The 288358-nt window shown below is 40.5% G+C and overlaps 8 protein-coding genes and 1 long non-coding RNA gene across 24 annotated transcripts; 6 read left to right on the plus strand and 3 right to left on the minus strand.

Annotated features, from left to right (window-relative positions):
• Positions 1-3528: 3528 nt before the first annotated feature.
• On the plus strand, positions 3529-71594 carry arhgap23a (Rho GTPase activating protein 23a). Of its 9 annotated transcripts, none has more exons than XM_085454816.1 (24): positions 3529-3919; positions 44344-44547; positions 47640-47664; positions 48861-48953; positions 49750-49828; positions 50564-50624; positions 52141-53737; positions 57412-57567; positions 58426-58534; positions 58623-58665; positions 59826-59963; positions 60046-60354; positions 60462-60523; positions 60736-60854; positions 61366-61484; positions 61583-61735; positions 62382-62460; positions 62560-62633; positions 62735-62824; positions 62916-63041; positions 63138-63179; positions 63909-64002; positions 67627-67658; positions 67743-71594. In XM_085454816.1, exons 1-24 carry the CDS (start codon positions 3911-3913, stop codon positions 69183-69185), a joined length of 5256 nt encoding a protein of 1751 aa, XP_085310942.1. In that variant the 5' UTR covers positions 3529-3910; the 3' UTR covers positions 69186-71594. The 9 variants fall into 9 exon arrangements, with proteins under 9 accessions (XP_085310942.1, XP_085310939.1, XP_085310933.1 ...); XM_085454813.1 differs by lacking the exon at positions 3529-3919 and adding an exon at positions 17028-17204; XM_085454807.1 differs by lacking the exon at positions 3529-3919 and adding an exon at positions 17120-17204 and having other exon boundaries at positions 58626-58665.
• Positions 57990-59862, minus strand: LOC146711805 (uncharacterized). Its single transcript, XR_014920206.1, has 2 exons — positions 59799-59862; positions 57990-58558 (listed from the first exon to the last, which is right to left on the minus strand). It is a non-coding gene; the product is annotated as an uncharacterized LOC146711805 (long non-coding RNA).
• Positions 71595-72569: 975 nt separating the features above from the next.
• hexim1 (HEXIM P-TEFb complex subunit 1) lies at positions 72570-74893 on the minus strand. Its single transcript, XM_085454817.1, has one exon. The coding sequence runs from the start codon at positions 74145-74147 to the stop codon at positions 73068-73070; it is 1080 nt and encodes a 359-aa protein (XP_085310943.1). The 5' UTR covers positions 74148-74893; the 3' UTR covers positions 72570-73067.
• A 3037-nt stretch (positions 74894-77930) lies between these two features.
• LOC146711807 (1-phosphatidylinositol 4,5-bisphosphate phosphodiesterase delta-3-A-like) lies at positions 77931-121528 on the plus strand. Its single transcript, XM_085454818.1, has 15 exons — positions 77931-78286; positions 92420-92584; positions 110408-110636; positions 111474-111603; positions 112137-112362; positions 115064-115265; positions 115359-115503; positions 115724-115876; positions 115961-116113; positions 116208-116358; positions 116519-116635; positions 116790-116968; positions 119475-119610; positions 119929-120078; positions 120177-121528. The coding sequence occupies exons 1-15, from the start codon at positions 78199-78201 to the stop codon at positions 120317-120319; spliced, it is 2367 nt and encodes a 788-aa protein (XP_085310944.1). The 5' UTR covers positions 77931-78198; the 3' UTR covers positions 120320-121528.
• A 1374-nt stretch (positions 121529-122902) lies between these two features.
• On the plus strand, positions 122903-131098 carry LOC146711808 (glycylpeptide N-tetradecanoyltransferase 1-like). Its single transcript, XM_085454819.1, has 12 exons — positions 122903-123038; positions 125239-125344; positions 125537-125681; positions 127050-127168; positions 127495-127586; positions 127674-127790; positions 127979-128149; positions 128244-128352; positions 128451-128621; positions 128711-128875; positions 128958-129095; positions 129690-131098. The coding sequence occupies exons 1-12, from the start codon at positions 122935-122937 to the stop codon at positions 129708-129710; spliced, it is 1458 nt and encodes a 485-aa protein (XP_085310945.1). The 5' UTR covers positions 122903-122934; the 3' UTR covers positions 129711-131098.
• A 2230-nt stretch (positions 131099-133328) lies between these two features.
• On the plus strand, positions 133329-140693 carry retsat.2 (retinol saturase, tandem duplicate 2). Its single transcript, XM_085454820.1, has 11 exons — positions 133329-133571; positions 134410-134592; positions 134772-135013; positions 136003-136204; positions 136292-136489; positions 136574-136693; positions 137807-137945; positions 138243-138352; positions 138437-138606; positions 139849-140008; positions 140105-140693. Exons 1-11 carry the CDS (start codon positions 133352-133354, stop codon positions 140251-140253), a joined length of 1893 nt encoding a protein of 630 aa, XP_085310946.1. The 5' UTR covers positions 133329-133351; the 3' UTR covers positions 140254-140693.
• A 241-nt stretch (positions 140694-140934) lies between these two features.
• cdk21 (cyclin-dependent kinase 21) lies at positions 140935-148113 on the plus strand. Its single transcript, XM_085454829.1, has 7 exons — positions 140935-141619; positions 144381-144513; positions 144597-144764; positions 144952-145061; positions 145206-145256; positions 146025-146157; positions 147352-148113. Exons 1-7 carry the CDS (start codon positions 141390-141392, stop codon positions 147427-147429), a joined length of 903 nt encoding a protein of 300 aa, XP_085310955.1. The 5' UTR covers positions 140935-141389; the 3' UTR covers positions 147430-148113.
• Positions 148114-149082: 969 nt separating this feature from the next.
• Positions 149083-175752, plus strand: svilc (supervillin c). Of its 7 annotated transcripts, none has more exons than XM_085454821.1 (33): positions 149084-149166; positions 152121-152608; positions 153248-153403; positions 153539-153718; positions 154285-154319; positions 155052-155113; positions 155966-156111; positions 157243-157471; positions 157645-158219; positions 158475-158601; positions 159884-159943; positions 160064-160126; positions 160600-160674; positions 160762-160855; positions 160950-161033; positions 161204-161402; positions 161621-161787; positions 161880-161999; positions 162079-162215; positions 163379-163526; positions 163663-163808; positions 163965-164140; positions 164682-164826; positions 165193-165511; positions 165621-165772; positions 170340-170442; positions 170520-170727; positions 170835-170968; positions 172525-172680; positions 172914-173054; positions 173136-173248; positions 174199-174354; positions 174587-175752. In XM_085454821.1, the coding sequence occupies exons 2-33, from the start codon at positions 152340-152342 to the stop codon at positions 174674-174676; spliced, it is 4965 nt and encodes a 1654-aa protein (XP_085310947.1). In that variant the 5' UTR covers positions 149084-149166; positions 152121-152339; the 3' UTR covers positions 174677-175752. The 7 variants fall into 7 exon arrangements, with proteins under 7 accessions (XP_085310952.1, XP_085310947.1, XP_085310951.1 ...); XM_085454825.1 differs by having other exon boundaries at positions 157243-157462; XM_085454824.1 differs by having other exon boundaries at positions 155055-155113.
• tmem98 (transmembrane protein 98) lies at positions 175502-182084 on the minus strand. Of its 2 annotated transcripts, none has more exons than XM_085454831.1 (8): positions 181939-182084; positions 180944-181034; positions 179872-180087; positions 178170-178301; positions 178025-178058; positions 177637-177752; positions 177499-177558; positions 175502-177265 (listed from the first exon to the last, which is right to left on the minus strand). In XM_085454831.1, the coding sequence occupies exons 3-8, from the start codon at positions 180000-180002 to the stop codon at positions 177064-177066; spliced, it is 675 nt and encodes a 224-aa protein (XP_085310957.1). In that variant the 5' UTR covers positions 180003-180087; positions 180944-181034; positions 181939-182084; the 3' UTR covers positions 175502-177063. The 2 variants fall into 2 exon arrangements, with proteins under 2 accessions (XP_085310957.1, XP_085310956.1); XM_085454830.1 differs by having other exon boundaries at positions 180944-181037.
• Positions 182085-288358: the final 106274 nt, after the last annotated feature.

Genomic DNA, 288358 nt, shown 5'->3' on the forward strand with positions numbered 1-288358 from the left:
CTCTTCAAGTACATGTTGATAGATTTAAAATCCACCGTGGGAGGTATCCAAGGGCAAAATTACAAAAAAAATAAAATAGACCTAATTATGCTTTTATTATGAAATTTCTTAGGCAATATACTTCACAATTTTGTAATTTTTTTAGTCTGGTATGTTTATTTCTCTAAATAAAAGGCATATTGCACACACAAAAATTCCACTCGAGTGTTCTGTGAAGTAATGTCATGCTGTAAACTCTGCACATCACATCCACATTTCAGCTACTGAGAAAACATTTGAGCAGGATATATATTTTTAACCCTTGAGCATGTTGGAAAAATATTCATTCTTCTCTAAAAAGAATGGGTATGACCTGAAGGATGACTAACAGTACCATATTCCATGCACCACATTTCCTGCCAAACCCGCCCCACGCTCTGTAGCTGTTGTGGATTTTTGTGCCAGATGCTCTCCTGCAGATGGTGCTGTTGACCTATAGCAGGCTGTGGGGCCTGACCTGAGAGCAGCTTATCTGTAAATAGATCAGAACAATCCAGATGCATATATGGAACAACAGGTTACAGGAGGTGGGTGGATAAAGAAAATACTCACGTGAAGTTTTTCAAGTTGATCACAAAAATGCTTGAATTCCAGCTAAAGGCATATTTTAGTCGCTACTCAAACCAAAGTGTACTGTTACACAAAACAGGATTTATTCATAATTTTCTATTTTATCAACAGATGAAGGCTCCTCTGTCTTATTTCTCAATGAGGACTCTTGAACATTTGCATCTCTCTGCACGGTCACAGGTCAGCTTCTGCATAACAGTGGATGTCTTACCCTAACAATTATTTTTAATGAATCCTGAAAACACGTAATGTCTCCTTTAAGTTATATGAACTTAAGCTAGTTAAGCTAGATTAGCACAAAGTGTAAAAACATGGTAACATGGCTAACCTGGTTCACCCCTTACTCAAAACGTTTAACCTGTATGAATTACACAAATATAACATAATATGTTAATTTGCGAGCTGTAGAGTTGCTGGTATGTAGATTTAGTTTAGCTTTTTTTCCTGCTTTGTTCTCACTTTTATGCTAAGATAAGCTAAATATCAGTAGCTATGCAGTGTAAACATAAACTGTAGCAATTTCAATCATATCCTTTCTGAAACTATATAAATCTATTTCCTAAATGTTAAACTGGGATGCATCAGAGTCGACCCTGATGAAAGCGTTGGTCAGTCAATAAAGTTGTTCCTCTTCCCTTAGGTGTTGCTGGAGTTCCTGCATTGTGAATTGTTTCATCCTCTCCATGCACCTTGGAAGTAGGTGAAGTTGTGCCAGAAATTTTTGCTCTAAATGTTAAACTACTCATTAATTCATTCCTTCCCACCTCCTCAAAGCACTTAGCTAAAGTTTCTCCCACATAGGCAGATAGAGCCCCTCTGGGGAATGATCAGAATTCCTCTGCTGATAGTATAAGCTACCGCTCTCACCATTACAATACACCCACTGTTTTATCAGAGAGCACACACACACATGTGCAGTCATTTTACTTCAAACAGCATCTTTGGCACGGCCAGATCAAATGACACTGCAGCAAGCTGACACTACACTTGTGAGTCTTCATCTGGGTTAGAAAGAGAATGAAGCATTGAAGCTGGACTAAAGGAAAGATTTCAATCACACTCCTGTTCGCCTCATATCAGATTGTGTCACAGCTATGTTTTGTGTCCCCTGAAGCTCGACAGGCCAGAAACAGGTGCTCTTTTGTTTTTCAGCTGCAGAGACCTTGACTTTCCCCCGGAGCCATAGTTTTGGTCTAATGCAGTAACACAGGACATTTATATGTGCTTATAATTATTTTAAAAGGAGAAAAAAACAATCTAAATAGTACCGTATCACTGCTACAGCTGCTGACAGCATTCCTGGCATTCCCGGGGATATTTCGTTGTCTTTTATATTTTTGCTTAATTCTCTGGATAGCTGGAAGAATGTGCACAACATTACATCATGTCCAGATGCTTCCGGTGCAGACTTTGATGGCTGAAATGTCATCGATTTAAAACCTAAATGTTTTTAGGATTTAAAGACAAATAACGTGGTGTGTTTTAAGTGGTTCGTTTTAGACTTCTTACTGTCAGAAAATTTCTTTGATGCTTTTTTTCACCTTGTTCTCCATTTGTCAACTCTGGAGCTTAAAAAAATGAACATAAGGAGCCTTTCTGGGAAATAAACTAAGTAATCACTCACTAGAAGAGAACTGGGAGCAAACTGAACACAATCATAAAACACATCAAGTTGTTCCATAATAACCCCTGGAAGTGGAGAGTGGAGTGGGAATAACAAATAATATAAGGAAAGACTTTCCCGATGTGAAGTTTCCTTTTAAATTAATCCTGCACAGTTATGGAAAGCCAGGAGGAACACATGCACATCGACAGCGTAATGCATAAACTACTGCCTGCTTAAATAAAGGATAATAAGTTTACATCTTTTTCAAAAATCTCTATATTTCCATTCATGAAGGCGTCTCCTGATTTTAGATGGTGATGATAATAGATGTTGTGATATGATGAATCTAATGTATATGTATGTGTTCAAAGTTCAAATATCAGAACCCGCGTGACTAGATTGTAATAACATCTCGTATCTGTGGCACCTTTAACCTCCGGCAACTTTTTGCCAGTGAGCCGGAGTTTGGGATTGAGAGGATAGAGAGTGATAATAATACAATAGGTGAAGATGGAGGGAGGTGGAGAGGATAGAGGCAGAGCAAATAAAGAAAAAAACAGGCAATGAAAGAAAAGAGCATGAGGGAAGGGAAATGGAGTGCCTCTGTGCTTATAGCCGTGGCCTTCAGTGTTAGAGTTCCTGTTGTTGTGGGGTGGGAGTTTCCCTCTGTGGCGGCAGTGAGGGAAATGGCAGAGGATGTCTTTTTCCTGGCTGACCAAGAATGCCCGGCTCTCGAGGTCTTTTCTCCTCTCGTGTGTGGTTTTTAGTCATTTTTTGCCAAAGTTTTTAGTGTTAATAATACAAACATCTCACCACAAACTCCTCGTTTTCTTTTCATTTCATTTGGAACACTGATGCATTGCGGGTGAACTATTTTCTCCCTGGGGGCACGGGGATATCTGCTCTTAAACGCCCAACAGATCCTGACAACAGATTGGACTACACGTCCCAACATGCTCCCCTCACAATAGGAGGCGGGGGCCATAAATCCTGCCAGCCAATGGTTTTACGTGAAGGGGTTCTGTGGTTGGTGAGCTGCACGGGCAGCTGTTGTCAATGGCAACAGAGGTTTGCAGGGAAGCATGAGCTGGACAGCTGGTAGAGGGTCCTCTGCTAGGAGTCACATGAGCTCCCGGCAGCCAATCTCAAGCCTTCCGCCTTCCTCTATCGGCTGCTTCTTCTCGCTCATTTGCTGTTCTGGTTCTCTTCAGCTGCAGCAGGAGGGGGAGGGGAGATGGAAGGAGAGGAGGGAAGTGGAGACAGGGAGAGGGAGGGAAAGGAGGCGAGGCCAGCGTACACAGGGAACGAGTGAAAGAGAACGAAAGCGGAGAGCGGGAGTCTCTTCCTTCTGTGTGGCCATCAAGCAGAGAGGCGAGAATTGGACGTGCACACTGTTTCCCCTCTAGCTGTCACCCAGAGCGGCAGGGGAAGAAGAGGAAACAGAGACAAGGACAAAAGATGAGTGTCTAGCTGGATGTTTCAGGCTGTCACACTCAGAGACAGAGTTATGCCTGTGTGGAGAGGCGAAGCAGCAGCAGCAGCGCTCGGCTGCCAGGCTGCCTCGCCTGTGTGACGAGAGCAGGACTGCATTTCTGCTGGGAATACTAAACCAGGAAAAGAAAAGAGAGAAGACAGGCAGCCGGTGATCTTGTGCCATGACTGGGAAGAGGAGGAGGGAGGAGACTCGTTGAAATCATGGACCAGGTGAGGATGGAGATGAGGAGGTGGGGAGGAAGTGAAGGGGAAGTGAAGGGGAACACCACCTTTAATGTGCTCCACATATCCACACCTCTCTGACACAAAGCACGCAGCGCAGACGCAGCAGCGGCTCCTGGTTTATTCATAACGTGCATCACAACTGTTTTCATTCCCTCGAGGCAAAAACCAACTGCACAGCATGCTGCCGAACCCACGGTGTGTGTTTTCTGATTCACCCCCGGCGAGCTGGTTTTCACTCTGAGTGGGTGGGGAGGGGGGGGGAGAGGCCGGGCCGGCAAAGGTGTCGCCACCGGCAAGTGGCAGGCCTCTGGAGAGATGACACAGTTCAAAACATCACCGGCTCATATCTTAGGTGAACACTTTGGAGATGAGCAACAGAACAGAATGAAAACAGGGGTGTGGCTGATTTTTACAGGATAACATGTCGTGAAGCGAGTGGCACCTTCACCTAGAGTCAGACAGGAAGGAGTAAGGGGATGGGATGTCGTGCAACAGTGTTCACATCCAGAGCGTTACTGATAGAGACCGAGGCAAGCCGAAATATTGTGTACTCATGTCACAGCCTTTGCAATAGGTCTCATCGCCTGCGCCACATGTGCAGCGCTGTAACTTGATGCATGTCGAATGTCCCTCTCTTGCGCCCTAAACAGACAGTGTTTGTGACTGCTTTGGTGTATTTTATGACCTGTTTCTCAGAGCTCTGTTTGCAGGCTGATTGCTGCAGCTGTCTTTTGGTGTTGTCTCCACGGTGGAGGCGAGCAGCTGCTGGTAGTTTAGCAAAATGATGGATGGTTTAGAGGAGCAGAGACAAGAAGCAACACCAATCAAGTCTCCCTCCCTCTCGCATCTCCCCTCCATTGCCCTCAAATGTGTCTCCTGCTCATTGATTACCTCATCCCCCGTGTCCACCCTCCCCCTGTCTCACTCTGTTGCTTTGCGTCCTCTATGCTCCTGAGAGGGGATCTGGTGTGAGCATCAGGTTTGCGATGAAGAAGAGGAGGGATTACGGAGTAAATAGGTGACACACCCAAAGCCCAGCCCTTGCCTCGGGGTTAATTATTCATGCTGTCCATGGGTGGGGGCGTGCCTGTCCTGTATGTGTCTGCCTGCTCAGGTTGGGGTGATGTTAGCCCCCTTGGTACAGCAGGGATGATGTCATGACTGCTGCTAGCCAGACAGTCAGAGTGTCTTTGTTATTGTGGGTGGAGATATACTTAGAGGCAGGGGTATAAGCTAGCAACCCAAGCAGCAAACTTCAAGTAGTAACAGAGAGCTCACGATGTGTTTGGAGGACCTAAAAATGTCACGTATGACTTATTAACCAAGTCTTACACACACATTCTCATGAAAAGTATCAGTTCACCTTTGCAACAACAATGACAAAAAAAGAGAATGGTGTCACTTACTGTGCAGTATAGATCACAGGAAACAAAAACTATTTATAAGACTCCGCAGTGCTGTGAAATGCTGACACGGCGTGGCCTTGGTGCAGTGCTAAAGCTGGGTCAGTGTCATTTTAATAGATGGACTATATTGTGATGTAATGTATGATTATACAGTAGCACTTTCCTGTTCACATGACTGTGAAGCATTATCTGTTGTTTTTTGTTTCCTGGGTGTGTTTACAGTAAAGCAGCCGCGAGATGGTTCTTGGTACACAGTCTAAGTCTGAGAAACGTTTAGAGATACAGTGAGAGTTGGAAGCCTCAGCATGCACTAATATCACCGTGTGGATGCAAAAGAGGCATGCGGGCTTTACTGCAGTCATCGAAAGGCTTGCAAAGTTTACACGGCATCGTCACACGCTTTTGTCCTTCTTTCTGTTTGTAGCTGTCTATTGAAGGACACGCATGTACATTCGCAGTGATAAGGAGGGCAGAGGCTCAGTGAGGGACAGGAAAAAGGCTTGTGAGATAAAGCGCCTGTGAGAGAGAATCCAGGGCAGCAGCGGGACACCTCTTACTCTCAGAGTCCGTCTGCGATGCATTCTTCTGTGTCCGAGTGTTGCCACGATCCTCATCCTCACTGCACTCTCTGGTTTTATAGGCTTATAAATGTTCTTAGTTCAGAGCGCCTCCTTCCATGAGGATGATTAAACTATTAGACTAACTGCAAATCAGCGTGGGTCATTAGTGCTTTGTGATCAATAGTCATTAAGGGAGACATGGGCAGGGCTTGTGGTGACTGCTGGCGTGCGAACTCGAAGGCCGGAGATGGAGTTGCATGACCGCATCCATCACGCAGAACCACATCACTCTTTCTACTGTAACATCCTTGGACTCCACTGGAGTAAATTTGCAGGATTCACAGTTTAAAGTAAACCTTATTTATTTTATATTAGGCCTTGGTGCACTCCCCCACACTTCTTCCACTCTAAAACAAGTTGTTTCAGCTCGTCTCCTTTTACGCCAACTCTCTTCTGATTGTCTGCATCTTGCAAACTAACTCTTGGTGCAGCAGGCGGTCTTAGTCGTGTGCCTGACAGGGCTATATTAAGGATACCCACTATCTTTTTATTATCATTCAAATCCAAGAGATGAACCCCCCCCCCCAAAAAAAAAAAAAAAATTATACTTTTGGCTCACCGGCACTACTTGCACATATGTTGAACTTATTATGTGAAACTTAATATGAGCAACCACAACTGCAGCTGTTTGTGTATGACAGAAAATAAGGCAGAGCATGATAGATACATTTAAAAGTGTGTCACTACATCAGAGGGAATCCCTGATACAACTGGATGAGGCACATTCATGTGGACAGGGGTGACGCTGTTGTGTTTGTGCTGCTGTCTGAGTACAGCTCCCTGGAGGCTCAGTAAAGGAGGCTGGGCGACATGTGTAACTTTAGTGTGTATATGTGTGCATATATATATCTATGTGTGTGTGTGTGTGTAAGTTCCTGTGGCTGTCAGCCAGAGTTATCTGGCAAATTGCTTTGTCTGTTTCCCATAGATGTGACTGAAATGGAATGCAGTCAGAATTAGCTCAGGGCAAAGCAGCCACGGAGGGAGATATTTTATGAGAGTGAAAGTGTGTGTGCCTGTGTGTGTGCGTGTTAGTGAAGAAAGGGTCTTATTAGGTTACAAATGAGATAGTGAGAGAGAATGTAAAAGACAAATGTGTGAGAGGAATGGATAAAGAAAAAGAAGGAGTGTGTGTGTGTGTGTGCTTCATGGTAGAACAGGTGGTCTAATCTGATGTCCCACCCATGGCACCCCGAGGCCTCCTGTCTACAGCCCTTCAGTCTTTGCACTCTGAAGAATTTCTCACCGCGGGGCAGCAAACAGTGAGAGACTGTTAAAGATAAACTTTGAATGTGCGCTTGCATCCAAGCTGAAATGGAACAGTCACCAGACGTGATATTAAAACCACGGCCACAAAAACAGCTCTGCCCTACCCTGACCTATCAGAGCAAGGAGTCGGGACCTCTGTCTGGCGGCAGATCCTCTTATGGATGCTTGTTATAGCTGGTTATGTTTTCTGTGTGTTGAAGTAGTGTGAAAGACCCAGAATTTGTCAGCAGCGTTTTTGCATTCTGCTAAGATAATTAACGCTATTCATTCATACAGTCATTCAGTGTTTATATTGATATTTTTACCCATGTTTAGAGCTTCTCTGGTCTCAGTATGAGTTCTGTAACACTGAGTGGAGGGGAGTTACAATGACATATATCCACACTGCTGTAGGAAAGCAGAGTTCACAGAGGTACATAGTTCCTTGCAGACATTTATGGTACAAATGGCTGTCACCATATTATGCACAGTCTCTGCAGCAGCAAGTAGGCTCTAGTACTACTACATGCTTATCAGTGTAATACTTTTCATGCAGGCTTCCATTTCATGTAAAATCAACCAAATCTATAAAAGGAAAAAATTAAACTAGAACCTCTCAGAACCTGTAGTCAGCTTCATTAGTTATATGTGGAGCAGCACAATGGTCTGCTCTCATTGTTAGCTCTGCAAAAGACTGGCAGCCAGCTGGATTAGGATCCACCCCCTGCCTACCCATGACCCTGAATTGGATAAGTGATTAAGAAAATCAATTGATGGGTGGGTGGCTGTAGTATATTTATCAAAGCTATGAAAAACATTGCTGTCATAGTAAAAGAAGCTCTATAGACTGAAGTCAGAAGAGACAAACAGAAGGTGTTTTATCATTTCCAGCATTTTCAATCTCTTGTAAATTTTTATGTTCAGAAGCCGGCCATCAAACCCATTTTAAATCAACATTAAGCGTCACCATCCGAAGCTTAAATTTGGATTTTTTTCCAGCATGATTTTTTCTATAACTTTCCTTTGAGCCTGAATATGATGAAATGTGTGCATAATAGCATACTGTTAGCCTTTTTCCTTTAGGCATCCAACATCTTGGAAGAAGTGTGAGCTTTTGACCCACCTCTGTGTCTATACTGAGAGATGTAGCTCAGTAATTTTATCATAACATGAAGGTAACATTTCGCACAATTTGATTAAATATACAAAAGAAATTAACTTGTTCTGAGGGAGTCTAGATTTTTCAAAGAGAAAATTTTAGATCTGTATCTATTCTCTAGGCTCTATTTTTCCACAGAAATCCTTTCAACTCATTTTTAAGACATTTAAAATGCAGAAATGCATTTAAACATATTGTAAATATCATGTTCATGTCAGGTATAAAGAGCTGTTTGTGCATGTGGAGTATCTTAGCACAGGGCTCATGTTCTTAATTCAGTTGAATTTTTAAGGCTGGAGATAACCAACTGTTCGAGGCCAGCAGGCAAACAACGCACAGATTGTCCCGTGAAAGAAAGTAGGACACCCATCTCCAGCAAGTAAACATCTCCCGCTCAGCTTAGGACCTCAACCTCAATGCACTTAAGTGGCAAGCAATGAATGCAGATGGCAGAAGCGGAGGGGGGGGCGTTCTCCCGCAGGGGTCAAAGGTTAGCCAGTGTGGCTAAAGCCCTTCCTGTCAGCAGCACTTTGCATCAGTCCAGCCAGGGAACGGCAGGATGATGACACGGGACGAGAGCAGCTGAGCAGGGATAAACCAGCCAAAACAGAGGAATGAGGTTTATCGGTTGCATTGGGAGACCGTCCAATTAGGAAGCCATTTGAGTCCAATTTAACCTAATGGGCCTGTTTGGCGTGCTCAGTTATCAGTTTGACATGTTTTCGACTCCCTATCTATTCCCACTCCTGCTCTGTCATCCTTGAGTCTCAGAGCAGCTGACTTCAGTGGTTGAGGTGCTGCACGAGTATGTCAGTCTGTAATGAACAGCTGCTGTTTCATTACTTTGATCATCTAACAAGCTAAATGGATGCTCTAAAGTTACTGGGCGCCACGGCAGCATATCAGTAATGACCTGAGCTTCATGACCCGCTGACCTCTTGGCCTATTCTCCTTTGTACTGTCCAACTTTTCCTTCATTCACCGCAATGACCCGACTCTATCACATCATGAGTTCAGACTCAGATTTTGTGGCTCTCATGTCCAGAATAAACTGTTCCCTTCCCCGTTTCTCACATGGCCACATATTTCTTTCCATTTTTAGGGCTCATTAAAATCCTTGTCATCACTTTAAATCACATGAAACCCCATAGATGGGAATAAAATGAAAAACTCATCTGAGATACATGCAAGGACCTAATTTTGTTTTTATTCTCCACCCTCATACTGTATCTCACCATCTCTTGTAGGTATGGAGCCCCCTTGTGGCATCCAGATGCCACTGTGGCTCAGTTTCTATCTTTCAGGGTTGGGAGCGAGGATTATCTATTTAGGGAAATCTCTGTGGTGAGCAGCAAAGGAACAGATGGTTATCCTTTTACAGAATCCAACCTAGAATAAGACGATGTTTGCTTATTTTGTTATTAACAATGATGATGGTGCACATTTACATTAATTCCACGAGCAAAGTATATAATCCTCTCTGTCTTGGCCATTAAACACTGCAGGAAAAAAGCGTCACATCTCAGTTTGTTATAAAAAGCACTGCCCTCATTCTCAGATTTATGGTTAATACTTGTAGATCAACATCTTTATTAGTGATCTGTGTTTTGGAAAACAGCGCTGACTTTCCTTTTGAATTCAAAGATTTTACAAGTGAGCAAATCCACTCCTTTTATCTCAGTCTATGACTTTAGTTCAGAAACGTGACAAAAGCATTTAACACATGTGATCCAACTGTTTTAAGCACTTATAGATGTTTATATTAAAAAAGTGGTGACCTCTCTGAAGGTTAGAAATCTGTCAAAACGTTTCTCTTGTGCGGTCTCACGTCTCCTCCGAAATGAGAACACCCTCCTTTAAGGCCATGTCTAGACAAACTTATCTCTGAGTTTTAAGGCCAGAGAAATGCTGGGATTAGGGTATGATCCCTTCAAGCGTACGGGATTATTCAGTTTACTGTATATACTGCAAGAGGTGTGGCTTTATGTGCACCACAAAGCAGATCTGTCATGGCCGTAAGGTCCTTGAGACGATTTTTCTTGCTGCTTCAGAAAGTCTGATGATGTTTATGTTGTAGATTATAAGTTATGAAGACCTTGGGGGTGCTTGATTATTCTGAACTGAGTTATTTATGGTAAAACTTGCTCCATCTTTTTGTAATAAGTGCTTCTGTGAAGGCAGAGGATTAACTTCAAAGACTCAGATCCAAAGACAAAACACACTTTAATCCCCTAAATGTTTTAGGAGAAGGAAATAGTCGTCCTAAGATGCCCAAAATACTAAAGTCTAAGGATGTGACCATGTGACGTTAAGTTACAGGACTTTTTTTAAAGGTATGAAAATAAGGAACAAACATTTGCCTCTGGATCTGGAGCTTATGTCATTCTATTAATATACGAGTTATTTCTGGATCCTACTGATTCATCGGTAACCAGCAGAGAAATCTGATGCAAACATGTTGAATGATATTGCACTCACTGATTCCCGAATGTGACTGGAAAACATATCTCATCGTCCGAGCTCATTGCCATTGTTTTCCCTCATGCCACAGGAAGTGATATGAGAGAGAGGAAAAAGATCTGTGAAAGGTAAAGAGGCAGCAGACACATTCAGCCAGCAGGAAGGAAACTCCGTGCTCTGCTACTGGAACCATGAGTGTCTGTTTATTTTATTTCTCTGTCTCTCAGAAGAGATTTAAGGGAAAAGAAAAGGTTGTCCTTTTGAAGAATGTGTGCCAAGCATTTATAGTAACAGTGGCCATTTATAGAAATAGTGGAAACCCCTGGAAGCTATTTCAGCCCTTGTTGTTTTTTGTATTTGTCTGGAACTTTGAGGAATAAATTGATGGGGAGACACACTGGCGATCTCAGGATGCTAATTCTCCACTCATGTGTACTGACACTAACACCTGAACATCGATTAGTCTTCTTGTTAGACTCTGGGCATTTCCTTCTCTTTGTTCCTTTATCTCAAACACTCCCGCATGGCTGTTCTTATCAGCTGTCTCCATGTTAAGGCCTGCTTCTGTATCAAAAAGAAAACTCCAAGAAGTTGAGGCCCAGCAGTTCATGAGTGGAGATGAGATAATGTATAAGCTTGTACAGGAAGATGGGACTTAAACTCTCTTTACAAAAGGCTTATATGCATAAAAACCCATAAACCTCTATCTTTGATACAAAGGGTTCTTTTTGCAGTGGAAACTGGATCGTGCACTATAGGATATGGCGTATCAGCATGTCCAGTGTAAACCCCAGGCTAGCAGTAGTGTGTGGCTTGCATGTGTGTGTGTGTCTGCAATGAGTCACTCTCTCCATCCTACACCCAGCTCAATGTCTGCTCCAGCAACAAAAGCTCTGAGCCTAACCTGTCTCTACCTTTGCAGATTGGGTGCCCACAGGCCTTTAGTTGTTTATAGAGGAATGAGCGAGGCAGCTGCAAGAGTGAGTGGGGATTACAGTGAAATGTAGAGATGGGTGAGGGAGGCCTACAGGTCAATAGAGAAACAAGGAAAAGAGTATATGCTATGTTATAATATCAAGGAGGTTCGTTACTGACCATAGCTACAAAAAACAAAACAATGAGCTTTCAGTGTGCCAAGCTGTTGTTCCCTCTGCTCTTGGTGTAAACCTAAAGCTTTCTGGGCATTACCTGACAGAGGGGCATCAAACGAACTGGTAATTCAACAGTCGTGACTACGCTCCATCCCTAGCACCTAGTTCCCAAAATACCTGTGATGTTACCTACTTGGTCCGTCTAATAGTGAATTCAAATTGAGCAGGTTAATAGTGAGAACAAGTGTGAAGCAGACTATCTTCTGATGTGAGGAAGGGCAACAATGTTTCTCCCAGAGTTGAAGTTCATTTGGGAAAACGGCTGTTTATTATTTTTCGACAAGCACAGTGCAGAATGACAGGAAATGAGCAGAGAAAAGGGAATAGCTTGCAACTTTTGGGAACTGAAATATGACCACTGCACAATCTTAGTCTATATATGCTTATCCATATTAATAAAAACATTACTAACACTTTCCCTGTTAACCTTCCTGTAAACCCCGTTACCACTTACAAATGACGTCACATTCATCCGTGTCAATCTCTTTAAGCATGCAGAAATAAATGGAAACCAATTGCTGCAAAATGGCTACAAAATCCAAAAGCACAAATGAAAGGTCTGCATCATTTTGTAAATGAAGCTCTTAGAAATCAGTGTAGCGTGAATAGAAAGCATCTTCTGAATGGGGTTCAGTCGCTTGGCACAGCATCAAGCGATTACAAAAGCTGTGGCAAAGGCTGCAATTCAGGCTCGGTGTTTAACTACTTTTATTTATGTAGCGGTATGCGGTACAGTTACAGTCCCTCTCTGTCCGTTTAAGCTGCCTGGTCAGCTGTTTCCTCCTCTCGTGCCAGTTGTCCGGCCAGACAAAGAGGACTCCTCTGTCATGCGGGGGTGGGGGCGGGGGGGTGGGGGTCATGGCTCTGGTTGGAATCCATGGGGTCATCGCTCTCCCTCTCAAACTTCCCATAACACCCTTCAAAGGAGTGCCACGGGAGCTTTTATGTCTCAGAGTGAGACATACAGCAGAATTGCTTTCATAACTACATCTTACTCACACATACATAAATATTTCAACCTGTCTCTTTCTCATCTTTGACACCCACGTTGCAATCACACGCTCACATATGTTCAGATGTGCTTAGCAATGAGCAGCTGAGAGAATTACTACAGCGCAAGCATATGGGAGGTCAATTTTTAGGTCATGTTTCACGCTATCAAACCGAGAACATGTTAATCAGCCTTTTATTACATTTGAAACAAGGATTTAAAGATGGTTACTCTTTATAATAGATTTGAAAGCGAGTGGGAGATAGTGTACCTTGGCAGGATTTCCACAATGTTTCCTTTTGGCTCTTAGCAGTAGGAAAACCCTCCAAGTACCATCATTAAATGCAACAGTATCAAGGAGACGGATATAGAGCGACTCTGTAGAAGCTTAAGGAGAACGATGTTGAGAAGTTCTGGCAACTAGACTCCTCAGACATGAAGTAAGCGTGTGCAGAGGGCGTTACGGACATTTACTGAGAGGCTGGGCACAGTAACTTAGGGGAAGTGAAGTGAAATAGAGGAGATATGAAAGAATTAGGAGATAGAAGCCTTGGGCGTGAGGACTGGGCGGGGTTAGCTTGGAATAAATGGAGTGATAACAATGAATAGTAGCATCCTAGTGCACAAGCTGTGCGAGGTGGCCTAGAATGGTATGAGGAATGCCCACCCACCATTCCATCCATCCGTCCTGCCGCCTTTACAGCCTCAGCCAGGCAGCGTTGGGCCAGCGGAGGGAGGCGGGAGTCGAGGGGTGGGGGAGCGGTCGAGCGAGCAAATAGGATGATGGTTGTTTATGGGTTGGTCCCACAAGGCGTCGGGCTGTGTGCGCGATTATGTAACGGCTGAGGAGAGGCTCTGGATGCTCTCTGCTCATCCCCAGCTGACCCTCGAGGGAAAGAGATTGGGGAGGGAGGGGTGTCGCCTCACATCACAGTCACAGATCGGGGCTTACTCAGTCAGTCGTGGGGGACATACCCAGCGCCTGAGGATGTGTGTCAGTGAGTAAGCCCGACTCAGGGATGTGTTAGCCGTCAAGTGCAGGAGAAAAAAACGCTTTCTTCTGCCTGCACTTACTACTCCTTCCTGTCCTTCAACAACAACCTTTTATAGCCACCTGCTCAGATATAACACACAGCCCCTCAAGTACACAAATCTTTCTCTCCCCCTCCCTCCCTTGCTGCACCTCTTTACTCTCAGCCTACCAGCAGCCATCAATAATAGAAAGCCCATTTTGCTTGCCTGACAGGGAAATTAATGTGTTGCGTGACTGTGGATCTGCATGCAATATGGGATAAGATGTGGACAAGCCCCAACTCAGGAGGGGTCTCCAACATAGGATCGCTCTTCCCACAGAAGAATGTCACGGCAAAGACTGATTTATGCCTCCGATTGCTTGAATTAAAAACATACTGACCGCAGAAAGAGGCTGCAGAGTTAGATCCTGATCCCAGGTCAGAGTTAAGATATAAAGTGTCCAGCTGCACATCCCTCACACTCCATGAAACCCCCCTTTTCCCACACCAGAAACCAAGCTTTGTGAACCAGACCGTCTGCACCATTACCCTTCTTACTCTCGGAGACCATCTGCCCTTCTCTCCCACCTTAAGACGGGGATACTCCAGCTAAGTCTCTTGCTCCGCCATGGTGGATTTACGGACAATCTGATATTCACTGAAACTACTCTGACCGCTGTAGATGTGTAACCTGGGGGTGGATTTAGGACACATATGGTAATTGTCTGTGTCAAATGAGGGATGAGTGAAGGTCATAGCTCTGGCTTTCGAAGAGTGTCCCCTGTAAGCTTTTGGCAGGGATTGTGTGTCTCCAGGCAGGCTTGAAGCAGAGGTTGGAGTCCATGAATGGAGACTGAGCAGACATGCAGAGATGAAAGCTGAATTGGCAGCTGTGGCTCTTGGCGTGGGAAGACTCCCGTAAGCAGCTTTTTCCCCACTATGATTCCAGTTGGTTTCTTCACAGGCAAGGAGGTTTTGAAGTGGCTCCCTGATACTCATACCCCTTCAGAGTAATAGCAGCCACATGGGTCCGCCCCCCCCCCCCCCACCCCTAGCTTTGAGTCATCACAGCAGCCAAAGACCCCAATCTCAACAATTTTATCTTCTTTTTAAAAAATTGTATTTATTTTTTATCCATAGCTCGTGCTGAAGTTTTTATTTGCACTTTATATGATGCCATGGAGCATATGTAGTTACACTGTATCCTCCTGGCGGCAGACTACACTTCCTTTTGTACTTATGAGTAAACTTCCTCTGACTACATCTATTGATTCACATGAACTGCATCCAAAAATACAAATCTCAACACTTTTCCGAGAATACACAGACTGCTCTGGGTGGGAAAAGAATTAGAACAGCTATCAATGAATTATCCTTTCAGGCTTTCTTTAGCCTTTTTTTCTGTCATATCCACATTCCCGAGATTCTTGCTACTCCTGAAATTATACCTAATGCATTGTTTTCCCAACCCTGTGGTTAATTTTACAGTAAATACTCATTGGGAGGTTGCTTTTCTGTGTGATCTATGATGATTAGGCAGCTAACTATTTGTTTAAGCAAAATGCCAGAAACTGACTCACTCATTTCTTTATCTAAATCTGAATATTTGCTGTTTAATTGAGCTCTGTTGAATAAAGTGAGTATTTTGTGGGTTTGAACACATCACCTTGGGTTACAGAGGTGATTTGGTTCCCTTATGACAACATTCACAGTACAATTTAATCAATAAGACGTAATTTTGAGTCAGACAAATACTTGTAGTGCCTACTGTAGTTTACGTTTTAGACATTTTAAGGGACACACTGTGTCAGACTGTGATATTGTTGACATTTCATAGGTTCAGCAAAGAAATAGGACGTTTATATTGTATGTTTTGTTTTTATACTTCATAGGTCAGCGATAAGTGGTTTAACAAACAACAACAAATTCCTCAGTTACAAGGAGTGGACTGAAAGTGACTGAAATGGCAGCTGGAAAGCCAAAAGGAAAACTTGAAAGCCTGGAGAACTGTTGTTCAAGGCCACTGTAAAAGTTACAAGAAGGTCTGGCTCCTCGAAAGCAAAATATAAAGCAATGTGTAATAACTATACATTTACAGTCACTTTCCAGATTATAGGAGTGCGTTTAAATTTAAGTCCATCTTTATACAGTGAATTGAATATTTAGTAGGACATAAAACTTTTTAAAATAGCACCACATCAAAATGATGGAGCATAAAAGTGTTGCATATAAGAATACAACACTGGTTAGATCTAGTTTGTCAGGTTTCACTTTTAATTTCACCGATAATTATTGTGACACAGTGACTTTTATACGCGCTGCTTTTGCATTTTCACAGTACTCGAATTCAGTTTCTAAGGTACTCCGATCAGAGCTGTGTTGGGTGTGCTTTTGGCTTGGAGCCCTCCTCTCGTTCAGCGCACAGCCAGAGGGAGCCCGCATGCTTCGCGTCTGCAGGGCGGAGCGCACAGATTTATCCAACGCACCCTCATTTAATTTGACTCTCTCCGTGTGAAGTTTAGAACTCTAAAACAGCTCACTTCCGGTGCAGATAGCAACCATAAAAGCTTAAAAACGGCTTTAAATCGACTAGATACCTTCTCTCAAACTCATCCACGTTTAGAGCATTTCTATTGATGGCAAGTCCAAAATTGCCCCCCCCCCCCCCCCAGCGAATAAAAATAGACTGTTAAATCTTACGATAAATGACTACAGCACTAATGTTTATCTACAGCTTCCAGAAATATTTTTCTTTTGGAAGTTGTTTCTTTGAATTTGGGAATTTGGACACATTCCTCTCTCCAGCTTTACTTTGAAGGCGGAGTCTCTTGGCTTCCTGTGCACCCCCTCTTTGTATTTTGATGCCGCTACAGTCAGTTTCCAGGCAGGGCGAGTTCGCAGGGACTTAGATATGTACAACTGATGCGGTCTGCCGGAAGAAGAAGGAGAAGAAAAGGAGGAGGAGGCGGAGGGGCAGCGCACCGGACTGCCCCAAACAACGGGAAAAGACTTGGGAGTTGTTTTTTTCCTTCTAGGAGGAAGGAAGCTGGAAAAGTGTCGAATATATAAGTTTGTGTTTGGAGCATTGTTACCCTCAGAGCTCCCCGTCTGCCTGTGCGGCAACAAATCTGCCTCTCCTCGTTGCAGCCAAACAGTTTCTGCTGTCCAATGAATGGAGTTGCTTTTTGCCTTGTTGGAATACCTCCCTACTCTGAGAACCACGTAAGTACGCCGAGCTGACAGTGTGGTCCTGCTCCTTACTTGTCGTTAGAGGTATTGATACTTGGACATATTGCGCTGTGGAGCGGTGCGCGCTCGGGCCGGTCAGAGAGCGTGATTTCCTAAGAGGATTAACTGTAGTTTACATAGCCACTGTGTACACACACACTCACAGTCATACTGTACAGAAATAAGTGTTTGATCAGAGTTTTTCTGCAGCTTTTGCGTCGCTGCTGTGGACGCAAGTGGTGCGCAAAGAAATGAATTTAATCAGCCGCTTTACGAAAGCGAACGTCCCATTTTACGCCCGGGTGGGTTCAGTCTTTTGTCCGCGTCTGGACTGCATCGGGACGCGGAGGAGCTGTCAGTCCAGACGGGACGTCCCAAATGGGGATGGTGCGTCACTCCTCCACTAGTATCGAGCTTCTCCTCATAAATCAAACATATTAATCACGCGGATTTGGCTGCATGGGGAGTCTTAATTGATTTAGCTCCATCAGGGGATGCTACCTTTAATCAAAACTGGTGGTCTGCTGCTTTTAATCTGTTACAAATAAGCTGTAAAGTGGTGGGAGATGACTGCTGACACACGAAGTGGTGGTGTAACAGTAAATGAGAAGATGGAAAGGTGTGACTTGGTCTCAATAAGCATCACAAGATACCGCGGCCACCATCACTCACTTACAGCAGCTGTTTTAAGCCTGCAGAGATATACATGCAATGGTAAGTTGTTGTTTTTTTCTCCTGAGCAATGCTCTGGATGTCTGTTGGTGTGGCTCTGGAGCTGTGCATTGAAGCACTCATAGTGAAGTCATGATGTGAGAGGAGAGGTCTGCTTGCATGTGTGTGTCTGCTCAGATTTAACCTCTGAGGGTCCTTATCTTCTTGTGTGATATGGCTCCACCGTGAAAATGCAGGACTAGCAGATATTTCCTGTTCTTTGGTAAATTGCATTCATCTTTGTGTTTGACAGGGTGACGAGGTTATGTTTGCCAGTATCTCTGCTGTGTGTTGCAATATTGCTCTGAAATCATCAACCTCCGCTGTCACTCAGCGGAGGTTGTCACACAGCTTGCTAAGTACACGAGGCTCCGAGCCCTCTCAGCAGTACCTCATCCCTGCTGTTCTGCCCCGGTGCTGGAGTTGTACAGATCCCCTCAGCTGTACTGGACACTGAAAGACAAGAGTTCACGTTTAAAGAGCTACAGGATCCACATTAGGTGGCACAAGTCAGAAGACTGCAGTTCATGTTCTGTTTGGTTGGTTTGTGTTTTGCACTTTGTGTTGCTATTTATGTTAACTTCCACTCAGCAGTTAGATTCAGACACCAAAAACTACTTGGTTTAGTTTAGAAAAAAAATGTTATTTGGGTTGAAAAGCTGACATTAACCTTGTATGTTGAAAAATGACAGTGTCTTTAAATATTATTTATTTATTTCTATGGATGAATTCGGAGCGAAAAACCTGTCTTACTATTTCCTAAACCCAGTGATCCCAGACCAAACTCCCATGGCACCAAGTGTGCATGCATTTTTAAAGCCGGCTCAATGCGGACTACAGATTAATATAAGAAAAACAACTTGTGCATTCCTGATCTACACAGCTGCGTTCGGTTTACTGGCCGGGTGTTGTGTGTGTCTGCTCAGAATTAACCTCTGAGGGTCCTTATCTCCCTGAAATAGCAGATATTTGCTTTTGTTCTTTGGTAAATTTCATTCATCTTTGTGTGTGTTTGACAGGGTGACGAGTAGAGCTGGGCGATATATCGAGTTTTTAAAAAATATCGATATATTTTTATACGAGATATAAGATGTGACCATATCCTTTATATCGATATAGTCTATGTTACGTTATAATTATACTTGCGGAGCCGCAAGTTTGCCTTTCTTTCGTCCACTTTCGTCTTTACGCAACGTTACTCGGCCTCGCCTCTCCTTCACTGAACACAACTCCCCCTCCTCCCCCATCGCTTCACCTGCAGGAAGCGACAAGATGGACACGGCAAATCTCCGTTAACGAGTTACTGCGCATCGCCCCGTGCGTGGGGCTGGACGGCGTCAACGTGTTAGCTAGCTAACCACGCTAACGAGCTAACCACGCTAACGCCATGCAGCCCAGAGGTGCTGCACGGACTAAAATCCTTTCATTTTCTCAAAAGTTGACAGCGCGCCTTATGTATGAATTCTGGTTGTGCTTGATGGCCGCGAACCGATTTTATGTGGAACACGGCGCTCAGCAATCTGTCAAAAAAAGTTTTAGTACGACTTTGGTAAGCTACGGAGCTGCACCGCTTGATGGATTGTCGGAGCATTACGGCTGAGCCTCGCGGAGTGATACGTACTGTGCTTCAACGTAATATTACCTTACTGTGTATAAGGACCATAAATGGCACCTGTTAAGAGACGTGGTTATGAAGCGGATTACAAACTCCAGGCTGTCAGTCACGCAGTACAAGTTGGGAACAGAGCAGCTGTGAAATCTGTCTTTGTTATTGTGCTCGTCTTTTAGTTTACATTTTGACTGCACATTTGTGAGCTTTTTGTTATGCACAAAAACAACATTGTTTTCTTTTATTTATGGAGCATTATTATTTAATAAATGCTCATAATTTATTTTTGAGTAAATTTTATGTACATCTGCTCTATGTTAATAAAAGTGCCTGTGTGACATCTGGGACACAGCTTTGACTAAGAACTCTCTTTTTGTTCTTACTTTATGGCTTTAAAAAAAGATATATCGAGATATATATCTTATATCGCCATCCAGCTAAAAAATATCGAGATATGAATTTTGGGTCATATCGCCCAGCCCTAGTGACGAGGTTACCTTTGCCAGTATCTCTGCCGTGTGTTGCAATATTGCTCTGAAGGAATCAACCTCCGCAGTCACTCCGCGGCGCGCTCAGTCTTGCTGTAATTAGGAATTTGTCTGTTTTTATAGCTCGGCTCTACATTTTTTCCCTCCTCTCTGTTCTTGCAGAGTTTATCACCTCCAGCAAAGAGCAACACTTCCTCTTGTGTGGTCGCACATTGATTGAGCCTCTGCTGTTTTATGTCACTGCAACAGAGCTGCGAAAGCCCCTTCAGACCCACTGAATTCACTTTTATCTGTTATGTAGTATCACAGTAAAACATGAAACACTTTGATGCCGTGCGTGTTCCCACATAAAACTGTAATTGAAATGAACAGGAACTCATAAAATTCAAAGGGTTTGATATCCCTCAGAAAGACTGCCTTAGCTGTCTCTTGTTGCAGAGGCTTCTGTGCTGAGTTCAGCTCATCTCATTTCAGTCCCTGATCTGTTCTAAACCCTGTGCTTCAGCCAACACCCTGCTCTTCTTTTTAGCAGTGTTTTTTTATTTATTTTTTTATGCGATGGTGCAGGAAATGAGTCGCATACATCCATCAGCACAGATGGAAATGATCGGGATTGTTCTCCTCTCTTGCCCGAGTATTGGCAAGCGCACAATTGAACATTATTCCTTAGCGAGATGCAGGATGACACTAGAATCTAATAAAATGTCTAATTTGTCAAAATGAGGCGCAAAGTGAATCAGGCTTTGTGTGTTCCTCCAACATTCGAGCACAGAGAAGAGGAAGGGTGGAAAGTGTCTGTGTGATGAGAGCAGTTATGATGTTGTCCAGTGGGACTGGTTTAATGTTGTTAGCAGTTCTGCTCTAATGTAGCAGTGCAGCGTTTGCGGGTGAGATCGATACCGGCAGCGGAGAGCAGGGAGGGGGAAGAGCGCAGGATGAGCGGCACTCCTGATGTCTAATGCTGCATTGTGCCACGTGATGCTGGAATATATTGATGATGGGAAACATGAGAGCACTTTTATGAAAATCTTGCCTTGAGCTGGTCGATGTTAAAGCTCACGTTTGTCCCTGCGGCACGCCTGTGTTTGTTCACTGATACACTGCAGACTAACGCAGCATCACCCTGTAGCTGTTATTATGTGCAAATCCTTCAGTTCTCTCTACTGATCTGGAGACAGTTATCACACTGAGGTCCAGTCTCAGAAGTTGCTCATTGCCTCAGAGAAAACCTCTTCTGGCAGAGGCAGTGGATCACAGGACAACCACCTCAGAGAGGCTGCAGACCTCAGACCACAGAACAGTCTGCAGGTCCAGGATCAGCTCCTGGTCAAGGCAACCTTAACTGAAAGCATCTGTAAGAGGCTGCAGAGGAAAGCATTTCAGTGATCATTAGCAGATGGCCTCACCACGTAGTAGGCACATCGCAGAGCAGATGCTGCAGTGCTGACTATTTTACAGATTTTCAAAACGGTTAGGCTTTCTTGGACTTCTTTTTTTATTTTACAAAATATGCATTTTCCAAAAAACGTTTTGCTTTCATTCACTGCTCTGTACTGTTAAAGTAAACGTTGGTTCACTTTACCGTCAAACAGGTGGTAAGTGTCACCGCCACCATGAAGCAGAGTCACATCTGTAGGTGAATCTGCTAACAGGACCTTCAAGTTTTAATATCCACATTTGGATCCGAAGTATTCGTACTGAGGGAGTGATAGGATGACATTATCGTATCGATATTTGTACTTTTAGTCATTTGGTTACATTGTTTCATTTTGAGGATGGTAAAACAAAAATGTTTAGGATCAGCTGCAATGTACTAATACTACAACTCATAGGCTAATACGACGTATAAGCTGTGAATATTTCTTTATTACACCATATATTGCAATTAAATTGTTTAATATAGCGATTCAATTGTTAACAGTGGAGTCAAAAGATAAGCCAAGTCAGGAAACTGTACAAAAAAAGCCCCAAAATGCATTAATCTCTCATTAAAGCTGTTCCACGATTGTTGTGCACCTTTTGTTTTTGTTATTCCAGCCACGAAAGTAATTCCTTTGCTTGTATTGTGCATTGCATTATGGGACAGGATTGTCCACAGAATCAAACAGAATCAAGCAGTACCCAAAATATCGGCGAAGCTACACAGAGCACACTGTAAAGTAAAGTTTGTGTTTTCTCTGTGTTATTGCAGGATGTGTTGTTGAGATTTGGTGCTGTATTAAAAAAAGAAAATCACTTAAATTGAATGGACCATCCTACATCAGTCAGTTCGTACCTCACACCTCCTCCCCTCCGCCGTCACCCCTGCTGCATTCCTCTAACCCAGAGACAACAGCTGCACCGCTGCTCTCACACCTCACATCCACAGTTATTAACCCTGTGAGTCTGTGTGTGTGTTGACACATGTTAATGACACTCAGACACAGTCAAGCACACAGGTGTTCGCAAAATTAGCCACTCCTGCTTGTTTACATCCTACTTAAAGGGTCAGAGTTACACCTAAAACTCATAATCTGTGCGCAGGTGCATGAAACGTACACACAACAGACACGCACAGATGCTTTTTGGCATTGAGGCCAGTCTGAAAACTAGCTCTGGGAGAGTTTTAATTTGGCCTTCTCCCCCATGTGTGCATGAGGAAGTCCTTGATGTTGTACAAACATGGGCCAGCCGGTATAAAGGTAGGCGAAGGACATCAGTCATCATTGACCTTGTTTGCTGTGGTACAAGGGGAGCAGCTGTTGCAGCTCTGCAAAGCAGGCGTGTTTCTGCTACTAATGGCTCCTTATTGATCTTCCTGTAGGTAGTCAGCCAGTCTGCATTTCTCTCTGCCACGGTTAAGCATCAGTAATTGGTTTAGTTTTGTTTTTAAAAATTTTACATTTGTATCTGTTTATTATGCAGTGGATGAAAGGTGAGGACTTTTATAGGGTGTGCATGATGCTCTGTGCACATGTGCAACATGTTCTCATCCCAGGATGCAGATACTGCTGTTCTGTCCCGGTGCTATGGGAGTTGTAGAGATCCACAAGATCTCTTGCTGCAGAGCCTCAGCAGCACTGGACAGTGAGGGATAAGAGTTCATTTTTAAAGAACTACAGGATAGCACAAGTCATAAGTCTGCAGATCACTTCCTGTTTGTGTTTTGTGCTTTGTTATTGGGCTTTCACTCGCTATTTATGTTCAGTTTCACTCAGCGGGTAGGTTTAGACGCCCAAAACTACTTGGTTAAGTTTAATGGAAGTGGAACTCAAGTTTGTATATAAACCATCATAATCAAATAACTTGATATTTGTGCTTCCTGGGAGGCATTGCTGTTCTCTGAAACTGGCCAAAGAATTAAGAGAATTTCTAATTATTTACACACTGGTGAGACGCTCTGCTGGGTGAAAAGTGACGGATCTCATACCTACCTAGCCCTTCTCTTGCAGGGCACGCTCGGCCTGTGTTGTGCCTCAACTGGGAGATTTTCCTGTGGCGTCTGACTGGCAGGCGGTGGGAGGTTTGGTGTAAAACAAAGCCTCTCTCTCAGAAACAGATGAGAGCTAATTAGATTCAGCCTGTCGATGGTCTGGCATGCGTGAGTACCTCTTTGTATTTGTGCCTACAAAGACGCTGTGTTGGTGTGTGTCTCGAAGTGTTGTTTCTGCAAAGGAAAATATGAGGCTGTTGTACAGCACATTACATTGCATGAGGGGTTTATTGTTGACATATTGAAGAATGAAGAGCACGCCAGGTCTTGTTTGGAAATGCAGACTTGACTCTGTCTGTATCTGCTTGCAGGATCAGTCTGAAGGCAGCAGCTCAGGGTGAGGTTTGACTCAGGGTCAAGGTTCAGAGGTTAGGGGCCCCACTCGTCACACACTTGGCCCCCAGTAAAGAGGCTAAAGAGGCAGGCGGGAACGCCTGTCACTGTGTGCAGCAGGGGGGCACAAGGGTTAACCAAGGGCTCCTGTGTGACTGATTTACATTCACATCATCTGATCCTGCATGTTGTTTCGTCTCGGTGTCGACTGTGCACAGTTCTACTTTTCTTGCACATGTTCTGTTTTTGCAAAGAGAGAGCTGTCTTAAGAGCGAGTGTGTGTTTGCAGAACACTATATGGAGCGATGCATCTTGCTCTCATCAGCTGTGCACTTCTTTTTTTTTTTTTTTTTTCTTTTTGCAAACAGCGGGGATTGCACTGGAATGTGAGAGAGACTAGGGTGGAGGAAGGGTAAAGAAAAAGGGAAGATAACAAAATCGGGAGAATCCTTATGAGTCATGTGAGGGGAAGCACTGAAAAGTAAAGAAATAGGAAAGAAAAAGAGGTTGTTCCTCCATAACTTCCATATAACCACCCAACTTCTCCCTCTCATCATATAATATGCACCATTTGCACTGATTGCATAAGTGGATGCATAACGAGCCCATTAAAATCCTTTTAGTTTCAACCAACCAGGCTGATTAGAAAACATCAGAAATTGTGTTTATTTTTGTTTCAGTGTGTCTTCATGATATGAATCTCCAATTACACGTGATGGCTGAAGAGCGCTAACGTAACTTTCTTTTTCGGTGTGATGCGAAATGTTAAAGCATCCAAAGAAGAAAAAGAAGAAGAGTTGTGTTTGCTTATTAATGAGATGATGTTTGCTCACTGTATTTAACTTCTCAGAAATGCTGCTCTGTTGTTTATACTGTAAATGACAGCCGGCCAGGTACCGTCCATCAAAGCTGCAGTTGTGAGTTGATGAACTGTGAATTGCAGGTCACACACACGGTAGATCGCTGTTTTTTTTCATTGGAGGTTGAGCGCTGACTCACTAACCTCTATCTCTGTTTCCCAAACATCCCAGGCCGCAGTGCTGCAGTGTGCATGCACGCGCAACAACAACAGCAACGGTGTGTTTCGTGCTATTTGTAAGCGGTCTCAGATGGGAAGGCTGTTTTGACAGTCTGGTGAAATCATGGGACAGAGATTATCAGGAGGCTAATGAGCTAAGGATGCTGGGAAAAGATAAAGCGCTGTGGTTTTCCTGATGCCTGGTGGTTGAGCACAACATCGTCTCTGTTTACATATTCACTTAGATTCTCTCATTGGATAATCCTAGTCATACGATTTATTTGGTTTGCTGGTTTTGTGTGTAACATTACTCTGAGATGTTGTCTCACTTTGTTATTGTGCAGCTTTAAATCAGTAGCTTGATGCTGCTTGTATTCGGGTTTCAACACTTAACAAGAAACTACAGTCAGAAGAGAAAAAAACATCCTTGCTAAAAAAAAATATCCAAGTTTTAGCTTCAAATTTTGACATCCATCCATCCTTTTTTCCACTTATCCACTTCAGGGTGATGGTTTTGGGTTGTGGGGAGCCTGGAGCCTATCCCAGCTGCTATAGGTAAGAGGTGGGGTACATCCTAGACAGGCTGCCAATCTGTCAAAGAAAGCTGGGACAACTAAGGCTAATCGAAAAGCAGCAAATTTCAACCTACACCTCCCAAAATATTCATATTCTCTTAAATATCATTAGATATGCTAAAAGTATTGTAAAGAAAGAATCAGCTGATTCTGATGGGTGACCAGCTGTTACAGACCCTTATTTACAAGGAGGTCACTACAGTTTGTACCTTCTTGTTTGATTTGGGAAAGTTTTTATCCCAGATGCCCGTCCTAATTTAACATTGAGGGGTTTGTGTATCCTTGTCTGGTGGAAGTGTAAACTACTACACTATGGAGTTTGCAAACTTAAAAAATTTGGGTCCCTTATTTTTCTTTCTTTTAAATTTAGAGCAAAGAAACCCATATTTAATCCAGATATATGGATTTGATTTGAAAGTGAAATCAAGCTAAGGAATGTGGCTCAGGAATGTGAGACACAAAAGCTTAAAAGCTTAAAATCAAAGGCGCCAAACTAAAGGTGAAATCAAAAATGATTACCAGATATGGACTAAAATTTTGAGAAAGCATGAGCATAAGAAGAGTAGAGCACAACATTTAGTTTGCTGGGATATGGTCACCTCTGCGACTCCCTGATAACTGCCGCCGCTAGGGAAAAATTTGTATTAACAACTGGTGAAAGAATGTTTGCAGATAAATTGGCATTTTCCATGCAAACGACAGGTAACTTTGGCAGTCTTTTTGCAACCAAAGCAATGGCAAGGAGGTTTTCCAGACTGTATATCTCTTTGTGACCTATTTCACATAGCATCAGCCAACAACCACTCACCAGCTGAGCAGGAAATAGACATTTTTCCCTAGCAACCTGGGGTTAAAAGGGGGTCGCTGATCAGTCTCTAGGCTGATGTGAAGCCTTACTTGCTCAGGCAAATACACAGCAGTTGTGTTCTGTTGGCTGAAGGTTTGCATGAATTCAGATGTACTCAAACTCAACTCTAACTCTGCACACATTGAGCTTCATTATTCTCACTCGTATCTCTTCCGGCTTCCTTCTCTTCTCTACTCTTTGTTGGTCTTTTTCCCTCTCTGTGTGTGACTGTGTGTGTCACAGTTCTTATTAATAGAGTAGTACTTTTTTCTTCTTCTCTGGCTTCTTCCGAATTTGAAGCTTTCTTGTTTTTTCATTTCCTTGTGAATCGCTCGTTGCTTTGATCCCCTCTCTGCTTCCTTCTTTGGGCATCTCCTTTCAGGATACTCTGCTGCCGCCACTGCTTTCAATTCTGTCTGTATGTGCCGTCTGTGAGCAGAATGTCATCCTTAAAGCAGCGGGTATTCACATGTAGGTTTTTGCCATGAAGGGTTTGTTTTTGTACAGTTCTTGTATATCCAACCCCCCCACCCACCCACCGCCCTGAGTTTACAGAGTGAAAACTAACAGTCCAGTGTGTTTCTGTTAACTTTCCTCTTCACTATAAGCAATGGCAACGTGTCTTTAATCTGAATAACAGAGTGAAAACATATGCGAGTGTATGATTCCTGTGTTAACAGTTGGAGGCCTCTCCAGGCGTCCCATTAGCTAAGCAAAATAAGAATACAAGCGCGAGCCTAATTTCCTTCAGGTGGCAAATTTGACCTTCTTTTCTGAGGTGATAGAAGTCATGAGGCTACAAAAGGACAGTTTATTTCTGCAGGGTGAACAGTCTCTGGGTTGCATTAAAAGGCTGCTAATACAGAGTGACAGAGGTTAAAGATGCAGACATAGCATCATCAGCTTGGCATATGGATCTCATCGTTGCTCGGCGCGCTCAAAAGGGCAGTGCCTTTGGGATCTGCTCGAATATTAGGACTAAACAGGGTTTTACATCACAGTCAACAGGAAGGAGCAGATGAAGTGATAGCGTGGGACGATCGCCCTGTATTCGAAACATGCCAGTCAGTATCTGCAGAGCATCTCTGCTCTGCTGGGGAATGCTGAAGAGAAGAGATGGTTTGCAAAAGCCCCTTTGGATTTAATCTGAGGATCGCCAGGTTTATCTCAAAGTGAGAACAGAAGCTGAAGTTACTGCCAGAAAAATCACGCCTAGCAAGTTTCGCTTGACCTCTGCATCACATGCGTTTGGCTGTGCTTCAGATTTGACTAGATTGAAAAAGGGAAGAATTGATGTGTCTGCCTCCAAACTCCTTTAAACTGTAGTAATTGATTACGTGCAGTTGCTATCTTTTGCCCGGTGGCATCATGCGTACACTGTTAAAGAGAGACTTTGCGAGCCCGTGGAGAGTCATGTGAATCACAACACTGATCTTAATTTGAGATGGTCTATGTGAAATATTGGAAAATCTTACTGAACTTTTAGACAGTGGGAATTTGTCCAGCTGGGTTAAGAGCTGCATCAGTGTACTCGTGCATCTGCAAAAGCAGTCTTTAAAACTATTTTCACATCCCCAAATACCCAGACGTAACCCACAGATTCCCAGGTGATCAGATTCCATCTGTGAGACCCAAACATAAGAAAAGCTTTCATTAACTTAAACTATTCTTCACTACTCTGAGAGCTCCCTAAATGGCTACTCTACACCCCAGACTCAGCTTTGAGAATTGCTGGATTGTACAGTCCTGTGTGAACTTAGTGATGGAGACTTCCTCGGCGTGGTGTGAGCGGTGGTGCATGGCAGGAATGTAAGAACCAGATGACCACAAATGGAAACTCCAGGGCTGATGGAGGCAGTCAAGCAGGCCATCTCGCTAGCTCTAATAAACACTCTGACTCCTTTCTGCAGTCGTCTTTCTCTTTCTTTTTTAACTGCCTCGCTCAGTTTCCCAACCTGGCTTAGCATCGCCTCCACCACGCCCCACATGTTGGACCGCCGCCTGGTTTTTGTCCCCCCTAGGGCTGAAGCTTAAGTTCAGCTTCAGCCAAGGAGAACAGCAACGTCATCTCCGAGTCCCAAAGTTATAATTTTCATCTGTTAATTATACAGAAGCAGAGATGAGCTAAATATATACATGTGGGTCTGAAGAGGGAAGCAACCGAGAAGAGGGGGCTCAAAGTACGGCCGCGCTTCTTCCAAACGCGGGCGAGGGGGGTGGAGAGAGTCAAAAGGCCTGCTGGAGCCCTGTGGTTTTCTGTTGCTGAGGCCTGCTTCTGAAAACAACCAGGAAAGAAAGAGAAGAAAAGGGAAAAAGGGGAAAAAGAAGGGAGGGGTAGCAAGGGAGGGCATCTTACTGCAGTGGAGCTCCGACGTGACGCTATGATTGCTCCCAGCGGTTGTGGTCAGTACAGTGGAGCGGTGAGGGGTGGGGAATACAGTGCAAGGAGCAAAGTTAGCTCTCTGCCAGATGTCGTCATAGATCCCGTCAGTATCAGAAGACTCGTTATACGGTACAGCTGGGAATTTACCTGATAAAACCCAGCCGTCGCCTCATAGTGGCTTTCAGAAGCAGCAGGATGTGGCTGTTGTTTCGGTCCTCTTTGTTTCATGTTCTTTGGCTAAGCGTGAGGGGATGGGACATGACTAAAAACACCGTGGAAAGAGAGCAGATCTTTAGCAGGAACCAGTGTGTTTTGATTTAAGCGTTCTTGGTGACTGCTCGGCCGTCACACATCTTTCATGCATCAAAAGGTGGAACGTTTTCAGACTTCCAGATTTCAGACATGTCTGAAAAGAGAGGAAGGATCTAGCATTCACACCTGGCTCTTTAAAATGAGCCAAGTGGTTTTACAGTCTGAGAGTCTTAAAGTTCAGACCTATAGTAACTATTAAGGTCAAACATAGGCAACTTGATAGTATTCATGGCAACTTTGAGCTGTAATTATCATCTATTTAACATGCCATTCCCTCTCACCCTTCACTAAAAATAAGCGGACACAAAAAGTTAAACTGTTAATGCATGCATGAAATATCCAGTAAGAGACGAAGCTTCTTCTTCATTTTAGTTCCTTTTTATTATCGAAGTGACCTGAACATAAAACATGCAGTCGACTAGAGGAGCCACTTCTCGTTAATTAGGTTAAAGTGGAGCACCGTCTCTCCACTTAGTGTATGTCATAGTGTGTGTGTGTGTGTGTTTTGCCTGTATGCGTCATCGCTCTTTATCACATGCACAAATAGAAACCATCTTTTCCTTCATACATCCAGGTTTGATCCCATGCAATATGGCCTGCGGGTCTCTCCTTGCTATGAAAAATTTATAGCCACGAGAGACCCACCCATTAAATTTGAGAAGTATAAATGCGACACTATCAGATGTTGAAACTTTTTGAATTTGCTTCCAGAAAGCCCGTCCAACAAAGTTCAGACGGGGAGAGCAAAAGCCTGCAAAGATTGTGTCATGTTAAAACAAAACACCGGCCAACAACATGAAGAAGATCATCCCAGTGGAGCTGAGGACGTTACATGTAATTGGAGGAGAAGTTCATCACTGTGGAAGACTTAAGAGGCATTCACACAACTATATATGGGGATTAAATAAAGATTCAGATAATCTGAATCTTGTAAACTGCCTGTGGATGGTTTTGATATTCAGGCTGTTTACAGGAAAATCATTTTATAGATCCAGGAGCATTTTTGAAAACCATGTCAATGAATAGTTGGTTCTTTTATCGTAAGCGATGCAATTCAAACACACTCAGAAACAGTGACACTTACTGTGTGCCTGAGATTATTTTTAGGGGTTTTCATGGCTTACTTGCACATCTGTGAAGGCAGCATTAATGCTGAATGATACATACATGCTGCAATTCCGCCAGCATGCTTTTCAAGACAATACCAAGATATTGTCCATGTGCTCAGTTTGCCTGCCTGCAACCCAAACCTGTTACTCATTAGCAGAATTTGACGACTTATTTAAAAAATCTATACCAGAGGAGTCCCCAAACTCTTGAGTATTTATTTGCTTTAAAGAGTACACCTCTCTTCCCAAGCAATCCCAGAATTCTGTTAAAAGAAGAGGTGATGTGCATGTTTTTGGAACGCGAGTTGGAAAACAGGGCAAAAATCCATAGGATAGATTATTCTCAACACTCACTTACACATCTCTTAGTGTGTTTAATCATTTGTCAGCAGACTGTCTGTTAATGGATTCATTTCTTAGCCTTTAATTAGCTTGATTGAGCAAAGAAGTGACATTTTTGTGGTTTAGCCTCCAGCCGTGCAGTCTGGACTGTCGTCGTTTATGTGCTGCGTTATTTAAATGAAACAATAGAGGAGGTATTTAGAGTGCGTCTCTGCGTAAATACGCGCCTGCGCCGCCGCTGTCTGAGCCCAGATGTTTAAATCGTCCTCTCCTGTCTCCTCTCCATCTGCTCTCTTCAACTTCCTGACTCTTGCTTCTGCTTTAGATCACTCTCTGTCCTCATTTTTTATTCCCTCCAAGTTTCCCCCCCTTTACCCCGGTGTTCGCTCTCCAACATCTGTCAAAGCCCCCACCCTTTCGTGTTCTGCTTCCTGCTCTGTATCGGGCATTTTTGTCCACGTAGATGCTTTGTAGGCCGGCGGGCTGACTCATGTATCCCAGCGTTCCCTTGTGGCAGAAGTAGCACAATAGGCACATTTTTTGTGTTATAATTTCCAAAAAATGGGTTATATGAATGAATCATATAAATTGAATTAATGAATCAATTCTTGTGAAAAGGAGCAGATTGTCACATTTGGGAAGCTGGAGTCCTAGTCCACCTAGTTAAATGATTTAAGAAGTTATTATCAGTGCTAAATGATTACCTGTGATTTAGGTCCCTAATTGAGATTGTGTTGTTACTATCAACTTATCTGATGTGTTAAGCCAGCCGAATGATTGTTGATTAACACTGCAGTAAAAGAGTGACATGCTATAACACTGAAAGCCAAAGATTCACTGGTTTGGCAGGTTTTGTAAGACTTCCGTTATGATACACCACAGCTTCAGATTTCACGCTGTTGGGCATCAATGTTTTTTTACTATTTTCGGGACTAAACAGACATTAATCTTAACCTGGTTAATTATAGAAATAATCTTTTTGTGGCCTGTTTTTAAAGCAGTGTAATGTCGGTTCAGATTAAAAGCTTGACTCATATCAGTAATTACAGACTTCTTGTACATTATTAGCTTCATGGAGCTAATAATATCTTAAGTGTGTGAGTGAGTGGGCGGGAAAAGGTGACTAAAGAGTTGATATTTCAGTTCTCAGCCAGCTCACTTGGGCTGATGTCATGTGGAGTGCATGCATAATGCAGTGGGTTTAACACAGAAGACGCTTCTTCTGGTTTGCAGATTTGAGTCATGCATTGTTGTTGTTGTTGTTGTTGTTGTTGTTGTAAAAGTCCTCTGGCCAGTCAGGGAGGGTTAGACCACCCCGGTACCACCTCAGCTGTGTGTTGATTAGATATCTGACCCTTGCACGTTTCGTCTCGCTCTGCACCTGCTATCGTCTCAGAGCTTCGCACAACAGAGACCACAACAGGTGTGACCTCCCTAATGTCCAGCCACAGTCTCCCACCCCGAGCTTATCCATTTGTAACTCATTTACAACCACGAATCGCAGATAACGGCTTATAGGTCGGCTTCTTGCACTTCCTCGCCCTGGGCACACACTCATGCCACCTATTGTTGTAAAACTTTACATTTACTTGTAGCTCATCACCCTTTGCTCTATCCCCTGCGGCCCAGTGCCCTCTGGGCTTTTCCCCCCACCCATCTGCTTTTAGACCCTGGGTTGCAGCTGCCCTCTAGTGTCTGCTGTCTGCTCACTACATCATGAATGCTGTTACAAAGGCCTATAGGTTCCATGGCATGGGGATTTACTGGAGATTAAAGTTAAAATTAACCATCTTAAAACAGCTACATCCCCTTTTTTCACACAAGCGCTTGCTTTTGTACAATCCACTTCAGCAGATTACACTTAATGTCTGTCTAGACGGAGAAATCGACTCCATGCTGATGCCATCTAGAGCCAATTATTGAACCGCTACATGTGAAATGTGCTCTAACAAAACTTTTATTCACTCATTCTTTTATTAAAATAGCCTCATGTTTCATAACTGTAGATTATATTTAGTTAAACCTAAGAAATACTGAGGCACAGAAAAGTTTTTCACAGCCGCTTTGTGAACACTCTTTTAAATGTTTTCTTAAAGCACAAAGGCAAAAACAAAAGTCCCCAATTCTTGGTGGGAAAATGGAAAAGACAAACAGCTTTGTTTAAGGAAAAAGTGTGGCTTTGATTTGTTTGTTACTCATCTTGGGGGACCCCCTCGGAGCTTGGTAACCGTGGCGGTGCATCGGGCATATATTTGTGGTAAAATCTGAATCATTCCTTAGTTTCCAGTGTGATGACACAGATAACTCATGTGGGCTCCTTTATCGCCTTTCCTGGCACATGTTGAGTGTGTCACCGGAGTTTGTCTCACCAGAGGCGACGGGATTTTCCTCAAGGGTTTCCAGACGTCAGATTATAATGATATTAAAGTTCTTTATCTATGTATTGTCTTTGTTGTGTCAGTCATTGTAAGCATCAAACCCCGTCTGTCCTTTCCTGACCCTTTTTGTGCCTTTTCTTGCAGCCTGTGTTTAGAGAAGACACCCTACGGTTGTGTCTGCAGCGCGGTTTGTTAGCGACAGGCCAACCAAGCGCTCAGTCAGCACTCTGAATGGCTTCACTCTGCTCTTTCTTGCCTTTTTTCTCCTCATCACAGCTCTGTTTTGTAGATGCAGCAGAGAAGAGACAGACTTTTGTTTTGCCTTGCGAGGAAGCTGCAGTGGGGAAAACAAAAAGGGTAGGGAGGCCACTGTGTGTTAATCGGTTGGCTCACTGTCATGATCCGACTATGAGAGGGATTAAAACATATCGCCAGACTAATCTGTCCCTTACACCAGCGGGCAGTTTTCACTTTCCACAGATGTGTTTGTTGTCGGAGAGCAGTGAGGGGCAGAGACGTCGCTCCTCTGAGAGCTGCGGTGCATGTCGGGCTTTGATTTCCTGACATTTCCAGGAGTTTTGCGCTCCCAGGTTAAGATCTAAAAGAAACGGGGGGAAGAAAAAACCTCGAGTGCTGTTTACTGAGCATTCAAATCGTTACAAGTTAGATAAAAAAAGGTATGCTGTTATGATTTAAATTAAGCCCATATGCAGGTGATGTCTGCCTGCTCGGGCATGTTTCGGCTAACCAGTAGACCATGTGCTTTTGTTCGAGCTCCTCACGTGTGGCTCACATCAGATAAACTGTAACTCAATGCCTTTATTTTCATTTTTCTTTTGCCAGCCATCTCTCTTTTTTTCTCACTTAACCTCCTGTTTTTGTAAGTGCCGTCATGGTTCATGAAAGGGTGACCGAGAGAAAGAGAGGGTGTGAGACAGCCAGAAACCTTTTGTTTCCAAATTAGGCACTCCTCCCGCCTCACTAAAACTAACTGTTATTGTAAAAAGTGCCATATGAAATCCCACCTCAGTGCTGCCGCTTTGAAATGGATGCAGATTTTAAATCCCCGTCTGGCTTTTTCTTTCTCTCGCATCTCCCCCTCCTGGTGATGAATCGGACCTCCCCATGGTGATCCAGCAGGGCGGTTCCGGGTGGTGCATTGAACCCGAAGCTCTGGTCTGAACCACAGAGAGAAGACAAACCCCCCTACAGCCACAGCCTTCTGACTTTAAGTGGAACCATAATTACATAGCCTAGTGTATTTATACTCAGCAGTGACTCAGTGGGACATGTGGCATGTGCTTGTGTGTATGCATGTGCACAAGAAAACCAGCCTTTTGTAATCACATGTAACTGGTTTCTGTGTGTGTGTGTGTGTGCCTGTGTGTGTAAGTGAAAGTCTACTGACTCAATAAACTAACTGGGGATAAAGTGAGGTGTGGATCCACCTCAATGTAGTTTGTTATTTTTGCAGGAAAGATCATTAAAAGAGCCACTATGTAACTCTTGGAAGTAGAAAAATAGAAAATGTGTGACGCCCATAAAAATGAGGTTCGTTATTATGATGACGTACGAATTAGAAGCAACTATTAAGGATGCATATCAGTCATGCAGTGCAAGCGCCTTGCTGCTTTAATAGGCCTGTTGCTAACATGCAAAAAGATCAGATGTTTGCATGCTGTGTATAAATACATGGAGCTTATTAATAAAAAAGCTTTTTAAAGCCTTTCCAATGTTTGCTGTAATGCAAAATTGAGAACATGAAGAGCATGGCCTGCGAGTGATATGTGGGTGACTGCAGGCCAATTATAACATTCTGGACTCTTGATCAAAGATCTCCCATAATGTAAATCAGTTTTATTGTAAATAAATTACTCTTTACATCATTCAATGACTGATCCCACAGACTGCGCATAAAACATGGTTGTATTGAACGCAGGACCACTGCAGGGATCTCGAAGTGATCACATCTGGATGAGAGCGTAGCTAGCTTGATTAGCAAAGCGATTAGCATCACACTGATACTTGTGAAAGAATGATGCACAGAAACTAAACTGCTTGAATTTCATTCACCAAAACTGGCGTGTAGACTTTGACTGACTGTTGTCCTGTCACTCAATGTTGCATAATTTTACACCATAATGAAATTTAAATTGGTAAGTAGAGATGTAGAGAAGGGAGACGTTAACTTCACAGTTAAGGAAGTATCTTTAGCCTTTCCAGATTTGCTTCATTTTTCAGCCTTGCATTTGCAGCCTCACATTGCACAATATCTTAACTTCCTGGAGTAAATGTAACATATTTTCCTAACGCACATGTATACATCCTTGTGTGTTTGCACAAGATTAACAAAAAAAAGAAAAAGTGACCCACACGGAAGAGAAACGCAGGATATCATATTAAAGTGCTAGATGACACCAAAACACTTTGAGTTCATATTTTATATTAACTGTGTTTTATATTTTTTGGTACTTTTATTGGACACGCCACTATTATTCACTCTTCTTGGGGTATGTTTCTGCCTGTGAAAGTAACAGACTCGTTAATTTATCACCTCCTCAGTGAGTATAAACTATCAAAGCCTGCAGTGTGTGTTCTTGTTGGCATAGTGCGACATATCCAGAGGGTACGGTGTTTTTTGCGGATGACGGCCTTCTCCAGTCGAGTTGGAACTTGCCCCGCTGTTCGGCAGGTGAAACCTGTCTAACCTCATCGGTAACGGATGCTCGGCAGGTTAACAGTGACGACAACCGGAGGGGAACGTTGGCTGTCTGTAACAACAACATGGTTACCTGTCTGCCGCTCTCGCACGTACCCTGGACGCCTGGCTGTTTGGTGAGAACTCACCCCTGACTGATTTAGTGGTTTTTAGGTGTCACTGTGTTGTATATGGGTGGATCCTCTGGGAAGGAGTGTGTCTGCACGTGAGAGTGGGAGTATAGGCTTGACAAAGAGGTCATATTGACATCCAGTAGCGACCGTGTTATTTTCAGAGCTTTTACAACCACAGCAGCGCCCGTTGCTCTCCTTCTCTGTCTTTGGCAGCTTTTTTCCATGTTCTCTCATTATCATTCTCCCTCCTCTGTGTTTTCCCCTCCTAACTATAAGAAAAAGGGAGTAGAAGACTAAGCATAGCAGCCGCAAATGTTTTTTTTCCTCTCTCTTTGTGCTGCAAATTGGCCTCTTTCTCTTTTCTCTCCCCTTTGAGTGGAGGGGAGGCGGTGGAGGCAGGGCTGGCTTTTGTGGAGTTTAGCAGCGGGACCAAAGCTCTGTCACTGTGTTTGTGTCGCTCACACACACATATGTGCAGCACACGTGCAGCACAGGAAGGATCCAACGTGGATTTAACCTACCAGCAGCAACCCTACAGGAGATCTCTTCACCTGGACTGTTAACAGCTGACCCGCTCTCGGTTTTTCCCAACGTATGGCTTCAAGAGTTCCGCTTTACAGTGCACAGGTGTTTGTTTACTGATGACAGTCAGACCGGTTCATGTGGAAGGAGTCAGTAACTGTCTGGATACAGTCCGAGTAACAAAAACAAGGACTAAAGAGAAAGCAAAAGAGGAGAAGCAACAGAAAAGCAACAGATCGAGTAGCTGATGGTCGCTGTGATAAAGTAAACATTCGGGATTAAGATGAGAGAGAGATGAAGTTTGTCTGGCACTAGAGGTAGAGAGGGAGGGTGAAAGGAGAGAGTGGGGGCAGTGGGAGGGAGGAGAGACAGAAGATCCAGCCCTCTGGGACAGCAGTTGTGTGTTTTGGGGGGTGGACAGAGTGGCTTTGAATGCAGAACATCACTGGACACCGACAGGAGGGCTGCTGTCAGTTGGTCTCTGTGTGTGTGTCTGTAGTGAAACCAGACCTACCTCTGATCCCTGCACCACACACACACTCCTCTATCTGCTGCCTTTTTCTTCCTCTGGTTTGAACCCCCCAATAGTGCGGATGAGGGTCTTGGAGAGCTGACCGATGGAGGTCAGGAGCGTCAGGCTGTGATGTGTAACTTGTTGGATTAAACTTTCCCGAGGCTCAGCAGCAGCAGCAATGGACTGGAGCCAGGAGGCGTGAAGTTAAATGACTGGAGAATCGGAAGACACTAAAAGCAGCCACCCTGTCTTGGCTCGATTGTAGGTCTGTGTCTGGACACCGTCCAGGACTTTGTGTTGGTGCTTGAGTGTGTGCAGCCCATGTTGGTGGCGAGCGATGCGGATCTGACCAAACTCAGCGCTCCGATGCCCGCTGCTATGCTCCCGTGTCCTGCGCCAGCCGGGTCTGACTGGAGCTTCCAGAACCCGGTGGGGGTGGACTGCAGCTCCCCTGAACCTCGTTGCATTTGGCTGGCGGTTCTACGTGGAGGCACGACCTCGGAGCCACCCACTTCGCCACCTGCCATGCCTATTGGGCACAGCCAGAGCTCTCATCAGCCCAGGGTAAGAAGGGGTCACTGGTCTTCACCCATCTAACGTTAAGATGTGGTGACTGTGGCTAAAAGCATCAGTCAGTGGCTGCTGTTAAATGACAAGTTGAGTCCAAATTAAATGCTTTAGCTAGATAACTTGATGAGGATTTCCAACAATGTATTGATCCCCATCACAGCTTCTAATAGCAAGATGTGAAATTTGTAGGAATTTCCTGTTTTATCTGTTTTTAAAAATAAGATTTATCAGTTAAAACTGTACATTGCTTGTTTGAATAGTTTCTCATAAATTTTTCTGTTGTCAAATGAATTGACCAGATTGCTTATTTAACATACTTCCTGCTAAATCCTCGGCCACTTTACACTCCAAGACATCGGAGATGTTTTTTGTCGTGCTCGTGGTGACTTTTGTGGTTCTCCAGAATTAACACAGCAAACAATGATATCAGCAATACTCTCCAGAAACCGCTGTGTGCAATTAGTCATGCATGTCAGCAATGCTTCTCTGTAACTGTACTCATTGTTTGGAGCCGGTTAACCCCTCAGCTGTTGGTAGATTCTTTAAAGTTTCTGGAGAAATGCCTGTGTTGCCTTCAGGCTCTTTTGTTTTGGCAGGCACACTTTGTTTAGACTTCTTTGAGTGGATCAATATAATTAAGAAAGTGTAGTTTTTACCTACAGTCAAGGTGGCTTTTAGCTGCAGTTGGCCTGCAAAGACCACGTACACACCGGATTATTGAATTTGTTGTGGACTTGTTAATTCTGAACAAAAATATACTTAGAATTATGAATTTAAGATCAGATAAGCTACATTTAGCAAATAAAAATATTTCCCAGCTTACTCACGTTTTCCATCCATTGGATTAGGAATGGCTTGCATATTGACCCTTTTCTTCCTCCTAGGAGCTAATTACTGGCTAAGCACAGTTTAAGGTGGCTTCTAAGTACCACTTTGATCGAGGTGTCATGCAGTTGTACAGCTGTGCATCCCCACCCCCAAGTCCCAAATGCCCTCAGAATTCAGGCCATTACTTCCTCATTTAACCGTGATCATTTATGTGGAATATCACATCTTTTTTCACTGCTTTTTTTTTTTTTTTAATGGTTCTCATCATCCGCTTCCCCCAGACTCATTGACACAGTTTAAAAAATGCCATAATGAGGAATGTAAGTGTGGGGGGAGGAAAAGGAGAGGCTGTATGGACACAGCTGGGACAAACAGACACTGTACACTGTTTACATTTTAGGAGAGGGGGATGAAGAGCAGTTGCACCTAGCTGTCTCTATCTGTTACTTTAAGTTGAAATATGCACTTCTATTATCTCTCTGGCACATCATATGTCTGGTATCTTGTTCTGCTTTATTATCGTTGAGATTTATTGCGTTTGAGGGATCACAGGATTGGCGCATTCAATTCTTTTTGCATTTTTTTTCTTTACGTTCAGCTGCCGGCACGACCGCAACACCCTCACGAATTGTAAAGGTGAAAATCTGTCATGTAAAAGTGTGATAAAGTGCAGTGTTTTGTTGCACTTTCACCTCTTTGCTAAAGCAAAAAGTCGAGGCAGCGAGGATAAAAAGTCCCTGGTCAGATTTAAACCCACGTCACAGACTAACTGCCATGTGCTGCTGCCCACTCAGCTATCAAGTCATGCTGTAAAAGTTATTCTAAAACCGCTCCTCCTGGAAATGATTCTAGGCCTTGGATTGAATTAAAATAGCTTAAATGAACTTCACTGCTACCAGTGATGCAGGTTTCACTTGGACAAATAGGCATGTTTTGCTATTCAACAGAAAAAAACCCTGTTTAACAGACATTGCATCATCACCTGTTGGCCTGGTTGAACTGGACTGGACTGTGGGGCTGGACTGGTTTTTCAGCAAACATTCTGCATTCACACACGTTCGCAAGTATGGCCCCTTAAACATATTGTTATATAAATTACAGAATCCGCCGGCTTCCTTAAGAGAGTAAAGGTGGATATTCACGTGCACGTCACACATTTGTGAGACATAGGATGCTCGTGGAGGTGCAGAGGTGGGGGAGCGCTCTCTGTGTGTGGCCGGTGAGTCCAGGAATTATCAGGATGAGATGGTTTGGCTTTTTTTTGCGCCGTCCCCTCTCCTGTTCCCTCTTGGCAGCTCGGCTCCGGGCTGCGGACGCAGACAGCTATGACCATCGGGATTAAAGGCTCGTCAGCATTTGTAACAGCCGCAAAGCTCCACTTTTCAAACAGGTTGCAGCTCTCAGCTGTTTAAAAGAGCATTATTGTTCTGTCCTGCTGGGGTTTTAGCAGGAGCCGGGCTCCCTGACAGTCACTGCATTCCTCTGAACTGCTTTACCTCTGGATGGAGCGAGGACAAGAGTGTGTGTCTGTGTGGACGTGTGCTACCCTACACGTACGCTGTTCCCGACGATTATGCCGTCAGCTTTACAATATTGTCATGTCCTAGAAAAGCCTCTTAAGACTCAAAAATCCTTTATTACGGGATTTCAGGGGAGATTACCACCCCCGCTGTTTATTTATAGCGTTTTTATTCTCTAATAAAGCTGATGGGGCTCTAAAATTTTGGCGCCGCAATTTAAACATCAAACATTTCCTCTGGATTTTATAGATGCAGCATGCTATGTTGTCTTTGAGCGGCTCCTTTCTTGTCTTATCAGTCCTTCATCTTAATTATATGGTTCTTAATTGAAATCAGGAGGAAAATGTCCTCGGGGAAGAGCCGGCTGCTGCTGCTGTGTGTTGGCAAAGCACACCACTTTACCCACTAAACATTCACTCAAAGGAGGAAGCTGTGGTGTGACATTACAAGCTTTTCTGCATATTCAGTTGTTTCCAATGAAGCATTTTTTTTACTCTTTTTTTTTTTTTTTATGACATCATCTACAGGTGATAACAGGATTCTTCAGTTCTCTGTACTCGCTGAAGTTTATTTGCTAATCAGCCTCAGCAGGTAATACTTCTTTTGGCGAAAACAATGTGAAACAGTTTAAGTTCCCACTTGCAGGGCAGGAAATACCAAATGTCTTCTTTTCTCAGCAAAACAGGAGCGAGGTTTCCCTCGTCTGTGCTTCCAGCCTGCGTAGGAAGTCAAGATTAGACTGCAAAACCGCAGATACAATTTTCCAAGTTCCTTGTTGGTTAAACCGAATGTCCTGTCCCGGAGAGGCCTGTCAGCAAGCTTAAACTGTTTTTTAATTTTATTTTGGTAGCGGTGGCAGAGGAAACTGGTCGAATCATGCTCAGAGGGCATGAGAGGGGGTTCGTCTTGTTTTAGGGGGAAAAGGTTGAGTCTAGATTCGGCAGAATGGCCGAGCAGAAACACAGCCCACACAGTCCAGAGCTGCAGAGTGGGAAACTGTCCTCCTGGCTCAGAGACCCAGGCAGACCCTATGTGTTTTGGGTAATCACAGGGTTCAGTATTCTCAGCGCCGGGAGGGGCCATGTGGTCGAAACCGGCGTGCTGGAGCCTGTCCCTCGCTGGGGCCCGATACTCCTCCTCCTTCTGCGTCTCCTTCTCTCCTCATCCTTCTCGTCTCATTCACTCTATCTGTGCTCCCGCCCCTCCTGTGCCAGTTGCTGTGTGTGTTTCAACTTGTCCAAAATCAACCCGCGCCCTCCAAGGAATTCACTCTGTCTCTTCCTCCTTTCACCCCGTTGCTCTTTCATTTCCTCTTTTTTTTCTTTCCTGGCCTTTTCTTTTTCTTTATCATTTTAATTTGACACTCCAAGCACTCCCCTGCCTTCCTCACGCACCTCTTTATGCGGCTCACATAATAGGCCTCGCTGCATGCCTCTCTAAGAAAATAGAAGGGTTATTTTACATTGTTTAGACTGCCAGACTAAAGATCCAGCTTTGAGAATCTATGGATATCACAGTCTGTGAAACGTGCACATCATATCTTCCAAAATAATCTTTTGTGATCGTTTGGAAAATAGCCAAGATTAATCAAAATTATATTCGTACTTTTAAGTTTAAGCGTTTTAACCAGCAAACATCTTGATGTTTCTGAAAGTAGCCTATAAGTGCAAACTTATTTTTTGGTTTCTTTTTTTTCCCTCGATGGAATGTGAAATTAGAGGAAAAGAACATGTGCGGTAAATGTCGGCAGAGCCAGGTTTCCATTGCAAGAATAGAAGTGGAGAGAGAGGAAGAAGAGGTGGAAGGGAGGAGAGGTTGGAAGGAAGGAGAAAGAGGGGTGAAGAATGGAAGTGCCTCCATAACTCTCCGTGGTTATATTTGTAGGGTTATCCCGCCCCACAGTACTGCCCCACTTCCTGCCTCAAGCCTGCCACTTCCTGTTGTTCTGTGGCCATGCGGAGATTTGCCAGGACAGGCCTGTGCGCGTTATTGTACTTGTGTGTAAGCATGTTTATCGGGAGGACAGGAAGCGGAATGTGGGGTGTGCATCTAGATGATGTGGTCTAGAAATACTAACCCACTGACACGAAAACATGTATGCAACATACACAATCACAGAATCTGAAGACGCGCAAAACAGTTTAGGATTTCGACTTTTAAGGGCACACTGACTCATATCTCAGTGTGGTTTGAGTAATCTGAATCTCAGAGCATTCACTCATTTTTCATATCAAGTGACATGCACATCAAATCACACCTAAAATGACATCTGTGGCCTCTGTTGATTCATGGCTTGTACACTCATAAAATAAGTCCCTTTATTAGGGCTGTGCGATATGACCAAAATATGACCAAAACTCTATTGTCCCGATAACGATATAAATCACAAAAATGTAACATTTTCTGTAAATTCTGTGAATCTCGGGCAGCTCGACTTGCGGGGAGTGTTTCCAGCTGCGCGGCATGTAGCTGGAGTGTTTTAACCGATGCATGAAACGATACATTTTTAGACATAAGTTGTAACGGCCGCCGTTTTCTTTGTGAGTATTTATTACACGGCGTGCTGCGGGGAAAAGCCTGTTCTAACGTTTGCGTCTAAGGTTTATTTTTTAGTACCTGGCGGCTCTTTTTTTACTTCTCATCCGTAAATAATCTGCTCTTTCACGTGATTCAGTTTATTTTGAAAAGTCTCAACAGGATCTTGAGCTTTATTGTGAAAGGTTTATGTGGAACATAAACAAGCGGACACGTGATGGTTTTACCTTCGTTGTTGCTAATGACAAAACAGGTGCTTGTCCGTCAGTAGTGTGGTTATATTAAATATAAGAGAAAGAGAGAACTTTAAGAAATTAATATAGCCACTATCGTGACCATCAAAACGATGAAAAAATATTGCCGTAAACAGTTTATTTTGCGACACCACGAAACAAAAGATAGCGTAAAATGAAACGATAGATCGTCATCCGATATATATCGTTATATCGAACAGCCCTACCCTTTATTGTACCTTTGGGGCTGTAATGGCATGTCACAAAGTGACCTTTGACAGGGGTGTTCATCCCATATTAAATCAATAAAACCTGTGGAAAAAACATCATAAGATAAGTAAAACATCCAGTATACAGATGTTTTTGTTAGTCATTAACTTAGTTCAAATGTGCTGAAGATTCTGTGTGGGGAGTAAAAATTCTGTTGTTGCAGGGTTTTAAAGGCTTATAGCACAAATTAAAAATGTATATTCTATTCAGTTTCATTTATATTGTGCCAAATCACAGCAGCAGTTGCCGCATGCCTTAGTAAATGTGCAAAATCCAGGTGAATGTGAAGGCGGTCAAGCAGGTGGTACTTGTTTGTATCCGTTGACAGTTTTGTGCATTAATGTAACAGTTAGTAGGTGAGAGGTGGATCACATTTACTTTTAATAGACTCCTGTAGCCTTTCTCAGAGTGTATGACGTTAGCATTTAACCAGTGTACGAACTTATTTGGGCAACCTTTACCTCTGTCATCATTTACTTCGTCTAATCTAATCTAATCTTCAAGTAGGATTAGATAAAATGTCATCAATTAATATGGTGTCCTCCTGAGCTCATCGTTGATTTAACCAAAACAGTGCGTAGGCGTAAAAATGTGCGCAATGTGATTTAAGATCCCCGTGCAGCTCCTGGTTTGCTCGTATCAGTGTCAGCCCTCATCTTTAGTTAATGAAAAACAAATCAATGTCTTTTTTTGTCTAAATGATCATTTACTAAGAAGAAAAATGATCCGACTGTTTATAATCTGTCTTTCTGAAACTGTTAAAAATGTTATTTTTGTCTGCAGTGCATTGCATTTTTATGCTGTAGCATCCATCAGTAAGAAGTTATTTTTACCATCAGTATGCAGAAGATTGCAGCTTTAAACAAAATAAAGCACGGCACGGTGACTGAAAGACCGGGCTGACTTGGTCGGACTAGTCATTACAGTGTTTTAATTTAAGTTTGGGAGAGTGTGAGAGTGCAGGGAGTTCAGTTTTACTAAGAAAAGTTTTGCAGTGACTTGATGTGTGCAGCAGACTTAAGCTGTGAGCTGGCACTCAGATTCCCTTCTTCCTTCTCTCCCTCGCTCCCACTCCTGCCTGTTTGGTCAGGTGATTGTGTTTGACTGACAGATGTGGGTCGATGGGGCAGCAGGCGGGTGATAGTTCTCACGTGTGTCTGTCAGCTGAGCTTGCCGGACTTATTTACTCGGCAGCAGGAATGAGAAATTTAGAGAGCTGTGCTGAAAATCTGCCTTTATTCTCCACGCTCAGAGTCCCTGGATCTTCTCTCCCTATAATAAGACCAAGGTCACTGTAGTCTGAACTGGGTGATACCCGCATTTCCCGCTTGGCCCCGTCTAGATATGGCCTCTTCCTGATAGTCCCCCCTGCCCTCCCCCAGGTGTGTTTATTGACTATTGTTCTGAGGCTGGGTGGCATGCAGAGGCTAGCAGACAGGACTTCACAAGGAAGCTGCTAATGAGCGGTCCGGCAGCGGCGGAGTTAATGTCACTGAGTACAGAGGCACCTTGTGCTTCTCCAGTGAGCCATAAATCTGGACAACTGCAGGTTTTTCTGGAGTGTTGGTACGAATAATGGGAAAGAACTGATATTGCTGACATTTCTGATGCCCGTAAATCTTATTAGAAGCAAATATTCCAGCTTACTAAATGACAAATTGCAGTCATTTCGTATAAAATTGCTTTTCCTGCTGGGGGTAATGTTTTTAACCAGATCTCTTTGTGTTTACAGGCTAAGGGGCGGAGGGATGGTTTCTCCTCAGCCGGTGACAACCCTCGGCCGCCCATGGCGACCCGGCCGGGAAGGGAGGGGGTCGGCATGGGCTGGAAGGGTCCCCGGACGCTGGTCCTCCATAAGAACTCCCAGGGTTTCGGTTTCACATTACGCCACTTCATCGTTTATCCTCCAGAATCCGCTTTGCACACTAACCTCAAGGTGAGAGTCACAGATGTCTGCAGGTCCCTGAAACACTAGAAAATGCCTTAAATGTTAAAGGTGTTTAAAAGTGTTGAATTATGTTATAAAAATACCAGTTGTGCTTCAGGGCTTAGTGTCACAAAGTACTTTGTGTTTGTTTTTATAGTACACATGGTCTCCATTTCATCCTAGCTGGCATTTAAAGGGGTTTCGAAGGCCTTAGCTTTAACTCGCTGAACTCAGGAGAGAGCCAATTTGAGCTCAGAGATAAAGCCAATCATACTGTGGCTGCGGGTCAGCGAGGTTGAGCGGAGCAAAAAATGTACACAAAGACAAAGGGAGAAAACAAGCCTGGGTGATTAGAGACAGCAGAAGACGAAGAAACCGAGCTGTTAGAGGTAGAGAGGCACAAGATCTGGAGACAGAACAAGGACCGGGGCTTAGATTTTACTACTTTGAGGAATTAAAAAAAACACCTTCATTTTACTCCTGTTTGTTTCACAGGCCTGTTTTTGTCCCTGGTGAATTCAGGCTTGTTCTGGTGTTGGGAAATGAGCCCGAGTGGTTATTTAGCTGTTTGAGGTGTGGGGGCAAACGTCTCCAGATGTGAAATTGAGGGATGTGGAGGCTGGGGTGGGGTGAGCCAGCTGAAACAAGGCCTCTATTATTTTTATACCACCCCACCATCTAGCAGCTGCTGATAGGAACACGAATTGAATGGGATCTGTTGTCTTATCCTGGTACCACTCACTGGCAGCCGGGCCGTACCATGCCAGCCCTAGACAATAGGCCCACTGCTGGCCTTTGCCTCATTTCTGCCCTTGTCTCCTCTGCCTCAGAAGGGATCACATGTTGTTTTTTGGACAATTAGACTCACAGATCTTTCTGTTCTTATCTGAAGAGGCTTCATGGAAACCTCCCAAATTAACCTCTTAGTGTCCAATTAGTACAGATTCACAGGGTCTGTGACTCATTCATGCTCTCGATTTATAGGTCCACAGGTCGTCTGGGTCGTGGTTCTAACAGGACCCTTCAGCGTCTTCACAACCTTCTCTTGACACTTCCTCTTATTAGGATGTAACTTGATTTTTATTCACTTTGGAAAAAAACAATATTTTATTTAATGTGAAATGAAGTGAACTAAAAAAAGAAGTAACTACAGTACCACAGATTTCTTTGTTACTTTGCTTATTTACGCTGTGTAGTGTCAAAGTACTTGTTACTGAGTTACAGCATACAGCAGTCATGCTATTGCCATACATATAAGCTGAAATAAACAAAAGTACTCATTCAGATAGGGAGGACATACACTGGATCTATTTTTAGATGCTAGCTCCTTTTATTATTTATTATATCCTGAAGCCTGTAGTAGAAGATGTGAAAAACAGCTCTGCTTTTGTTACCTGGTCAAAATTCACTCATTCTGAGGAGACATTTGGGTGGTCTGTGGTCTTTAGCTACCAGCCTTGTGTTTCTCGGCACATTTTGCACATTGCTGTCACATTTCTTTCCTTACGAGCAATAAATTCCAAGCAATGCACATATTTGCCACCGTTGAACTGGGAACTGAGGAGACTGTTTTTGGAAGGGTTTATGTACCTGCATAACCATTTGATCAAGGAGAAGTTTCTTGGATCGAGAGGTCAAAGTTCAGTCGCTTTCCTCGGACTTCCATGACCTGGATGACTGAGAACCTCCCCAGATAACTATCCGTCCAGTAACTTTGATCTTAATACTGAATTTTGGACCAAAAGTGTGTTACATTACATTAAAGTAACACGTTATTAGTGTGATGATACAGTGAAGAATTGCTGTTTTATTATCACTGAAAACTGGGATGTACCTTGTGAGCAACAGGATGGATACGGATGCATTTTTGTGTAGGTTTAGAGTCTTTTCAATCCAGTGCCAGACATCCGCATAAATTAAGGGATGAGTAATTTTCCAGATGTATAGAATCTCTAGCATAGACTTTTGTGTCCACCTCTTCCCATCTCCTTCCGGATGTGGTGAAATTAGGACTGGCCGGGTGGTGAGTGTCCCCAGCTATGAGTTCTATTCTGGGGTCGGCAGCTATCCTTTCTCTGCCTCTAAACCCTCCACCATTGTCTGCAGAGCCCGGAATGAGCCCACTCAGCGCAGGATAAAGCCCGGCAGCAGTCAGCCCACTGTGCCCCTGCCCACAAACTGTCCACTCAGCTTAGTGTGTGTGTGTGTCTGTGCGTGTGTGTGTGTGTGTGTGAAGGTGATCAGAGAACCTGCAGCTATCAGATCTCACCACCTCGTTTCTCACTGTCCCCGCCTTTATTTACTCGCTGTGTGTGTGATGTCATGAGCACCTGCAGATTGTCAAACCAGATAGTCAGTGTCTGTGCTGGATCTGCAACATTAAGAGCTCATGAAAACAAACAGGTCGGTGTCAGGAGGTTTGGCATAAATTGTCAGTGAAGTCACCGACACGTGAGGGAAAGCTGTAAACAGTTGATCTTATCCTTCCACATTTTGGTTTCTGTTCAGAAAAAGGTCACCTGGGGTTGAGAACTGTGGCCAAAGTTAGAAGCCGTATGCTGCTGAAGTGTCTGTGTTTAAATCAGGAGTATGAGGGCCCTGTATGAGGCCTTTCTACTACATGATGTAAACCCCAAATCATCACTTGGTAGCATTCCTGCCTGGAAAAGTAGTGATAGCTTTTGTTTTTCCCCTCAGTTTTGTCTAAAAGTTGAATGCTGAATGGGCATGAAAAAAAAAGCACTTTATTATTGGTTGCAAAATTTTCCATGTGGCACAGCCAGTTTCCGTCCTGCAAATCTTTGTATATGGTCAATTTTGTGACAGTGTCTGAAGTAGCAACTTTTCCCACATTTCCAAAAGTAAAACCTTTTTTTTTTAAAGCTCAGCGCTTGCGTTGCATCACATGTCGACCTTTCTGTGCATGTGGAAAAGTTTACCCCTCGCTATCAGATCTCTCTCATCTAGAACTTCTTAAACGCGGCCAAAGACCATCTCAGCAAATGTGTTTGTAATTACTAGGACAACAATAAATGTCTCTTACAGGAATTTTACGCTTTAAATTTGCTCTAATATGTGTAATTCTGTCTTTCTGTTTGCAGGATGAGGAGAACGGTAACGGAAAGGGTGAGCTGCCTCTATTTTTTGCCTTCTCAGTTTTTTATTAGTGCTCCAGTTAAAGCTTACTACAGGGATAGGGATAATGATGATGTAATTGAGGCAAGACCCTACTGTACTTCCCTCATGTCTCGCCTGCTCTGCAGCCTTTATGCGCCACCTACAGGACGCTATCCAGTACTACATCTAAAAATCCACCTGCAGTTAGACTTCTGGTTCTCCAGCTTTTTCTAGTTTTCTTGACTTGAGATGCTGAAAAAAGTGTGAATATTTATCAATAAATATCAATAAGAAATTTAATTTTACATAAATAAACATGCAGTAGTATAAGCAAACTCTTATTTATTTTCCCTGAAAAAAATTTACCTTACTTTTGCAACCCACAGTCTGACAACCTCTGAGTTAGATGCTCATGGACGTATTTACTCGTCTGAAAAAGTGCTACTTTCAGCTGCTACCTGGTTCACTCGGGGTTGGGACAGAAGGTAGCTCTGCATATGTGAATTGGAAGAATTCAACAGGAGATGCTCTTCCTAACACAACCCACGAGGCATTTGTGCCTTCTCCCGGGATTCACCTGACGAGGGAGTTTTCACTCGTGAGGTGAACGCGTAAACAACTACACTGTGGAGCCACGTCGCTCGTGTCAAAAACAAACCCTTAACAAATATCTGATGGGCGCTGGTAGAAAGTGTCAGCAGTAACTGTTCGTAGGTGTAGCGCAGCAGAAGGGGAACAGATTTGTTTGAGCCTGCAGCTTTACTCGGCGCTTCTGAAAGATTTGTGGGTGTAGCGCTTATCAAACAACCAGCCTGGCGTGGACTCCCAGGTGATATTCATGAAGTAATCGCAAAACAAATACATCAGAGAATACATCTGTATATCAATGTCATGTCTGCTTAGATATGCATGTGAATTTACCCAAACGAGTTCATGCAAAAAATGTAAACTAATGGATTGTTGTACTGTGCACCTCCAATACAGAATGGCATTTTATCTATGTTATTTTACTATTATTTACTATTTGACTATTGTTTACAATATTTGGATGATTAATAATATTATATAATATTATATAATGGTAAATGTTCATGTGTAACAACGTTCATACCCACATGTGGATTTCTTTTTCTTTCCTTGTGCATTAACTGAATCTGTCTATGTCCTGATCTTTGCGCATCCCCTCTTTTCATGTTGTCATTCAGGGTTTCAGAAAGGTCAGTTGGAGCCAATGGACACTATATTTGTGAAGAACGTGAGAGAAAAGGGTCCGGCCCATCAGGCAGGCCTGTGCACAGGTAAAAGGAACACGTTGTGCAGGAGTGAGGACGCCTCGATTTGCATTGGAAATCTGTTCTGCGTGCAGGTCACGTGACGCTGCACGAGCATGCAGAGAGAAGTTGACTAACAATAAAAACAAAGGAGACGAGAGTTATTACAGAACGAGAGCTCAGTGTGTGTGAGGTTTTCCTCTTGTGTATTTCTGTGACAGCAGAGCAAACCAGTACTCGGTGTTAAAGCACCAGCTTGATTTAACGCAAACTGACGCATCCACGGAGTTGCACGCTACCTCAAACGTATGCAAACACACGCCCTGCGAGCACCGCGTATGTGTTTCAGCTTGCATAAAGTAACCGCAAATGCATATAAAATTTGAGCAGGTAGTTATCGGACGCCTTTCCTCAAGGCCTTGGTTCACAAAAGCTGAGCTGTTCTAAACATACCTGTTCTTTATGCTTGAAAGCTATTTTAATTTTATTGATGTACTTTTTTGCCTTTAAGACATAGAACACCACATGAAGTGAAAAAGTGTGAGATTAAGTTCAAGCTGGCTTTTGATGCCACCCAATACAGGTGATTTGCTTAATGTGGTTTTGGTTTTGCTGACTTTAGACAGCCCAGAGTCAATTATTCAAAAAGTTCACTACTTATTTTTCACTCCGGGTCATTATTATTTTGATGTCTGCCTTCAGGGAATTTACCCCTTACCCATTTTCTTTATCATTTCCTCTTGCTTTAAAGGTCAGAGTTTACTGATTCATTGTTCTCAAATGTATTAGTGATATAATATGACAATCTGTCCATGCTGTGCAGGGGATCGTCTGGTGAAAGTGAATGGAGAAAGTATTCTAGGAAAGACGTACTCACAGGTGATCGCCCTCATTCAGAACAGGTAAGAATCCCTTCCTGTGAGCCCCTTCAGAGCCTTTTAAGTGTTGATTTATTGTCCTGTGAGAGAAGTCATAGGAGAGTGACACAAAAAGTGGAGATATGTGCACTGACTCGTGTATATCTTCATGCTTGCCAGCTTACCATCTGGCTATAAGCCGAGCTAGGCAGCAACAGGAATAGCTTGTTTCACCCTGAGATATGAGAACAACCTCATGACAGATCAATGCGACGCATCCAAATCATATCTAATGGCCCAAATGTAATGTAGGAGGGAGTGCGTGACTTCACCTTTACAAATATACTTGTTTAACTGGGCCACAGGTGTTTGTTTTTTTAAATAACATAATTTCATCAGTCTAAATGCTAAAAATTCACACAAGGGCAAAAAAAACATTAACTAAAAAATCCCAACAACCAACTATTCTGATTGGCTTTCTGCCTTTCACGTAGTTTGTTAGTCTTTTGCTGCATATTATGAGTTTTAATGGAAGGTATGAAACATCAAGTGACATACCTCAGTTCAGATTACCCGATGGAACTGATTCATTATCCTCCTGCTCAAATCAGTGCATTCCTAACTGGTATTCGTTTAAGAATAGCTGGAGTTTTTTTAAGGTTTCTTTTGTATTTGATTTTATTGTATTTTTATTTTAGCTATAACAATCCACAGGTACAAATGTTGCCTCTGAAGTCTTATTCTTGCTCTTGTCTCTTTTTTGTCGCACGTGTCCTGCAGTGAGAGCGTGTTGGAGCTCTCCATTATGCCAAAGGATGAAGATGTGCTTCAGTTGGTAAGTGTGAGTATGAGATTTTTCACACATATTTTACCCCACCCCCACCCCCACCTCAAATACACACACAAAATAAACCCACACATATTACATGCATTATTTTAGGACACTGCAGAAGTCTGCAGAGATGATTCACAGCGTCACTGTTGAAGAATTTCAAGATTTTGTTAGACTGGCTGCAGAGTGACTCACAGGCTCTCCGCTCTGTGTTTAAATTACAACACATGATCATTTAAAACCACTGGTATCTGTCACTGGTAAGTTTGTGCTTGGGGAAAAAAAAACCAACCCAAAAACTCGGTTGTCGCTCACACACCCATGTTCCGTAAAACACATTTTTATCGCTCCACAGGTTGCTCTTCCACAAGATCCAACATGCATCGTTAAATGCCCCTCCCATTAACCTGGAGCAACTCGTCAACACACACAAACACCAGATGAGCTGATTTAACTGGTCTTTCTCACAGATGCAGAAACATCACCGTTCCTCCCAGAAATGCCCCAAACTGCCCTCTCCTTCCAAGCGTCCTGCCGTGTCTTAATATTATAAACCCCCTCCTCTGTTGTCTCGCTCCTCCCCTCGCTGCTACGCCTGTCTTTGCTGCATTCCTAGCATGACCTCACCAATCCCGCGCACCTCCCTCCACACTCCCACAGGGTGGAGTAAGATGAGGAGGAGGAGAGAGGGAGTTTGGAAAGATCTGAGAGAGGCAGAAACAAGTCGATAGAGCAGATAGAAAAGTCACAAATACAAAGGAAAAGAAAAGAAGTTAAAGTCTGGATGTTTTAGGACGAGGACGCGGTACAAAATGAAGAGCAGAATGTTTTAGCTGCAGAGCTGTCGCATCCGCGGTGTTAGTGAGCTCTTCTTTTTCTGCTTGTGTGGCTTCGGTCTTAACGCACAAGCTGTGGAAAGGCTCTGGATTCTGTTGGACAGCCTAAACGTTTCATTAGGTAAACCTTTAAAAGTGTCAAACTGATTTAAAATGTCTTTGTCATGCGAGTTTAAAAATAACTGGAAGTAGGTGTGTTTTTGGTTTAAATATGGCAGTGTGGCCGATTCCTGAAATGATCGGGTAATTTAAAGCTAGTTATTTACATTTGGATTCTCCTAAAGCAGCAAAGTGTGTGTGTGTTTTGTATTTGTTTAGATAACATTAGAGGATACTTTTGTATTTATAGCTAGCTGCAGTGCGGTGAGTGTTGTGGCTTTTTCTCGGGGGAATTCTTCCAGTTTGGTAGCTAGTTTGTGTTTGTGTGGAGAGCCGAGGCCTCGGGGACAAACTGTGGCAATAACTCAGAAGCTTCCCCTTTCAGGCTGTTGTTGTGTGTAAAGCAGCACGACACTGTGCCGTTGTCAAACTTGTTTACAGGAAGAGACCATTTTTATTTAAACTTCTCATTCCACACATACACACACAGGCGCACACAGACACACACCTACCTACCTACCTTTGTAATTTCTCATTTCTTCCTGTCACGTCTGTTCTCACGGTTCCTCCATCTTCCCTCCTTTCTCTAGGCGTACTCCCAGGATGCCTACCTGACGGGTAATGAACCGTACGCTGGGGGAGCTGAAAACCTTCCGCCGCCACCCCCCCTATGTTACCCACGCTCCAAGACGACGTCGGTTTCTGGAGCTCCCCTCTCATCCCCCATGGGCCAGAACCAGCTGGATAACTGGAGTCGCTGGCCAGGTTCTTCCAGCCCCTCATCACCCTTGGACAACCGATCTGCTGTGTGCAGCCCCGCCAGCTGGCAGGAGGGGCGGCCAGGCGAGCCCGGTGGTGTGGGTCACAGCAGTCCAGCCCACCGCACAGAGGAGATCCAGTACGGTATGACCAGCCAGCAGCCTCAGGGCCAGATTAGGGGACGCTCCTACTCTTCGTCTTCCTCCTCCGGAGGCCCTTTGTCCAGCCCGCTACAAGTTCACTACCCCAACCACCATGGTGCCAGTTCTTCACAGGCTCAGCCACGCAAGTCCAGCTCAGCCTGGACCAGTCCCCCTCAGCCACAGGTCAGCCACAGCCGCAGTGACCGCTGCCAGCAGGCCCTCTCTGACTGGTACTACAACCAGCAGCCGGATCGCTCAGTACGCAAGATGCAGACCCGCCATCGGAGCTACTCACAAGACCGGCTCAGTGAATCAAGGAGGCAGCAGCAGCGTACAGGTGGCTGGCCACACAGCGCCTCCCAGGACACTCTGCTCTTACTTCAGCAGTCAGGACCCGGACCCCAAGGGGAGCCATACTGGTCCTACGGAGACCACACTGCCACTAACTATACTCGAACACGCTCTGAAAATTTGCTCGCCCTCTACGACCACCATGGTCGCTCGTTAGAGATGTTGGACCGAGGAGCAGCTGGACTGGTCTCGCCTCGGATTGACAGGCCCGCGTGGCTCCAGCAGGCCCCCAAGCCTCCCCCGAGGACTGACGCTTACCACAGGCAGGGCAACCATTTTAGCGCAGCGCAAGCTCCTCAAGTGTCCCGGCAGTCACAGCCAACCTCTAAACACCACCCACAGACCCACACCCAGCCACAGCCGGCGCCCACTCAGAGCAGGCGGCTTCCTCCTGGACAGAGCGTGGACGACCTGCCGGTGGGCTACCGTAGCTACAGCCCATCTTTTTACCGCAAAACAGGCCGCATCCTGCAGCAGGCTCATTCGTTCAGGGACCCTTCATACTCTGGCCCCCACTTAAACTGGAACCCAGTACCTAAAACCAGCCCTCCAGAGGGGACGCCAGCACCTCCCACTGCCTCCACCACAACTCCAGTTGCCTCCGCCACGCCCGAATCCCAGGACAGAGGGTACAGGCCAACAAACCACGAGAGGGAACGAGGGGCAGTGGAAGGGCAGGCTGAATTGGTGGCACAGACCCAGGAAGTGGTGATGAGGCAGAAACCCCCCACGGGGCGGAGGAATGTCCAGGGTATGCGTCACCCTCACTATGCCCTGCCTTTGGATGGGCTAGAACCCTCTTTGTTTTCTCCTGATCCCAAAGACTCAGCCCCAGCTCCCGGTTCCACAGGAGATGTAGCCTCAGGCAAACCAAATGGAAACCTTGCTCCCCTCCCACTAGAGGATGACTCTCTGGCCTCCATCCCCTTCATAGGTGAGTAGGGAGCCTCCAAGCTTCCTCCCATGTCCCTTCTCCTACTTCCCTAACACAAAAAAACCCCACACTGACCTTGAGATTTCATTAGTCGTCCTCTAAAATGTAATCTACACTGAGTGTTTATTGAACGTTAGCGAAAGCTTAACCGAGAGGAAATGCAAAGCAGATGAAAATTTGAATTTGTGTGTTGTTTAATTTCCTCCTCGTCTGTATATTCAGACGCCAGAGTCTGCCCAGACGCAGTTTCCGATCCGTCTGTGAATGTTTGCGTTGGGTAATTGCGGTATTCCCACAGTCTTACGCACCAAATTAGTCGTATGTGCGATGGAAGTTCACTAATCCTGCTGGCTGCCCTCCTGACTTTAAGGTCACCTCACTGTGCTGAGGAAATGAGGTGGAGGTCTGGACTTCCTGAATGTGGGTTGTTGTTTAGAGGGATAATTTTCAATTTCACATCGGTGGAGTTTGATTTTGTGTGTTGAGGCGTGACAGGAGCTCAACAGCTACTGACAGTGGTTTTAATCTAAACCAGTAATACTAATAACGAGCTGTCATAGCACCGTCCGAGTAGGACATGCAGTCTTTTCTGTTTGTTTTCTACAGTTATGGCCTGCATATGTTGCCGTCAGTGGGAGTTGACTGCAATCGTGTTCGAGCTTGTTTCTTGCTCTGAAAAGGCTCAAACAGAAGGGGCCCTGTAGGCTTCTGATTAGATTCTATCACTTGACACGGACATTAGTCAAAGTCAAACCACAAGCAAATGAAGTCAGCCGGTGAGGCTGGACTTGCCTATATCGCCCACTCGCAGGCTGGGGAAAACTTGCATTAATGTTGAATAGATTCAAATCAGCTGACTGGGAAGCTTTGACCCATCTTGGAATGACTGTGGATATTTGAGCCAAGCTGCGCTCTGCCCCAGAGAGTCATTTAAAGAGAGAAACTACAGGAAACCAGGAAGGCATCTCTCGTCCTCGCTGTCAATCCGTCAGAGCACATTCTTGCCTCGTACTTTCACCTGAATTAAACGAAACCAAGCAGCCAGAGCAGCAGGTCAGGACATGTTTAATATCCACAAACTGAAACTAGGATAGACAAGAAGTAGTTGTTCGTTCATTCGTTCTTTCTTTCTTTCTTTCTTTCTTTCTTTCTTTCTTTCTTTCTTTCTTTCTTTCTTTCTTTCTTTCTTTATCCAACTGACGCAGATGCTGATATAATCTGAGGCTGTTTAGGGACATGCAATTTCATGGGCTGTTGTTTTTCTTCTTCTTTTCAAAGCATGGGTGTCTGTGAGATAGCAGTTCAAAGGCAAACCGTGTCTGAATGCAGATACTGTATGTTTTTATCAAATCTCGTACACCATATTGAATTTTTCCTAAATTCAATGAAGTGTTTAATACTTTCTGTGTTTCTGGTAGCTCCTACAAAATGAAACGACAAATTATATCGAATGCTGCTGCAGGATTTTATTGTGCGCCCACTTGGAGTCTTTGTAAGCTGTAAATTGCCAGGAGGTTTTTGTCATGGTCCTTGTGGGGAACAGTGGGGGCTCCCGCCTTCAATGCAGCTATTGTACTGCTCTACTAGATGAAGGGTTTTATGTGGGGGTTCATTCTATGACTGTCTTTACTAGCTGGACCCTGGACATGATGGACTTCGTGTACTGGCCTGTGTACTGGCCCTCTGTGTTTTCTTACAGGCACCTGCTTTCAATTACTTTGTATTGAAAGCTCAAGCTCATTCTCTCTCATTTTCTTGGTCTAAACTTCTTTACATTGAATTACAGTTGCTACATACAGGTTAGTTTGATAGTCAGTTAATTCTTTGAGATATTTCGTAAGCAGGAGTACAGGTAGTACAGCTAGTAAAACATGCTGCAAAAACTCAGGCCTCAGACTATTTATATTCAACTCTTGGCTCTGTATGATGTCAGAGAGAAGGAATATCCCTAAGAAACTCCACATGGAGTTGAAACCTTCTAGTTGTGAGGGACAGCCAGTCAAAGGAAAGCTGGCATCTTTGCCCTAAAGGGAGAGGAGCTAAAAGGGTTGGTTTCAGATAGTTCAGAGTCCATGAAATGAGGTCCAGTTTAGATGTAATAAAGATAAATAAGAATTAATTGGAACTGTATATCATGCAGAAGATAAAAACTAGAAATCAAGCACAATAGGTCCCTCTTAATAAAGTAAATATTCCAAAGAGGAATGAGTCTTTAAGCATTTCTTCTATCTTCACCATTTGTCCAGGACAAATCTGAGTCAGGAATTCCTCCTTTACTATATGTACTGTAGAGCAGCAGCACAGTGTACTTCAGTATGCTGCTCCCCTCTGCTGGTCTGTCTCTGTGTCGTGTTTCTGAGCTCACTCTGGCTGCCTGTTAATGACGGCCTTTGTTAAACCCACAGCCCGGCTATTTCTGGGCCATGCTGTAAACAGGCAGATTCCTTATCCCAGACTGGGAATGTTTTCCGCCTTATGTCGGCCTCTAAAATGCACAGGAGCGAAGAATAGAAAAGCGAGGGCGGGAAGAAGAGCATGAAGAAAGGGAAGAGACGAAGGATGTTCGAGGACTGGACTGTAAGAAGAGAGATGGTTATTAAAATAGGGAAAATTAAATATGAAACCAGTGCAGGGTTTTTCTAAAATGACCATGTGGTGGTCAGTTGAAGTGTGGCGGAGTGAGGCTGTGCTGCCCTCTGCTGTTTCCTCCGAGAGCAAACCAGAGCCTCGACGCATTTCGGTCCTGAGAGTTTAAAACATCACGGCAAATCCAGCTTCTCCTCACTGCATGCAAATATCAGACCAGCCCCTAATCCTCGCTGTCAGTCAGGAAGTGTGAGCGTGTTTGTGTATGAATGTTTCTGTGCGTTAGAGTTTCATATCCCTTTACCTGAAACTGCTGATGACTAGTAGCCTGTGTGATCCTAACCATTTTATGCCTTTGTCTTCTTAAAAACTACGTTTCTTTATCAGCATAAAAAAATCCCCAGAATTCTTATGTTGGAAAGAAAATGAAAAGATCATTCATGCCCAATAATTTATTTTCTACCTTTTGGACAGTAACGGTTTCTCTTGCATATATCAGATCATGCCTGCGCTAGGGTAGATTTCACAAAGAACTGAAACCATGAGCCAGTAAACCTGTAACAAAACCCCCTCCTCTCTGTTAGCTACTGAACAGTTCTTCCTATGGCAGCAGAAGACGCAGGTATTGTATTTTCTGTAAACTTTTTGCCTGTTCAGCCATGTTCCTGTGGGACTTTTTCTTACTGTAGTTGGGTCGCAGCTATGCTTACTTTCCTGAGAGAGGACAGGAGCTTTTAGTGACTTCTGCTTCATCTGTGTGTTCTTAAGTGACCATATAAATGTATGTGTTTCTGACTTTCTTGTACTTCTCACGGGAATCTGGAAGTGCATCATGTTAAAGTATTGTGGTAAATGTTTTAAGGTGATAGTCAAATTTAAAGTGAAAGAAACTGTGAAAAGCGTTTTTTTTTAAGTCTCTCTGATGGTAATCCCCCAATTCCTCATCATTCCTCTACCTTAAAACCTCTCCTCTCCTTACCTTCTCCTAACCCAACCCATTTTTTTCTTACCTTCTCGCCCTTTTTGCTAACACCTAACCCTTCTCCTTCTCTTTCACCCTTTCCTTCCTTCCCTCCACCTGCCCACAGACGAGCCAACCAGCCCCGGCGCCGATTTGCGCGCCCGGCACGTGCCGGCGTCCTCCGTTGTCTCCAGCGGCATGAGTTCAACGCCCGCCGTGGTCAACAGCCCCGCATCCCCCACCTTCACCTTCCCCCTCACTAGGCTCTTCTCACACGACTGCAGTGAGTGCCCCCTCCTCCCTCCCTTCCTCGCCACTGCATGCAGCCAAAAATTAAGATTCTCCTTTTATTTCCAATGTGGATTTATAAAGCATGAGATTTGAAGAGAGTATACAATTTTATAACTGCTGTAATCTCCATCTTATGAAGCATTTTGTCTCCTTATTGTGTTTTAACTGCCTTATTTTCTTAACACAAATGGGGGGGGGGGGGAGCTGAAATCTTGAACTTAAGGATGCACTTAAGTTGTGGAAATTTACGTTTTATTTTATAGAGCTGAAAAAAAGTTTGTTTTTATGAGAAGTGAACTTTAAAATCTCACTCAAAAACCAAAATAGCTTGACAAGATGAAGTTTCAGCAGTTTGCATGTTGAATTTGTAGATTGGACTTGAACACATTGGTTTAGATCATTTTTTGGTCACAATTCTAAGCGTGCATGAAGCCCAATCTGTGTATTTTCAAATTAATTTAGCCCATATTGGTGGTGCACAAACCAAGACTTGCATGATTGTGAAAAAACTGCACAAAAAAATGAATATGGGTGTGTACACCTGTATGCCAGAGGTGAGCAAACGGTCCAAGGAAACCAGTCTAACCCCCACTCCTCTAGCTCATGTTCCTACTCACCATCTCCACCAAGTCGCTGATTCACTCGCCCTGTTAACCCCCCCCCCCCCCTTCCTCCACCACCTCCCGCTTCCTCCCTCACTGCCCCAATCTCCTAATCCAACACCATCCACTCTGGTGATTGGCATTACATCAACATTCTTTCTGTTTTTTTTCCCTCTTTCTCTTTCTTTCTGCTCTCTTCTCTCTCTCTCTTGTTCTCTCCATTCATTCATTCATCCCTCGCTGAGCAGGCAGTATTAAATCCAGTCGCCGTTCCTCCTATGTTCTAGCCATCTCCAGCGAGCGCTCCAAGTCATGTGACGAAGGACTCAACACGTTCAGAGAGGACGGACGATCCTTGTAAGTACTGCAGATCCCAGACACCTGATAGAAATTATATTTCACATTATTAATATTAACGACTCTTTGTTGTGATGTTATATTCAAGTAGGAGGCTTCCAAAAAGAGTGAAGAGCTTCTTCACAGATGGGGTGAGTTCCTCACTTTTTATTACTGCACATAAACTGACACGATCTGTAAATACTTTGCATGTTATCATAAAATTCAAAGACGAAGCTAAAATGCAAACAAATGCAACTAAATCATTATCAACCCACATTGAATTTAAACTAGTCATTTGTATTTATTTAACTAAGGCAATGAATTAATTATGGCAAACCAACATTAATATTTTTAAATGCGGTCATACAAAAAAATGGATGGATGGTTGCACAAACATCTAAAACAAGTTATTATAATCATTTTAATTCTCATTATCAAATTCAGGCTGAGGTTTTGAAGGAGTTTCAAATGACTTCTTCCTGCCACCGCCGAGCTACAGAGACACAAATCATATTAAACTTTTGTCATTAAAACCAGTGAGGTGTTTTTTCTGTGACACGCTGCCATAAAAGAGTCATAAAGTCTGAAATGAAGTGTTGGGACACGTGGCTTAAGTTTGCCAACGTTAAATATAATTTAACTACAGCTACAGTGAGCTGGTTACACTGGAACACTATGAGTGTGTCTTCTGTTATTACAGCTTTTTAAATCAGCTTTTTATTTGTGCAAGGAAAGGATTGTGTTATGTTTTAATAAAGCTTTTATCAGGTAATATTTGGCCATATACAAAGACACATAAAGGTGCATTAGCTGATAGTTGAACTGGTGGTTCGTCCGTTGCAAAATTCTGCAGTATGGAAACTACTGCAATCTTCTGCCAGGTCAGCATGAAGAGTACAGTTTTCTTTGAAACTGTTGCATGGTATTTTTAAAAGCAATTTTAAATTTAAACAATAATTAGCAACACAAAATAATATGCATTGATGTGTTTTTGCACATTATAAAAGAAGCTTGAGAATTAAAAAATAAACAGAAGGTGAAAACTAGCTGAAACCACTTTGTGAGCTTTGAAAACTAACTTTAAAAGAAAAAGTAAGATGCTTACTTTTGGTTTCTGTTAAAAAAAATGTTATACAACCAAAATAAAAAAAGACTAAAACTAACACTGAAACCAATAGAATCGAAACTAAAACGAAAGATTTTCAGATAATAAAAACTAACTTGAAATGAGAAAATCCGCTCTAAACACTAGCTAACTGAAAACAGAAAGTCAACAAATTACCTGAAAACTTTTCCGATTGTGTTTCAGTCTCTGGACAACATCGGGACAGCGGAGGAGGTTCGGTCGAAACGTCACTCCACCTCGGAGCTGGGAAACATCACTTACAGCGATGTATGGCGAGAAGGATGGCTGCACTACAAGCAGATCCACACCGAGAAGGGCAAGGTGGGCAAATCGAGCTTGATTACAAGAGAAATCTGGAAAGCATAGCAAAGGAGTCGCATCACATCTCCTCTTTCCTTCACAGAAGGTAGGCAGCGCCATGCGTCCGTGGAAGCGTGTCTTTTCGGTTCTTCGCTCCCAATCGCTGTTCCTCTACAAGGATAAGCGGGAGGCGGTGCTTCGCGGAGCCACAGTTGGAGGTTCGGCCGAGGATGAGCAGCCGATCAGCATCCAGGGCTGCCTGGTGGACATCGCGTACAGCGAGACCAAACGAAAGCACGCCCTCCGGCTGACCACCCAGGACTTCTGTGAGTACTTGCTGCAAGCGGAGGACCGGGAGGACATGCTGAATTGGATAAAGGTCATCGGGGAGAACAGCAAGATAGACAACGAGGTCAGAGAACACACTTTTACCGGGCAGATTTTCAATAACTGTATGCATTTAATATGTTCTCAGTGAAAACCTCAGACTCATAATGCAGGTGTGTTTATGTCTCGCAGGAGCTCGGCTTTTCCAGGCAGGCCCTCATTAATAAGAAGCTTAATGACTACAGAAAACAAAGGTGAGTCACCCGATCATGAATATTGCTGTCCTTTCTCCTCATCCTGCCTGGATATTCCCCTCCCACACACCAGAAAAATGCAGGTTAACTTAAATTGAAGTTAAATTTACTCTAACCTGTCCTGGATTTTTGCCACCGGACGAGCAGATACAGCTAAATTTAAATGAACCACAACAGTAATACCTACACTGTCTCTCTGTCTCCCCCTACAGTCCAGCTGTCAACAAGCCAGACTCCTCTCCCAAGTTGTCCCGTATGAAGCCTCCCTTCCTGCTCAATAAGACGGAGAACGCTGCTGGAGCGCCACGCTCGCCCAAACCAGAAGGCAAAGGTCAGTGTCGGGGAGACTCGAAGCCATCCACGCTGGCATTCGGCATTTGCTGAATCCTGGGCTCTAACTTTGTTACTGACTTTGTCTTCAAACTAATCTTGGAATCAAAACTATAAAGAATTAATTGGACCAATTATGAGTGTATTTGGAACTCCTCAAAGTTGTGAATAGCTCATCATTTAGTTGTCATATTCACTCTTGTTGTGGAGGCACCTTTAGTCAACTGCTTTGTTGTTTCTTCTCTTTTTTGTCCATATTATTTCAATATTTAATTATACCATGCTAACACAAAGCAACTATACATAAGACTGACCTAAAAAGTGCAACTCTTGCCCAAAGTAAGTACTAACCTTTTCAAATGTTTAGAGATTTTTTTAATCCCATTCTATTAAAGCAGTCTGCTGGTTTTCAAATCCTTTTTTATTTTTGTTTTAATGGGTGACAGCGTTTGGATAAGAAGGTGTTTAGTCAAACATGGAAGTTGCTAAGTTTCTGTTCAACCTGCCTACAGATGAGAGCAGCCCTCCCAAGTCTCCATGGGGAATTAACATCATGAAGAAAGCAAAGAAAGCTGGGCCCAAAGCTTTCGGTGTGAGGCTGGAGGAATGTCAACCTGGTACAAATAACAAGGTTAGCCACACTGACCTCTGTCACCACCTGAATGCGGTAAAACTGTTTTCCTTTTCCTTATTTTCTGTGATCACACGTTTCCGTGTCTCCTTCTGCAGTTCGTTCCAATGATTGTGGAGATCTGCTGTGGCCTCGTGGAGGAGATGGGTCTGGAATACACCGGCATTTACCGAGTCCCAGGGAATAACGCCATGGTGTCGCTGCTCCAGGAGCAGCTCAACAAGGGCGTGGACATCAACCCTGCAGAGGAGGTGCAGAAATATAAATATACATTCAGTCGTGTAAAAAAAAAAAAAAAAAAAAAAAAGTGCAGCCTCTTTCATTTCTGAGATTTTACATATCAGCACATAAAAAAATCATCTGGTGCTTCGTAGGTCTTAAAATAGCCTGTAAACGCAACCTCAGATGAACCTCAGTGCTGTAATTTATTTAGCAAAAAATAAGCCAAAATCCAGAAGCAGTAAGTACACACTTATTGCTTCACAGGTGCCAGGTGCTGCTAATTGAATGCACTTGATAAACTGATCATTAGCAAGTTTGAGCGCCTCGTTTCCAAACAATTTGAAGTCTGTTATTGTCCAAGAGGTAGAAATGGAAAACCTTCAAGAGTCTTTCCAAAGATTGTTTGAAAAGATTCCAGGAAATTCCTCGATAACAATGTGAGAGGCTTCTAAAGTCATGCAGAAAACCATAACTTAAAGTTATTGCTCCTGAATGTGTTTCTACAAGCCTGCTGAATCATTGGGATCTGCTTTTTTTTTTTACATGATCATAGAAGGCAAGAATACTGTCGATCCTCAAAGAGAGGAAAAAAAGAAACAATTAACTGGCACTTTTAGTACAAAAGGTGATTGGTAACGATATCTGAGTCGTCTCTGTGTGCTCTGTCGTCTGCAGAAGTGGCAGGACCTCAATGTCGTCAGTAGCTTACTCAAATCCTTCTTCAGGAAACTCCCAGAGCCACTCTTCACCAACGGTGAGACCAACAGGTTCCAACATGCCATCGCAAAACATCGCTATGCAGCCTAATCACACAGCTTCATCTGACTTTTTATATCTTCTCATATCTTAACAGACAAGTACAACGACTTCATCGATGCCAATCGGATGGAAAATGCATCCGACAGACTGAAGACCATGAAGAAGTTGGTACGTGTTTACCCGCTTGGGTTAAGTGCGCGCAGAAGTCGGGCAGGTTAAACAGGTTTACGGTTTTGATGTTTCACTCTGTTTTCCTTTCATTTGTACAGATCCGTGACCTCCCAGATCATTATTACCACACTCTCAAGTTCCTGGTTGGTCACCTGAAGACTGTAGCCGACAACTCGGATAAAAACAAGGTGGGATAAAGGGAATTTGTAAATGCGGACGAAATGTATCACTGTTAAGTATTTGGTATTAATGCCATCAATATGTTCCTGGCGTCTCTAGATGGAGCCTCGTAACTTGGCTCTCGTGTTTGGGCCGACGCTGGTTCGGACGTCTGAGGACAACATGAAAGACATGGTCACTCACATGCCCGACCGCTACAAGATCGTAGAAACGCTCATACAACACGTGAGAGATGCAAACGCGCACGAACAGTATAAATCACTTACATCCTTAATAGTATCCAAGTCATGCTCAGTATTTCTTTCTCCGGCTTTCTTGCAGTGCACCTGGTTTTTCACTGACGAGCTAGACAAGGATGAGAAGGTATGCTTTCAAAGGCAATGATAGATGCTGCAACTGACAAAAAAAAAGTGCAGAATGTTTGGCACAAAGTTGCAAACGTCACTGCAAATAACTGCAAAGCAGCTCTGCGAAAGAATCTCTATTGCTCTAGAAAATGACAGGAAAAAAAGAAAATCCATTATTGCGGGAATTTGAAACATTGTATCCAACATTTTAAGAAAAATGACTGGTTGAGTGAAGAGTCACATCATTCATTATTTCTTTTTATTTGGTCATTTAATATTTATGATTTTTCTTTTCATGATGTAATGGAGCTCTCTGACAAACCCAACAAGTCACTCTGCTGTTTGGTGGCGACATTTAATTTTTAATCTTTGTGAAATTGGAAATTGTTGAGACATGCATTCAAAAGCAAATCATTCAAGACTTATTGACCTTTCTAGGAATCTTCTTCCAGTTTCAATAACTAATATTTCCCTAATGATAATTGTCTCATAAGTATGCAGCAGCCGCTACACTTGATCTCCAGAAATGGAGCTGAATTAATGATAGCTGCATTTGAGCTCTTGGCCTAGGGATTGAGATGCTAGCCACGTCCCCAATTTGAGTCTGTCTCACTCTGTTCTTCATTTGCTGTCATGTACTGCCCATAATAAAGACATAAAAGGCCCCTAAAACTACGGCGGATACTTAACAGTTTATGGATGCAATGCTCCGAGTTTTTAAAGTAAATCTACCCCGTCCCTGCAGACACCAGTGGACACGGAGGACGTGCAGCCCGCCCCCAACATCGACCACCTGCTCTCCAACATCGGCAGGACCGCTCTGCTCGGCGAAGCCTCGGGTGAGCACGCTGTTTACAGCTCCGCCTTTCTGTGACGAGCCGCACCAGTAGCACTGAGTTAGAATTAGTAAACGCGAAACGAATGCTGCTGCTTTTCATTTAAAGCTGGAAGTAGGTAATTCCTCACTTGTGTGTTGAATGTTGTGCGGCCAGGTTTGTCTAAAACAAGACAACAGTAATACATTTATAAATATTAAAAGAAACCAATGATCACCGAAGTTCCACTGAGAGGTTTTTACAATTAATCTGAAGGAATATATTTCTAGGACTAACAGATTGTGTTTGCTTAAAGGCAGTTGATAGAATTCCTGGCCTGATTCAGAATTCTCCTTGGAAGTTTGTCCCAGTTTAAAGTATGATTTCCCTACTTTCCAACAGAACTGGAAAGCAGCTCAAGGAATGAACATCCGTTAGCAGTTTGAGTGTTTCGGTGTTTGATAGTGTGCCTTTACTTCTCTTCTTTCTGCTGACCTCTTTTTTCCCCTCCATGTTGCTCACCTTTCACTTTCTCTGTACATTTCTGCATTTCTTTCTCTCAGCTGAGCCTGTGGAGCAGCCACTGCGGTAGGATGGCACTGTTTGTGTGTGTGAGTGTGTGTGCAACCAAATCAGTGCACCATACTGTGAAAGTAATAATAATGGGTGTGAGAGAGTGTGTGTGTGTGTGTGTTAGCGGTGGTGATGGTTTGTGTCTCCATGGTCTCCATTACCCTCCTGAAAGTCAGCGTCTCCCTCTCAGCGTCAGACTGAAGTCTCTGTAAAAACATGTCACTTCAATGTCGGCCCCAGTCTGACTAATGAATTAATGGATGACTGGATGCTCTCTGAGTGTTAAAGCTGCTTTATCTGACACCGGAGTGTAAACTGTGCTCTGTCACTGAGAGACAACTCCTTCACTGGTGGCCTGTGCCTTGCCGAGCACTGCGCTGCACTCATCCTACAGGCAATTTCGGTCTGTGTGGCCCCATCGTAAAAATCCTAACATCACTTCTGCCTGTAAAGGGACTCTGCATGGTGCTGTTTCATTGTTTCATTATCCCTTCAAAAGAAAATATTTTGTGTAAAAGCTTCAAGATGGCAGCTGGAAGCTCCCTCCTTGTAGCCAAAGTGAGTGCAGACGTAACAGGAAGTCTGTTTAGCTTGGGGTGGACTCACAGGGACGTGTCCTCTCATGTATTATCGGCACAGTGTGAACTAGGAATGTCTAATGTGGCACTGGTATATATGGTAACAAGCGAAGCATCTCATATTATTATCTTTTAAAAAGAATATATGCAAAATAAGGTTATAAGGAAAATTACATTCACAGTTTGTTCCGTACTTGCTTGTCAAACTGTAAAGTTGCTATGTAGAGCAACATATAACTGTATTTGAGTCAGGACTACTATAGTCTGTTCTGAGGTTTCCTAACAGCCAGCCTGCATACAAGCAGGAAGAGCAGCAGACCTGGCTTCAGTTGCAAAGGATGTGATACTCATATAGTCAAACACATTGCAAAAAGAACAGCTGGGGTGGAGATGGGTTGCAAAGCGGCTTAAATTATGCGCCTTATATGAGATTTGCCTAGAAATGTATCCGCTGATGTAGGCTTGAGATCAGTTAATCTGCCAGGGCTGCACTTGAGCTTCACTTTGCCTTACCCCTGAGATCTAAGTTATCATCAGTGATGATCCTAGCTTTCACTTGAACCCTGTGCTACTAGAATGTCTTTTCAGTCAAGGCCAAAGAAAAATCCCAATTTTTTCCAAAAAGTACTTTTTGTTTGTCTCCAAACATAGGGTTAGGGTTCAAAGGTCGGACTGGGATCATCACCAGTGATGGTATGGAGAGAATACTCAAGTATCCTACCCATCAAATTCATATTTAACATGTGTAATATCCTAATAACGTATACCAAATCTATACTAATCAACAGAATTATACAGACGAAAACAAAAAAAATGTTCAAGAAGAAACAACAGAAATCCTGCGATCCTCACATTAGAAAAGTTCAGATGAAAACGATTCAAAAGGGTCATCTGTTAATATTTAATTGTTTCTGTCTATAAAGTCCGCTCATAGCTGTCGCCATAGTTAACTTAAGAGGCCAGATTTTCAATAATAGAACTCAGGTGTTGTTGGTTTTATGGGTGATTTACAAAAGTTGTTTTCAAAATCCAGGCGCAGTCGGTTCATTTCTTACTTTGCTCTCTAATTGTAAATAGTGACAGTAGTTTCTTTATATGCTAAAGCCAGTTTGGGCTGGCATAATGCGTTAGTAATGCGTTAGTAATGCATTAGTAATGCGTTAGTAATGCATTAGTAAAAACTGCGTTGGTCCTATGTGTATCAGAATTGTAGTGGGTAAGTGATGTTAGTGTAGCAGTAATAAAGGCTGTGTCACATTTTGAATGTCATCACTAGCTTTCTAGTAAACAAGAGAACTTCTCTAAGCTGAGCAGAAAATACACTGACGTGGTCATTACTGCTGAGTCCCTGAGAAACAGCTCCATCCAGAAAACCTTACCAACCCTCCCCGGTTTCTCAAGAGATTTGGGTGTTCCCTTTACTACGATACATGAAAGACAAATCCAGGGCTTCATTCCTGCATTCATTTGTGAGGATTGCGTTTCTTTTCGTACTGCTTCTTTCACTGACCGATGCCATCCGTGTTTTTCGTGATGTCATCAGTGTGTGCCGTGATTTTTCTAATGAGGTTTCTCCTCCAACACCAAACCCTGCTTCCCCCCCCCCAATCATTGTTTTCCCTGAACACAACTCCAGTGTGTGATTCAGTGTTTTTGTCCTTGTTATGGTCCGAGGCCACAGAGGAAAACAAGTTCCTTTAAAAATCCATCACAGGAATTGGAGATACAACTGCAGCTGCACTGCTCACTGCAGAATAAACCGTTGTATAGAGATGCAATTGTGATTTTTTTTTTTTTTTTTTTCATTTAAGGTTAAGGAGCAGAACATCACATGCATAAATTGAATCCAATCAAAACTGTTCAATCTGCATCTGCCAGGTCATTGTCGACCCCTTTATAGGCGCTTAGTTAACTTGCACTCTTTTAACAAAATGTTCCTCTACAAGAAAATAGAGTCTAATGCTGTCAAAATGTATTAGACCTTATAGGAAATCTAACATCTTCTTGTTTATGAAAATGGTTTCCTATTTGTTATGTGACCAAACAAAACTAACCCTAACCCCAGACAGGTTGCCATGACCTCGGCATTAGGAGGTTAATCTGAGTCCCTGAAGCATCCATCACCATAAAAACAGCACAGAATGAACCACTGCCTGCAACATGTGAAGTACTGATTAAACTTTTTGCGGTTTTCTGAGAATAAACACAATTTTATCCAAAAATTAGCCGCACGTTAAGACGCAATGTCCCAGGCGGTGTTGTCCACTTTGCACCTGATGGAAAACAACCTGCTTCATAGCAAAATCAGCATTAAAGTCTGTAGGAACATACAGGGAGCAGTGCAGGAGCAGTTATTTTATTTATTGTTGTTTTTTTCCTTTTAAAAAATAAGTGATGATCACAGCAACTCCCTCTGTGTCCTCCACCGTGACTGTTCTGGCCTTTTGTTTACTTCGTCCGTTCTGACCCACAAATGTCTCCATTTCCTTTTCCCCAGATTCAACCAACAGTGATTCAGCGAAATCAAAGGTAACCTCCCCTCACATGAAGCAAGCCTGATTGTCCAACCTCCTGCACGCACAGATTCAGCAGTAATATTTCCTGCTTTTTCAGGGGTCATGGGGGTCAAAGAAGGACCTCACAGCCAAGGAATTCCTGGCTCTGTCCATCATGTCAGCGGTTACTGGCCGCAAACGCAGGAAGCGCCATAACGCCCGCCGCGTGGGCAGCAGCACCGACGACGACTCTGAGCATGAGCCGATCAAAGCTGGACATTTAGGGGCAGGAGAGGAAGAGGAGGTGGAGTCGCCAGTAGGAGACACTGCTCCTCGAGCAGAGGGAGAGGAGGATGATGACGAAGAGGAAGAAGAGGACGAGGAGGAGGAGGATGAGGAAGTTGCAGAGAGCGGAGTGAAAGAGGAGCGACAAGAGGAGCCGGCCGTTAAACCCAATCGGTTGTCCTGTAAAGTGGAAGAGGAGGCGGGAGGAAGGCAGGCAGCCATGTTAAACGAGGAGGAGGAGGTGCAGGCGGAGGTGAAGGGGCCTCAGTGGCGAGCTCCAGAGGATGCTCGCTCTATAGTTTCAGGTTACTCCACCCTCTCTACTTTAGGGCGGAGCTTGGGATCTGAGGGGAGGGGGGACGATGCTGATGATGAACACAGCGAGCTGGTGAGCGAGACAGATAATGAGAGCGGCTTCGCCTCGCGCTCTCTTACACAGGAGAGACCCGATAAACACCCGGCGCCACCTGTAAACACGCAGCTGCTGGCGCCGCCGCGAAGCTTTCTCTACACACACTACAAAAGCCCCGCTCTGTCAACCAGTAACATTCTCACCCCACCCACTTCCCTCACACAGAGACCAGACTCCACAGAGAGGAGCGACGGAGGGGCCCGCTCCACCACACCTTCTTCCTCCTCCTTCTCGTCCTCCTCCACCACTCACAGACTGCACTCGCGGCCTTCCTTTAACTCCCACAAGCTGATCCAGTGCGACACTCTGGCCAGGAGGAAGCTGAAGTCTGAGAAAAACAAGACTCGCTCCCCGGACCTGATGGAGTCTCCCGAGGGCACGGCTCCATCCGAGGGCTCCGGCTCAGGAACGGAAGGTGCACCCACAGCAAAGAGGGATACCTCCAGAACCAACACTTCCTCAGGCAGCAGCCAGGAGAGTCTGCGCCCAGCCCGACCCAAGCCTGCCGTGCTGCCCAGCGAGGCCGCTTCCTTCACTCCGACCGGCCCGGGCGGGAAGTCGCTGGCCGATCAGGTCCGCGCCCGACTGCTAGGCTCAGCTGACAACCTGCACCGCGTCGGACTGCGGAAACCACCGTCACCCGAGACGCGCAGGAAGAAGCGGGCTTGGCGCAGACACACTGTGGTGGCTTCCCCGACTGAGATGTCCGATAAGAGACCCCAGCTGATTGTCAGCGATTTCCCCTTATCTCCTAACAATCAAAACCAGGTCAAAACACAAGGGCTGCCTCGGGATGCAGAAGGTCTTGACCAAGGACCGGCTACACGTCAAGCACCCACCTCCAATTTCCACCAGTACCTTTGAACCCTGACCCCAACCACCGCTCCAAGAAAAGAGGCCAAAGCTGCTGATTCTCAGTTTGTGCGTAAGGATGGGGGAGTGGATGTCCAGCTGAGCTGCTGACGGCCTGCAGGTCAGTAAACTGGCAGCAGTGCAAACGGGGATGTGGTTGGTGGACAGGTGAAAAACGGCCCACCTTATTTGTTGTTGTTGTTGTTTTTTTTTACTTTTCATTGAGCTCCATTTGCATGGCAGGGTGCGTTCCAGTGTTGCCAAAGCTTTCATTTTCTTTTTCCTTTAAGTGTGCTCTTATAGAAATGATAGGACAGAGACACAAACAGACGTCATCACGGTCGACGTAAGAGCCAAGAATTCTGATTCGTGTAACAACTGAGCATCCCTCGTCTTCTCTTCCTTCCTGTCTGGATCACAGATGACGTAAATTAAAAGTTTAATCGACCAGACGAGGATGCTGAAATGCAGCTTCTACAGTTATTTAAAAAAAATTAAAAAAAATCATATAAAACCATTTCAGGAGGGCAAACAACTGATTCTTCATATCAGTCTTCCTAACGTTTCCCCTCTGACCATTCACACTGTAAAACTCCACCAAACTTCAGCTCACATGAAATGCAGTTGTCTCCCTCTACTTGTTAATAATGTTTATGTGTGTTTGCCCAAAAATATTTGTGACCATGTCTAAACGTGCAGGTGTTTGTGTTAAACGATTTTTGTAACATTTGTACAAAGCCTTGTTAAGTTAACCCTGTAAATATAAATATTATGTTATAATATTTGTTTGTACTTTTTTTTTTTTTAGGTCTTTTTTTTAAGGTTTACAAAAGTGCAAATAAGTGCACAGTTGTTTTTTTGTTTGGTTTTGTTTTCAAGATGTTACTTGAAATGTTTCCCTTAATATATTATTTGTTTTTGTTTTATATTCAATATATATATATATATATTAAATATATATATTTTGTATTAAAGTAAAAATTTATTGCAATTTCACCTCTTGGGTGTACCTGTTTAAAGGAGACGAGATAAACACGACTAAACGTATTCCTTATTTCCTCATAGATGGCCTTTCTGATTCACAGCACTGTGCAGGAAACCTTTATCTCACGAGATAAGTCTTATAATAAAGATTATCTCGTGGCTAGTTACACAAAATGTACACAACACTCTGTAGTAACAACATGTAGCAAGTTCTGAATTTTAATCAGGTAATTATTATGTGATATCGGACAGTTTGCAGACAGCTGATCATGCCGCCAGGGCTTCAAGTCTGGCATTACTGAGCATTGCCTCAACAGATCAGCTCATATTCACTGAACACAGGAGCTCAAAAGAAGATGCCTGACAGTGTTTAACAGACTGGTGTAGGATTTTTTTTTTTTTTTTTTTGGTGTTTTCAGCACACAAGGTCAGGTTCTAATAAATCTTCCCTGAGTGGGGAAATGGTACGTTGGAGGAAATGAAAAAAGAAGAACAAGAGTCTGTTGTTTCTGTCTCGTCTTGACCGCAGAACCAATTTGCAGTAGCGAAAAAAACACGACCCGAGCGAGAGGTGCAAATTCAGAAGTCACAAAAGGCTTGCTTGTTTCCCTGCGACCAAATAATAACCCAGTGAAAGAGAAGAAGAATGATAATAATAAATAGGTTCTAGTCTCGTCTTACCTCAAGGTTTTTTCTACAAGTGCCTGATTTCTGGAATGTGTTTTTGTTCTGCAGTGCCATGCTCGGTTCTTATCCTTCCATTTCCTTTTGTTATTTCTGGGTCTCCTCCCCTCCTCTGCTGTGGTTGACGGTATAATTGAGGCACTGACCCAAAGATGTGTAGATTAAATACAAGCAGTCTAACAGAGAGGCTGTACAAAACAAAATAAAAGAAAGAAAAGTAAAGCACACTTCAAGCCAAGGACACTTCTATGCACTCCCTTTGCCTTTAACAGAGGAGGGGAAAAGCATAGTATTCTCTCAGCTGCTTCTTTTGTTTTTTTAACAAACTGAGGTCACCTCTCTATGCCTAATAATCCACAGTGTGTGAATAAGGTACACCTAACACACCCCCACCCTACAACTGCATTAGGTCATGCCAGACAGCATCCAGTTTCCTAAAGATGAACAAAAACCTCATCAAAGGGAAACGTCGACAGTCTGAAATGTGATTTTACCTTTTGTGTCGTTGTTGTATTTTAAAAGCGTTTCTTTTTTTTGTACATACTATCTTAATATGTAACATATTGTATTGTGTACATTTGGAATTGCTTTCGAGTATGACTAATATGAAAAATGACTGGACTAAAAGAAAAAAACAAAAAAACATGGTTGTCCGCCTGAACTCATTTCCCTCGTGGCTGTGTGCTTAAAAGCAGGTTATATGATGTAAATAAACAGAACTATGTTTAAAAAAAAAAGTGTTTGCGTTTGTGACTTGTGTGTGCGCAAAACACATTTTTTACAGTGGAGATGTGCCTCACATTTTGCAGCGCGGGCATCTTAAAATAGGAGCTGACTGGCTCCCCCTAGAGGCTTGAAGAGGAATAAGACATAAAGGGAAACGGAATCTGGAGGGTTGAGGGTCTTTATTTTAATTTATGGGAATGTTTAAATATTTATGGATTCTGTGAGTAGTAGCTATAATAATGGGATTCTATTAAAACGGATGACCCCACCAAAGTAAAGACACACTTTTCATCACATTCTTAGGCTTTGCAAATGAGCAGCACTTCTCACATGATCAGTAACCAACCTTGTCTGCATGGCTGTCCACAGGCTCTTCAGGAACAAGTCTCACCACTCGCCAGACATTTTGGAACCCCCTTTAGGCATTTATTTGCAAGATATTTCTAAATTAACTTAATAAAAATTTAAGTTACACCTCTATCACTATCTACCCTGCTACATAATTATCCCATCGACTGCAAAACAAATCTCTGGGTGCCATGTCTCTTTGTATCAGGCCTGCCTAAACTTGTGAAGTTACTAATTTTAACTGGGGGCGGGGTGTAAATATATATTATGTGATTGGTAGCTGTAATGATGAGAAAATTCATTATCAAGTCAGAATAAAGACACGATTTTCTGCAGATCCTTGACTTGCAAAAATAATAACCACAGTGTGTCTGTATTACAACCTAGAAAATGTAGTAAAATAAACAATAAAATCCCACTTGCATGTCTTCCTGTATACCTCCGAGTGGACTAAGCTTTCATAAAGAGCATCTCATCCATATCCCATCCCCCCTTCTCATGTAGTCTTCCATTCAGAGGCCACTGATGCCTTGTGTCTGGCCCATATCGGAATCCTTGCAAGAAATCTGACCAAAGCCACTGACAGCAGCTCCTAGCTGCAGCTTCCTGTGTTTGAGGACAGGCTGAACAACACATGGCAGTCTGATTCAGAACTTCAATTTTTATATTATTTTATTGGAACTAAAAGGTTAACACACAACTGTTAAAATGTTCACGCTGAAGTCTTTTTTTTTTTTTTTTTTTGCAAAAAAGTATCTGAAAGGATGGCCCAATTAGCTGCAAGTTCTTCTTGTTCAGTTTCTGGAGGGGGGAGAAAAATAATCCGACATACAATATTTGCTCTTAAAATTAAAAACAGAACAGTTTATGTCAATGGATACCTACAAAGTTGAGCAGAGGAACAAACGGAAATTTCTTTTCAAATACCTCTTTATAAAAAAAGGAAAAAAAGAAAAAAAAAAGAAATCAAATTTGAAATATTTACAATTCTCCTTGAAAACAATAACCGAATGGGACATTAACAGCTCAAATAGAAAGTGAAACGTCAAATATTTACTTATTTTGTCCAGGTGACAAACTGCTTACAGAAAAACTTATGATAAATTCTTTTAAAAATGCAGTAGTCCCATGTTTTACCTTATCCAAAGGATTTTAATTTGTAGCGACCTGGCCCCTGTCCTTGCTGGGCTGGCTCTTCAGGAGCAGCTCCATGTTTTGGGCTTTCAGTCTCTCCAGTTCCTTCTCCATCTCTTTGACCCGGACCGAGCAGTTCTGACCCCCGGGCTCCACGGCGCGTCTCAGCCGGTTGTTCTCCTCCTCCAACCGGGACATGCACTTCTCCAGCTCCAGGTACTCCTTGACCAGCTCCTGCTTGGTCATATTCTGCAGGCTCTCGACGTGATACATCTCGTAGGTCTCGGAAAAGTCTCTTTGGAGGAACTCTCCACCCGCGTTCCCGGGCCTCCCGATGCCATCGCTGCCCCCGCCGCTGCCGTCATCGTAGTCCTGGTCCTCGTTTTCCAAGACCTCATCCTCGCTGCCAGTGTCCTCCATGCAAACCCCGACCCCAGAAGGCCGCCTGACCCCCATCTGGGTGTTGAGGTCGGGTTCCTCTCGGTCGTGCTCGTCCATCAGGAACTGAGTTGTGTTGTAAGGGGCAACCGGGAGCCCTTTGGCGAACATTTCCTCTCTTATGCGCGAAGCTCTGGCAGTCTCCTTCTCTTCTAGGGCTTTCTTTTCCTCCCAGGAAAGTTTGTTATACGGCTTCCAGTGGCGCTTCTTCTTGGAGGTCCTGCGCCTGTGCCTTTTCTTGCCTAGACGCGCATCTAAGCCCGTATCAGAGTCGATGTGCAAACTATCCACTTGTACCTGCAGCCGTCTGTCTTGGGCGTTTTTTCCCTGTGTGGTGTGGTGGTCTCCTGTCGCTCCTTGGATGCTGCGTTTCTGATGAGGCTGAGTTGAAATCGGGCACTTCTGGACCTCGTTTCCGGCTGCTAACCCAGGGCACACCTCCCTCTGCCCGCCTTTCATTTGCCGTAACTTGTCTGTGTTGATATCCTCGCAGTTCTCCGCCCGCTGCTCCTGCTTATGCTCGCTCTGTCGCCCCCTGTCGCCGTTTTGTGGTCCATCATGGTTTCTAGCTGGGAGATGCTCCAACGCGTCTCCACTGCTCCCACCTGAAGGGCTGGCTGAAGTTTTCAGGTGATGGGTCGTCTCCTCTGGCTCAGTCATCCTGGTGTTCCGCTCCTATGGCTCCACTTTAGCACATTTTTAGATGATATTCATGCTCCCGTGACTGAGTTTTAAAGTTCGTTAAAAAGACGTTAATTTGAACAAAAATATTCTACAATCTCGCGTAATCAATAAAGAAACTTTTGAGATTGTTTGCGTTTGTAAACAAACGCGCGCAAAGTAAAAGTAAACTTCCGAACAGTAAACACTTGTTACTCCTCCAAGGGTTTGTCAGAGCAACTGTCGCTAACTACCATTAACTGTTTCGATGCTGTCAGAGTTATCGTTAACCCGGAGACAGCGTTCCGCCGTCACAACAGTGTCCAGTGTGCCGCTCAAGAAGAGGGAGCTCGTGTTTATATACCAGCTCCGCCTCTACCCGTGCGCATGCTACTGCTTTCAACTCCTGATGGATTGTGGGGTATGACGTTTTCGTTTCGGCGAAGCCTGGGTGGAGACCTTCGCACCAAACTACATAGCCCACAAGTCTACCATAACTGGCGAGCTTCTTGACCAATCAATTAAGAGGATCTCGAGTCCGCTAAAGCCTACCCTACTCTTTGTTGATTGGACCAGAGAATAATTTTGCTGTTGCTAAGCTCAAGGTATTTTCTGATTGGGCAGATCAATAGTCAATCACAGGACCGTAATCCACGCAAAGAAAGCAGTCCCGGGCATTTTACGGACGCTACTATTTACAAATGAAGGGGTTGTGTTTGCAATTGAAGAACTAAAAGTTAATCTGTTTACATTTGAAATAAGTGATTTGCAAACTGGAGCAAATATGCGTGGTTTAAACACACAATAATAGGCTTTGTTTTTATTTACTCATCCAGCCAACATAGGACAAAATTACCCATACAATTAACCCCCCCTGTATTTTAAGCTACAACAACAAACTGTCTTGCGGAATCTAGTCCGTCTTCGACGTTCATTTGAGAAACTAAGTAAATACAGCTTATTCAAAACATAAATTTTTGTACATGTCAGCTGCCATAAAAATGCGTTGCTCAGGCGCCATTTAAGAGATTGAATGTTTCCGTGTCAAAAGTCTCTTCTGTGCGGAGTGATATGTTGTGGGGCAGAGGGCCAGGGGAACTCTGGAATCAGCGTAAACAAACGACATTTATTGTGAAGCTGCCGTGGAGAGCGCTGTTCCGAACCCCTCGTTGTTAAAGGGTGGGTCAGGCGATCTCACACTTGCTCAATAATCCTATTAGCAGTTGACGAAGTGGTGTAGATCAGCGTTTGAGTTTTTCCGCGGAGCCAACGTTCTGATACGCAGTGTTAGTTTTACACTGTTGTCTCGTGTTAACGGCTAAGGAGACGCTAGCTAGCTAACGTTAGCCAAACGTTAGCCAACGGGCGCTACGTGTCGTGGCTCCCAAACTAAACACTACACTACTCCACATACATACGAAGCCATACGTACTACAACAAAAATAAACTTAACGTTTAACTCATTGGTCACAGAAAACGCTCCTAGTCGGTCTGAGTATGACGAAAAACGCCATACTGCACTAAAGCTAGGTAAGCTAACGTAAGTTAGCGTACGCTACCGTGTAGCGATAATATAAAAAGTATTAAACCATGAGTGATAGACCGTTTTTAAATAAAATTGTTTGGCTTGTGTCAGTTTGTCGATTCAACTACAGCAAAGCAACTACAATGCGCTGTGCTACTGGTAATGATAGCCATCTGCTAACTAGGCCAACGTGTTCATATGGGGCCCGCGTAATTCCTGGGCTGTTTTATTCCGATGTGATTTTCTCGTTTCACTAAAGCGATTAGTGTACACATTTCAAGTACTGCCACAGTTAGTCGAACTGTACAAGTCAGAGTACCGAAAATATACACAAACAGACTGAAAACATTCGTTTTTTGAAACAGTCCTTCACATGAGACGTTTGAGCAACTGTCTTGCTTTCAGGAAGTAGACCGCGCCTGATCTTTCCAGTTTCCCTTTAGTTAACTAGTGTTAGCAAGCTCTAGATGGGTGTAACTCGCCAAACCAATAATCTTCTACAGTATTCACAACTTTTCTGTATTGTCGGCTTGTGTGAAATAAACAAATGGAAATAAAATGCTGTGGGGAAAAAGGTTGAAACCTTTATGTGGAATATGTTAATGTGGTTAATTTGTTTTATTTGTTTTCTGATGCACATTATTTACATGTGCATACTACATGCATACATATTTGATGTCACAATGGTTAAAGAGTTAGTCATTATTCTGTGTTAATCCTTAACTGTGCATGCTTCACTGTGTCATCCACAAATTGTGTCCAGTTTTCACAAAGCAGTTTGCTTCCATTAATGGAAGAAGTGGGTTATTCAGTCTGTGGCCTTATGTTGGGTGACTGGTCTCTCCTAACACTGCCAGTGAAGACTGGTTACAAACAACACAGGCCCACTGTTTCTACTAATAGAAGCAGGCAGAGTTTCAGCTTTGGCAAATAAGCAAGGCAAACTGGGAAATCCTTTGAGAGGGGAGGTGATCTGTTCTAGTTAATATGAAACCTAATGACCATGGAGATTGAGAAACAGTACCAGGGCTTCCCATATTCTCAAATCAAGGAGCGGTGCGCAGCTACAGCACCAGAGCTGCTCCTGCATAGATCACAGCTTGTGAGGATTAGCAGGCATGACTTAATCTCTCACCCTGTCCAACATAGTAGTTGCTGCAATTGAGCGGAGATGAAAGATATGTGTAATATACTATTATACGCTGGTGCACGGGCCTGAAGAGGAGGTGCAGGAGGAGTTTGTGCAGACAGCAGGTCCAGATGGGTGTTTTAGTAAGGGAAACAGTCAATCCACCAGCTTCATTAAATGACCAGGTTAAAGAAACATCACCTTAGGCTCCATCCACCCAGCCTACCAAACCTGTACGTGTGTGTTTCCTTTGCACATGGCTGTGACTCAGCTCTGTCACTCTCTGCTCTCTGTTATAACTCCATTACTAAGACTTAATTAAGTTTGCAGGCAGTGCTCTGGTACTGTGAGCACCATCTAATAATCAAAAAATTAAAAAAGACTGCAGTGCAGGTTTTCACTTTCATAACCAACCCTTTAAATCCGTGCAGACAGCATGAACATACTGGCCACAGATGATGAATGTGGCATTACGGAACTGATTGTTGTTGTTGAGAGCTAAGCAGTTACTTTTAATAACCAACAGGGGACGCCAGCTCCTCAGTCACTGGCATTTGAATGGGGAACAGTTTTACTAAAGTGGAAGCACTTTTTTCTGCTCTTGATCTCCATTTAGAGGAAGGTGTTTACATATTTGAAAGTTTGCCTGAACAATCAGGGTTATATGTTTGCTTTACCTCCTCTGAAAGAAAAGATTTCAGCTGTTTAAATGTTTGCTGAGCCTAGACAAAGGGTAACCTGCTCTTTGCCTGTGGACGTTAATCACGCCACTATATTCATGTAAGTATGCAAGCTTTTTAAAATTTATATATGAAAAGGTAGGTGAAACAGCACAATTTTTCTTTTTGGAATACAGCATGGCATCCGCGCAAAATAAACTCGAAATAAACATTTCAAACAAGTCTATATTTGGGTTTATTTATTTTATTTACAAAAAACAAAAAGGTCCCATAAAAAGTTTTTTGGTTTTTTTTGAAGAACAGATTTAACCAAAAACGCTTTGATACGCAACTGTTGAGACTCTGTGCGCACATAGTGCGCTTTAAACCATTTAAACAAGTGTGTATACAAATTAATGTATGGAGGGGGACTTGACCATACCTGATCCACCACCAAGGTCCCTTTACGTTTTCGTTGGGGCAGGAAGAGGAAGAGGAGGAGGAGGAGTAAGGTGTTGGCTCCAGAAGCGTGCGACTCGTTTGGAGTCCTGCGCACAAACATGAGTAGCAAATCTGGGGAGGGGACTCCTGCGGTCGGTTCTCTCTCTCTCTCGCTCGCTCTCTTTCTGCGGGCTGGGGGTCTGTCTGGGGCAGTTTAAGGACACCTGCGCCCTCAGCTTCCTCAAACCCCTAAAGTTACAAGCTTAAGTTTATTTCGCTGGAGTTTATGTAGCGATCATGTTAAGCGTAGGCACCGGCAAGACCAGTCCCAGGGAGCACAGGAGGAAAGTGAATGAGAAGACGACGGACCTCATCAGGAGGCTCGGTAAGGACACCTCCAAATCTGACCTGCTCCTAGGAGTTCACCGTCAGCTCCAGGCTGAAGTGTTTTGTTTTGTTTTTCCGCTCATTGTTGGTACAAACTTAACTGAGGCTTCAGTGATTTTTAGTCACCTTGTTTGTTATGTTGCCTTTTTCTAAGACAGCAATTATAATCGGTAGCTATTTATGCCTTCATAATTCATAACATAGTTTCTCTTAGAAGGCGGTGTAATTCGAGAAATCTTTGCATCTTTCTGAAAAGATGATTCATTTCACCTACTTTCATTGATAATTGCTCACTTCTTAGTTACAGATTGTTTGGTTTAATTTGTAGTCTCGTTAATTCGTGTCATTCATTTACTTCCCCCAGTTTACAAAAAATACATTAACAAAACAGGCATAACAGGTTTGCTTTTTTAAAATGATGATGTTCTTAGAAAGTGAGTAATGACCGAGCTTACAGATAATGGCATCAAACAGAAGCGAAGTTCTGAGTATTTGTGGGTGTAGTTACAACAGTCATGTGTTTATGAAGAGCAGAGTTGCTCACTGGACTACTGCTCTGATTCAGGCTCCTCGCCATTCCCATCTCAGCCTACTCCCCTCACAGTTCAGTCCCGATATGTCACTGCCCCTTCCCAAACTCGCCCCAAAATAGACACTTGCTGAGCAGCCATAGCGCACCTGTCAGAATCTCTGAGAAGACGCTGGATTTCTGGAAGGCTGAACCAGTGTTAACGACGTATATATGCAGGCATACAAAATTAGCTCACAGACAGAAATGTTGGATGAAATCTTTGCTTTTTATTTTATTTCTTTTTTTTTCTTTTCAGTTTTATATGTATAAACGGGACGTATTGTGTTTTTTTACCCAACCCCATATTTTTAATTCCTGGACTTTAGTAGAGTAGTTTTGCATGACTCACTTGTAAATATTTATCTTGAGGTGTTGCACTGGCACAATATGATCCAGTAATAAGCTGTACTATATCAGGGATTTCCACTCTCATTGATGTACAGTGGCACATAGCCAAGAGTAGAAACCGGTCTGAAACTGAGCATTCAGAGCAGCATGAAGCCTGAAACTTTGGCAGTGTTTCACATGAGCATCCAACATTGTAACAGCATAAGCATGAGGAATGCACTCATGACTACCTAATTAGGCACATCTGTTCAACTGCCTATTAAGACAAATAGGTAATCAGCCAATCACCTGGCAGGAACACTGTGCATTTAGGCATGTAGACATGATTAGAACAACCTGCTGACGGTCAAACGGAGCACTGGAATGAGGAAGAAAGGTAATTGAAGTGACTTTGAACATGGCATGGTTGGTGGTGTAAAATGGGCTGGTCTGAGTATTTCTGGTCTGCAGTATCATAATTATTTTTGGTCAGTTTTAAATCATAATTTTAACACAATTACTGAGGAAGTAAATCCAACTCTTTTTCTTAATATCTTATAAACAAAATAGAGTATTAAGTGTTTTATTGGTCAACTGAAACAGGAAGTCCAGTTAGCTGACAAAGAACAGCACAAAGTAATCGAAACAGGAACATATGAGGGAGGCACTAACAAGCTGACACAGTACAGCACAACAATGAGCTAAGAAAACCATAAGGGATTAAATATGCACGTGGGGTAATCAGGGGTATGGAAAACACCCGTTAACACAGCTGAACCTAACTGAAGAAAATGAGACAAAAGATGCAAAATTAAATAAAACACACGAGAAACTAACTAAATAAAACGAGGAATAACTAAACAGAGGCTCTCTAATGCAGAGATGGGGACTAGACAAGATACAGGAAACGCACCAGGAGAGGAAAATGTGAAACTTGGGGGATTACTGATAAACAGACTCTGGATCATGACGTTAAACTCCAGGAAGATAATTATAACAACCCAGAATGGGGCATAATAATTGTTTTATCTGCAGTGGTGTAGTGGTTGCTGGTTTGATTCTTGCCAGAGATACAAGTTTTTTGGGGTTGGCATCCGTTTAAGAACTCTGTCAAATCAAACATGTGGAGTTATCTGCTGTGGCAGCCCCTAGTGGTAAGGGGGTGGCTGCAAATAACGACTTTATTTATCCTAAAGTCGCTATAGGCCAAAATTGTGATTGAAAGCAAAGACCTTAATAAGTAAAAACAGTATGCAGAAACAATCTCTTATAAATTCAGCTCTTCTTGCATGTTTAGTGAAAACAGAAATGCAGAATTTTAATGTTTTTGCAACAGTGTGTAAACATGGATCCATACTTCTGCAGTGGCACCATGTTTAAACTCTGACACTATGCACAGACTTGTTTAAGCATTACTGAAGTCTGAAACTGTATCTGCGCCTGAAAACGCAACACTGGCATTGCTATATTTGAGTGTCCCACTAATACTTAATAATAAAGCACGTGAGGTCACCCAAGTAGACTCACCACCACCACTTGTTGTCATAAATTTGTCAGGTGACTGTCCACCCACCATGTTTTAGCCGCTTTCACATCAAAGCGAAAACACCGAATAGTTTCGCAATCTGCAGGTGGGACTGACCTAAGTTCAAAGGTTTTGTGTCATGTGGTGTCACAGGACTGATCCGCCTTCCTCGTTCAAACATTTCTCACTCACAGTGAGCCAAAGTGACGAATGTGGCCTGAGAGGCAGAGATTTGTTAGTTTTGAGATAATCCATGTTTGAATCAGACTAGCGCAAACATGGATAAATATATTCATTGCCACAGACGTCCCCACAGGGGTTTTGGGGGATTTGATTTCAGGGAGAGAGTCTGCGGCTGTTGGCAGCGCTGTTAACGGTGGTACACAGCAATTAGTTTCTTGTGTGAGCCAACAGCCTGCATAAGCCAAGGATTTACAAAACAACATCCATGATGAGTTTCAGTCGGTTTAGACCGAAGAGATGGGACAATTTCACACGTTGCATCTACAAGATGAATGTAAACACGATCGTGAGCTGAGGTGATGTTTTCGGAGGCCGCTGCAGGGAATACGTGGTATCTGTTTGGTATCTGAGTAAACTCAGCTGTAAATCTGAGAGCTTTACATATGCTTTATGTCTGCGATTGTGGTCAACAACATTCCCGGCCAAACAGGTCACAATCAACAAGGTTATCATCTGTTATTCGGTTTGAATGGTCAGGTGTTTAGAAGGATTTAACCTCAGTGGGATCTAACTGAGCCCCAACATACAATAAATAGCATCAGTTGTGTAACAACAGACACTTATTCCGACTGTGTATGTGACTAATAAAATTTGAATTTGAATTTGATTGTGAATAACCTTTTTTTTTCTAAATAATCACAGCTCCGCTGTTTTTGTGTGTGCAGGCTCACACTGTAGCAAAGAAAAGTATTGCCAGTTTATTAGACAAAAGGTAAAATATATACTGACGTGTTCAAGCTAAAGTCAGCTCTATTCAACTCCATTCAAATTTCAATTTTTTTTCAAGTTGTGCACTGTCCAAAAGAAAATAGGAATCCCCTTTCCCTTCTACCAAACCATACTGCTCTCAAAGTCTGGTTTTCTCCTGCCTATGGTTAAGTCTGCCAACCTCAGGTTGGAAAACAGTAAATCAACAGTAGAGGTTTGACTTTAATGTGGCTTAAAAATCACGATCATAGCCTTGTTAATACGCATTGCAACCTTAAATTGTGCTTTGACGGCATATTTAACCACATATTGGCAAATAAAATGACAGTTTTTTACAAAAGCTCATTTATTTCGCAACATTTTTTTAATATTTTACTGGAATCCAGATATTGTTCAGAGCGAGTCTAGTCGCACACAGTGAGTCCTGCTTACTGTGTGGTCATAACTTGCTTATTAATGAGCAAATAAATGATGTTTCATTCATTATAAGAGACAAAGAGAACGTTTGACTAAAAGCTGTTTGTTTTCGACTGAATGCAAAGAGGCTGCTCTGCTTTCATGTTCAACTCCCTGCTGTCCAGAAACCATTGGCAACGATTCTGCATTTCCAAATAACACTCACTTTTTTCTACTCAGTCCTTTTTTGGGGGGTTGGGGGGGTTCACATCAGGAAATTCCACAGAGAGTCCCGATTCCAAAGAAGAAAAATACGGTTTCCAACTGATCATTTTTCTTCTTTTGAGCTGGAATCTCATCATTTTGCCTAAACACTTTTGATTTTGGAGATGCAGACTGGATGCCACTGTTTGCCTCCTAGAGGGGACAGCTATGCGACAGAGCTGAGAAACTTTAATTGGCCCGTATTAAATCTACAGCCCCTATACTTGTCTATCTTTATGCGAGAATCCATGCTAGCTGACTCTTGTGACTGCTGCTATGCTGACAGAAACGTGAACCGTGTCCCGGGAGGAGCTGGTATGTGGGCCTGAGTGAAGAGGACTCATGCAAGCACAGTGCACTGACCAGCTGATATAGTTATTTGGATTTTAATCCTCCTTTCAGCGTTAAAGCTACACTGCTGCTCACAGTGTCAAAGCACCCTCGGAGGAATCTCCATTGCTGAGTTAATTAAAATGTTAATTGTTTTCCGTTATTTGCTTTATCCACTTGCAAGTGGCACAGTTGTAGAGCTAGATAATGTCAGTCTGTTGGGTTGAGACGAAAAGATCTCTTCTAACTATTCATTGTATTGTCATGAAATTTCATTTACTTTCACGTTCCCCTGAGAAGGAATCTTATTGGCTGTGGTGTCCCTTTCTCTTTCCTGCATGAACATTTGGTTAATTGACATTAAATATGTGATGCACACCTCTGTTACCTCCATAGGAGATGAACTGTGTTTTTCAGTCCTAGCTTTTACTGCTTTGACTGAGGAACTCATTTACAGGAGGCAACACTTTTTAAAGCAATGCTCATTAGTAGCATCCCTCTTAAGTAGGCTTTTAAAAACTCAGTGTACAGTACAGCGTCTGGGTTAACTGTCCCAGACATTATTATTTCAGCAAATTATAAATACCTGTCTAGCCATAATTTTGGGATTATACTTTTTCAAAACTACACAACATCTTCTTAACTAACCTTGTATTTTGGATCGTGTCATCCCAGACATTCTCTTGGCTGCAGTTTTATGTCTTCTTCCTGCCGCATTATCACAGTTGCCTTTGCCAACTGGAGAAATTGCAGATGTTGCTCCTCACTGAATGATCCTTGAGTACTTTTATTGAAAACCCTTTATTTCTAAGAGAGTGCCACTGTGCGAGTATTATCCTAAGAATGCCTGATTTGAAGTGGTACAAATATTTGTTGAGCCAATCATGTGGCAGTGATTGCATTATAGTCTTGTATACACGGTTAAGATAACCCCCCCAAAGGTCAAACTGAGCATCAGAATGGGAAAGAAAGGTGATTGGAGAGATTTTGAATGTGGCACAGTTGTTGGTTCCAGACAAGATGATCTCTGAGTATTTTAGAAACTGATGATCTACTGTGATTTTCTGCACAGTAATTCCTAGTTTTTCCAGAGAAGAGTAAAAAATTTCCAGAGAGCAAGACCAATGCATGACATTATCACGTCAAAATAGACAAATCTCTGAGTAATGTTTCCAGAAACTTGTTGAATTGATGTTATAACTAGCATATAGGCCGTCACAGGCCCGGCCTGGTATTAACAAGGTGTACCTTGTTAAAAGTCGGCTCATTTGTATGTGTTAATTAGCCAAACTTTACTAATTACCAAAATATAACCGGTGTTTAGTTTTCATCTTTATGCACAAACTCTAGCAGTGCTTTAAAGTTTGGTGATTTGGAGCTACTTCAGCCAGAATAAGCTAAGCTTTAGCTTCTGTAGATGTCAGCTAGCTGACTTGTTTACATGTACCTGCTGACAAAACCCACTCTCAGTAAGCGCCTCTTTTTGATGGATATCTGGACTCTATCTTGATTTAAAGATAAGGTTTAACAGTTGTACTTTTTTAAAACCTTTTAAATTGTCAGTGTTGCCTCAGCGGGTTTTTTTTACTCCGAGTGTGCTATTACATTAGGCTTATCAAGCAAATTAGCATACTTTTTCTTACAACATCATCATTAAAATCACAGCTTTAATTAATGACTAAATATCTGTTGGTAATAGCTCATTAGCAAAAGGTAGCAAATCAAAATGGCAAACTAAGACAGTAAACATGGTAAATATCAGTAAACACTGACATTTGTGAGCATGTTTCGTACAATAACATTAGAACTGGGGCAAAAACACTTCTATGCTACAGACTTTTCAGCCTCTTTTAAAATAGTACACCAACATGCTAAACCGAAATGTTATGAAGAGGCTTTTCAGAAGTACACCAAACTGTACCAAATTTCTTAAATCTGTGGATATGGCCACACTTGGGGACTTGTAGCTACTCGCACTTTGCATTGTGGGCAGATAATAAAATTATACAGGCAGTAAAACAAGAATGTGGCTGTAGCGGGAGAGGGAATAATAAAAAGTGAAGCAGGAGGTTGAGAGAGAGCTAGTTAAGGCTGTTTGGGTAGCTTAGCGTGGTCACTGACCTGCAGTTAATCAGGTCCTTGTGCTGTGCTTGTGGGAATGCCTTGCATGTGGTAACAGCTTGGAAAAACAGGCTTGTTATGGACGGCCTGGCAGGGGGAGTTCTTTGTTTTCAACCCTGATGGGGAGAAATCCATGGTTTCACCCAGTGCGCTTTCAGGGATAGGGAGAGAGTGGAGGGAAGTTTCTGTTTGCTATAACTTTGGGGGTCCATTACTTACTCCAGAACTTGGCACTGACACGATGAGGACTGTGATTTAAGAGCTAAAGAAACAAATCAAGCCCTTTCTTTAGACATGAACAGAAAAGACTAAAGCCTGAAGAATAATTTGAGCAGTGAGTGAGAGCTGGTTTTGGCTGTTTCCTTCAGCAGTACTAAAAGGGAAGGTTCCATAAGAGAGCCCATTTGTTCTTGCAAAAAACTAAACATGCCATGGCTGAATGCTGTTTAACACCTGTGTTAGTTGCATTACTATTGCCTAGTAACGCAACTAACCTATGCCTATTCAATAGGCTATTTGCAGCAACCAAGTTCTTAACATAACTTTTTAAACCAGTTAAACCAGTTGTTTGAAGCATTTACATATTCAGATACATTTACTTGATTAAGAACTTTTAAAGTGAAAGTCAAAACATTTTCAAACCCTCCCAATGAGAAATGTAACAACTTAACCTTTTAACCTCACATTTACTGAAATGATTAACTAAATGAGAAAGCAGCAAAGTCACAAACATGCATAATTTAAAGGAAACACTCCTTACTACTATAAATACATAAAAAAAAAACCTGTTGAAATACACAGTGGAAAAGTATTTGACCTCGTCCTGATCATCAAGCAAAATGTAAAATTAGACAAAGATAACCTGAGTAAATACAAAATGTTGCTTTTAAATGATGATTTAATAATTAATTAATTAAAATAAATCTATCCAAACCTACTTGGCCCTAAGCATAGCTGGACTGGCCATCGGGCATACGGGGCATTTGCTGGAGTTATTCTGTCTTTACGCTGTCAGCTGCCTCTTCTTTGCTCATTCTTTGCTCATTCTTTCCCCTCCCTCTCCTGTTTCTACTTCAATGAACACGATCATGAAACTGATCAATGATCAGCTGATCAGCTTTTCTCTCTTGTTTGTTTATCGCCCACTTTGCGCCAGAAAGAGGAAACCAGCGGATGTCGCGCTAAACAACAGCTGCACGTTTAAGCTTGATCAGCTGTTGTTAGAATTTGTTTAATATTAATTTCAAGTATCAGCTGATGTTTGCTGGAACCACAGCTGTTAAGCTGCTGGTCATGATATCGGTTTGGATACGTGGTGAGAGGGAAACATGAAGATGAAACCAGGAGATGTCCTTACTGAATCATCAAGCTGAACAGGTGATGGACAAACAGGTTTACCTTTTAGGTGACATGAATGAGTTAAAGGGAAGTTATGAACTGTTTCTGAGAGACAAATAACACCAGGATCCTTTTTTACGCTGACAGCTGGTAACTATGCAGGGGCGGATCTAGCAAAGTTTTGCCAGGGGGCCAGGTAGGGCATTAACAGGGAAAAGGGGGCACAAAGAAATATGTTCTTATTCTCATTTAAAATGTCTTGCTTTTATTAAATAATTATCTGAAGATTACAACCAAAGTTTTTATCTGACGTAAAATGTATAGAAATCATACATATACCAACAAGACAGTGTCCATCACTTTCACAACAGCGTCTGTTTTCATTCAAAGGCTTTATGGCTTTTCCTGTAATACCTGGGGGGCCGGTCTGTAGTCAAAATGCCCGGGCCAATTTTTTGTTCCAGTCCAGCCCTGGCCCTAAGTGAAAAAGCAACTGCTCCCGGAATCTAATAACTGGTTGTGCTACTTTGACAGGAACAACTGCAATCGAGCATTTGCAATAACTGACTGAGTCTTTCACGTCACTGTGGAGGAACTTTGGTCACCAGATTCAGGTCATGAACTGATGGCTGGATTTCATCTTTCAGGATTTTCTGGTAGAGAGCAGAGTCCAGGGGTCCATCAGTTTTAACAAAGCAGCCTCAGCCCGTTATACTACCATGATGTTCGTTTTATGAAATGCTGTTAGTTTTATAGCAGATCCAATAGGACTCATACCTTCCCGAAATGTTGTCTTGTCTGTACACAGAATATTATTTCCAGTCTTGGGGACCATCAAGATGTTTTCTGTCAAATGTGAGACAAGCCTGTGTGGTTTTCACCTTGGAACTGTCCCATGGATACTATTTTTGCCCAGTCTTGTAGATCATGGTGTGATAGGTTGCTTTTTGAGATTTTCTTTCTTAGACTACTCTACTTTGTCAGACAGGTTCTATGTAAATGATTTTTTGATTCACTGGGTCTGGTTGTAGTTAGGCCTGTGTTATATGTTGCTGTGTGGCATCCAGAGGTGTGGACCCAATATGCGGGACTCAGATGGAGAACTGAAGCTGACAGCAGCTTTATTGCTGAATATGCAGGAAACAAGGATACAAGGAACTTAAACTGAACACACCGGGGAACACAGGTGAACTAAATCAGGCTAACAAGCAAAACTCAACACAACACACATAGGACGAGAGGCAGGAAACAAGCTCCAGACACACAAACTTGATCCAGGGAAGAAAATAAACAAATGGAGACAAGCCTGAGGGGATACGGCACTAAAACGACTGGACACGGAGAAACCAGACAGACAAGGGGACACGACTGGAGAAACAGACAGGGACCATGTGAAATAAAAAAACAGGTGATGAAGTAAACAGGAAACAGAAATGCAGAGTAGACACAGACAAAAGTAAACAAATACAGAGACGGAGACTGGACACAAACAGACAGAGAAACAACCAAGGAAACAAGACTAAGACAGAGTGGACAAAAAAGGGAACTGACTCAACCAAAAAAGGGACTAAAAACTAGAATTATAAGCACTGGGTGGAAAAATACTAAACACCAAAGCACTAGGCAAATAAAAAGTTATCATTATAAGTAATAATCACATATAAATCCAGAAGCGAATCAAAAACTCACAAAACTCAAAACACACAGATTCTAACAGTCTACGTGTAGCTCTTGAAATAATTGAATTCACCTTTTCAAAACATAAAGTTAATCACAGTTCATTCATGGTTTAATGAGAGGGGCAGACTACTTCATCACATAGGGTCAGGTTGGTTTGGATAGCTTTTCCCCCTTAATAAATCAAATCATCATTTAAAAACTGCATTTTGTATTTACAGGGGTTGTGTTTGTCTAATATGAACAATTTATTGATCTTAAATTTAAGTGTGACAAATGTGCATTTAAAAAAAATACAGAAAGAAGGAAAATAAAAGATGAAGTGGGCAGTTTTCACACTCTGAGCCCTCTGTGGGTCTCTCATATTTGAACCTTCTGAATGAGAGTGGAAAAACTGCTGTGTTTAAGTCTTAAAGTCTGTTATGCTACAATAAAGGGCCTTTAAAATTTGCAATGCGTTTTTTCTTCATTGATTATATGGCCTGACCAGTTCCACAGCCAAGTGGTGATATATGCTTACTATCTAAGGCACCACTGAAATTGTGAATCTTGCATCTCCAGTGACGTTAATAGCGAGGAAACACTAATACGAGCAATACAGCTGGACAAACATTTTCACAAGCCGTCCATACTCCAGCTGTTATAGCAGCTTTCATTCCTGCTGCCTTTTGGCCTGCTCCTGCCCCCGGAGAGAAGTAAATCTACAAACTATCATGACTGAATTACATCTCATTGATCAGCTTTCTTTTAAACTGACAGTGGTTTATTCACCCTAAAGAAAACAGATAAATACTACTAAATGATAAAGTCATGGTTTTTTTAGATGATCCATGAACGCTTGACTCACACGCCAAATGCACCGGTCATTTTTTCCAAGGTTTGTATATATAACACAGCCCAAGGTTTTGGATATAAGAAAAGATGCGTTGAGCATATTTGTCCAAGTATTTGTTCAAGGTCAGTTTTCAAGTAAATAAGATGGCTGAATGAAAGGCAGGCATTTTTAAAACCAGCAAACACTCTCAAGCTCTCAAAAAGCTCAAAGGATAAACAGAAAAGGACTGAATAAAGCAGATAAACACGAAAGCAACTATAAAGTCACATTTTTTAAAAAATTAGGTGATGACATCTAAGTACTGAGACACATAAAAAAACCACATTTTATTTTACAATATTTCTGAGATTATTTCAAGATGGAGTGATATTTTAGTCAGGCCCCAATCACAGAGGCCTACAGATCAGTCTGTGACCATCTAATAGGGAAAAATGCATGTATTGTGCAACCAGTTGGCAAGCAGCTGGTGGGAGTTGCTAGTGTTAATTTGATTACAATGCTATACCAAAAACCTCATTTTGATTGCTTTCACTAGCAGTTTGCTGTGGTTACGGCAGTTTGGGTGTAAGATGGCAGCTTGTCTGTAAACACAAACTGCTTGCCAAGTGGTTGTGAAACTGTAATTGTGTTGCAAATTGGAAACGGACACCATTCACCTTCAAAGTCAAAGCTACACCTGTTGCAATGTGTTGGCTTCAGCGCTGACGTGGAACTTTTACTCTGGAGGTGAACGTTCTACATTTCTGGTTTCCACCACACTTTTTCAAATTTCACTACCATTTAGAGAGTATTTGCAGACAAATCAGCATCTTTCATGCAAACCACAGGTAACCACAATTAACTGCTAGCAACCAAAGCAATCACAACAAGGTTTTTGATAGAGCACCCTCTATCAAAACAACCAGAGGTTTCCAAAAGGTTGCCAAACACTCTCTAGGCCTAAGTGACTGATGGGTAAGATAGCTAGGCATGCTAAAGCTGCAGAAATGGCACATACTACAGTTCTGAAAATGTAAACAGTGGTTTAGGTTGAGTTAAGTCTCCAATGACTTTGTTTGGGTTTTTTAAAAAAGCATATCCTGTGTTATCCTCTTAATTTTCATTTACTCCAATATGAGGCTCAGTGGATTGCATGGATGTAATGAACATTTAGTCTCCCTAGTTATAAATGGGGGAAGAAAAAAAAGTTCTTGAGGAAATGGTGTGCGGACAGATTTGTTTGCTTTCACTGCCAGCGCTGCTGGCTTTGTCATGGTCCTGGGTCGTTGACCCAGCGTTTTGTGTTTTGTGACTATTTCCCTCTGTTCTAGTTATTCTGTGTCCTCCCCCCTTGTGTCCGGTTCGGGTTCTAGATTTCCTGTTTTACTTTGTAGGTCTGTGTCTCGTTATGCCCATTAAGTTCCAGCTGTGTCCCCTCCTGTGTGCCATTTCCTCATTACCTGGTGTGTGTATTTATAGTTGGTGTCTGCCTGTGCTCCTCGTCGGCTCGTCTGCACTCATCCGTGTATTTCTGCGTATCTCTGCATTCATCTGCGTTCCATGGTGTCCTGTCTCTGCGTCCCTCTGCCCCGCACCCCCTTTGTACGGTCTCAGGTTTGCTATTTAGTTTCTCCCAGTTTAGGTTTCCGTTTGTAAAGTACTCATACCTCGTTGCCTGTTTTTGTCACCGCCACCTTTGTAAATAAAACATCACTCGTATCATCAGTTTGCTGCATCTTGGGTCCTCCTTTTCCTCCACACCACACGGCTCCCTCCGCCAGCCGTGACAGGCTTACTGATTTGCTCTGCAGGAAGAAATGAGCAAATAATAAAACAGGCGATTTAAAAAGAACAGGCTGTGTTTACAGGGCCAAAGGCTGATTGCTGTATGTAGCTGAAGTAAAAAGATGAGAACTGCCTTATTTTTTTAAAATGTTATTTTAGTATTATTTTAAAACTCTTTTATGCAATATCAAAATTAGCGACTTTTGATCAGTTTCCACCATCACAGTGTCTTAAAGCATGTTCAATCATCCAGGTAAGTAACTCCCAAAAGGTTGATTCTGTTCACCTGGTCGTTGCATTTTCAGTGTGAGAAATGTTTCATCACTCATCCAGGTGACTTCTTCAGTTTCAGCGGACTGAAGGTTTCCCCAACCTTATAAACAGTACACGGCACAATGACTGAAACTGATAATTTGCATATTAATGATCAAGGAGCTGACCTCACAGCCCATTGTTCAGTCAGAGGGCTAGTTTCAGTTATTGTGCAAATGTACTGTTTAAAAGGTTAAAAGTAATTAGAAATATCACAAAGCAGAGTAGCCACATGTGATTAAATTTTTTACACCTATTAGTAATGCTGATGAATCTATGCTTCATATGCAGTCAGTTTTAAAATGAGGTTCAAATATGTTTTGCAGCTCCACACAGAACTTGTTGGGCAAAAGTTATTCAATAATTGTTCTTTTGATAGTAACGGTTGTTGACCCCAGGATATGTCTCTACACTCCTTACATGGAATGACACAAAATTTTGTAGACCCTTTATGGCTTATTGTCACATTTGTAATGCCTCTGGCTGAATGTCATGAAGTATACTTTAGAGGTGATCCCTTTTGCTTCATCTAGGTCAGACTTTTGATCAAAACCGATGAGATTCACATCAAACACGGGCAATGATGTCTTGAGCTTTTCACTGAAGTTAATGCATGTTGCATGCTAACAGTACGTACTCAGAACCCATAGTTCACTTCATAAATCCACTACAGACTCACATGCATAATTTGTGACTCTCCATAGGGTAGTTTTGTCTTAATTCAAACTGCTAATTGTGTCCTTATTGGAAATGATGATAACAACACACTAGCTGCTGCATTTAGCAAACATTTAACACTTGTCAAGCTACTGACCAAACTCGTTAGATATTCAGTGTAGAAGGTTGTGTGCATAAACTTTAAACAGCAGCACTTCAAGCCCTTATAGAAAACTTCTTCTGTCAGTCTTGATGCATAAACATAGTAAACATTATATTGTTTGCGTGGGTTCTCTGCAGGTACTCTGGCTTCCTCCCACAGTCCAAAGACATGCAGTTAGTGGAGTTCGGTTAATTGGTAACTCTAAAGTTGTGAACGTGAGTGCGAATGGTTGTCTGTCTTTGTGTTAGCCCTGCGACAGACCAGCAACCTGTCTAGGTGGTACCCTGCCTCTTGCTCTAAGACAGCTGGGATAGGCTCCAGCCCCGCTGCGACCCTCAAAAGGATAAGAATGGAAGAGAATGGATGGATGAATCTGTAAGCACTGTCATTTTGTGCTAAGCACTTCAGTTAAAGCATTGCACTGTCATTTGTCTAAAATTTCATAAAAGTATGCCCTGTGAAGCTTGACTCACTAAATAACTGTCAGAAAAAAAAATCATACTGGAGTGTTTATTGAACCTTCTGACAAAAAAGAAAGAAATGAGATATCAGTTTGCATATGTGACTTTTAATTTCAGTATCAGTTTTACTGCATCTGGCGTTTGTGCAATCTATTGCCCAAAAATGTAATGTGCAATTAATTTTAAGTTTTGTTGATGATGATTTAGAGGTCTCAAAACACTGACATAAACTCCTGTATCAAATATAATATGTTTGGCATTAGAGTTAAGGAACTTGGGAAAACAGATGTGCACTTATGAACCTGATTAAACTGATCAAACAATAGGCATGTATGTGAAGACAAGCTGAACTTAAGTTGCTGATGATGCATTTGCACAGTGTCAACCAGAGTCATGCATGCATTAACAGCTCTGTTTTGTGAATGTGTGTATTCTCCAGGGCTTCATGAAAATGAGGACATACGCGTGATGATGGCAGGTTCCAGCATGCTGAAAGTTCGGTCTACAAGTTGGCAAAGGAACCGAAGCATGCGGCTGCTGGAGGACGGACTCACCGTGTGGTGCGAGTCCAAGAGCTCCCGCAAAGGCAAAGCCCAGCAGACATGTAAGTTTGTCTGAAATCCAGCTTTATGGTCAGAGTACTCTGTAAGGAGAGCTCAGTGTGTGGCGGGGTGGGGGGCTGGCTTGAGCAGACATCATGACCTAATGAAGAGGAGAAGTGGGGTAGTTATGAATAGGAGTTGAGGAGGAAAAGGAGCTTTGATTGTGAGCATGAGTGAACTAATACGATAAATAGAAAGGAAACTTAAGTAATGGAAGAGTGTACGTGAGAACAGCGCAAACTGAATTATATTTAAAGCAAGCAATGTAAGCGTCCCGCCATTAGTCCAATAGAAACTGAGATGTGATTCAGTGCGCTCATTCAGCCTGCACATTGTTTGGGGTTGTTGAGCTGCTTTATCTTGGCTCTGTCTTCTGCCCTCTCCCCTACTTTGCCCATTTAAAGACGGTTCTAGTTTCTCTGGTAACTGAGGAGGGTAATCATGTGATCTGTAGTGGTTATGACTTACCAATTCAAGCTTCCTAATATACATTTAATAGTCTTACTGACACTTAGACCTCCGACAGAAATGGGCATGAGCTCTTTGATGGGATCAGTTTATAATTTACCAGCGCATAAAACTGGATTTAGCTTCTGAGACTGAAAAGTAAAGCCAGTGCAGAAATTTCTTAAATGTGCATTTATTCCTTTAGTTTCAGAAAGCATTAAGATTATTTGAAAGTCCTCAATAGAACATTATGGTATCAGTAGCCTAATTTAAGTATTTTTTTTAACAGAAAAAGCATGGTATGCTTCAGGGTGTGACTAACTTGTGATAGGCCCTTTAAATATCACTCCAGTGATTGTTTGACATGTGGAAGGAGAGTGTAGCTGCTCTCTAGAAAGTCAACACAGAGGAAACATGCCTGTAGGTTACCCTGGTTGAGAGTGGTAGGTCGAGATTCCCCCATGTTTGAATGTTTCACCTTGAAAAACAAACGTCAAGCTAATGATCAATGTCCAAGTTTAATTGAATTGAGTGTTTTCTGTTATAGCGGGTAAACAAAACTGATATTACATAGAATCCTATAGACTCAACTCCCACTTATGCAAGTTTGGGCCTGTTATCACTCTTTGCACAAACTCCTTAAGGTTATGTACACAAGGTGAAAAACAAGATAAGTTATAGTTGGAGGTTTGCAAGTTGCTTAAGGGTAAAATTAAACTGCAAAAGCAGATGAGATTGTTTTGGGGGTTTTTTTTGCTGTTAATATTTATTTTCAATTCTTTTAGCGATCGGACCTCCTTGAGTACCTAAAGCATCTTTTGCAAAGCACCATTTTCAGTAATAAAATAGTGGGGAAGAAGTTAGTAGACTTTATACTTAATTTCACAGCTCATCCATTATATTATGTAATGTTATTATAATGCCTTGCTTTTCAGCCCACTGTTTTAAACAACTAGTCATGTAGTAGCTATATTAGGATGTTGTGCCAAAGCACACAGGGGAAAGATAGTAATGTCTTTTATCTAGTTATTCAGGGAATCAATTCATGGATGTCAGCGCAGTATGTAGGACACAAATCTTGTTCAGAGCGCAACTCTTCTGTCATGGCATCAGAGGGTTGGACTGATGGCCTAAATTACCGAAGCACAATTCCTGGAAGAGTTAATGAAAGTAAAAGAGCAAAAGAGACTTCGCAGCAGCATCTGTTCAGTCTCCCATTCCATTTAGGTCTTTGTAGCTAATTCTTTCTGTTGAAATGAAAATTTACTTCAAGGTGGAAAGCTTTGAGCACGTAATATGAGATCAGCTTTGTTTTCTCCCTTGTTGCCTGACCTTTGGCTCTCCCACCTCTGTGCTGTTTGTGATCTCCACCCTTATGTTAGAATGCAGTTTAATCCTAACCCTTGCCGCTTGTCTCACAGCGTGTGTGGTTGGGCAGGTTTGTGGGTCAATGGGTGTGAAGGCCGTTTTGATTGTGCCAGCCATGCCGCAAATAGACACAGAGCGGCCGAGCTGCAGCGTGTAACACTCCATAGAATGATGACATCAAGCAGCGTGAGAACAGAGTGACCACTTAAGACACTGGCAGGCTGCTGAGGACCAAATCTCTGTACGGGATAAAGGTCTGGCTCTCTTCCCTCTTTCTAGTCTCCCAGGTCTGATTTGATCTAATGTCTGAAGTTCAGGGTTGCGTGTGATCCTGGCGTAATATACACCACCTGACCACAAAGGAAGAATGCGGAGTAATTTCGAAGAGGTGGATTGCAGAGGCTTTTATGACCTCTAGCAAGAGAATGAGGTTATTGTCAGAGAATACTTATTGCCCAGCAGGCATCTCAGTGCAGAAGCAGAAGAGCTCCTGTGCTGAATAAAGTTCTAGTTAGTGTGAATGCTTGAAAAGCATTCACAGTATTGTTATTCGAATCTTTATTAGTGTGAATGCTTGAAAAGCATTCACAGTATTGTTATTCTAATCTTTATTATTAGTGTGAATGCTTGAAAAGCATTCACAGTATTGTTCTTCTAATTAGTGTGAATGCTTGAAAAGCATTCACAGTATTGTTATTCGAATCTTTATTATTATATTTTATTCTTCCGTACGTTTTTTGAAAGCCTACTCCTTCAAAACCGTTCAACTTAGAAAAACCATTCAAACACCGTTAGATTCCTATTCTTTTGGACAACACTGCTTCTATTTTTCTCATTTTTAACATTTATATTTTTAATTTTATTCAACTTTATTCAACAAAAATTTCCCATGTATTTCAATGGGGAGACCCTTCAAATTCTCATTCAATTTACTCATTTTTAAACTCTTACTACTTCCACATACATTGACATAGAGCCACCATTCAAACTTTAAAACGAAGACAAGACATTCAACTATTCAACTTGTATTTATCTTTTCAATATCTATTATACTTTTTCTTCAGTTCCAGTTTAAGTTTCATGATGTTTTTTCACCCGTTTCAGAGTTTATAATGGGTGTGTATGGGACGGAATGTTGGGGCTAGAGTGAGGCAGCTCAACTGCTAGAGTGAGAGGAGCAAAAAAATTAATCTTAAAATCTTTTTTAAAACTGCTGCTGTGTCTGCAGCGTGTGCTCTACAGGTATGATTTTACCCTCAAAACGTAGCCATGGCTGTCCTCTTTCATCCAATGTGTTTACTATTGTCCTAGGTGTTATGGTTCTTTCATAAATGTCACCAATGCACAGCCTCCTCCCTCCAACTCTTCCATAGACTCTAATGTTAAAATGGCTCAGAAGGTTCGTTTGAAAATCAGAAGAGCATGGTGTCTTTCCACTGTCACCACGTCCATATAATAAACTCCACAGGCATGAAAACTGAGAATTCAGTAGACTAGAAGCTGCTGTCGCTCACGGTGAAAGAATTTTGTCAATACGACTTGTACTTTTAATTTGGGAACGATTTGTTTCGGCCTGACTTTTCTGTTCATTTTAAGCAGCAAAAGTGAGGCGCATGTCTGTGTACGTGTGTATGGAGCCATTGGGTGCGGTCACTATAGCAACCAGGCTCACACCTGCCTGCTTAACGAGCTCTGCCTGCCACTGTACCAAGATTCATCTTAAGCACTTCTCTTTCAACTGCTGCTGTGTCCACAGTGTTAAAGCCATCATTTTACCCTCAAATTGTCGCCATCGTTGTTCTTTTTCCAACATCTTGTCTTTCAAAGCTCAGAGATGTAAACTTTTTAAACTGTGTGGGTCCAAGTGGAGGGATTACATTTTAGTCATTCAGTGATTCAAAGAATATGACCTTTTAATATTCTTTCAGATGTTTTCTGACTCTAAATGTTCTTTTCTCATTTCTTAGGTTTTTCTAATTTACAATTAAAACATTTTCAGCTTTTTTCCAACTTCTTCTTCTGTGTAACCTTCAGCTTTTAGCAGTTCAGCACTTTTGTTTTCAGGTTAAATTCGGGTTTTTTTTTTTATCTCATTCAAAATTTTTAACTTAAATTCAGTAATTATTTCATTTCAATGCATACATTCAGATTCAAGCATTCACACTGCAGTTTCTTCAGAAAATGCACTTTCTAGTCTTTATTATTATATTTTCTTTTTCCGTACGTTTTTTGAAAGCCTACTCCTTCAAAACCGTTCAACTTAGAAAAACCATTCAAACATCGTTAGATTCCTATTATTTTGGACATGACTGCTTCTATTTTTCTCATTTTTAACATTTATATTTTTAATTTTATTCAACTTTATTCAACAAAAATTTCCCATGTATTTCAATGGGGAGACCCTTCAAATTCTCATTCAATTTACTCATTTTTAAACTCTTACTACTTCCACATACATTGACATAGAGCCACCATTCAAACTTTAAAACGAAGACAAGACATTCAACTATTCAACTTGTATTTATCTTTTCAATATCTATTATACTTTTTCTTCAGTTCCAGTTTAAGTTTCATGATGTTTTTTCAGCCGTTTCAGAGTTTATAATGGGTGTGTATGGGACGGAATGTTGGGGCTAGAGTGAGGCAGCTCAACTGCTAGAGTGAGAGGAGCAAAAAAATTAATCTTAAAATATTTTTTAAAACTGCTGCTGTGTCCGCAGCGTTTGCTCTACAGGTATGATTTTACCCTCAAAACGTAGCCATGGCTGTCCTCTTTCATCCAATGTGTTTACTATTGTCCTAGGTGTTACGGTTCTTTCATAAATGTCACCAATGCACAGCCTCCTCCTTCCAACTCTTCCATAGACTCTAATGTTAAAATGGCTCAGAAGGTTCGTTTGAAAATCAGAAGAGCATGGTGTCTTTCCACTGTCACCACGTCCATATAATAAACTCCACAGACATGAAAACTGAGAATTCAGTAGACTAGACATTGCTGTCACTCACGGTGAAAGAATTTTGTCAATACGACTTTTACTTTTCATTTGGGAACGATTTGTTTCGGCCTGACTTTTCTGTTCATTTTAAGCAGCAAAAGTGAGGCGCATGTCTGTGTACGTGTGTATGGAGCCATTGGGTGCGGTCACTATAGCAACCAGGCTCACACCTGCCTGCTTAACGAGCTCTGCCTGCCACTGTACCAAGATTCATCTTAAGCACTTCTCTTTCAACTGCTGCTGTGTCCACAGTGTTACAGCCATCATTTTACCCTCAAATTGTCGCCATTATTGTTCTCTTTCCAACATCTTGTCTTTCAAAGCTCAGAGATGTAAACTTTTTAAACTGTGTGGGTCCAAGTGGAGGGATCACATTTTCTTCATTCAGTGATTCAAAGAATATGACCTTTTAATATTCTTTCAGATGTTTTCTGACTCTAAATGTTCTTTTCTCATTTCTTAGGTTTTTCTAATTTACAATTAAAACATTTTCAGCTTTTTTCCAACTTCTTCTTCTGTGTAACCTTCAGCTTTTAGCAGTTCAGCACTTTTGTTTTCAGGTTAAATTCGGGTTTTTTTTTTTTATCTCATTCAATATTTTTAACTCAAAATTCAGTAATTAATTCATTTCAGTGCATACATTCAGATTCAAGCATTCACACTGCAGTTTCTTCAGAAAATGCACTTTCTAGTTAGTGTGAATGCTTGAAAAGCATTCACAGTATTGTTGTTGTAATCTTTATTATTATATTTTATTATTATTATTATCTATTCCGTACGTTTTTTGAAAGCCTACTCCTTCAAAACCGTTCAACTTAGAAAAACCATTCAAACACCATTAGATTCCTATTCTTTTGGACAACATTGCTTCTATTTTTTCTCATTTTTAACATTTATATTTTTAATTTTATTCAACTTTTTTCAACAAAAATTTATAATGTATTTCAATGGGGAGACCCTTCAAATTCTCATTCAACTTCCTCCTCTTTAAACTGTATCTACTTCCACATACATTGACATAGAGCCACCATTCAAACTTTAAAACGAAGACAAGACATTCAACTATTCAACTTGTATTTATCTTTTCAATATCTATTATACTTTTTCTTCAGTTCCAGTTTAAGTTTCATGATGTTTTTTCACCCGTTTCAGAGTTTATAATGGGTGTGTATGGGATGGAATGTTGGGGCTAGAGTGAGGCAGCTCAACTGCTAGAGTGAGAGGAGCAAAAAAATTAATCTTAAAATCTTTTTTAAAACTGCTGCTGTGTCCACAGCGTTTGCTCTACAGGTATGATTTTACCCTCAAAACGTAGCCATGGCTGTCCTCTTTCATCCAATGTGTTTACTATTGTCCTAGGTGTTACGGTTCTTTCATAAATGTCACCAATGCACAGCCTCCTCCCTCCAACTCTTCCATAGACTCTAATGTTAAAACGGCTCAGAAGGTTGGTTTGAAAATCAGAAGAGCATGGTGTTTTTACACTGTCACCACGTCCATATAATAAACTCCACAGGCATGAAAACTGAGAATTAGGTAGAGTGGACATTGCTGCCGCTCACGGTGAAAGAATTTCGTCAATACGACCTATACTTTTCATTTGGGAGCGATTTGTTTCGGCCTGACTTTTCTGTTCATTTTAAGCAGCAAAAGTGAGGCGCATGTCTGTGTACGTGTGTATGGAGCCATTGGGTGCAGTCACTATAGCAACCAGGCTCACACCTGCCTGCTTAACGAGCTCTGCCTGCCACTGTCCCAAGATTCATCTTAAGCACTTCTCTTTCAACTGCTGCTGTGTCCACAGTGTTACAGCCATCATTTTACCCTCAAATTGTCGCCATTATTGTTCTCTTTCCAACATCTTGTCTTTCAAAGCTCAGGCATTTAAACTTTTTAAACTGTGTGGATCAAAGTGGAGGGATCACATTTGAGTCATTCAGTGATTCAAAGAATATGACCTTTTAATATTCTTTCAGATGTTTTCTGACTCTAAATGTTCTTTTCTCATTTCTTAGGTTTTTCTAATTTACAATTAAAACATTTTCAGCTTTTTTCCAACTTCTTCTTCTGTGTAACCTTCAGCTTTTAGCAGTTCAGCACTTTTGTTTTCAGGTTAAATTCGGGTTTTTTTTTTTTATCTCATTCAATATTTTTAACTTAAATTCAGTAATTATTTCATTTCAATGCATACATTCAGATTCAAGCATTCACACTGCAGTTTCTTCAGAAAATGCACTTTCTAGTTATTGTGTGGATGCTTTAAGCATCCACACTATTGAGTTCCTGTTTCTCTTTATTCTTTATTATTATTATTATTATTCTAGTTGCTTCCGTACACTTTTTGGCACTTAACTACTTCCACAATTTTCAGCCGATTTTCACCGTTCAAATTTTAAACTATTCTGCTATTTCTGCTAATTTACGCTACGATTTTTGCTATTTTTAACTATTATACTTTTTAAAATATTAAGCTTTTTTCCTTTAATTTGTCCCATTGAAATGAATGGGAAACTTCTGCAATTCTGCTAAAATTTGCTTGTTTTTGAAACTTAACTACTTCCTCATATTTTCACCTAGAACAACCATTCAAACTTTAAAATGTTCACAAATTATTGGGCTATTCAGGTATGATTCAGCTTTTTCAAATGTTTTACTGTTTTACTTTTATGCCTCTTAAAGTTTTGAGTTGCAAAATTGTGATTTTTCACAAAATACATGCGTTGTTATGGTTGCTATGCTCTTGGCTTCCAGTGTGCCACTGAAGGTTTTGCAATTTTCACTTCATGTCCGAACAACTTCTTGCTACTTGCTCAATTTTCACTCAACTTCCACAAATTATACATCAAAACGTAGGTATTTTTGCTGGCTTTCAGAAAATGTCACTATCATTGTTGTGGGATTTATAGAATTTTTGCAAATCTCCTCAGACCAACACAAGGTCTCAAAACTCTCCATATAAAGTCAATGGAGAGCTTGTTCAAAATCATCGCTGGATTTTTGTAATGAGAGGCATATTCGAATCGTCATATCTCCTTAACGAAGCGACTTTAAGACATGAGGCTTGTCCCCGAATATCTTCAGACACCCCTGACGCTCACAATTCAAGAATTTCTTTCTCATCTATTACCGTTCTGAAATGAGTTGGACTTGTTTGAGGGTAGGAAATTTGTCCTTCGCTCAGATTTCTTCAGATTTAAAACTCTGGAAATGAACCACTTTTTTCTCTCGTCATAATTTTTTTTTGGATTTCCACAGAGACCTGAAAATTTCCATGACTGTTCACCAAAGCCTGCTGTCTCTTACGGTGAAAGAATGATATCGATACTCCAAATAGATTTCGAGTTACAAAGCGTTGTTTGAGGGCAAGTCAAGGCAGTTTTTGCTTCGCTCTACTCAGTTATGGTGCATTAGAAGTCAAATATCTTTAATAATTCATATTTTAATGATAAATTGTAAACACTGGAAGATTCCCCCATCTCTTCTGAACAAAACGGTGTAAGAATGACCGCTCTAGCCCCTACGGTTTGGAAATTATGGTCATTTGTTTGAGGGGAGTCCTCACTATGAGAAATAGGCTGCAATAATCCTGTGCCTCTCTGTGCTGCGTGTGTAAAAAGAGGCACATGTTTTGGCGGGAAAAAGTACACAGGCTCTCTGATTGGTGGATTCAAATTCAGCAGCTCCCAGGCTGACCTAGAAACTTACTTCTCTCTCCCTGTGCATTTTTTTGCTGATTTTTTCATTTAACAAGTATATTTGAGGGACCCTCAGCATGTTCAGCATTTTTTCAGCTGTCCATTTTGCTTTTCCAATTTTTCTGTTTAACTTATTACTATTGTGCTAAATCATCCTATTTCTGCTATTTTATAAGATTTGTGCCGAATATAGTATTTCTGCTAAATTACAGTATTTCTGCTTTTTATACTATTTGTGCTAAAACATAGTATTTCTACTAAATGTAGTATTTATGCTTAATCATACTATTTCTGCTTTTTATAGTATTTGTGCTAAAACATAGTATTTCTACTAAATGTAGTATTTATGCTTAATCATAGTATTTCTATATATTTCTATATATTTCTGCCAGGTCCCCAGGCAGCCAATCCTCTGTGAGGACTTAGACATTCAAATTTTCAAATCAGGGCCTGCACGGTTTCCCAGCCAATCATATATGTGTCCTGAGGCATTCAAATTTGCATATTGGGGCCTTCATGGCTTCTAAGCCAGCCAATCATATCTGAGGGCTGAGGAATTCAAATCCACAAATCAGGGCCTGCACAGCTTCCCAGCCAGCCAATCATGTATGTGGGCTCCAGGTATTCAAATTTGCATATTGGGGAATTCGTGGCTTCTAAGTCAACAAGTCATCCATGTCATATATCTCTAAAAATTCATATTTTAATGATAAATTGTCAACACTTGAAGATTCCCCCATCTCTTCTGAACAAAACGGTGTAAGAATGACCGCTCTAGCCCCTATGGTTAGGAAATTATGGTCATTTGTTTGAGGGGAATCCTCACTATGTGAAATAAACTGAAAGAAGCAGGTCTATGTCTCTGTGCTGCGTGTGTAAAAAGATGCACCTGTTTTGGCGGGAAAACGTAAACAGCCTCTCTGATTGGTGGATTCAAATTCAGCAGCTCCCAGGCTGACCTAGAAACTTAGTCCTCTCTCCCTGTGTGTGTGTGTGTGTGTGTGTGTGTGTGTGTGTGTGTGTGTGTGTGTGTGTGTGTGTGTTTAGTGGGAGAGAGAGGACCCTGCCCTTATTTGACAGCATGTCATTGTAGGATTTAAATTGAACATAGTTAGACTGGTTGACTGGATTAGAGCCTGTGTTTGTGTGTCCCTCTGTGCATTTGTGTTTCAATAAGTTATTACTATTCTGCTAAATCATAGTATTTCTGGTACTTTTCGGTACTTGTGCTAAATACAGTATTTCTGCTAAATCATACTATTTCTGCTTTTCATAGGATTTATGCCTAATATAGTATTTCTGCTAAATTATAGTATTTCTGCTTTTTATAGGATTTGTGCCTAACATAGTATTTCTGCTAAATTATAGTATTTCTGCTTTTTATAGGATTTGTGCCTAACATAGTATTTCTGCTAAATTATAGTATTTCTGCTTTTTATACTATTTGTTCTAAATTATAGTATTTCTGCTTTTTATAGGATTTGTGCTTAATATAGTATTTCTGCTAAATTATAGTTTTTCTTCTTTTTATAATATTTGTGCTAAAACATAGTATTTCTACTAAATGTAGTATTTATGCTTAATAATAGTATTTCTATATATTTCTGCCAGGTCCCCAGGCAGCCAATCCTCTGTGAGGACTGAGACATTCAAATTTTCAAATCAGGGCCTGCACAGTTTCCCAGCCAATCAAATAAGTGTCCTGAGGCATTCAAATTTGCATATTGGGGCCTTCGTGGCTTCTAAGCCAGCCAATCATATCTGAGGGCTGAGGAATTCAAATCCACAAATCAGGGCCTGCACGGCTTCCCAGCCAGCCAATCACATATGTGGTCTCAGGCATTCAAATTTGCATATTGGGGAATTCGTGGCTTCTAAGTCAACAAGTCATCCATGTCATATATCTCTAAAAATTCATATTTTAATATTAAATTGTCAACACTTGAAGATTCCCCCATCTCTTCTGAACAAAACGGTGTAAGAATGACCGTTCTAGCCCCTACGGTTAGGAAATTACGGTCATTTGTTTGAGGGGAGTCGTCACTATGAGAAATAGACTGCAAAAATCCTGTGTCTCTCTGTGCTGCTGCATGTGTAAAAAGATGCACCTGTTTTGGTGGGGAAAAGTGCACAGCCTCTCTGATTGGTGGATTCAAATTCAGCAGCTCCCAGGCTGACCTAGAAACTTACTTCTCTCTCCCTGTGTGTGTGTGTGTGTGTGTGTGTGTGTGTGTGTGTGTGTGTGACAGAGAGAGAGAGAGAGAGAGAGAGAGAAAGGCTTTTAATGGGATGATCTCATTCTAAGATTTAAATTCAATATATTTAGACTGGTTGACTGAATTGGATCTTGTGTGTGGGTCTCTCTGTGCATGTGTGTTTCCTCATGTGTACATATTTGTGATTGTGTGGCTGTAATAAATTTTTTTGCAGATTTTTGTCATTTAACAAGTATATTTGAGGGACCCTCAGCATGTTCAGCATTTTTTCAGCTGTCCATTTTGCTTTTCCAATTTTTCTGTTTAACTTATTACTATTGTGCTAAATCATACTATTTCTGCTATTTTATAAGATTTGTGCTTAATATACTATTTCTGCTTTTATAGGATTTGTGCTTAATATAGTATTTCTGCTAAATGTAGTATTTATGCTTAATCATACTATTTCTGCTTTTCATAGTATTTGTGCTTAATATACTATTTCTCTAAATTTAGTATTTCTGATTAATTATAGTTTTTCTACTAAATCATAGTACAGTATTTCTGCTTTTTATGGGATTTGTGCTAAAACAAAGTATTTCTACTAAATGTAGTATTTGTGCTTAATCATACCATTTCTGCTTTTTATAGGATTTGTGCTTAATATAGTATTTCTGCTAAATTATAGTATTTCTGCCAAATTATAATATTTGTGCTAAAACATAGTCTCAATTTAAAATTACAATATTCATAGTTCATCACAGTGTCTCTGGTAAATCACAATATTTCTGCTCTGTTGTACTATTTTTCTAAATCATAGTGTTTCTGTAATGTTTAAGTATTTTTGGCTAAATATATTCTTTCTGTTATCTTATACTATTTCTCCTAAATTCTTGTATTTTTGAGAAGTTATCATGTTTCTGGTAAGTTACAAGATTTCTGCTAAATTCTGCTATGCTATTGTATTTCTGCCAAGTATTATGTTTCCTCTAAGATATTGCAGTTCTGCTAAGTTATTCCATTTTAGCAAACTTCTTTTGCTTCTGCAAAGTTTTTACAATTTCTGCAACTTTTCAGCTTTTTCAGCTACTTTTTGCATACAGCTTCAGCTTTAAGCATCCACACTGCATTTTCGCAGGAAATGCAAATTTTTCTAGTTATATTTTATTTTTCCGTACGTTTTTTGAAAGCCTACTCCTTCAAAACCGCTCAACTTAGAAAAACCATTCAAACACCGTTAGATTCCTATTCTTTTGGACAACATTGCTTCTATTTTTCTCATTTTTAACATTTATATTTTTAATTTTATTCAACTTTTTTCAACAAAAATTTATAATGTATTTCAATGGGGAGACCCTTCAAATTCTCATTTAACTTCCTCCTCTTTAAACTGTATCTACTTCCACATACATTGACATAGAGCCACCATTCAAACTTTAAAACGAAGACAAGACATTCAACTATTCAACTTGTATTTATCTTTTCAATATCTATTATACTTTTTCTTCAGTTCCAGTTTAAGTTTCATGATGTTTTTTCACCCGTTTCAAAGTTTATAATGGGTGTGTATGGGACGGAATGTTGGGGCTAGAGTGAGACAGCTCAACTGCTAGAGTGAGAGGAGCAAAAGAATTAATCTTAAAATCTTTTTTAAAACTGCTGCTGTGTCCGCAGCGTTTGCTCTACAGGTATGATTTTACCCTCAAAACGTAGCCATCGCTGTCCTCTTTCATCCAATGTGTTTACTATTGTCCTAGGTGTTATGGTTCTTTCGTAAATGTCACCAATGCACAGCCTCCTCCCTCCAACTCTTCCATAGACTCTAATGTTAAAATGGCTCAGAAGGTTCGTTTGAAAATCAGAAGAGCATGGTGTCTTTCCACTGTCACCACGTCCATATAATAAACTCCACAGACATGAAAACTGAGAATTTGGTAGACTAGACATTGCTGTCGCTCACAGTGAAAGAATTTTGTCAATACGACTTTTACTTTTCATTTGGGAACGATTTGTTTCGGCCTGACTTTTCTGTTCATTTTAAGCAGCAAAAGTGAGGTGCATGTCTGTGTGCGTGTGTATGGAGCCATTGGGTGCAGTCACTATAGCAACCAGGCTCACACCTGCCTGCTTAACGAGCTCTGCCTGCCACTGTACCAAGATTCATCTTAAACACTTCTCTTTCAACTGCTGCTGTGTCCACAGTGTTAAAGCCATCATTTTAACCTCAAAACGTCGCCATCGTTGTTCTTTTTCCAACATCTTGTCTTTCAAAGCTCAGAGATGTAAACTTTTTAAACTGTGTGGGTCCAAGTGGAGGGATCACATTTTAGTCATTCAGTGATTCAAAGAATATGACCTTTTGATATTCATTCAGATGTTTTCTGACTCTAAATGTTCTTTTCTCATTTCTTAGGGTTTTCTAATTTACATTTAAAACATTTTCAGTTTTTTTCCAACTCCTTCTTCTGTGTAACCTTCAGCTTTTAGCAGTTCAGCACCTTTGTTTTCAGGTTAAATTCGGGGGTTTTTTGTTTTTTTTTAATCTCATTCAATATTTTTAACTCAAAATTCAGCAATTAATTCATTTCAGTGCATACATTCAGATTCAAGCATTCACACTGCAGTTTCTTCAGAAAATGCACTTTCTAGTTATTAGTGTGAATGCTTGAAAAGCATTCACAGTATTGTTCTTCTAATCTTTATTATTATATTTTATTATTATTATCTATTCCGTACGTTTTTTGAAAGCCAACTCCTTCAAAACCGTTCAACTTAGAAAAACCATTCAAACACCGTTAGATTCCTATTCTTTTGGACAACATTGCTTCTATTTTTCTCATTTTTAACATTTATATTTTTAATTTTATTCAACTTTTTTCAACAAAAATTTATAATGTATTTCAATGGGGAGACCCTTCAAATTCTCATTCAACTTCATCCTCTTTAAACTGTATCTACTTCCACATACATTGACATAGAGCCACCATTCAAACTTTAAAACGAAGACAAGACATTCAACTATTCAACTTGTATTTATCTTTTCAATATCTATTATACTTTTTCTTCAGTTCCAGTTTAAGTTTCATGATGTTTTTTCACCCGTTTCAGAGTTTATAATGGGTGTGTATGGGACGGAATGTTGGGGCTAGAGTGAGGCAGCTCAACTGCTAGAGTGAGAGGAGCAAAAAAATTAATCTTAAAATCTTTTTTAAAACTGCTGCTGTGTCCGCAGCGTTTGCTCTACAGGTATGATTTTACCCTCAAAATGTAGCCATCGCTGTCCTCTTTCATCCAATGTGTTTACTATTGTACTAGGTGTTATGGTTCTTTCATAAATGTCACCAATGCACAGCCTCCTCCCTCCAACTCTTCCATAGACTCTAATGTTAAAATCGCTCAGAAGGTTGGTTTGAAAATCAGAAGAGCATGGTGTCTTTCCACTGTCACCATGTCCATATAATAAACTCCACAGGCATGAAAACTGAGAATTCAGTAGACTAGAAGCTGCTGTCGCTCACGGTGAAAGAATTTTGTCAATACGACTTTTACTTTTCATTTGGGAACGATTTGTTTCGGCCTGACTTTTCTGTTCATTTTAAGCAGCAAAAGTGAGGCGCATGTCTGTGTACGTGTGTATGGAGCCATTGGGTGCGGTCACTATAGCAACCAGGCTCACACCTGCCTGCTTAACGAGCTCTGCCTGCCACTGTACCAAGATTCATCTTAAGCACTTCTCTTTCAACTGTTGCTGTGTCCACAGTGTTACAGCCATCATTTTACCCTCAAATTGTCGCCATTATTGTTCTCTTTCCAACACAGTGTCTTTCAAAGCTCAGGCATTTAAACTTTTTAAACCGTGTGGATCAAAGTGGAGGGATCACATTTTCTTCATTCAGTGATTCAAAGAATATGACCTTTTAATATTCATTCAGATGTTTTCTGACTCTAAATGTTCTTTTCTCATTTCTTAGGGTTTTCTAATTTACATTTAAAGCATTTTCAGCTTTTTTCCAACTTCTTCTTCTGTGTAACCTTCAGCTTTTAGCAGTTCAGCACCTTTGTTTTCAGGTTAAATTTGATTTTTTGATTTTTTTTTTAATTTCATTCAATATTTTTAACTCAAAATTCAGCAATTAATTCATTTCAGTGCATACATTCAGATTCAAGCATTCACACTGCAGTTTCTTCAGAAAATGCACTTTCTAGTTATTCTATTTTATTATTATCTATTCCGTACGTTTTTTGAAAGCCTACTCCTTCAAAACCGTTCAACTTAGAAAAACCATTCAAACATCGTTAGATTCCTATTATTTTGGACAACATTGCTTCTATTTTTCTCATTTTTAACATTTATATTTTTAATTTTATTCAACTTTATTCAACAAAAATTTCCCATGTATTTCAATGGGGAGACCCTTCAAATTCTCATTCAACTTACTCATTTTTAAACTCTTACTACTTCAACATACGTTGACATAGAGCCACCATTCAAACTTTAAAACGAAGACAAGACATTCAACTATTCAACTTGTATTTATCTTTTCAATATCTATTATACTTTTTCTTCAGTTCCAGTTTAAGTTTCATGATGTTTTTTCACCCGTTTCAGAGTTTATAATGGGTGTGTATGGGACGGAATGTTGGGGCTAGAGTGAGGCAGCTCAACTGCTAGAGTGAGAGGAGCAAAAAAATTAATCTTAAAATATTTTTTAAAACTGCTGCTGTGTCTGCAGCGTTTGCTCTACAGGTATGATTTTACCCTCAAAATGTAGCCATGACTGTCCTCTTTCATCCAATGTGTTTACTATTGTACTAGGTGTTATGGTTCTTTCATAAATGTCACCAATGCACAGCCTCCTCCCTCCAACTCTTCCATAGACTCTAATGTTAAAATGGCTCAGAAGGTTCGTTTGAAAATCAGAAAAGCATGGTGTCTTTCCACTGTCACCACGTCCATATAATAAACTCCACAGGCATGAAAACTGAGAATTCAGTAGACTAGAAGCTGCTGTCGCTCACGGTGAAAGAATTTTGTCAATACGACTTTTACTTTTCATTTGGGAACGATTTGTTTCGGCCTGACTTTTCTGTTCATTTTAAGCAGCAAAAGTGAGGCGCATGTCTGTGTACGTGTGTATGGAGCCATTGGGTGCGGTCACTATAGCAACCAGGCTCACACCTGCCTGCTTAACGAGCTCTGCCTGCCACTGTACCAAGATTCATCTTAAGCACTTCTCTTTCAACTGCTGCTGTGTCCACAGTGTTACAGCCATCATTTTACCCTCAAATTGTCGCCATTATTGTTCTCTTTCCAACACCGTATCTTTCAAAGCTCAGGCATTTAAACTTTTTAAACTGTGTGGATCAAAGTGGAGGGATCACATTTGAGTCATTCAGTGATTCAAAGAATATGACCTTTTAATATTCATTCAGATGTTTTCTGACTCTAAATGTTCTTTTCTCATTTCTTAGGGTTTTCTAATTTACATTTAAAACATTTTCAGTTTTTTTCCAACTCCTTCTTCTGTGTAACCTTCAGCTTTTAGCAGTTCAGCACCTTTGTTTTCAGGTTAACTTCGTTTTGTTTTTTGTTTTTTTTTAATCTCATTCAATATTTTTAACTCAAAATTCAGCAATTAATTCATTTCAGTGCATACATTCAGATTCAAGCATTCACACTGCAGTTTCTTCAGAAAATGCACTTTCTAGTGTTAGAATAAACTAGGAGACACTGTGTGTTAGTGTCAGCCTGTTTCCTCCCCTTGTTTATAGTTGTAAATCTGAGGTTTTTTCCCGGACCAAAAATGAAGACTTGCAGTGCAGTGCACTTATGCTCTTTAGGATGTTGAATTGTTGAGATTCAAAATGTAAAAATGCATATGCATATTTTGGGGAAAAAAACGCCTTTCCCCTTTTTGAGCTGGAAAAAATAAAAACAAATAACGTAAATCCTATATTTCCTTACTAAAGTACAAAGAGCATATAAAATGTTAAAACTTACAATGCTTATGAATTTTTAAGTTTTGAAGCCAACCCCTTGTGAATATGGGAGTTTCTTCTTCTTCTTCTTCTTCTTCTTCTTCTTCTTTTTCTTCTTCTACTTCTACTACTTCTACTATTTCTTCTACTTCTTCTTCTTCTTCTACTTCTTCTTTGGAATGCCAAAAGCTTTTAATGACTCACTGGTCTGAACTGTGGACAGACTGGATTCACAACCGGCTTAACAGAGTGATGTTGTGCAGAATGCAGAACATGTTTGCTACCGTCATGCTAAAATAAAAAAGACCTCGTTGCTGGTTATTTATATTCTTTTTAGGTGTGGTCCTTTGGGTGCAGATATGTTTTGGGGCTGTCTTAATATTATGATGATGTGATGTACCGTACATCCAGCTGCTCCTTTATTTCCCACACCCCTCCCATTTATCCCAGGTTGGAGCTGGCAATAGGACACTACTTTTGACCCCTGGTGGTTGGGTTTTGTGTTTCCTCCTGATTGTGAACATGTAGGGCAAATGTGCTATTTGCTGTGCTACGGAAAATGTATTTACGGTAATTGAGAAATCCCTTAATTATTTTTTACTTTTAGATTAAGGAAATAGCCCATTTGAACTTTGCTGAATATAATAATTTTCTTGGTAATTCTTAGTCAGGCAGGTGGAGAGCCGCTGCAGGTGGCATCCACACAACCTTTTGAAAAATAATAATAAATAAATAAAACTTTGAATAAATAGGTTTTAATTTTATAGGGAGGGGGGGGGGGCACAAGACAAGATTTCATATATATTTTGCACTATATTTTATCTGATACTGAATGGCCTCTAGCAGCACAGTTAGATTTCTTTTTTTCATGTCTCATACTTTAAATGAAGCCTGATTCTCAAGCTGTCAGTACAGGAACCTCACACTGAAGGTCTAAGTCATTACTCTCATGTCATTTTTTGTTTTTTTTGTTTTAAAATTAGTCTGCTGACGAACATGTGTGGATATAATATGTTTCGCAGTCTCATTAATGTGTCACTCGCATTCTCTAAAAACGCCTCACACTTGACCTTTAGCTGCTTCTTGTGCAACCATGGTCTCCTGCTGAAGCAGTTTACTCATCGATATTATCGCTCCTGTCCCAGTTGCAGTGACGGAGGTGGAGTGTGTGTGTGAAGGCTACCAGTCGGAGGCACTGAGGCGGCTGTCTGGAACCCTACCAGAGAACCAGTGCTTCACAGTGGTCTTCAAAGGAGCCAGGAAGAGCCTGGACCTGAAGTGCCCCACTGCAGAGGAAGCTCAGCACTGGGTGCGAGGTCTCCGCATGTTAAAGGAGCAAGTGGCCAGAATGAGTCAGAAGGAAAAACTGGACCAATATCCTGCCCAATTTCCAATATGCTAGAATAAATATAGCGTAGCTGAGGCAGCATTGCTATGGTGACTGACTCTGCTGTCACATGTACCGTCCTACGTACACAGCATAGCTAAGGTGAGAGGTAATTGCTCGACAAAAAAGCCCTGTCTAAATATAGGCCTGCTATCACTCTTAATTATAATCTCTCATAGCCAGAGGAAAATAGCAGTGTAGTGTTCAGGTAGAGTATAAGATCTTCCCCGTTGCTCTGTTTGTTTCTCATTTTGTTTTCATTGTGAAATAAAACTCATGTCAAGTGCAGCAAGTGCTTTTCACTTAATGTGGCTGTGCAAGGACACCATAAACTGTCAACAGGTTAAAAATTGACATTGAATTGTAAATGGCTTTTGCTTTAATGGTCCAACACAATGTGAAAAGCACTAAATGCATAAAGATGAGTCAGTTGCTGATAGTTATCGTGTCAAAAGGCTATAGCATTATCAGTCTGGAAAAACACTAAGAGACAATTCCAGTATCTGTTTTGGAAGATGATGCTTTACTTGACTCAGTTTCAAATCAAATTCATGTACCAAATATGCATTTTGTCCTTTAATTCTTGCTAGAAAGGGTGAGTATGAAAAGGAAAAATACAGACCCTTTCAATAACAGCAGGATAGAATAAAAAAGAGATCAAATATAAGAAAAAGGAGGTTTAGCAAAAATAACCTCCCTTGGGAAAAGAGCAGGTATTAAGTGGATTTATAACAAATAAAACCCAGTAACATCCCATATAAAAGTACCGTCTTAACAGTTTGACTCTATGCTTTAGTCTTGCTTGATTTCTTAACTCCCTACACTTGGATTCGGGGGTACCTCAAGCGAGCAGATCAGAACAACGACGGCAAGATGAGCTACGATGAGGTCAAACGGCTGCTGCTGATGATCAACATTGACGTGAGCGAGCAATATGCCCGCTGCTTATTCAAGGTCAGAGTCATGTGATGTTTTAGTACCTGTATGCTCATTAAACTGCAGCACTGAGTGTAAAGAAGTGAGGGAATTACAGAGCTGTAGAGTTGTTGCTATCTGGTTAAGGAGGTGTCATTTTACTCGGACACCCTGGAGTCCAGAGTCTGTGTTCAATTACCAACCCCAGCAGCAAGCCAACCACCAGCCTCACTCCACATCTTTACCCCCTCCCTCTTATCTTCCCCACAACAAATCACGAGCCATTTATTTCTCTTTTGTGCAGGGATTACTACCTGCTATGTCCCTCACTTCACTATTATGGCAGAATTGTTAGTGTTATTCTTCTTCTCTGTGCAGCTTACAGTGCAAAGAAGCATGTTTTCAACGTAGGTGCGCACAGCTGCATTGAATTATTATAGAGGTGCTTTTCCCACAGGGAGTTTGATGCACTCCCAAAATAAAAGTGAACAGCCTTTGATATTGTCTATTTTCTTCTCTGTGTGTTCACTTTCTTGGCTCTTTTTAACACACACCTTTTCTGTGCATCTCAGCGGTGTGACCAATCTGGCGATGGCCGCCTGGATCACACAGAAATTGAAGAGTTCTGCAGGGAGCTGCTGCGACGGCCTGAGCTAGATGCCGTGTTTAGACACTATTCAAGTAAAGGTAGCGTGCTCTCCACTGCTGAGCTGCGTGATTTCCTGGGAGATCAAGGGGAGGACGCGTCGCTGGATCATGCTCGAAGTCTTATACTCACCTATGAGCTCAATGACCGGGGTAAGTTGTAAAAGCAGTCATTAAAGGACTCAAAGGAGGAACCCAAAATATTTATATATAAATACATTCTGAATGTGACTTTTGATGCCGTCTCCATACAAAAGAAATAGCGATTTAGCCTATCACCATAAAATCTGAGGCACAATCCTGCTGCTGTGCAAAAAAAGCAATCCAGCAGTGAGAGCTCGTTGTTTTAAGAAAGAAAAGTTGTGCTTTGCTTCGCTTTTCTTATCACTGAGTTATTATAATTCAGCCATAATGACAGTACTGATTATACTGTATGTGCACTCACTAACCATTTTATTAGGGATGCCTTCTTAGTACCTGTTTCGGCCTCCTTCTATGTAGCATTGATTCAAGAATGTTCAGGAAACAATCCTCATTTTTGGTCATGATGACATTCCTGCAGATCTGTCAGCTGCACATCCAAAATAGAAATCTCTCCTTCCACCACATCCTAAAGGTGCTCTTTCCGTGACTTTGAGAGTGAACTCATTGTCATGCTCAAGAAACAGTCTGACATGATCTGAGATTTGTGACATAAAGGGGCATAAAGGGATAGAAGTATTGTGTTTGAGAGAAACATATTACGGAAAAAAAGCTATTTATTTATTTTAATCTTCTGTCCCTCACAATGGACATGGGGTCATGTTTAATTACAGAATGAATGATATTGGTTCCATTTCTGAAAAAAAAAAGAAGAAGGAAACAAATCTGAGCATTAAAACATCATTTTAACATGTAACCTATCAACATCACGCTTTTTATTAAACTTCATTGTGTACACCTAATACTTACCTCAACCGGGCTTTTTAGGTCTCATCACCCAAAGCATTAATAGTGATCAGGAATGGTATGACAGAGAGGCTCCTTGCATGAGTTCCTTAGATTGCATTATATATATCTATTAAAATATAGATTTAGTGTGCATATAACTCTATACTCTAAAAAAGCCTTGTAAACCTTGTATGTTTATAAGAGGTCTACATGAAACGGTACATTTGGAGCCTAGGTTATGAGTTGTGCCTGTTTGTAATTTGTTTATCTGTCTCTGGTTTGTGCACACCAACATTGGATTTCTTTTTTTCCTATAACCTAGTTATCTATTTTCAGAGGCCCACCTGTTTGGTGGTTGTGGCCAGTGTTGTCCTGTTTACATGTCTCATGCTAAAAACCAACTTCAGCCTAATTTTGGTGTCATTTAAACTGAGTTGAACTAATTGTTAAATACAGGAAAAGTAAAGCTGAATGCATTTCTACCATATTATATATCATTAATTATGTAAATCAACAGGATAAAAGAAGAAATCAAACTTTAAGCAACTTTAGGCCTGATTCTCTTTCCACAATTTTGAGCTTTTTTTTCCTCCATCTGTCTTCTGCTATCTAAATGATGGACATGAAAACATGAGGTAGTAAGTTCTGCTGTCCACTGTAAAGGACACTGAATAAGTTTTGTTCATGAAAACAGTAAAATTACTAAACATATCAGAGTTGATACTCTTAAACTGAGGAAACCTTTTAATTTTCTTTTAGCAATAATGTCATAACATCTGTTTAAAAAAAAATCAAAATTATCCCAGCTGTCATTTGGGAAAAGGCAGACTACACCCTGGATTGGTCAGTACAACTAATTCCCTTGACAATAATTACTGTAAACAAGAAATAATATTAACCACAAGAAGAATGTAGTTATGACTCAACTGTATGACAGAATTTAGTTTCAAATTAAGACAAGAAATTATTCCTTAGATTGGATATATATATTTAATAGAATATAACTTTTTATAAACCTCTTATGTTATTGGGGTGCGACCGTGGCTCAGGGGTTTGGGAGGCGTATCTGTAACCGGAAGGTCGCCGGTTCAATCCCTGGGCTCTCTGTCCTGGTCGTTGTGTCCTTGGGCAAGACACTTTACCCTACCGTCTACTGGCCAGAGGAGCCGATGGCGCGATATGGCAGCCTCGCTTCTGTCAGTCTTCCCCAGGGCAGCTGTGGCTACAACCGTAGCTTGCCTCCACCAGTGTGTGAATGCGCAAATGAATGAATAGTGGTATTGTAAAGCACTTTGGGTGCCTTGAAAAGCGCTATATAAATCCAATCCATTATTATTATTATGTTCATGAGAGGTCTCAATAAAAAAAAAAAATAGTACATTTGCAGCCTAGGTTATCTGAGTTGTGCCGGTTTGTGATTTGTTTATCTGTCTCTGGTTTGTGCACACCAACATTGTTTTTTTGTTTTTTTTTTCTAAAACTTGGTTATCTATTTTCAGAGGCCCACCTGTTTGGTGGTTGTGACCAGTGTTGTCCTGTTTTAATGTTGCATGCTAAAAACCAACTGCAACCTAATTTTGGTGTCAATTAAACTGAATTGAATTCAACTGATTGTTAAAGACAGGAAAAGTTAAGTTTGATGCACTTATATCATAATATATATTATTAATTATGTAAATTAACAGCATAAAAGAAGAAATAATACTTCTGGCAACTCTAGGTCTGATTCCCTTTCCACAGTTTTGAGCTTTCTTCCTCATGCTGTCCTCTGCTTCCTAAATGATATACATAGGCTGATATGTTATGCCATTTCACGTCTTCCATGTATCCCTGCTTTCTTTTTACTTGTTTAAAGCCCTTCGTTATCCTGTTAAATCCACTTAAAGATTACAAATTGATGGAAATAAAATACCATTTATTACAGCTCAGAAGAACCTGCTCATGACACAAAATGGTTTCACCATGTACATGCTGTCTCTGGAGAATGATGTCTTCAACCCTAACCATGCCAGAGTTTACCAGGACATGACCCACCCCCTGGCCCATTACTTCATCTCCTCGTCACACAACACTTACCTTACCAAGGACCAAGTCACCGGTGCGAGCAGCACTGAGCCGTACATGAGGTATTGAGACAGAGAAGAATGCAACATTGGCCCTCAGTCAGTCTAGTGAGATATGTGCCTGTGGTTTCAAATGAATAAATCTGTCACTGTCAGGGCTCTAATTCAGGGCTGCCGCTGTGTGGAGCTAGACTGCTGGGATGGAGATAAAGGTGAACCCGTCATCTACCACGGGCACACACTCACCTCCAAAGTGCCCTTTAAGGAAGTCATTGAAACCATCGGTCAGTATGCCTTCAAGGTAAGAGATTTTGTAGCTTTCACTCATGGAAATATGCAGTTATGCGTTGTGCTTACAGCTGTGCCAACCCACTGCACTTCTTTTGGTTATACACCTGACTCTGAGGCAATCCTGTGGTATTTTGTATAGTATTATACTCTTGGGTTTTGCATTGCTATAATGTGATCTAATTGCATTTTAACGGCTTAGCATAAGAGTTTTCCTGTGTTTCTCCCTGCAGACGTCCCCATACCCTCTAATCCTGTCCTTGGAGAATCACTGTTCTGTGGAGCAGCAGGCTGTCATGGACAAACACCTCCGTAGTATCCTGGGCAAAAAACTGCTCACAGAGCCTCTCAGTGACCAGGCACTGAGAGACCTGCCTTCTCCCGAAGTACAACAACCACACACATAGAAGCACAGCTGGACCCATTTGCCTTTCTAATAAAGTAATTTATTCCAATGGCATTCCTTGCAGGAGCTTAAGGGGCGCATTTTGGTAAAAGGAAAGAAACACACTCCTCACCTGGGTGAGCTGGTGAAGAACAGCAGCTGCACCAGCTTCTCTTCGAGCTCTGAAGATGAACTAGCCAGCAGCATTAAGAGCACACCCATGAAGGATCCTGCAAAGGTCAGTTCAAGAAAGGCTTGTTATTGAGTCGTGGAAGCTGTTAACACAAACGCTTTAGTTAATTGACCAATTTTCTTTGCATTGCCTTTTCCAGGTCCGTTCGAAACTGTGCCCCGAGCTATCCGACCTGGTGGTTTACTGCAAGAGTGTCCCCTTCCGTGGGTTTGGAAATGTGTCTGAAAAACCGCCAAATGAAATGTCTTCTTTCTCTGAAAACGATGCCCTCAAGCACATCAAAGAGTCTGGTACAATAGTGGAGATAATTGCATCTTGACATCAGATAGAGAAATTCAAAAAGTTTGCCAGCATCGTGTCTTTTGTGCAGCTGGTTCAGCTGGTTCTACAGAAATTATAATTAGCCCTCAACGTATCATGGCTTGTGGATTTCTGTCTTTTTATTTACAGGGAAGCTTTTTGTAAGACACAACAGCAGGCAGCTGAGCCGGATCTACCCTTGTGGCCAGCGCCTTCAATCATCCAACTATGATCCTCAGGAAATGTGGAACTGTGGATGCCAGCTGGGTTGGTACTCCACACTGAAAGCTACGCTTTTTAAAAACCCAGAGACGTGTTTTATTTCTGTAAACTTACTGTCATGTCACATGTAACCTGCTGACATCTCTGATTCCGTTAATTTAATCCCGTGTCCCTCCACTTTCCTCTTTCTGCCGTTAAGTGGCTCTAAACTTCCAGACGGCTGGGGAGCAAATGGACCTGAACCAGGGCCGCTTCCTCGCAAATGGTCACTGTGGATACGTCCTCAAACCCAGCTTCCTGTGCAGCCCCACATCCAACTTTAACCCAGAAAACACGGGAGGAGGCCCCGGTCATACCCCGACTCAGCTGACTATACGAGTGAGTAACTGTTACTAAGTTAAGGGAAATGAACATTATAGATAGATAGATAGATAGATAGATAGATAGATAGATAGATAGATAGATAGATAGATAGATAGATAGATACACAAAAATCCAAAAATTTTAATAACCACAATATATGTGATGAAGTTTTTCCAAAGTTTCGTTCAGATGTGCCTACCTGTTAAGGAGGAGATAGACGTTATAGTAAGATTTCTGTACCGCTGTTCTAAACTTAACATAAAAAGTAAGGAAATTAGTGTTTGGTTGATTATTTCTTTGTGGTAACAATACTTCTTGGTAATAAATCTTATATACCACTGGAAGGATACCACATTTGTAAGGAAAATGCATTTGTGGGTTGAGCAGTAGTGTTGAGAATGTGGGTTGCACTCATGAAAAACTTGCCAAATCTTCTCTGCCAACGCCAAACAGCTTATTCTGCTAATAACTCTTGTTTGGTGTTATTTGTTGGATTGGATAATTGAATTATGAAGAAACAAGACATATTGGTAGTTTAACAGCAGTAAATGCTGGTTGAAAAATGTCATCCCATCCCACAGCAGTGTGCGACCAAGCTGGTCACCAACATGAGGAGTTAGAGACAAATAAAGAGACTTTCCAACGGTATACAGGGAGTGCAGAATTATTAGGCAAGTTGTATTTTTGAGGAATAATGTTATTATTGAACAACAACCATGTTCTCAATGAACCCAAAAAACTCATTAATATCAAAGCTGAATGTTTTTGGAAGTAGTTTTTAGTTTTAGCCATTTTAGGGGGATATCTGTGTGTGCAGGTGACTATTACTGTGCATAATTATTAGGCAACTTAACAAAAAACAAATATATACCCATTTCAATTATTTATTTTTACCAGTGACACCAATATAACATCTCCACATTCACAAATATACATTTCTGACATTCAAAAACAAAACAAAAACAAATCAGCGACCAATATAGCCACCTTTCTTTGCAAGGACACTCAAAAGCCTGCCATCCATGGATTCTGTCAGTGTTTTGATCTGTTCACCATCAACATTGCGTGCAGCAGCAACCACAGCCTCCCAGACACTGTTCGGAGAGGTGTACTGTTTTCCCTCCTTGTAAATCTCACATTTGATGATGGACCACAGGTTCTCAATGGGGTTCAGATCAGGTGAACAAGGAGGCCATGTCATTAGTTTTTCTTCTTTTATACCCTTTCTTGCCAGCCACGCTGTGGAGTACTTGGACGTGTGTGATGGAGCATTGTCCTGCATGAAAATCATGTTTTTCTTGAAGGATGCAGACTTCTTCCTGTACCACTGCTTGAAGAAGGTGTCTTCCAGAAACTGGCAGTAGGACTGGGAGTTGAGCTTGACTCCATCCTCAACCCGAAAAGGCCCCACAAGCTCATCTTTGATGATACCAGCCCAAACCAGTACTCCACCTCCACCCTGCTGGCGTCTGAGTCGGACTGGAGCTCTCTGCCCTTTACCAATCCAGCCACGGGCCCATCCATCTGGCCCATCAAGACTCACTCTCATTTCATCAGTCCATAAAACCTTAGAAAAACCAGTCTTGAGATATTTCTTGGCCCAGTCTTGACGTTTCAGCTTGTGTGTCTTGTTCAGTGGTGCTCGTCTTTCAGCCTTTCTTACCTTGGCCATGTCTCTGAGTATTGCACACCTTGTGCTTTTGGGCACTCCAGTGATGTTGCAGCTCTGAAATATGGCCAAACTGGTGGCAAGTGGCATCTTGGCAGCTGCACGCTTGACTTTTCTCAGTTCATGGGCAGTTATTTTGCAACTTGGTTTTTCCACACGCTTCTTGCGACCCTGTTGACTATTTTGAATGAAACGCTTGATTGTTCGATGATCACGCTTCAGAAGCTTTGCAAGTTTGAGACTGCTGCATCCCTCTGCAAGATATCTCACTATTTTTGACTTTTCTGAGCCTGTCAAGTCCTTCTTTTGACCCATTTTGCCAAAGGAAAGGAAGTTGCCTAATAATTATGCACACCTGATATAGGGTGTTGATGTCATTAGACCACACCCCTTCTCATTACAGAGTTGCACATCACCTAATATGCTTAATTGGTAGTAGGCTTTCGAGCCTATACAGCTTGGAGTAAGACAACATGCATGAAGAGGATGATGTGGACAAAATACTCATTTGCCTAATAATTCTGCACTCCCTGTAGGATTTATTGCTAAGAAGTATTGTTAGAAGAAAAAGGAAGTTTCCTTCCTTTTTGTGGCAAGTTTATTTTTCATAGTGTCATTTAGTTCTTGTTATTACTGTCCATACTTCAATTTTTTTCATAGAGGAGAGGCCATCCTCTGTTGTTCCTCTGGAAGAGTTCCCTTATGTCTAAACTAGAGTCTAAACATAGAGCTATTGTGTGCTATCCAGATTGTCAGATTTTGCAAAAAAGTTGCCTCCAATAGACTTTTTTTTTATACATTTCTAATGATAATTTCATGCACACAATGATGAATTATGTTTTGCTTTTTCAGATAATATCTGCACAACAGCTGCCAAAAATCAACACAGAGAAGGCGAGCTCCATTGTGGACCCACTAGTGTGGGTGGAAATTCATGGGGTGGCTATTGATAAAGCAAAACAAAAAACCCACCGCATTGACAACAATGGTAATATTTATTTATTTATCCACAACAATAAAATTTTAAAAATACATTTTTATATGTATTTTTTTTTTTGCAGAGTGATAATATATATGTTATCTATGTATATTTAAATTCAATGCAGGCATTTCTGTAAATCAGTGTTACTTTTATAATGCAGTGACAGGAGACAAGAGATGATGTCAGAAAGCTTCTTTGTACCTTATTCAAATCTTGGAATATATACTTGTGTAGGAGTCTTTTCAATCCAATGCCATGATTAGTTTGTTTGAACGGTTTAATGCACCAGATGGTGTATTTACAGCTCTTGTGCGCCCTCTGCAGGTTTCAACCCTCGCTGGGACTGTACTCTGAGCTTCCAGCTGCAGGTCCCTGAGCTGGCCCTGGTGCGGTTTGTAGTGGAGGACCACGATCATGCTGCCAAAAATGACTTTGTGGGGCAGTTCACTTTACCTTTTACAAGCTTTCGCATAGGTGCTTATTAAGATTTAGTCTACAGGTCAGTCTTCACTCTCAGATGTTCTTTTTAATATGTGTCATACTCTTTTTTTTTGTTTCTTCTCCCCACCCAGGTTATCGACATATTCACTTACTGAAGGCAGATGGTTCTAGCCTTTCTCCTGCTACACTCTTTATCCATGTCAAAGTGACTCGCAGAGGTGTTCCTGTCAAAACTATGGCTGAGCGTATTGCCGCTGCCAAAGGCAAAGCGTGACACACATCTGAACAAGACAATCAGATATCTAGACAATGAAGGACCTTGGAAGGAGGAGCTCCGAGTGTAAACAGACAGAGACAGAATGCTGCCGTTGTCTTACAGTTCAGACCCCAAGTGGTCCAGTTTGCACAAAACCACTTCCCAGTGCTTGAAGAAAGGTGTCTGTCAGAGATGGACACATGCCCTCTGGTGACTGTAATTCATAACAAAAAAATGTAGAAAAAGGGACTGTTAGAGAGAATGAAGATCATTTATTTTATGTCATCATTTTATTTTTTAACATGTTTTTTTTAACTTGAAGAATAATGATCGCTTAAGTAAAATAGCACTTCTTAAATTGATGCTATAACAGAATTGCAATGAGATGTAAACCAAGTGTAACTAACTGTGTTTGACAATATACATAAACATCAGTGTTTTAGATGTTATTATTGGCACCATTAACTGTGCTGTAATACAGATTTAATTTTGTGTTAGTGAGTGCCCCAGGGCGCCATGGCCCATGCTGCCCAGGTACAAGTACTTGATACTCCAGATATCTGGGCACTTTTTAAAATTCTGTCTGGAAGACAAATTCTAACATATTCTTACATCTTCCAGCAGAACATGACAGACTTAACTTGCAAAGATAAGCTTTTTTCTTAAATGTGTTGTATTTTATCTTAGCATCATTTCACATATGTTCAAATGTGCTTGTTTAAAATCATATTTGACTTTTAACGATACAGTATTTCCATATAAGCTTCTTTCATTTTGTCAACTTTTGTCTTCGTATTCAGATCTAGAAAAAAATGCTGTTAAAAACTAATTGCATCAATCTAATACAACCACTAATTACTCCAGGCTACAGTGAATCTTTTAATACTCTTATAAGGAGGTTCACTGATAATAAAATGGTCCAGCGATGAAAAGTAATTACTGTAATTACAGTTTTAATGGTCACGCTGGTTTTTGAGAAGAATGTAATATGTATTTAATAGTGGGTGAAGTAAAACTTTGCTCTCTTAATGTTTAATATAGAAGCTGTGGGATGCGTTTGAGTGGTTATGTTTGCAAGAAAAATGTTTTTATAAAGCACTTCTAACAATTTTTTTCACATGCTGTCAAAAGATACAAGTGTCTGTTTTAGTTTCAAAAGTCCACAGTGTTGTGTGTGGACACCTGACACTTTAATAAATGCATAACCAGAAGGTTCTAATCTGTGAATTTTTGTCTGACTTTTCTGTGGTACTCTAAAGCTGTCAGCCTAAAACATGATAAATCTTTATATTCCAACATTAGAACTATCAATGGATATGTCCCTGCCTGATTAGGCCAAAAGTAAAGACAAAAAAAATGAAAACTCTTAGCAATATTTATGAAATTTCACATTACACAGCATGGCAGCAATTTCTCCAACAACTGGACTTCTTTTGTTTCCGAGCATCTCCGTGAATTATGAGTTAATCCACCCACTGAATATTTTGTGGTAAACTTAATTAAATACAAAAACACACACACAGTGGGTTGTGAATGTCAGTCAGCAACACCACAATGACAGAAAAATGAGGTCAGTATTAGTAGTTTTCCCCCTTCAAGAAATATGTTGCTAAAAAGTCTAAAATTGACGCTAAAATCATCACAGATATGTTTTTAACATCAGCAGAAATGGTTCAAAAATACACCTCAAATATATTAATATAGTCCCTGTTGATATTTAGGTCAAAATGTTGCATTGCTAACAAAAAGTAATCACACACGGCTCTCTGAAATAATCATTAGCAAATATAATCATGTTATCGTCTCATATGACTGCCACGATTTCTTATACTGTGTATGTTGCAACTCTGTGGGTATTTTGTCCAACTGTTGTTGCCGTAGCTGTAGCTCCATTGCTGTAGTAATTATTGTTAAACACCGTGTCACTACTTTTAATGTATTCATGCAAAACGTCAATAGAAGAATATCCTGTTAGCTTACTTTATGCAAAAACTGGGTTCTTTAATGCTCCTATCAGGGTTTATTTATTATGAAAATAGATTAGATGTGGGCCTAAAAGGTTTTGGCTGCTTTGGAGGCGCTAATCACTACGCAGACTACGTAAAAGAACAGCTAATGTACATTTTTACCTAACTGTTAGTGCATTTTAACTGACTTTCAAATAAGAAATATCAACGCCACAATGCTTAATCTACTCAGATGGTCTCATTAAATAATCCACCTAAATCTGAACATGACTTTGCCTTCTTACTCACCCTGCTGTAATATTAATTTATTAGGCCTCAGATTATCTTGCAAGATTCACCATCTTACACGTGTTTCCATTCCAGTGATTTCATTTGCCTTTGGGTTGTATGGGCGCCACATGGCTGTTTGTCTTTAGAGGGAAAATATATTAAATACACAAAAAAACTATTTTTACTGGGGCTGTGAGAACTTAAAAATGGACGCTTTAAAACGACAAACAGTGCCCGCTCCATTACGAGCCTTCTGTTTATCGTAAATATTTGGAAATGATCGGGTAAAAATACACGACCATGGCTACGCCTCCACTGCACGTTTCAGCCAATAGCGTCGAGACTCTTTTAAAGGTGTCAAGGGGCACGCGGTGGAGTCTCACTTCCTGGTTGAAGATGGCGGATGAGAATGAGACAGCACCGATGCCGGAGAAAGAAGATGTAGAGGATCACGCACACTGCAGCGACTGTGAAAATGAAGAGCACCACTTTGACGATGGGTAAGGAGGCAGGCTTACTCGGTCGGTGGCGTAAAATACGTCACGGCTCTGGAGATTTTAACAAAATTAACTTAAACTAAACCTCGGTGAGCAGTCGGGATAGACGGCCATCCTTCGACGTTGTCCAGCCCATTTTCTTTCATCCTATTGGTTAGTAGCAACGTTCGCTTGCTTGTTCTTTCATCCGATTGGCTGAGAAGGATGTCTTTTCCAAATATAGGCTGGACTTAGCGTTTTCCTAAGTATATGGTTAGAAAGGAGAAAGCAAAGTGCGTTTAGAAGCCAATTTTACACCAAGACGCATGTTTCTGTTACTCATAAAACTTGCAGAAAAAATAAACTAAAACTAAATTGATAGTTTCCGGTGTTCTTCGCATGCCGTTGCTGTGTTGACGGTAAATGATGCAAATCACGTTTGCGCCAGCTGACATGTAGCGTATTAGCTTGCATGCTAGCGTACCTGGCATTGTCTGTGTGTGTGTGGATTCGGTGCAAGATCAAAAGTGAAACAAGCACAAACGTGCATGCAAAAAGCACTCAGCTTAAACATAATATACCTGGGCCCCGGCGTTGTGAAGTGAGGGCTTTGAATTCCCTCTTTAGTCACATAATTGTTCACGATCTTAAAGCAGCCTAGCTCGGTTGCTCTTACTCAGTACAAGCTTTGATAGAAACCCTGTTTTTTTTTTTTATTGTATTTTTTTTTTAAAGAGAGAAGTGGTGTCACATATGAAACCGCGTGTCCGCAAAGCAGCTGACCTTTTGTTTTTAGTAGAACAAGTGGAATAAGAATGCGTCTCTGTAAGATAGTTTTCGCAAACATCTGATCACTAACTGGAGGAAATCTGACTCCACAGCCACGCGTTTCCGTTTTTAGAGACACAAAGAAGCGAATAAAGATAAAATCTGAGAAATAAATTAACCTAATGTTGCAGAATTCTACCTCAAACCCACGTTGCTGTATGGCTAAAGTAGGGTGACCATATTTTGATTTCCAAAAAAGAGGACTCTTGGCTCAGTCATGAAGGACTTGCTTAAAGAAACATATTTGACATATTTAAAAGATTCCTTCTCTGTGCAGTTAATGGATTGTGAATTGTAAACTATGTCATATAGGCTTTTACAAGTCAACAAGTGCAAAAAAACCTTAAAAGCCCCTGAATTAAATAATGGTACAGAAATAATGCCTCATCTGCATAAGAAAAATTACCAGTACTGGGTCTGTACGAGTGAAATCTCTTTTGCAGTTCGTCTGAAAAGATGCACTTGCGCTTTGGGATCTTTTAAACAGTTGCTGTGCGCTGTCTGTCCCGTCTGTGAGCGCAGAACAACTCAGAAAGCAGCAGTTTGGGGATGATGTCACACACATGGGTCCTCTGTTGGAATATAGGAAAACTCGGCCTTTTTTTTTTTTTTTTTAATCAATCTCAAAAATCCCCCCGGACAGAACGTGAAAAGTGGACATGTCCGGGGAAAAGAGGACGGTTGGTCACCCTAGCTAAAGTGAAACATATTCCCCTGCAGGTCTTTGAACCTTCCTGCACTCAGAAACAATTGTTTGGCCCCTTAACTGCTCTACCCTGTTGAAATGGAAAGTGGGAGAACAAACCATTGAATGTTTTGTTGTCCATTGTTCCAGTCACTTGCTGGGCTCTTGTACATACAGTACATAAACACACACGCACAGATACTCTTCTTCTAGATGTCATCTGATTCACCATCTGTGCTGGTGTTTCAAATACAGGCTGCGTACTGGCCTGCATTTCTCCCCTCTTGGACACTAATGAGATTATCCTGTGTAAGTATGTTGCCAGAAGATGAAGTAGCTGGCTGGAGATATGTGGCTTTTCTGGTTGGAGCAGATCAGAAGAGAGGGTTATTCTGAAAATCTGCACTCACTTCTAAACATCCTGCAAACAACTTGGGAATTTCTGTATGTTTTAGCTGAAGGACTGGTTTTATTGTGTTTTTAGCTGCCCTAGAGCTACACCTCGTGTTGTTAGTTTAAACACACAGCTACTCCTCGGCTAACAAGGCTTTGCATCAGCAATGAAATGTAAATTGTGTTGGAAGTGTCGGTGGTTTAATAAGCTTGGGTGTTGTTTAAAAGCAGATCGCAGAAAATAAATTTCCACCATGATTTTCTTTTCTTCTGAGATCAGTCTTAAAAAGGATGCCATCTATTTCTGTCCTGTTCCAGTGAGAGGGGTCTTGGGGACGACACTGGCGCCAAGAAGAAGAAAAGGAAGCAAAAAAAGAAGAAGAAATCTGGTGCCACAGAAGCAGCTCAGGACCCCCTTGCCAAGGCATGAATTTATGCATTTCTGTCTTAATGGGTTATAAACCTAACCTAAAAGGAAAGGAGAAACGGTCCAGTTAAGGTGTAAACTACTAAAATCACAGTTTAGATACAGAATGGTTAAAGACTGTTTAGATAGGATCGACTTCTGTTTGTTGTTGTCTTGTTTGATGTATATTTGTGTTTACTTCCCAAACAGGTGAATTCGTTGCCAGCTGATAAGCTACAGGAGATCCAAAAGGCCATTGAACTGTTCTCTGTTGGCCAAGGTCCAGCCAAAACCATGGAGGAGGCCACTCGGAGGAGTTACCAGTTCTGGGACACACAGCCTGTGCCCAAACTAGGTATGGTTACAGATGGCGTAGTTCTGTATTTCATGCCAATATGTAGCTTATAGGTCAAATCTTTAGGGATTGATAAAAGAATGTTTTTGTTGTTGTTTTGGGTTTTTTTTTTCTGCATGTGGACAAAAGTGGGCTTACACAGATGGTCAGTTAACACAGAGTGAACAGAAGGGAAAAAGGCTTGTGCTTATGACTCAAGTATGCAAAAGCTCGGTACAACAGCATTATTTTGCAATCTGTTGGTGAAATGTGCCTGGAATTGTGAAAGGAATTGATGATTAGGCATGGTTATGAGGAAGCTGCACATCTATTTCTCTCATTTCAATATACCGCAGATGTGCTCTTTTTGTTTGCAATCTGGTGAATCGGGAGGCCATTTGAGTACACTGACCTCATTTCATGTTCAAGTATCCAGTTTGAGATTACTTGACCTTTATTATATGACATGGTAGCCTACTGGAAACAGCCATCAGAAGATGGGTACACTATGGTCATAAAGGGAATCACACTGTCAGCAACAGTACTCAGGTAGGCTGTGGTGTTTAAATGTTGTTTTATTCTGAGGGGCCCAATGTGACCAAGGAAGCTTTCCCCACACTGTTGCTTCACTGCCAGTATCCTGAGCTGTTGGCAACATAAATCTATGCCGAACTCTGACCCTACCATCCGAATGTCACAGCAGAAATTAGGACTCATCAAACCAGGCAGTATTTTTCCTGTCTTCTGTTCTGCAGTTTTGGTAAGCTGAATTTTAGTCACAGTCTCCTGTTCGTAGCTGACAGGAGTGGCACCCACTGTAGTCTGCTTGAAGGTTTGACTGTTGTGCATTTAGAAATGCTCTGCTGCATAGTTTTGTTGTAACAAGTAGTTAATTGAGGTCCTGGTGCTTTTCTATCAGCTCAAAGGAGTCTGCCTCTATGCTCCTTTGACATCATCAAAGCGTTTTCTCCCAAATAACTCACTGGATATTTTCTGGCCATTCTCTGTAAGTCCTAGAGATGGTTGTGGGGATAATCAGTAGTAGATCAGCAGTTTCTGAAATATTCAGACCAATCCATCCAGCACCAACAACCATGCTACAGTCATAGTCACCTAAATCGCCTTTCCTCCCTATTTTAATGCTTGTTTTGAAATTCAGCAGGACATCTTATCAATGTCTATCTGCCTACATGCACAGAGTTGCTGTCAGGTAAAGGGCTGATGAGAGATTTGCATAAATGTTGGGAATGTGTACCTAATGAGGTGGCCAGTGGATGTGCCATTGCATGTGCCATTGCTTTCTGGTCTTCTAAGAGTGACGGTCTAAAAGAGTGTATATAATTTGCAGGTTTTTGTGCTTTGTCAGACTTCTGTTTACTTTTCCTTCAGGGGAGACGGTGACATCACACGGCTCCATTGAACCTGACAAAGACAACATTCGAGAAGAGCCCTACAGCCTCCCGCAGGGCTTCAGCTGGGACACCCTCGACCTAGGGAACCCCGCTGTGGTAAGAAAGCATATAAACACTCACAGCAAGCATGCACAGGAGGAATTCGTCTTTCAGTAACAAAGTCCTGGACTCGTGGTGCTTTGCACTACATTTTGTTAAGAAACTAGTGTTTTGTTTTTTATTCCAAGTTTGTCCTCTCAGTAATTATGTGACTGTTTATGCAGAAGTGCTTGTTGTTTGGTCAGAGTGTAGTAGCAGTCCAATCAGAAACTTTGTCCTTTTGTCAAATGTTCATTGTAGAAATGTGGTTTGGTTTTGTTTTTTAATTTGGTGCTCTTGACTTTTTAAGATGACTCTTATTCTTTTCTTCTCTCCACAACCAGCTCAAGGAGCTTTACACCCTTCTCAACGAGAACTATGTTGAAGATGATGATAACATGTTCCGATTTGACTATTCTCCTGAGTTCCTGCTCTGGTAATTTCTCATATTTAAATATTGTTCAAATATTAATACAAGTGCATAGAAATGTGTGGCATTTTTGACTGACCTTGTCCTCCTCAGGGCCCTGCGACCTCCTGGCTGGTTGCCTCAGTGGCACTGTGGAGTGAGGGTTAACTCCAACCAGAAGCTGGTTGGCTTTATCAGTGCCATTCCTGCCACCATCCACATCTATGACATGTAAGTAAACAGAATAGTTTGGCGGGGGGGGGAGTCGGTATGTTATTCTCCGTCCATTATTTACTTCCCGATGGAACTTGTTTTGTTTCTATTACTGGCCTATGACTAGTATTTCTAATAGATTGTATTCAGTGTGTTATTGAAATAAATAAATGTCTCATGATTGTTTTTTTTTTTTTCTGCTTTAGAGAGAAGAAAATGGTTGAGATTAATTTCCTCTGCGTCCACAAGAAGCTTCGCTCCAAACGAGTCGCTCCAGTTCTGATCAGAGAGATCACCAGACGGGTCAACCTGCAGGGAATCTTTCAGGCAGTGTATACTGCTGGAGTGGTACTACCCAAACCTGTGGGCACATGCAGGTGGGTGTGACAGGGATATTTTCTAACCCCAAGCCCTAGGGTTAGATTTCATTCACTGCTTAAATTGGTACTTAATGACGTTTCCTTCGTGCAGGTACTGGCATCGCTCTTTGAACCCTCGAAAACTAATTGAAGTGAAGTTTTCCCATCTGAGCAGGAACATGACTATGCAGCGGACCATGAAGTTGTACCGCTTGCCAGAGGTTGTTGGCGACTAACACAAATTTTCAGTCACTTTAGAAATCGCCTCTTTCTTCCAGCATGTCTTTTAATGTATTCGTCCTTGTCATCACTCTTTCAGGCCCCAAAGACTTCTGGTCTGCGGCCAATGACCAAGAAGGACGTGCCCGTGGTGCATCGCCTCCTCCGTGAATATCTGAGCCAATTCAACCTGGTGCCAGTCATGAATCAGGAAGAGGTGGAACACTGGTTGCTGCCCCAAGAGAATATTATTGACACTTATGTGGTGGAGGTAAAGAATCCAGAAAAAATCTTTGAGGGGAAAAAAAACCCTTTAAAATTCTCTCCAAGTAACTAAGGGTTACTTTGTTGTCATTACAGAATGATGGCAAAGTGACAGACTTCCTGAGTTTCTACACTCTGCCCTCTACCATTATGAATCATCCTGTGCACCGCAGTCTAAAAGCGGCATACTCCTTCTACAATGTGCACACCACCACCCCCCTGCTCGACCTGATGTCTGATGCCCTCATCTTGGCCAAATCGGTGCATGTTCAATCTTTAAAAACATGTTCTCTGAAATGTTTACTTTCAAAAACCTAATAATTTTTCCTGTTTCTTTATTCAGAAAGGGTTTGATGTCTTTAATGCACTGGATCTAATGGAAAACAAGACTTTCTTGGAAAAGCTTAAGTTTGGCATCGGTGATGGGAATCTACAGTATTACCTGTACAATTGGAAGTGTCCCAGCATGGGGCCGGAAAAGGTGCGTTTCTGAAATGACTTGTTTCTTTTAAAAGATTTCGTTTTGGGCTTTTTGCCTTTTTAGTGACAGGTTTGCAGTGAAGAGTAGACAGGAAATGGGGGATGGAGTGCAGGAGAAGATAGGGCAAAGTGCTGCAGGTTGGCAAATGTGGGCTGCTGCATTCCTGTCATATGGGCACCTGCTGTAGCACAAATATGAAACTATCTTAAGGGAATTTTAATGTTTCAGGTTAATTTACCAAAAGATATAATTGTTGTCTGTATTAATTTTGGGTATAAATTGTTCTGGTATCATTGTGCTGCTCACATAAGTATTTGCTTTTTATGGTTGTTCATGCAAGAGACTGTTTAACCTGTCACTGCAGTTGGATTCACACTTGTATTGCAGTTTTGTTTGTGGCATCATGTATTTTATTTTATTTTTTTAAAGGCTAATTGTTCACATCTTTCTCATGCATCTAGCTTTTCTGTTACATTTTCATCCAGTCTCATGCAGTACTACTACAGATGCCTTACATGTGCCATAGTGACTCCTGCACAAACCCAAGCTACATTTGTGACTGTTTTCATAACTGCTCCGTTGCTTCTTTTCCAGGTGGGATTGGTTTTGCAGTGACATCCCTTCTAATGCAGAAAGCAAGTGGCACCATCAGGTGAGGAGGTGGCACAATCGCACTGGCCACCTGACAGATGAACTGATGACCTCCTACTTTAAGAATGGAAACCCACCGCCCATTTTTACTTTTTGACCTTTTGAACTTTGACCTGCACTACCGCTGCCAGGCAGGGAGGCAGGGGGGAGTCTTCAGCTCTTCCCTCCTTCCTCGATCACATGGACCTTAAGCCATTGTAGTTACCATCCCAAACAACTGTACATCTGAAAGCTGTCTTGATTGTACCATACTCACAAGAACAGTTTGCACAGGTTACTGGATACCAAACGCTCATTGTTGGTGACAAAGCATACCGTATGTGTAAATAATGTCAAACATAACTGCGAATTACACCCTAACGCATACAGACTAGAGCCTACTGTTTGTTGGAAGTGCTTTTTGCAACTACAATAATTCTGTCATCCTTAAGTTTTAGAGATAAAAATCAAAAGGATCAAAATTATTTTAAAGAGAAAACGGCTGAAAAGGTGAGATAATAAATACCAAAAGTGTACACAAGAATAAGGGCTTCTGTTTTAGAGTTTCCTTGTCAACAGTTTTTTGTCGTTTGTATTTTGCTTATCAGAGTCGGTTCTGGCAGTAATGGAGGCATTTGAGCAAAGCTTGAAGATGAATTCCAGAGAAGGCATTTATTTTCTGGAGTTTCTTGTCATTAACTTTCTTCGCCACAGCTTGCTGCACTAACTAGAACCCAGTTACACAGACTGATTAACAGTTCAGACAAAAAAGTCAATCATTTTCTACGTGGTTAGACTGCAATGGAGAGGTTTAAGGCATTCTGATCAACATTTATAAGCAGGGATACAATTTATAAGGACACCTTAAGTTCACAGGGCTCCAGTTGCAAAATCCACCTTAAGAAGTCCTTCGATTTGGCTCTCACTGTATACAAGTCTTAAGGGCAAGGGTTTTTTTTAAGCTCAGTATGCAGATTTTGCTTGAGGGAATCACACAGGATGTCTTAAAGAGTCAAAAACTTAATGTATAAATGTTGCAAACTGTAATAGACCATAAACAGTTGGAGACAAGTTTACATATTTGATGAGCTGACATCACTGATAAGGTACTTTTCCCTGCTACAAGTCCACAATATTATTAACAATCATAAAATTTTGCACCTCACACATCATATTTAGCTTACACTGACCATGCCATTAGGTAGAGTAGGTGGGTGTTGGAACTGGACCTGTGAACAGCAGTCTGGACTTGCAAGACCTGCAGCGTGGATGGATGATAACTGGGGAAATGCCCCAGTTAAAATATTTTGTAAAATGTTGGTTCTATTTGCAAACGGATGTAAAAAATAAAATAAATAAAATAAAAAATGAATGGTGCAGGAAATGCATGAAAAATATGTAGATGTTTCTTTTAGGGTTGGAAGGGTGTAGAGCAGGGGTCGGCAACCCTGGGCACGCGTGCCACAGTTGGCATGCGAAGGGTTAAGTGATGGCAAGACCATAGCTGGACTGGCCACCGGGCATACCGTGGCTTGATGGATTTTTTTTTTTTTTTTTTTTTGGTAACGGTATAAACAATGAAAGTGGTGGATTGGCCAGATGCTGGTCGGTGTGTAGAAAAAAACAAAACAAAACTCATTTGTTTGGTGGTGGCTATGCCGGAGCCTCCACAGATTCATTAACATTAATAAGTGGTGGAGGCCAGCAGGTGGATGAGAGAAAGGGGAGGCAGGAGAAGGAGAGACCCGAGGCGGCCGCCGGTCCGAGTGTCAGGTGAACTGAACTTCAGGTAAGAAGTTATGACCTGCAGTCTGTCTGGGTCAGATATAAACCAAGTTTAGGTGGAGTTTATTTTCGTTGTGCTGACTTTTTACAGTCAGTTACAATAACTCGTACTGCGTGCTAGCTAGCATGACGGAGTGTCTATACAGCTGGGTGGGTGCTATGATGTTACTGATAGTGAACTTTAATTCACAAGCTTAGTAGAGTTGCCAACCATCCCATACAAAGATGGAATCGTCCCGCATTCAGAGAAAATATTAGGCGTTTGGTGTTGAGCTGAGAAGGGACGCAGTTTGTCCCGGACTTCAGCTAGAATGGAAAAAGGCACAAAGGTGGATTTATTCTGTTACTCTGCACAGCTGCCTCTTCTCTCTCCCCTGTTGCTACTTCAATCATGAAACTGGTCAATCATAAGCTGATCGGCTTTTCTCTCTTGTTTGTTTATCGCCCACTTTGCGCCAGAAAGAGGAAACCGCCGGATGTCGCGCTAAACAACAGCAGCACGTTTAAGCTTGATCAGCTGTTGTTAGAATTTATTTAATATTTCTTTCTAGTAGCTGATGTTTGCTGGAGCCACAGCTGTAAAACCTGCTGGTCATGATATCGGTTTGGATATTTGGTGAGAGGGAAACATGAAGATGAAACCAGGAGATGTCCTTACTGAATCATTAGAGCTGAAGAGCTGATGGAGAAACAAGTTTACCTTTAAGGTGACATGAATGAGTTGAAGGGTTGGGTTGAATATTAACAAACATGCCATATTGGCCCAGTTTATTTCTCTTATCATTGTTGTGAGGAGACCATAAATAGCGTTTGTATTTTCTGTTGTACAGTTCATTTGCTATTGTGGAGTTCTTGTTATGGATAAAAAGTGTCTTTTTTTTGTTTCAAAACAGCTGATAACTATTTGCTGATAGCTGCCAACATCTGCGAACAAATATTCTATAAAGTGGTTCTATATATTGTGTAACTGTTCATACAGAGCGTTATTAAATTTATTGCTAATGCAATCATATGGCACACTGACTTCTGAGGAAATTTTAAATGGCACTTGTCATCAGAAAGGTTGCCTACCCCTGGTGTAGAGCTTACTGTGAGGTTTTGGTAAAGTCTGATTAAATGGGTGTTAAATATAGCTGTACTTAAATAATTTCCTCCCCAAATACACAAATGAGGGTTTTAAGAAGCTTTGAAACATCACACAATGTTCCTCGGCAAATAAGTGTTTTTTAAACATTTAATAAAATGTCTAAGATAAGCCGGAGCGAGGAATTCTGTAACTGCAAAGGTGGAAGGTGTTTACCTTCTAGGCAACTTTTTAAAACCTTATTACGCAGAGACAGCCCAATTGTAAGATAATTTATTAGCATTATTGTAAGGTCCTTACCTTACAATGTAAAGCGCCTTGAGAAAACGGTTTGTTTTTGTTTGTTTTTTTTGTTTTTTTTAATAGTTAATTTAATCAGTGGTTTAACAAAAGTAAAACACTGCAAAGAGATGTTGTGGATCATGTACACTACCCTGCTGAAAAGACAAATTTTATGCTTTGGCCATGGAACTTTTACAAATAAGATGAACACTGCTTTATGTGAATAAAGCAGCAGCAAAACACAAGGACGATAAAAGCAGCAGCAATAAAAACGTAATAAATTCATTAGGACACAGTAAATTTCAACTTAAAAACATAATAAACACCAAAGGAAGCTGTCACGTTGAACTTGACGGTAATTGGTCGAAATATAATAACGCGTCCCAAAAGGGAGCTTCTGATTGGGCAGTTTCGCCACCTGTCAGTTATGTGGGCGGTACTGATCTGAGCTGTTAAGTAAAGGCTCTGGTTTTTGATGGAACCCAATGAGGAAGTGAACGCCGTGACTGTGCCGAGTGGTTTGGGAAGGGGCGCAATAATGATCGCTGTGAGCATTATTTGTGCGGCGATTGTCATATTTTTATTACATTATGTCTTCGGCGGCCGCGGGCCTGATCCCTTTGAGAAGGACACTCGTGAACCGCTAAAGAAGAGAGTTTACGACAAGAAAGAGAAAAATAAAGTGCTGAAGCAAGGTGAGTGAAAGGTCCATTACACGCGGAGTTATGCAGGTCACGTGTCAGCCTTTGCATTTGAACTATTCAAGTCAACTATTTGACTCATTCTTATTTATATTTGTTTGTGGATTTTTATAAGTCAGCAGACAGATGCTTAGCCAGAACTGAAACTAGAAGTTGTTGTAAATTGTGCTAATTTCATGCACTCCTCATATAAACATATATAAATAGATATAAGATGAGATCTGTGGGTTTGGAATGGACGTTGCAAAGTTTATAAAAGTGCAAGATTCCTTTGGTACTTTTGCCAAACCAAGACTGCAAAAAAAAGGGAGCAGCCTAAAAATCTCAGATAATCTCTGCACAAATAAAAAAAGGAAGAAGGAAATCTGGACAAAAACTGGAGATCACAGTCTACAAATTTACAATAAACATGACTTGGATATTTTATGTTATTACATTGGGAAAAAATATGAGGAAAAAAAGTACTACAAAAATGTGTAAATGTCATACTATAAACTAATAAATAAGTCACAAAAAATAGTTTTTTACCCCTCAAAGTTAGAATCCTATAAATATACCCAGTCTGCTGATTTTTATTATTTTTTTTTACCCCATTAAACTTCCCATTTTATTTGGTTTGAGAAATTGTAGTTATATAGTAAGTTGTAGTAATAGCCTGAATACACCATGGTATGAAAGTGAGCAAAACAGAATATCTGGAGTTTTTGTGAATCTGACACCAATTATGTTTTAAAATGATTCTTATTGGTAGTGCATGACTAGGATTCTCCAATTTATTACTGTTATGCTAAAACCATGCTGGTGATTGAATGGTTTGTTTCCACTTCTTTAGGTTTTGTGGCCAATAGAGTACCGGAGAACCTGGATGCCATCGTCATCGGCAGTGGGGTTGGTGGGCTCGGACTTGCCGTGCTGCTTGCAAAAGTTGGAAAAAGGGTTTTGGTTCTGGAGCAGCACAGCCGGGCCGGAGGATGCTGCCACACGTTCACTGAGAAGGGCTTTGAATTTGATGTTGGTGAGATCAGTGACTCGTGTTACCTTATTATTCCCTAAAATTAAAATATATGTATTTTTTAAAGAGGAGAGAAGATTTGACAGTTTTTGCAATGATGATCTTTGGTTTGGTGAATACTTTTCGATCTCGATTAAGGGCTCTGAAGTCTCCTCTCTGTGATCTACACAATCATCCCACAGGAATCCACTACATTGGCGAACTGTTGGACCACAAGCCGTTTCGATGCATGCTGGACCAGATGACCAATGGACAGCTGGAGTGGGAGCCCCTGGAGAACCCATTCGATCACGTTGTGCTGGGACCTCCAGAAAACCGCCGCCGGTACCCCATCTACAGTGGCAGGACTCGCTTCACAGATGAACTGAAGAAGTGTTTTCCAGGAGAGGAAAAGGCTATTGACGAGTTCATGAAGCTGGCCAAGGTAGAATCACAGTTTAGTTTGTGCCTCTGCAACTTAGTGACTTTTATTAGCATTGCAAACGTATTTTTTGAGTAATAAGTAGGCTCATATTTTATTGGGTGGACCTTTATTTGTTATTCCAGCATGTGAAGACCTTTCCTCCTGGGAACTGTGTGTTTATGCACTTTTATTAGCCAACATCTGTGGATGTTGCACAGATAATCAGCTGATAACTCAAAGGTCGGATTCATGAGGCAGCATCTTTTTTTTTTTTTTTAGCTGCAACATTACACAACTTCACTCAGACTGAGTTGCGCCAAAGTTTGCCCTTCGGCATGCAAATACAGGAGCAGTTTTTCCTTGGTGCTTTTGGAGGGCACACTTTTTAATTAACCTTCTTCTTCTCAATCGCTTTAAGTTATGCAAACAGTCTTTGTGTCTCTGGTTCAGATCTTTTGAAACGTATAATAATAGTTTCTCTCACAAGAGGATTTTTCTAAGAGACTCTTTATCTTTCTTGGAACCGTGTCAGCGTTAACTAACTTCTCCCAATAGATACAGCTCAATATTGTAAAACTGATCATTTTTGCAGTACTTTTGGTCTATTTTACTCCACAAAACAAAGTGATCCATTTTTGGGAAATTAGAGCATATCAAATATTGATAGCAATAACAATACATTATTAATTTATCATAACGTTTTATGGAGTAATAAGGAAAGGTGCACTTGGACTGGCCTCATGGCACCTTATGGCCAAGTTTTTATGGCCTTCTGGCACCACCCATCTGTTTCACAAACATACTTCTTACATTTGTCCATTCTCCTGTAGAAGTATAGCCAGGAATATATTTCCTTGCTGTTGCCACATGATATGTAATGAGTATGAATATTATGTAAATTTAGTGATAATTTAAAAATATTTAATTATCACTAAATGTATGTAATTTGTAATCACAGGAGACAAGACTACTTTGCTTACACTTTTTTCCACTGTGTGTTTCATGTTCAGAAAACTGGAAACGGAGTTTGGTTCCTCGCTCTTCTGAAGATTCTCCCTCTCCCGCTGGCTAAGTTCCTGGTTCATACCGGCCTACTCAGGCATCTGTCTTTCTTCTTCAAGATGGCTCCCCGCAGCCTTACAGATGTGGTCAACGAGCTGACAGAGAACAAGGACCTCAGGGCTGTCTTCAGCTACATCTTTGGCACCTATGGTGAGCCCAGCTATGGTTTTAGTGGTGTAATCAGATCAGTTCTTCGCTATGCTGTTCTCACTGTTGGTTTCCATCTCTGATCTGCAGGTAAAATTCCCAAAGATGCCAGCTTTGCCATGCACAGTTTGCTAGTCACCCACTACCTGAATGGCGCCTGGTACCCTAAAGGCGGAGCTAGTGAGATCGCCTACCATATGATCCCCATCATTGAAAAGGCAGGGGGCGCTGTTCTGGTTCGAGCTCCAGTCAATCGCATCTTATTCAATGATGCCAAGGAAGCTTGTGGTGGGTCCTCAGTTTCTCTACACACAGTTAGCTCAACATCCCACAGAGGAGGTGATTCACTGTGTTTGTGTTTTATGGTTTCAGGTGTCAGCGTAATGAAAGGTCAGGAGGAAGTACACATCCATGCTCCTCTGATCATCTCTGATGCTGGCATTTTCAACACATACCAGAAGCTGATTCCCAAAGACCTCCAGACCATGCCAGGTAAGAAAGGACTTTATTTGAAGGAACATTGAAGATGTTTTTGACAGGAAAGTGGCAAGATAGTGGACACTGTCTTTGCTAAGCTTCAGGCTCACTCCTATAAACAGTCAGCTTGACTGGTCATATTATAATAAGCAGGTGTCAACTGAAAGACCTCTCCCAAACCACACATCATACTCCCCACTGAACTGTTTGCTCTAGTTACAGTGTCACACTGTGTTTACCACAAACAAAGATAGATGCCCATGTGCAGTCCCCACTCTTTCTCAGCAGTCTACCTGCTTTTATACATATAATATTGGACAAGTTACCCAAGAGAGAGAGGGAGCTCAGTTTTAAGAGAAGCCATCTCAGATTTTTTGCAATTTAATTACCTTCCCTCTGAGCATAGTCGACAAATAGTGAGGTCTTACTATCACCCAGTACTGACAATAACTGTGATTTTTAAAAATATATATATAAATATCTTATTACAAATATAACTTAACTAACATAACTTTTGGCACAGCTTTCAAAACATAGACTTACAGCATGATAAAAGGTCATAGGGTTAGCAGACTGTGGACTTGTGTGAGCACAGTGGCCGGGGATGAGATCAAATTCCTGCCAGAGTTGGCTCAGTCTGCTCCTGGGTCCAGTTACAGTTGAGGAGGTAAAGTTGATCAGGGCTCCAACAGACTTGTAACTGTAACTAAGGATTTTCTTTATTCTGATCAATTAGAAAGCCCCAACATAGAAAAAACATCTTGCTAACAGTTCCTTTATTTGTATGATTTGCAGCCTAAACCCTGGATTTTCCTAACTAAAACACCAGCGTGTCATGATATAAAACGGAGAAAAGTACCCAGCCCTCACATTTGAGAGGATAAAAACGAGAGATAAGTAAATAACAAAGTTCCTTGTTCGCCCTTTGCTGATTGAGTCACTGAGTAATCATGTCAGCACTCAAAGACCTTAAAGAATAAGTACTGATGCTGATGCACAGTGCTACTTGTTGCAGTACTTGTTTTTCCCTCTAATCAGGGGAATGACTCATGCTTCTAACATCAGTTTTATATTGCTTTGATCTGTTTGTAAAGCTGTACTGTGTGCTGTGCCTCTGCTGCCTTCCAGCTATCCAGAAGCAGCTGAGTATGCTGAAGCATGGTGAAGGTGGTCTGAGCGTTTTCATGGGTCTGAATGGGACGAAGGAGGAGCTGGGCCTGAAAGCAGACAACTACTGGATCTTTGCTGAGAACAATTTCGATGAACTGTACGATGTCAAGCTTTTGTTTTCATTCCTTTTACAATTAGGACCAAATATAGACTTTGGTATTTATAGCCAAATCAGAATATTACAGCATAATAATGAGATACACAAGTATAAAATCTTACCTGTACATTTTTTTTTGCCACAGCAAGAAAGTATCAGAAATGTCTGATTTTTCATGGTGAATGATAGAGAGAAATGTTCAGAATGCAGATGTTGCAGATGCCTAAAGGTAGTTTTTGGTCCAGTCCTTAATGTCAGTATAAATTCAGAAGAGTCTCTTATTTGTATTTTTTTAAGGGTTGTGAATTATATGAAGAAAGACAGAGAAGAGGCAGCAAAAAATGTACCTCTCCTCTTTGTCGCCTCTCCCTCAGCTAAAGATCCTACTTGGGAGGCGAGATCACCAGGTACAGAATCACAAAATCTCAACTCGATAGATTATTTTATTTTATTTTTTTCAAAAACAGTCTCATTTTTTTTCTTCACATTAGGGAAGTCTACTTTGAGTCTGGTCACTTTTGCCAAATATGAATGGTTTGAGGAGTGGAAGGATGGCAAGGTGACAAACAGAGGGCGCGACTACACGGAGCTGAAACAGGCATTCATTGACACCATTCTAGAAGTAGTAATGGATGTTTTCCCCAAGATCACCAGAGACAAGGTAAAAACTCTTCCCATGTAGCTTCTAGTAGATGGGCTTAATGATGGAATTTGGCACTTATGTACTATATAAAGCAAAACTTCGGTTACAACCACCTTATTTATATAACTTAATCAAGAATGCACTCAACAGCTATGGCCTTTGGCTCCTAAAAATAAGCTCTAGGAACAATCTGTCTTCCATTGCTTCAAACTCTCTCAGTCCTGCAGAACGTGCTTTCTTTTTATTGTGGCTGATCTCTCATGAATCGTGGTGGAGCAATTCTCCAAAGGGGAAGAATAGAAGTTTGTGTAAGAATTCTTTTATAATCTAAAATTCTCTGCTGCACAATTTGTTAATAATTGCTCATTTTGAACTGACCATCAAAGCAAAATCACCATTTTAAGACCACTTGTTGCTGAGTGTAGTTCACGAGTTTGATTATATCCCCACTTTATGTACACACCACCTGTTTATGGTGGGAAAGTTTCAAGGGTGGCTAAGAAGTCACATTGCAGAGCCGTATTAGTGAAGCCAAAAACAGATTGTTGTTGTTTTGTCAAAGAGTGACAGTGGTGTTGTATTGTGACAGATCTAAGGAGGGAATGGTTCAGGCTGCATAAAGTTGGAGGTTTGAAAAACAGCTAAAACATCTTTCTGAAGCCAAACAGTTCATGACTAATACAATTAGGACCTCTTTACACCACAACATCGGATTTGAATTCAAATAAACAATATGTTAAACAAGTGCAGACTTTCAGCTTTAGGCCAAAGGTTTTTGCACACGTTTTTGCATTAACTGTTTCAGAGGCTCAGACATAATTAGATAATTGCCTGACAAGCAGTTTAATAACCAAGTGACTTCCGTATGGAACTGTATCACTACTTTTTATTAATAACGTGTCTGCTAATAATAACCCAAAGCATACTGCAAAAACAACCAAAGGGCTTCTCAAGGCAGAGAAATCAGACATTTTTCAAAAGCCAAATCAGTCACAACCCAACAGAGCATGATTTTTAGTAACTGAAGACATGCATTTTAGGTTAACTGGTGATCATCTATCTGTGTTAGCCCTGTAATAGATTAGTAACCTGTCCTAACCTGTAGTCCACCTCTTGGCCCATGACAGCTGGAAAATAGGCTCCAGCCGAGCTGTGACCCAGAATGGGACAAATGGAAGAAGACAGATGGATGGAAGCAGTCTTGAACTCCTAGTTAAATAGTTCTGTGCAGCCATATATTTGTTTTTTCTCCTTGTGCAGATTGAATACATTGATGCTGGTACTCCCATCACAAACACACACTACATCGGAGCCCCCAAAGGCGAGATCTATGGCGCAGATCACAGCATCAGCCGGTTCGACCCTGAGCTGAACATTACAGTGAGAGCTCAGACGCCACTGAAGAACCTCTATCTGACAGGTGTGTGTGAATCTGTGTGTTTAGAACATCCAAACATCCAGTCAGTGTGCTGTGATTTACTTTGCATGTATAACACTTGATGCCTTTGTTTCACAGGCCAGGATGTGTTTCTGTGCGGTTTCGCCGGTGCCCTCGCCGGAGCTCTCACTTGCGGCTCTGCCATTCTCAAGCGAAACCTCCATCTGGATACCATCGCCTTGGCAAAGAGGACAGCATTTATTAATACCAAGCTGAAAGGGGAGTAACTGCCTAACACCATTCAGCTGAGAGAGCGCTTCATGCAGCACTTAATCAGTGCTGTGACACTTTTGCTCATCAGTAACATTAAAATACTGGAAAGAGTTTAATCTTCCATAACACTTGGAGAACTCATATTAATTTACATTTCTCTTCCGCGGTTTGGTTAAGTTGTCTGTAATACCAGATTTAACATGTCTGAATAATGTGGTCCTTATAAAAGCCTACTTGTACTTACTCAGGCTTTAACACGACTCATGTAAATGCTTTGTGAGTCATTCACAGACAGAATTAATATCCACTGTGTTGTGTGGTATTTTATGCTAATTTTCTTTTGCACATAATGTGCCTAATTATGACATATGTTTGATTTACTTTTTTTTTTTTAAACAGTTCTTTCATTAAACATTAAACAAGGGGTGCAAATAATAAAATAGTTACAACTGTATCTCTGGTGCACTGTGTGTTTTATGAGCAGGTCAGATTAATTTCTCATTGTACTGGGAATATTTCTATTCCCAGTACAATGGGAATTAGAAATAGTCCATGTAAAGCAGACCCACTTCAGTAGTAATTATTAGGATCTAACCCAGCTTTGAGTGAATGACTAAAAAATGGCCACTTGCCAAAAGCTCTTCTTTGTTTATTTGTTTTGTTAATGTCCAACACCTGAACGCAGCATGCTGTGTACAGTGACATTTGACAGCAGCGTGGACACGTGTACCAGGAGTGGGCTTAGCTAAACGCAAGTTTTGTGCTTTCTGATTAGTTGGCGATTAAAAGGGGTGTGATTTTTCTCATAATTTCTGTCATGCTGGTGACAGTCACGCAAAGACATTTTCACGTCGTCGCCGGGTGGTGGCGAAAAGGGCGCTGAACACTCTCAGGTAAAATTAAAAAACGACAGTAGCTATTTTAATCATAATTCAGAGTTTATTAATACATAAAAACAACGGTGTTACAGGTGGTTTGAAGCGGTGCTGTGACAGCTGGTTATTACCGTTTGCAAACCCTCAGTTTACTCGCAGAGCCTCATTAGCTAGCTTACTGTGACTGCAGCTAGAAGGGCGTGTGAGCCGTTGTCACCCTAAAAGTGTGTCTTTCGAGCAAAGTTCAGGTTAATTTACCCTGAATTTCAAGAACAATGAGCATCGGCACTCAACCTTTGTGCTATGAGCTCTTGGCAGAAGTAGGACAAGGCTACTATGGTAAAGTGTACAAAGCCAGAGAGGTGGGAGAGAAACAGCGCCTCCTCGCGGTTAAGAAGTTCACCATCCACGGAGACACGTCGGAATCCGGAATCCCTGCCTTCATGATCCGAGAGGTGGCGCTGCTGCGCAAGATGCAGCACTTTAACCATCCCAACATAGTCAAGTAGGTTTATATGTCATTTACAGTCCTAATACAACACAGTGTGACATAATCTATCTTTAACATGAAACATGAGTTCAAAGAAAGGCCTGTTTTTAAAAAAAAAAATCTATTTATAAAAAGAAAAAAAAAGGTATTTAGTGCTTCAAAATGTTTTAATGTTAAGCACTATCACTCAATGTATAGTTTTTTAAATTAACAAGACTGGTAATTACCAAAATCGATTTGATGTTTCTGCAGTGCTTAATTCACCATTATGCACGAGCTCTTTAATCCAAATGCTATTTTTTAATGCTAAAATATAATTATTGTTTTTAGCTAATGTGTTTTCATATTCAGTTCAGTTCATTTTATTTCAAACATTTCAAACATATGCTTTCACAATCATTACAAAATATCCTTCCATTATTTGTTTGAAAAGGAGTAGGCAGAAGTATTTACTTATTTGTCCCTGCCCCCTCAAGTTTTACCTCTCATTCATTTAATTTTCTTTTAGTCTTAAATTAAACAAACAACATAAGAAACAAAATAAAACAAAACAAACATACATAAATCAAAAACAAGAAATAAGCAAGCCCCACCACGGTATAGTTTCTTTCATATGAAAAATACAGAATGTGTAAATTTGCAGATTCACAAGTTATGGAAAAACAAACAAACAAAAAAACCAACCCAAAAAAGAACTAAAACACCATTTCCAGCAACATTACCGTCCTGGGTTAACCCTGTTTTCTTCATTCTTATACTTATTTAAAATGAGGTTTTTATAGTTTAATTTTTTACTTTCTTTTATTTACAGAAACAATTTTACAATTTACAGATTTCTTTTGGAAGCAATTTATTTCTTACTTTATACATTATTTGCACTGTTTTAAGCTTCACCAAGTCTTGGAATTTAATAGCTTGCATTTTGACAAAGAGTGCATTTGTATGGTCCCTGTACCCCACATTATTTATTAATCTAATGGCCCTTTTCTGTATTATAGTTATTGTTTGTGTGTTACTTTTGTATGTGTTTCCCCAGACCTCTACACAGTAGCTCATACATGGCAGTAGTAAAGCACAGTATAAAATGTGCATTGCTTTCTGATCCAACATATGCTTTGCTTTCCCCAGGACGGAAATGCATTGTCAACACATATTTCTACTTTGATGTTTCTCTTTTGTTTTCCAAATAACATAAATCTGGTTTTATCTAGATTCAATTATAATTTATTTATATCAAACCACTTCTTTAATATCGTTATTGCCTGTGTGACCATCTCCAAAACCTGTGGCAATTCCACACCTGAACACAGTATATTTGTGTCATCTGCAAATATTACAAACTTTAAAATCTGCAATACTATGCAGATATCATTTATGTACATAATAAACATTTTTGGACCCAGTACTGAACCTTGAGGTACTCCACAAGCTATATCCATCAAATTAGATTTATATTCATTTATTTGTACATATTGTTGCCTATTCCCTACATAGCTTTTTAACCAGTCCAAAACCACTCCCCTAAACCCGTACTTTTCCAGTTTTTTTAATAGAATTTCATGATTAACAGTATCAAACGCCTTCTTTAGATCTAAGAAAACTCCGAGCACATACCCCTTATTATCCATACATTCCGTTATCTTTTCCATTAAATCTATTAGTGCCAAAGCTGTTGATCTGTTGCTTCTGAACCCATACTGACTATCTGTCAGTAATTCATATTTTTCCACAAAACTGTCAAATCTTTTTATGAAAAGTTTTTTCAGTATCTTAGAGAACTGGGGGAGTATTGACACTGGTCTATAGTTTATAAAATGATGCCTTTCACCGGTTTTGTAAATGGGAATAAATTTAGCAACTTTCATTTTTTGTGGAAAAACCCCTTTTTGAAACGACAAGTTGAATATATATTTTAATGGTTTTACAATACCATCAATAACTGTCTTTACTGTTACCATATCACTATCATTCCAATGTGTACTGGTTTTGTTCTTAAGTCCTCTAACTATGTCATGAATCTCTTTCTCATTCTTAATGAAAAAATATTTACATGATATTTTTTCATTAAGAATGTGTTTTCTTGCTTTTTTAAAAGATGTTCTTATTAGATGTGCATTGTAATAAAAGCATTGTAATATAGAACTTACCTTACGTTTGACATTAAACTGGATTTGCAACTAATTGGTCACTTAGAAATTACAGCAATAAAAAAATGGCTACACCCTAATCTGTACTGACATAGGGAGAGAGGCACCTGAACAGGTAACCAGGTGTGACACAAAGAAGCAAACCACACTGATGTCTTCCAGATGCTCTAATGATGATCTTGAGTTGCTACATTTGAATTTTTTAGATTAAACACACTGATGATACACTTTTACATGTAAAATCTAAGTATGAGATGCTATTTTTCCAGTTTGTTAGACCTGATGTTATTTACTCTGTAGCTTCATTCTGTAGCCTCTGAAAGCTCTTCGTGTTACATGCACTATGCTTGATTTGTTCCTTTTAATTTCATGGGAACGCTTACAGGGTAGCATTGGAAAATCATTTCATGGGTATCTGTGTACAGTCTTTCAATCCTCTATTATTGTTAACATCCTGCCACAACTCCTGTCTAGCCTCACTTTAAACATCCCTTTGTCCTGTTAATTTCAAGCTTTCCACAATTCTAAATTGATTTTTGGACATTTATCCTAATTTGGTTTCATTTTACTTGTGCACTAATTGTGTGCATTGACTTGTTTCAACTCTACCGCTGTATACTACTCTGCAGGCTGTTGGATGCATCTGCTGTACCAGTGGGCGTGAGCCTGGACCTCACACTGGTCCTTGAATACATTGACCAGGACCTGTCCACCTACCTCTCAAAAGCTCCTGCTTCTGGACTGAGCCGTGACTGCATAAAGGTGTGAGTCACGATCTGATATTGCTTTGCAGTCAAAGCTCACAGCTTGAGATAGAATCGTAATTACTGCCATGCTGCTCCCAGGATGTGATGCAGCAGTTGCTGCAGGGCCTGGACTTCCTACACATGAACATGGTGCTGCACCGAGACCTAAAACCAGAAAACATCCTCATCAGCAGCCGTGGAGAAGTCAAGATTGCAGACTTTGGACTGGCACGGATCCTCACCTTTAATATTGCTCTTACCCCAGGTGTAAGTGAGACAACAGAAATTTGATGTTAAGCATTACGTTTCACTACAATAATCCTATCTTCACACAGTTTTCTTATACTCGGCACTGTTCTTGGGCCTGAGGTGAAAAAAAACGTATTCCTTTTCTTTGCTTCTTCCACCCCCGCCTGTAACTTTATGTCTTATATTCTCTCCCGTTTCTGCTCAGGTGGTGACACTCTGGTATCGAGCTCCTGAGGTGCTGTTGAACTCTGTTTACATGTCCTCGGTGGACGTGTGGAGTGCTGGATGCATCTTTGCTGAGCTCTTCCTCTTGAGGTAAGAGCTGCTCAGACTTTGTATCGCTGGAAGACATATTTGACGCTGGAATGTTATTCTGAATTTGGAGATAAAACCTTCTGTACAGTTGTGAAAATAGAGATGAAGTTGGCGTGTGATTTGAGCTGAGCTTTGTTCCCACAGGCCGCTGTTTCGGGGATACACAGAGGTGCAGCAGCTGCAAAAAATCTTCCAGTGAGTGTTTTTGTTTTTTGTGTATATCTTTAAAAAAAACGGGGGGAGAGCTTCTTTGCTCTGCACTGCCTCTCTGCTGTCATGCAGGGTTGTTTGTAACAATAATACTGAAAATGCACCAAGAAACACAGGAAGCGGTCAAGCATTTGAATTTTCATCCCTGTGGTGCATGTCATCGTTGGTCCAAACCCAAACCAATCGGGATAAAGCCAACCCAGAACCAAAGTAGGCCTTTCTATTGAGGGACTGGGGGCTGCTGGAGGTTAACTTTCTCATTTCTTAGTTTGCTTAATCCTTTATTGCTCTTCTTGGGTCTTAGTCTCCCCACAGAGATGGAAGCAGAGGAGACAAAGAAGAGACAAGGTGAAATTAGAAAAGTCTATAGTCAAAGATGCGGTCAATGCCAATTTTACCAGTTTTACAGCTGACTGCAAGAATACGCAAGAAAATTTGTCAAAACATTAGTAACCCCCTCCTCTAATCCACGCAAGCCATCCTCCTCACCAAAAAGTTTGTAAACATATCCAAGTTTGTTTACCTTTGTTGTATCAAGGACAATGAAGAGAACTGTTAACCCTGTTGATTTATAACATAGTCACATGGGCTGTATGCAGTCTTGCTTTTGTCCAGATGCAACTTTGCAAACTTTAGCCGTGGCCTTTAGAAAGAAGAGGGAGAACCCTTCCATACAAGTCATACCTTTTCTGATTGTACCATACTCTGTGTTTTGTGCTGCTGCACAGTTGTTCCTTGCTTTATGTTTTTCAGGGTGATTGGTTTGCCTGGTGAGGAGGACTGGCCCACAGACAGCCCGATCTCATATTCAGTCAACTGGGGACCTCAAGGCTCTCTGACCAAGCTGCTGCCCAACCTGGGCCCAGATGAGAATGACCTCTTGTCTGTGAGCAGATCTGTGTTTGTGTGTTCACGTTGCACTTATGACAGCTGTGTCCACATCCCCTCCGTAATCACTCGTTCAACACAGTAGAAAAAATAGAATAGTTGAATTTGTGAAAAAAAGGGCATGAGATGCACACAGCCCTGCTGTCAGCGCTATGAGGCTGTTTTTAGTCAGAGCGGTGCATATTTAGCTTATGTTGCCATGGCAAACATGTTTGCCACATAATGTTTACCTTGTTTATCATCTTAGTTTAGACCGTTTATATTTGCAGAGCATTAAAAAACAGCGGAGTTAAAAAAAAAGTTATTTTTTCAGGACACATTGATGCCACTGCATTTAAACTCAGGACTGAAAAAAAATGTGCGTCATTCTGATGGAAACGTTACATTTTAAACTTAATGTCATAGCAGTTCTGTTCCTGTTACACAGCTTGCAGCCAGTGTTCCCATATCCACGCCTCTACGGAGTACCCAAACTGCCCAAAATAAAAAAGGAAATTAATTAATTAAAAAAAACCTTGTCATTAATTATTATGCCATTTATTAAATTAATATTAAAACTCATGATAATTTTTTTCTAAAATTTCTACTTTTATATTTATTCCCTTTCTTTCCATTTTATTTTGTTGAATTTTTTTAAATTCAAATATATTTGCATTATTCCGCCTAATTAAACAAGGCTGTTTCATCTCCTGAAATTATTTAAAGAATAGCCCAAAAGTTAACCTACTGATAAACTTTGAATGATGGCCCCTTATTTGCATAAAGAAACAGAAGTGCATTAAAAATTATACAATTTAAAAACATTTGAAAAAAAGTACAAAAAGGAAAAAAAAAATACATAAATAAAATAAATATATAAAAATAAATAAACTATTTAATAGAAATATTAATTATACAAATTAATAGTAAACTGTATTGTAATTACACTCAGTAAAGTATTGTAATGACTAATTACATTTTTTAAATATTTATTTATTTGGCATTTTTGGTCCTCCATAATGTGCAGTGCTTGCTTGCTTTTGTGTCTTAATATAAGTAATATTTTGTTCTTTGGGTTGCTGATTTGAATAAGTGATAATTCAAAAATCTGAGATTAATCAAAGGCAAACAACTTTGAGAATGTGGTTTCACAAAGTAGGGATAGTAATTGTCTGTAAACCGTTAGTAAGGTGTAACATCTCCTCACCTGCAGCAATGTTTGGTATTCACACCGAGTCGCCGCATCTCAGCCGCCAAAGCCCTGGCTCATCCTTTCTTCATGAAGCCCTGAAGATCTCGGTCGAATGAGGAGAGGAAGAAAGAGCAATTCAGCTGCTGCTCTGAGCTTCTCCCACCTACATAATAGTTTTGTGCCATAAAATCCACCGTCAACTTTGTTTAGAGCGCAGTTTGATTATTGCCTTTGAGAGGTTTTAAACTGCAGTCACACCATCATGAGAGACTGTGGTCAGGTCTGAGGTTTCCACCTTTTTATACATCAGTCAATTAGGATGCCTGACTCGCCGAATATGGATGTTATGGCACACAACCTTGAAGACAGTGGGTCGTATTTCGATAAATTCGATAAATTTCAAAACATGAAGCGGTTTTATTTTACACTGTTATAATTTCTTATTTCAACTTCATGTGTTTTGTGTGTGTTCTTTGATTTACAGAGTGTGCTTGTTTTTTGTTGTTTGGTTTTACTGTTTCGTTACATGCTTCAAAAACCTATTATGAGCACCTTTAAGTTTGTTGCTGTTTCTTTAACACAAAAAATCGTTCTAGAGTTGATTGAATCGGAGGAAATTTCACACTTATTTTTGATATTGTTGTAAAAATATTTACTGATAACTGATGGTGTAATCAGTATAGAGCACACTGGTATTTGTGTGTGTATTAACAGATTGTTTTATTTTTCTACACAAGTTGCACTGTTCATTTCAAAAGCATTCCTATAAATAACTGTCTCTTACATTGGGCTGAGTTTGAATTTTGTTCCTTGCTGTGTGTTCCACTTGCACTTTCAAAGTGCGAAGACAAGGGGGTGCTGTTATAACACTTTTTTCCAACAGGAAGGGAGCCGTTACAGTGGAGCCTGCCTTCACATTTACAGGTTTCACAGTAGGGACAGGTTAAAGGAAAGCCCTGAACTTTTGACCCCTTCCTTGCTCTGGTATATTCTGAGGAAACACTTGTACCCTTTAAGGGAAGAATCACTGCAAACTAATATTATCCTGAATGATCACACTTATCCTTTGGAACATTTACATCATGATGGGAAAATTCCTTCCAAGAGGGCAATGTCCTCCAGGGAGCCAGTGCTGGCTCAGAACCTTATTAAAACCCTTGATGTTGTTTTATCTGCTTAGTCACCTGTGTGCCGGTCGGTGAGATCTAAATCAGCCTCTCGCCTCTCTTGGATGATCTTTTTAGGTGTAGGTGGTGAAGTTTTGAAGATCCCTAAGAGAGGAGCAGGTACAGATACTAAAAGATACTAAAAATGCATCCATATGAGTCATTATGAATACATACAATTAAGAATTAACTTTTTTTTCCATTTATGTATATAACTAATTATTTTCCACTTTGATTCAGTTAATTTAAGGATTGAAGTGCACAGGGTTTCTACATTACACAGCAGTTTCAGTTCACTGCGTTCAGCTGGTTTGTAGTAATTAATATGGGGAATTTGTACCATGCAGGCGCAATATAAGACATAATTAACATCTTCAAAGCAGGTTTTAACTGGTGTACATTCCTGAGGTTATTACTTCAAAAGTGAAATAATAATAAAGCAGACATAAAGTGAGTCAAAGGCTTCAGAGGTCATTTAGAGGCTGCAGCGGTTGTTAGAAACGTCTCTCGCACAGAGCAAGGGGCGTCCCCCGGTGTGTCCATCTATTTATATTCTCCCCCCTTAATACGGTGCGCCATCCACAGCTGCCAGTGCGACTACTTTTGGAGTGACAGATCGTTGGGGAGGGACCGCCGGGGCTGAGGAGGGCTCTCGAGGCGAGCAGTACATGTAAGTACAAATGAAATACTTAATTCTGCCATTCTCATCTTCAAAAGTACAAAATCCTAGCAGGAGTCAGCTTGGAGAATATTTCAAAGTAGGTCACTTGTTGCCTGAGTCACCTGTTCAGTCTGACTTGGGGAGACACGGGTTGTGCATTGCACATTAGGGAGAATGGTTATAGTCTGGGTGTTCATCCACTTTAAATGCCCCGTGGGTAAAAAAGTTTCATGTGGAAGAGTAAATATTGCTGTTACGCACAGTTTACGCATTAATCTAATGTCTGTGCCAGAAAGTTACTTCAGAAATGTACCAAAAAAGATCGAGTGTCCGTATTCAAAGTGCTGGAAATTACTTCTTGTCGTATAATCCGTCAAACATCCGTCAAACTTATCTTTCATGAATGATATCAAGTCACAAAGTACTGACCTTTATTTATCTAGCTAAAAAGTTTCATTGACATTACAACTGGCCATAAGCGCCAAAATCTAAGATAATAGTTGTATGAAATACTTAAATCAGCTGTGTTGGATCAAGGACACATCTAAACCCTGCAGGACACCGGCCCTCGAGGCCTGGAGTTCCACACCTGTGCCGTAGAGTCATAAATATAAATGCAAAACAAGTAATTTCTTGATTTCATATAAAACCCCTTCTGCTGATTACAGTCTATTTACCAATATAAGCAAAGACATTATGCATAAAAAACACGGAAACACTGGGGAATCACTTTTTGGCACAACACTGGATTCATGTAAAACTTAATATTTGCGTCCTGTAAATAAGTTAAATGACTCATTGTTCAGCTCTTTGGTAGCTACATATGTAGGCTGTTACCCTATGCTGAGTTGTTTAGACAACAAATGAGTTTTGATATAAAAAAAAATGTTCTCCCCAGCGTGAGGACTTTGCCACAATGTGAGTTTATATCTACATATAAAAACAGACGCGTCGTGTGTTAAATCTCACGAGGAGCTGATGAGGCTTACAGTAGGTGCACGATGTGAGAAAGCTGCTCTTCCTCTTCGTTCTCTCTCCCTTTAATATATTCAAAAGCTTAACACGTTCTTTTGCTGCTGGTGTTAATATAAAACATCCCCATCATGATTTATAATCATAGACTGTTTTTGAAATGCTCCTCTGATAATTTGCCCTTGAATTATGGAGATTCATTAGACGAGGTTGGTGCAGGTAGATGAACAGGGCAGGTGTAAGTGGCTGAGGGCTTTATCTTGGCCAGCTTTTAATCTGGTTTACTTTCCTGCTGCTCAGCACCCAAGGCCTATTTTTTTTAAAATGCATACATGTTTTGCTTTTGATTTTTTTTTTCCAGTCTGTCAGAAAACTAGCAGTTAACTTAAGCATATACCGAGTGTGGGTCCAGAATTTTGGGGTTTAATTGCTACAGAGAAAGTCATGGCTGAAAGATAACACTTTACTGTCTCAATTCAACAATTAGAGGCTGTTTGTTTAACCTTCATCGCCTATTCATTTGAATATTATAGCTTATGAGTTCAGATCCCTGGGGCTGTGTGCATATCCAAAGCCAGTATCAGCTAGTGTCACTGGATTAGAACCCCATGATCCTCGCTGAGCCTCAGTGGTGCTCTCCCTTCCAATCGACAATCCTCCAGCTTGTCACATGACACATCGCTCTTTACACCTTTACTCATGTTTTCTTCACAAATGCGTACATGAGAGTGGCATCAGTGTGAGTGGGGATGCTGGAGTGTTGCTCTTCCTGGGTCTGGACAGGTAGGTGAGTCTTCTGTGTTGACTTCTTTGTTTAAAGGATATGTGCACGTGTTTCGAAGTGACAACACAAATCCTTCAGCTGGTTGTCTCATGCAGGGATCACGGCATCTAAATAGAGCTTATTAAAGCTCTCTGTGGCATGGAAATTTGGGATCTGCAAACACTGCTGACAATGTCGCCTTCAGTTTAGTCTATCAAATGTGATATCTGGATATTCTGAGTGGGTTTTTTTTTTTTAATCAATGAAAGCTGGTTATGGATTTATGGAGACTTTTCTCTAATAGAGTAATTTGTTGAATCTATATCCGTTTTATCAGTGCCTCAGTGTTTTTAATTTTTAGTCTACAAGTATAGGAGCAGTGAAACAAACAAATTAATAATAAAAGTTGCATCTTATACTTTGTGAACTCTGCTGCTGCCAGCAGCATTGAGCCCTGTGGCAGATCCATCTGGCGGACTAAGTCTGTGGCTCATGCCGCTTTGTTCTCGCTCTATTGTGCTTCCTGCACCAGGAATGCTGACATCCACAGTTTTGGAAAACACACAGATACATGTGCAAACACACATTTATGTGTGCGTATATTTGTGAGCACTCGTTTTGGGAAACTAGCAGACAGTTTGTTGTTCTTTTTAAATTTTAAATGCTATATTAGAATATTCAGTTTTGTTAATGTTGTTTGTCACAATGATGCCATCAGGGACTTTCTCTTCCTTGTACGTATTTGGAATATTATAATTCAAACAGGTTGCTATACCAAATGTTAAAAAAATAAATAAAATTGGAGCCATAGCTGATAAGATTTTGTTTGTGTTTTTGATGCAAAACATGCTTCATGTTGACAGGTCATGGTAAAATACCTGATGGAATTTGAAAAAGAAACAGGACTTGTTCAGCTTAGCGGAAGAGACCAGCACGCCTGCAAACTGCCATCGAGACCTGGACCTGGAGAGGAGTTGAGCTGTGGTGTTGAGTTTCAGTGCAAGGGGAGATTCCTGCATGACAGGCTGGAACGGGTCATCTTACACAGACATGAATATAAGAAAAGGACTTTGATAAGACTTTGATGTACGCCACTTTTAGAAGAAATGGTTAATATGTAATGAAGCTCACTGGTGTTGTCGCTGACTTTTCTAGGAAGCCTGAAGGGCACTAATGTAATGTATAGTGAAATGTTTCTTATTTAACTAATCTATTTTTTATCTTTCAGGAGAAATACCTCATTCACTGTGGGACAGGCTGGATTTTAACCTTGGATTAATGTAATCTGTGAGGAAAACCAAAACAAGAAGCTCATGGAAACAGAATTGTACTGGAAGAAAGTTTGGCTCTCATGTTCTGCCCCAGCTGAAAAGTGGAAGAAGAACAGCTCATCTGTTTTTTGTTCCTATATGCTTTTTGAGGAGCAAACAACCATCTGAGTCCTTCTATGATGGAGAACGCCGTCCTGGAGCCCAGATCGGAGCGGATTGCCCGCTACAAGGCTGAGAGGAGGCGAGAACTGGCCGAACGCTTTGGCAGCATTGACGAGCTTCCTTCTAAGTGGGTGAGAAGGGATGAGAAAAAGGTTCATGAGCCAGCGAGCCAAGCGCATGGAGGAATGTTAAGCTCCCATGATCTGAGTGAAAAAGTGAACAGCAGAACACAGGATGTTACAAATGGATTAGAGACTCCTGCTGAGCCCGACTGCCTGAGAAGGTGAGCCATGTCAAGGGTGAAAGATGACTTCATTGAATGCCTTGAAGACTTAAATTTCAATCATAGCTCATTGTCATTGTTTTATTTTAGAATTACAGGAATTTGGCTGAAGTCTTGCAACAACTTCTTAGTGTGCAAAAACGATACAATTAGCACTTCAGGACACACACAAGAAACATGATAAGCCTCTTTGATGACCTTAGATACAGCACTGTCTTCCTGCTGTGGCTGCACAGGGTAGCAGGTGCTGCGAGCCTAATTTGCTCAAAAAACAATAAAACCCTAATTCTGGCAACATGACCATGACACTTGTCACCTGTTCACAGCTTTCAGAACTTGACAAGTTGTTGATACCTTCAATAGTTTGTATCATGGTAACTGCTAAGAACAGTGTGTGGCATCATATTAATAGTCAGTCAGATGACAGCGAGTGTGCATGTAGTGCAGATGGTTTAGATTTGCAGGTGGCTTCTTCTCTTCTGTGAAACCATGAAAAAAACTCACATATTTTTGTGAGTTTTTGAGACTTCTGCATTATTAATATGAACTGTGACAAAAGATTATGTTTTGTGCTCCTCATGTCATGTCCCCCATATCTGCAATCTCACCTCCTTCCCTCACTCATACCCTCCCCTCTAGGCAGGGTTCCCAGAACTCTGCTAGCATGCAGAGTGGGGAAGAGCCTCATGTCCCTCATGGACTCGACGGCCCACAGCTCCACACTCGGGTGTCCGTGGGCCAGTTGAGAAGTGCTCTTCTACAGCAGACGGAGAGCGGAGCACAGCCTGAGAAAGCGTAGGGTCGCCTGCATGCGCGTGTGATCCGGCCTGTCACTAACAGACTGTGTTCCACTGTGTGATAATATTTCTCTTCATCTCAGCATCTTCTCCCCTTCTTACTTTCTTCTTATCCTACTTTGTGTGTGGATAGTAGCTTCCCTGATGCTGGGCAAGCCACATCCTCTCTGGATCTGGCTGTAAACCCGGGCTCTGAGGGGGGTCGGCGACGCACTCGGCGTTACCTCCCTAGCTCGTCAGGCGGTAACAGAAAAACTAGCGAACGCTTCAGGACACAGCCAATCACAGCCAATGAGATGGAGGAGAGCAGTGGGTAGGGACTGTTTCTTGTGGGCATGATAAAAAAAATAAATAAATAAATGGGAAGATGAGATGCCTGGCATGGCTAGGACTAAAGAACATATTGTTTGCTGTGTTTTCATATATTTAAAATAGTGTACGGCTAACATTTCATGGGAAAACTCATTAGGAACAAAATATCAGCCTTACCTGATGATACAGTACCACAACTTTTGTCTTATAGGAAACACTTATTTACCCTTGAATGATGCTTAATATTTGTTCCCCGTGATAAGAATGCACTAACCCTTCAGCTGAGGTGTGGCATGTGGAGCAGCTTTACATAAAAAACCAATGGGCGGTGTATTTTGCATGAGTTTATCTTCCTTAATAGCCTCCACAGTGTTGCTTTACCCAGCATGCAAAACAGCACAGTGTGTTGACTGTCTGAGCTGCAAATTGAAGCAAAAAGACACATACTGTAAACACCAAGCTGGATCCAGATCTCCATAACAACATTATCTAAAGAGTCAAGCATATGTCACCAACCTGTTCACCTGATGACCTCATCCTTTTGCTATTTTCCTCCGATTCTTCTAGGTGCTTGGATCCAGAGAACGAGGAAAACAGCAAAGGTAAAGCTTTCTCCCCTATGTGTTTGTCATCATCTGTTATTTCCGTGTGCTTTGCTGGTACACTGTCTGGTTGAGAAGGAAGTAAAAATGACAACAGGGAAAACTTACATGTAATATATTACGTGAGGTATGAAAGAAACATAAACAAATTGAAAAATACTGTGTACAATATTTAATTCTTGCAGAGGGCTTCCAACTTGCACAGTTGCCTCCATAAATTCATTTAATGGCTCAGGAAATAAACTGGGTTATATTTAGAGGATCACAATGCTCAATCTCTTCTGTAACGACAGACCAAACCATTTGGGCAGTGGAGCGGTGTTATGTACATCTAACTCTTGACCCCGTCATAAAAAGATGACAAGCAAGTCTTTACAGAGATTGACTCACTGAGAGTTTACACCACAGATAATAAGACCGCAGACACGAGTGGCCTTTATTGCTGTATGGATGTTTAGACTGTTGTTTTCAGGTCACACTGTATATCATTAAAATTGTTCTTCACAACTTTTTACTCACAGCTATCATCAATACAGAGATACCCCCAATTCCTAGACTTAGATGCAGTGTATTTAAGCACAGTTCACTAAGAAATTGCACCTGTGTTTGCTCTGTCTGCACCTGTGTCTCTTCCTGCTGTTAACTGTTTAAAAGTTTGATGAACCAAAATCTCTTAATGGCTGTTTTTTAATTTTTTTAAATTTTCAAATGATGGTGTGTATTTTTCCACAGCAGATGTAAAAACAGATGACAGAGCCAAAATGAGTGTGGCAGCCAAGATGTCTCTGTTTAAAGTGAGTTTGAATTGTTACCTGCTTTTTTTCTTTTTTTTTGTTAGAATGTGAGATCCCACATAAACTCGCCTAAACACACACAGTAAATGCAATCACTCTACGGTGTTAAAATTAAAGAAATGTATTCAATCCTTTATCATCTCCTGTCACCTCAGCTGCTCAACTTACGGTCTGAGCGCTGAGCACGCAGAACACTACCTGGTCCTGTTGAAAGAATATGAATGGTCAAAACAGGTGCTCTCCTTGGATCCACACTTTGGTTTGATGCTTTAGTACTTATTAAAGGAAAGACCAAGTCTGTAATATGATAGATACAGAGCCTTATCTTGAAGCTCTTTAAGCTCTTTAGTCTCACACAGATGATGAAATGCACTGTGGATTTTTCTATTATTCCAACATTTCAGCTGAGGCACACTTTTAGCAATAAGGCATCAGGTGAAAATGTGCCAGACACTGTATTAACATTAACAACCACAGCAGCTGTGGTATAATTAGCCTGCTGCTCTGTAGAGGCAGCAGGGGAGGTAACTGAAGCCAGCAGGTCTCTTGTTACATTGTGACCTGCAGCATGCAGCAAGTGGCCAAGATGCTGCACCTTAGAGCTCGCTGCTTTATTCACCGGCTATCTGACCTGCTTTACCTCCCTCCATCTGTTTATACAAATAGAACAGAGGACATCTCGAGGGGACTTTTTACTGCCATTTTTGTGGTCTCCCTCATTATTTATGCAACAGGTGGAGGCTGTAGATTGAGGCTCCTATTTGACCTGAATGTTGTCGTCCATCTGCATCACAGACTGGGTTCAAACTGATTTTTTTCACATTAATGTCCTCCCCACATCCTTCTCTGTAGGAGCTGGAGAAGTCTTCAGCCTCTGAGGCCTCGGCATTCCTCAAGCCTCGCTCAGGCTGCGTCTCTCATGAACGCAGGAGCCGGCGTGGCAACGACCATCGCTTTCTGACACAGCCAATCACCTGTGGAGAAATGGTGGCGATCAGGTGGGAGAGCTGTAGTGTTACCAAAACCACATCACATAATTAGCTATTTGACTTGATTGACAATCACTAAAAAAGTCATCTAGTTTTATTTAAGATTATGCATGTGTAGTTTTTAGTTTTGTGGGAATAAATAAATACATGCTTGATGATTTAAAAACTTAAAATGTTTAAAAACTTCAACTTATTAAAGTCAAATCTGTGAAAACAAGAGACCTTGCTTCAGTGGAATTAAGTACTTACTGTATGTCTTATTTAAAAGTAAGAACTTCTAGAAGCGTGTCTTATTTAAGCAGTTATTTTTAGGCTCCTATGTAAATGAGTAAAGAGAGTTGTTCAGTGGTTAGGGGGTAAAAAACCCCCCTGCATTTTTAGAATCAGTAGTTAAATGTGACAACATTTTCTTCAAAGCTTTGGTGACATATCTCTTCAAAATAGCCTTTTCCCCTACAAATTAAACTTAATATTGCAGCTACATTAAAGCTAGTCTCACCAGATCACTGAGTTTTTTCATGTTATGTTATGCTTCTTTCCTACAAAAACGAGTAGACCAAGAAACAAGAAACAGTTTAAACTGTCATAAACCCATGCACCATGCAAAAACATGGTTGGCTCATACGTTTCCCAGCCTTTCTGTTTGGTGAAACAAGTTGCAAGGAATTTGTTCTGACACATTCCTGGCCAATAAAGAGCCCCTGATTGGCTCAGTGTCACCATATTTGCTCTTATAGATTTCTCCCATGTGTTTCTGTTCAGGAGTTTTTCGGTGCCTGGTTTCGTTTGGCTGTAACTCCTGGCAATGGGTCACAAATATATGCTTTTTTTTAAAGGAATGAGATTGTTGGAAACCAAACCAAAATTGGGATTGGATCTAGTTTGTTCAACCAGAATTATATGAATTTCTTAGGGGCTATTTTCAGTTACACATTTGCTGTTGTAGGGAGTAGCAGCAGCAGGACGATGTCTGTCAGATTGACTAAAAATAACCTGTGTGTGTTCATGGTAATGAAAAAACACCCACCGTTTTCTCCACTGCTTTTGCACAGCAGTGTAGATCAAATGTGTCCAAGGCATAGGAGATTTTGACTAAACATAAATTCTTCTCTGACTTTATGGTGTCATGTTACGCATCAGCACTCCCAAACCAGCACCACCAGTGGAGGTCCAGTCTGTGCAGGCTGAGTCAGAGGAGGATGGCGACGAGAGCTGCAAGCTGAGCATGAGCGAGAAGCTGGCCCTCTTCAACAAACTGTCCCTGCCTGGGAGGGAGGGAGCCGGGCCTGCTGACGGGCCCCCAGAGAGACGAAGGCAAAAGGGGGCTCGGTACCGCACGCAGCCCATCACAGTGGAGGAGGTCAGTCTGGTGGGTAGAAAGCAACAGAACAATAAATGGGAAACAAATGTATTTAGAACTTCATAGACCAGAAAAGGGGCAGGAGTGGTTATTAATAGCAAGGTTAATTTGTTGTCTTTCTTCACTTCTTGCCTGCTGTCCTCTAAGTAAATCTATTATTGATCTTCTTTGCCCCTTTTTAGCTCCAGAAAGGCCCTGTTCAGCTTCCTGCCCTCTGTTTGTCCCCTCATCTGTCCGACAGACAGCAGGCCTCGTCTGTCAACCTGAAACCCAGTGAGGTACGTCTTTCACAGTCCACATCAGATGCTGGCACTGGACTCGGAAAATCTGGTCCGACTCAACAGGGACCACAGTGCTACGACTCTGAGCCAGGCTTAAAAGGAATCCTGAAGAAGAGTCGCTCTGCAGGCTCGGAGTGGAGCAGGACAGAAGCCAGTCAGGTAGATGCATCATACAGCCATGAACAGAATGGTGGAGGCTGTAGAGAAGCGGCGATACACGGGAGCAAAGCGGGAGGTGAGAGGGAGGGAACTTCTGCAGCACCACAGAGAGACAGACGAGAGTCCTCTGGTATGGAGGAAGTTTCGCAGTCTGCTGCTCCCTGGAGGCAGAGGGCTAGAAACAGGAGGGAAACCCTTGCCTGCACACCAATAAGAGCCTTGTCAGAGCAGGATGCTCCACAGCAATCCTGCCAGTCCAAATATGAACTGAGCTTTTCCTCTGAGAAAAACAGCGTAGACATCAATGGAAGAGCCAAGTAAGTCATGTAAATAAATGACATGATCTGATAAGAACTGTAAATGTTTTTCTTCTATAGAGTCAAACTGTTGATATTGCTGCATATTGGAAAGGTTTGCTAAAGACTTTGAAACGTATATTATTGTGACATCTGTGAGTTAGATAATAAAAATGATTCTTTACAGTTTTCACCAGAAATATTAAGTTTTCAGCAGCTTGTATGTTGTTCTTTGATATGTTATATACTTCATACTGTGTGTAATGTGTCTTAAAGGCAGGAGGAAGACCAAAAGGCCATGAACAAGATCCATGACAACACCACAGATATTAAAGCTGTCCGGGTCACCTCAGAAGAGTGTGCGCCTAAAATGCAGGAGACAACCAACGGCAGCAGAAGTGAGGTGAGCAGCAAGGTTAACCACGTAAGACATAGACCATTTAAAAAAAGAGGTTTTGTCAGCGTTTACTTGCATGTCATTCTGTCTGATAACACTGAACGAATTCTAATAAAACTTTGTATTGGTGTAGAGTACGGTCATGTTATGAATCCATTAAAATTTAGCTTACATCCACCAGTTTCTTCAAGGTCAACTTTATGAATTATTGATAGTTATTGACAAAAATCGGTGAAACTCAGGAACTATGATTCTTACAAGAGTTGTGTGTCAGCATACTGAAAGTACAGCAGAGGATAAAATATCATGTCACATTTAACCTTTGACCTCTCCTTCAAGGTCAATAGATAATCTGAAGGTCAAAGTATATAATAATTATATACCACTATTTAAAATATTGTTTCTTGCTGCCACTGTTTGTAGCGACGACATATAGGAATAAAGGGAATGATATATGGTTGTAAACAGTGTGTTACTTTTGAGATCTGACCTCTTCTCCAAGGTCAGATAAGGTCAAATATTCATAAAATGTCTTTGATCTTTAAAACTTTGCTTAAATTCTGCTTTCTTTGTTTGTATTGGCAACATTTAAGAAATGATACTTGTATATAGGGACTCTATATTATAGTTTAACTGAATGATATTAGGCCCTGCGACAGACTGGCGACCTGTCCAGGGTGTACCCCGCCTCTCGCCCTATGACAGCTGGGATAGGCTCCAGCGCCCCCCGCGACCCTGAAAAAAGGATAAGCGGAAGCGAATGGATGGATGGATGAATGATATTAGACAATTCTATAAAAGCATTACAGAAGTTTTGCAGCATTTTTTTCTCTGAAAGAATTCAGTGAGAAAATCTTTGTTTGCATCACAGAGGTTACAGAGTTCACGCTTCTTGCCTGGTTTAAATTGAGGCAGAGGTTACATTTGTGGTTACATTTGGTTATTTGTCATACCACTGAAACCAGATATAGCATCTCTTATCTGCAGCACTCTGAATGTGGTATGTGCTGAATGTCCTGAGATCAGACTCGAGTTACCGCGGAATATATTGAGTCCAGTGAGTGTTTATGTACCAGGATGGGATTGGCTGTCCTATTACACGACGTGGAATGTAAACACACTGATTATTTGGCAATTAAATGATCTCAGCTTCACCATGCCGACACTATGTGTGGGATTTGTATATTAATCATTGTCCTACTTCCTTTTTATGTCTGTCATTTTTATACTTCTGGCAACATTTATGTTTGTTTGAATTCTTTTAAATGCATCTCCCTGTTTTCCATAGTATCATGTGCAGGAACAGTCAAAAAACCCTCATCTTGAGAATGACAACCTTCAGTGCTGGGTAAGCCTCAATCTAATGATTCAAAACCCATCCTCCCTCATCTTGATTTTGAAACCACAGCCCTTTAGATTTTGAATAGCTTTGAACATCTGCAGCCTGCCCCTCTCTCTTCTCTCCCAGGAGCCCGTCTTTGCCTCTGTCTATTCTATCAATACGCCCCAATATATCATGTGTTTTAATCAGGTAATTGTGTGAGCCGGTGCATGGCATTGCTGCTGTTTGATTTGGAGTGTTTTGTATGCTGTGAAAGGCTTTTGTCATCTCACAGATTCAGGCGGATGTGATGTGACAACCCTGTCACCTTGTCTCAAAATTACAATGCGTCACATCACAGCTCTCAGTTCACACTTTCCATTTAGGTGTGTGCTTACCAGATGTTCATTTTGGTCATGAAAGTTATATCTTACTCCCACGTTTCTTTGTGCATGTTTCTGACCTAGTTCTAATGGACAAAAGTAAATGTGCATTGTACAAAAACTCCTTATAATATCTAATGCAGGGCAGGATTAGGCAGAAAGGAACAGACTGAATGAAATGTTACACATAGAAAGTTTAGCTCTATGTAAAATCTTTATATTTTGTATCTTCTGTGCAATCCACTCTCACTGTCCTAGAATGCAAAAGTCACCATTTCTGTGTTTTGCTTTCACCTCCAGACTAACCTCTCCTTTGAGGCACAAGAAGTCTCCTCTCCTACGAACAATCAGAGTCAGCCTCAGTGGAGACATAAGGTGACGCACACCTGCATTTTTTTCATATTTGTGCGTGTATCTGCGGAAAAGCTGCATTGTAACGGATGCATTTCTCGGGCTCTGTAGGATAAAGGAACTGAGATTCAGATGACTGAATTTGGAGAATTGAAAACACAGCAGGAAAGCAAAGAGCAGGAGGCTGGAAGCACGGCTAAGACAAGTAACTCACTTATTCTCCAGTTCTCATACAGTTCTGCTGAGCATATTTTGGCCTTGTTTATGAGGTTTTTCTCTCCTGTGTTTGCAACATCTAGGCCTTGCATCTGGTGAATCACAGAGAAATGGTATCGCTCACAGCAGGAGACACTCCACTGATGCTCCATCATGCAAAAATGAAGGTCAGAGCAGTTTTACACCACGAAAAACAAGCAAACAAATAAACAAACAAGTCTGTGTTGAGACTCAGTGCTTGTTTTATTCATCATCATATGGACAACGCTGGTTCCCACAATGTAAAAGCTCATTGAGGATCCAAGTATTTTAGCGTTTTCATTTCTTTCCCCCTCAGTGACTCCACAGAGTTCTTCACCAGCAGTCACTACTCAGGAGGTAAAGGAAGAGACGCCTGTTGATGAACCAAACATGTTTGATGGCAGTTTCTACTGTGATCAGTCACCTTCTTCAGCCTGCCCCCCACCTTGTGGTGGAATTGCTGCCTCAGAGGGTGAGCAGGACCTGGGAGTCTTCTGCCAGACCAACACACACATGTAAGCATAGTTTTTTCCTGCAAATGTGAGATTAGATTGAGTCCTTGCAATTTCTAAATAGTAAATGCAAAATATATTTGTGTATCTAATGTAGTTTTTATGCTAAAGCTAAAAGGAAAAGATTAGAGTAAAAAAAAATTTCCTGCAAATTTATATTCACACACACAGTAGCTGATATCTTCAGTAACTCTGTATTGTCTGTGTGTGTTTGTTTGCAGATTGACCTCAGCAGTAGCAGAGCACAGGCGGTCGGTACGTCCGTCCCGTCGGACTCAAGGCTCCAGAAACCCTCTGAGGGCTCTCGCAGCCAGAGAGGACATCAGGCAGGACTTCATGGGAGAGAGAGTCAATTCATCAGCTCAAGAGAGGATCCAAGCAGAAAAAAGTATGCTAATTTATGTTGTTCCCTTCTCTTGTTACTTTCCTTCTTTTATGTTGCTCAGCTACCTGATATTGCAGGTTTTTTTCTCACTATAGAGTCTAAGAACTCGTCTATAGCAGACTCACCTTCCTTAAGATCTGAAGAATCCTCCTTAGATGCCGAGACAGCTAAGTCTTACCCGCCCTTCAGCAGCCTGATGCTAATTCACATCAAAGGTCAGGAAAGGTTTGGTTCATCTGTGTGATGATCTGCTTGTGGTCAGGTGTTAAGGTTAACCAACACCTGTGATGACAGGTAGGCGGCATGTTCAGGTCCGCCTGGTTGAGCCCTCAGTGCGGTCACTGAACAGTGGAGACTGCTTCCTGCTGGTCACTCCAGAGCACTGCATCCTGTGGAGTGGAGAGTTTGCCAACGGACAAGAAAAAGCAAAGGTACCACCCAGGACAATGTTATGGTGTAGTAGCAGCATGTATGACACATAAAATTACAGGGAAAGGGTAAAGAGGTGGATAATACAATACAAAATAAGAAAGTAGGATTAAAATTATTTCCCATTGCCAGGAAATATCTGACCATCCCTTAAACTTACTCCTCTTAGAAATTTACATGGGAAAGGATGTTTTAATAACTTCATACATATACCAAATTGGTTTACATTTATGCACAACAAATAAATGCATAAAATATTACCCTTCAAGACCCAAAGAGCATTCTGTGCATAAAATGCAGTGTTTGCAGTTCTTGCAGTAAATTGTAAGCATTAAACCTTAATGGACTCATAAAGGTTGGCTACAGTTTGTGTGTTAAATGCATAATAAAGGACAGTGACGATATGAATCAAGAACGTCATACATCACAGAGTTCAGTTATTGATTATCTAAGTATCACAGTATGTACCTTTACTTTTAAACATTAACTTTGGTTGCGTTTTAAATGTATTTATATTTTATTATGGAACAGTGTACTAAACGTATATGGGGACAAAGTGTGGAGACAAAGCACTGAATGAGTAATTAAGTCAACATTTTGAGATAATAACCCAAAATATTTCCTTACAAGCTTCCATAAAAAGGTAATATTATTGAGAGGACGGTGCACACTGTCATAGACTCTTTTTAATAGTTATTTGTACGTTTCTATTATTATAACAAAGGTTCAAATATCTGTTTGTCTAATACTATAGCTGATTTCACACATGAACGGGTTGTGACACTTATGAATTTATTTCTTTTCATGTGTAGCACTCAGCCATGTTCTTGTTATTGGAAATATTTTGGTTTGGTGAGGCAAGTTTCCTGCAAGATTTCTAATATAGGCCAGCAAAGACTGCAGTAGTAAAATAAAAAGAAATTACAATATGCTTTTACTATAGACTATGTTCTGTTTGGGTTAGCATAGCAAAAAGGTCCTAGGTTCTAATCCACCATCTGCTCAAGGCCTTTCTGCGTGGAGATTGCATGTTCTCCCTGTGTCTCTGTGGGACTCTCTGGGTACACTGGCCTCCCTGTGACCCTGAATGGGATAAGTGGCAGAAAATGGGTGAACTATATTCTGTTACTGCTGATTATCATATTATTTATTTATTTTTTGTCAGGCCTCTGAGCTAGCTTTGTTCATCCAGAACCAAAGGGACCTTGGTTGTTTGGCTTCCCACGTTGTCCACCTGCAGGAGGGCATGAACTCTGACAGCAGTGTGGCTGCAGACTTCTGGAGTCTCCTGGGAGGAAGAACACAGTACAGAGGTTGGAAGTAAAACATGTACTTTTCAAATATATCAGAGAAACACATTTTGAATTGCAATTTTTCTCCTTTTATAATTCACCTGTTGTTTTTCATCCAAAACATTAGAAAATGTTTTTTCTTTTCTTTTACTCACAGGAGCTTGTGCTCCAGAGGAGGATGAGCTCTATGAGCGCGGTGTGGTGGAGTCCAACTGTGTGTACAGGCTGGTGGAAAACAAACTGGTGCCTCATGAACAGGCTTGGGCCTCCATCCCCAGCATCACCCTGTTGGCCTCCTCTGAGGTCTGAGCTTCAATTCTCGGCTCCCTAATTACTTATATTGTAGTTGTTTTGGTTTTGGGTTTGTTTTTTTGTTCATTAAATGCTTGATTGTAGAAAAATAATGGAAGAGAAGTTAATCTCTGACTCTGTTCATATCTCTTTGTCATGTATGCCCAGGCCCTGGTGTTTGATTTCGGCAGTGAGGTCTATCTGTGGCTCGGACAGGACGTTTCCCTCAGGAGGAGAAATGTTGCTCTCCAGTTGACTCACCAGGTGTGGGTTGGAGCTTATGACTACAGCAACTGTCAAGTAAACCCACTGGATCCCACTCAGTGTAACCCTGCAATTCAGCTGTAAGTCACTAATATATTACACATAAAAAAGGAGCCTGTCTGTATACAACATTAAGTTTGCTGTGCATTCATAATATGCACTCTGTAGAAAGTAATTCTTGGTTAAGTGTGCCCATGTGACATGCTCTAAAAACCCTGCTTGATGTTTAAAGTCCAGACTATATTTTGACATTTAAAAGACATATTTTAAAGCAAGCAAGTGGACATGAACTACAAAATACTTGCAGAGAGTAAAGGTCTTCTCTCAGTGTACCATATTCCACAGTCAGAAAATATATTACAACTTGTGTATATTAAACAAGGTCTTTAAAGGGCTTCCTTTCTTCATTTATTTCAAGAGGGTTTTTTTTTTTGTTGCAGTTTAATGAGATTTAAGCTTTTAAAGTATATATATATATATATATAGTGTGTGTGTAATTATGTCTCTTGGGAATGGATGTCTGTAAAGCTTGAGTCTGGACTAAGACAGACTCTCTTTTCTATTTTGTTTAATGCTTGTGTTAGTTCTTTTATCGGTTTCATGGCATAACTTTGTCCACAGACGAGGAGAAGGCCGTCCCAGCTGGGCTCTGTTCGGCGTCCTCACTGAGAGCAACGAGACAGCTCTGTTCAGGGAGAAGTTCCTGGACTGGATGTGCAGGGTTGGAGGCAGAGAGGAAGCGGCTTCAGGGACGGATCAGACGCAGGTTCATATCACATTCAGAGATATGATGCGGCACATGCAGTTTTCAGACACTCAAACTAGTGTGTTTCAGTTATTGCACTGTTTGTGTAAAATTATAGATGTGAAGAATATATTTAGATCAATTAGTTTTATTAAGTTTCCAGCTTGATAGAAAATTAGTCTCTATTAAAATTTTTAATAAAAAAACAACAAATTTTTATTACTGGAAATATTGACTGGAAATATCTAAAACCTATTTATAACTAGCTACCTTTTATTTCTACTGAAACTCATGTGCAGATATCTAAATTTCAATTTTGACTTTTGCTTTTTAAAAGTGATTTTTTTTAAACCACTGAAATTCAGTGTCTGCGCTTCCTCTCCATAGTCCATCCCAGTCCAGTCATCCCAGCCGCTCTCCCCTCCTTCAGACCTCTTGAGTCCCTGCGATGCCAAAGCTCTAGTATCGGGTCAGTGCTTAGAAGGTGACGGTTTGGTCCGTACTGTGCTGGCTGGGGTCGATGTCCAGAGAGGTCATGGTGTCATCATGCTGACGGAGGAACGTCAGATGGAGCTTAACACAGTAGCGGTGGACACCTGGCACGTCCAGGAGTTTGACGACAGTGAAATCCCAGTGGAGAGCAACGGACAGCTTTATGAAGGAGACTCTTATGTAATCCGCTGGAAGTACAGCATCAGTACAGCTGGTCAGTAACCTTTTTTGGGTTTTTTTTCTAATAGATTGTACTTTTAATGCTATGGCAATATTTTGACCGAGACATTTTAATAATGGTTAACACTCTCTCTTCGTTACAGACAGCACAGACAGCTCAGATGAGTGTGGGACGGATCCAGCACCAAAGGAAAAGACGGCCTTCTTCCTGTGGCGAGGCCGTCACTCCAGTGTCAGTGGACGGGACACAGCTGCTTTCCTTTCCATCGGGATGAGGAACCACGAAGAGTCGCAGGTAAGCTCATAGCAGTCAGATTAGATCCCCTTCTTATATTAAAGTAGAACCCTGGTAACTGTTAACTTTCACAGCAGTGAAAAGCTTAGTTTTATCCTCACAAAGAACGCACGCACTTCACTTAGTAGAAACATTGCATTATGCAAGTATACCCAAACAAATTAAGAGAAACAAAGAGCACAAGCAAAAGTCTTTTACTTTATTTTATTACAAGTATTTTTTTTTATTGCAATGCAAAGAGGCAGTGTAGGAGGAGAAAATAAGCCTAAATGGCTGTGTAGAAGTGAAAGAAATACATAAATAATTTAACAGACAATAAAAATGGCACCAACAACAACAAACACCCAGCAAAAGCTTCTGAAACATTTTAATGTTTATTAGAGTATATTTCAATACACAGAGGCATATGGTTGGTTTACAACTGCAGTAAAAGTTGAATGTAGTTTAGAGAAAAGTGGCTCGTTTTAAAGTCCATGGAGTATTTAAAGTATTAAGAATGAAAAAAACAGACAAAGGTGATGACATTTTACTTTGTAAACCACACTACCACTTTTTGTTAGTTTGTTACTAGTTAGATAGTTACTAGTTCTGCCTACCTGCCCACACATTGACCCTTTTGAGAACAGATTATTACACAATGTTAGCCACAGAAGTTGAGATTATTTCTGCTGGCATGTGCACATCAAATTCAAATTTCAAATTTCAAATTTTTATTTGTCACGTACACAGTCATACACAGTACGATATGTAGTGAAATGCTTGGACAACTGCTCGTGACCTAAAGAAAACAAAAAAGGAAAAGGCTATGAATAAGAAAGGAAATAAATATGAAAAATTAAAAAGGGTAAATTTAACTAGGAAGGAATAAAATATAAATTAAGGTTAAAAATGAAATAATTGTACAACACAAATTAGAATGAAGGGTAAATTTAACTGGGAAGAATAAGATAAAGATAAATATATAAATTAAAGTTGAAAATAAAATAACTGTACAACAAAATACACAATATAGAACTATATAAGAATGTATGAAGAAATCTAAATATAAATAAATATATACACAATAACAGCAGCTGTACAAGTATTAACCGGAAATGAAGAATATAGTGACCAGTGTTGTGCAAAACCAAAGTCCAGAAAGTCCAGTGTGTGTGTAAGAACCATATGTGTGGGTCAGTACTGTGTGGTGGTGTGATTGAGAGACCGTATCGCCTGCGGGAAGAAGCTCCTCCTCAGTCTCTCTGTGTTGGTCTTCAGGGAGCGGAATCGCTTTCCTGACCTCAGCAGAGAGAACAGTCTGTTGTTGGGATGGCTGAGGTCCTTCACGATCTTCCTGGCCTTGGTCCAGCACTGCCTGCTGTAGATTGAGTGCAGGTCAGGGAGCTCGGAGCGGATGGTGCGCTCAGCTGACCGCACAACCCTCTGTAGAGCTCGTCTGTCCTGCATGGTGCTGTTCCCGAACCAGGTTAAGATGTTTCCCGCCAGGATGCTCTCTATGGTGCACGAGTAAAAGTTCCTGAGCACCTTGGAGGGCAGTTGGAAGTCTCTCAAGCGTCTGAGGTGGTAGAGACGCTGTCGGGCCTTTTTCACCACGGTGTTGATGTGACAGGACCATGACAGGTCCTGCGTGATGTGAACTCCGAGGTATTTGAAGCTGTCCACTCTCTCCACTGGGCACTCGTTGATGACGGGGGTCTGGTAGTTCCTCTCCTGCTTAGTGCTGAAGTCCACTATCAGCTCCTTTGTCTTACTGACGTTTAGAAGGAGGTTGTTCCTCTGGCACCAGTTCTCCAGATTCCTAATCTCCTTCAGGTAGGCCGTCTCGTTGTTATCAGAGATCAGGCCCACCACGACGGTGTCGTCAGCAAACTTGATGATGGTGGTGGAGCTGGTAGTGGCCACACAGTCATATGTGTACAAAGAGTACAGCAGGGGGCTCAGAACACACCCCTGGGGGGCTCCAGTGCTGAGAGTGGTGGAGGCTGAGACATGTCCGCCCATCCTTACTGCCTGTGGTCTGCCAGTTAGGAAGTTGGAGATCCACTGACACATAGATGAGCTGAGTCCCAGATGCTCCAGCTTGGTGGTGAGTGTGGAGGGAATTATGGTGTTAAATGCAGAGCTGTAGTCTATGAAGAGCATTTTAACATAATTCCCCCTTCTAGTGTCCAAGTGAGTGATGTGTGGAGGAGATGAGAGATGGCATCGTCTGTGGAACGATTTGGACGGTAAGCGAACTGTAGTGGGTCCAGTGTGTCTGGTAGTGAAGAAATGATGAAGTCTCTGACCAGGCGTTCAAAGCACTTCATCACTACTGAGGTGAGGGCTACAGGGCGATAGTCATTGAGAGAAGCAGGGTGGGGTTTCTTCGGGACAGGAACAATGATGGACTCTTTGAAGCATGTGGGGATCACCGACTGAGATAAAGAGATGTTGAATATCTCAGTGAACACAGGAGCTAGCTGGTATGCGCAGTCTCTTAGGATACGACCTGGGATGCCGTCTGGTCCTGCTGCTTTCCTGGTGTTCACTCTCTTGAAGGCTCTCCTTACTTCATGCTCGGAGATGACGAGCACGTTTCCGGTGCTGGCAGTATCTTCCTGTCTGCAGCCGTTAGCGCCGCTAACACTAGCATTGTTGGAGACCTTAGCTGCAGCCTCGAAGCGAGCATAGAAAGTGTTCAGCTCGTCTGCCAGAGTCACGGCCGCGTTCGTCATACCGGTTGTTGGTGCTTTATAGTCCGTTATTGTCCTTAGTCCCCGCCACAGGCTCCTAGAGTCACTCTGTTGGAGTTGTGACTCTAGTTTCCTCCCGTAGCGCTGCTTCGCCTCTTTCACCGCCCTCCGCACGTTATATGACGCGGCTTTGTACGGGTCCATGTCCCCCGTCATGAGTCCCGTGTTGTAGGCAGCGGTGCGGGATCTCAGAGCGTTGCGGATGGTTTTATCCACCCACGGCTTCTGGTTGGGAAACGTTGTGATAGTCTTTGTCTCCACGGTATCATCCGCTAGTTTCCCGATGAATCCCACAACCGCTTCCGTAAACACGTTGACGTCATCGTCGGAGCTGTTTCTGAACATGCCCCAGTCTGCGTCATCGAGTGCGTCCTGTAACGTGGCCACCGATTGATCCGTCCAGCGCGCGACCTTCCTCTGAACCGGAACTTCCTGTTTTAGCCTTTGTTTGTATTTTGGCATGAGGAAGATGGCGGCGTGATCAGATTTGCCAAACGGGGGGCGGGATTGTGCCTTGTAGCCGTCCTTGACCGTAGTGTAGCAGTGGTCCAGTGTCCTTTCACCCCTGGTGGGGCAGGTGATGTGTTGATAAAAGTTCGGCGCTGCGCGTTTGAGGTTGGCGCTATTAAAGTCCCCCGTCACAATAAGCGCAGCGTCCCGGTGTTGTGTCTGGTGCTGTGTGAGTGCCTCATGCAGCTCGCATAAGGCGGTGACCGTGTCCGCTTGTGGTGGAATATAAACGGCACTTACAATGACCGATGTAAATTCCCGAGGTAGATAAAAAGGACGACACATGATGGACAGTAGTTCCAGATTTGGTGTGCAGGAGCGTGTGAGAGGAACAACGTTCGCACTGTTGCACCAGTTGTTGTTCACCATTAAACACACGCCGCCTCCCCTTGACTTCCCCGAGTCCCGTGTCCTGTCCATGCGGTGAACCGAGAAGAACTCGGCCGGCTGGATGGCGTGGTCCGGCACCGCTAGGTTCAGCCATGTCTCGGTGAAGCAGAGGAGATTGCAGTCCCGAATGTCTCTCTGGAACTTTATCCTGGCCCTGAGGTCGTCAAGCTTGTTCTCCAGTGACTGGACGTTGGCGAGCAGGATGCTAGGCAGAGGTGTGCGGTGTGCACGAGCTCTCAGCCTGTTCCTGACGCCGGCTCGCTTCCCTCTAGGCCGCCGCCGCTTCCCTTTGTTCTCCCTCGAGATCTCACTCGGCCAGCTCGGATCCGGAGTTAAAAACTTTGAATTGTGAGTACATTGTATACCAATAGAAACAAGAGTGTCACTGTCATACCTAATGTACCCAATGGTGATGATTTTGCCGATTTAGAAACGCTGAAAACTAACTTAAAAAACAAAGACAAAGAAAAAGTGGTCGGAGCAGTCGTGACGGCAGCCGACCTCACCGGCGCCATCTTATGATCTTATGATCTTATCTTATGATACATCGGTGGTGAATTTATTATGAGGTTCCTTTAATAGCCACTAGTGTTCGAACTCTGGGACGAGCAGTATTATAGTGCCAGTCTGTTGTAGTGCCGTTGGCCCTGAAAGGCATCGAAACCTTAAAAGCACAAAAATCCAGATCCTGTAAAACAACTGAAGTATGAAAAAGCTGCAAAAGCTCACAAAGGACATATGAAATGCAATTAGAACACATTCTTGCATCTTTTTCTTCTTCACAACACCAACAAATCCTTCTTAAAAAATAAGATTACAAGAGTAAGAGGAACACAGGACAGAGTTTGAGAAGCCAGTACTATTGATGATATTTCCAGCAGACATAAGTGCATGCAGCTGTTTACCATCTTTTGTGTGGTGTGTTTTGTAAGGTGGTTGTGCCTCAGGGAAAAGAGCCCCCCTGTTTCCTGCAGCTTTTCAAGGGAGGCTTGGTCATTCACAAAGGAAAGCAAGAGGAAGCTTCCATCAACACAGGTGGAGTAAAATCAGCTTGGTTTTCAGTCCATTTTCCTTCTCTTCTTTGTTTGAATGTTGTGATTATCAAAACACAGAAAGCTGGCGTCTGTTTTGTGTGCGAGGGGAGCTCCCAGAAGAGGGTTTTCTGTTAGAGGTGGACTGCTGCTGTGCGGGTCTGAGGTCGAGAGGCTGTGTTGTCCTGCTAAATGGCCAGCAGGGAGTGCTCTATCTCTGGATTGGTTGTAAGGCTCACAGCAGCACAAAGGAAGTCGGCAAGAGGGTGGTGGAGGTCCTCACTAAAATGTGAGTCACATGTTCTTATTGCACTTTTTAAAAGTTCTCAGTATCAATTTTTTTTTTTTTTTTTAGCTTGAATGTACTTTTATTTTTTGTTTGTTTGTGTGTTTTAGCTGTCCATCAGAGGTGGGTTTAAGCAAAAGCAGCCCTGTAAAGGTGCAGATAGTACAGGAAGGTTCAGAGCCAGAAGACTTCTGGACAGCACTGGGACAAAAGGACAGGAAGGCCTATGACTGCATGCTGCAAGGTGCAACGCAACACACACTGTGCTTTGCTGTGGACTGTAAGCCTTCAAATCATAGTAAGAAATAGGGCTGAACGATTATGGAAAATAATCTAATTGCGATTTTTTGCCCCAATATTGCGATTGCGATGCGATATGCGCTTATTTTTTAAGGTCTTTGTCTTCTGTATTATTAAACAAAGACAAGCAATACATCATATAGTATGGCCAATACTATATTACATTAATTTTAAACTGTTCTTTCCTGGAAGACAGACCTCTGTTATGATGACATGAGGTGATGCATGAATTGATGACTGACATTTTTATTTAACTTCTTCAATCACAACAGTATATTTGAACATACACAATAGTTTATTTTTAGCTTACAAACATCTGAGCATAAAGTGCTGACAAGGAACCCTGGTGTAAACATTAAAATGAAAGTCAGTACAATGTGCAGATTGCAGAAATATAGATAAACAAAATCAGTGGCTTTACCACACTCAGTTTTTCGACATCTGTGAACTACTAGACAGTCATTAAATTAAAAAATAATATTAAATAAATAAAACTAATAAATAAAAAATACACACATCTTACTGATCTCTGCAGTCAGTAACATTACACATAAAGTGCAAACATAATAGCAATTGTATAAACACACACACAAACACGCCTTTAAAATTTAAAGGCGTGAAATTGGACGGTCTAGCCTTCTGATTAGCGTCACCGCTGTCTCGGTGGAGTTTAATAAACTCGGCCGTCTGCTTCTTGCTATCTAAAATATAACCAGACACTGGTGTAAATTCTCGACTGTCTCATACTTCTGTTTAATAAGTTTTCTGTTTGACGTTTAGTCAGCTGTGTGAAAACCAAGGAGGAACCCACCCGGGGGATTAATAAAGTTTTATTTTATCTAATCTAATAACTTTAATCTCAGCCAAACCGATTTACTCACGAACAAACAAAACACTGAAAAAAGCCCAACAATAACATTTTTAGGTTGTCTAAGTGACTTATATATCACGTTTAACCCGAGCAGCGAAACTCCGCGGTGATCTGAAAATGATGTGCCGGGAGTTGTGCCGTTCTCGGCCGCATCAGTAACCCTCGAGCTCCCGGCTAGCTGTCGAGCTGGTGGGTAGCAGACGCCTCTGAAAACGTCGAAGCACTTTTGCAAATATGGGATATCTTGATAAACCGAGCAGATATTTGATGTTTACACAACTACTTTCTCGCCTGAAAATATTTTAAAAGTTTATTTTGTGACCCAGAAAGATTAGTATGAGTAATTTTAAAACTTAGTAGCGGCCGCCATTGTTGGAAACTGGAGTTTGGCTGGGCCGCGCTATGAATTCTGGGATATGGTAGTAATTTGGACAGCCTTCGGCGCGTCGCTGTGACGTAATCGGTCTACAAATGCGGCCTCAGGAGGATGCAGCCCATGAATTTGGACATGTCCAGAGTATAATCGCAGCCTTTGCGGTTAGAAAATTGCACTTGATCATGTCGCGATATTATCGCAAATGCGATATATCGTTCAGCCCTAGTAAGAAACAACTCTTTTGTAATGGCAGATCCAGGAAAGTATAACTTCACGCCTCGCCTCTTCCACCTGAGTGCCTCTTCTGGGAGTTTCCAGGCCGAGGAGCTGCAGAGTCCGATGCAGATGCCGGGGCTTGTGATGGCAATGCCTTTTGTCCAGGAGAGCCTATACAGTGTACCACAACCAGGTGAAAACAGACACAAAACAAACTAAATTCATCTTATATTCAACTCTGCTTTTCAGTTTCTCACCTCTGTCATTTTATCTGCAAAATAAACACATTTAAAAAGTAACAGAAAATTGCTTCCCTATACACTCATCTATTGTTTAACTTCATCTATCCTCCCCCCTGCCAAAAACATCAGTCTAATGTAATTCCACTTTATTGCCCAATTTCCCTCTTTGTTGTCTGCGTGCCAGCTTTGTTCCTTCTTGACAACCGTCTGGAGGTCTACTTGTGGCAGAGAGGTCAGCCTGAGCAGACTGAGAGCTCCTCAGCCTGGAAACTCTGGCATCATGAGAGGAAGTGTGCCATGCAGACAGCGCTGCAGTACTGCAAAGGTAGTAAGAACTGAGGGAGAGGAGTTGGTTTCATACAGAACTTGATAAGTTTTAAAATGTATTGTTTATTCTGTATCCCAGAAATAAACCAGAGAAGGCCGCCACATGCGTATCTCATCCTCGAGGGGGCTGAGCCTCTCACCTTCACTAATGTCTTCCCGCGCTGGGAGAAAAGCCTTGAACCTCATGCACAGGTATGAACATGTTTATCCAGAAATGAGCTCAAATGTTATAATTTGGTTTAATTTTAACAACCTCTGAATCTCGTCTAATCAATATTTCTTCCCACTTTAACATTAAACATTAACATTACATTAAAAAGCATTCCTTTTTAGGGCTCATGTGCAAACTTTAACTGTGTCATAGAAGAAGGCGACCTTGTAGCATCTAAGATAAGTTAGCCAATGAGCAGCACCTTTTCCAACCAAGATCACAACACTATGTGTGTTTGGTACTTTAGATTTAATTATGCTCATCACAAATGATACAGAGGTTGGATAAATTCATAATTCATGTTGATGCCTGGGGATAAAAAAGATTCATTGCTGAATAACCTGCAAAGCTTTCCTTCTTTCACTCTTATTTTATTGCCTTGTCCTTACATCACAGGTCTCAAAATGACTATAACACTAAGGAAGTGAGGGTCTAATTGTTCCTTAAACCTCATTTATATAAGAAAAATTAAGATTAAAGTTGCAGAAGTGATATCTGTGGTTTTAAAACTTTAAGGCCACACACAAGAATCAAGGTTAATTTTTTGTTGTTGTTTCTCTGTGAATTTTAAAAAGGAAACAATTTTTTTAGGGGGATCTCGGTGACTAATATTTTTTTTTTACATTTTTTTGCACATGGTTCAAAACTTTAAACCTCACCTGTGGAGAACCTCTCATATCTGAAAGTGGTCAGCCCCACCATCATGAGTCCCCTCAGTGTGGTCATTAGTTAAGAAAGGGCACCACGTGTCAGTCACAGGTCAAATGTGGCAACACAAAAAAAAAAACCCACTGGTATTTGGCAAAAAATTATTTGTCAGTAACTGAGGTAACAAATGGCTTAAATACATCTTCAAGCATTGTGGAACTTTACAGAATACACATTTAATGTCTATTTTTTTGCCATGTCTCTCTCCTTGGGTGTGACTCAGGGTGATACAGGGCGAGCGAAGCTGACCTTGGTGCAGGACACCCTGGCCCAGCTCATGAAGACCCAGTATCCTCTGGAGGAGCTGCTGCGGAGCCCCCTTCCTGAAGGAGTGGACCCCCAGCGCCTGGAGGTCTACCTGTCCAATGAGGACTTTCAGGTAAACTGATGGATGATGTCACCATCTTGCAGTGATGTCCCCTGACCAGCAGGCTTCAGCCTTCACCAGATTTTCCAAATGAAAATGCTGAAGATGCTCTCATGTTTATAAGCTAATGATAAATATAGAGCGGAAGTTTTGCCGCAACTTTAATGTTTACATTTGTATTGGATTTAAAAATTGATTTCTACTTTGTCTCCTCCATAAATAAATTACTTCAATTATGTTTCAGACTATTTTGGAAATGAAGAGAGATGAATATGCCTCCCTCCCAAGCTGGAAGCAAATTGATCTGAAGAAGAGCAAAGGGCTGTTTTGTTAGACAATGAAATAAACTGGAGGCTGACTGATGCTGTGACAGCAGAGACTTCCTTGTCTGCTGCGAAAGGAAAATGGCATGGGGGGGACATAAGAACCATGTTTCCACACAAAGAATTGCTCACAGCATAATACAACTACAAAGAGATCACTTTTATTTATGTCAAATTAGTGTGTGGACTTTTTATTGGACATTCTTTAAAGCTACCAAATGGTTGAGAGAAAATAAACAAACTTTTTTACTGTCTGTGCAAATCAGTGAAAGATAATAAAAAAGGTTATATGGGAGTAAAATAAAGACATCAGTAACAAACATTGGAAAGAAAACATAGGAGTGCTTACAAAAAGATTAATGCTAATAAACAATGTAAACAGACAAAAAAAGGCTAACCACTTCCTAAATGTTTCCTCCTTGATCAATATCTTTCCACCAAAATGTTCTGAGCTGCAGTTTCTCCTCAATTTTGATTCTTCTTCCCTGCTTAACGATTGCCGCAAGAACCTTAAAATAAGAGTACATGGCATTGTAATCTGTGACGTGTACTTTACAATCGTGTCACACTGATGTGTTCATTTGTCTGGAAGCCTTGTGTGCACAAAGCTTTGTGCCATGTGTATTGTAGCTGTGGCCAATGTGCTCATTGTGGCTGGGAGCGATGCCTTATTAAGGCTCCTTGGGGATTCACTATTAGCTATGCATGAAGGCACAGGTAGACATGCTCCAATAACGTCCCTTTAGCTCAAAGCAACACGCTAATTCAGTTTCGCCTCAATCAACACACTGTTCCAAACACCCTCATAACACAGCAGTACACAAAGACATACTGTATCTCTCAATGATGCATGGAAGCCCATTATTTATTAAAGGAAAAACAATCTATGTAACACATGTATTGCTTAACAAATTTTGATGTGAATGTGTCAGTCTACTTTAATGTTTGTGGGTTTTTTCTCTTTTTTTGTAGTATACACATAGAAAGGGATGCTACAGCTGGATTCTACAGCAATTTTTTGTTATTTGTTTTTAAGATATCACTCTCAGGTTGGTTCATTGTCCATCTCTGACATAACCCCCCCCCCCCCCCCAAAAAAAGACCCTAAAACAAAACAGAAACAAGAGTAGCAAACAAGAAGAACCCCTAGTATTTTGTTAACATGATCACATTGACAATGCTAGCATGCTAATATTTAGCATAATGTGGCTGCGTTCGAAACACTTTTTTCATTTTGTTGTCAGGATTTCTTGACTTACTGTCTAGCAATCACGAAGTCCAGAGTCACTGGAGAGAAAATGGTAACATGCTAATAATAGCATGCTAATCTTTGTTAATTAGGCTAAGTTTTCCCATCTAGAGTAATTTATATTTTACAATATGGCTCTACGTCTGGAGAACAACTGTCACAGAAAATAAGGTTCCTAAATGACTACCGACAAGATTGAGTCCGACACTGAACAATGCAAAGTGATGTGCACATGTGCAGCAACTGTAACAACAACCTTAAACATCATGTCCTATGCAAGATTTGCTAATATATGTATAATAGACGAGCAGTCCGCATTAGTGGGCTGGCTTTAAATCAGCCATTCTTGGCCTGTGTTTGATAATCATCTTATACCAACTTTCATGGTAAGTTGTTGAGGAATCTCTCAAGAATAAGTCAAAGAATTAAAACATTGTTTGGGGTCTTCTACAATCTGTCTGTACACGTTTCTTTTTTGCCAAACAAACTACTGAGAGCTTAATTGTAAGACCAGCATTGCAATATCTGAATTAATATTAATATTTGCCAGTGTGGCTAGAAACTTTCAAGAGGAAGAAACACAACTAGAAGAATCTTTTTCTGTGGTAATAATATCTAAATCCTTTGCTGCTGATCTTAGAAAATTCACAGTTGGGTGATTTTTAACAGCATAAGAGTATCTGAGGGATTTAAAAAAAAAAAAAAAAAAAAACGTCCACGACTAGCTGACCTCCAAAATTGGAACCATCTCGGGTTAGTCTTCAATTCACCCAGTGTGGGTTCACTGGCTAATGGGTATTATTTTCCTCAAAATGGATTAGCTGACTAAGCCATCATGTGACTATGCAGGCCTAGTTAGGCTGGATTTAGGCCTACCGCTCAGTGATGGCACACTCAAAGACATTTCAAAAGACATTCTGCTGTAAAAATATCTGCTGTAGGGTTACATAAAAACGTGTGTCAGCCTGAGAGATCTACTTTGAAAATATCACTATGCAGGTGTAGTAGGGTAGGTGTGTAGGTGTAGTAAAGTTACTTTAAAAATATTTCATGGTCCTTGCATCTATGATCACAACCTTTTATCTGGAATGAATAATGAGTCTGGGTAGTGTGCCTTTTTGACTCTTCAGACGAACCAGGTGGTTTGCTTTAGATGGCCTGTTCTCTCTGAGCATCAGCTACAGGTATGCATCGTTCTGGTTCAGAAGCTAGTGCTGCTTCTCGCAAAACCACCATGTGATCTTCAGCCGCATGGAGTGACTGGTCGATCCAGTCTAAACTGCCGGACATGTGACAGGCGTTGCGGGTGACCAGGACCAGGTGGCTGACAGAAAGGAGGAGAGCGGTGGCCCTGAGAATGAATAAAACAATCATATTCAAATCAGTGAGCTGCTGAAGGAAGGAAAGCATTTTTATCCCAACCTCTATCATCCATTTGGCCATCTCCAAAATTATTACAGATAAATCAAGTCATGTTGTTGCTCCCTCCTGGCTTCTTCAGGCACCTAACTAATCACTGAAGCTGAAAGTCTTTTGCATTAGGCTATCGAAGTCACACCTCTCTGGAAAAACAGATCAAATTACCTGGCATCCAAGAGGATTGGATCCAGAGGAGGGTACATAGATCTGACTACGTCATCCACCCTGTGAGACGGACAACGATAAAAGATGGTCAGTCCATCTTAGTTACAAGATAAAGTTATAAGGAGTGTATCACGTTACCTTGGGCTGATCCGCTTAGCCACAGTGATAATATCACTCAGGCTGGCTGGTGCTTTAACTTTTGCCCCTGAGCCCATCGTCATCGCAACCAGCTTTTCAGTCAAAGTGTGGCATATCTATATGTGGAAGTAATTGTAACAGCAGCAGTTAGCCAAGTTAATAACATCTAGCAATTAGAAAATTACATAAATGTCATTAAATCTCAATATTTAACTTTAACTTTGATGCTTAGTAGACAAGTTGCTTTTGTGACTTAAACGAACGGGAGCTGACAACCGAGACATTCTAAAGTCAGAAAACCCTTCAAGACTTTGATATGCCTACTTAATCTAAACAGACATATAAATTAAAGTTAGAGCTAAATCAGTAAGTTAAATATTTCTGTTACCTTCAGGATAGAGATACAGTGAGACACCAAACCACTGTTGGAGAAAAGAAAACTCAAGAAATTATTTGCAATCCCTGACAGAAAACAGTACATGCATAAAAGCTGTAAACTTCTATAGTTCTACAATGACACGTGTAAGACATACGAGGCATCCTCTATCCAGTCCTCATTCTCTAAGATTGCTTCAATGTGAGGGTTAGTGATGACTACATCATCCAGCTCCAGCTCAGAAGGTTCGCTCTGAGTCTCCATGGCTCCAATCAGATCCACTGTGGGTCTGTGAAACAACAGAAGTAAGAGGAAGCTGAATAAAGACTCATTACAGCAGAGAGTAACTGCAGATTGGGGATTATTTAGTATTTACATATATGTGTTGCAATATATCAAAACACTTTTTAAGAAATAAGAACTTTTTAAAAACCAAATGACTAAATGCTGAACAGACACAAACCATGTCCCTTAAAAGGAGGTATTCTACTCTGTAAATCAGATTTAATCTGATTAAATGGTGATGGACTGTTATTAATTTAAATCATATTAAATTCATTTGTTAAGGCCAAATTATATTCCTATATGCCTAGATTATTATGATGAAAGGCCTGATTTACACTTACCACACACTTTATTAGATAAACATCTTCAACTGCTTGTTAATCCAGATATCTAATCAGCCAATCACATGATTGCATTGCACCCGTCACTGCATTTAAACATGATCAAGACGACCTGATGAAGTTCAAACCGAAGACCAGAATGGGGAAGAAAGGTGCTTTGAGTGATAATGAACATGGAATAGTTGTTGATTCCAGGCTGGCTGGTCCAAGTACTTTAGAAACCACTGTTCTACCGGCACTTTCTCACACTACCATCTTTAGGGTTTACTAAGAACAGTTCAAAATTTTTTTTAAAAAAAAGGGAAAATATGCAAGTATTCTCTGGAAGAAAATACATTGTTGCTACCAGAAGTCAGAGGAGACTAGCCAGACTGTTTTAAGCTGACAAGAAGGCAACAGTAACCCAGTTAACTACTTGTTACAATCGTGGTATGCACTCAACATATGGGCTACAGCAGCAGAAGACCACATTGGGTACCATTCTATCAACAAAGAACAGGAAACTGAGGCTATGATTGTCACAAGCTCACCAAAACTGTCTGTCTCAATTTCCATTGTGGCATTCAGATGGTAGGGTCAGAATTTGGAGTAAACCAAGAAAGCATGGATCTATTCTGCTTTGTATAAACATTTCTGGTTAGTGATGTAAGGGAGTGTTGGGTATTTATTTAGGCACATTTTGGGCCACTTGGTACGAACTGAGAGTTATTTAAACCGCACAGTCTTCCAGACCATCTCCCTCCCTTTATGACCACAGTGTACCCATCTACTGATTACTTCCAGCAGAATAACACTAAGGGAATGGGAGATTTGCATCATCTATGTGCAGCTGACAAATCTGCAGGAAATGTGCAATGCTATGATGTCAGTATGGAGAAAGATCTCTTAGTAATGTTTCCAGCAACTAGTTGGAAAAAAGTAACACAAAAAATTCAGGTAGTTGTAAAAGTAAATGGGGTCCAACCCAGTATTTCCAAGCCTTGTCAAATGTTGGTAAGTCCCAAGACAAAGTGAAAAAATAGGGTGCACTTCTAAATTAATAAAACCGGATGTTTTTTTTATTTTATTACTGTTCTATGTATATAACAAAAATGCCAGATCAAGTCTCTGGAAAATTACAGTACGGATATTTCTCTTGCTTCAAAAAATTGTGGTAAAAGTTTTGTGACCCTGAATTCAACTGGAAGAAACTCATGTCTCATAGATTTAGAGGCTTTGTGCTGATTCACTGACTTTGAGTCGAAGTGGTGTAGCAAGTCGTGCGGGTGGCAGTAGCGGTGTCTGCACACCACCACCAGGGCAACGAAGGACGCCAGGAATATGGTGGCCAGTACCCCGATTGCCACAATCACCACTGTCTCCATGGCGACTCTGGCTCCCACAGCTCCTGTAGATGGCAACTCGTCGAGGGGGAAAAGTGCCAAAGCTCAATTACAGATGGGCGCTCATCTGTTGTGGAAAGAATAATTGGTAGGTTTAGTTTGATTGAATGAAAACACAGAGGAGAGACATTATCACAACACTTCTGGATATTTCTCTCACAAATTTTTGTTGCAGTACAATTTAGGCATGCCAGAGAGGAGAATACAATAAATGTTTTGTCTCTTTCTAAACTAGGTACACCTATAATACACACATAAAAGAGAACCTTATCTAAGCATACTAAGTGCACTTGCCCCTTTGTTTTGCACTTCAAACAGTATTTGTAATGGGAACAGACTGTTCAATTTACATAGTCTTATTCCAAGACTGGGTAAACATCTTCAGTAGCAAATCACAAAGTCAACAGCTTAAAAGTTCCTACGTGGAAAAAGCCTGTTAAGACTCATTTTGATTAATAGTGTAACTAATATACATGCAGACATGTCGCTAAGCTCACAGTCTAAACAAAAGTGAAAATCTCCTGACCTCTACTTACCGATGTATTTTTGGATCATCCACAGTTTAATATAGATGGCATTTAGCCTATCAGATTGTAAAGTATACACCCTCTGCCCAGTCTAGTCACTCATTAACTTCCCCTGGCATACCTGGTAACTATTATGTGTGCAAACTCTCTGTAGCGCAGCTGTCACTGGATAATAATGCAGGTCTCTAGGTGCGGCACAACTGATTTGTTATTTGTGAGGTGGCTTAAAAAGCAATGATTTGGTTTTGTAAATGGTTACAAGCACAGCTTATTAGGCAGGGCAGCTGAACTTTCAACATTACAACATTGTAAACCTGCATATTTGCCTGGATGATTGTGAGTGTGTGCCATGGAATGCTGTAATTCTCTAATCAGATTAATTTGTGTTACACTCACCGTATCATACAGGGCTTTCTCCTGCCTGAGAGCTTTTCTGACTCTTTGTCTTTTCGCAGGCCAGTGGTTTCTGAAAAATCAGTAAAGCCTTCTGCTAAAAGAGAAACAGAGGTAAACAGATTGATTTGAGGTATTTTGGGGCATGGAAAATCTCTACAGAGTCGCTCCCACATTCCTTAGTGCAGTCTGTGTTAATAGGAGCAGCAGCACAGCTTTTCATTACACTTCAGTGAAAATTTCTGACAGCTACAGTAACTAATTAGATCTCAAAAGTCAGGCAAAAACCGTAAATATGCTTAAAAGCAAAAACTGTACTCAAAGTAGCCCTCTATAAAAAGTCAATAAAAAATACCATGCCATTTTTTCCCCCTCTTAAGTAAAATTGTAAGTACAGAGCCAGTTTAGAGTGTGAGTAAAGAGCTTCCACGGGTAATACAGCATTTCGGTAATGAGGAATAATCATGTCTCAGTCAGTACTTTAAAACTGCACAAGCTGTAACTCTTTAAGGGAAACTGTTCGGGGCTTCCGAAGAGGAAAAAAGAAGAGCAACAAAACTTAAACACCTAAGTTAAAAAGTTACTGGAACTGGTGATAATATTATGAATACTACATATAGTCCATCTAAACATAAATCTAAACTGACACACACACACACACACACTACAAGGCCTTCATTAGAACAGCCGAGAAGAGCAACGCAATTAAACATCACCACTGCAAATGTGAGTTTGGGTTCCCTTTTCATATTCATGCTCTTATCGTCTTTTCTTGAACAAGAGATCAATGAAGACACACCTCTACTCTGATTCTCAGTTAATAATCAAATCCCAATAAAACTTTTCTACTCTCGGTGTTTCACAATTAGAAACATCGACTTTCTAACTTTTTAAATAAGGCTAAAACTTAGTAAATACTTCTAAGGTTACGCTTTAATACCCAGGCCACTTTTTGATCTAAAAGAAGATCGCAAATTATGCATTTCCCGGTGACTTACCTGGACATTTTTGTCCTTTTAGTCGTTTCCTGTGAGGAGACAAAACAGTTTACGCTCCGCCGCCGGGAGCGCGGAGACGGCACCGACATCTCCCGACCTGGCACGTGAACGCGCAGGAAAGCAGCTCATTAGGCGCAGCGCTGAAGCTGTCGGTGAGTGACTGATGATCAAACTTTTCCCAGCGCGCGCCGGACAGCGTAGCGTTTAGTCTCGCGCGCATGCGGAAGGCTTGAACCGTGTGTGCGTGCGGCGCGCTCTTGCTTGGCTGTTAAGCTGCTTTTGGAAATATATCTACAGCGAGTGTGACACACACGGCTGTTCAGCTAACACTGGGTGGCGTACCCTCACTGCTCATCTAACACCTGTGCGAAGGTGACTCGGCACACCCGTCAGGTCCCGTGCTGAAGTTACTGCAGTATCTGAAGCTAATTAGCAAACTAGGGCTACTAGTGATGCTGTTACCAATACACCTGTAAAGGTGATTAATTACATTTATGTAAGAACTTGTTGCGCGTTTTTCTTTATATATGTATCTGCATATATACTCATAGGCAGGAAAATATTTGTACTTCATCGCATTTAGTATATTCAGTTACAATGTTGATATCACGCAGCTGCGGCATTTTGTCTCGAAACAACTGTTATCTGCACATTTCGACTTTTTTCTTGAAATTTCGACTTTATTCTCAAAAAGGATCACTATATTTTTTTCCCTCTATGTGGTCCTAATACTCTTTAATACCAAAGTGCTATTAGTTGAAAACATGTGTCAGCATATTTTCTAATCGTTTTTTATTTGATTTCATTTTTTCATTTAGTTCATTTTTAATTAGTTTACAGAATTTATTTTCTTGTTTCAGTTTAGTTGTTTTATTGTTTCCAAATGTTTAGGTTTTTTTAAAATTAGTTTTTAATTATTATTGTATGAAGGGCACATATTAGTAACAAGATTTGGGAAAATCAGTACAAGTATTACAATAAAACAAAATGATTTGAAAACCATTACCTCAGGCTTGTAGACAGTCTCTAAAAATATCCGTCAATTCCTCGTCAGACAAGTGGTAACACAATTATTTACCAAAGTAATGGATACTAAAACTAAGGATATTTTTTCTTTTTCTTTTTAAATTTTAGCTTAGTTAGTTTTCTAAGTTCACAAATTGCTTCAGTTTAATACTTTCCCAAAAACCCATCAGAAATGGTCTCAGTGGAAGAGTGGCCGTCAGGAAGCTATTCTAAAGGAAAGGAAACGGGGAGACAAGCATGAGTTATGCAGAATTCACTGGAATGAATTGGAATGAAAATCCGTGTCAGCAGGTTTCACAGAGTGCTGAATCCAATTTTGAATTTTATTCATGTCATTATCATTGTATAAGTTGGAAGTCAGAAGAGTGGTACAAAAATGAGTGTCTGTAAAGACAGTGGAGGCGCTGTCAGTGCTCTTTGAGATCCTGTCAAAAATTATAGAATTATGAATGCAGGAAACTACAGTCAGTTTTCGATCCATCATGCAATACTATCTGGAAAGCATCTGATTGGCCACAGCTCCATTCTTCAGCAGTAATGACTGTAAACCAACAGACTCATACCTGGATTTAAAAAAAGAAACATAAAATGGAAGACTGTGGATTGGTCTCCTCAGAGCCCAGACCTCAACATTATTGAAGCACTGTAGGATCATCTTGACAGAGAATGGAACAAAAAGCAGTCAACATCCAAAGAACACCTTTGAATGTACTTCAAAAAGCCTGGAGAACTATTCCTGAAGACTGCTTGAAGAAATGGCAAGAAAATCTGCCAAGAGAGTTCAGGCTGGTTTGAAGAACAAAATTGGTCATATCAAATCAAAGTGCTGTTGTTTTATACACTGTATTTCCATGTATTTTTTGACGTTTCAGTAAATTGCTGAAAGCAAAATATAAAGAAATGCAGTGTTGCTCAAGACGTATGAACAGTATGGTATAAAATCTAAATTTATTAGAAATATAGAAAACAAACTGAGGAAATAAAATAAAAGTAAAGATGAGATAAGACTTGAAAGCAGCAATAATTCAATTGTCCCCATATTTAAATAGCCACATGAAACTGGTGATGCATCTTTGGGCTACATAAATGAATATATTCATATCTTTATAGTGCAGATCAATACAAATACTTATCAGAGACAGTAATGTATTTAAAATTAAAAAAGGCCAAGGATCATACCTCACAGTCTGCCTATATAACAGCCTACACTTTGTAAAATGGACTATTCTCCATAATTAAAGTGTTTAAACTGTTGCCGTGCTTCAAGTCTTTATATTTTTACACTAAACACTTCTACACAGTGGGCTTTTATTTGGGTTAAGAAGGATCAGCGCTTCCGTTTTTGGTTTTAAATGTGCTCTGTAAATAAGTCTCTAGCTTCGCTCACCACTGTATCTGCATTTTAGACCCTTGCTGTGTTTTTCATGGCCAGAGAAGCATAGGTGGAACTAATAGCATTAATTAGCAGCGGCTTCATTCCAGTCAGTCGTCTGGAAAAGCAAACATGTGCCATAGTGTGGCTCTGTTTAACAAACAGCAGACTAAAGCCATAATTAATGTAACCACAGGAGTTTTGTGAAAGCTTTTTGCCGTTACGTGTCAAAATGCTGTCCGTTTTGCTTTGTTTTGTCTGACTTTTGGTCAGTTACACATTTCCCTATTAAAATCATCATAAAATGTAAGGATTATCTTTCTTTTTAAATATCTAATTACAACTAGTTTTGAATATTGAGTCATTGGTGTGCTTTCTCCTTATCGAGTTGAATAAATACATTTCCTTTATTAGTGACCCGTGAAACAGCATGATCTCAATTTTAGCCGGAAGGCTGTTTTTAAAGAATGGCATTTAAAACTTTTAAGACAACGTGGATCTTAAGTCTTTAAAGTTTTCAAGAATCCACAATACCCTGATAAATGACAAATCCCCTGATGATATGATCTACCTGCAACTTTTGCAGCTCTTTCAGTCCATACTAAAGTTGTAGAGGGCCATTTCTCATCCCAGACTTGGAGAATAATTAATAGAGTACAACCTTAGGAGGCATGGCCCCTGTGCAAAGTTGTAACATGTGTTTTTTGTCATTCAATCCAACACTGGTACTGCAGTCTGGTGGTGTTTCTCATATATTAATGTCTTACATCCACTGTGTGTTCTACTTTATCGGAGCTGATCCATACCACTGGCAGAGATGATTATTCTGAATTTGGAAATTAACATTAAAAGCAGAGTACCTCAGCATAGAGCCAGTAAAAGCTGCTTTATGTTTGAGCAATCCTGTCAGTCACTGCCGTGCATCATTAAGTGTTTGTGCTGCATCCTGGTATAGCTGCATCTTTGAAGTTTATCCCTGCACAGTAGTGAATTCACTGACTGGCAAGAGAGAACTAGGCCAGCTTTTGGCTAAAATAAGTCTTTTTATTTTTGGACTCTGAGCCGCAGTATCGATTTTCTTAGTTTCACTAAAATATTTTTCATCTCAAAGCCACAACCACAAAAAGTCGTTCGGTATGTGCTGCTCATTCATCTACCTTGCCTGAGGGCAGCTGCTTATCTTTTCTCTCATGGAAGTAGAGTACTCCAACTTATGTCTGTTAAAGCAAACTTTACTCTTACCTTTGCAATACTTTATGATCATTATCAGCCAGCTTTGAAGTGGCACCATGTGTAAGGTTACATTTAGCTGCATTTAAGCGTTTTTCTCTCTCTTGTGGACATATTGTGAGGCTAAGGTTCTGTCTAGTAAGACATTCACTGATTTTTCTAAAGCTACCTCTCAAATCTCGAATCTTAAACGGCAATTACTGTGCTATCAAAATGTGGGAAGGTTTGCCTGCTGTTCATAATCAGAACCAATGGACTGTATCGTAACAGAAATCTCCATCTGCTATGTTTTTTTCCTGAACTTGTAACAAACTGGTGCACCAGCTGTAGAGTCCTGCTGCCGGCAGGAGGTTGTAAAAAATGCACAGTTCTCTTGCTACTCTTTTGTTTTTTTTCTCCTCACTATCACCTTAGAACATGAGCCGATTCCTGACGATAATGAAACACCGTGTTAGTCTTTCTGGTATTGTCCTTGAACCCTTAACATAAATGTAAAGGAAGGGTAGTAGCTGGCGATTATCCACCTTCAGCTGATTGATATGGAAGGAGGAGGTGCTTTCTTTTGCAGCCCCTGTGCCCTTTCATGACTCCTGTGGCCCTGTGCAGCTCTGCGGGCAGGGGATGGAGGGTCATTAAGGGTTCACATGTGGAGAGGAGGGCGTCTGTCTTCTGTAATGGATGGTTGAGGATGGTCTTAGCGAATCTGTGGATCTAGAGCAGCGCTCTGGTGATTTTTATTTATTCCTCGCTGTCTCCTAATCGGAAACGGTGGGAAACATTTTTCACCATCAGTGGTTGACAACAGTCTTTGTGTTTGATGCCTGCTGCTGAAAGAGCGGCTATACAAATATGTTTCCATCAGCCTCCCTTGCAGGTGCGGTTGTTTAAGCAGAAAATCTATTTTGTCAATTTTTTGCAGGGTTATTTTATATTATTTTATTCAAATTAAATTCAGTGCTTTCATAAACGGGTATATAAAATTTGTTTTCATCCTTTAGATTTAATCAAATGCTCTCTCTATACGTTTTCAAACCTAATACTTTTCCTTATGTTTTCCCATATGAATTGAGCCGTTGCTTTCAAACATGCTCGGGCCAGAAAATGAGAATGTGTTTGCTTGGAAATAAAGATGAAAAAAAAAAATGTTACAAGCACCTCCAGCAATATAATGGAAAATGTTATTGTCCAGTCTACCCCCTATTGTATTCTCTATGCCTGTCTTGTGTGTTTAGCGGGGGTGGTATTGCTTCCCAGATTTAAGGAAAAAAAGTTTTGTTTTCTCTGTTTTATCAGCACTCTGAAGCTGGGAGGAAAGCATGGCAGCACCATCTGTATCAGAAATGCAGGGGAAGCAGAAATACAACAAGAGAGGCTTTACTTCAAAACATGTTGTGCAAAAGGTAAGAGTAAAGTGCAAACCCAAATGTCCCAGTGACCTGAAGTGGTTTGAGAATGCTCGTTACATGAGATGAGTTTATGTATTTTAAGAATCATTACACATTAGACATGTTGGCCAAAAAAAAAAGAAGTCCATAACAACTCCACTTCTATCATCAATACAAAGAGGATTGAATGTATTTGCAGCTTGCAGTTTTTATTTTAAGTTACAAGATTTGTGGATCTTTCAGTTGAATGAGATGGTCTATTGATTTCAGCCAGTAGTCACAAATTCTGTGTAGTGCCTATAACAATTTAGTGAATTACTTGCATGGGGAAAATGTGGAGCCTGTACACCTTGAAGGGGCTTGTGTCAGGGCACTTTTTTCAGCCACTTGGGGGCAGTGAAAACAAGTTGGGAGCACACACTGAACACTCCGGTGGAGTTTGTGCTTGTTCAGCCAAACGGGGTCGTTGAATAATGTAGCTGTACTGTGATTGGTCTAGACATATGTGTACATTAATTTTCTGAACATATAAATGCCATTTAAAAAGAAGCAAAAACAGCCCAAACAGTGAAATGCATTCCAACAAAAACAAGCAAGTCAGTCCAGTCTTTAATGAGCTTATATACAATGGAGAAATCTTTGCTTCATGCACTATACAGTGAAGCAGAGACTGAAACAGGATTACAAGGAAATTAAGGACCACTGCGAGAAGATTATCAGTGCTGACAGACTGTTACATTACATCAGAGTCATCATTGGTGTTGAAAATAAAAACTGTAAAAATATAAAGGCTTGGATGGTATCTAATTCCCCAGGGACTTGAACAGGTGTTACCAGAACAGTTTGTTCTCCTAAGCTACTTTCAAACCAAAGCCAGACTCAATGTTTTCCTTTAGAGAAGGTACATTTGGTGTCATTCATACAGAAGTTGCTGTTGCAGGTAGTTCAGGCCTCTATGTTCCTCAATTCCAGCTGTGACTCAGATGGTAGAGTGGGTAATCTATCAATTGGAAGGTCAGTTGATCAATCCCCCAGCTCTTCCAGTCTGTATAGTGAAGTCTCCAGTCTGCATGTTGAAGTACTGAACCCGTAGTCTCCCCCTGAATGCAACTTTACATTTTGATGCATTTGTATGTGCACATTAGAAAAATATAGATAAAAGCTCTGGGTAAATGAGATTTGTAGTAGAAAGTGCTCAACTTGAATAGAAAGCAAGCTTTAGTTACCTCGTCATAACAATTTATTATAAAGAATAAGTTTGATCTTGAGGTCCCTGGTGCCAGGGCACTATATCTGTTATTAATGGTGGAAGGCTTTGTTATATGGACAATAAGAATAGAATAAAGGTTTATCTTTATTTGCTGTGTTTTCTTCCTGAACTGAACAGAATGTTTCAGCTCATCATGTAAACTATGGCTGGGCGTGACTGAATCACTGGAATCGATATATCGAGTATTTCCACACAGAGCTACCATATGATATACTTTGCCTTTAATGACCCTATTTTGTAAGACCTGTGCTGCTTATAAAATTCTTTTAGCTTTTCAAATGTTTAAAAAGACAATTTTCTGTGACGAGGAACTTAAAAAGAGAGAGACCCAAAGAAAAACTTTTTTTCTTGAATGTTCCCAGCTTTACTCCAGGGATCTACAGCCCCTGCTGCTCCAAAGGCTTACATGGCTTTCTGATTTATAAGCAGCTGGAATTGCAGGAAGTTCTCTGCAACTGAGAACAACACAATGGAGCTTGGTAGGGTGGGCGTAGATAAAGGGTGCAGGAATCGGTGGAGGATAGGACATAGAATTGTCCTTGAGAATCACAGAATGGAGCAGGCTTTTAGCCAAACGGCTCTGCTTCTTTATTGTGCTCATCCTAGTCTCCTCAGTAGTGCAGAAATCCCTTTTTTGGTAGGCAAACAGAGAAAAAAGGCAAGTGTTTTGTTGCTTTTGCTGCAGATTAAAGGGTGATTTTAGGGTACTGCATGATTCTAGTATTTGTAGATTACATGTATTTGAAATACCATCATGTGACCTGACCTTAAATACTAAAAATGTGAATTGCCATCTTGTAAATACCACCAGAATAAAGGTTCTTTTTTTAGGAGATTCATTTGAACAAACTGGCTCAGGAATAAACGAGGCCTGGCATATTTGAGAGAGGGTCATTTCTATAAAGGCTTCTATTGATATAAGGTTTCACAAACATGTGTCCATGTGTAATGATGATTTGTCTAACAACACCACAGTAATTGTGCAATAAGTCCCTCAAGCAAATTTTGGTTCAATAAAATGTGCCTTCAATGTTACCAGGTTGCCTTTTGTCATATTTAGTCTTTATTGATTAGAGAGACCAGATTCTACATTGGTGTGCTTAACAGCTTTTAGGGTGTACTTTTACAAACGTGAAAATGAAAATATCCTCACAGTAGAAATGATTGGATTGGTGTGTGTGTGTGTGTGTGTGTGTGTGCGTGCGTGCATGTGTGTCTCAGCTACTGAATCTGTGCACAGGGCAGTTAATATAAGCATGGTGTCTTCCCTACATTTAAAAGGGGGAAAATGGGTTTGAAGCATCCTAAATTTTAGCAAGGCACAGGAAAGCCAGGAGTGTGAGAGGTGGCACTTATAGTAGAAAACTGTTTACATATCTGATGCATAATGCAAAAAAAATCTGTTGTAATGCACCATGGCACTATTTAACTCTTAACTCTGTCTTCTGCACTGTGTAAATGATAGTTGTTTTATTTTGTATTTTTTTTTTTTTTTTTAAACGGGATAGAGCCAGCAAGCTGACGGGACGATTCTTCAGACATTTTGGTCCATATTGACATGATAGCATCACATAGTTGCTGCATATTTGTTGGCTGCATATCCATGATGTAAATGCCATTCCCCCACATCAAAAAGGTGCTCTACCGGATTGTGATCTGGTGACTGTGTACAGTGGCGTGCAGTGAACTCACTGTCATGTCCAGGAAACCAGTTTTAGATGATTTGAGCCTTGTGACATGTTTTGTCCTGTTGGAAGAAGCTATCAGAAGATGTAGCTCAGGAGGCAGAGCAGGTCATCTACTGATTGGAAGGTTATTGGTTCGATCCCTGGGTCCTCCAGTCTGCATGCCAAGTATCCTTGGACAAGATACTAACCCCAAATTGCTCTCCGACGTGTCCAATGTGTATGAATGGTAGTTAGGAATCACTAAGAAACTTGGAAGACAGTGCTTGTGTGACTGGGTCACTGTGGCTTTGAGTATTCCGGGAGAGTAGAAAAGTGCTATATAAGAAGCAGTCCAGTTATCAAACTGGTGGACATGGTCAGGAACAATACTCGGGTTAACTGTGGCATTTAAACAATGCTTAGCTGATAAAAGTGACACCTCACATGGGCTTCTGCTTGCATAACCCATCTTCAGGGTTTTTATTGTGCATTCAGTGGATTTTTTGACCATTATCTGTAAACGCCAGAGATGTTTGTGCAGGAAAATCCCAGCAGATCAGTAGTTTCTAAAATGCTCAAACCAGTCCGTCTGACACCAGTGATCATGGCTTTTCTGCTTTCTCATCTTTCCTACTAGTTAAACAGGTGCACCTAATAAAGTAAATTGTAAATGCTTGTTGCCATCATAAATGACATCTATCTTAATAGTTTGATGCCAGTGTGATATGTGTGTAGATGATCATTTTAGAGTGAAACCAGCTATTTTCTTTATTGCGCTGCTGCTCTCTGAGCCTACTGTCTCTTTGTTTCTCTTTAGGCTGAGCTAAAATCTACTTTAAAAAGGAGAATTCAGTTTTTTATTGTATATTTGTGCAATAATATTAAAGGCACTGAGTCACATTTAATGTGAGAGAATACAATAATAGACAATTTATCGTCTCACAGAAGGAAAGCACAGGTGTATTAATTATGATCATTTTGTGTTTAGTGGAGGTTCTGATTTTGTGCACTCTGCAGGTTTTCTGCTCGTGTATTACAAACCGGTGACCCACCAGACCTAAATTGACCCCTTGCTTTGTCTGAGGACCAAAATGATTAGTGATTGGCATTTTGGCATTAGTATTTTATTTTATATTATATTTTTAGAAAAATGTTTAGTTTAGTTATCTATTTGTTTTCTGCATTTACCCATTTCAAACATAAAAACAACTTGAAAGACTTGTATGAAGAAATAAAAGAGGAAAGAAAAGGCAAGTCCACTAATTAACATGGGCCTGTGCCACCACACAATCAGCATTATAATAGATGGATAGCACTACATGAAACATGTATATTGAATTAATGTTACATTTTAGTTATGAAAATTGACCCGAAAATCCTTTTGAGGACAATTTAATGATTGATGTCATCAGTCACGTGTCTCCTTTAAATGCACACTGTATATAAGTTTTAAAAGATGCATAGAGAAACTCTGGTGCCGTGTTTAAATCCACGTTACAGTAGTAGAACTACTCATTTCAGATGGTTAATGCGGTCCTGCCTCTGCAGACATTCAGTTTTTACGCTCTGTTCACTCATCTGAGGCGAAGCCTGCTGTAATTCGACGTAACCAGCAGAAAATTCACTTCACATTTGTAAAGCTTACATACAACGTAAGTCATTTATCAGAGGAGGTTTCTTTAGATCTTCACCCGACTGTGGTCTTTGTGAGTTTCTTTTTTCTTAATAAACATTATCATGGGGAATGCAGTTTCTGTGAGCCAGAGGCAAAAGGCTGAAATGTAATTTTGAAATCTGAGTCGAGATCAAGTCACTGCAGACTTGGAATATCTCAAATATGTTTTTTATTAAAGGCAGGGAAATTATAGGACAAGGGCGTCCTGGAAATTGTTCTTTGTTCAGCGTCGTATAGAGCCTCCAGCTTTTTGAACTGTCCACGTGCTTTGACCCTGTCCTTTGTTCCTCCTGACTTCACATGGGATTTCCAGCTTGCAGGCAGAACTGTGTGTTTTTATTAAGACATCTGTCTACTGTGTTCCCCAATTAGCCCGTTATTTCTGTGAGCTCTGTGTACATTTTCCATATTTCCAATTCCTCAGCAGTTTACTTTTGCTTTTTAATAGACACTATGACTGAAAAGTAATACAACTAACAAATGAATATTTCTACTTACTTTCTTTCTCATTTCACTTCATTTTCTAACTGCACGTCTCTGTCCATTTATCTTTTTTAATGATATTGCCTCTTTTGTATTCCTCCCAACATTTACATCTAATTGTATTAAATTGAATCAAATTTGATATAAGGGATTACTCCCGTCTCGATTTCTTATCACTGCACCAGAGAGCTGAGAAATTGCTTCCTGCTTAGATTCTGTCCTTAATCTTTAAGCAATTTCTTGCTTCCCAAAACCCGAAGGGAGAGTGAGAAGATGAGAAAGCCAAGACTTTAAATTGATAGATCCACTACTTTACTATTCATATAGGAAGTTAGAGTGGATGGACCTGCACGGATGGATAAATTAACATAATGCAGAGTTAACCCGAAATTGGTACCATGCTTTTAACCTAGATTGCTTAGACTAGACTAGTAATAACCATAATTATCCAGTATGAATACATTAAAGCTTTGTGAAATATAAGGAGTAAGAAGATGAAAAAAATATTGGAAAATTCAAAATCACTTGTATTGCCAGTCAACATTTAAAAGTTGGCAGCTAGGCCTGCGTGAGATTTCTTTACCAACTTAATAGCATTACCATCTGTTTAGTATTCATGAAAGTAGGTTGGATATAGGAACTGCTGACATTGGTGGACATCATATGCTTTAATAAGTAAAATATGTAACTGGAATTTATCCTGAAAAATAGAACCCAGTTTAATAAATGGGGGGAAAAACCAACTTTGGAGACTTTTAATTCCTTAAGGAGAAGTATGATACAGTATTATAACTCTGTATGTGAACCTTTGCATTCACTATATGGCAGAACTGAGTTGTTATACCAAAATTGCTGCTCAGCATTTCCTGTAACTGTCTATTATTCCTGCACATCAGATAGGAGGGATTTGAGCTGCTTGTTTCAGACTTTCTTACAGCATTTGTAACCTTTCCAAAACATCAACTTTATTCTGCTGTAACCATTTTTTAGTGGAATAGCTTGTGTGATTTGTGTTGTTATAGCACAACTTGCATTACCTTTAAGTTGTTCATTTTTCCTTATAATTTGCTGGTTTAATTCAAAATTGAGTGATGGCAGGTAGTGCTGGCTCATGCATGCATGCATGCATGCATCAGCACATAAACAAATCATAAGAAAGCCACTTACGGAATGGTTTCAAAGAAGGAAAACGCTACTAGACTGCAGTGTTTTCCTTTCACTGCTTCTCATTTAAACCTAAAAAGTTGTGTTTTAGCCTCAATTTAAAATAAAATATTTCTCAAACAATCTGGCTCTTAAAAGGGAAATCTTTAGAAATCTGCAGATGGACAGCAGTCTCCTGGAATTATACAATGTTAGAGAGGCTTTTAGTTGCTTTGAAGCTGTCCTGGGTTCCTTTGTGATCTCCCAGACTGCTGCAAGCCCTGCTCTTGAAGTCATATTAGTTCGCCGACCACTTCTGTGGAGGTTAACAAAGGACTTTAACTTCTTTCATTTGTGCACAGTCTGATTGCAAATTGGTCGAGACTCTTTTGTTATGGTTGTATAACCTTTTCCAGCCTAACAAAAATAAGCCACTTTCTGAAGTGACATGCCACATCATTAGATATGTGTTGTGAAGATTGGACTTTTTTTTTTTTTTTTTAATGGATCGGTGTTATCTACTTAAAAGCAGGGCACCCACTCACACGTCACTGACATTCCACTGAAAACGCTTAATCCTAATTTTACCTTCACATTTATCACTGAAGGTTTACATGCCTTTTCCACTTGTGTATGTTGGAAGTTTTATATCTTTGTCTCATATTTTTCCACCCATTTATTGCATCTGTAGCCACAAGTACAGTTTGCCATCTGTGACTTAAAAGAAAATAAAAACACTGGCAATGTTCTGTGTGTGGTAGCTCAGTTTGTACCAAATACTCAAATCATCCAAATAAATGTGTATTGATTTCTTGGTAAATCGCTGCTGGTACGCTGCTAGTTAATGACACTGCTGGACAGGCCCAGGCTCAGCTGTAATTCAAATTAAATGAAATGGATGATGGTCAATAGCTACTGTGGTGAAGGTCTGACTGAGTGGATATCAGATGTCCTAATTAACCATGTTGCCAGACAAACAGTACTGTGTAGAAGACACCCTGCCATCATAAGCACTTAAGCTCTTTAATAAGATTCTATTACTGGACAGAGCAGCCTTAGTCCTGTTGCTATACTCTTGGTTGACTGCCTTGGTAACTGTGGAGCTTGGCTGAAGTGAAAGGGTGCTTGTCGCTTGACAGTGGAAACGATGTTTATACCAAAAACCTTTCTCTGCAGTGCTGACGAAATCCACTCTATGGTCTATTGATCTGGCCTGCAGTTTGATTGATGCTGTCTTTAAAAATTCATTAGTTTGAGGCATGGGGGAGCTGCAGGGCGGCACTCCTGTAGGATACATTTGTCTATGTTTACAGAACCAGCAGCATTCAGTCAGTGGCAAGAAAAGAGGCCTGACAGGGCCACCCAGGGCCAAATGAGTCACAGTCACTGTTTACCAGCACACATTAAAACACACAGTCCCACAAGAAACTCGTGCCATGCTCATTTAGTATGCACCTGCATATTTATAAAAGGATCTTTTTGATTGCTTTGTGTCTCATGGTTTTCCTGTGCAGTTATTGCAGGCTCCCTCTGTGCATGCAGCTGTTCTTAAACTGCAGTCAAAATATTAACATTAAAATATTAATGTAAAGGAAAAAAGTCATTTGGAGACTTTTGTTGTTCAGTTATCTCTGAGTCTCACATCATAAATCAGCTGTAGGGGGTTCTGTGGAATGCTGTTCATGTGTTTTGGAGCTTTTCACTAACATTTTTAGAGTGGTACTCATTAGTAATGCTAAGCATACATATGATGGAAGAAGGTTTCATCTCAGCTTTGTTGCTGCAGAACTTTCCTAATTGGCCCTGGGATGTTATGAAAACTCTCAAAGGCTGAGTTGAAGCTCTCCTTCGTTCCAAATGTTTTTCTAGTCAACAAAGCAACGTTCATAGACAGTGATGCACGAAAGGTGCAAGTGAATTGGAATATATTAGCAAATGTAAAAGTAACCTAAATGAAAAGTTTTTTTGGAAAGATTTTCTGTATATAAACTACTTGCTTATCAGCAGCTAAAGCTTAGCAGTGCAAATGAAAAATTTCTACTAAGTATTTGTTAATCTGTTACTTACAACTCAAGTTTTCCATGCAGGTTACATACACGTTAGGTATGAATGCAACATGTCAAGTGTTTTTCCTGCATGCACGTCAAAGGATCAAATTGAATAATCCCGAGCATGAAGAGAGAAAATTTAAAAAGACTAAAGTTTACTGCACTCAAAGCTTACATTTTTAGTTCTGTTTTGGGCTGTGTGAATATTTTACATGCATTTATTAGATGATGAGATCTCTCTAATCTTAGAAATAAAACTGCACTTGTGGCTGATCCCCCCCATAAAATGACATAACTCTGTTGCTAACACAGATCTCACCAAAGTTGTTCCTAATTGTCTTGTAGTTCGTTCTCATCTGGTGCTGGTCTATAGTCTTGTCCCCGATGTCCTTTGACAGCTCTTTAGTCTTGCCCATGGTGGTGGGCAAAACTAAAGAGTGAGAGGACTTAATGGGAAAAATTAACTCTGGGGACAAACTTTATTCACATTACAAATTGAAGTCAGGAGATGGCAATCTGTTTGCAGGTTATAGGGGATTAAATACTTATCTCACTTATTGACATGCAAAAATTTACAACTTTTATGCTATTTCCAGCTATTTCCTGGAAGGGCATGAAAACTACTTATATTTTTATTTATCATTTTTTCAAATGCATTTTCCTTACAAATGTGGCACAGTTTAGGGGGAAATAAACAGGCTTTCCAACTGTATAAAATATATTTCCAAGAAGCATTGTTATAACAAAGAAATAATATATCAAGCACAAGTCTCCCTACTTTTTTTAGTTTATAATGCAGCTTTATGTGAAATATTGCTTTGGATTCACTTTCCTTACTAGCTAACTTGGCACTCCAGCCAAGAAATCACTTCATACTCCAAAAAATGGTGAAAGTGGTAATAACTATGATGCAAAATTTAGGAATTTCTTCCTTCCCACCGTTTCCAAGTGCTCATTCATAGGAGATTTTCTTATTTTTGGGATTTTCTTCTTAACTCATTCACTGCCATTGACGTCTATAGCCGTCAATTGCAGTGAATGAGTCAATGGGTTTAACTCATTCACTGCCAATGGCTGGCAGTGAATGAGTTAATATTATAGAGCCTTTACAATATAAAACTCTTCTGAGATCGTTGTTGTTGTGAATTAGCACTTTATTATTACTAAATCCTTTTATTGAGGCTAATTGCTAATTGCTTGTAAGATCTCTCTTACAAGCAATTTCATAAAGACAATTAATTATTAGTCAAAAATGTGTTTGTTTTTTTTGGTTTTTTTTTTGTGGGTGTCAGTTCCCAGCGTGTTTTCTGCAATAAAAGGGGGAATCACCAAAAGCATCATATTTTTCTGTGTCTGGTGAAACCACTGAGGGCTGGCAGTGAGACGGAGTTAATCACCTAAAGAACAACACATGCTGTGCAAAATAGTCAGACTTGATAAACAGGAACATTAAGACGTGCAAATGAAGCATTTTTCTTCATTATAGTTGTGTTATTCAAATATTACTGATTGGTAACGGGTCCAGTTTGCACTTAGTGGTGAATAGTGAGTGAGTATGACAGAGCACCGGAAGTAAGACAAGTGAAAGGACGGAGGGTGGTGATGTAGACCGTATCTGTGAGTAGGAATGGGTATCATTTAGGTTTTATCCGATACCGGTGCCAAACCAGTACTTTTGAAACGGTGCCGGTGCTGAACCGGTGCTCGAACCGGTGCTTAAAGGATAGAAAACACAAACTTTGTCCAAAAACCTCTCATGTTTAGCTTTAGCCTTTTTGGCCAGGGTGAAGGGAGTATCTGCCATCAAACAAGAAGACAGCCGCATGTAACTACGACGGTCTTTGCTAGTTCACCTTACATGCATTAATTTAAAAAAAACGCTATACGTCGCCAGGTGTTTCATCAGATTCGAGGTGTTACCTCCTTTGCACAGTATCACCTTAAAGCACTTGTTGCAGGCTGCTGAGTTTGCATCTTTTGCTGTGAAGTACAGCCAGACTTTTGACCGCTTCACCTTGGGCATTTTTAATCTGTCGCTCTGCTTTAAAAGAACATACATACCTGGGCCCGCCTACTATCCTTGGAAAGGTAAAACGATTGGCTAGAATCCAAAGTGTATGACATCTCAGGAAAAAAAAGCACCAAAATGTGCCATAATGGCTCCGGATACCGGTACCCATCCCTATCTGTGAGTGAAATAGTCAAAGAGAAGTAAAAATGGGAATGACAGACTTTTGCAGGCCTAATTATCCTACTGCTTTAATTATACTTGTAGCGAGTATCACATTGAAACCCTACACCCACCCAGCTACTACCATAGACAAGTGCCCACTCTCACTTCCACATGAAAGCAGAGACTGAACAGAAGGCGAGCCCTGCAGTCTGCGCTTGCAGCTCCCCCGCAGTGGATTCTGGGTCAGGTTGTATTCACCAGTGGAGCAGAGGGAAAGCCTCGACTGGCAGGGCACAAAACACTACAGAGCTGCTGGCTTTTTGAAGCAGGGAAATGAGAATTTGCCACTGCCTGAGCTTGCATCACCCCTGCTCTTCACCCACTCCCACGGTGGAGTGGGGAAGAGTTCAGACACACCGTTTCACTCGGGCTTTGTCAGTGCAGACCGCAGCCCACGCTTTGTTCTTCAGTTTTGTGTGGATGTAGTCAGTTTGAATAGAGAATTACACAATGAAGAATGCGCAGTTATTTATTTGCATGTTGCTTTGCTGACATGCCATTGTAATACATGGGATTAAGGGACGAACATGACTGCATGTGCATGCATTTGAGAAGCTGCCTCTGGCGAACATTAGAGTGCCGTTTTCATCCTCATGACTCAGTTGAACAAAATGACACCTCAGGCTTCAACTTGTTACACAAGAGACTTGTGTGAGAACATAGGATGGTAATGACTTATCTTTTCTGCAAATAGGACTGTGCATATCATACTCTCATAGGTAATGCAGGTGTGCTCAGGGGAAATAAATCTGTATGGTGTACATGTCTAAACACTGATTAGTTGCTTGCAGAAGGGACAGTATCATCTCACAGAGGACCAGGTTGGAAAAATGAGATCTGAAAACGGCTCAAGTCTTGACAATAATCCAACATGTTGCTAGTATGCTGATTTATTTTTCTGACATGAGCATCTGCAGACTCGGACCAATATTTACAACCATCTCCTTTCTTGTCTTGAAACAGTTATGCCGGTTTGAAAGATTTTAAAAATTAAAATACACATTTTAAAAAGACGCACTTGGATCTTTGAACCCTGAACTAAAACTATTATGTACAGTACATTTTTGTGTTTGTTTCACCTCTACACTTATAGCATTGTTCAAAACTATCGATACAAAAATCAGAAATTCAAGTTTGTTGTTGTTGTTTTTTTTGTTTTTTTTAACTTTCTGACAGGCACCGTTTAGAACTCAACAGGGGTCTTAATTGAATCTATCACTGTAATAAAAATATGTTGGCTTGTCACAAACATGTTGGTGTGTCATGTGTCTGTAGGCTAATAAGAACTATGACATGCTCTAATTATCACTGCACTGCAAAGCTTTAGTTCATCTATTACAGTAGCAATGCCTGCTATCTAATATTGCTGCCAAGGGAGATGCTGACCCGGAGGCTTCTGTTTTTTAAAAGCCCAAATATTAGCAAAAAAGCTTTTATTCTCTTCCAGTAATTGGCAGTTGGTGGCAGCGATGTGCAAAGAAAAAAAAAAAAAAAGTAACAACCCAAGAAAGGCAAGTATGAAGACTTGTAAGGTTGCAACTAAAGTATATACAACAAAGCCCTAAAAGTAAATGTGTCCTTTTTAAAACTGTAGAATCTGAGGCCACATTGAGATTCTGTCATGACTTGATGTAAATAAAATAAATAAATCTATATTTGCACTACTCAAGCAATTAAGCACCATTGACACTCACATGAACTCTTTTATAGAAGCTGCCACATTTCCTTAAGCTTTCTTTCCACTAATGCATGACTTCAGAAGACACCCAGATAACTAATTCAACCTACAGCTGTTGTTCATCTGTTATTTCTCTCAGGTTTTCTGCAAAAGATTTCTTAGCACTGTGATAGTGAGAAATGTGACATTGAATGTAAGGGAAAGTGTCAGAAGATAAAGTGTTGTTTTGAGCCAAGAGAGGCATCAAATCATGACTAGAGTGAAACATGCAGTGCGTTGCACTATAAAGCACTTTACAAAAACTGGATCAGTTGCATCCAAAGCATGATTAGTCAGATAAAAAATGACTACATCATCATGAAATCGATACATAAAGCTTTGGAAAAGAGAGACCAGCAACTTCACTGCATGTAAAGCATTTGTTAAATACATATAGAAAGCTTTATATCTGCACAAGGATTAAGTAAAGCATGCCTAGTTTTCTGAGATGATCAGATACAACCTCTAAACCACAAAAGAAGGAAATGAGGTCAAATGTTGTGATGGGCTAAGGAACACCAGTATTTCACAGCAGATGACGGGAAAAAAAGACTTATTACTGATGAGTCCCAGTTTGAGGATCATGGCATTAACAGAAATGTATTAGACTCACAGTAAACACTGTGTTTTACCGGTGTGTGGGTGCATACTCTGGAATTGAACTACCTCTTTTTTCTGTAGTCATGCTCCACCTTTTTGGTAGTGTGGTTATGGAGAATGTTTTATACTCCAGCAGGATAAGTCTAAATGCATGTCAGAGAATTGCGGAAGTAAACCTGAATACAAGACATGTCTGTCAAAAATGGACAGAATAAGTTCTACAGACATGATATTGTTTGTATTTCAGGTTCCTATTGAGGAAAAAGTTATTTGGTGACAATTATCTTTATTGCTTTAGTGCCCAGCTGTTGTTAGTATGCAGCACTTATCTAATGGAGTATGACTTTAGGTAGCCACCAAATAACTGAGGACTGTGCAGAAAAATATACTCATCAAACCCTTATTATTAGTGTTCATGATATATATGTATCTGTAATGCTGTTTGTTTTGTAGAAATTTTGTTTATAGTTTGTACACACCAGGTGAGGTAACTGTTGCACTTATTGATAGTATCTGTATGTGTGAATGTCAGGAGGTTTTAGTATACAGTTATGTCTAAATTGGAAAAGCTGGGACCAAATTCTCCACTGGTTTTGAACATGTGACATAAACTGTGAATGAATTAATTGTGCATTTGTGCTTTCTTTCCTTGTGCTCGCTAGCTGCATAAAAGAGCTGTGATTGGCCCTGAGCCCTGAGAACCCTCCTTATTCAGCTTACCTCAGTTCCACTGCCAAATTGTGAGCCATAATACACTGAGAACATTGAGCATTCCAGGCTTGCTTCGACAACGAGGTTTGTGAGGTTTTGAGGCAGTTTGTTTCCATGGATTCAGCTTAAATCACATTTGTTAGTCTGTAGTATTCTCAGGTGTTTGAACGCTGTTGTTTATTAGTGTTGTTACACCCCGGCCTAGGCAACCGGGGTGCAACGTAGAAAAACAAAGATAAGGAAAAAACACACGACAAAAAAACCACGAAGGCTCTCCACCAAAATCCCAAAACGAAAGTGTCTCAAAACGAAAGTATTGACAAAACCCATTTACAGCTATTTACAACAGACTATTTATTCACAACAAACCACCAAACTATTTACAACACGGGGGAGATCGCGACCATGACACACTGAAACACAAGGCTTAAATACATAGAGGGAGCAATCAGGAAATGGACCACAGGAGGGAAACACAGCTGGGGCAAATTAGAACTGACGAGACAGGGAAAATGTAAACTGAACACACTAAGATAACACAGACTTTCAAAGTAAAGCAGGAAATACATAAGTCATGCAAAAACAAAACACTGACACACCGAAACGTAACATTTCCCCCTACCCAAAAATCAAACATGTAACCCCAAGTGAAAAGTTTGATTCAGACAAACGAAGGCTGAAACGAAGGCAGACGAAGCTGATGGAGGCTGGAGCGGTCCCACTGACCCTCCAGCAGACGACGAAGGCTGGAGCGGTCCCTCGGACCCTCCAGCGAAGGCGGATGAAGGCTGGAGCGGTCCCACGGACCCTCCAGCGACGACAAAGGCTGGGGCGGTCCCACGGACCCTCCCCCCAGCGAAGGCGGATGAAGGCAGACGAAGCTGATGGAGGCTGGAGCGGTCCCACGGACCCTCCAGCAGACGACGAAGGCTGGTGCGGTCCCCCGGACCCTCCAGCAGAGGCGGATGAAGGCTGGAGCGGTCCCTCGGACGCTCCAGCGAAGGCGGATGAGCAGCTCACTAGCTGCACACACGGACACGCAGCCCACCAGCTGCACACACGGACACGCAGCCCACCAGCTGCACACACGGACACGCAGCCCACCAGCTGCACACACGGACACGCAGCCCACCAGCTGCACACACGGACACGCAGCCCACCAGCTGCAGAAGGCTGGAGCGGTCCCTCGGATCCTCCAGCGAAGACAGACGGAGGCTGAAGCGGTCCTCGGACCCTCCAGCGAAGACAGACGGAGGCTGAAGCGGTCCTCGGACCCTCCAGCGAAGACAGAAGGCCGAAGCTGTCCCTCCTTCGGACCCTCCAGCGATCCCGGACGAGCCCCCATATGTTACACCCCGGCCTAGGCAACCGGCGTGCAACGTATGAAAATAAAAATAAGAAAAAAAAAAACACACGAGAAACAAACTAAAGCTCTCCACCAAAATCCCAAAACGAAAGTGTCTCAAAACGAAAGTATTGACAAAACCCATTTACAGCTATTTACAACAGACTATTTATTCACAACAAACCACCAAACTATTTACAACACGGGGGAGATCGCGACCATGACACACTGAAACACAAGGCTTAAATACATAGAGGGAGCAATCAGGAAATGGACCACAGGAGGGAAACACAGCTGGGGCAAATTAGAACTGACGAGACAGGGAAAATGTAAACTGAACACACTAAGATAACACAGACTTTCAAAGTAAAGCAGGAAATACATAAGTCATGCAAAAACAAAACACTGACACACCGAAACGTAACATTTCCCCCTACCCAAAAATCAAACATGTAACCCCAAGTGAAAAGTTTGATTCAGACAAACGAAGGCTGAAACGAAGGCAGACGAAGCTGATGGAGGCTGGAGCGGTCCCACTGACCCTCCAGCAGACGACGAAGGCTGGAGCGGTCCCTCGGACCCTCCAGCGAAGGCGGATGAAGGCTGGAGCGGTCCCACGGACCCTCCAGCGACGACAAAGGCTGGGGCGGTCCCACGGACCCTCCCCCCAGCGAAGGCGGATGAAGGCAGACGAAGCTGATGGAGGCTGGGGCGGTCCCACGGACCCTCCCCCCAGCGAAGGCGGATGAAGGCAGACGAAGCTGATGGAGGCTGGAGCGGTCCCACGGACCCTCCAGCAGACGACGAAGGCTGGTGCGGTCCCCCGGACCCTCCAGCAGAGGCGGATGAAGGCTGGAGCGGTCCCTCGGACGCTCCAGCGAAGGCGGATGAGCAGCTCACTAGCTGCACACACGGACACGCAGCCCACCAGCTGCACACACGGACACGCAGCCCACCAGCTGCACACACGGACACGCAGCCCACCAGCTCCCCCCACCCAATCAAACATGTAACCCCAAGTGAAAAGTTTGATTCAGACAAACGAAGGCTGAAACGAAGGCAGACGAAGCTGATGGAGGCTGGAGCGGTCCCACTGACCCTCCAGCAGACGACGAAGGCTGGAGCGGTCCCTCGGACCCTCCAGCGAAGGCGGATGAAGGCTGGAGCGGTCCCACGGACCCTCCAGCGACGACAAAGGCTGGGGCGGTCCCACGGACCCTCCCCCCAGCGAAGGCGGATGAAGGCAGACGAAGCTGATGGAGGCTGGAGCGGTCCCACGGACCCTCCAGCAGACGACGAAGGCTGGTGCGGTCCCCCGGACCCTCCAGCAGAGGCGGATGAAGGCTGGAGCGGTCCCTCGGACGCTCCAGCGAAGGCGGATGAGCAGCTCACTAGCTGCACACACGGACACGCAGCCCACCAGCTGCACACACGGACACGCAGCCCACCAGCTGCAGAAGGCTGGAGCGGTCCCTCGGATCCTCCAGCGAAGGCGGATGAAGGCTGGAGCGGTCCCTCGGATCCTCCAGCGAAGACAGACGGAGGCTGAAGCGGTCCTCGGACCCTCCAGCGAAGACAGAAGGCCGAAGCTGTCCCTCCTTCGGACCCTCCAGCGATCCCGGACGAGCCCCCATATGTTACACCCCGGCCTAGGCAACCGGGGTGCAACGTAGAAAAACAAAGATAAGGAAAAAACACACGACAAAAAAACCACGAAGGCTCTCCACCAAAATCCCAAAACGAAAGTGTCTCAAAACGAAAGTATTGACAAAACCCATTTACAGCTATTTACAACAGACTATTTATTCACAACAAACCACCAAACTATTTACAACACGGGGGAGATCGCGACCATGACACACTGAAACACAAGGCTTAAATACATAGAGGGAGCAATCAGGAAATGGACCACAGGAGGGAAACACAGCTGGGGCAAATTAGAACTGACGAGACAGGGAAAATGTAAACTGAACACACTAAGATAACACAGACTTTCAAAGTAAAGCAGGAAATACATAAGTCATGCAAAAACAAAACACTGACACACCGAAACGTAACAGTGTATTATTATTATTATTATTATTATTATTATTATTATTATTATTATTTATTATTAATGCTATAAAGTGTAAACCAAAGTTTAATACAGTTTTATGTTTACACTGAAAAGTGTACCAATCAAAGTATTAATCAAAAATGAATTGTATTATTTTATAATCAAAAATATTGACTAAATAATTCTAAAAAATGATTTACTAACTAATTTTTGAAGCATTTTTGTTTTTGATCTCTCACGTCCCACTTTTGAATCACTCAATAGTTTAAGTAGTTTCGTGACTCATAAAAATAAATCAGATACTTGGAAAGGAGTGAAGGGTTCATTTTGCTTGAGCTTTTGTTCATCGACTCTCAGAGATACTAATGAATGTTGCTGCACATGGGTGATTAACTCACAGCATCACAGCACCTTTGAGGTCTTTGTTCCAAAGAGTGAAGGAAAATGACTTTCATCGCTCTCTGTAGCCTCCTCAAGATTTCCTATTTATTTTTCAATCTTTTATCTACATTACAAACTCCTTCCACTCAATATCTGGTAGAGCTAGTATGTTTTTACCCGTTTTCTAAATGAAGCAAATGCACATAAAAAAATTCTTTAAGATTTTATTTTTTTTATTTATTTTATTTTTTTTTATAGAGGAATGAGAGCATAGAGGGCAAAATCAATGCAGACATTAGATTGCAGACATTAGACATTATCTACAGAAAGTAGTAGTTTTGGTAATGGGATGTCCCCTCTTATTAAACCAACCTTAAGGGAAATAATTAGTTGATTCCCTGCTGAATTAAGTTTGCTCACTTACATTGAAACAGTCTTTTAATGGTATTTTATTTTAAGCAATAGAGATGAAATATCAGCCAAAAATCCAGAAAAAACATGCATAAAAGTTATAAATTGATTAGTAAGTGATTGAGCAATATAAGTATTTGACCTTCCACAACCCAGCCAGAATTCTTGCTCCTACAGATGTGCTCAAAGGTTACTATTGATCTATTACAAATACTCCTGATATCAACTCATTATGCTGCAATTATTTAGAAATAGAAGAAATATAAACTAACTATCAGCTGCCCACAGTCTGGAGCTTAATGCTGAATTTTCAACAGAAAATTCAACTTATATTGTAATAGTAACAGTAGCTTTACCAAAGTTATACAGGTAGAGTTCACACATTTGCACTTTGGACTGTACAAATTATTGAATATTTGTGCTCTACGTGTTTCCCTTCATATCCTTAGAGTGCTTTTTTTTTTCTCTCACTGAACTTCAGTTATTGCATATCCTCTGAATTTCACTGGTTGTGAATATCAACCCCAGAGTTGTGGCTCTGACAGAGGTGAATCTAGGAGGGTACAGAGGTTGGTGGACTGCTGGAGAGACGTGCCCTGATAAATCACATCTGTTCTGGAGATGTGAGGCTGCCTGAACTGAAGCGTGACTGAGTGTTGAGGGGAGAACAGCTGATCAGGAGTGGGGGGGTTCAAATTCAAACTTTTGACTCCTCCTCCTCCACTTCATCTTCATTCCCTTGGGCATGTGTTCTTTTGGGTCTTTGCAAACAGGAAGCCACTGTAAGTACTTTTAAGGTGCATGCATGAGTAAATTCATCTCTTTTTCCAGAGTAGTAGCTGAGGTGAACAGATGGAGCATCAGGGAGCGTTACATAACGTCTAATATCGAGCATCATGAGGGTAAAAAAGTGGCTCAGGATAACTCGATGTGTGTGGCTTGGTGTGAAGTTTACTTTCAGCATTTTAACATAAAATCTACCACTCCAATAGACACGCTGTGAACTTTATGTGGTTCATGTTATACTTATCCATAGCAGCAACACAACACCTTCTCTTAGAGTCTGACCTGTTTATTAATGCTGGCTCGTGGCACCACAGGGAAACCATTTAATATCAATCTGAAGATCCGACCAAGGGCTCAGTCAGGTTGTCTTGGGGTGACCGTACCACTCGATTCCTTTTAGTGGACGTGGCAGAATCCAGTGTTAAACTCTGGCTTAATTATTGTACTGCACAGCTCCTTGGACCAGAAAGGCTAAATTAGCAGAAATACCTGCCTGTGGTGTCACATTAATTGTGAGGCGAACACTTGTCGCTATAAGAGATAATTTAAAAGAAATAATCTTTTTGAAATATGAAGAGCTATTTTAAAGTAAGAGGGGGCACTGTGCCTGAGGCTTTTGCAGACTCACGTGAGTTAAATGTGCCTGAACTCTGTAATGGTTCCTGCATGGATTGAATTTCTAATAAGGCTGCCGACAAAAACCTGGACTGTTTGTATTGTATTATATTGATATTATTTGAATTTCAGCTTGAACAGTTATTTAAATAACAAACACAGTTGGATCTCTGCAATATCAGCATGAACTATCTGGCAAAAGAAAGCCAACAAACATGCAAAATATGGTGACTGCAGTCTTGTTTTTCTTTTTCTTTTTTTAATCAAATATGCAAAAAAAGTGTTCCAGGAATTTGAAGCTCCCACCTAAATGCTTTCTATAAAGGATATACAGCTGTAGAAGCAGCAGTAAGGTTCACTATAAGATAGCATTGTATTCTTCATAGTGACTGTGCAGTGGTGCTGTTTTTGCTGCGCGCTCAGCTGTGATAATTAAAAGACTCCCTCCCCTCGTGTCCCACCCCCAGAGTGCTCGCTGTTTCCTACACAACTCAAAGAACAACTTCTCTGCGTTACCTAACATCGAGACATCGAGGGCGGGAACACTCAAAAATCCTGCTTCAGACACTGAAATTAACTTTAATTAAAATTTAATTATTATTATCCTTATTATCACCAGCCTCTTCTGCTGAAGGGGAGTAATTTCACCTCACAAAAGCAAGTTAGTAGCTTCAGGATTTGCAATCATGAAGCGAAGACTCGTGACTGAAAAATATGACTAGCAGGAACATTCCACCAAAAGGTTTAACAAGAAGTTATATTAAAGTTTGCCTCTTTATTATTTAAAAAGTAATTTCCAATATAATATTTACTTCACAGTATATATTTTTAAGCCTTAGCTTGAACAACTTTACATATCTGAAAAGTTGTTCAAGTATCTCAAAGGAAAGGAAAAGCATCAATTATGGTTTCCACTCGAACATATTATCTGTCTGTTGGAGTTGCATAAATACGGTCTCCTCAATCTGCACATTTTTTTTTCTTACGCGGTCTTTTTGGCACACAGAGAATTAATGTAACCATAAAACATCCTCTTATTTGGAATACAGTTCATTTATATCATTAAACTAATGGGAGATTTTTTTTCTTCTCTTATGATAGTCAACTCTGGTTTAATATGATACACAGGAGATTTCATAAATAATGATTATTTGTAATGGATTGAGAACATTTTAGGAATAAGCTGACTGGAAAGTGTGCACTACATCTTATGGACATTTTTTCTTGTCTTCATCCTGACTCTGCCTGTTTTCTACAACTGGGGCCTCAACTGGTTTTGTTTCCAAATGAGAATTCATATATTCATGCTAACTGGAAAAGCAGATACGAGAGCAAATCTGAGCATGTAGCTATGAATATTATTTAACATGTTAGAGTCATGCTTATTCCCATGAGCTTCCATAAACAACCGACTGAATTAAGTAGCTATATGGTTATTGACAGTAAATCTGTTTGCTGAAATTAAAATGTGGACGCCTGCTCGTTTAAGTGCATATCACCTTTGGGGAAATAAGAGAAATAAAAGCAAAGACAAGGATGAGGATATTTTGGAGTGAGTTAAAGGCAGACAGTAAAGGTAACAGTTAGTGACAGAAAGGCAGGGAAGAACATTTGTCAGACTGCAGGGTTTCCTCTGAGGGAGGTCACTAACCCTGGCGTTTACCTCTGTGCAGCTTGATGTCATTTGCATGTTCACACGTTCGCATGTCAATTATCAGACCTCTAACAGCGCTGTCACATGTCGACTGTGGTTTATGTCTACCCTCCCTCTGAGGAGAAAGACGAGACGGTAGGAGGAGTACAGACAAACAGTAATGCAAACTAGAATGATTAAAGATTTGTATTTTCTAATTATGTTTTTGTTTTATATCAGTTTCAGTGTGCTTTATTATTCTTATGGCATCTTATTAAAGGTATCTTCTGGATTTGGTAAGAAAGTAAAATGAATGTTCATTTTCTATGAAAAATTAAATGTGTGCATCCTGGAGTGACACCTACTTAAGACAAACATTTTTGGCTAATATGGATACACATATTGTTAAAACAATAGTTTAATAATCTTTCATCCCTTCATCTCACTGTGGGTTTGTGATTTTTGTGGGGTTTTTTTCTTTTTTCTTTAAAGGGAAATCGGCACCTGCAGGACTGGTGATATGTTCATTGTCCACATGATACTCATCCAGGCTTCATTTACACTGTAGATGAAATCATGGCGTCCCGCTGACTGATGACTGGCTGCACAGTCTGGGTAATAAAACCAGTTTACCCATCACACCGATTTTCTGTGCAATACATATTTCCTCCAGGTGTAAGCAGTGGCTGGCTGCCTTGGAAAAGCAAATGCATATTGATGCATGCAGAATGATTTCATTCTTAATGACTTTTCTGCTTCATTCTTCTGCTTTGATTGAGCTACAAAAAAATCAATATACACCAGCAGCCTTCCTCCTTTCATATCATTGCAATTTGTCTTTACAAAATACATCCACACATGCTTAATAGACAAATACATAATGTAGCACTTATTCCCACAGTGATTTCAGCTATTCATGGTGACTCATGCTCGCCACAGTAATGAGTGAGACACCTCATAAAAAGGATGAGAAAAGCATGCAGGCCTTTCAGCCGTCCTCTGGCTCATCCTCTCATTGCCTGTTCCACGGATATTTCAGCAGTGATATTTCAGCCCTCCACTTTAATGCTTTTGTTGATGGCAGCTGAGCGTTTGTGACACACACCTGAAGATACAGGCTAGCAGTCATATCAAATGTCAGGACTGGGGAAATGGTTTAAGCATAAGCCGCTCCTTCAAACCGCATCTCTGCTCTGTCCTTTTGATCTTCTCGGATTATCAGTGATGTCTCCCGGTTGGTCTGCATCAACGACAGCCTGTTGGTTGCTGATCTGATTTTTAGTGCACGGTTGAAAGGAAGCCTGTAGGAAAGCATTGAGTTCCTGTTTGAGTTTTGGATGAAAGCCCACATGACAGGCTCACAGTGTCTTGTGTGTTGTTGTCCATAGGTGGGCAGTGTTAGAGAGGTAATAAAAGGTAGATCCAACCCACTTCTCCCCCCCTCAGAGGGATAAGCAATCTGATTTTGCTGCAGTTTTTCCTGGAAGATCCGTCTCTAAACCGGAGCATCCAGGCAAGAGGCCAGAGACTCAGGTGCTCAGTGCTCAGTGAAGCAGAGAGGAGCTCTGCCTGTGTGTCACTTTGACATGAATGTACTGTTTCTGACTGTGTGTTGCCCTGGATGTGTAGTTATGAGTGTAGTTTTGAGTCGTACTTTGGAAACTGTATTGTTTTCTGCAGGGCTGTGCAACTTAAAAGGTTGTAAACCACAGCACCTGCACCACATGCTGTCAGTCAGGAGTGTGCTTTTTGTTGTGGTGTCTGCATAAAAGCTTTTACATGTGCACTTCAGCTGCCAGCTTCACTTGTGAGTGAACTGTCCCAGCGAGGAGGTTATTTCTCAGGGGATTCCGACTCTGACAGTGGGTTGCTCTTGCAAGCTGAGCCCAAGAACCCATGGGACAGAGAGAGACTGTTTTTAAAGTCTCCCCAGGCTTCATAACATAAAGTAGTGTTTAGGATAGTTTCTAAAGAAAGAGGTTATGATTGAATCAGGCTTTGTGGTATATCTGCAGAAAGCAGAATCAAGGGGAAAAACAGCTGAGAGCCATATTACAGAGAAATTGTAGCAGAGATTTTGGGTGGTGTCCAAAATTTGGGGATATTGGTTTCTACTTCCCCTCCAGTGCAATAGAGATAAAGGAACAAAACTGAAATTATTACCTCTTTCAATAAACCCAATAATCCCAAAGTGGAAGATTTTAGGGAATAATTTGAGTTAGAGCATTTATCTCTGTTAAATTTAACTAAAGGCATTTATGAATGAACAATGGTAAAAGTTTGCACCGCAAAGTCTTGAACCACACCTCAATTCTTTGCTTAGCTGGGAAAATTGGAAATGGATGCAATGCTATATTGAAACGTGCACAAATATGAATGGAAATACAGTATATGTATTTCAAACAGAGTTTGTACAGTTCTAACAAGCTTGAAATTCAATTCGGATGTACCCTTCTTCCAGGCCCAACCGACTCTTCATTTATTAAACCTTTTTTAACATGTTTTAATGCTTTGTATCTTGTTCTATTTAATCTCAACACCCCCTAAAAACAGTCAGTGATCACTGTCGGGCTCCCTCGGTTTTTATTACCACTGTTCATTTACTGCCTCATACTTTCACCTAGAAACTTCATTCAAACTTTAAAATGTTCTCAAATGATTTGGCTATTCCTGTATGATTCAGCTTTTTCAGATCTTCTACCGTTTTAATCTTATCCCTCTTTGAGTTTTCAGTTGCAAAATTGTGATTTTTCAGAAAATACATGCGTTGCTATGGTTGCTATGCAATTAACTCAGAGGGGACAGTGAAACTGTTTGAATTTTCTCTTCATGTCCAAACAACTTCTTGCTACTCGCTCAATTTCCACTCAAGCCCCACAAATTATACACCAAAACGTAGGTATTTTTGCTGGCTTTCAGAAAATGTCACTATCATTGTTGTGGGACTCATAGATATTTTGCAAATCTCCTCAGAGTAACACAAAGTCAGAAAACTCTCCATATAAACTCAATGGAGAGTTTGTTCAAAATCACCGCTGGATTTCTCTAATGAGAGGCATTTTCAAATTGTCATATCTCCTTAACAAAGCGAAGTTAAGACATGAGGCTTGTCCCTGTATATGTTCAGACACTCCTGACGCTCACAATTCAAGAATTTCTTTCTCACCTATTACCGTTCTGAAATGAGTTGGACTTGTTTGAGGGTAGGAAATTTGTCCCTCGCTCAGATTTCATCAGATTTCAATCTCTGGAAATGAACCACTTTTTTCTCTCGTCATATCTTTTTGATGGATTTCCACAGAGCCCTGAAAATTTCCATGACTGTTCACCAAAGCCTGCTGTTTCTTACGGTGAAAGAATGATTTTGATGCTCCATATAGATTTAGAGTTACCAAAGGTTGTTTGAGCGCAAGTCAAGGCAGTTTTTGCTTCGCCTCTACTCAGTTACAGTGTATTACAAGTCATATATCTTTAATAATTTATGTTTTATCTCTGAATTATGAAGACTTGAAGATTCCCCCATCTCTTCTGAATAAAACGATGCCTGAATGACCGTTCTAGCCTCTACGGTTAGGAAATTATGGCCATTTGTTCGAGGGGAATCCTGAATGTCAGAAATACACTGAAGAAAACTCACACCTCTCTCTGTGTCTGTGTGTGTAAGGGCTGACTACAGCAGGTGCAGCTAATTTAACTGACCTACATATACCAAGCCCAGACTCTCCACAGCTCCTGTTCCCTTTACTGTCTGTGTATGTGTGTCTGTGTATCAATATTTCTCCTATGTTTAGGTATTACTCCTCAATCATAGTATTTCTGCTAAAGCAAAGTACTTCTACTACATCTAAGTACTTTTGCCAAATCATAGTATTTCTGCTAAATCATAGTATTTCTGCCAATTCATAGTATTTTTGCAAAATCATGGTATTTGTGCAAAATCATGGTTTTGGGGCCAAATATTTCTGTTATTTTATAATATATGTGCTGAATATATTATATGTGCCAAATCATAGTATTTATCCCAAATTATAGTATTTATGCCAAATTACAGTATTTCTGCTAAAACGCAGAAATAGTACCTTTTAGCAGGAATTTCTACCAAAAGATAGTACTTCTGCTAAACAAGAGTATTCCTGCCAAATCATAGTATTTGTACTGAAACATGGTACTTCTGCCCAATCATAGTATTTGTACTAAATCATAGTACTTGTGCCAAATCATAGTATTTATACCCAATCATAGTATTTCTGCTAAATCATAGCATTTGTGCCAAATCATGGTATTTGTGCAAAAACATAGTATGTCTGCAAAACCATAGTATATCTCTTATGTTATAGTATTACTACTAAGGCATAGTATTTCTGCCAAATCATAGTATGTGTGCCAAATCGCAGTATTTATACCAAATCACAGTATTTGTGGTAAAACATAGTATTTCTGCCATATTGTGGTATTTGTGCAAGAACATTGAACTGTTATGTTATAGTATTACTACTAAGTCATAGTATTTCTGCATTGTTATAGTATTTGTACTAAAACGTAGTATCTCTGCCAAGTCATAGAATTACTGCAATTTCATAGTTTTTTTTAGGAAATCTGTTATGTTATAGTATTACTACTAAGTCATAGTATTTCTGCCAAATCATAGTATTTGTGCCAAAGCATCGTATTTGTATGGAGTCATAGTATTTCTTCTAAATCATAGTATTTCAATCAAATCTCAGTAGTTGTTGTTAAAACGCAGTATTATTGCCAAATCATAGTATTTGTACCCAATCATAGTATTTCAGCTAAATCATAGCATTTGTGCCAAATCATGGTATTTGTGCAAAATCATAGTATGTCTGCAAAACCATAGTATATCTTTTATGTCATAGTATTACTACTAAGGCATAGTATTTCTGCCAAATCATAGTATTTGTACTAAATCATAGTACTTGTGCCAAATCATAGTATTTGTTGAACATCATAGTATTGGAACCAAAACATAGTATTTGTCCCAAAGCATCGTATTTGTATGGAGTAATAGTATTTCTTCTAAATCATAGTATTTCAATCAAATCTCAGTAGTTGTGTTAAAATGCAGTATTATTGCCAAATCATAGTATTTGTACCCAATCATAGTATTTTTGCCAAATCGTGGTATTTGTGCCCAATTAATAATTCTGTTATGTTATAGTATTACTACTAAGTCGTAGAATATCTGTTATGTTATAGTGTATCTGCGGAATATAGTATGTGTGCCAAATCGTAGTATTTACACCAAATCACAGTATTTTTGCTAAAACATAGTATTTCTGCCATATTGTGGTATTTGTGCAAGAACATTGAACTGTTATGTTATAGTATTACTACTAAGTCATAGTATTTCTGCGTTGTTATAGTATTTGTGCTAAAACGTAGTATCTCTGCCAAATCATAGAATTAATGCAATTTCATAGGTTTTTTTTAGGATATCTGTTATGTTATAGTATTACTACTAAGTCATAGTATTTCTGCCAAATCATAGTATTTGTACTAAATCATAGTACTTGTGCCAAATCATAGTATTTGTTGCACATCATAGTATTAGAACCAAAACATAGTATTTGTCCCAAAGTATCGTATTTGTATGGAGTAATAGTATTTCTTCTAAATCATAGTATTTCAATTAAATCTCAGTAGTTGTGTTAAAATGCAGTATTATTGCCAAATCATAGTATTTGTACCCAATCATAGTATTTTTGACAAATCGTGGTATTTGTGCCCAAATAATAATTCTGTTATGTTATAGTATTACTACTAAGTTGTAGAATATCTGTTATGTTATAGTGTATCTGCGGAATATAGTATGTGTGCCAAATCATAGTATTTATACCAAATCACAGTATTTGTGCTAAAACATAGTATTTCTGCCATATTGTGGTATTTGTGCAAGAACATTGAACTGTTATGTTATAGTATTACTACTAAGTCATAGTATTTCTGCGTTGTTATAGTATTTGTGCTAAAACGTAGTATCTCTGCCAAGTCATAGAATTACTGCAATTTAATAGTTTTTTTTAGGAAATCTGTTATGTTATAGTATTACTACTCAGTCATAGTATTTCTGCCAAATCATAGTATTCGTGTGAATTTGTATACTGTAATATCACTGTATTATGTAGTGGCTAAGTAGGGGCTGTTTACTAAGTGCATCAGTGTAAATAGGTCATCTCTTGTGTTGGAGTGCCCTCTTGTGGCGCCTTTTGGGTAGTGCCTTAGTAAACGGGAACCCTGTAAAAAGTGGCATCAGACTGATTTGTAGTGGAGGAATTTGTTACCAGTTTTCTTAATCTTTAATCTGTATGCATGTTGTAATGCATACCCTGTTCTTAATCATAGAAACCACACCATATCACCTCTCCACATCCTCCTACTGTATGCCATACCTCCCTGTACCATCCATCTGACCGCAATAAACTCCACCTGTGGTAATCTAATCCCTGGATGTCAGCCTCTCCTTCTGACCGAGGATAGTTATAGTATTTGAGCCAAATCATAGTATTTGTGCTAAAACATAGTATTTCTTCCAAATCATAGTATTTGTGCCAAAGTATAGTATTTCTTCCAAATCATAGTATAACTGCACAATAAAGGTTCTTGAGCCACATCAGTGTTTGTGCCAAATCTTAGTATTTCTTCTAAATCCTAGTAATTCTGCTCAATGATAGAATTTCTGCTATGCTTTAGTACTTTTTTCCTAGATTGTAGTACTTCTGCTAAGTCAAAGTATTTCATGTAAATCATAGTATTTCTACCAAGTCCCAATGTTTCTGCTAAATCATAAATAATGTTTTAGTACAAATTGTATGATTTGGTGGAACTTTCTGTGTTCCAGCACAAATGCTATGATTTGGCAGGAAAAAAATATTATTTAGTATAAATACTAAGTTGTAGCAGAAATGCTATGTTTAAACTTTAAAAAATTCTGCTATTTCTGCTGATGTGTGTTATGACTTTTGACCATTGAAATGAATGGAACACATTATCAATGTGGTCACTGATTTTGCATGATGGGCTGAGCTGTGTTTTACCTCAGTGAGATAAGCATCCGTTCTCAGACTGGGAGGCCTGGGTTCAAATCCAGCTTATGGCAACATTTCTTTCACTTAACAGTTAAACTTTTTTTAAACTCTTTTCAACACAAATTTCATTTTTTTTCACCCCTTTTCAGCAAAATTTTCAGTTTTTTTAACCCCTTTTCAGCACAAATCCAAACTTTTTCAGCTCTTTTTCAGCAAAAACCTCTTTTCAGCAGAAATTCTGCTGATTGAACTCTTTTCAGCAGAATTTTCACCCCCTTTTTTTTGCCCAAATTCTTCTAGCACAATTGTCAATCTCTCCACCTTTTCTTTGTGAGAAAGTGTTTGGCTCAGTGAGCTAAATAGCTGCCCTTTGACCAGGAGGGCCAGGTTCAAATCCTGCTCAGGGCATCTTTTTTTTTTTTTTTTTTGTTTCAACTTTTTCAGCTTTTTTCAGCAGATATCTTCAGCGTTAAGGCATCCACACTGCATTTTCGCAGGAAATGCAAATTTTTCTAGTATTGCAGTTGTTCTCCTGACTGAAGTTTGGTCCCTGACCATCGGGAACCCTCATGTTAACGTTTATCGAGTGGAAAAAAGTTAGCGTTCGTCCTCCAGCTTCTCTGTGTTTATGTTATGCTAACATAGCTGTGTCGCTAGCGATCACATGGCACATCATTATATACCAGCTAGTCCAACTTCAGTAACCATACAAATGTCACTGGTGTTTCCTTTCCTGTTTTCATTTATGTCAGAAGTTATAGCAGAGCTGCACGTTTAAATTTTTTCAGAAATCTCTCAGTCAGAACATGATATATTATCTTTAGATGGAAACTAGCGAGCTAACTTCTAACTCCGTTAAATTTCATAAATTCTGTTTTCACGGATGCCTGGATGTTAAACTTAATTGTTAAACCTGGTAGAGCAGCCACACTGATCATTTTATTGCAGATGAAATAAATTAGACAGTTTCTCTAGCTCTCAGTGATGCCGCAGTGTTTGTTTGACTTGGGGACCTGCAGTGGAGTTTGGGCCCAGACATGGCTAATGACATCAGACTTAAAGACCGGATATTGAGAATGACTACCTTTATTCTTCTACAATGCCAGGACTCACTTAGGCAAGCTTTAAACAATAGTTTGTTTGTGTTATATTATATCTGTGTGAAATATACCTGATGATAGTGTTACAAATCGGCATGCTAGTGTTCTAGGGTTAGGGCCCTGGTAAGGCCAATGCAGGACTGATAGTGTTCCACTGAGTGTGGTGTTATCTGGGTATTCTTTTAATGTACTGGCGATGTATTTGGGATCATTGTTATGTTGGAAAATGAAGCCATTGCCAATCTGATGCTTTTTAGCATGATGGATCAGAATCTGACATTACTTCATTCATATTTCCATCAATTTTTACCAGATCTCTAATAACACTGGCTGAAATGCAGCCTAGTGTTTTGGGATGCGTGTTAAGCCATTTACCCTGCTGTGTCTGGCTGTGCAGGTGCTCAAAGGTTATCATGGCACTGTTGGCCCATCCTCGCCTTTGTTGCTCATTCGCTGCGAGTCATCTCTGCATTCCCTATAGTCTGTTTATTGTGGTTTAAAGCTTAGTTCCAAGTCGCATGCTCAGATCTGTGCGCCACATAAATCCTTTGATGATCTTGCGTTTGGATGTCCGCTGCACAAACATTGCTCTGCTCTGCCAAGCCTGTCATTCTGTTTAAGCTGCAGTGCTGTTTATGAGAGAGAGAAATTTACCGCAATAATTGGACTTGAGGATGGGGATTTATAAATATTACAATGTGCTGAATCTTTACCAATAACTGGTACTGCTATTTGCTGTCATGACCCCCCCAAGCTAGGAAAGATTAAAGATTGATCCTCTCCAACTGTACTGTAAAAAGAAAAACTCTGTGACATCTCTGTGCTACTGTGGTTGATCAAGACAAGATTTACAAATATTATATGGGGAAAGAAAAAAACCCGCTCAGACACAGGACATTAACGGAGTTGGCAGCCCAAACAAGCATCAGCTTGCTGTTTGGATTTTCAAAGCAATTATCTGATTTTCTTCCAAGCATCTGAGCCAGGTTTATACAACTCTGAATCTTCACAGGCAGGCACTACAATCCTGTACGCACGTTGACAAACAGCTCAGTATCAAGTATAAAGTAGACACATTTGTAGTAATATATAAATTGTATATCACTGACGTTTCTGTGCATTTCTCTGATGTCCAGTTCATGGAGATTTATAGCACAAACAGTACAGACCTTTCAAATGTTCATATTTCTAATCCTTAAAAAAAAACAAAAAAACAAAACCCAAAAGAAAATCACTCAAAAGCATGAAATAACATAATAGTGGAAATTTATCAGCCATTCCTCAGGTTTGCTTCTGCTCATCAAATAACTTTTTCCCTCTGTAAATCCTAGTCTGTTCTGCATTAACATTTTTAAATTCAATGCATAGAGCCAACCAATTTATTTCAGTTATTTACTTATAAACAATTTCGAATACGTTCAGTGGCAAGTAAAGTTTGGTTTCTAATTCATGTTAATTATTTTAGTCAATTTCCTGCGGTGGCCCCGAGAGTTGTGGCTCAAGAGTTGGGCGTTCGCCTTGTAATCGGAAGGTTGCTGGTTCGACCCCCGGCTCGGACAGTCTCGGTCGTTGTGTCCTTGGGCGAGACACTTCACCCGTTGCCTACTGGTGGTGGTCAGAGGGCCCGGTGGCGCCAGTGTCCGGCAGCCTCGCCTCTGTCAGTGCGCCCCAGGGTGGCTGTGGCTACAATGTAGCTTGCCATCACCAGTGTGTGAATGTGTGTGTGAATGGGTGGATAACTGGATGTGTAAAGCGCTTTGGGGTCCTTAGGGACTAGTAAAGCGCTATATAAATACAGGCCATTTACCATTTACCATATGAATCATGAGATTAAAACACACTTACCTAGCATATTTTGGTTCCTGCAACTGGTCCGTCGGGTTATTGTTTCCCCAGAAACACTTCCTTTGTGCTTTTGGAAATCTGTTTTTTCCTATTTCCGTTTCTGTTTTTCCTATTTCCGTTGTGTTTTGTGTGCTTTTGCAGCGTTTTTCTTATTGTTGGTGTTTTCTTAAGTTGCAGTCCGTTTGGCCTCTCAGGGCTACTGTAATTTTCTCTTAGACTACATCACTATAACTACTACTCTTTAGACAGCAGGTCTAATATCTGAAACATTAGATTTACTTTGTCATAATCTTCTTTCGGTCGGTGGCTTTAGAAGTCACCAAATGGGATCACATGCCTCCGCACCTAACCCTCTGCATATCCTCCTTCACTAAGTGCATGAATCGTCTCTGTGGTCTTTGTCTTTTTCTCCTGCCTGGCAGCGCCATATTCAACATCATTTGCTGGGGTTAAACTGGGTCAGAATGATCTGGAATAGCCTTCAGTTAATAAGTAATTAAATGTGATAGGTTGATACAGGTTACTCTTAAATTAGTTAATTTTGTGTGTGGGTGAGTGTGGGTGTGACTAAGTGAATGTGCGCTGCAGCTTGTCATTGCTTCCAGTGAGGGCATAGATATATTTGCTCAGTAATAAGAAAATAAAGATGTCCCACAGCTGCTAACGGATTCAGCTCATCTTTTCTCCTTATCATCTTGTGATGTGTTTTTTGGTGTTAAAATATGAAGTGCCAGGTAATTTCAAAGCGTTCAATTTCAGCTCAACAACCAAACACCGAAACTGTCTGTGAGCTAAATGTATCGTTGCTGTATTTCCCAGGGAGAGAAAAATGGTAATGAAGAGAGGACAGGAGTGGAAGACCAGAGTGCCTCTCTAACTTTGTCTCCATACTGCTCGACCTGAGCTGTCCCTGTGATACACTGCTTTCTAATCTTCTCCATTCTGGTCACTTCCTATGAAAATTAGCTTAACTTCAATTCTGCCACCTCCATCTTCACCTCCTTTTTGTCAGTGCCACTGTCTCCAAACCAGACATCATAGCAGGTCTCATTACCATCTTATAAATCTCTCCTTTCACTCTTAGTGCTGTCCTTCATTCACAGATACCTCCTGACACTCATCTCCACTCTTTTCCCACCTCTCTTGTGCACTGTCTGTTACTTTTAGATAACTGACCCTAGCTATTTTAACTCTCCCACCTTCACCACCTCACTGTTACACCTGCTTCCATGTCCATTTTCAACTTCTTTCCTTAGAACCTAAACATAGGTAAACCTGCTTAACTGAAGAGTGATCGATGTAATTGAAAGATCTAATTTGAGACAGAAGTCAAGATTCCAGTCCATTTAAATTGAATTGTAATTAATATTATTTCATAATAAAATCATATTTTTGAACATTTTATTAACTTTTTAAAAATAATTTTAAATAATGTATAGAATTAAAATACTTTTGAAATGTTTTTACGTGATAATAGTAATAATAAGTTATAAATGTTTTATAACTTTTATTAACAATATAGAAAGAACAGATTTTTGCTATTTATTGTTATTAATAATTATATAATGCCAGACTCTTATTTTCATGTTGATAATGATGATGTGTTTGCTGGTTTATTGTTTGTTGTTGCTATCATAACATTTCTTCTTTATTTATTGATTTATTTATTATAAAGAGCTGATCAGCTGTTATAGCTAGAAAAGAACAAAGAGTTAAAATGATGAGAAATGGTCCTCTAATCTCATCTTAATGTGACATGAACTGTTGATCATTGAATTGTATGGTACGGGCACCCTGCATAGTTTCCTTGTCTTGCTTGGGTGTTGCACTGTGAGGATTTGGATGTTAATGCACTGGTAATACTTATTTGTCGATATTCAGTATTATATTACTGTAATACAACAGTTTCAATTTTTGTGTACTTTTAGGCACAATGTGGCACCATTGCTTAAACAGTATAGTCTTACTAAAGCTAGAATTTTGACATTCTTATATTTATAACATGTTTCTGAGCTTTGTGTCATCCTCCACTGATCCCAATAAACATTTTCGACTTTACCGCAGCTTTTCAAATTAAAGCAAATCTTTGCAAAAACTGTGCAGAAAGCATGCTCAGCAAAAATATTATCTGTTTGCTCTGAATGTTGAATTGTTATCTTTTTGTTGATGGATGATGAGGAAATCTGTTTGCGACATAGTATTTAAATGCTATTCATATTTTCTTCATGATTATTGGTGTGAGAGCAGGCTGCTGCCTTAAGACAAAACTCTCACAGGGACTATCACAGTGTGATGGGTCTGACTGACTCCTCAGAGCTGAACCGTGGCTTTGCTCTGACAGGACCAAGAGAAATGGAGGAAGCAAGTTTCTGTGGCAGATGCTGGGCTGTCTCATATTGTCTCACATGGGACTTAACACATTTAGTACCCCATGGGGCTCAACAAAAAAAATAATGGCCTCTCTATAAAAACACAGGCGCATCCCTCAGCTGTTCGATAGGAAGCAGTTTTGTTTTTATTTTTTGTGTTTGGTATATTTTAAGACTGATCCCCGTCGTGCCCTCCTGGTGCCCCCTGAGGCTGACTGCACACCACAGATTGCTTTCTGCTGGCTCTCTGAATTACTGTTAGACTGGAAGAGCCTGTGAGCAGTGCCTGTTCCAGCCTTTTCCACCCTGCCGTCTCTTCTCCCGCTTTATGGTGAAGCTGCCCTGACCAGCTGGTGGAGCTGGGTAGCTGCAAGGCTGCCTTGGACTCCGATCAAGTATTGATGTCTGGCTTTTTGTGCTGGCTGACTCACCAAAGATGAGCTCTATGAGACAGAGAGAGAGAGAAGCATTCTGGAGAGGATGGTGGTTCAAAGGAAGTTTGCATAAAAATTAAAGAGCTAATTGCAGTGTCTTGTGCCAAGATTTCTTACATGCATATTTAAATAGAAACTTTTACCTAACTTATTGAAATACACCCAAGTCCGTGATATACTCGAACCATTCACTTACTTCAGATTTGATCTTCAATGTATTTGTAACATGCGTGACAAATTTTCTCTTTTTGAAAGATATACCAGCAGAAGAAAACTGCACGAAATCGCTTACTGTGTATGCCTGTGTTTACCCGCTAATATGTCCAGGCTCATCAGCGGCGGGTGCTTTGGCAAAGGAGTGTGCGAAAACTAATCATGGTTGCTGACCTTTTCGAGTTCCATCATGCTGTGCATGGATAATCTGTAGGCAGGCTGTTGTCAGTGTGCATGGGTCAGACGAGGAGGCTAAGGTTCCAGAACTGTTGGTTGTTGGTTTTCTTTACTAACAGTAACATAATAAACTTATAAAGCGTAATTGTTTGTGTTAGTTTGCTCTCAGAAAAAGTAAATTAAAAAGACATAGTGATCCTATTTCAGAATACTGACCTTTAAAAAGTGCAGACTGAGCTAAATTGCAGCACTAATAATCCTGAAAAAAAGGTTATTTTTACAGAGTTCCCTCTGTGTTGACAAAAGATGTACATAAGAAACTTTTAAAACTCTTTAAATGTAATCCACATTACACTAGTGGTACACCATTGTGTTTACTGCCAAGTGGCAAACCATCGGGACTAAAAATGAAGCCAATGCAAAAGTGTCTACTCCTCCAATAGCCACGTCAGGCTGCCTCTAGAAGCAAGTTAATCCCCATAGGCTCACATGTTAAAGTGCAAAACTTAAACGATGAAACTACAGTAACATGTTTGCATCCCGGTTCAAAAAATGGTTATAGTCTGTAGCTTGCTTACCCTCTCATTACACCAATGTTTAATTCTTCCCTTTGGATTTGGCTTAAAGTTACTGACCTACGTGCAGTTGGTGCCTTTTGTAGAAGTTTTACTGCAGTTATCTATGATAACAGTCGTGGGAGATATGTGTTCCAGTTTTTGGTATTGCAGCAATTTATTAGTCTGTTACTTTGTGTTTTTGAGTAACAGACTATTAGTTATGTCACAGTAGCTAAATCCTGTATATACAGTTGACGGTTTCCAGTGAAGTCCAGAATGGACCAAACAAACATTGGCTCTAAAAGGGGGAAAAATGGAAAAGAATACAAATGGTTACAATTAGCAGTTTTACCTTTGTGCTGGTCCTTTTCATTACAGACTAAACTTTCATTCACAATGCAAAATATCTCCTTTTTTTGTGGAACCAAACTAGAGCTTTACAAACTGTTTAATGTTCTTCTGTTTGAAGTGAAACAGTGTTGCTGACTTAGTAGATTGATGAGTTGATGCTCGCTGGTTTGTATAGTTTGCTAATGACATCAAACCTAATGTACAAACTAATTCTCTTTAAATTTCTTCAAGCATTTTTGTTTTTGTGGTGTCTCCCCACTTTGCTCCTGTGATATTTTCAGCAAATAACTTGCCAAAACAAAAAGATAAAGAACGTTTCTAATTTTCTGTGGACAATGTAATTTAATATGATGTAATATATGATATTGTTGTCTCCTGAGCAACTATGCCATGCTGTTTTAAGTTGCTACCACAACTTTATATAATCTGAACTTTAAAAAAAAAAAAGCCTACAGCTTACATAATCGAGCCATCATTCTGCCATTTTCATAACAATTTGTTTTGCTTTGTTTCCCATATCTTTCACTTTCTTGTGCAGACTCCTGCATATGTTTACCTGTCTTTTTTCTTCAGTGTGATACAAGTTTCTGCATTTTATTGAGAAATGTTAACGTGTTTCACTCTGGCAGACCTATATTTACATCCTGCTTTGTATCTCCTCATGTCGTACTGATGGTGTTTTTGTACCTGCTGCAATTTAAATGGTTTCACTTTCGTCCCTTTCACCCCATTTGCTCAATTCTTCTACTACACCATATATTTTCTTTTCTGCCATCACTTGTGGAGTAGACACCCAGCTTCCTCAAGGAATCATTACACATTCTTTCAAGCTTGGCACAACAACAAAAAATAAAATCTCAGGCTTCTTTACAACCATCTAAACAGAATGAATTCATAGGTGTCTGCTCTTATACAAATGCCTCTTTGCAGTGTTTGATGTAAAAATTAAACTTATTGCAATTTCATAACATTCATGTCATTATAGTACAGTTAAATTGTTTAGAATATATTTGATTGCTGGAATCTACAACTTTTTTCTTTTTCATTAGTTCAAGGAAAAGTCTTTATCTGTAAAAACCACTAAAATCAGTGAGACTACACCTATACAGTCATATGAAAAATTACCAACTCGCAGACTGCTTCCACAGGGTTTAAGAGGTTAAGTCAGATACAACTTAACCTAATAATGAATAAGACTGACCACTTCTAACAGAAGTTTTTGTCATTTTACTGGTTTGGAGAACTGTTGTGTTTTAACTCAAACTAATTAAAACACTATTGCAGAACCTCGAGAGCTGAGCATAAACAAATGCTTCCAAATCTCAATGAGCAGAACAACGTTGTAAAGAGGGGGTCAAAATTTCTCTGTAATAAAGTAAGGGCCTGATAATGTCACACAGATCAATGTATTGTTGCTAAATGTGGTTCGACAAGCTACTGAGTCAGGTGGTGTACTGACTGCATCAGTTTTAAAGATTTATTGGTTTCTTTTCTCATTTAATATTATCCTTACTGAGTCAACACACATATAGACAGGATTATTTTTATAGACGCAAGGGTGAAAAGGTAATGTGTTTGTGGTGTCCGATATCAGCCTGCTTTTGTATAATTTCTTTAGGGAAGTAACCAGATGATATTGTGCGTGTATCGCCTCCTCATGTCAGTGATGAATCAACTTGAGATGCAGACGGGACACATGCTATGTTTTGCGGTAAAAACATAAATCACTGTATCATATTCTCAGCTCAGAGACCACAAATGTGTGTATTACTTGAAGGCTACACTGAGGGTTTAAATGCCTTTTAGTTCCTGTCTGTTACCTGGAAAGTAGAAGTGCACCTCTGCCACACACAGACACAGGATGGATGAAAAGTGTGTGCTCGAACTTGAAAAGTGAAAGCCTTTTACTTCAGTCTTCATTGCAACATTTATTTGAAATATTTATTTCCAAATGTGATGAATCTATATGAAATTGTCTTAATATATGAAGGCTGCAAAACAGTTTTTGATGTTAGTAATAAGCTGTACTGTGGTTAGCTGGATGAACTCGAACTAGCGACCTTTTACTTAACTTGAAGTGAAGCGAAAAAGTGGTACTGTACTTGAAGTGGTACTGTAAGCTGGATTTTGTTATTTTAAGAAGAGGCTTAGGGTAGCTAATGTACTTTAGGCCCGCTGGCCTGAGCTTCACATTTACCACATACCATCTTCATAGCTTTGAAATGTGTCCCAAAATGTTCCTTTACTTTGTTACATCATCAGAGAGTAAAAACTCTTTGTGAGCATCTTACAGACATTTCCAACATTTCCTATTTCACCTTTACTGTAGGCACTGTCTTAGTTTATGAGCATCCACAAAAGCTCGAGTTTTCTTTGATGGGCCGAATATTGTTTCATTGAAATCCGCAGATGAAACATGTCTGCCTTTGGTAATGTTTATGCTAATACAGGATGAGCTGCAACTGTACTTGACACTTTCTAAATCTTGAAGTCTACATTAAAACCCTTCCACGTGGCTGCTTTTTTTTTTTTTTTTTAAACAAAAAGATGGGACAAATCATCCCCTTTGTGCTTTAGGTGGTGACTCACACTGTGAAAAGTGATCAAAAAAAGGTTCAACCAGGAACGAAGACACAGAGAGGCAGACACTTCTGCGTCAGATAGATTTCGGGAATTCTCTGTGAGGCTTTTATGTTGTTTAAACTCCATGCTGGGTGTAAATTTTCCACTACTGCTGCACAAATAATCCCCAGGGTTGCAATAATTAAACCAGCAGGGGGGAGTGAAAGAGGATCAGTGTTTCCTATGTGGCAACAGAAGCATCCCCTCTGTTGTCAGACTGGCTGACCACAGCAGTCAGGAGCTTATTGACAACATTTATGGCTTCACGTTACTTAGTGCTGTGCAAAAGGCATCTTGTTATTGTGTAGTTTTACGTGTAATTTCTAAGAAACACTTCAGTTGTGTACATGTAATGTGTGCACCTGTTTGTGATCAGGTTATTGGAGGTTATATTTGAATTAAAGAATCATTCTGTGTTTCCAAACAGACCGAGAATGTGAAATCTCTGCATTATTATTGTAAGCATAACAATGTAGAATATTTGAGTTTGATGAAATGGTGCCATCACATGAATAATTCATGGTGAAAACATATTATTTCAGTAAAAAGATAAATCAGTATGTGTACACGCTGATATAGAATCTGCATTTACTGCTGCCATCACTGTAGAATAAGGTGATTCTAAGATGATAGTATCCTGCAAGCTGAAAATACTCACTGATGAGCTTCACCTTATACAGGCACCCTGTAAGGGTACACAATTCTGGGAAAAATATGTATATTAAAATAGCTTCATCAATGTTTTGAGAGAAGAAAAATACCTTAAAATGTTTGTTAGACCTTAAGGATAAACAGGGTGCGAATCAGTGAATGTAGCATTGCTGTTTGTCTGCAGGAAAACTCTGTGTAGTTATTGTGAACTAATGAGTAAATAGAGGCATTTGTTTGAATTGTAAAAAAAAATAATAGATCACTCGAGTTTCTGTCCAGCCAATCAACTATACCACTTTACTCGGTACGCCATGCTTTAAAAGGGTTGAGCCCTCTTTTGCCTTTGTTTTAGCCTCAGGCTTCTGCTTCGATGGGTTGTGCATGTTTTGGCTTTAACGAGTGATGATTTGAGATACTGTTGCCTTGCTATTGGCTCGAAGTAGTCGGACTATTCTCCTCTGACCTCTGGCATCATCTTGTTTGCAAGTGGTCAATATATACACACTTATTTATTTATTTTAGCTTTGTTTTTGGAGCTGGCAGCTACTCAAATGGATCTTGATTTCTGTCTGCTTTCCATTTACAGTTCGAGTAGCACTGAGAGATTGGATTTGAGCAGATTTTGGTTGCATGCATGAAAAGTCCTGAAGCCAATTTTGAAAAATTCAGCTATTGTCTGATGGATTTTGTTTTGTTTTTTAATATTTACCTGCATCAGTTGCTGGCAGTGGAAACGGGAAGTTTTTTGTCTGGATGTTTTCACTGTCTATGCCACAGACCTTGAAAAATTGGTTATTAGCCCACAATGCTAAATACACACACATATGCAGACACATACTCAGATTTCTGAGCTTTTCTGGTTTAAAAACCACCATTGCAGACAAAAACAAGTAAATGAAAGCTCTGTAGGTGTGAACTAAAATGGTAACATTACAGCAGTGAAAGGTGATGTATATAGATAGATATCTCTATCTGTCTGTCTGTCTGGCTTTGCATGAATGATTCAAGGTTTCTGAGGCATTATATAAAGGCATAGTATATATTTCAAGGTTTTCCCTCTGTATTTCTCTTCATCCCACTTGGCATGGCTGTCAGTAAAAGTAAATTCTTCCCATTTATCCTGAAGTTTGCCAGACCTTTAACTTCACAGAGAATAAAGAGTAAATAGCATGTGGTTGAAGCTATCCTTTAAATATAAACTGCACCTGAACTTTGTTTTTGAATATGGCTTATATGCAGCCAGGTAATGCTAATCAGATTAATTTGATTAATTGATTATCAGCAAGTGTGACCACTGCTATGAAAGCAAATGTTTGGGCATTATTCCGGTCTACATCACTGAGGTATGTTAACACAATGCCACTGTCGTAAATGTTCAAGACAGAAAAAATTGAACACATTTATAGATGTTTGGAAGGTTTACCAGGAATATGGTAGCCTGGGTCATGCATAATTTATGGTTCTGTGATTATGTCTGTTTGCTTGTCTATTTCCTGGTGGATTTCATGCAGAGAGAGGTTTTCATTCAACACAAATATGCTCCTGTGCAGTCCTAGAAAATCCCAACTGCACGTTGCTGGATGTGGATAATGCCGCGTGTCAGCTGAATGCTTGACAAGTGAGCGGGAACAGAGAAGGGAGTAGCAGCAGAATTTACCAGGATTTGAAAAATACCACATGAAAAGTACAGAGTGGCTTCAGTGGACACTTCATTCTGTTTCACTGGAGCTCTTTGCATGTTATAACTCCGCTCTCATCCGCAGCTTTCTGATGAACCAATAACAACACAAACAAGAGTATCCCACAGATCAGTTATCTCACACTCTTTATATACTGCCACTATCAAGAACACGCTCTCCTTGCAGTGTTGCATTTTAACAAATCGCAAGACTTCTGGACCAGAGGAGACCAAAGTTGAGGTGCTTGGTTATAATGCTTAGTAACGTGTATGGAAAACCCAAAGAAAGCATATCAGCACAAGGTGCTACAATTGCCCAGTCAAAGTCCAGAACTCACATTAATTAAAATGCTATTGCAGAACCTCAAAGAGCCAAGCATAAACAAATACTCTCAAATCTCAATGAACAGAGCAACGTTGTAAAAAGAGGGGTCAAAATTCCTCTGTAATGGGAAAAGAATCAAGGTGCTGCGATGACCCAATCAGCCCGATTGAAGTGCTGAGAGATCTGAGCATAAACAAATGCCTGCAAACCTCATTGAACTGAAGTAACATTGTACAGACGAGTGAGTCGAAATTCCTCCACAGTATTGTGAGAGACTGATAAAGCCATTTTTACAAAGTTGTGTGTGACTAGTCATATTTTGACCATCATAATAGCCCTGGGGCAGACCCAAGACATGCTGAAGAGATTATCTCTTTGTTGGCCAGGAAAGGCTGAGGAGTTGGCCGGGGAAAGAAAAGTCTGGGCTTTTCGGCTTAGGTTGCTGCCCCCTCGACCTGGCCCCGGATAAGCAGAAAAGGATGGATGAATGGATGGTGATATTTACGTGAGTGTGACTGTACCTGTGGTACTGCACAGGTACAAGAACCGTAAATTGGAATTTGTCACAGGTTGTAACAGAGTGCTTAGTCATGTGTAGAGATGAACTGTTGTAATCTGCTACCTGTACTGTAATGCTTGTGTTACTGTTTTATATGCTGCTTTAATTGATATTCGGCAGAAAGAAACTGTGTAAAATAACTTAAAGTTTGTGTTTTCTAATCATTTTATTTCAAATTGTTATTCAGTCCATCTGAGAGTGTGTGTATATGATCCCATTTTATCTTGGCAAAAAGGGGCTTTTTAATCAGACAACAGATATTATTTAGAAAAGCTTTATGTTGAGAAAACTATCCCAGTTTAAGATTTCAGTCGCTTACGATAAATCCAAAGAAGCACAATACAGGGCTACTTTGACTGCTAAGGCTGAATACTTTTGAAGATTTTTGGTACAGATCACATGTATATTAACACATTATCCACTTGAAAATGGAAAAGAAAGCTGTAGATAATAAATTTAACCCTAAATTTCCAAAGTATCATCTGCAGACAGAGAAGCATAAAGGAGGACATTTACCATAGCCGGCAGTTATTTAGCTCAAACTAAAATTCTAATTCAGAGCTTTGGTGGATTTATGAAACTGCCATCTCTGTTGACTGTTTGTACCTGGTCAGCAGAGCTAGGATAAGTGAAAAGCTGACAACCAGAAATTTCCTAAACTGAAAATGAAATGGGCTTGCCATCAATGCCTTCTGTGAATTTCTCACACAGAAAGCTTGCTAGAACATAAAATCTGCAGTAGATCCTCTGAGTCACATGATTTATTCATGTCATTTTGCTGTCAATTTTGCAGACTCTGGTATGACTCACAGGACTTCAGATGTTGGGGCAAAATCTTGTCATGCAAAGAGGAAACACAAATAGAGGCTTTAATCACAGAGCCTTGAGCATATACACTACACACAGATACACACTTCACTGTAGCCTCAAAAGGTGTTATGATGCAGAAGAAGGCTACAAATGAGTGACTTTGTGATTTGTAAAAGTCAACAGACTCCGACGGGGAGGTGACAGAGCGCTCCTTCTAAATCTGGGCCCCCATTAACCCGCTTGGCTGTGACTTCCAGTCTCCTTCGCTGCCATTCTGTGTGACTCCAAGGCTAGTGGGATGCCCAGACAGGGCTCGTGATGAGTGGGGCTGACAGTGGGCCAGCCCCAGCATGTTATCCAACATCCGGCTTGTTTTCCTCCATCTCCCTCTCTTCTTACCTCCCTCCGGTTCTGCATCTAACTACTGAATCACAGATGAACATCAGCTGATGGAAGCAGACAGCCTGTCTGACTGCCTGCATGTGGACGTACTAAATGTCCTGACTTTTACATACTAATGCAGAGGTCAGGGATCATGAGTGCTGCAACACGTGACTATTAGAAAGAGAAAGGATGTGCTAGCATGCATGTGTATGTCGTTAATCTACATTCAGTATATACAGACTGTTCTGGAGAAAATTTGTTTACCTCTTGCGATTTTCTCTATTTCTGCATCAGTATGACTGAAATCATCATATGATTTTTACACAAATTCAAAAAAGTAATATAGGAAAACCCAATTAAACAATAATTTAACACTGTTATCCATTTATTGAAGAAAAGGTCCAATGTTGTCTATTTATGAGGTCAGAAAGTATGTAAACCTTTGCTTTATATATCTTGTGTAACCCACTTGCAGCAGTCATAATGGCAGTCAAACATTTTCATTTAATAGTGATTAGTACTGCACACTGGCTTGGAAAAATTATTACGTATATCAGTGTTCAGAACATCTTCAGTTCCAGGATTTTGTTTGTTTGGTTTGTTTCAAAGCATCATTTTTTTCTTCTGTAACTATTTTTAATGGTTTAGTGGGGGAAGTTGTGTTTCTGCATGACCCATGTTCTTTTTAGAGGCAGATAACAGAAGTATGTATGACATTTTCCTTCAGAATTTCATTTAAACCCCCATTGCTCCATCAGTAGAGTGACAAATCTTCCTTGGCCAGATGCAGTGGAACGGGGCCGGCCCACGACTCTCCCATAGCCAGGTTTCACAGATGGAATAAGGCTCTGATGCTGGAATGCAGCGTTTTCTTTTTCCAAACAGAACACTTCTCATTTTAACCAGAAATTTCTAATTTGGTTTCTGATATGTTTGCAAAACATTGTTGAACAGCCCTCTGACTTCTTCATGCAATGTTTAAGCCTCACTAGCCACTTCATCAAGTACTGTCTCATCAGCCAATCATATGTCAGCAACTCAATGCAAACCATGTAGACATAATTACAAAGACCTGATAAAATTCGAACCATGCATCAGAATGGAGAAGCGAGGTGATGTCAGTGATTTTAAGTGTGGCTTCAGTGTTAGTCCCAGACAAGCTCGTCTCATTATTTCAGAAACTGCTGGTCTGCTGGGATTTTCCCACACAGCCATCTCTAGGGTTTAAAGAGAAAAGGAGAAAATATCCTGTGAGCAACAGCTTTCTATGTTTATATTCATTCCCTGGATGAGGAGCATGTAGTTATTCATAGGTTACAGTATGTCACATCTTTACTTGGAAGGCAAAAAAAGACTTCTTTAGCCTGATAGGTTTCTGGGAGAAAATATCCTGTTGGTCCCGTTGACAACTTAATATAAGAGGAAGGCAACACTTGAATAACCACTCATTACAACTAAGATATGCAGAAGAGCATCTCTAAATGGACAAAATGTTAAACAACAGCAGGAGACCACACAGAGTGCCACTATTACAGAGTACTGCTATTAACAGGAAGATGAGGCTACAGTTGACACAAACTTCGAATGGGTCAGAGTCTGGTATAAACAACAAGAAAGCATGGATATATCCTGCCTTGTATCAATGGTTCAAGCTGGTGTAATGGTGTGTGATATTTCCTCACGACACTTTGGGCCCCTCGGTACCAAGTGATTGTTCGAATCCAGACTCTTTAGACATGTTTAAAGAAAGAGAAAAATAATGTTCTTTACTTTTTCTAAAGACCTGTTTGTGTTCTTTAAATTGAAATTTGTAGATTTTTTTTCCTGTTTTGAATAAAACCTTGTTTTTGTTTTTATCCTTGTAGAGCTCCAAATCTCTTTATTCATCATATGAAACCTTCACCCTTAATTAAACTCTATGGATGAGGTGAAGCTTCACATTCATAGAAAACCTTTTTAAGCAAAATGTTTTGAGCAATGATGGTAGGCAATTATAGGATGCCATCAAGAGCTCCTATGCTGTGCACTTTTTCTTCCCTTTCTTCCGTACGTCCTTGTGCAATCTGAAAGAGCAGCTTCAGTTTCAGCACTCAGGTGTATCAGAAAATGATTTGCTAAATGAACAAGTTGAATGTGCATGCTCGAACACCGAAGGAATGGTAGAAGAGAAAACGCATGTGCAGACGGGCAGAGAGGCGTCATGCGGAGAAGAAAATCTAATACGTGATGTGGAGTGACACGTTGCTTTTATGTCGCAGTGCTGTAGTGGCAGCACCCAGCGGTGAGCCTGACACCCTGCTGAACATGAGACGTTTGGTTTAAGAAACTGAAACTGGGCTGAGAGAGGGAGATGAACAGGGCCTGTCACCAACATCATCATCATTATCATCATCTGGGCCAAAAGTACTAAACGCTTATCTTCTTTTGTTATCTTGTTTTAAAACATGTTTTTTTTTTTTTTTTTTTGAAGGCCGTCAAATGCTATCATGTCAAATGCTGCCCATCTTTTTTTCTTATATACTACAGATGTGTTGCACATCATGGTATTCAACCAAACCAAAAAATGTAGTTAAGTTTATTCAAATTCCGTAGTTTTATATTAAATTGTTGAGGGGCAAATATAGAATGAGTTTTCTATTCCTTCCCTGGATGAATTTTTCAAGAGCATGCAGAGTTTTGTTTTTTTAATTATTATAGTTTACATTATGTCACATTATTTTACAGATGTGGAAGACCTTTTTTCTTCAGCCTGACAGCTACAGTGGGGAAAATAATTATTTAAACTCCTGCTGAAATTGTATGTTGGCTCACTTACAAAGAAATGAACAGTCTCTAATTTTATGGTAGTTGAACTTTAATGAAGGGAGACAGAATATAAATCAAAAACGCATTGCGTGAAATTTATCAATTGGTTTGCATGTCGCTAAGTGAAATGAGTATTTGATCCCCAAGTAAAACATGACTTGGTACTTAGTGCTGTGCTGCCAACAAGGGTTTCTCTAAGGTTTCCAAATATCTAAATTCTTTAGGTTTCTAGGCTGCTGCTTGGCAACTTAAAGCTTCAGGTCTCTCAGCTGATGTTCTGTAATACTGAGGTCCAGAGACAGTCTAGGCCACTCCATGATGTTTTATATTTCTCTATTAAAATGAAAATCTGGCTATTCCTTCCTTTTTTTTGAGCAAGTTTAGCAGCGGATCAAATAATTATTTCCAGCCAATGTATTTTTTAAAATCCGATTTCTATAGTCAAAATGCCTGATAGTTGTGTTGAACAAATGTTTAGCCACTCCGTTTACACCTGCAAACACATTTATTTTTTATTTATTTATTTTTGTTTTGGTAATCTTGCCTTAATCGCAGCAATCTGTTCTTCTCATTGACATTTCATATAAGTTTGAGTAAGATTTATTACGTCTAACCTATAAGAACTATTGCTGTTTGTCACTATTGCTCGAGAACACTGATCTCAGTGATCCTGAAAATGACCAGCAATGGCTCAATGCCACCACTTGCTTTTACTTTGACAGTGAAGAATTTCTTGCCCTTCTAAACCATGGTCATCAAAAATATATTCAGCTGTCTGAGCTTTTGTACACTTTCATCCTGCTTGCAGTATAAGGTGAGGTATTCTTTTCAAAATATGTGTAAACATTGCCAAAGTCGAGCCCTGTCATGGTTGTGATGCAGATCTTTTGTCCTCTGGGGCTCTCAGATCATCTGCTGCCTTCTCACCTTATCCTTATCTCCTTTTCTGTCCCACCAGTCCTCTTCATGTCCTCATCCATGAATGATTTCTGAAGTCTTCTGCTTTCCCTCTGACCTAGCGGCTTTATATTCAACATCCTTTGTCCTTATATTGACTATCCTATATACATGTCAAAACAACCATAAAAATTCTTGACTTGAGTTCTCTATCTGAAATACTCATTTCTAATTATGTCTATCTTGGTTGCTACCAGTGAAGCTCTTAGCATCTTCAGTTCTTCCACCCCCAGCTCAGTTTTCAGACTTTTTGTTAATGCTACCATCTCTAAACTATACATTGAAGCAGGTCTCACTTGCTTCTTTTTCTGCCACAAATTACCTCTGACAATCTCGAGCCACGTCACTCTGCCTTCACTCTCTCCTTCACCTCTTTTGTACACTGTCCACTGGTTTGCTGTTGACCCCAGGTATTTAAAGCCATCTACCTTCACTACCTCAACTCCTTGCCCCTTCATTGTAACACCCATTTACTGACTTTCATTAGGTTTCTCTCCAGAGCATACCTCCACCTCTCCAGGTTCTCTTCTACCTGCTCCCTTCTCTAGCTACAGCTTACACTGTCATCTGCAAACATCATTGTCCACGGTCACTTCCGGCTCTGGCTAACCTTCCCTGTCAACCACTCCATCGCCATTACAAACAAAAAGGGACTGAGAACCACTCCCTGATGTAATCCCATCGACAGTTTAAAATGGTGTAATAACTTAATTCACTATCTAATTTTAATGTTGAAAGTATGGATATCTATACCAAAAGGGCTTGCTTCTCAGATTAAGTAGAGATTATAAGTTTAGACCTTTTTATATGACTGCTTGCTTTTAAAAATATTCAACATATCCTCAGTTGCCACTTTTAATTCTGAGTTCAAAACTGCCTTAATTATGTGGTGCGTTAAATTTAACAAGGTTCTGAAACACTACTCAGACATTTTTGATTATACTGACACAATGGCATCACGCAGTTGCTATCGAATTGTTGGCTCCACATCTATGAGGCAAATCTCGGATTCCATCGCATCCCAAAGGTGATCCGTTGGCTTGAGGTCTAGTGACTGTGGAGGCTATTTGATTACAGTGCACTCCCTGTCATGTTTGAGATGATTTCAGCTTTGTGAAATGGAAGCAGCCATCACAAGCTGAGCAAACGGTGGATATAAAGGTCAGCAACATTGCTCAGGCAGGGTGTGGTTTTTAAGCAATGCACAATTGGTAGTTTTCTATTCAGTTTTATTTATAACGCCAAAACCCCAACTATGATACAACCCTTTATGATGAAGCATTTGGCGACAGTCGGAAGGAAAACAGATTGAAACTGCTCACAGAACTGGGCTCAGGGAGGACCAGCCGTTTGCCATGACAGGTTGGGGGGTGAGACGAAAAAAAGAAGAGAGCCAGAGTTTAATACTAACTAATGATTAGATGTAAAGTGGTGTCTGAACACAAAGTGAAAAGGGATGAATGAAGAAAAAACAGTGCATTGCAAGAAGCTAATAACTAATAAATTAATTGCTAATAATTAGTACTGAATTACACTCAATGTTTGATGCCCCCCACTGCACAGTAGATTTACCTTATTCTTGATTTGAAGACAGAAATCAATTTTTGTTTTGTTTGGCTGAGAATATTAAGGATAATAGCTAGCATTAGTTTCAATCTAAGCAGTAAAAGTTGGAATGGCATCAAAAATTGACAGCCGCTTTTTTAAATGCTCCAGCTGTCACTGTGACGATGGCAGGAAGTGTTATTTAAAATGAAATTTTCTCTGAAACAGCAAATCTGGCAGATCGTTTGTCACGTGGTTTTAACTATGAGGCCCAGTCGTCTGAGGGGAACGACGAAGGTCAGTGCTTTTTTTTAGTCTGAGTGCTTTTGTGATCTATTTTCAGTAATTCCATTTTTTCCTAAGTGCACATCCAGTGTCTGTCTCTCCTTCTTCACTAAGAGGGTCCCCCGCTGTGAGTTCACCGCTGATCAATTTAATTACCAAAACAGTCTTATATGAAAAGGTCAGGATGTGGAAAAATTGAAATCCAAATATGCTTATCCTCTTTTATTTAATAGAATAGATACATTAACTACAAAAATTAAGTTGTTTACATTTTCTGTCATCATTATGTTTTACTTTGTCCTACCTGTACATGTAAAGTCGTGCTTTCTAACAGTAGACTCTTATGGCAGCCCATGTATGTCAACAGATGCTCAGTTTCTCCTGCATGGCCACTGACTAGAAAAATCACCTGTCAGAGCAATTCATGGTGCTGCCTTTCAGGCCGATGGCTCGCTGTTATCGTGTGGTAATTAGAAATGACAGCTGTCACAGATTTTTCCATGTGCTGGTATCTGGTTTTTGTGCTTGTCAGCTACTTCTGCGAAATACAGACACATGTTAAATGCTCAGCCTGATGATTTGTAATTTGCTTTGGCTTCTAGGTTGCTTTTAGTGCTTACAGGACCTGCTTGAGTGTAAATCCTGTAAGCCATACTGACTTTATTAAAAAAAAAACAACACACACACAGCAGCTTCTATAAGAAGAGTTAGTTGTTTCTGACATGTGTCACATGACTGGGATTGCCTGTAAATTGTTTCATATAACAGAAAATGTTCCTCTGTTCTGTTTGCTCTTCATATTCCAAAGGAGAAGCAGTTAATCAATGGATGATGTATTAGAGAGCATTATGTCTGATGATGTTGGTAGGGCTGCGAGATGAGATGTGACCTCCACAGTAATAGTTTAGGCGATCAACTTCGCACTGTTTCTGAAGCTGTTTTGGAGAGCAGATTCATGGTTCAGGGGTATGTGATGGGGCTTGGTGACCCAGACACAATTGCTGGTGTAGTCCACGCATAAAGAACCCAGTGTAATACCAAAAAACTGCAAACCTGGGTTATTGTTCCAGTGTGGGCATTTTATTAAACCCATCATCATGCAGTTTTACTTGAGCTCCTTTTTTGAGAAACATTTTGCTTTTTCTGTTTTCTAAATTCTTTGAAAATCTCCTCTTGAAGGTAAGATGGAAGAAAAGAGATCATGTGTTTCTTTTTTGTTCTTCTTGTCTTGCTTAAAATATTAAATATGCTAATGAGGCATTGGGTGTGTAACAAAATTTCAGTGCTGCATAAAGTCGGCATCAAAATTCCTTCCTCATACCTACATAAACCAATTCAGCTTGTCTTTAAAAATATCTTTTAAATATATGCAATGTAAAAGGAATCTTGACATTACCAATAATTTTGTGTTTTGCTAGTTTTCAGGAATTTTATGTTTAAACAGATCAGTATGTCACTGTTTGATTACATTTGCATTAATTTGTTAAATATCTAATAGACGAAGTAGAGTTGAATTACCAAATAAGCATAATTCAGATTTAAGTAAAATTTCTTTCCGGTAGCTTAATGAAGATTTGCTGTGGAAGCAAAATATTACAAACTCTCAGTGCATGGAAAATAAAATTGCCTGTGGTGCGTCGTCTTAACGGTGTGTGGCTTTTGACGGTCTCTCCTGGAACTCATTCACACACAAAACCCCAACAATGGCTATGTATAGACTAGAAAAAAGACAGCCAGAGGCTGTGTAAAGTGGGTGTAAATTTTGGCTGGCCTTTTTAAAAAGCTGTAGTAATTGTGGGCTTTAACCCTTTCCAAATTCAGACATAGGAGACGTGTGGGAGGACATAGTTTTCACATGCTGCTCAACAAGGCTGCGTACTGTTTAAAAACCTTCATCTTTTATGCTTATTTTCTGTTCCCAATGCATTGATTGTAACCAAAAGTAATTATTTTGCACATCAGGTTGTTAAACTCCACTTTTATTTAATAGTTCTACTTGCTTGCTAAAAGGCACCTCAGCACAAAATACAAAACTGGAGCGTAGTCATGCAGGGATAGAAAAGGGCCTTCCACAAACTGTTTCCACAAATTTGAAAGTATTTAATTGTCACAAAGATCTTGCAATATGAATCTTAAGTGGAACAAAGAGGCCGACTCCATAACATTTCCCATGCCACCAAATTTTATAGTCATCACAGTGCAGTCATATATTTGCTAAACTCACTTGTCTATCAGACAGCATTTTGTCGCACCACAGAACAGATTTCCATGACTTCAGAGTCCAGTGGTGGTATGTTTTTCACCTCTCCATCTGATGTTTGGTATTGTACTTTGATGTAATAGAAGCAGTTGCTCTTTCTTGTGTTGTTGTAGCATTATGATACATAGCCAAACAGCACCATTATCAGAACTTGCTCCACCCCTACTGTATACTTATGTGCTCCCTGACGAGGTATACACTTTAATTAATTTTAATGAGCAAACTCTGGTACCAAATTGTTGAATTATGCCACAAGATAATGCTGTTTCTCTTAATTGCATTTTGAAGTACACAGTCCCTCATTGCCTATAAAATTTTAGCATGTTGTTTAACCCTACTTGATAGTATGTGATGGAGTCTGTTTCCAAAGTTTGGCCATATGACACTGTTAACATCACCAATCACATTTTCTTCATACGTGTTTGGTTGTGTTGAAATCTCCCAATTCTTTGAATCTTTGGGCTGAAGGAAGGACAATACTCGGTGTATTTATGCTCAATCACCAATCATTTATTTCCATACAATTCAACACTTAAGAGCATAAGGACCATCATGATGGGGAGACATGCCTGAAGAGGGTCACAGCAAGTCTCAAAATGGTGAGAGTCGTAAAAGCCAAAACATCACATTCTTTCTCTGTTACAGCGCCTAAGTTATGACCTCGGCAGTTGTTTCTCTGCTTTCTGTAAGGTGGGGGTATGGAATGTGGTCTGTCTATCTCCCCTGTCTTAGACACAGAGTCTCCTTCTCTTCATGATTCAACAATAGAACATGTCAAGAAAACAGTGTAACACATTCCCAGCAGATCAAGGATACAGAGTGATGCACATTTATCTAATGAACTAATATGTGAATATGTTCTGTTAACTCAAAAGTATAATGAGAACTAAACTACATACAGCTCACACACTCTATATTAAAGGGTATAATATGATCTACAGCAGTATTCTAATTCAACTACTTTGATTACATATATAAGGTAACATATGATAACAGAATAATATCACAGTTGGTATGCAGAGCTGTAGCTGGGATTTACATATATAGATCTAAATTGACTGGTAAACAAAATGCTTTACTAAAATTTAAAGTTTTATGCACCTATATATATTTACACATCGATAATAAGTCCGTTTAACGTTTAATTTTATTCACTTACTTTCCGGTCATATGGAACAAAATTTGATCTATTTTCTTTCTGAGCATCAACTGACTGTTGCAGTCCTTGAACACACATCAGATTTTCTTGTGTGTAACTGAGGATCTATTCATGCTGTCAACAGTGCCCGGAGAGTCGGGGGTTGCGTGCGCACTGCATGGGCTTGGATGGTCTTTTTGATCATGTTTTTCTGAGCCACGCTGTGGTGCGCTGTGAACAAAGACAGAAGGTTACGTGAGCAGCCAAATTGTTGGTGAACATTCAGGGTGAAATTATGTTTACTTTTCTCTGTAGAGATGGTTGAATCAGTCATCACATCAGAACAATCTAGATTGAATGAGATAGGTTGGCTGACACAGAAATTGCTTCCAAATTACCTTTGCAGTGACGAACAAGTTATCTGAAAACGATAAAACTATTATTCTTTACATATTGTTCAGTCAAAAAAGTAGTTATTTTAACTTATTATGTATTATCAAAGGTGATTCACATGTTTAGAATGAAAAACATTGTGTGTTAGAAGCAAGCAGCCCTATTTGACCATTAAGGAGCAGCAAACTTGATGGTCCAGCTGCTGCTTGACCAAAGAGCTCCTCAGGGGTCCCAGGTTACGCAACCTTTAACCCTTTAGACCCTAGGCTACTGATTGAAATATTGATGTAGGAGGAAAAATGCAGAAATGTATTCACTAAAAGCTACAAAACTGTAAGGTCAAAATGATCAACCTCAGGCTGTATCAATGAGAAGTGCTTAACAGTTTAGCTTTTGCTTATCATCCACTCTAACAGAGCAAAACATTATATTTCAAATATCTGTTAAAGTTCTCAGTCATTCAAATCATCGTAGTCTGAGGAGCTTGGAAAGAAAAGCATCTGGACTTCTTCGAGTTTCTTGAAGATGTTTCACCTCTCATCCGAAAAGCTTATTCAGTTCTAAGAGCAACTGGTGGAGAGTCCCAGATTTTAAGTCCTATGGGAGTGTCCCCCAAGAGGGTCCTCTACCTAATCGCATGAGCCAAGGTGGGAAAATGGATGTGAGTGGGTGTTAAGGCGTCTGGGAAGGGACCTCAAAACTGGATTGTAGATGGCAGACAGTTGGTGTTGTAAGCCACCGCCTCTGTTCAAAGATGGTCGTTCACAGTGGATATAGAACAGAGGCGGTGGCTTACAACACCAACTGTCTGCCATCTACAATCCACTTTGGGTTCTCCTGTACTTGTCTTTCTGTTAAAAGAGAGTTTTTCCTTCCCACTGTCGCCGAGTGTTTGCTCATAGCATGTTTGATTTTGTGGAGTTTTCTCTGTATTGTTGTTGGGTCTTTGCCTTACAGTATAGAGCACCTTGAGGCACCTGTTGTTGTGATTTGATCGTATAAATAAAACTGAATTAAATTATATTTCCAAGTAATTGAAAAAGATAAAAGTAAAAATCTGTGACACTAATTGAATTTGTAATTTAATGAAACTAGTTTAAAAAGTTCTCAACTATACACAGAAACTTTGGGGCCGCTTTAAGAAAAAAAATATTATTGATCATTTTGAGAAAAAAGTTGAAATGTTGAGATACTACAGTTGTTTCAAGCCAAAACTACTGTACCCTCTACAAAATCCTTTGTATCGATGAGATAGTGAGACAAATTGATTAGCCATCTTGTCATATCTTGTAATACAATATACATACTCTTTACTGCACGAGGCTGTAATCATCAATATCCTTGCATCTGTCCGTTATCAGCCATTTCATTTTGTACAAATCCAACCAACTCTTCCACGTTTCCCTTCTGACCATATGTAACAAAGAGAAGTAATCTCCTTGTAACTAAAACTGATTCTGAAGTATGATCTCAGTAACTCATGTACACAAGGCATTTTGTAGAGGGTTTAGCATCCGTGGCAGGTTGTAACTGTAATATCCACTTTTCACAGTTTTTTTTTTTTTTTTTTTTTTTTTAGAAATTTCAACATTATTCTCAAAAAGATCAAGAATTTTTTATTTCTTAATGTGGCCCTAATACTCCGCCATAGTTTTATAGTGTTGCTTTCGTTTGTTTTTATTATATTGTATGGTTATGTGTTCATGCTTTTATTTTGAAAGTTTACAGCTCCCTATCTGCATCACCCTAATTTAAAAAAAAAAAAAAAAAAAAAAAAAAAAAAAGAGAAAAAGAAAGACTTGTACCTGTACAGGGGGTCTGGAACAGGAGCGTTGGCAGAGGGTGTCACAGCTGAGAAAGCTGCAGCATGTAGTAACAAACTTTAATTGGAGCAATGGCAAAGAGGCCATGGTAGGGTTTGTGAGGGATCGTGCAGGCAGGGGAGGCTATTGTGGAAGCTATTCACAATGATTAAAGTATAGTGACATGAGTGGAGTAGATGTATGGGACACATTATGGTTGGTAGAGTCTGGGTAGATTTGGAGAACATTTTGGCATCTGTCGGTGGAACAAAGAGGTGAATGGATGATAGCAAGAGGAGAATAGCAGCAGACAGACCTCAGACCTCTGCCCATCTCCAGCCCAATACCAAGTTTTAGACCAGACCAGAGATCGGTTTCAGAACCAAAGAGGCCGCCTCGTGCGCAAATGCTATTTTTTAGTAATGTAAGATAAATCTTTGCTATTTTCTTGGCTGGCCAAACACTTTTTTGCTGCTCTCCATGCAGTCAGAAAGGGTACCTTGGCTCACACTTGCATTAAAATGTCCAACTTCAAAGATAAAATGAACTGTTGTTAGCTTTTGTTTTCATAAGAGCAGAGACTGACAGATGAGTGCCGCATTTGCTGTAAGGTTGCTGTTGCACTGGTCTTTTGTGGCAAAGCAGGAGCTGAGCATGAAAGCGAGGTTGTTGTAGATAGTCCTTGTTCCCACTCCCACCTATGGACACAAGCTGTGGGTAGTGACCAAGGGTGAGATTTGCAGATACAAGCGAAGTGTGTCTGGCTTCTCTCTTGGAGATAGCGTGACATCGGACATCATGTTTCCTGGATGCGTGTTAGTTGAGCTGTTCAAGCATGTCCAAGTAGAAAGAAGATACTTCAGAGGGATTATTTTTCTAAACTGGCTTTGAAAGCACCTTACTGCCCTCCAAAAGAGCTGGAAGAGACGGGTAAGGAGAGGGATGTCTGGGCATCTCTATTTGAACTGCAGAAAATGGATGTGTGGTTTCAAATGCTAACTAACACTTCCATAACAACTGCACATGCAGTGCATTTTTTTTAATATACCTCTTGTACCTCTCCCCAGTTTGGATTTCTTTTTTTAATCTATAGATTTGCTGATACAGGCAACTAAAGCTAAAAGCTGCTGGACCTTAATTTGTGTAACTGAACTGGACCTCTCTACCTTGTTTGTTTTGTCCAAAATCAGCAGACGTAGAAAGTAAATCACCAAGTGGTATCAAGGCCATGTCCATTTTTTTTGTATACAGCTTATGCTTACATTATAGCTATTATAAATTTTCACAAAAACAGTAATCCAATTATTGTGTCAGGCGATTAAATATATTATATGCGAGCCCCTATAAAGCCATTAGAATCATTAATCTTGGATGGGTTGCTTTTAAAAACTGTCAAATATCATGAATTAAATTACACATAATCCAGTTATGTAACTGAATTAATGATATTTACAATATATATGTCAATAGGAAATATTTTTATAAGAACAACACATCACATAAAACCTCAGTCTACACTATTTCACCACCAACACAGAGAACAAAGCATTTTTGTGAAAACTGTATATGACAGTTGACAGTGTGCAAACACGAATTTATTTTGAAGAAGCTTCTAAATCCATCAGCCAACATGATTGTAGGTACTGTGTATTTCTTCCCACTATTTTAGGAGGCAGAAAAAAATAAAACAAAAAAACAACAAAATTTGGGGCCAAACTAATGTTGTTTATACTTTCACTCCTTTCTTTAGTTGTAGCTTCAGAACCACAGACAGCGTTTATTGTGTTTCTGTGTGTGTGTGCGTCACTCCTAAACAGTGATCTAAAAACTATAATAAAACTATATTTTATATAATAAGATTGAAAAGAACATGTTTCATTTTATTATCTATCATTCTTTTTTCTCTTTCACTCAGATTATAATTTGAACCCCTGAACTAAATACGTATTGTATTTCTCAGACTTTGACTTTGAAAAGAGAAACATTCATGACAAAATAAAGTATTGGGAGAAAAATACTTCAAAGTTAATTTACAGCCCGTCCACAATTTATGTTTTCAGTCGTATGCTAAGTGACGCAGGGAGCCCAAAAATTGACTTATAGAAGCATTTTATATGTATGTAGTGTTTCTGCTGTTGAATAACATGATAATAGTAAGATAATAATGTGGAAATAAGCAACACAATACTTTTGTACCTACTTGGTATCAGGTGTGGTTTTCAGCTGAGCAATACTAGACTAAAATTTTTAGTAGTGTGCTAATAACTGGTGGTAATAACGTGAAGGAAATTGTAACAACGTCTCTGATGCATAGCCATATTTTGGTAACAATTATATAACTTACTAGTAAAGAAATGGCAATTTTATATATTCTAATGCAAACCTTTTAATATAGTGTCACCAATGTGGTAATGAGTTCATAATAAAAAGGCAATATAGTTTGATGCTTTTACATGTTAGGATACCCCATATTATAATGGTGGAATGAATCCTACCTTCTACCCTACAAATTTATTCTTTGTTTGAATTTATTACTAATGTAATAATAGAGTAATTATTGTGTTTAATGCTGTGGCTTACTACACTGAAACATTTCTGGTAGTTTCTGTAGAATAACCATAAAAAAAAACAGTAAGAAAAAAAAAAGACCATATCTGATCAGGGCTCCTTTAGCTTAACTTTAACTTAACTTTAGCTCTCAGTCTGTGTCTGAACTTGATTCTTTTTTTAGCTTCATTGTTACATATTTGACACTTTTTCATTATCTCTTACGTGGTTACAGTTGAGGGGATGTGTAACTTTTTATGAGTTTGGTTGTGACTCCTAGCTGGGACAGCTGCTTTAATAACACTTTATCAGCACTGATGTAGAAACCCATAAAGCAGCAAGTAAGATTGGACTTCAGCTGCACGTCTTCCTGGCAGCAGTTTCAAGAATTATAGTCATACATTGACTCACCAGTCTACTCTGAAGGCAAATAGATAGATAATATTACTTGTATATGAGTAATAGGAAAGTAAGTGCTGGGTGCTTGGTTTGTCTTGGAGCTATCACAGTCTATAGGTGAAGGTAATGGGACCAAGCTGATGTGGCACAGAGCCCATTACGTTCACATCAGCACGTATCTTCTCCTACACGTTGTTCTCTTTTTTATGATTCTGCACTGCTCTTTGTTGTTGCCAAGGAACGGTATCAGATGAATGCTGGCTCTTATCTTGTCACACTCCTAATTTCCTGTGGACCGGTTCTCCCCTGTGGCTGCTGTGGTGTGTGTGTCTGTGTGCCAGTGCTGCTCCCGCTAAGACAACAGTGTACTCACACGGGGTAGATAGGTCTGTAATGACTGGGTAAACAAATGCAGAACATATGGAGCCCTCCATTGCCAGGAACACCACCACTCAACAAATGCATCTCACATTTCATATGCAGATCCAGGAGGACAAAGGATGTGTTTTGATGTTTGCATTCAAAAGGCCTCAGCAAAAATACAGGTTTCATAGAGGCACGTCCACTTATGCTCAGCACTGAATGGTCCCATTCCTCTCATCAGTGTGGTGAACACAGCCGGTGTTTTGTTAATGTCGGAGATTTTGCAATAGGCAGGTGAGGCCCATTTTACTATATCTCACTGGAGCTGAACGGTGAATGCTATTTACACCCTGGCCTAAGGCAGATAGCACAGGCAATTTTAAATCTAACCATAGATAGATGGATAGATAGCAGGAGCTGTTTTCAGGGAATGTTAAGGCGAGAGTGAGTGAAAACAGGTGATAAAAGCAGAGTAATGATGTTCCAGTTGTGGTGTCTCCCGGATCAGCAGCAGGGAGCCCAAGATTGAATGAAATCCATCTAGTGCAGCCGGATATTCTCCCACTTTCCTGAGAAAATTGAAAAGAATTCAGAGAAAACTACAGCATTTTTCCCACTTCCCATAAAAACACTTTAAAAGAGGTTTGTCTGTCTCTTTCTTTCTCTGTCTGATCTGTAAGCATAAATGTGCACTATTTGTCCATAAACATCTGAAACCATACTTATTAAAAACTTGGTCGATCTTCCCTTCAAGGTCATATCCTCGTGCCCCTCTGGATTATTCCAGTATATTTTCTCCCTGGAAGCCTCATCTTTTTTTTTTTTTTTTTTTTTTTACCATGGATTTACACACAAGATGCAAAAATAATTTTCTGTGTACGACTTACCTAACTTTTGTGTCTGCGATCATCATTACTGATGATAGCCTGGCCTCTGACTACAACCAAGAAATCCAGCAAGAGCAGTGTTAAGTGAAAAAATCCAAAGTGTATGCCCAAAGGTACTGCATCAGGTCTGGAACATGACTAGAAGCATGCTCTTCTTTGACATGAATCAATTTGTGAATTCCCCTGGCTCAAACTGTTGGTGGCAGATTCCACCGTAACGTTCTGTGGCATCAGAGGGAAAAACACCTAAACATGCATTTTGCCCGTGCCTAGTCCATTAAAAGCACTTTTAAAATAAATTATCCCTGCAATGCCAAGTGTATCATACCTAATACATGTGTTTTTGAGACCTCTATATCACCATTGTGATTTTTTTGTAAAATAACTTTAACCCTGTTATTAGTTTCATTTGTTTAAGCTCATTAAACTCATATAGAAATTTATATTTAGTTTCCTTTGTTTTAGCATTTTTTCAGAAAATTTAACAAACAGAAATTTTCTGGCAATTATTTAATAGTTCAGGATTTTCATGGGTAACTTTTACTAATAATGACAAAGACAACATTGTGTCATTGTGTTAGTACACTGAAGGAGATACAGAAGAGCATGGTGGAGGGCTGAATTCAAATCAGTTATGATTTTGATTTTTTTTAAATTATATATTTTATTAGTTATAAATTTAAATAGGCCGAGGCATAAAAATGTGTTATTGCAACTCCTATACTTGAGAAAGTGATAAGGTTAGCAATAATGTGGAGTTATTATTTATTTATTTTCTTAATCAATATTGAATATAATATTGTTCCTCAGACTTTGCTTTTGTTAAATAATTACCTGTTTGTAGCAATCGCAGCCTTTTAGAACTTTGGTATTCTCGCTGTCGATTTGTTGGTCAGTTCTCTTTTTATACTGCAAAAATCCCCAACCTTACCACCACAGAAGCAATCCCAACCATCACATTTCCTCCTCCCGAGGGCTGCATGTTATTCTCTTTGATCCATATTCCTCAGACTTTAATTTGTCTTACCCTAACATTTCAGTTTTTTTTAGCAATTTCCCACATGAAATATCCTTTATTTCTTACAAGAATGCTCTTGCAAGCTTTGGGGGAAAAAAACCTTTTTTTCTGAACATATTGTGACTTTGAGACAATATCTTGCAGTTGGGGACAAAGTGAAGCCAGCAGAATAAAGAACCAATGGTGGCTGAAACTAAACCTTTTTATGCCTTTTATAAGTACATTAAAGATAAGTAGTCATTTATTTATTCATATAAATATAACTTCTTGTAGTTGTAAGATAAGTAATTTATTAACTAATTATAGAAAGCACAAACCTTATTCAGCAATATCAACTGTGTGAAATGAGTTCCACCTCAGTAGACTCATTAAAACACTTTTCAGTGCACTTGTATTGATATTCTAGTATGTTAATATAAAAGTAGCAGACTTTAAAAGAGGCATTGCACATAACAAAATCGTTTACTTATCATAATAATATTGCCCTATTGACAGATGACACACTCAATGGCCACTTCATAAGGTACACCTTCTCTCCTATTTGCCTTCAGAAATGTCTCAATTCTTCATGGTACAGATTCAAGTGATGTTTCTGAGGTCAGGGGGTAGGGAATTCCAAAGTTGAGGGGCCGAGCGACTAAAACCCTGCCCCCCATGGTAATAAGATGAAAGGAAGGAACAGAAAGAAGAAGAGAAGAGGAGAATCCGAGGCACCGGGATGGAATGAAGATCTGTACCAAATCAGAAAAGTATGGTGGGGAGAGAGAATGAATAGCCTTACATGTATAAAGGAGTATGATGATGGAATCACACAGTTTCAGCAGGCTTTTCTGCAGCACATCTGTAATGGGGAATATCCTGTTCCAACACATCCCAAATATACTATGTACAGTTCCTTTAATTCTGAATTTATTAAAAAAAAACTAGATGGACACAGAAGGCATGGTGAGTTTGTATCATACAGCAAACATAAACAGAATATTAAAAAGAGGAGACAACTGAGAATTTCTACTTCTATAAAATGAAAAACACTGTTTAAATCCTGTCTATGTGAGGCTGTTTGTGTGGTGTCAGTAAGGCTGCTCAAGTACAGGATCTGAATATTTATACATCTCACTTACACAGTTCACATTCGTTTATCTACACATCCTATACTTATGAATACACGATTACATTAAAATATGCAAATGCCTGTTTAAAACAAACAACAGAACTAGAATGAAAACAAGGGAATTAGAATGAAAACAACGGAATTTGAAAACAAACAACGGAATTAGAATGAAAACAACGGAATTTGAATGAAAACAATGGAATTTCAATGAAAAGATAGGAATTCGAATTCTGTTCTGTTCATTCTAATCAAAACAATGGAAATAGAATGAACAGAACAGAATTTGAATGAAAACAACGGAATTTGAATGAAAACAACAGAATTAGAATGTACAGAACAGAGTTTGAATGAAAGCAACAGAATTCTAAAACAAACAATAGAATTTGAATGAAAACAATGGAAGTTTTAAAACCAACAACAGAATTAGACTGAAAACAATGGAATTAGACTGAAAACAACGGAATTCGAATCAAAACAATGGAATTTGAAAACAAACAACGGAATTTGAATGAAAACAACGGAATTTGAATGAAAACAACAGAATTAGAATGTACAGAACAGAGTTTGAATGAAAGCAACAGAATTCTAAAACAAACAATAGAATTTGAATGAAAACAATGGAAGTTTTAAAACCAACAACAGAATTAGACTGAAAACAATGGAATTAGACTGAAAACAACGGAATTCGAATCAAAACAATGGAATTTGAAAACAAACAACGGAATTTGAATGAAAACAACGGAATTAGAATGTACAGAACAGAGTTTGAATGAAAACAATGGAATTTCAATGAAAAGAACGGAATAAGAATGAAATGAATAGAATTTGAATGAAAACAACGGAATTAGAACGAACAGACCGGAATTTGAATGAAAACAATGGAATTAGAATGAAAACGACGGAATTTGAATGAAAACAACGGAATTAAAATGAAAATGACGGAATTAAAATGAAAATGACGGAATTTGAGAACAAACAATGGAATTTGAATGAAAACAACGGAATTAGAATGGACAGAACAGAGTTTGAATGAAAGCAACAGAATTCTAAAACAAACAATAGAATTTGAATGAAAACAACAGAATTTGAATGAAAACAAAAGAATTTGAATTAAAAGAACAGAATTTGAATGAAAACAACGGAATTTGATTGAAAATAACGGATTTTGAAAACAAACAACGGAATTTCAATGAAAAGAACGGAATTAGAATAAACAGAACAGAATTTGAATGAAAACAACAGAATTTGAATGAAAACAACAGAATTTGAATGAAAACAACGAAATTAAGCGTTACCCCTTAGCCGGACTTCTTGGGTCTTGGATATTGAGATTTTATGTCTTAAAAACCGTTTATGCAAAGCATCTTCCACTGAAGTGGCTCAAAGTAAAATATAAACACTTTGTTTTTTTAAATTTTATTTTAAAGACGTCTCTGCTTGATTATCAAGGGCTTCAATAACCCCTTGATGTATGATTAGGACATTTAAATTGCTGATTTGAACAAGGAGCTCTCAGACAAGTAAAGGAGCAACGCTATTCTTTATCAACGCTATTTTCTATTGTCTGCGTCAGCGAGGCTGTCCAGTTCATCGGTTTGTAATTGCTCTCCAGTAATCACATATCAGGCCTGGCCTTGTGTTTAAGCACTTACCAGATTACAATCTGTTGCAGTACACAACACAATAATTGCATTAGTCAAGCCATATTCCCATGCTAACCAGTCAACTGTACATGAAAGCAGACCAGCCATGCACCACGGAGTAATAGTGATTTAAATATCAATAGTCAATCACTATTTCAAAAAGAGTAATCTTTCATTCTCGTTATGCCAGGTAAATGAAAAATGACGCACCTGAAATGGAAATTTTGAAACACGAAGTTTCGTCTTGCATGTAAATTTGCACAAGTGTTATTTATGTTTGTTTGTGTGTTCTTGCAGAGGCTCGTTAATAGCACTCTCAGTCAAGATGTAAATAACTTCTGGGTAATGTTCCAACCTCTGTCCCTTTATATTTCCCCGCCTTGCAGTGCTGATATAATAATTACTGTGTCCTGCACATTTGGAAGCAGCTTTCATCCATAAAGGGTTATTAAAACATCCTTGAGCTTGTGTGGATTTAGCAAATGGCCTGTTTGAGTTTATGCAGACATTATGCATTCTGGTCACGCTCTTGATTCATGCTGACATCTTTTATAGGGTTTCAGTGTGTGGCTACATTGCCCTCCTCATGACCCTTATTGGCTTTTCTCCTTACAACTCCTATTGATATTTGCACCCACATCATCACAATATATAGTATTGTGTGCGGATGAGAAGAAATGGTGAAGGCCATGTAAAACTGTGTGATCTTCCCAGATAAAATTCAGATTCATGGTGGAAAAGAGGAGAAACAGCATTTTATTTGCACACCCTGTCATACTGCAGGGTGTGCAAACTCAAAGCTGCAGTAACATCTTTGGGAATATGTGTAGTCATGTAATGATATAGTTTTTGTGTTTGGAGATCCAGCATGTGCAGATCTGATGTAACGTTAATCCTGTGTTGGAAGATATTTTCACTGACTTGACCATGTGGTTCACAAGGTATATCTTAATATCTTTGCAGGCTTGTGGAAACTAGGTCTGCTTGTGCACTGCAATCAATAGCCACCTTTCATATATCTGACCATCCTGTGGTCAGATAGTTCCTGTCTTCCTAAGTCTAACCAGCTTCAAGAAAAATACTTTACTTAATAGAACACTTAGAACTAAAGAAAAAGATATTTGGTAAATCAGATGCTTTTATCTTTAACGAGACACCAAACACTGAGGGCAGGTATGTATTCAACATCTTAATTGCACCTCAAGGAGAATGAAATAACTCTAGCATATCTTGCTGACACCATTTTCTTGAATTTATGCACAGTCTTATGTCAGTTGTCAAAACACTTCAAGAGTATGACATTACCAGAGATGTCATTCTTTGATCCAGACAACAAATCCTACCTGCTGAAAACATATCAGGAAAAACAACCTGCCATCCTTGTTTATGCAATTATTTCACATAACCTGCATGACGCACATCATGAACTCGATTGGGAGTGCATTCTACGTATCCTTTACTGAACTTAACGCATTCATTATATATTTTAGTCGGGTGTTTTTCATGGGAGTGGTGTGAAAAAGAAGCCAGATTGGCTTGGCCATGGCGCCCTGTGCCAATCATTGGAATTCCTGGTTCTCTGCAGTCATCTACAACTCAAGACACTTCTCTTTCTACAGGCAGTTTTTTTTCAGGCAGAAATGCATAAAAAATAAACCATAATTAGAAAAAAACATCAAAACACTAATTATATTACAGATAATTCACTTTGGGGAAACATATAACATTTTGTGATTGACTAGTAATGTTTCTTTCAGTGCCATAATTATATTTGAAGTTCCAAAAAAGGACAAAAAAAAATTAAAAAGTTGTGTTTTTAATTATGTCTTTTTGCTGTGTGGTCATAGTATTTCAGTCAGTGGAAAAGCACAGGTCTAATTGACACAAATTATTGATGACAAATGCAAAGTGATGTTGCAACCCCCCCCCCCCCGATGTCCTGTAATAACAAAAGTTGATTAGCTTGAGGATTTGCAAATAAACTTAGCATCAAACAAAGACCTGTGTGAAGATGTTTGTGCTGCGCACTCAGTTTCTGTTGTCATAGGAGCAAGAATCTAAATTCATCAACCAGGTTGAAGAAGCATTCAGTGCAGCCGATGAAAGGCTGACCAAATACAGACAAGTGGTCAACCTGACATTGAATTTCCTAAACAGGTGAGCTTTTCAGTCACAGTGCATTATATTTATAGCAAATGGTGCCAAGAGTTACATTCTGCCATCCCTGGCTTCTATTCAGTACCTCCTGTCAGGAACTGGCTTAAAGTAGGTGACAAAGGGGAAGTCCACACAAGTCTTTACTTACAAACAAAATAACTCATTCAACATTAACCAAAACACAAACAGCACCACCAATAGGTTGATGTCGGATGTCTGAATGTTGTAACTCGCAAGGAAATGAACAACTACTTCAAACTAGGCCTATATGAAGAGTTTAGATGGGGCTTACTGAGTGAGAAACACCCTGCAAAAATCCCTTGCAAATTTTTAGAAAACACCACCAATGTGTGTTTTCTAAAAATTAAAAATCTTAGCAGGACTGCACAGACGACCTCCTCCCTATAGCCTTCTTGACAGGTGTTTGAATTGATGCTTTCAGATAGGATGTCACCGCCTGGCGGAGTCCACATGGTGACATCTGCTAATCATCTGTCCAGTGCCTGTTCACACATCCGCCTGTCTATTCGAGGGATCTTATCTCTTGGTGCCCTCCGCCTGGCTCCGATTCATTCTCACCTTCTGTCTATATCCATGTCTTTCACACACTCCCACCTATTTCAATTTCAATCTCGACATCATTTTTCATCTCTGCTACACATTGGCTGCGTTTCGATGCAACTTCTTATTACTCACCTCTCTTGCTCTGTCTTCTCTCTCCCTGTCTGTGACAGGCTGATCATTCGACTCAGTGCTGCTGTGATCGAGACAGTGTGACTGCACAGACTCACAATCAAGCATAATTCCGGTTTATTATAACTGGATTTTGGTTTATAGTTTCTCATTTTGTTTGTATTGGGCTTTATTATGTTATACTGGTGAAATTGATTCTTCAATCCCGAAGAAAGAAATGCGATGAACAGTTTTTATAGCTGTCAGAATTAATATGCAACTATAAAACATTATTGAGGACACTCCACTCCCAGATGCATTCATGTGACCTTCTCTGATAACCACACTTACAGATATAAGAATCAACTTGTGATATGACATGAAATCCTCAAAAAACACATTTCTTTTTTTTCTGTTTAGCGTAGATCCTTTTGTTTTCTAAGGTCTGAAGAACACAATGGGGCCTCTTCAGGTTTGTTATGATCCACCCATGCAGCTCACACTGGAACCTCCACACAGGCATCTCATATTTGTATCTGTGGAGGGCCCAAGGCCTCTGTTATCTTTTTTGGGAATACATAACAGGACTTTGCTGTTCATTTCAAGACTGAAGGTGAAAGAGTAATGACATGGTAGGATAAATATAAACAGTGCTGCCTGCAGGACAGCTTTCAGAATTGCTTGACACGCCAAATGATCAGTTCGTGTTCATGCCTGTTCTCATCAATATTAGGCATTTTATTAATTAATTGTTTTTACAATGTCAAGCTCTGCAGCTCTGTTGCTCATCCAGAATATTACGTAGCTGTGGCTCAGGAGGCACAGTGGATGATCTACTAATTAGAAGGTCAGTAGTTGTATCTCCAGCTTTCCTAGTGTGCATTTCCTTAAGTGTTCTTGGGTAAGATACTGAATCCTAAATTGCTCACAATTTGTCAACTGGAATCTGAGCACTTTTAACAAAAATAAGTTAGGGATGGGTATCGAAAACCGGTTCTTATTGAGAACCGGTTCCCACTGTTTCAATTCCTTGGAATTGTTTACCATTTTTGCAAACGATTCCCTTATCGATTCCAGTCGCCCCGAATGACATCACCACGTTGCGGAGCGTCATTTACCTGGCAGGAAACATGGCGACTCAAACGCTAAAAAGTTTGGTTATACTTTACGAGAACGGATGACAACAGGGCAACTTGCAATACTTGCAAAGTAGATATTTCATTTAAGGGAGGAAACACTACGAATATGCAAAAGCATTTGCTCACAAAACACACGATGACCTTAAATGAATGTCGTGTTTTTAATTCCGCTCCGGACTCGTGAATCTCAACCCAGCAGCAGCGGTAACGTTTGTACGTCCTCTCCCGTTAATGCGGCAGGTAAATCATCAACTAACAGTGCATATTATGTTAGCGCGATCTGCCTTATTACAAAACCTGCCATTACTGTGCATTTAGGTGACCATGATGAGAGAGACAGCGTCTGGCTCAGATGCTGGCAGTTCTTGCTGCAGTCTACCAGTAGCGTCTCCTTTCAGGCCAGGATAGACGAATGTCACCGAGCAGTGACTAAGTTTGTGGTAAAAGGCTTGCACCCATTTGCCACAGTAGATGCCCCCGATTTTCGGTAAGTGAATGTGTTTAATCGTAGGCAGGGTCATTACTGGATATTCTTGTGTAATTGCTACGGAATAATTTATGTTAAACTTTGTTATTGCTACAGAAGAATATTTATTTTATTATTTTACATTTACAATTTTTTTCCCCGGGGACCCTGTGGAGAGCCATAGGCTGGATCTCTTAAGATCTCACTGTTGGGTTTGTAAGGCCATGCTACTCCTAAATTTATATCTTGTTCAAAGAGAAGATATAAAACAAAGTTCTAAGCTAATCGACCTTAGTGTTCTCCTTTTTTAAAAAGAATCGATAAGAGAATCGATAAAGAATCGAATCGTAAAACAGAATCGAAAATGGAATCTGAATCGTGAAAATCTTATCAATACCCATCCCTAAAACAAGTGCTGATTTCATAGAATAGAATATATAGAGATCGGTGAATGTGACTTTAAGTTGTATAAATCCTTGTTCTTTTTTTTTTTTTTTTTTTTTGGAATATCTGTTCTCCGCCAGTCAGATTTTGGTGACCACCAGTTAGTGTAAATCCTATAGGACTGATGAGATTGAGTCAAAAACAGCCTCATTTTATTCAGGCTTTATATTTGTAATTGCTAAACTGCACCTTAGAAATCCCAGCTGAGTAAATGGGAAATGTTTTTTCTTTGAAATAAATTATTGTAATTATTGGTTTTGATACTTTCTTGTTTAAATGGTTTAACTGTACAATCCAACTGAGTCTCTATGTATGTTTGTATCTGTATGTTTTGTGCAAAACTGCATACGTTTATATGAGCTAGTGGATGGATACTATGAAACCCTTGCAATGAATTGCTACGGATGCTGAGCTTGGAAGAAAAATAAAACCAAAGTCTATGGACAATTGGACATGATAACAATGGTGAGACTTAGTGAAGTGGTTGGAAAACATTGCACTTTAGGCTCATTGGCTTGATAGTTGTGCTGTTCTGTCCTCAGGGATCTTCACTATTCTGCTATATATGCAGTGCCAAGCTCCATGTGGCACTGTAGCAAAACAGAATGAGCTTTATTACATATTTGAATTGTGTGTGTTATTGAGTGGCCAGACACACAATACAAAAGAAACCAAACAATTTGACTGGCAAAACTACAGAGATCAAAACTGTGCATTTCACGAAAAAACAAAACACACAATGTAGCGTCAGGCCACATTTCCCATGAATTTCCGAGAAGATGAGTTGGGTGCAGTACAGATTAGTCTTCCCTCCTGGTCAAGGACACAGTGGCGTTCCCTTTTTATCTTCATTGTGTTGTTTCCTTTCACCTTTATTTATCAGCGGGGTCTCTTCCATTCTGCCCACCAACACATCCGGTGATAAATTACACTGCCCACGAATAACTGCTGCTGTACGCTAGTATGGCACTCAATAGAGTTTGTGCTAGCGGTGAAAGAAGTGTATGAAATCTGCTATTATAGGTATATAGCAGAAGGAGAATACATGTTGTAGTTGAAAATCTAGAAACAAACTGTTTTTCTTTGGTCACATGTCAAAGATTTTTCCTCTTATAGAAATTATAGCTGTTCCTTCATTATATGTTGGCAATGCTGCATATAGATTTAGCACTAATGATTTATGACAGTTCTGTATAATAAGAAAAAACCCAAAGAATCCAATGGTCCCATACGAAAAAGCGCTTGGTGACAGTGTGGGAGAAATAACAGACATTTAATGCAAAGAAATCTAGAGTTAAATCAGGTTGAGGGAGGGTCGCTGTCTGCTGCTACTGCTTGAGGAGTGGCATTCTATAGTAAAGATAGACAAAACAGCAAAAATATAACAACACTTGGCAGGTGACATCAATAGCTGCAGATCAGGAATATGCAGCACCATGACCTAGACATACCTGCAGAAAGGTACAGATTGAGAGGACAAAGCACAAAGTAGAAGAGCATAAATACATAAAGTTAATGACCTGCAGTAGTGGTATATAAATTCACAGGGAGTGGAGGAGATGACGGTGATGCACACACCATCATGGGAGGTCCCCCTGCAGCTTGATCCAGCAGCAGCTTAATTGAAAAGTCATGATGCACTCTTCAAACTTCTAGGAACCACAAGATAGCAAGCGCTCTGCAGTGTTCTCTGTTGTCTAATACTGATGTTATCAAGACATTGTAGGGTCCTGATCATTCATTTGCAGACTTTTGTTGAACGACTTGCATTTCATCTCGTGCAGGGAACTAAAAAACGATTTACTGCATCACGTGAACTTCTGTGATGTAGGAAATTGTCAGATATTTTATTAGAAAAGCCACCAGAATGTTAACTTTTTACTTTTCTGTTAAGTATTTCAATTCCCTTTATTTGGAAAAATACAACATTGTCTCAGTGACGCCTTGAATTAGAATTGACTAATTTATTTGATTGATCCCATGCCCTCAAGTACTCTACATTACAGCCGGAGACATTTCAGTGAAAATACTTCACTGAAAAAAATCAAGTTGTCTTATATTTATGTAATTGCAACATCAAAATTTCTGTTTAAATAGGTTTTGTTTGCTTAATTACATCTCAATAGGTGCTTAAGCATATTTACCGAGCAAGCAAGCATGTCTGTTGCTCACGCATTTATTAAAATCTGAGCCTCTCCTGCTGGTTTTCTCCCAATTTTTGCTCCACTTCTTGTTTGTGTGTATGTATGTGTTTTTTGTTAACTATATTCCAGTGTCTCATTACGATTGGTTGACGGTTTATGTTTTATTCATCATGTTCCTGATAAGTAACAGTGCCGCCCAAGTCCTCAACTAATCATGTTCTTCTAGGGAAGAGTCTTTTCCATCATTAGGTTCACCTGTGGTTCTCCTCATCTGCGAATGCTAATATGGAAGTGATGAGGTTAGTTACACAACAGCCCTGGCTGTATCTGTAAGTGCAGGTTGAAGGATGAGACCTAATCACCAAATCAAGTCTGTCATCTTCTCTCTGGTCTTGCTTGAGGCGAGAAGGTATCGGGAGTCCCTAATTGCCAATCAGGGATAACTAGAGCGCTGTGGTGTGGGTTTGCTGAATGCAAGACCAGAGAGAAGGTACAAAACAGAGTGGAAGCTGACTCACAAGTGCAGGAATCAAGAGGTAGCTGAGGAGAATGAGGTCTCAGAGAGGAGTTTTTATTCTCTATGTCAGACCGGGTTGTGTCCCTTTGAAGAACACTGTTGACTGAGACTCTGAGCAGTTAGGTTTCCTCTCCTTGAGCCATCACGCTAAATTTGATTTTTTTTGTTTTTAAATGGTGTGGCAGACTCTGGACTACTTGAAGTAGGATGCAGTTTTTGCAAACATAAAATATTCTCTGTATATATGTGTGTGGGAGTTGCATCATTAAGTAGAGTTATAGTGACAGTTCCCAAAGAAAGAAGCTTTGAATGTGTGTGTGTGTGTGTGTGTTTGAGTTTGACAGTCTAGGTGTTTGTTTTTTTTGTTTTGTTTTTTGTTTTTTTTAGTATTCCTATTAAATGTATTTATAAAATCTAGGAACACAGCAGCATTGTAACATGAAGACTGCTCCCTCTGAGTCGGGTGGCTGTCATCTGTTAAATCTGTGCTTTATTTCATTTCTTTTTTGACTTGTTGGTTCAGTCAAGAGCAAAAAGTGCTGAGTGGATAATTTCAGTTGGTGTACTTGATAATATTTTTTTTTATATGTTTTGTAAAATAAGAGTGGCACCCAGCATTTCCTTAAAAAAATGCTCCCAAGGGAAATTTGTAACCAGACAAATATATGCATGGAAACAAATAAAAGATTTTGGGCCATTAGAATAGCTGTTCATAATTACATTTATTAATTTATTTATTTATCTAGCATGCTTTCCATAGCATACTTCTTTAGTTTAATAATTACATTGATTAATTCTTTCATTCACAGATAATTAAATGGCATTCTATAGTAAAGTGCGTAGTGATGCTTGTTTTACTATTTTGCTAAAGCTGTAGGTTCAGCTATAGGATCTATTCTTTAAATAAAATTGGAAGTGTTTAGCTTGGGACTGTTTTCTGACTAATACTCCTGACTACTCCTGACTAATACTTTCTTAGTCCAGCACAATAATGTACGGTGCGTTTGTTCGTTATAATGAAGGAACACATCGGCCGAGAGTGCAACGGTGCAGCTCACTGATGTGTTTAAACAGCAGTGGAGCTCTGTGGCACAGAGGAATAGACATATCAAACTTTGGGTCAAAACAAAGTGCTTCTTACCCTGTAGTTGGGATTTGTTGCAAATACTGAAATCAGATCTATATAAGAAAAGTAGAGAAATAATGATAATTATTCAAAGAAAAACATGATACAGTTTCTGATTGGTATCAGCCAATAGGAAGTTGGAGATTAAATAAACAAACTAATCAGGACTCTGTCTAGAGAAAGTCACATCTATTTAATTAATGCTCTCTTAAATCGTTTTGTTAAAATAAAAGCAAACTGGAAAACCAAGAGTACATTGTGTGTGTTTCTGATTCCTCTCATTGCCAGTTTAACCAATCAGTTTCCTAAAAATGTTCTTGTCACATAAGTTCTCGGTACAGGTTGGTATTACGATACAAAAAGCAATGTGTACGTACACAACTAGGAAACAATTAATAAAAAAAAAATCAAAAGATATTTTCATGGAGGCAAATGAGATTAGAAAAATAAGTAAAAAGGAATTCAACAGGGCTTTTTCATACAAGCCAAGTTGGCTCTGTAAATCACATTGTGTTCTTTTCTTGATACTCTAGATGAAGCTAATTTTGCTGAGGGATTAATATCAGGGTCTCCTATTAAACCAGAAATTGTGCTGGTGAGTGGGTGGAAGGAGATCGTGAAACAACTGACTTGCTGATGGTTAACTGTATTTACTCTGATTGGGCAGAAGGATCTTGGGAATTATGGGTATCCACGTACTGCTTGTAAAATCCTATTAAGTGCTCATTATCTATTGTATTAAACACAGAGATGCGCAAAGAGCTTTTCCCTTCTGCTTCTCCTGTTACTCTAATATGAACACAGAGATTCTCATTCAATCCCACCCATGTTTGATTATCTCTGTGTGGTTTTATGTCATTTTAAAAGCTAATCTTTTTAGCTATTAACTTTTTTGCCACCGGAAGTTTTGCAACTTTGTGTGTCTCCCTGGAAAAGGGCAACTTTTGCTTTGAAGCAAAAGTGAATTTCACTTTTTAAAAGTTTCATTAAAGCTCAGAGGCTAGTTAGTGTTTGCAGACACGTTGACATAGTTTATACAGCCAACTGTGGCAGGTGCTAGCGACCAAAGCAATCACAGGTTGTTTTTTTTGTTTTTTAAAGCATCCTTTTGACAGCTGATTTCAATCAATCATCCCTAGCTACTGATGTTTGCCAGGGGGTTTCTCACTTGTCCCACGGCTGTGTGACCTGGGCCTGATCAGCACTGTGCTTTGGTTGTCTTACTAACTGATTTGTCGAATGAAAATACTGTCAAAATGACAACCAAGTTAGCCGATGATGTCCAAATATGGGGGAAAAAATATACATAGTAAAGCTGATGTTAAAGTTATATGATGCCATGGAATAAACTGGCCTTTTTGCTTTGAATTGACTGAATTGAAGCAAAGGTTTTCAGGTTCAAATTTTAAGACAGCGATTGTGGGTTTATAATTGGATTTTATTGGAGGCTCTGTATAGTTTTCATTAAAGAACTCCTTGTTTATCAATTCATTTACTGTAAAGTCCTCATGATTTTTTTTCCTGCTCTAATTTAGCCAGTGTTTAACTGTTAATGCGAGGCGGTGCTCATATCAACAGCAAATTTTCGACAGGATTTCACATAATGGAGCTCTGGTGCTTTGCACTTCAAAAGCTTCCACAGATTGGCTGTCACTGGTCTGACAGCCAGCAGCTGAGAGCCACTTTTGCCCGCCTGTGAGAGAATATACGACAACCAGCAATGCCATGTTTGGCAGGATTTTATATGAGTGGCTCATGAATACAGGGAGTGCAGAATTATTAGGCAAATGAATATTTTGTCCACATCATCCTCTTCATGCATGTTGTCTTACTCCAAGCTGTATAGGCTCGAAAGCCTACTACCAATTAAGCATATTAGGTGATGTGCATCTCTGTAATGAGAAGGGGTGTGGTCTAATGACATCAACACCCTATATCATGTGTGCATAATTATTAGGCAACGTCCTTTCCTTTGGCAAAATGGGTCAAAAGAAGGACTTGACAGGCTCAGAAAAGTCAAAAATAGTGAGATACAGTGGGGCAAAAAAGTATTTAGTCAGCCACCGATTGTGCAAGTTCCCCCACTTAAAATGATGACAGAGGTCAGTAATTTGCACCAGAGGTACACTTCAACTGTGAGAGACAGAATGTGAAAAAAAAATCCATGAATTCACATGGTAGGATTTGTAAAGAATTTATTCGTAAATTAGGGTGGAAAATAAGTATTTGGTCACCTCAAACAAGGAAGATCTCTGGCTCTCACAGACCTGTAACGTCTTCTGTAAGAAGCTTTTCTGTCCCCCACTTGTTACCTGTATGAATGGCACCTGTTTGAACTCATCATCTGTATAAAAGACACCTGTCCACAGCCTCAAACAGTCAGACTCCAAACTCCGCCATGGCCAAGACCAAAGAGCTTTCGAAGGACACCAGGAAAAGTATTGTAGACCTGCACCAGACTGGGAAGAGTGAATCTACAATAGGCAAGCAGCTTGGTGTGAAAAAATCAACTGTGGGAGCAATCATCAGAAAATGGAAGACATACAAGACCACTGATAATCTCCCTCGATCTGGGGCTCCACGCAAGATCTCATCCCGTGGGGTCAAAATGATCATGAGAACGGTGAGCAAAGATCCCAGAACCACACGGGGGGACCTGGTGAATGACCTGCAGAGAGCTGGGACCAAAGTAACAAAGGTCACCATCAGTAACACACTACAACGGCAGGGAATCAAATCCCGCAGTGCCAGACGTGTTCCGCTGCTGAAGCCAGTGCATGTCCAGGCCCGTCTGAAGTTTGCCAGAGAGCACATGGATGATACAGCAGAGGATTGGGAGAATGTCATGTGGTCAGATGAAACCAAAGTAGAACTTTTTGGTATAAACTCAACTCGTCGTGTTTGGAGGAAGAAGAATACTGAGTTGCATCCCAAGAACACCATACCTACTGTGAAGCATGAGGGTGGAAACATCATGCTATGGGGCTGTTTTTCTGCCGAGGGGACAGGACGACTGATCCGTGTTAAGGACAGAATGAATGGGGCCATGTATCGTGAGATTTTGAGCCAAAACCTCCTTCCATCAGTGAGAACTTTGAAGATGAAACGAGGCTGGGTCTTCCAACATGACAATGATCCAAAACACACCGCCCGGGCAACAAAGGAGTGGCTCCGTAAGAAGCATTTGAAAGTCCTGGAGTGGCCTAGCCAGTCTCCAGACCTCAACCCCATAGAAAATCTGTGGCGGGAGTTGAAAGTCCGTGTTGCTCGGCGACAGCCCCAAAACATCACTGCTCTCGAGAAGATCTGCATGGAGGAATGGGCCAAAATACCAGCTACTGTGTGTGCAAACCTGGTAAAGACCTATAGTAAACGTTTGACCTCTGTTATTGCCAACAAAGGTTATGTTACAAAGTATTGAGTTGTATTTTTGTTATTGACCAAATACTTATTTTCCACCCTGATTTATGAATAAATTCTTTACAAATCCTACCATGTGGATTCATGGATTTTTCTTTCACATTCTGTCTCTCACAGTTGAAGTGTACCTCTGGTGCAAATTACTGACCTCTGTCATCATTTTAGGTGGGGGAACTTGCACAATCGGTGGCTGACTAAATACTTTTTTGCCCCACTGTATCTTGCAGAGGGATGCAGCAGTCTCAAAATTGCAAAGCTTCTGAAGCGTGATCATCGAACAATCAAGCGTTTCATTCAAAATAGTCAACAGGGTCGCAAGAAGCGTGTGGAAAAACCAAGGCGCAAAATAACTGCCCATGAACTGAGAAAAGTCAAGCGTGCAGCTGCCAAGATGCCACTTGCCACCAGTTTGGCCATATTTCAGAGCTGCAACATCACTGGAGTGCCCAAAAGCACAAGGTGTGCAATACTCAGAGACATGGCCAAGGTAAGAAAGGCTGAAAGACGACCACCACTGAACAAGACACACAAGCTGAAACGTCAAGACTGGGCCAAGAAATATCTCAAGACTGGTTTTTCTAAGGTTTTATGGACTGATGAAATGAGAGTGAGTCTTGATGGGCCAGATGGATGGGCCCGTGGCTGGATTGGTAAAGGGCAGAGAGCTCCAGTCCGACTCAGACGCCAGCAAGGTGGAGGTGGAGTACTGGTTTGGGCTGGTATCATCAAAGATGAGCTTGTGGGGCCTTTTCGGGTTGAGGATGGAGTCAAGCTCAACTCCCAGTCCTACTGCCAGTTTCTGGAAGACACCTTCTTCAAGCAGTGGTACAGGAAGAAGTCTGCATCCTTCAAGAAAAACATGATTTTCATGCAGGACAATGCTCCATCACACGCGTCCAAGTACTCCACAGCGTGGCTGGCAAGAAAGGGTATAAAAGAAGAAAAACTAATGACATGGCCTCCTTGTTCACCTGATCTGAACCCCATTGAGAACCTGTGGTCCATCATCAAATGTGAGATTTACAAGGAGGGAAAACAGTACACCTCTCTGAACAGTGTCTGGGAGGCTGTGGTTGCTGCTGCACGCAATGTTGATGGTGAACAGATCAAAACACTGACAGAATCCATGGATGGCAGGCTTTTGAGTGTCCTTGCAAAGAAAGGTGGCTATATTGGTCACTGATTTGTTTTTGTTTTGTTTTTGAATGTCAGAAATGTATATTTGTGAATGTGGAGATGTTATATTGGTTTCACTGGTAAAAATAAATAATTGAAATGGGTATATATTTGTTTTTTGTTAAGTTGCCTAATAATTATGCACAGTAATAGTCACCTGCACACACAGATATCCCCCTAAAATAGCTAAAACTAAAAACAAACTAAAAACTACTTCCAAAAACATTCAGCTTTGATATTAATGAGTTTTTTGGGTTCATTGAGAACATGGTTGTTGTTCAATAATAAAATTATTCCTCAAAAATACAACTTGCCTAATAATTCTGTACTCCCTGTACGTATTTGCAAAAAATGAGAGAGATCCTTGTATTTCCTGTTTTGTTTTTTTCTTTAAAGTTTTTTTCAACCTATAATTTGAAAGCATGAAGCAATGCCAGCATGCTGACCGCATACAGCTGTGATGATAATGACACATCAAGCCTTCATTATTTCAAGGACCCATAAATGAAGAACCTTGGGTCACCACATATATGTAACATCATGCTATGGCTCAGCTGAATTGAGGCAATTACAGCTGGTAACCTGACTGTTCACATGCCTCCCCTATAGAGAGCAGGATTCATAGGTCAAACACAGGTATGCCTGGCGAGGGCTGCTGAGGCTGGAGTGAGAATACACCAGCAAGTCTCACATTTATCATAAAGAGTACACTGTGCAATAAATAACACACAGCTTGTGCTTAATATGTTGATTCAACATAACAAAATCTATTTTGAATCAGTAGATGCCTGTAAGTTATTCGAAGTTTGATATCTGCAGGCACCATATAGCAGTTAAGACTAGAATAAAGATGACATATAAGCCTGGTTTCATCTTTCATTTTTGCAGTTTAAAAATTCTCGTTTTATTTTCAATTCTTCTATCTTTCCCTTTTACCTCCCCTCTTCTCACTTTGGAGTCACTGAGCTCCAGGATTAGATTAACTATCATTTATAGCAGGCCTGGGAGGCTATGAAGAGCAGACTCCATCAGATGGCGAGATAATGGTGCTTTATGATAGATCCTGGCTAATGAAATGCCACTGACTGTAATGAGATCAGTGAAAAGTGAGCTTTTGACCCCCTGAAAAGGGTAGGGAGCATGTAGAGAATACCTACTAAGGATGTTCTTGACATCTAAGATTTCTGCCCTCTTGCTTCCCTCTTCCTGTTAAGGACACAGCTCTTCTGAATTCATGACGGTGGGTGTGAAGAGATAAAACTGCAAAAAATGTCCCATGGTTCTACAGTAATGCAGAGTTTGGCTGCACACTTGAGCTGATGCAAGGCTCAAATCACACATGCAAAAAGCGCACACAGTTGAAATGCCAAAATGCTAATGCCAACATTTACCAGGGGCTGAGAGGTGGGGCTGTTCAAACAGTTGTGGGTGTTTGTAAGGTCAAGAAGAAGATTACGCATTCACTCTGGGCCTCAGAGGTTCACATGTGTGAACAGTGAAAATACACAATATCATACCTGACAGCAGCAGGCAGCGCGTGAAATGCTGAGGTTGTTAGAACTTCTGACATTTACACTTTTAATATGTAACATGAGCCTGCTGTACATGTACAGCAATAGGTAGATTAATTTCACACATATTGGACCACATAGTTAATGCATGTGTAACGATTCTCTGACACGTTCTATATTCAAGATGCACTTCTCTATACAATCAACATATTGATTTTCAATCTTCTCTAGGTTGTTTTTGTTTTGTTTTTGTGCTTTTTCCTTTGTGGTGAATGCCGTTGTGAATCCTCTGAATTTCGAAGGCAATCAGTACTCAACTGCATAGTGTCATTGCCTCAGGCTGTTGGCTTTTTGGAGGACTGCATACAAATCTGTCTCTGTACTTTGTGTTGACTGTTTACCCGTCTTTCTACATAGATACGCAAATGTGGGACTGTGAATCCAGCTCCAGTCAAGAGTGGATATCCTTTTTCTAAATTTCTGCCTTGTTTCTTTCAATTCATTTCATCAAGGTAAATACCCTAGAGTATTAGAAAGAAACCCCAACAATCCCATATGACAAATCACTTGGTGAGAAGGAAAAACTCCCTTTCAACATGAAGAAACCTCCAGAAGAACCAGACTAACAGAGGAGCGTCCAGCTCCAATGACCACTTAAGGATGAGGAAAAGAGATGAGGCATAAGTTTAATTATTGCTAATGATTAAATACAGTAGTGGTGTAAAAACAGAAAGTGAAAAGAGTGTGAGAGTGAAGCTCCACAGCAGCCTAAGGTACAAAATATATCGTTTGTCAGGTGTGAGGACATCACCTTTTTCTATGAATATGGAATCACACCAGTCATCATGTTACATATTGGCTATTTTCTTTTCTGATTGCATACACCCATCTTATTTTAGTGCATAAAATATCCCTGCCTTTTCTCCTTATGTGTTTCAGGTATATTGCAAGTCATCAACCTCTCATAATCTTTTCTCATTTCTGGACATTTGCCATCCCAGCTTGTCAAAAAGTTGTGTGACAGCAAAAGGCACCCGCGAGCTGCCATCCTCCTCTCATCATCCCGTAGAGCTCAGCCACATGTTGGGTCTCTGTAGATAGGTCAGGGGTTGGGAGAAGTCATCTATAGCTTCAGGAGGTTTCGAAAGGGGCTTATGCACAGCTGACAAGTTTTCATTTCCACCTCTTCCCCCTCTCCTCACTCAGCTTCATTTTCCATCACTGCTGTCATTCCCAGGCTAACAGCATGCATTTGCTTCCCCTCGACAATATATGTTTTGCTTCTCAGAAGGAGACAGTTTAGAAGATAAATTGGTCTCATTTCCCCCTCATACAGTTTATTGAAGTGCCAGACTCTCTTATTTTACACACTTTGCCTGTGGCTATTTAATTATGCCTTTTTCTGCGCTTGTTCAGTTGCAGACTAGTGTTTTAAAATCCACCTGACCGGCAAAAAACATCCTTAAAGACATTTTTTAAAATCAGATTAAGTCTGTAACAACACACAAATTGATAATAATAATAACAATAATAATGAGTAATGAATTTCTTCTTACAAAGTCTGCCTGTCTCTGTCAAAAAGCTCACCTACTGGCAGCAGAAGAAAGTAGAAGAAAGACTGAAATGGGCTCTTTTTCCCCCCAAATGATTTCTTTTATTGTCAAGAAGTCATTTGGGTGGTAAATCTCTTTTTGAAAGGGACAGGGAGAAGTCACAGAGAGTTAATATACTATTTTAGAGACTTCTTTAATTGAAGAGTCGTGGCAGGATTAAATTTTATTTTGTCCAGGGGAGCAGCCGGTCCTGGTGAGGATACAAAGGAAATTGATTTTGTGCCCTACATCCTTTCCCACAGCTCCGGGCTTGCGTGTGGATGGCACGGCACTGTGTCATGTCAGGGTGAGCCAGGATGCAATATAGTTCCCTCCGCTTCTTTATCTCTCTGTGTGGAAGGGGGTTTGAGTGAGCATAGTGGGTAGAAAACCACATCTCATTGGCATCCCAACACCTTTTTTTCTCTAATGTCTGTCACAGAAGTCTGTCGCTATCTCTTGAACTGTGTGGTTAAAAGATATGATAAGGAAATTTGGCACCCTGAATTGAGACCATTCCCGGATCTCATTTCACCATGTTTTATGGCTGTGGTTTGAGCAATCTGTGGCCTCTGACTGGTCAAAGTTGAATGTGTTTTTATGAAAATAAGTTTCAGGTGTTAAAAAGTTTACTATTTCCTGGATCACACTGAGCACCATATTACAAAAATTTCTGTCATATTAGGTTTAGCAGTTTAATGAATAAAAGAAAAGAATTGGCAGGAATCTTCATCAGAGCCAGAGGCCTCAGAAAAGTTGGAATTGGATTTCCCTCTGTGATCTAAATACCTATCCAAATGGATATTCTATATTTGCTATGTTTGTTTAACTGCTCCATAGAGAAATTGCATTTCCAGACCTCACTCACACTTAATATGCTTTACAGCTACACTTCATCATCACTCAGCTGTTCTGTCTCAAGTTCAGATGGTCAGAGGATTGGTTTTGAATGTCAGCTATGCCATCCCTCTGAGGAAGCCCTTTTAGACTCATTGAGCCTGAGGGGAAATTGGCTCAAATGCACACCTCAGGGCAAGTTGGCCTGCTCGTAATGTCATGTCCAGCAGTCACCTGGGGGAATGTTGACAGGCTAATATGTGCGAAGCTGACCTTTTGGTTATAGTTAAAGGGTGTTTCGTGTGGCCACATGTGGCAAAGTAGGCTGTGCTGTGTCTGTGAAGAGAGGCTGATGTTCTGCACGTTACATTAGTTCATCTGCCTCACTGTCACCTCCTTCACACAGTGTTTGCTTCTTCACAAATGTGTGAAGTACTGACACCCTGCTGAGTGCTAGATGTGCTGCTGTCTGGGAGGAACTTTAAGTGCACCAATAACAGCGATCCAACACGTCCTTGAATGCTGAGATTAGTGGAAAAGTGCTCACAAAGGTTTTGTGTTCAAACACATATTGTGTGCACATTGGTGTACACACGACGGATCTCTGGGGACAACATACTTAGGTACTTTTCTTCAAATCATTGGGAACTGTGAATTAGAAAGTTGTCCATCTCTCACTAGAGGCCCCAGCATCCTTTGAGATTGTTTTCTTTGGGAATAATCTGTGAGCTGTGCTTGAAAAGGACCAATTCACTCAGTCTGGATGCTGTTACAAAAAGTAGAGAAAGGGTAAGTCAAATACAGATAGAAAAAACACACCTTCTCACAAAGGATTTGATTCAAACTAATGCACTAGAGGGTTCATTTGTAACCACATAAATATAACACGGGGCCTTAATAAGGCTTATTTCACTTCCCATATAAAAGTTTGGATTTATGAAAGCAAATTCAAACTGAGAATGTGCGTGTTACTGAAACTCTGACAGATATCAAGTGGTGCACACAGTGAGATGGTGAAATGAAGCCAGACTTATCACAATGCCTCAAGTCACACATTTAATTTCAGTTCAAGTTACTTATTAATCAAATTTTATCAAAAATATTAATGTTTTTGCTTGGGTTAGTGAGCTTTAACTGCTTCCCCTCCTGAAGCAACTGAAGAAGTCAAATCTAAAATCAGTCTCCTTGCTACAGTGGCTTGCAAAAGTATTCGGCCCCCTTGAACTTTTCCACATTTTGTCACATTACAGCCACAAACATGAATAAATTTTTTTGGAATTCCACGTGAAAGGCCAATACAAAGTGGCGTGCACGTGAGAAGTGGAACGAAAATCATACATGATTCCAAACATTTTTTACAAATAAATAACTGCAAAGTGGGGTGTGTGTAATTATTCAGCCCCCTTTGGTCTGAGTGCAGTCAGTTGCCCATAGACATTGCCTGATGAGTGCTAATGACTAAATAGAGTGCACCTGTGTGTAATCTAATGTCAGTACAAATACAGCTGCTCTGTGACGGCCTCAGAGGTTGTCTAACAGAATATTGGGAGCAACAACACCATGAAGTCCAAAGAACACACCACACAGGTCAGGGATAAAGTTCTTGAGAAATTTAAAGCAGGCTTAGGCTACAAAAAGATTTCCCAAACCTTGAACATCCCACCGAGCACTGTTCAAGCGATCATTCAGAAATGGAAGGAGTATGGCACAACTGTAAACCTACCAAGACAAGGCCGTCCACCTAAACTCACAGGCCGAACTAGGAGAGCGCTGATCAGAAATGCAGCCAAGAGGCCCATGGTGACTCTGGACGAGCTGCAGAGATCTACAGCTCAGGTGGGGGAATCTGTCCATAGGACAACTATCAGTCGTGCACTGCACAAAGTTGGCCTTTATGGAAGAGTGGCAAGAAGAAAGCCATTGTTAACAGAAAACCATAAGAAGTCCCGTTTGCAGTTTGCCACAAGCTATGTGGGGGACACAGCATATATGTGGAAGAAGGTGCTCTGGTCAGATGAGACCAAAATGGAACTTTTTGGCTAAAATGCAAAACGCTATGTGTGGCGGAAAACTAACACTGCACATCACTCTGAACACACCATCCCCACTGTCAAATGTGGTGGTGGCAGCATCATGCTCTGGGGGTGCTTCTCTTCAGCAGGGACAGGGAAGCTGGTAGAGTTGATGGGAAGATGGATGGAGCCAAATACAGGGCAATCTTGGAAGAAAACCTCTTGGAGTCTGCAAAAGACTTGAGACTGGGGCGGAGGTTCACCTTCCAGCAGGACAACAACCCTAAACATAAAGCCAGGGCAACAATGGAATGGTTTAAAACAAAACATATCCATGTGTTAGAATGGCCCAGTCAAAGTCCAGATCTAAATCCAATCGAGAATCTGTGGCAAGATCTGAAAACTGCTGTTCACAAACGCTGTCCATCTAATCTGACTGAGCTGGAGCTGTTTTGCAAAGAAGAATGGGCAAGAATGTCAGTCTCTAGATGTGCAAAGCTGGTAGAGTAGCTGATAGTTGTGGAGCACTATTTCTTTTTCCCTTCTAATGCTATGCACATATCACCAAGTACAATGGATTTAATTGTTTAGTTTAAAATGTGGAGTTAACGCCAGCAACAGCTGGGTCACATCATTACACTCCATATCTTTATTATGACTCCTGATCTATAACAAAACTCACCTATAAACTCACCTTCATTTGAACTTCCGTCTTTAGTTTCCAAATCATTTGAAAATGGATTGTTGCCATCATTTTGGCAAGTTTTGAATCAATCAACCAGATTGCTGTGGCTGTAAATACGGCAGTGATGCTTGTGGTAATGCTTCATAATGGATGCACTGATGTTGCTGGAGAACTACTACTTCATGAGATTGATTCTTTATGGCTGAATGTGGGCGCATAGAGGGCCTGATATGAGGCTGATCCATGTGCACACATTTCCAGGAAGTAATTAATTGTGATTGGGAGAACTGAAAGATGTTTTAAAGTGTTAATCAGTAAGTTAAATATCAATAATGGGTACTAGGGTACTGTTTTCTTTTTAAGTCAGTAGCACTGACTCAAAGTGTGTCTCGTAAGCTTATTGGTGTCCTAGTTGGTTTCTAGCCAGTTGGCTTACAACTGTTTACAATCTAATTTTCACTGACCATAGTCAACAAGGGAAGCAGCTATTTTGCTGGTAGTGTTACACTACCAGTGATTTATGCAAAGAACACTGCATGCAGGTGTGCGCATGTTTTTTGATTTTTTTGTAATTTAATTATCAGGCTTATCTGTATGTGCACATACACTTTTATTATGTATCCTGTACTCTGTTATTAATTAAGGCCTTGAGTCCTTTCAGTGTACAGCAATATAGATCAGAAGTGCTCTCTTGAGTTTCTCCTTAGAATGAAAAAACACCTTTAAAAAAATCCATTAGCGCTAATATGAATTGATTTTTATTACTTTTTATATTAATGGCATTCAAATCTGATTGAGTAGGGACTTGTTAATGTGAGCTGTAGCACAGCTTTTGAAATATTCTTCTTCAGTTGAAGTTATTTCAACCATCAATCCTACCATAGTCCTAAAGCATAAAATGCCTCCTTGAATAACAACTATTTTCTTTCACATATACAGTTTTTCTTTCATTACCTTTAAGGACAAAATAGAAATCCTAATATATGTTAAAAAAAATGGACCTAAAGATATACATACCAACCTGCAGTTGGTATTAAGCTTTTTTCAAAACATTAAGGGTGTTTTTCAGTAAAAACTATCCTCCAAGCCAGAATGTAAGCAAACCAATTCTACTTTGCAAACTGGCAACTGGTGCAATGACTGCTTGGCTGTGTGTGTGATTAACAGAACAGCTTTATCGTCTCGGTTGCAGGATGTTGCAGAAGAGCTCTGGTCAGTGCTGTCTGATAGGAAAACTATCTCATACTTCTGACAGTGGTTGTTATTTGTTTGACGGGCGTCAGGGGAGAGAGAGAGATTACTTTTAAGAGTCCTCACATCCTGCCAGTAGCAGGAGTGCTGACAGCTGATCCCTCTGTAGGAGTGTGATGCTCCAAAAAGCAGAGGGTGCTAAGATGGCAGTTGTCAGAGAGGTTAGCGGTGGACCGACTTTCCCACCATATGATTATGTTGGTCCCTTTAGCCGTTATCCTTCCACAGCTTCTGTTACCTCAGAGATTAACTCCACCTGTTAATATCCATTCTGGACGATTAGTTCATAATCAAAAAATTGCTGCTGTTATTTCCATTTAAAGTGGACGATATGATAGACTGTTTACTATGGTGTGCACAATGACACAGGTATGTGTTATTACAGAACTAATTAGTGACATGTAAGGGCTGATTTGTTGAGTGGACCTGTGAATAAGACTTTAAAAAAGCCTCATAACCAATATGTAATAAATGAGTGATGTGTAACATCCAATCTATAATATTTAACTCAAAAAAAGTTTTCATTAGGTTTAATTAGACATAAAGTCTTGCACTCAGGATAACAAAAATTGTGCCATTATATTTCCATGATAGAGTTAAGTTATATAACATTAATTTCTGATATGATGCCAAAAGTATTAAAGTCAAGATTAGATGAACTGTAGGATTTCACCTGTGATTTTCAGGTAATGTCCCAAACTCTTGGTCCCAGCAGTCATATCTTCAATAAAATTTCCTCAGATTAATGGCATTTTACAGCATTCAGAGCCCCCAATCCTCAAAAAGGAAAAAACAAACAAAAAAACTTCTGCTTTGAGTGTTTTTTTTGTAGTAAAACTAAAAAAACAGACACTGCATCATTTTTTTATACATTGGACCATATCTTCCATGGATGGATTAGCAAAAATTATTTAAGCAAGTTAAAAAAAAATCAAAATGCAGATAAATGAGAGATCAAACTTATAGGATAAATAATGTGGAATCTGGAATGAAGAGTAGCTAGTAAGCAAAATCAGGAAAAAATTGTGTTTACTGATAAATAATAAGAATTTCCCCACTTGCATTATCAGATTTTATTGGGCGCTTTGGAAGTAGAATCAAGCTGTGAATACAGCATTTGCATATTTGACTTGATAGCAAATGACTGTGTTTAACACATCTAGCTGCTGTCGAACAGTATGGGCTTTTAGAGCTGCGCTGCTGCCCAACTGATGAATTTAAGTCTGTAGGCTTGGATGTCTACCTACACCGGAGGGACATGTCTGTGTACTAAATGGCTCACTCTGTTAAACAGCCAGTCACTAACTGTGCTGTTTGTTGCTGAGCAGGTAGTGTAAACAATGAGCTGAAGCTCTTTGGAAGGATCTGTAAAGCCTATGGGAGCCTAGGGCACACAACGACAGCAGGTGTGCACTGATTTCGGCTATACTATTTCCATATAAAATAATCATTTAGAGAGAAAGTTAGAAGTGTCGGAATTTCTTTCTTGTTTTTTTTTTTTTAATCACACAGTAGACAACCTCTGTCTGGGTAACAGACCGTAATCACAACACAACGTATTTGCAGACAGCTCGTTCATGGGTCCAGCTGCTCTCCTCTCTGACACTCACTGAAAAGTGTAGACGCACTTCTGCAGTAGGAAACCAATGTTTGCGCTCAAAGGACATTACAGGCAGCTGTGTGTAAAAAAAATAAATAAAATAAAATAAAATTTAATACAGTTTGCCTGCAAATGTACTGTAGCATCATCACCCTAACCCATCTCTGTTTTTGTCCAAACTGACATGATATACCTGAATACAAAAATTTAAAGCCAAATATCTTTCCAACAAGAGAATATCTAAATATGAGCGACTGACCAGCTTTAGTGCATGTTTTTGGTTTGGGTTTTTCAGCATTTTAGCATTCTTGCAGCGAATCACAATCAGATTATTTACAAGTTTGAACCAAAAATGCAAGACACTATAATCACCTTTGCACATATACAGATGCGTCATGCAACATTGTGTCAGTCACCTGGGATAATGTCATTTTTTTTGTGTTATTTTCCTGTTCTATTGTTTCGCCAACAACACTGCTCCTTAACCAGCAGTTAGCAGAGTTTAAAAGGGTGATGGCCTTTCTGTTATTATTAGTTCTAAGGTCAGACTATGTCAGTTTGTGGCAGTCAATGGCAGGCTAGGACAGTTTGTGCCAGGATGTCTGGAGGCTAGAGAGTTCGACAGGAAGAGCCTAGAAGACTGTAAGAAGAGGACAGGTTATCACTGACTCCTACGCAGACACATCAAGAATAGCTGGCTACATTAACTCTGTCCATTAGTGGCTGTCTGTTTGCAGACAGGAAATGACTGATTTGGGCAGATGTGTGGGATTTATTTATATCCTGCCCTGTTTGGCTGCTTTGGTTGCTGGTTGCTTGTCAAGCATCATGTCCAGGGTATCTGTGATAGACATGGATAAGCTGGGCGAAATTGTGAGTGCTGTGTAAATGCATTTGATTAACATGTAAATGTGGTTAGTTGCTGTTGTATGTGAGGGTGTGTGAACCAGAAAGACAAAGAGGAACAAAGGATCAGGAACTCATTTGGTTCAGGGCACTGTTTTTACTATTTTCCAGCATAAATAATCAACGGAGTGCAAAGCCATGATAGCATTAACAAAGGGACAAAGAGGGGAGATTTTTTTCAGATCTAGAAAAAAAAAATCAGATTCTAATACGCCCTCATAAAAACCAATTATTAGCAGGAGAAAATGAACAAAAACCTGCCACGACAGTTAATTACGTAAACTTAAGTCTTTATTGTGCAGTAACCCTACAATATAGCTCCCATTATTAAAGCTTGAAGTTGGTTTTATTAGAGGGCTGTGGCTGTGAAGATAAAGAGAATACAATGCAAACAAAGAGAACCAACTATTCCCTTTACCCAGACAGCAAAAGTCACAAGCCAAATGTATAAGGTGAAGACTAAAATTCTATTATATGCACAAAAATTGAAATATGCATGTATATTCTATTCATAAGATTAAGTGAGTATTCATGGTCTGGTTAATGGATTTTCATCATTATCGAACCTGCACTGCAGTCCTCATTTTCTAGGCATTACCCAACAGAGGCACATGTGAGAACACAAATGTCCCACTCATTCAGATCAGACTATAAATACAAAATCCACATGATGTTCGATTCTGGAGATTTGGACTCACACGTGAGTAGCAAAGGTTTGTTCAAAGAGAGGAGATTGCCCAATACTCTATTCACCTGACAGCACCTTTAACATAGTGTTCCCGGTAGTGAGAACACATCTGACGCAGACCATCTCCTGCTGGGAGCTACACATGAGAGAGCAACTTTGCACAATCCCCTGTCTTGATGTTTTTAAGAGTTTTTATAACTGAAAACAAGTTTCAGTGGATCCATGTGCAGGCATGACAGGCATAAATCCTCTAATACATGTGCCTCATCTGCAGCTCACTTGAAGTGTCAGGGAAAGAAAGGGCAAATGTTATCCTTACATAAAGCAGTGGCTGTTTTTTAACCTTCATTCTCATTATAAACTGCAAACTCTTCTCTACAACAGAGTCTCGCATATCATCAGATAAGAAAAGGTAATCAGTGATTTAGTTCTTAGCGGTTTGTTATCATTACAGATTTTTAAAGTTCTTCTGACTAGGAATGGGTATCGTTTAGGTTTTATCCGATACCAGTGCCAAACCGGTACTTTTGAAACGGTCCCGGTGCTTAAACGGTGCTCGAACTGGTGCTTAAAGAATGGAGAACACAAACTTTGTCCAAAAACCTCTCACATTTAGCTTTTTTTTTTTTTTTTTGGTAAAAAGATAACAATGTTAGGCTTTTCTGCAGCTATAGGGCATTTATGGTATCCCTCTTGGCTGGAAGCAGTGCTTAAACAATGGAAAAAACACAAACTTTGTCCAAAAACCTCTCATGTTTAACTGTTTTACACTTTTTCTTTGGTCATTTTAGCCTTTTTGGCCAGGGTGAAGGGAGTATCTGCCATCAAACAAGAAGACGGCCGCATGTAACTACGACGGTGTTTGCTAGTTTACCTTACATGCATTAATTTAATAACGTGGTTAGCCTACTGTTGGGGGAAAACTCTGTAAAAAACCCAGGAGAAATAAAGACACCATGAGACAATATCACTTTTTATGCTTTAACGTGCACACGGGTAAGCTGTTCAGAACAACTCACACCGTGTACAGAGGCTGGGCACTTTTTATAGGAAAGACAGTGAGAACAGGATAAGAAAATACAAAACAGATAAAATAAACAACTCCATATGTGGCGCTAGTCTCGTCAGCAGAGAGCTGGGAGAAAGCGTGAGAGATAAAACAATCTAAAACAATATGTCCCAAAACAGTATGTCTTTGCTGAGAAAGTCTAAAAAGATAATTCTAAACTAATCTAACCATAGACAAAAGGGCATGCTTGCACATTTAAAAGAAGGTAAAGAAACATAGAATCATTTTTCCTGTAACACCTACTCAACGTAAATTACACACGAACAACATTAAGCCACTGACCCAGAGAAAAACGGCTGCTGCTGCCGCCATCATCATCCGTCATCATTTCTGCTACACTGGCAGGGCTATGGCTAAGACTCTCCTCTCTGGGTTCTTGGGGGATGTTGATAACTCCAGGTCCGATAACAGGCACCACACCCGCAGTAAATGTGCTCGGTGTGAGGTCTTGCAGCAAGCTATCAAATACGGTGCATTTCTTGGCTTTTAAAAAAACACAATGCTTCGCCAGGTGTTACATCAGATTCGAGGTGTTACCTTCTTGTTGCAGGCTGCTGAGTTTGCATCTTTTGCTGTGAAGTACAGCCAGACTTTTGACTGCTTCGCCTTGGGCATTTTTAATTTGTAGCTCTGCTCTAAAAGAACGTACGTACCTGGGCCCACCTACTCTCCTTGGAAAGGTAAAATGATTGGCTAGAATCCAAAGTGTATGACATCACAGGAAAAAAGAAGCAACGAAATAAAGCACCGAAATGTGCGCTGCTTTTCGGTCTGGTTACTATCGTTTATGCCCATCCCTACTTCTGACTAGTAGCTGAAGTACGCAGGGAAATGATGTTGAATATTCTCTTAAATGCAGCTTTGATCAGCGTAGAATAACATATTTATATTTGGTATTATTTTTATGCATGACACAGCCTCACCTCACCTAATTTATTTACAATCCAAGTGACAAACCCCACTGCAGCTGTCACAGTTATGACCCGTGTTTGTCATCCACATTAGTTCACTTAGGAAGGATGTTAGAGCGGATGATGGGTAAACGTTACATCTGATTTGGCACAGAATGAGACCATGGTGAGTAACTAATATTTATGATTTTAGTATAGACAATTTTACTCAATTTGGGATGTTTTCCTAACCCTTAGTGCGCTATTTTGTACTCATAGCATTTTAAGGATTATTTTGTGCTCAGGTCTTAAGATTGAGGTGGAAACTGCAAATAATGTTCAGTTCAGTGGAAAGATTATTAATCAAATGCATACATGAGTAGATTAAGATATATTTATTCATCCAACTTCAAAGCAGCACCAGATGATATATTGGCTAAGATTTTGTTAAAGAAAAATACATATACAAGATTAACGTTATCTTTAAAAACAAATATGTATTTCATTTATGTTCTGGTTTCAAAATATACTCTAGTGAAAGTTTCATCTGTTCTGCAAAAAAACCCTCAGCAATCATGATTGCATCACGAGTGTTCCTGTGCCTTTCACAGTCTTTCAGGAAAGAAGTGAATATCATGGTTGACAGCAGTCTGAGTCACAGGAATGTTAATGCTACCGATTCCATCACTGACAATGATGATTCAACACACTTAGTTGAGGTTAAGGGCTCGGAGGCAAAGATTTGTTCAGTCTGGCACTGAAGATCTCAGCATGTGGGTCATGGGGTGTTTTTTTTCCGTGACAGCCACCATGCAGTGATTGAAAGCAAAGCATGCCTGAGTCTAGCCACAATGCCCACCGACATGTTGACATTCTAACCCATACAGTAAGTACTGATTAGTCACACTGACTGCATTGTTACATAATTCAAATCACACACACACACACACAGACATATCACAGTATTGTGTTGATAAACTCTGTCCAGAGGTATCCAGACGACAACATTTTCATTTTCTTCGGGGCCACAATTTGCTGTGAACACACACACACACACAGACTCACAAAAAGCAAATGCTATCAGTCACACTTTGCTGTTAATATGATTTCACAGGAATGTTGCCTGATTGACGGAGTAAGCTACAGAGTAAAAAGTCTTTTTGATATCTAGGACAGTGCCCTGGGGTCTCTCTGAGTGATAGGTGACCTACTGTTTGTGTGAGCATGATCCTTCCCAGTTGCTCTGCTCTAGTTCAGGAACTGGAGATTTGAGAAGACTTAAGTTCCTCCCGGGTACACACACAACACAAGCAGAGCTGAAAAAAACAAGAACCAGATCATGTCAAGGGAGGCAGGAGCCCTGCCTTTGCACTGACCCAAATACTCCAGAATCAGTCGGTTTTCACTCGTCAGATGTGTAGTTAAATGAAAACGGTGTTTGAACATGCAAGGATGTACCGTGTGAACACATAAGTGAAAAAAACACGTTGGCTCGCTAAGGAAGGATGATTGATAGATGTGGATTTTTCCCCCCTGACATTTGGTTTTCTCCAGTTTCAGTGACATTTTTTTTTCTTTTGAACTTAACCACGGAACATAGGAGCATAGTTAGGTTTGGCTCACGAGGAACTAAATCTAGCTTCTGTCTGCTGCCCTTTAATAAATTCCATATTTTAATTGTATTCTCATCATTTGCACCTAACAGCCCCTGCTTTGATGAATAAAATCTAGCATAGCCTTTCAAAAACACTTTGGCACGAGACATATGCTTATAAATATTTATTTTGTCGATGCAGCTGCCATCATTTGACATCATCTTGTTGACACACATATTGGGTTTTTGACCTGATATAAATTTTTGCAGGAGAAATTCAGCCTAATGCAATCATGAACAGTTTTTTTTTCCCCTTGCCCCATCTTTCTCGCTCTGTATTGACAAACTATCAAAACGTGATTAAAAAAGAAAAGAAAAGAGATGAGTGCCAGGAGATAGAACCTGTAGAAATATCACAGACTTTTGAAGATATTAGTTATTTCCCTCCCCTGCCTGAGCGTCTCTCTCTCTCTCCCAGTCTTTCTTGCAGTCTTTTGTCTCTCTCCAGAGCCTATATTAACAACCGAGGTGCAATATTCTGACAGCTTTGGTTTAGTTTTGTGCTCAGAGTTGGTGTGAATGGCAGGAGGAGATGTTTACTGAAAAGAATGACAAAGATAATGTCTGTAGCCTGAATTTATAAGCATATTAGTTTTAGATTTTTTTCCCCACCCCTTTGTGCTGCTGCCTTTTTACAGTTATGTCATTTCATCTAGAAGACGCCCTTACCTGTTCTGATTTTTGTAAATAAGGTAAGTGTTGGTCACGGACTAACTGGTCATGCAACACGCAGCACCTGTATAAAAAAGCCCAAAGCCGACTGTACTTCCTCAGGAGGCTGAGGTCTTTCAACATCTGCAGGAAGCTCCTGAGGATGTTTTACCAGTCAGTGGTCGCAGGAGTACTTTTCTATGGCGTGGTGTGCTGGGGGAGCAGCACAGCAAAGCAGGACTCATGCAGGCTGGAGAAACTAATCAGGAAGGCGGGCTCTGTGGTGGGCATGAAGCTGGACACTCTGGTGACAGTGGCAGAGAAGAGGACCTTAAAGAAACTGATGGACATTATGAACAATGCATCCTCAATCAGGCAGCAATACATCCTCTGCACACGGTCGTAAACAATCAGAGGAGCCTATTCAGCGACAGGCTGCTTCTCCCAAAGTCAAAAACCAACAGACTTAAAAACTCCTTTGTCCCACAAGCCATCAGACTGTTTAATGCCTCACTGGAGGGGAGAGGGAGGGGAGACAGGGGACAACTGAGCTGTAGGTGCTTTCTACACTGTGCAATATTTGTTTTTTGTTGTCTTTTTTCTTATATTTGACTGTGCAATAATCACTGTGCAATATACTCACTCAAATGAGCAATCCTATTTATCCATATTGTATATTCTGTATCTATATATGTGTATATATGGTGTATTTATGCTTATATCCTTACTCTCATTCCCCTTAATGTATCTGTAACATGCAACTTCTTTCGGTGCTTTGCTACTGGAAACTGAATTTCCCGCAGGAACCCACCCGAGGGATTAATAAAGTTTCATCTAATCTAATCTAATCTAATTTAGGGGAAACATTTACTGGACATGTGCTGCTTCTACAGTGTCAGTCGCTGCAGACCTCCAAACTTCATGTGGCTTTAAGATTAGCTCAAGAACAGTGTATAGAGACCTTCAAGAAGTGGGTTTCCATGTCTGAGCTGCTGCATCCAAGCCTTATATCACCAAGCACAATGCAAAGCATCGGATACAGCTGTGTAAAGCACCCCGCTACTGTTCTCTGGAGTGAAGAATCCCACTTCTCCATCTGGCAATCTGAACGGAGTCTGGGTACTTGTCTGAATACAATGTGCCAAGTGTAAAGTTTAGTGGTGGGGGGATTCTGGTGTGGGGTTTGTTTATAAGGAGTTACGCTTGACCTTACCTTCTAGTGAAAGGAAAACTTAATGCTTCAGCATACCAAGATAAGTTTGGCAATTTTATGCTCTCAATTCTGTAGGAACAGTTTGGGGATGGCGCCTTCCTGTTCCAGCATGACTGCGCACCAGTGCACAAAACAAGGTCCATAAAGACATGGAAGAGCGAGTTTGGAGTGGAAGAGCTTGACTGGCCTGCACTGAGTCCTGACGTCAACCCAACAGAACACCTTTAGGATGAATTAGAGTGGAGACTGTGAGACAGGTCTTCTCGTCTAACATCAGTGTCGGACCTCGTAAATGTGCTTCTGGAAGAATGGTAAAAATTCCCATAAATGCACTCCTAAACTTGTATAAGGTACAGAGATATGATGAAAGTGATTGTAGCTGTAATGTTTTATACTTTGGGATTTTCTTGTGTGGACAAACAGTCCGAATTATCCAGCACTTTGGGATATGTGCTCTAATAAATCTTGATTACAGACTTTGGTCCAGACCCTTTGATCTCCTAAAAGCTGCAAGTCTACCCTGCCAAAGAGATGTGTGTTTTGGTTTGAATTTGTAACAGCGTCAGCAATGTAACTATCACCTTCCTCTAATACCAAAGGTACATGGCTTGAAGACTAAAAATCGCTGTCTTCTATAAGATTGCAGGTCAGTGAAATTCAGTCCTATTTTTTAAACATTGGTAATATATATGTGCAAAATATGGTTATTTTGATGTGTTAGATGTTGTTTAATGATTTTGGTAATAGAGTCCACTGAAGATTTCCTGTGGGGTTGTGTAACTTTTGAATATATATTTTATTGGTCCATTTTGCAGTTTCTTGTCCCAGCTCTCTTTATAATAATAATAATAATAATGGATTGCATTTATATAGCGCTTTTCGGGGCCCTCAAAGCGCTTCACAATTCCACTATTCATTCACTCTCACATTCACACACTGGTGGAAGCAGCTACAGTTGTAGCCACAGCTGCCCTGGGGCAGACTGACAGAAGCGAGGCTGCCACTAAACTGTAAAGTCATAAATACAGTCATAAACACACAGATGGGCACTTTTATCAAGAAAGCCTATAACAAAAGAAAGGTAGTATAGCCAAAATATATTACTTTGTAGCCTTACAGTATGTCAGGTACATTAAAAATAATAACCTGTGTGGCATTACGACCTAGAGTATCCTCTATCGTGTGCTTGTTAAACTCAGCTGTGCGCAGAAAACAAGAGGGCATTTTAAGGTCGGTGTAAAGAGGTTAGAAATTCACGTTTTGACTTTGTCACATCACAGAAAAATATGTTATCTACTAGCCAGCCAGATTTGAATGATTAAAAGAATTTTCATGGCTGGAAAATGTGAAAAAAATGATCAGTGTCCATGCTCTCTGTGCGCTGCAGGGAAGACTGCAGGGTTACTTTTATAGGCCAAACCAGAAATCAGCACTGCCCTGATTCACTGGAATAAATTGGATTTTTCCATTAGGTTTTTGAGTATTTCAGAAAGATATCTCTATGGGAAACAGTTTATGATACATGTTTGGACACTTTTGATTTTTGAAGCTTTAAAACCTAATGTTATTCAAGTGCACCCAAACATGAACAAAAAAAGTTTTGCTTACTTCAGCGGTAAGGGTACTTGCAAGGATTGTTTTACTTTAAACACATGTGGTCCGCAGCAATACTTGGGTAAGCTGTGGAGTTTAAATAATAATCCTACGGGCCCCAAATGTGCCAAAAAATATATTTCCAACAGCATTACTCCACCAGAAGCCTGATTTGATAAAAGGCAGCATGGATCCCTGCTTTCATGTTGTTTATGACAAGTTCTGAGGCTACCATCTGAGTGCTTTAGCAGAAATCAGCACTCATTAGACCAGATGACAGTAGTGACACCTGGTGTGTGTACTGATATAGATAGAAAGTGTTACTGTGTATTGAGTTGCCATCTGAGTTGTTGCTCCCCATGTTCCACCATTAGCAAACTTTATAACTTAATGGTTTAAATAGTCATTGTAGCGGCAGGAAATTTAGCTAAGAAGACTAAGCTGTTCTGTAAATTCTGCCATTTGAAGTAAAATCATTTGCAGAATATTGCCATAGCTAGCTCCAACTCTAGACTGTGATAATAATAATAAGTGTAGTAACTCAAGAAAACCCCCGATGCTAATGAGCAGTTAGGAGAGATATCCTGCTAAGTAAGTTTGACGTTGCTGGGTTATTACACTTCTTCACAGGTTGTGTCTAATAATTTTGTACTGTGTGCTTGAAAACACATCTGGTATTTATTTATTCATTTTTTGGTAATTTTATTTTCAATTTTCAGAATATGAAATGAAAACAAACCCCAAAACAAACAAAAACAAACAGGCTAAGATGCGTTACAGAAAAAACAATTAATTCAGACAAACATGCTCTTCACAAAACACCACAGGATAGAGTACCAAAAGTTGGACTTGATGAGAGTTTACTAATCTGGGTCCAGTTTAGCCCAATCTGGTCCTTGCAAAGTGTTCCAAAAAGGGGTTCCAGACACTCAGAAGAGAATCTATTGATTCTTTGCTGAACTTTTCCAATTGTATTATGGACATCGCGTCTGTTTCCCACAAATGAAAAGAAGCAGGAGTGGGGGACTTCTATTCCCTCAGGATTAACCTCTTGGCAACAATCAAACCTAGTTCCAGTGGCTGCTGCACTGTAACTGGAAGTAGCTCTGATGCTGGAGAGCATCCAAACATTTCAAGTTAAGGTTCAGGCTGTAGAGGTTTCATATATGCCTCAGAATATATGAACAAATATTTAAAACCAAAATCTGTTAATGAGGGACAAGACCAAAAGGCATGGAACAATGCACTTTCTGCCAATCTACACCTGCCACACATTGGGGAAATGGAAGGATAAATCCTGTGCAGTTTGACCTGATCTGTTATTTGATTTCATAAGAACTTGATTTTTCTATAGATTGATAGTAGATAGAGGAGGCTGTGGCTCGGGTAATAGAGCAGGTCGTGTACCAAGAGGAAGGCTGATGGATTGAGTCCTAATTCTTCCAGCCTGCATATGAAGTGTCCTTAGGCAAGGTATTGAGCCCTGCTTTGCCCACCCCCGATGCACTGATTGGGGTGGTGTGTGTATGTGTGTTTTTGTGATTGGTTGCTTCAAGTGCTCAACTGAGTAGAAGGGTCCATTTAGTTTATGTTGATTTTTTTTTTTTGTTGGTTAAAAGTGCTCAAAATGTGTTGATTTGTTGAATCTCTCATGTATACAGAGGAAGTGATGAGGTTTGCTAAACACCAGCAGAATGAAACTCTCTAAAATGCATGCTTTAAAAAAAAAAGAAAAAGACACATTACAAGAAAAATTACTCTGTAGTAATATGCGTGGTAGATTCTTCTGGTTCATACTTTGGAGTTTCGTCTTTCTTATCGTTGTCTCTTTATATATTCCCAAATTATGAGAGGTGCCTCAGTGCCTCATACATCCTCATTTGTATCTGTCAAACTTTAATGAATGCTTAGGCCATGAATATTGCATGCCTTAAAGGGTAAGCATATGCAAACTGAATGGTAAGAGACGTGTAATTTGTTATGTTATGTAGGGAACAGTATACATTATGCTTTCTGGTACAGGTACATCAAGGGAATAGAATTATATTGTAATTGTATTATAATATAATGCATTACAAGATTTTGCTTAACAGGAGCTGAATGTTTTGACATTTAAAAAAACATCAGACAAGCCGATGACGGTATATCATATTAATTAGTACTCTAATGGGTGCAAGCGGATTCTGCTTCTGAAGCGATAAACAAATGATGACTGATACAGTCAGTACAAGGGTAAGGTGTCAGCACACAGTGTGCTAACTGTGCTTGACGGGGCTAAATGCAAGAGACCTGTGGTTCTGCCTCTCTCCACACAGACCTGTCAGGATCATTTGGAGCCCAACCCTGTTTTGTAGGCGAGGCGCTTTGTCAGCAACACTGCATTTGGCTTCTGTTCCCAAAGGAAGGATTCTGCCATATTACATTCATTGAAAAGAAGCAATAAATGAATAGTTTGTTTACTTTAATCAAGCTCTGGCTCGAACAGTGAACAGAGCAGCACAAAAGCAGAGAGCTTGTTATCTGAGACAAAGTTTGAATCCTACTTTGCCAATAGATTTGATGTAAACTGTCTTATTCTAATGTTTCAAAGCTAGTGAAAGGAAGTAAATTGTTTTTTGTTCCCTTAAGAGTCGCGTCTATCACTGAAAGAAATGCAAAGAGGCACTTGTTTTACTAATGAGACTTAGATATTCACTGTGGAGCCTTCCTGAAAGGACAGAAAATGCGTAGGGCCAAGACCCTTACACCCCATAGAAACGTGCCCTTCAATCAGCTCAGAGTAATCTCCAGTGTGCTCTTGTCAAAGCCAATGCTGTGCAGATAATGGAGGATATTTTAATAGAGAGTAGACAGTGTGATTTTTAATGCAGTTTTACTTCTTAATTTTTGTTAAAGCTCCAAAACTCCTGAATTTTTCCAAACCTGAATATTCATTCTGTAGAGGGGAACTGATCGGCATGTTTTGCCAGGATATCAGGCTGGATCCTATGGATATTAGCCTAATGTGTTGACAGAGACTAATTTCAGTTGTTAGCAAGGAGACTCGCCTAGCTCTAACGGCCTACGTATGGATTTTGATCCCACTAATCCTCTGATGATGTAACCAGCTACCAACCCTAACAGTTAGGTGCAATCAATGACCACAGCCATTAACAGCCGCTCTCCTCAATAATCCTTGCTCTTGGTGAAAAGGCTAGGTTATTTAGTGGTCAGGAAAATAGACCCCTGGGAACTTTGTATTTTCAGGGCTAGAAAAACCTGTAAGAACCATTAAAAGATGTAATACTTATACACAACCTTTACTGTTTGACAAAGAGTTAAAAGGGAAGTTATTTGAGCGTGAAATACAGATAGGTATTTTTTATTTAATTACTTTAGCGAGGGAAAAGCAAAATCATCAAATCATTTGAATCTTATGATCAAATCACATAAATCCTATCATTTCTTAACTAATCAATTCTATGCCTTAGCTAGTTTTCTTCGACCACTCTTGGGATGACTTGAGAGAGAAGAGTATGATCCGGCTGTAGATGCAATCTTCTCCTGGACACGCCCAGTGAAGTCCAAATGTGGAAGCAGTAACTCAGTACAAAGTCCTCCAACTTCCTCAAGGTTGCAATCCAACACAGAAAGTTGCTTGGCTATGCTAAATCCTCATTTTAAATAAAAAAAACTGCAAACCTTTTTTTTTTTTTTTTTTAGATCCATCTGCTCATGATGAGGTCTGGGGAACTAGCAGTCCTTTATTACCAATACATCACTTTTTATACTCTTTCACAAACTCTGCTCCCATCTCTCCACTCCTGATGAGGACACTCTTGGCACACCATTGCACCATGCTTACTTTCTATATTTCACACTTTTTCTGTGGTTGCCATGAGGTTGCCAACCAGTCTCTAGGCCTGTGTGACTGAGATTTACCTTCACCTAAACGGTTTTAATAATCAGTCCCAAATTCTATAAAATCAATAGTGGAAAAAAATGATTTTAAAGCTCAAAGCCTTAGGATGATTTCAGGCTTCAAGAATCCTCAAAACATCCTGCCAATTGAAGAACTCTTGAATGGAGAGACTTACACAAGTTTACATTAAAGAGAAAGTACACAGGGTGAAAACTAGGTATCAGACTAAAGAATATAAAAGGTAAAATTGGTGAAGACCTGGCAAAGTGTTTGCACAAAAAACCCAACCTTAATTTTGTGCCTGTTTGTCAGTGATTGCGTTCAGTCATCTTTGTCTGTGCAAATTGCCTCTCACACCCACCACAAATAAGCAGACAAAACAATACTGACACATTTTACAAGTGCTTAGTATTTTTTATCATAAGAAGAGGTCGTGTTTGTTTCATGGAAAGTCACCCAGCTTGGTAATGCTTTGGGAATCTCAGCTGAATTGTTCTATTTCTATTCTTTTGAATTTCATTAACAATCAGAACTGCAGCATTAAAAAAAAAAATCTAGGTTCTCACTAATAAATTTTTGTAGCCGTGTTGGTGATTTGCCCATTGCTCAGCAAGTTAACATTTCCAAATAATTCTTTTTCAGCTTCAGCTCATATTTGTATTCGTGCTCAGCCTCTGCTCACATAAGCATCTCCAAAGTGCTGACAAATTGTACCAGAAACTATTAACCTCCACAAATTTAAGCTGACAGCAGTCATATTCATTCATTATTAATTACTTATCACAAATTAGACTCTGTCAACTCACCAGAGACAAAGATGAACACTAATATACGTAAATCCGTTCAGACCGCTCTCAAGCTTCATACGGGAGATGCTTATTAACCCTGATGGGGCTTTAAATCTTCACAGTGTTTGTTTACACAGTGAAAGCCGTCACTTGATGATTGTATAACAGTCAGATACGGCTAATGACATAATGATCTAAATTGTTAAAGAAACGGAAAGTCCAACATTTATCAAATCCATTAGGAATCATTGCATATTAACATGAAACTGCAAGCGAAGATGGAGGGGATGAGAGTGGAACATTTTTTGAAATTTTCCACCAATTTGATTTCCACACATTCTTGAGAGAGCTTTTTGTCTACTCTTTCATGCACTCAGAATCCATAAATGCATGTTTTAAGAGGGGTTTCAGATGAATGCAGTGATCCAGTTAACACCATATCCTCAGGCAGGCCATTACAGAGCTACAAGAGCTCAATCACGCTTTCGCCACATTTTTTTGTCACATCGCTTTCTGAGCTGTTTCCATTATCTTGACAGGAACACTCAACACTCGGGAGGGAGAAATCGGCTTTCTCAGCTCACATACTGTCGCTCAGTGCTCAACATTTGCTTCTGTCTGACCATACTGTCGCAAACTCATCATTTATTTATTTATCTAAATATCAACTATGATGAAGTGGGAGGAAAAACGTTTGTTTCGCTGTTTCTCTCTTGGTTTTACTGCACTATTCTTCAAGGGCCTCATTAGATATCAGGACAGGTGTGTGTGCGGACTTAAAAGCTTGTTTGTGTCCCTGCTGGTGAACATCAGCCAAATCTGGCAGAGAAAAATGACTCATTTGGAGAGCCATCTGTCTGTCAAATGTTTTCTTGCCTGTGTGAAAGACCAATAATAACGGAAAGATCACATTTCTGGGTCGAATGAGGTTTGACGCCACCAACATGTGTCCAAGTTTTTTCAACTTTAGTAAGCAAAGTCATTTTCAGTTTTTCTCTTTATGTGGAACTAGCAGGAACTGATCACTCCTCAATGTTCCTTCTTTCTTAGACTGTTTTTCTTTTGGCAGGCTGAGAATTCATTGAGGAAGTGTTTTGTCTTGTTTTCTTCCTTTGATCTCGGAGGCAGTTAACCATAAATGTCAAAGATAAACTTTGCATTTTTATCAATGAACCTTGTTTGTACTAAGCAAGCTGGCAAGGGAGGAGTGTTGGTTGGATGTAGCGCTGCAAATTATGAATCACTTGGCTGACAAGTTGACGTGTTCTTCAAATTCAATTGTATTTTCATATGGCACCAGCCTACATTGACACCAACCATTGAGGAACTTCATGTTTTAGAGTATAGAACCTATAACAATATAGAGAAAACACCAGTGATCTTATACCAGGAAGCACTGGGAAACAGTGGGAAGAAAAAAAATCAATGGCAGATCCAGGCTCACAGAGGGCAGCCATCTGCCATGACCAGCTGAGGTGGGGGAAATGAGAAGAGAAAGCAAACAAGCAGAGAGAACAGAAACAACAAACCGTATAACAACCCCCCCCCCCCCCCCCCCAAAAAAAAACAAAAAAAACAAAACAAAAACTTGGGGTTACAGTTTTAAACCTGCAGATGAGGTACTCCAGAACTGGAGATACATGCAGAAAAGTGCAGAGAAATATGTCAGAGAACATAGCAAAAACCAAACAAGAGACACAAAAGTAAAATCATCAAGTGGTGACATATAAATTCATATGTAGTGAAGGAGTAGGGTAAAGAAAATGCTTGGTGTACCATATGCAGTATCTGCAGCAGTTTCACCTGATCCACCAGAAGCTATGAGCAAAAAGGGAAAAAAGAAAAGTTAAAGAGTCTAACTGTCTCTTGAAACCAAAATGGGAGATGGTTTGACATGAGAGGAGCCTTTGGATTTTGGAATATCTGGGAACATTTTAGCTATAAGAGTGCCACTCTTATAGCTAAAATGCTTCATTGACAAAAACAGCTTTGAAGTCTTCAGGATATGACGAGGCTTGGTCCCTCCTTTGTATGTAAGGAAAGATTTTGAATTTTTTTTTTCTTGATTCAATGGGGAGTCATTGAAGAGAAGTAAGAGCCTGTTTCTGTTCTTACTTCTTACTTGTTGGAGCTTTTTAGATTAGCTGGAGGCTTTTTATGGAGCTATCAAGACAACATTTTTCAACATCACTCAGAGACAGGATGTTTTTAGAACATTATACGAAGGAAAGAAGGCAGTCATAAAAACTTATGTTCTTTATAGTGAGTGGACACATTATTTTGATCAGCTTGGACTGAATCTTGGATCTGATAAACCAGTTTGGTTTATCAGATGTCCTGTCATGGTCCGGAGTCTGTGACTCCGTGTTTATGTTTAGTCTATTAGTATTCTGTGGTTTTGGTTACCTTGGGTGTTTGTATTCTTTTGTTCATGTTCCTATGTTCTGTGTCCCCCAGTCTGTGTTAAGTTGGTGTGTTATGTCATTGCGTGTATGTGTTTCCTGTTTTATTGTGAAGGTCTGCGTCTTATGTGAGTGTTTTCAATTTGCCTCCCTAGTCTCGTCATGATAATCACTCCCAGCTGTGTTCCCCACCTGCGTGTAATTTCCCTGTGTTCTCTGGGTGTATTTAAGTTGTGTCTTCTGTCATGGTAGTTGCTGGTTCGTCTGCATTATTTTCCTCGCCGCCATTCTGTGTTTATTCCTCCAGCTTCTTGGTCATTCTCCCTGCAAGGTACCCTCGTTAGTGTTCTGGTTTCGTGTTTAGTTTAGTTTTCCCAGTTTAGAGTTATTACCGTTCTGTTTCTCGCCACCCCTTTTGTTGTTCTTATCCGGTTGTAAATAAAGCTCATCCTCCACTTAAGCAGTCTGCATTTTGGGTCCTATTTCATATTCCACACGGCTTGCCCCGGCAAACCGTGACATGTCCATCATGTGGCAGATTGTTTAAGATGTAGTCACTGCCAGATTTTAAACATGTAATTCAAATCTCACCCAGAATATTTTTCTTCTGCATTTGCTCTATTTTACAACCTTCTGGGGTTCTATATTGTTTTTATTGTAACTTGGATTTGTTATTGATCTGTTATTCAGTGTATTGCAGGGGTGGGCAACTCCAGGCCTCGAGGGCCAGTGTCCCTGCAGGTTTTAGATGTGTCCTTGAACCAACACAGCTGATTTAAATGGCTAAATTAGCTGAAATTGCCCACCCCTGGTGCATTGTGCCAATTCAATACTAAGTTATGAGATATAAGTTTTCTGACTATTCAGTTCAGTATATTCAGTCTGATGATTCACAGTGTTTCAAGCTGTTTTCTGTTGTGAAATATACGTTTAATCTTAATTTTAATTGCATTTCTCAGTACGTCATCTCAGTCTCTTAGAAAACCCAAAAGTATTTCGTGAGCAATTCTCACACACACACACACACACACAGAACAGTGTATACACAACATTGTCATCAGTATCACCCTGCCGTGACTGACCGAAGTTGACTAAGGTCGGGCTATTGGCACGCTGGATGTTGGCACACCCGTAGCCAGCATCCGAGCTCTTGTTGCGGCTTTGGAAGTCCATGAGAGCACCACCTCTGCATCCTCTGACTCCTTTTGGTTTGTATACACACCGACTTAATTATTTAAAAGTGGAACCATGTTTAATTTGAGAATCCACCATTAGGGATACACAGCTGGATACATATGAAACTAAAAACTGTTGTTGTAGATAAGTCATAGATAATTACATTTCCCAAGAGGGAATGTTTTTAAATGAGTTTCTGACCAAAAAGTAAGTTCTGTGAATCACAGCTGAGTGTACTAAATTTAGTTTGATGAGTTGTTTGTTCATGTGCTGAACTCTAGTTGGTGGATTTTTTTTATTATCTTTGAAGAGAGCCAGAGATGCTGCTTCTCCCTACCTTCAGTTTGAACAAAACAGAAAATGCAAGATTCCCCCAAAATATCCAAATATTCTTCTGTGGGTTTGACACAAAATTACTACCGGGTCTGTTAAACTGTATACAGAATGCAACCTCTAATAGGAAAATGTTAGAGACAAATTTACCCGCAGCAAAAGCAGAGGCTGTTTACACCGAATATTGTTTCTCGCCCCCAACTATGTCAGACATGAGATGAAAGCAAGGTTCAGATGCAAACAAAAGGCACACATGCAAAGAGAACAATACCAAGTATGATACGCTGTGATGATTTGCTCTGTCATCACTCTCTTGTTTTTACTGTACAGATGTACAGACGATAGT

The sequence above is a fragment of the Copadichromis virginalis genome, linkage group LG4 (genome assembly GCF_057382275.1).
Source record: "Copadichromis virginalis isolate Kocher_CV1m ecotype Utaka linkage group LG4, C_Virginalis_male_GT1.1, whole genome shotgun sequence".
In the NCBI taxonomy this organism is placed as follows: Eukaryota; Metazoa; Chordata; class Actinopteri; order Cichliformes; family Cichlidae; genus Copadichromis; species Copadichromis virginalis.

Excerpts from the sequence above, each read along its gene's own strand:
- arhgap23a (XM_085454808.1), top strand. The coding sequence starts at position 36,977 with ATGTTGGTGGCGAGCGATGCGGATCTGACCAAACTCAGCGCTCCGATG. Across the intron at positions 37,220-44,343 it reads AGAGCTCTCATCAGCCCAGG|GCTAAGGGGCGGAGGGATGG; the intron begins GTAAGAAGGGGT and ends TTGTGTTTACAG. Across the intron at positions 62,634-62,734 it reads TGAAGACCATGAAGAAGTTG|ATCCGTGACCTCCCAGATCA; the intron begins GTACGTGTTTAC and ends TCATTTGTACAG.
- hexim1 (XM_085454817.1), bottom strand. The coding sequence starts at position 74,147 with ATGACTGAGCCAGAGGAGACGACCCATCACCTGAAAACTTCAGCCAGC.
- LOC146711807 (XM_085454818.1), top strand. The coding sequence starts at position 78,199 with ATGTTAAGCGTAGGCACCGGCAAGACCAGTCCCAGGGAGCACAGGAGG. Across the intron at positions 112,363-115,063 it reads CTATGAGCTCAATGACCGGG|CTCAGAAGAACCTGCTCATG; the intron begins GTAAGTTGTAAA and ends CATTTATTACAG. Across the intron at positions 116,359-116,518 it reads CAAGCACATCAAAGAGTCTG|GGAAGCTTTTTGTAAGACAC; the intron begins GTACAATAGTGG and ends TTTTATTTACAG.
- LOC146711808 (XM_085454819.1), top strand. The coding sequence starts at position 122,935 with ATGGCGGATGAGAATGAGACAGCACCGATGCCGGAGAAAGAAGATGTA. Across the intron at positions 125,345-125,536 it reads CTCAGGACCCCCTTGCCAAG|GTGAATTCGTTGCCAGCTGA; the intron begins GCATGAATTTAT and ends CTTCCCAAACAG. Across the intron at positions 127,587-127,673 it reads TCTCCTGAGTTCCTGCTCTG|GGCCCTGCGACCTCCTGGCT; the intron begins GTAATTTCTCAT and ends TGTCCTCCTCAG.
- retsat.2 (XM_085454820.1), top strand. The coding sequence starts at position 133,352 with ATGGAACCCAATGAGGAAGTGAACGCCGTGACTGTGCCGAGTGGTTTG. Across the intron at positions 138,353-138,436 it reads TTGGGAGGCGAGATCACCAG|GGAAGTCTACTTTGAGTCTG; the intron begins GTACAGAATCAC and ends TCTTCACATTAG. Across the intron at positions 138,607-139,848 it reads CCAAGATCACCAGAGACAAG|ATTGAATACATTGATGCTGG; the intron begins GTAAAAACTCTT and ends CTCCTTGTGCAG.
- cdk21 (XM_085454829.1), top strand. The coding sequence starts at position 141,390 with ATGAGCATCGGCACTCAACCTTTGTGCTATGAGCTCTTGGCAGAAGTA. Across the intron at positions 141,620-144,380 it reads AACCATCCCAACATAGTCAA|GCTGTTGGATGCATCTGCTG; the intron begins GTAGGTTTATAT and ends ACTACTCTGCAG. Across the intron at positions 145,257-146,024 it reads CAGCTGCAAAAAATCTTCCA|GGTGATTGGTTTGCCTGGTG; the intron begins GTGAGTGTTTTT and ends TATGTTTTTCAG.
- svilc (XM_085454821.1), top strand. The coding sequence starts at position 152,340 with ATGATGGAGAACGCCGTCCTGGAGCCCAGATCGGAGCGGATTGCCCGC. Across the intron at positions 158,602-159,883 it reads CCAACGGCAGCAGAAGTGAG|TATCATGTGCAGGAACAGTC; the intron begins GTGAGCAGCAAG and ends TGTTTTCCATAG. Across the intron at positions 160,856-160,949 it reads TGGAAGCACGGCTAAGACAA|GCCTTGCATCTGGTGAATCA; the intron begins GTAACTCACTTA and ends TGCAACATCTAG.
- tmem98 (XM_085454831.1), bottom strand. The coding sequence starts at position 180,002 with ATGGAGACAGTGGTGATTGTGGCAATCGGGGTACTGGCCACCATATTC. Across the intron at positions 178,302-179,871 it reads CTACACCACTTCGACTCAAA|ACCCACAGTGGATCTGATTG; the intron begins GTCAGTGAATCA and ends GTTGTTTCACAG. Across the intron at positions 177,559-177,636 it reads GCTAAGCGGATCAGCCCAAG|GGTGGATGACGTAGTCAGAT; the intron begins GTAACGTGATAC and ends TCCGTCTCACAG.